We start from the raw sequence: 288,358 nt of genomic DNA, 5'->3' as shown, positions 1-288,358 counted from the left end.
ACAAAATGGCTGAAAAAGAAAATAATCTAGGTGTTGTTATTGCCAAAGTCCAGACCTCAACTGGATTAAAATGCCAAGGGACCTAAAGAGAGCAGTGCACCAACAAATACTAGCAAATCTCAATGAACTGAAGCAATATTGTAAAGAAGAGTAGACCAAAATTCCTCCACAAAGATATGAAAGACTGATAAAAAAAGAACAAAAAAAATACAATATTAGCCAAAAAGCAGACTCTACTCACATTGCCGCTGGCAATATACGACTCTGGAGTCCAGCCCCTGGCACCGTCCACACCCTGTGCCAAAGCGGATCCTCCACTACTCCTTGAAACCCCGTGAAGGCAAAACACACCAATGTCACCTCGAAATGTGTACCTCCAGGCCCTCCAATGTCCAGCTGCGCCCATCACAACACTGACTGACACTGACCGAGGCACACTCACTAACAGACAGACACACTGACTGACAGACACACTCACTGACAGACACACACACTGACAGACACATACACTGACTAAAGCACTGACTGACAGACACACACACACATTTACACATTCTTGCACACACTCACAAATCATTTTATTTATTCCTGATTGCTCCTTACCTTTGGGAGCTGGTGTGGGGCCTCTCCCTGAGGTGCAGTGGGGACCTTCCTGCTAATCACTGCTCCTTCACGTGCGTTTATTGATGTCAAGCCAGAATTATGTTATATTCCGGCCCCCGGTATCACCACAGAGGGCGCGCGCTAGCAGTGGGGAGCAGGAAGAACAGACTGCGCTCCCTCGCTGCTGCCAGCTTCCTGCTTCCTCTTCTCCTGGTCTGGTAAATTTCATCAGAGTAGACACCTGCAATGTCTTAACAGTAATCACTGCTCCGGGGGCGTCCCTAGGTGGCCCGATGTCCACCACCTTAGCCCCCTGATACACTCCTCTACTGCCTGCTCCCCCCACCTCCTGGCCCAGGATCAGGCCTGCCCCTGCCCCCCTATAAGTAATGAATATCTTTGGGCCGCAAAGATATTCATTGTGGGCCTCATGCTGCCCTCCACCCGCGGGTTTGACATATTCTAGATGCTCTTACCTTGATCCTATAGCTACCCCTGACTCATGTTCCTCTGCTACACCATAATATGTGCCTGTCCACCATGATGGTGTTTTCCGCATGTCCCCGTATGGCATGATTTATGGCTGTGGTATGTGGAATGACATCACAGTGTGATGCTATGATGCAGACATGACATAGAACGCGTGTGGCCATCTACCCTAAAAAGATGCTTCTGATTAGGTATCGTTGTTCAGATGCATAGTGCAGCTGTTACTACTACCTGTGATCCTGCTATTTGCTTCATGTTTAGATACCAGTTATTGATTCTTACTTGTAACCCCACATACATCTTTGCCATCTGGACTGACCCCTTCTATTGCTTCTATTCTATTCTGCTTCTATTCTGACAACAAGTTCTTGGATTTCCACTGCCTCTACTTCATTTATAGCTGTCATCTATATATTAGGCTCCAACCCTCAGAACTCTGATGCATACACACTATAGGAAATAGAGCGTTTGCATACAAGTTTATCATGTGTGTATTCCCCAGTTCATGTTTGATTTCATTTTGTATGAAGTTGACTAAAGACTCTGGGTCATGTCATATTTCTGTCATCTTTAAACCTTTCCTACTTTCCGAGATATTCATCATTGATTGGTAATATTATTTATTTTCAATAATTTCTAACAGAGCACATTGCCTTGTACTGTTGTTAATAACTGCACTCTGCCTTTGTTAATCTGGAAATTCCATCACTATCCTCTATTTTTCCTCTATTCTTTATGGTTCATACTTTATCTATCTGTGCAGCCTTGAACGTTTTTTCCCCCTAATGTATCAGGATATCGGGATTTGCTTGTATTATATCAAAATTGAAATGATGTGTCTAAATTAGTAAGTAAGTATGATTATGGGATGCCGCTAGTGACTCTCCTGATAAGTGAAAATAAATCAGTTAAGAGTAAAGGTAAATGTCACAATTGGGGCTTCCCATAATCATACTAGAGGCTATTGCTTACCACCCCTCAAGTGGGATATAAACTGAACAGATGTATCATTTTTTTACTTTTTTTGACTTAAATAAATTCACTTTAGTTTTACATGGTGATACACTGCTATGAACTGAGTTCCGCTGTGGGTTTGTGTGGTTGTCTTCCTATCAAGCTTCGATTTTGGTACATTGCTTGTGGTTTTTCATTTATTTTATTTACACTTATTATTATTATTATTATTATTATTATTATTATTATACCAGTCTGGAATTCCTTACTCTGATTTAGAATGGGATTAATTCATTTTCTTGGTATTACATTTTGTCATTAAGGGTTAAGCCCTGGGTGGATCTGGTACCAGCCACACTGACCTCACTGTCCATTGATCCAGGTGTCTCCTGAACCAATGATACAGTTATCTCCTATTTGAACTATTACATTTAGTTTGGACCATTTTTATTATTGGTTCCTATATCAGAATTAAGTTTATTCTGTTTCTGCTAAACATATTTATCCATACATATTCCATGATTGTATTATTAACAAATCTCATTCTAATACTTTACTGCTGATCATTCTAGTCACTCTGAACAAAACAAAGGCTCCTATTGGACAAGCCATTATGCATTCTGATTGTAGAATTTATAATGGGCAGAATCTATGTAATGCTTCTGCAGTTTTCTCATGTCACCTCTTATCATGCGCTATAGGGGTAGCATCTGAAAGGTCAAGGGTTAAATCCTAAGCCACTGTTCCATTAAAAGACAGAAGAATGCACTTATATCTTTATTCCAGGTAATACCAGTATAAAATAGGTTCTGGACTGGTGGCCCTCAAATACTCTAGGTTATCCCCTATGACAACTAGACCTGGGCTGTCCAATTAGAATTATAAGAGAATTACATGAAGATTGAAAGACCATAACATGATATTGAAAAAGAGTGGCATGGTGATCTAAATGGGGAAAAAAAAACAAGCACATATTTAGCACTCTGGTAGAATATAAAGATCAGTGAAATAGGAGTGGGGATGTTTATGATGACTTCATGACTTTAGTAGTGAAAATGATGACGTGTGAAACAAGAAAAAAATACAGGGGAAAGGAAGAACAAAAATCAGAATGATGAAAGGATCATCAGGGGTTAAGCTGGAAAATGCCATTGCTTTGTAATACTGGGCTGGTAATGGTGTTTTTTTTTTTTTAAATGGCACTTTACACTAAGTACAAAATGAGAAAACAGTTTAGCTAAAAAGTACAAGCTGGCTGTAGGCATCATGTTAAAGTAATTTCAAATGGATCATCTAAAATAAATAGTGGCACGTCAAGTCACGTGATTTCAAATTAATCATAATAAGCATTATTGACATACTAAGTAAAGTGATATAAAAGTAATCACAACAGTGGCTATTGGCACTATAAGTAGTCATATAATGAATTTTGGTTGTCAGATTGATTGCTTGATCTCCTGCTCTCCTGGAGTCTGTTGAAGAAATTGTCCATTAGGGAATTGTTAAATGGACTTGATACACATTATAGTATTGATTGGACTTCTTGTTTTTCTGCCACTAAGGGCAATGGAAATATGTATTGCAATTAAATTGAGGGCATACAGTCTAGCAGACAATGTCACATAATAATGGTATCTAGTACAATGGCTGTATGATTAACAGATTGGCATATTAATCTTCGCACTGCAGCTGTAAATATTCATTTATTTTAAGACAATGATAACAAATTATTAGTGACAATTAGTCACTAATAATCTTTTAGTGTAAAGGTTTTTGCAACATATGTCATAATCATTTGTTATATGCAAGAGAGAAAGAATTATGAATTCTAATTTTAACATATTGATGCCCTAAATTCAACACCTCTGAAAACGCATTTATTTTTAAAAAGTGTAAGGTAATGCTGAAAACGCAGCCTGATAAATATATGCATTGCTTGTCATCAAGCAATCAGTATTGGATCAGAGGCAGATTAAGAAGATTTTACTCTGTTAAATGTACTCATGCGTAAGACCATTGTATCCTAGGGATAATATGTGACTGATGCTTTCGCCCAATAATTAACCAACCCAAGGCACAGATCCAAAGATATCTATAGGGTGCCAAATCAAAATATAAGTGATACAAGTACACCGGTATACAGTTAGGAAACTCACGCATGGAGAGCTTGAATGGCGGCCGCAGGGTAAACTCTTCTGGCGGCCGCTGGGGGAGCAGGCTGTTCTGTCTCTGCTCCCCCTCCCTCGCGTGCAGCTTAATGAGACCGGGGCCGGAATATGATGTCATATTCTGTCCCCGGTCTATTTCTAGCGCGCGAGGGAGGGGGAGCAGAGACAGAACAGCCTGCTCTCCCAGCGGCCGCCAGAAGAGCTTCCCCTGCGGCCGCTATCCAAGCTCTCCATGCGGCCGCAGGACACCTATCAGTCTGCCCACCCACACAGGTAGCAACAAGTGTCTGTGTCATGCTGTGTGTGTGTCTGTCTGTCTGTGTCATGGTGTGTGTGTCTGTCTGTGTCATGGTGTGTGTCTGTGTCATGGTGTGTGTGTGTGTCTGTCTGTCTGTGTCATGGTGTGTGTGTGTGTCTGTCTGTGTCAGGGTGTGTGTATGTGTCATGGTGTGTGTGTCTGTGTCGTGTGTGTGTCTGTGTCACAGTGTGTCTGTATCATGGTGTGTGTGTCTGTCTGTGTCACAGTGTGTGTGTGTGTGTGTGTCTGTCTGTCATGGTGTGTGTCTGTCTGTGTCATGGTCTGTGTCATGGTGTGTCTGTCATGGTGTGTGTGTGTCTGTCATGGTGTGTGTGTCAGTCGTGGTGTCTGTGTATGCTTTTAAAAATAGTGTTTTACTCACCTTTTTTTTTTCCAACGCTGTGCTGGTCTCTGCCTCTATGACTGAGATCATCAAGCTTGATGATCTCAGCCAATCCGCACTGACACAGGAAGCGCCTCTAGTGACCGTCTGAGTGTCTGTCACTAGAGGTGTCACTAGGAAGCAATGTAAACACTGCCTTTTCTCTGAAAAGTCAGTGTTTACATTCAAAAGCCTGCAGGGACAGGCTATAGACACCAGAACCACTACATTAAGCTGTGTGTGTGTGCGCCTGCTAGTGAGTGAGCTTGCTTGCATGTGTGTGTGTGCCTGCTAGTGAGTGAGCTTGTGTTTTTATGTCAATGAGCTTATGTATATTAGTGAAATTTTTGTCTATGAGGCTGTGTATCAATGAGCTTGTGTGTGTCCGTGAGATTGTCTGTGTCTGCATGTGAGTATGCTTACTGTATAATTAAATGTTTTACTCTGAAAGAACCAATATTTTATATTAGAACAAGCAATATATATATATATATATATATATATATATATATAAACTCAATCATCTGGGGTGGCAAGACATAGCCTTACATATTACATGCGACAATATATGGCTCAATGACTTATGGGGCTGGCATAGATTTTTTTTTCCAGGGCTGCTTTGTATCCCCAGTCCGGCCCTGCTAATGCACACACACACACTGAACCATGCAGACACACACACTGACTAATGCGCAGACACCTACTCGCTGACCCATACAGACACACACACAGTGACACACACACTCTTTGGCACACATTGAAAAGTTCCTTTAATTCTCTTGTCTTCACTTCAGGTATTCACAAGCAGTTGTCCAGGTGTCTTCATGACCTGCGCTGGGTCATGAAGTCTAAATGCGGACCCCTTTCTCTTTTCAAGCACCGTGTCAACCATCTAGATATGTTGTGAGGTCATATTTTGGCAGCACGCAGTGTGCATGAAGAGAAAGCTCTGTGTCTTGTGAGGAGTGGACTGCTGAACCTCACCTTCGTCATCATTACTAGAAGCCTTCTACAGGAGCATTTTGTGACCTAAGCAATTGACAAGCCTCAATCTATATCATGGTAGGCTCCTTTGGGGTGCAGTCCAAAGGCAGCTTAATCACTAAAAAATGAGTCTCTCTTGTCCGATTGGGGGTAGAATAAAACAGGAAAAGAAGGTGTAGTGCCTGAAATGTCCTTTAGGGAATGAATGTAACGACAAAGAATTGACTGATAGTGCAATAAGCTAAAAACTTCTTGACAGCGTAAAGAAAATTAACAATTGTACTTTCAGACTTTCAGGGAGCTTAAATACATCTCTGAATTTAACACCACTGGGTGCCTCCCTGGAAAGTCTTGGTGGGCTAACTGATGTCACCTTCGCAATAGACAGTCACCTCCATGCCAGGAACAATTGTGTCAGAACTCAGGATGGATATCAATAAATAGGATTTATTTGCAGTGATAAAAAAAAATAAAAAATAAAATACTAATAAAATGCAAAGGCACAACACATTTTGTCCTGGTACTGGGCTTCCACAATGACCAATAAAGTGTAAAAGCAATTCCCTCGAAAAGCTGCCTGTATTCCCTCTCTACTGAGTCCTCCCTCATATAGGGCTAGTCCCTTCATATGATTGGTAGATACGTGGATGTGATCGTGTATGCATCTCTCGTGTATAGTTTTTCTTCCAATTCAAATGCTGATTTGCAACACACCTCTCTGCAACCGGAGCTTATTACACCCCATGTTGTGGTCAGTTCCGGCTAGTCCACCCATCATCTTCACTTGCGTTCCACCATACACTTCCTTTTCTGTCAGTGTCCTTTGCATCTCCATCTCCATCTCCATTCCATCTCCCCTAATATTGCTTCATCTCTCATCAACCTTGTAAATATTCTCAATATTAATACAAAACAGAAAGGTTAAAAAATTTAAATCTCTTCAGTTTGGAAAAACGGCGCCTGAGAGGGGATATGATAACACATGATTATACAAATATATTCGGGGCCAGTACAAACCATTATCTGGAAATCTATTCATAAACAGGGCTATACATAGGACACGAGGTCACACATTTAGGCTTGAAGAAAGGAGATTTCATCTAAGGCAAAGAAAAGTTTTTTTTTACAGTAAGAGCAATAAGGATATGGAATTCATTGCCTGAAGAGGTGGTTTTGTCAGAGTCTATACAGATGTTTAAACTGCAATTGGATAAATACTTACACAAACATAACATACAGGGATACAATTTCTAATTAGTGGGCTAATAGCTGCTTGATCCACGGAGACATCTGACTGCTATTTTGGGGTCAAGAAGGAATTGTTTCCTAGTTTGTTGCAAAATTGGAAGCGCTTCAGACTGGGTTTTTTGCCTTCTTTTGGATCAACAGCAAAAGCATATGTGAGGAAGGCTGAACTTGATGGACGCAAGTCTCTTTTCAGCTATGTAACTATGTAACTATGTAAAGTACAACAACCCAGTAATTAGCTTATACAGAGTTCTGAAGCATAATGGTGAAAATTTGCCTACACAAATTAAATCTTCATACATTTTTTATACATGATTTCTATGGCTAATGTAAAATTTTGTGAATATGTTATGTACAAAAAAGGAAAGACATTAACTTGTATTATGTATATAGTAATATTTATTTTGCTCTTCCCCCTGTGAAATGTGAAATTGTGTCAATTCCATGTAAATATTTATTTATGCATATTTATCCAATGAGTCTCTCGATTAACTAATCATTTATCCCTATCTCCCCCTCTTACAGTGGGGCGATAATTTGTTCAATACCCATAAACTGAATAAAGGATATGAATTACCAGATTTGACTAATTACATGACATAAAGTCATGATTTTATTAAAGGGACACTCCAGGCACCCAGACCACTTCTGCCCATTGGAGTGGTCTGGGTGCCAACTCCCACTACTCTTAACCCTGCAAGTGTAATTATTGCAGTTTTTTATAAAATGATAAATATAAATATATATATATAATTATAAGTAGAGATTGTAGCCGTATTAGTCCAGTGATGTAGATGTAAAAAACAGATAAAAAAAATTCTTATCTTGTAATACCTTTTTTATTAGACTTATAGAATGTTTTAATGACAAGCTTTTGGGAGAGCCTCCCTTTCTCAAGTCTGAAGCATTTCTTTCTTTTTTTTTTTAAAGTTTTTATTGAAGCATTGCAAGTGATACATAACAATTCAACTGAATAATTGGTCTGCATGACCAAAGTGACAAGCGTTTGAACATGTACAGCTGTGTGTCGCATTCTGAACATTACAGGGGTTAGTTTATATAACAGTGAAACCATTCGTTTGAGCTTTGACCTGGTTATTCAGAGTATGTCTGTTCGGTATTCTAGTCCGTGCAGCGTAAACTTTCCCTGAAATCTGTTGCGGTGTTGATTTCCTATTATGGTTGTGGGTCTCGGCTGGTGGTCTGCTATGCCGTCATATCCTCGTATGGACTGACTGTTCTGTTGACTTTTGAATTATCCCCCTGTTTTGTTTTTTTTGGAGGGGGGGGGGGGGAGGAAACGAGCCGCAATTGTCTCTTAGATGGGTTGGTTCCGCATAAATTGGAGCCAGGGGTCCCAAGTGGATGTGTAATGCTGGTATTGGTGAGTTAGAGAGTAGCATGTCTCTTCAAGGCTTCTTATGGTTTCTACTTTTTGTATCCACTCTCATATAGTGGGTGCGAGTGGCTGTTTCCAGAGGGCTGGGATGAGCTGATTTGCTGCTGTGATTAGGTGTACTAGCAGAGTTTTTGTTCATATTTCGGTAAATCTTGTGGGGGGAGAAGGAATATGTATGTCAGGGTGTAGTGGAACCTGTTTCTTTAACACCTCAAAAATCATGCCCGCGACCCGCATCCAGAAACTGTGGATCTCTGGACATGTCCACCAGATGTGTGTTGTTGTGCCTTTCGGCTGGTGGCATCTCCAACAGTGGTCAGGTACTGTGGGAAAGAGAGCGTGTAATTTCGATAGGGTGTAATGCCATCTGGCAATTCTTTTGTAGTTGCTTTCTTGTGTTATTGTATTTCTGGGGGATTTGTGTATTTGTCTGAAGATTTGTTTCCATTTGTCTCTAGGTATTTCTAAGTTGAATTCCTTTTCCCAAGGTTGTAGTGTAAGCCGGTAATTGGTGTGGATGTGTCGTTTGAATTGTGGTGTACATCACCGAGATTAGTTTCCTTTTTCAGGTCTTGTTTAGAGCAGTGTTGTTCAAACTCTGTTTGTGTTCGTGTAGTACTGTGAGCTAGTGGGCCTGAGTGAACGAAGTGTACTATTTGGTGGTATTGGAATTTTTGAATCTCTGTCTGTGTTCCTAGGAGGTCCTGTATTGGTTTAACTTTTTGTTCCTCAGTATTATCTAGTATTTCCCCTAATGTGAGATACGCTGCTTTCTGGAAGTGTTTTAGTGCTTTTCCGTCTGCCCCTGGTTGAAAGAGAGGGATGTGTGAAATTGGGTAAAGTGGAGAAGGGTATGGCGATATCTGTTTATGTGTTCTCAGAGTCGCCCAGGTGCGTAAAGTAGGCGTGATTGTTGGATGTGGCCCTGGTATCATAAGCGATTGTCCTACTTTGTGCCATGTAATTGTGTAGATGGGTGCCCTGAAGAAAGTCGTTTCGATTGTTACCCATTGTGTTGTGCGGGCGTGACCAAACATATATACTAGTTAGGTGTACTGCTTTGTGGTATTTCTCCATATCGGGTAGGCCTAGGCCTCCATCATCTTTTGGTCTAGTAAGGAGCGTGTATGATAGTCGTGGGGTTTTGTGTGCCCAGATGAAGGTCGTGCGTGTCCTTCGGACTGAGTTGAACCATGTCTTTGGTATTGATATGGGCAGAACCTGCAGCAAATATAGGATCCTAGGGAGAACATTCATTTTGAGAATGCTCAGCCTGCAGAACCATCCAAATTGTGGTTTATTCCATGTAGTGAGGTCCGAGTGTATGCTTTTCATAAGGTCTGGGAAGTTTCTCTCAAATAGATGGGACGTGTCCTTGGTGATGTAAACTCCCAAGTATTTTATGTTTTGTGGGGCCCACGTAAACTGGTATTTCTGTTTTAGTTCTGTCGTCGTATGTGTATGGGGAGGATTTCGCATTTACTGAGATTTGCTTTGAAGTTGGATATGGCGCTATATGTGTTCATTTCTTCCATTAGATGTTGTAAAGTGTTTGGTGGGTTTGAGAGGGAAAAAAGCATGTCATCAGCAAATGCTGCTATTTTATGCTCCTCTTTCCCCACTATCATTCCTGCTATGTTGGTGTTGTCCCTGATTCACTGTAAGAATGGCTCTAGGATGAGTACGAAAAGAAGGGGGGAGAGCGGACATCCCTGCCTGGTGCTGTTTGTGATGGGCACCCGGTCAGAGAGCTGCCCGTTGATCCTGATGTTGGCTGTGGGGTTCGAATATATTGCACCAATCCATTTCCTCCAATTTGGTCCAAATCCGAAATGTTGCAACGTACATTACATCAGTGTCCAGTCTACCCTGTCAAACGCCTTTTCGGCGTCTATAGACCAGAGTAGGCTGGGTTCCTTTGTTCGTGTGGCCTGGTGTATAAGATTGATCTTGGTGGTGTTGTTTTTTTTTTGTTTTGTTTTTTAAATTCTTTATTTTATTGTGTGCATAGATTGACAAGGTACGTGTAGCGCCACGACAGCGTCCACATGCGTTTCCTTAACATTTCACATCGTGACAGTTTAGACAGCACATTTTTTATAATAAATGAGAGAATGAAACTATTAAACATCGTTTTCATGTTATAACAGGCTGAACTAGATATGCATAGAACAATGCTGATTGCGCTTAAGATATGGAGCAGGCTGGTCGTTTAAATGTATGTCTGCGGAGCGCATGAAAAACAAAAAATAAGAGAAGTAAATATAGTATTAAGTAAAGTAAGGTGATGGCGTTACTTGTTTTGTACAACATGTGTATAACAGGCTATGTAGGGTCAATAGTTTGCGCCAGATTTACTAGGTCAAGTACGCGGTCGACAGAGGCAGTTACGCTTAAGGGTCTGTTGCAATACATTTTGAAGAGGGAAGCGTTTGTACCTAAGGCTATATTACGATAGTTGTGGTTCTCGCTTTGTTAGTCATCAGGATGGGCCTGTCATAGAGCAGAAAGCAGAGGAGCGCCAAAAAGGGAAAGCATTACGTGTGCAAGGTTTAGCTATACTATGGTTATATATTGATAATACAGGCTATAGATAAGAACACAGTGGCATGGCATCCCTGGGGACTGGCTAGCAATGAGATTGATCAGCAATTGAGTGGGTAACCTGCATTTAAGGCGATCAGTCCTCTTGTGAGATCAGGGCGTCTACATATGTCAGTTCCATGCGATGCCCCACATCCCCCCAGCCTCAACAGTGTAACACCTTCACTACCTGCACCGGACCAGGGTAGTGGGTGCTGCGACAGTCCACAGGAGTGTTCAGCCTACACCACAGGGTGAGATGGTGCTATGAGGTATGGTAGCCAGTCCACCGGTTTGTGGCCTGAACTCGGCCCGCTCACTTGGTGATGTGCTGATGGCTTTGCTTGTGCGGCAAGGTAGGTGCCCCTTCCGGGTTTCCTCCCCTGCTGGCTGTGCTCTCTGCCGGTTTCTTCCGCCGGGTTCTGACCCTGCTGCAGCGTGATCTGTAACTTGAGGCCTGAGGGCAGGGTTTGGCTTGGGCTGCCGTCCGTATTGTTGCTGTACTGTGTGCTTCCTCCCACCACTTCGTTGAGCTGGCTTCGGTCTGCCTCTGCTCCTTACCAGGCTTGGTCGATATTGCCCCCTGAGCGCCCCTTGCTGGCGCTGACTACGTGTTGTCATGTGGATGTGGAGTCGGTCTATGCCGGGCTGGCTTATGGTGGAGCCGCGGTGAGGTTGGTGAGTGGGTCCGCAGGGGTGCCCTGCCCGGGTGGATGAGGGTGGTGGGCGGTTGCGCGGGCGTTGGTTTGCCTGATGTGATTTGTGTAGAGGTGATCTCTTAGTAGAGGTGGGAGGCTGTGGTGGGGCAGGTAAGTGAAGCTTACCCTCCAGCTTCTTCCAAAATGCCTCGGAGTGGTTGTGGATTTGTGCGAGGATATTTCGGGAGTGATCCACAGGATTATCGGCGCTTGCCGCCATTTTAGGTAGGTCGCCGTTTTCCCGCCTTGGCGTCACTCCGCTTCTCTGTATGCCCGGGATAACCACCCCTGGGTGGACCGGGATCACCCCCGCCGGTCCAGGGGGGGGGTAGCAGGGTTGGCTTGTGCAGTGAGCAGCCGTAGGACGCTTCCGAGTCAGGGGAGCGGCCGCCTCCCCCGCCCGGCGTGCACTAGGCCGCAGTGTCGGTCGTGGTTCCAGCTGGCCCCAATCGGGTCGTTCGACGTCCCAATGCGTGCCCTCTATTGTGGGCAGCAGGTGAGTGTCTGGAGTTGTCGTTTGTGTTGCTTTTTTGGGCCATATTTTCTATGCTTGTGCGGGAGCTCGTGGGATACACGACTGTCCGCCATGATGGTCAGGCCCTGCCCCCCCTTGGTGGTGTTGTTGTTTTTTGCCTCCCTGCCCTAGGATGAAGCTAGACTGGTCGGCATGAATCAGCCCAGGCAGCAGAGGGCAAAGCCTGTTGGCCAGGATTTTCGCGAAGAGTTTGAGATCAAAGTTTATTAGTGAGATTGGTCTATAACTACCGCATTGGGTTAGGTCTTTACCTGGTTTTGTTAGTAGGGTGATTGTTGTGTTTAGTGCCTGAGGGGGGAGGGAGTCGCCTTGGAGCAGTGAGTTGAAGGATTTGATGAAGTGAGGGATAAGAGTATCGGCAAAGGTTTTATAATATTTGGTAGTGAACCCGTTTGTGCCTGGGCTTTTCCCTATTGGAAGATGCTTGATTGCGTTTCTGCATTCCCCTTCTGTGATGGGGTGTTCTAGGGTTTCGCTTAAGTTGTTTGGTAGAGTGGTGTGAATTCTTTTTTTGAGGAAGGTTTGTATGTCTTGAACCGAGGGAGGTGTTTGTCGTAGGTTGTATAAAGAGTGGTAATAGTCCTGGAATGCTTTTGAAATAGTAGTCATGGAGTGCGAGATGGTCCCCTTGTTGTCGCGTATGGCTGCTATGAAAGTGTGTTCCCTCTGGGTTTTTTTTACGCATTGGCCAATAGTCGCCCACTTTTCCCTCCCTGTGCGTAGTGTATGCTCCTAGTGCGTATTTGGTTTGAACATTGAGAATGGTGTTGAGCTCTGTTCTTTTCTCTAGTAGGCTTTTATAGATTACTCGAGTATAAGCCGACCCGAATATAACCCGAGGCCCCTAATTTTACCCCCCAAAACTGGGAAAACTTATTGACTCGAGTATAAGACTAGGGTGGGAAATGCAGCAGCTACTGGTAAATTTCTAAATAAAATTAGATCCTAAATTTTTTTTATTAATTGAATATTTATTTACAGTGTGTGTATATAATGAATGCAGTGTGTGTGTGTGTGTGAGTGCGGTGTGTGTGTGTGTATGATGCAGAGCCTTGGTGGGGGTGGGCATTTTTATTATTATATTTAAATTATTATTAAAAAAAAAAATATTAGTAATTTTATTTATTTATTTTTTTATTATTATTAATATTTTATTATTACATTTGTATAATTTGTTTCGTCCCCCCTCCCTGCTTGATACATGGCAGGGAGGGGGGCTCTCACTCCCTGGTGGTCCAGTGGTATTGGCAGTTCAGTGGAGGGGGGCTGGCAGAGAGTATTTACTTACCTCTCCTGCAGCTCCTGTCAGCTCCCTCCTCCTCCGCGCCGGTCCAGTCAGCTCCCCTGTCAGCTCACAGTGTAAGTCTTGCGGCTCTCGTGAGACTTACACTGGGAGCTGACCGGACCGGCACGGAGGAGAAGGGAGCTGACAGGAGCTGCAGGAGAGGTAAGTAAACTCTCTCTGCCAGCGCCCCTCCTACACAGCCCCCTGTCTGTATTATGGCAATGTAAGTTGCCATAATACAGACATTGACTCGAGTATAAGTCGAGTTGGGGGTTTTCAGCACAAAAAATGTGCCGAAAAACTCGACTTATACTCGAGTATATACGGTAATTAAAATCTCCAATAATTAACGTGTTCTAACAGCTGTTCTTCCTCAATAATATTTACATTAGGTGGTTTATAACATATCCCAACCAATAGTTGATTTCCCTTTGTTTGCCCTAAGCAGATATCTACCCATAAAGCCTCCACATTTTCCTCGTCACACTCTACATGCCTAAGATTTGACTTTAACTCATGGTTGACATATGAACATACCCCACCACCCTTCTTGTTTTTCCTATCCTTCCTAAATAACGTGTACCCAATTAAATTAACTGCCCAGTCATGTGTCTCATCCCACCATGTTTCTGTTATGCCTATTATATCATATCATATCATATGCTATTTCCTCTAGTTCCCCCATTTTGTTATATAGGCTCCTTTCATTAGTAAGCATACATTTAATATTATCATGAGTCTTTTGTACTTTTTGTGAATTATCAATATTACATACCTCCTCTGTTCTGAGCTTTCCCCTTCCCCCATCTCCACCCCCTTTGTTCTGAGCTAAAGCCCATCTCCTTTCCATCGTATCTCCATTTTCTAGATTGTTTTGACCTTCCCCCCTCTACCACTAGTTTAAAATCTCCTCCAACATTCTAGCCATCCTATCCCCCAGCACAGCAGACCCTCTTCCGTTTAGGTGAAATCCATCATGACTATACAGGTTGTACCCAAGCGCAAAATTGGCCCAGTGCTCTAAAAACCCAAAACCCTCTTTCCTGCACCAAGACTTTAGCCACGCGTTGACCTCTCTAATCTCCCGCTGCCTTTCTGCTGTAGCGCGCGGCACAGGTAATATTTCTGACACACAACAAGATAGCCATAAACATATAAATCTGAAGGAATAATCAAGGTTCTATCCCAAAAACTTAAGATCAAGTGAAATGACAACATTTGAAAAAATGGTAATGAGAGACATAAAGAAAATCAAAAAACCTAATAAATATGAACAAAATCTTACTAAAAAAGAATGTATGGCCCTAAAGAAATTTCAGAGAGATAATTCAATAATTATCAAACCTGCCGACAAGGGGGGAGGGGGGGGAGGGGGTAGAGGGGGAGGGAGGTGCAGTCCTCATGACACTAGGTGATTATAACAAAGAATCACACAAATTATTGGAGGAAGAAAACACCTATAAGAAATTAGGAGCAGATCCTACTAAAGACTTAAGAGAAAAATGTCATAGCCATTTAAATGAAGGATATGAAAAAGGAATTTTGAACCAAAAGGAGTTTATTTAAAAATTTACTTCCCAAAAATCCCGGTACTATACCACCTTCCAAAAGTCCACAAGAATCCCACCCAACCCCGAGGGAGACCTATAGTCTCGGGCATCCGGTCTATATCCTGTAGACTATCTGATTATATAGACCGATGCCTACAGCCAATAGTCCAGAAAATACCTAGTTACTTGAAAGATACAGGAGATATATTAAGGCATATTGACAAACTAGTGTGGAATAAAAACTATTTTGTGGTAACTGCAGACGTTAGCTCCCTCTACACCATCAACGCACACGATAGGGGTTGCACGGCCACGAGATATTTTCTGGAGCAATCACAAAATTTTTCATTAGAACACATTGATTTTATCATGAAGGGGATTCATTTAATTTTTACTAGCAATTATTTTTGCTACAATGGCAATTTTTACCTGCAGGCCTGTGGAACGGAGATGGGGATGAGGTTCGCGCCCAGCTATGCCAATTTGTTTATGGCACTTTGGGAACTCCAGTTTGTTCACCATGGGGCAGGCTGGGCGGCGGGCCTTGTCATCTATCACCGCTACATAGATGACTTATTTTTTATTTGGGAGGGCACTGAAGAATCTCTTAAGAGTTTTATTAGCACACTTAATTCCAACGATTGGGGCATATTTTTAACCATGGATTTTAGTAAATCCAGAGTGAATTTTTTAGATCTTGAAATTTCTATTGAAGACAATAGAATTCAAACGAGCACGTATTTTAAAAAAGTTTATGTAAATAGTTTAATTCACACCACCAGCTGTCACTTCACACCCTGGCTTAAAGGGATTCCTAAATCACAATTTATCAGAATTAAGAGAAACTGCACAGAGGAGGCAAAATTTATTGAACAGTCACAGAAATTAAAAGTCAATCTTTTGGAAAAGGGATATAAACAAGAAGATCTAGCCAATGTTTTAAATCAAGTATCAACAATTAAAAGAGAGACCTTACTGGAAAATAGAGATAATAATGATAATAAAATAGGGCTTAATGATGCCATACCAATTATTTGCTACAGTCTACAGTCACGGTAATCATCAATTCAGAAAAATCATTAATAAACATTGGCCAATCTTAAGGGAAGACCCTGTCTTGTCCACTATCTTGCCGGACAAACCGAAGGTGATTTTTAGAGGAGCTCCCAATATGAAAAATGTACTAGTAAAAAAATCACATTAGAAAAGAATGTAACATAAAACCGATCAATACAAGGAACGTTTTTTTTGGGTGCGGTATGTGCCTGGCATGTAGGACGACTGGAAGTAAAAAGAGACACATAGAAAAATTTATTTTTATATAATAATAGCAACCCCAAAAGACTTATTTTTACCGGTATACAAAAGGTGTTAGGTAATTGGAGAGGACGTGATTTTAATGAAATGTTACTACAAAATAAAATGAGGTGGATTTTTAACCTTGGAACAACCCAATGGCTTAAACATTTACTTTGAATTATGCCATTTCCTTTAAATCCACACTCAATAGGCACCACTAGGTAATTTTAACCATCAATTACTATTATACATTTAATATACTCTTTAATGGCATTTTTATACATTCAATATATTCTTTAATGGCATTTTTATTTCTTACTATTTATTTTATTTTTCCAAATTGATCACCTTCTGCACTTTGGAATTCCTCTATGTATGTACTACCCTTTATTAAGTATATTTTATTAAGTATATTTTACAATTTATTTTTCTTATTTTATAATCAACTTTTTATATTTGATTTCATTTTTTTTTCTCCTTCTATCCCTTGTGGGCTCCAAATTGCTAATCCCATAACCCCAATTGGATAACCATAAATGGAGTGCTACTCAGGCAATGTCACTCATCATTTCCTTTTTTCACTTTTAATGCCCATCTTCAAGATGGAGTTTTTGTAACACATATGCAATTAGGAGGAGTTTGGGCTGACACACAGTGTCTAACTGATGTCATCACGGCCACCCCCCTTTAGTAGCATGTAAACCTCCTTTTATATCCATATCTATGTCTCTTATTATATCCTCTTTTATTAGCATCCAAACTTCCTCATTTGTTATTTCCCCAGATACTATACTTTACACTATTAATACTTTTTATTCCAGCCCACTCATGTGGAGGGTAGTGTTGTCGCGAACCCGGAATTTGACTTCAATGGGCAGGCGAATTTTAAAAACAACAGGGACTCTTTCTGGCCACAATAGTGATGGAAAAGTTGTTTCAAGGGGACTAACACCTGGACTGTGGCATGCCAGAGGGGGATCCATGGCAAAACTCCCATGGAAAATTGCACAGTTGATGCAGAGTCTGCTTTTAATCCATAAAGGGCAGAAATCACCTAACATTGACACCTGTCCTCAAAGCCCAGCCCTGATACACACTGACACAGAGCAGAATAGAGACTGTTCCCCCTACATAAGGTCACTTGGCAGATATGGATTGAAACCTGTCTTCAAAACCCCTGATACACACTGACACAGAGCAGAATAGGGACTGTTCCCCCTACATAGGGTCACTTGGCAGATATGGATTGACACCTGTCCTCAAAACCCCTGATACACACTGACACAGAGCAGAATAGAGACTGTTCCCCCTACATAGGGTCACTTGGCAGATATGGATTGACACCTGTCCTCAAAACCCCTGATACACACTGACACAGAGCAGAATAGGGACTGTTCCCCCTACATAGGGTCACTTGGCAGATATGGATTGACACCTATCCTAATGATCCCTGATACACACTGACACAGAGCAGAATAGAGACTGTTCCCCCTACATAGGGTCACTTGGCAGATATGGATTGACACCTGTCCTCAAAACCCCTGATACACACTGACACAGAGCAGAATAGAGACTGTTCCCTGTCCACAGAGACCATGATACACACTGACACAGAGCAGAATAGAGACTGTTCACCATCCACAGAGACCATGATACACACTGACACAGAGCAGAATAGAGACTGTTCCCCCTACATAGGGTCACTTGGCAGATATGGATTGACACCTATCCTAATGATCCCTGATACACAATGACACAGAGCAGAATAGAGACTGTTCCACCTACATAGGGTCACTTGGCAGATATGGATTGACACCTGTCCTCAAAACCCCTGATACACACTGGCACAGAGCAGAATAGAGACTGTTCCCCCTACATAGGGTCACTTGGCAGATATGGATTGACACTTGTCCTCAAAACCCCTGATACACACTGACACAGAGCAGAATAGGGACTGTTCCCCCTACATAGGGTCACTTGGCAGATATGGATTGACACCTATCCTAATGATCCCTGATACACAGTGACACAGAGCAGAATAGGGACTGTTCCTCCTTCATAGGGTCACTTGGCAGATATGGATTGACACCTATCCTAATGATCCCTGATACACACTGACACAGAGCAGAATAGAGACTGTTCCCCCTACATAGGGTCACTTGGCAGATATGGATTGACACCTGTCCTCAAAACCCCTGATACACACTGACACAGAGCAGAATAGAGACTGTTCCCCCTACATAGGGTCACTTGGCAGATATGGATTGACACCTATCCTAATGATCCCTGATACACACTGACACAGAGCAGAATAGAGACTGTTCCCCCTACATAGGGTCACTTGGCAGATATGGATTGACACCTGTCCTCAAAACCCCTGATACACACTGACACAGAGCAGAATAGAGACTGTTCCCCCTACATAGGGTCACTTGGCAGATATGGATTGACACCTATCCTAATGATCCCTGATACACACTGACACAGAGCAGAATAGAGACTGTTCCCCCTACATAGGGTCACTTCGCAGATATGGATTGACAAATCCCTGACAAACAGCTATCACATGCAAGGAAGGCAGCAGGGGCGCAAATGACCCACTCCCGAAGCGGGAAGGTAGTGACGACAAATAACAATACAGGACTCTTTAGAGGCCCTGTAATTGTAATCAATCCACTTGAAATCCTTTAACTTTGATCAATTGGAGGGAAGTCTGGTGCAGAGCCACTGACCCATGCGCAGGGCCAGCCTTAGGCCTTTGGGCGCCCTGTGCAAGAAATCTTCCCGACGCGGGAAGGTAGTGACGACAAATAACAATACAGGACTCTTTAGAGGCCCTGTAATTGTAATCAGTCCACTTGAAATCCTTTAACTTTGATCAATTGGAGGGAAGTCTGGTGCAGAGCCACTGACCCATGCGCAGGGCCAGCCTTAGGCCTTTGGGCGCCCTGTGCAAGAAATCTTCCCGACGCGGGAAGGTAGTGACGACAAATAACAATACAGGACTCTTTAGAGGCCCTGTAATTGTAATCAGTCCACTTAAAATCCTTTAACTTTGATCAATTGGAGGGAAGTCTGGTGCAGAGCCACTGACCCATGCGCAGGGCCAGCCTTAGGCCTTTGGGCGCCCTGTGCAAGAAATCTTCCCGACGCGGGAAGGTAGTGACGACAAATAACAATACAGGACTCTTTAGAGGCCCTGTAATTGTAATCAGTCCACTTGAAATCCTTTAACTTTGATCAATTGGAGGGAAGTCTGGTGCAGAGCCACTGACCCATGCGCAGGGCCAGCCTTAGGCCTTTGGGCGCCCTGTGCAAGAAATCTTCCCGACGCGGGAAGGTAGTGACGACAAATAACAATACAGGACTCTTTAGAGGCCCTGTAATTGTAATCAGTCCACTTGAAATCCTTTAACTTTGATCAATTGGAGGGAAGTCTGGTGCAGAGCCACTGACCCATGCGCAGGGCCAGCCTTAGGCCTTTGGGCGCCCTGTGCAAGAAATCTTCCCGACGCGGGAAGGTAGTGACGACAAATAACAATACAGGACTCTTTAGAGGCCATGTAATTGTAATCAGTCCACTTGCACCAGTGGGGCTAAAAATTAGGCATGTACACATGCCTGAAAAATTTGGTATTGTTGCAGCCGCTGCTGTAGCAGCGGCCAGAAAAATTGATGTTTGTTTCACAGGCAGAAAGTGTCCTAAAACATGGCGGCTTGATCCCTAGTTGGTGGCGGATAAGTCACGCAAGTCAAACGTCATTCAGAGCTAAAATACAGCAGTGGACCATTTTTAGCCCAAGGCAGCTCATCTCATCAGGCCTTTTTTAAGCGAATGTATCGCCCAGTGTCAGTCCCTTCGGGATCCATCCCTCATTCATCTTAATAAAGGTGAGGTAATCTAGACTTTTTTGACCTAGGCGACTTCTCTTCTCAGTGACAATACCTCCTGCTGCACTGAAGGTCCTTTCTGACAGGACACTTGAAGCGGGGCAGGCCAGAAGTTCTATTGCAAATTGGGATAGCTCAGGCCACAGGTCAAGCCTGCACACCCAGTAGTCAAGGGGTTCATCGCTCCTCAGAGTGTCGATATCTGCAGTTAAGGCGAGGTAGTCTGCTACCTGTCGGTCGAGTCGCTCTCTGAGGGTGGATCCCGAAGGGCTGTGGCGATGCATAGGACTTAAAAAGGTCCGCATGTCCTCCATCAACAACACGTCTTTAAAGCGTCCTGTCCTTGCCGGCGTGGTCGTGGGAGGAGGAGGAGGATGACTTCCACCTCTCCCCCTGTTAGATTCCCGTTGTGCTGTGACATCACCCTTATACGCTGTGTAAAGCATACTTTTTAATTTATTTTGCAAATGCTGCATCCTTTCCGACTTGTTGTAATTCGGTAACATTTCCGCCACTTTCTGCTTATACCGGGGGTCTAGTAGCGTGGACACCCAGTACAGGTCGTTCTCCTTCAGCCTTTTTATACGAGGGTCCCTCAACAGGCAGGACAGCATGAAAGACCCCATTTGCACAAGGTTGGATGCCGAGCTACTCATTTCCCGTTCCTCCTCCTCACTGATGTCATTGAAGGTATGTTCTTCCCCCCAGCCACGTACAACACCACGGGTACCAGATAGGTGACAACGAGCACCCTGGGATGCCTGTTGTGTTTGGTCTTGCTCCTCCTCCTCCTCCTCCTCAAAGCTACAATCCTCCTCTGACTCCTCTTCCTCACAATCCTCTTCCAGCGTTGCCGCAGGTCCAGCAAGCGATGCTGATAAGGCTGTTTCTGGTGGTGATGGTGACCACAACTCTTCCTCTTCACGCTCATCTACAGCCTGATCCAGCACTCTTCGCAGGGCACGCTCCATGAAGAAAACAAATGGTATGATGTCGCTGATGGTGCCTTCGTTGCGACTGACTAGGTTTGTCACCTCCTCAAAAGGACGCATGAGCCTACAGGCATTGCGCATGAGCGTCCAGTAACGTGGCAAAAAAATTCCCAGCTCCCCAGAGGCTGTCCTAGCACCCCGGTCATACAAATATTCATTAACAGCTTTTTCTTGTTGGAGCAGGCGGTCGAACATTAGGAGTGTTGAATTCCAACGTGTAGGGCTGTCGCAAATCAAGCGCCTCACTGGCATGTTGTTTCGCCGCTGGATATCGGCAAAGTGAGCCATGGCCGTGTAGGAACGCCTGAAATGGCCACACACCTTCCTGGCCTGCTTCAGGACGTCCTGTAAGCCTGTGTACTTATGCACAAAGCGTTGTACGATCAGATTACACACATGTGCCATGCACGGCACATGTGTCAACTTGCCCAACTTCAATGCCGCTATCAAATTTTTTCCGTTGTCACACACCACTTTGCCGATATCCAGTTGCTGCGGAGTCAGCCACTTTTCCACCTGTGCGTTCAGGGCGGACAGGAGTGCTTGTCCGGTGTGACTCTCTGCTTTCAAGCAAGTCAAACCCAAGACGGCGTGACACTGCCGTATCCGGGATGTGGAATAGTACATGCCATGACATGCCATGACTTCCTTTTGCACAATCGAGTACAAGTTGGGGATTGCCTTTTGTGAAAAGAAATTCCGGCCGGGTACCTTCCACTGCGGTGTCCCAATAGCTACAAATTTTTTGAATGCCTCAGACTCAACCAGATTGTATGGTAAAAGCTGGCGGGCTAATAGTTCGGACAAGCCAGCTGTCAGACGCTGGGCAAGGGGGTGACTTGGTGACATTGGCTTCTTACGCTCAAACATGTCCTTGACAGACACATGACTGTGGGCAGATGAGCGGGAACTGCTCAAGGCGGGAGACGGAGTGGCGGATGGTTGAGAGGGGGCAAGAAGGACAGCAGTGGTTGACGTGGCTGAAGATGCTGGACCAGGAGGAGGATGGCGGCTTAGAGTAGGCGTGCTGCTTGTACTCATGTGTTGATCCCATAGGCGTTTGTGATGTGAGATCATGTGCCTACGCAAAGCAGTTGTACCTAGGTGGGTATTGGACCTCCCACGACTCAGTTTCCTTTGGCACAGGTTGCAAATGGCATCGCTGTTGTCCGAGGCAGACACACAAAAAAAATGCCACACTGCTGAGCTCTGCAATGACGGCATTCTGGTCGTGCGTTGATTGGCGTGCTGTCGGGCTGACCCTGGGTGCCGATGCATGCTGTCTGACTGTGCCACTAGCTCCTTGCGACGACCCCCCCCTGCTTCCAACTGGTCTCCTCCTCCTCCTCTCTGTCTCCCCATCTGAACTTTCGCCCCGCTCTTCTAGCGGGCACCCACGTGACATCCATGGACGCATCGTCATCATCAACCGCTTCGCTTGTATCTGACAACTCAGAAAAGGAAGCAGCAGCGGGTACAACATCATCATCATCATCACACCGTACCTCCATGTGTTTAATGCTGCCTGCCTGAGACATATCCCTGTTATCTACATCCTCTAGCAATAATGGTTGCGCATCACTCATTTCTTCAAACCAAGTAAAGCGGCTGTGGTGCTAGTTTTGGTGGTGGCGGCAGGCGGGTGAGTGCTATCTTGAGAGGTGCCTGAAGCTAAGCTGGAGGAGGATGGTGCGTCAAGGTTCCAAGCGGAGGCTGTACAAGATTGGGTGTCCTGTGTTAGCCAGTCAACTAAGTCCTCAGAACTTTTCAAGTTCAGGGTACGTGGCTTCTGAAAACTGGGCATTATTCTAGGGCAAAAGGGAATCACAGCACCACGACCACGACGGCCCCTGCGGGGTGGCCTGCCTCTGCCTGTCATTTTTTTGGGGATTTGTGGTACTATGCGTGCAAGCTACTGTGAGACCAGATATGATTGGCAATGTGCACTGGAACAGTTCTGCAGAGCACACACTGTAGGCCTGAGACACCCGCTTGAAGACAAGTAACTGCTATTCAATCTATAACAGTGAAAAACACATTTTGGTTGTAAAAGCACGCTATAGAGACACAAGATATGAGTGGCAACTGTCAAAGCACGCTGGCACAGGTCTGCAGAGCACACGCTGAAGTGGCCCGACACCAAGATGCTTGCAGACAACTAACTGATCTTCTATTACAGTGAAAAAAAATTATTTCTTTTAAATCTAAAGCTTAACCAATTGTTAAAACAGATATGAGTGGTGGCACTGGGCAAATAGGCACAGTATCCAATGTGAACCTCACACAGAAGCTGGCAGGCAGGCAACTGCTCTTCTATTACAGTGGAAACAAAATTTTGGTTGTAAAAGCACGCTATAGAGACACCAGATATGATTGGCAACTGTCAAAGCACGCTGGCACAGGTCTGCAGAGCACACGCTGAAGTAGGCCTGAAACACAGACGCTTGCAGACAACTAACTGCTCTTCTATTACAGTGAAAAAAAATTATTTCTTTTAAATCTAAAGCTTAACCAATTGTTAAAACAGATATGAGTGGTGGCACTGGGCAAATAGGCACAGTATCCAATGTGAACCTCACACAGAAGCTGGCAGGCAGGCAACTGCTCTTCTATTACAGTGGAAACAAAATTTTGGTTGTAAAAGCACGCTAAAGAGACACCAGATATGATTGGCAACTGTCAAAGCACGCTGGCACAGGTCTGCAGAGCACACGCTGAAGTAGGCCTGAAACACAGACGCTTGCAGACAACTAACTGCTCTTCTATTACAGTGAAAAAAAATTATTTCTTTTAAATCTAAAGCTTAACCAATTGTTAAAACAGATATGAGTGGTGGCACTGGGCAAATAGGCACAGTATCCAATGTGAACCTCACACAGAAGCTGGCAGGCAGGCAACTGCTCTTCTATTACAGTGGAAACAAAATTTTGGTTGTAAAAGCACGCTAAAGAGACACCAGATATGATTGGCAACTGTCAAAGCATGCTGGCACAGGTCTGCAGAGCACACGCTGAAGTAGGCCTGAAACACAGACGCTTGCAGACAACTAACTGCTCTTCTATTTGTAGCGGTACTTACCTTATCCGGGGGCCGGCCGCGGTCCTCTCTTCAAGCCGCGCGCGGTCCTGCGGCTGCACGAGCCGCGCGCGGCTCGTCCGACTGTTCAGACAGGAAGGCGGGCAGTGACCGCGAGAAGCGGTCACGTGTCCCGCCTGCAGCTAAGAGCGCGCCGCGAATCTCGGGCGCGCTCTTAAAGAGACAGTGGGAGCCTAAATTGCAAAAAGGCTCCCATTGGCTCCTGTCATGCCAATCACCCCATACACTTACCTGTTGGGGGAGTGGAAGTGACAGGAGCCAATCACATTAGTTTGAAGGCTACTTATACTTACCCTTTTCCCTTAGTTCCTTGCCCTATCGTGGTTTCTGCTACAGTTCCCTTTAGTGCTTGTTGTGTTCAGTTGTGTTTCTCCGTATTTGACCTTGGCTTTGTATTCTGACTTCGTTTTCGCTTTATCCTATTCTGTACTGTTTGCCGGCTTGCTGATTCCTGTGTACCAGACCCCGGCTAGTTTTCGTTTACGCTGTCTCTTTGTGCCCTTGACCTCGGATCGTTCCTGACTCTGTCTTATCCTATTACGTCGAGTCCGGCCACTCTAAGGTCCGGTAGACGTATCTCTCCTCTGTACTGTCTTCTGTTAGGCTGGATCCTGCGTGTAGGGGTATATACTCGTTACATTACGATAGGGCCATGGACCCCGCAGATTTAGCTCAACAGATGGCGACCCATGAGGCTAGATTTGTAGAGCAGGATCACCGTATGGATCAAATAGCTCAGGCTCTCCAGACGCTCTTAGCTAGAACCATTCCAGCAACCGCACCTAACCCTCCTACACCCCTGCTTCCTGAAGTATCGACTATGCCTAACGCTACAGCACATTTAACGCCTCCTCCTAGGTATGGAGGGGATTCTAAGACATGCAGAGGGTTCATTAACCAAATAGAGTTTCATTTTGAAATGTATCCACGTTCATTTCCCACAGAGAGGTCTAAAGTTGGGTTCTTTATGCACCAACTTACCGACAAAGCACTTGAATGGGCAAACCCTATTTGGGAGGCTAATGGACCTATGGTGCATAACTTTCACAGTTTCCTAACAGCTTTTCGCAGAACTTTTGATACTATGAAAAGGTCTAAGAATGCCGCTAGAGCATTAATGAGGGTTAAACAGGGTTCTAGGTCTGTGGCTGATTACGCTATACAGTTTCGTACCCTTGCCTCACAGGTCGATTGGACCAATAATGGGTTAACTACGGCCTTCATGGAAGGTTTATCAGACTCTATATTGGATGAGGTAGCAGCTAAGGAGCTTCCTATTGCCTTAGAGGACCTTATTGACTACCTCATCGATATAGATAATAGGATTCGTGACAGGCTCTATACTAAGAACAGGAATAGACGTTTTGTTACACCTATTCAACCCAGAGTTAATATACCGGAGAGTGTTAAAGTATCTGAAGAGGAACCTATGCAATTAGGGGTTGCCAAACTCTCAGATACTGAGAAATTACATAGGAGAAGGGAGGGACTCTGCCTATATTGTGGTAAGAGAGACCATATGGTAAAGGAGTGTCCTCTGCTCCCGGAAAACTCTCGCACCTAAGACCTTATAGGGGACTGGCCTTGGGTGTGATTTCTAAGTCTCCTACATTGCCTCCTAACCGACTGCTTCTCCCTGTTTCTTTACATATGGGAGAGAATTGTATAGTTGAAAACATAGACGCCCTGGTTGATTCTGGGGCAGCCGAGAACTTTATAGACTCTGGTTTTGTAAAGAGAAACAATATTCCCATCAGAGAGAAGGAGATACCCTTGGCCGTTGAGGCCATAGATGGTAGACCATTGATATCTCCTGTTGTTACTCACGAGACTGCACCGCTACACATGTACACAGGGGTTCTACACTATGAAACCATTCGGTTCCAGGTCATCACCTCTCCCTCTTCACAGTTGGTGTTAGGGTATCCATGGTTACGTGCCCACAATCCCATTTTTGACTGGGAGACAGGGCAGATAAAATCATGGAGTGAAGCCTGCCATGAGTCATGTACTATTGAAGTCACGCCTGTGAATTCTATTAACGTTCCTACTGTTCCTCCTTTATCTACGGCTATACCCTCTCAGTATTTAACTTTAAAGACTGTCTTTGATAAAAGAGAGGCTGACAAATTACCGCCTCACAGACCCTACGATTGTGCTATTGATTTGTTGCCTGGTACTATACCTCCTAAGGGCAGGGTGTACCCCCTATCGGTTCAAGAAAACCGTGTCATGGAGGAGTACATTAAAGAGTCATTAGACAAGGGATTTATTAGAAGATCCTCTTCTCCGGCTGGAGCGGGGTTCTTCTTTGTATCAAAGAAAGAAGGTGATTTAAGACCTTGCATTGATTATAGAGGTCTTAACAAGATCACCATCAAAAATGCTTACCCTATACCTTTAATAACAGAATTGTTTGACAGGCTCAAACATGCTACGGTATTCACCAAATTAGATCTTAGAGGAGCATACAATTTGATACGTATTAAAAAGGACCACGAATGGAAGACAGCCTTTAACACTCGGTCAGGTCATTATGAGTATACCGTCATGCCATTTGGGCTTTGCAATGCCCCAGCAGTGTTCCAAGAATTTATTAATGATGTCTTAAGGGACTTTATTCACTCATTTGTTATTGTGTACTTGGATGACATTTTAATATATTCTACAGACATTCACACTCATCACAGACATGTTACAACAGTTCTGAAGACCCTTCTTGCTAATGGTCTTTATTGCAAATTAGAAAAATGTCTATTCGACCAGTCCGAGGTCCAGTTTTTAGGGTATTTGATTTCCGCTGAGGGTTTTCGGATGGATCCCCAGAAGCTCGCTGCAGTCATAGAATGGCCTCTGCCGCAAGGTCTGAAAGCCATCCAGCGTTTTCTGGGTTTCTCTAATTATTATAGACGTTTTATCAAAGGTTTTTCGTCTATAGTAGCGCCTATTACTCATATGACTAAAAAGGATGGCAATACACGTGTCTGGTCTACTGAGGCACTTCAGGCTTTTGACTTTCTTAAAACTACGTTCGCCTCTGCCCCTATTTTACAGCATCCTGTCCCCTCATTGCCATATATACTTGAGGTTGATGCTTCCGATATAGGGGTAGGTGCTGTCTTATCCCAAAGAGAGTCTCCTGACAAGCCATTGCATCCTTGTGGCTTCTTTTCTAAACAAATGTCCAAGGCAGAGAGGAATTATGATGTGGGTAATCGCGAACTCCTTGCTATAATTTTAGCACTCAAAGAATGGAGACATTTGCTAGAAGGAACTAAGGATCCTATTCTCATATTTACAGATCATAAGAACCTATCCTACCTTAGCGAAGCTAAAAGATTGTCTTCAAGGCAGGCTAGGTGGTCACTGTTCTTGTCTCATTTTAATTATATAATCACCTATAGGCCAGGTGACCGGAACACTAAAGCGGACGCTCTGTCCAGACAATTCGAGACTATTGACAAACAGGAGATTGATGTCACTCCTGTCATTCCCCCAGACAGGATAATAGCAACTACTATATTGTCTATTTCCTCGTCCCTCTTGCAGGCCATACAAGCGAAACAAAGCATGGCACCCAGCGAGAGGCCTAATGATAAATTGTTCGTTGACGTTCCCGAGAGACGGGATATTCTGTCACTTTATCACGATACTAAGACTGCTGGACATCCTGGTATTTCCAAAACAGTGTCAGCCGTTTCTCGGTATTTCTGGTGGGATACCTTACGTAAGGATGTTACTGACTATATAAGTGCTTGTACTACTTGTGCATGTATGAAAACCTCTCGTAGAGTTCCTTGTGGGCTGTTGCATCCATTACCCGTTCCCGAGAGACCTTGGTCTAATCTATCAATGGATTTTATTGTTGAATTACCCCCTTCGAATGGTAACACAGTCTTCCTAATGATAGTAGATCGGTTTTCCAAAATGGCTCACTTTGTGTCTCTTTGCAAGTTGCCCACTTCCAAGGAATTGGCTCTTATCTTCGCTAGAGAAGTGTTTCGATTACATGGTATTCCCTTATCTATTGTATCCGATAGGGGTAGCCAATTTATTTCCAGGTTCTGGAAAGCCTTTTGTTCGGAGATGGGTATTTCCCTCTCATTTTCTTCCGCTTACCATCCCCAGTCTAATGGAGCTGCTGAACGTGCCAACCAGTCTCTAGAGCAGTACCTCCGTTGTTTTGTGTCTCACCATCAGGACAATTGGTCTGACCTGCTTCCTTGGGCTGAATTTGCTCGGAATAATGCCACTCATGATTCTTCTGGCAAAAGCCCTTTTTACGTTGTCTATGGCCAGCATCCCGTTGTTCTTCCGGCTGCATTCTCCTCTCAGGGCATGCCAGTTCTGGATGAGCATTTGGCTGGTTTGCGTAATACTTGGGAGCAGGTTCAGCGTTCTTTGGTGGACTCTGCTGCCCGCCAGAAGGCTCAGGCTGACAAGCATCGCAGAGCGGCTCCTTCCTATGTTGTGGGGGACAGGGTTTTGCTTTCCACACGGAATATTCGCCTCCGGGTGCCTTCTATGAAATTGGCTCCCCGCTTCATTGGTCCTTATCGCATTATACATAAGGTTAATCCCGTTTTTTATGCCTTGGGTCTGCCTAAGAATCTGCGTATACCCAATGTATTTCACACCTCTTTGTTGAAGCCTTACGTACGCAACCGCTATACCCGGCATACTCCCCCTCCCCCTCCTGTCTCTGTGGAGGGTCATGAGGAGTTCGAAGTATCTGCTGTTATTGACTCTCGTTTTCTTAGGGGTCGGCTTCAGTACTTGGTACATTGGAAGGGTTATGGGCCTGAGGAGCGCAGTTGGATTTCTGCGGATGCTGTTCATGCTCCCCGCCTTGTACGTTCTTTCCATTCGCGTTTTCCTGCCAGGCCTGGTCCTGCCCGCCCGGAGGGCGTGTCCTCAGGGGGGGGTACTGTAGCGGTACTTACCTTATCCGGGGGCCGGCCGCGGTCCTCTCTTCAAGCCGCGCGCGGTCCTGCGGCTGCACGAGCCGCGCGCGGCTCGTCCGACTGTTCAGACAGGAAGGCGGGCAGTGACCGCGAGAAGCGGTCACGTGTCCCGCCTGCAGCTAAGAGCGCGCCGCGAATCTCGGGCGCGCTCTTAAAGAGACAGTGGGAGCCTAAATTGCAAAAAGGCTCCCATTGGCTCCTGTCATGCCAATCACCCCATACACTTACCTGTTGGGGGAGTGGAAGTGACAGGAGCCAATCACATTAGTTTGAAGGCTACTTATACTTACCCTTTTCCCTTAGTTCCTTGCCCTATCGTGGTTTCTGCTACAGTTCCCTTTAGTGCTTGTTGTGTTCAGTTGTGTTTCTCCGTATTTGACCTTGGCTTTGTATTCTGACTTCGTTTTCGCTTTATCCTATTCTGTACTGTTTGCCGGCTTGCTGATTCCTGTGTACCAGACCCCGGCTAGTTTTCGTTTACGCTGTCTCTTTGTGCCCTTGACCTCGGATCGTTCCTGACTCTGTCTTATCCTATTACGTCGAGTCCGGCCACTCTAAGGTCCGGTAGACGTATCTCTCCTCTGTACTGTCTTCTGTTAGGCTGGATCCTGCGTGTAGGGGTATATACTCGTTACACTATTACAGTGAAAAAAAATTATTTCTTTTAAATCGAAAGCTTAACCAATTGTTAAAACAGATATGAGTGGTGGCACTGGGCAAATAGGCACAGTATCCAATGTGAACCTCACACAGAAGCTGGCAGGCAGGCAACTGCTCTTCTATTACAGTGAAAAAAAATTATTTATTTTAAATGTAAAGCTTAACCTATTGTTAAAACAGATATGAGTGGTGGCACTGGGCAAATAGGCACAGTATCCAATGTGAACCTCACACAGAAGCTGGCAGGCAGGCACCTGCAATTACATTACACAGGAAAAAAAAAAAAAAAGCAGCCTGATGTTATAGCCCTAAAAAGGGCTTTTTGGGGTGCTGTCCTTACAGCAGAGATCAGATGAGTCCTTCAGGATTGTAGTGGACACTGAATACCCTAGCCTAGCTATCAATTTCCCTATGTAATCAGCAGCAGCTAAACTTTCCCTCCTCTCACTAAGCATGCATCTTCCGAATGAATCGAAAATGGATGCTGGGAGGGAGGTTGGAGGGTGTGGAAGGGAGGGAGTGCTGCTGATTGGCTGTAATGTGTCTGCTGACCGAGAGGCACAGGGTCAAAGTTTGCCCAATGATGACGAATAGGGGGCGGATTGAACTGCGCATGTGTCCGCCCGCCGCGGCGAACGCGAACACGCTAATTTCGCCGGGAACTGTTCGCCGGCGGACAGTTCGGTACATCACTAGTGGAGGGCATTTTTGATGAACGGGATCGCCCGTTACGTCATTTCCGCTAACCGCGGACCTGATTGGAAGACGTATGTAGGTTGTACCCACTAGGGTAATGTTAGTGTGCTCAAGTAACACTTTCCCCTATGTTTATTTCCCCCAAACAGGCGTTCCCCTTTTTTTCCGCCGTTTGGGAGGGATCGTTAATCAGATGCACAGTTTCCTTTCTGTGACGTCGGTGAAGCCACTCCCCCGACCGTGTACATATAGGAGGCTCCGGATATTACACATAGGAGGCTGCGACGTGCAGCCCATTATGCCGCGTCACTTCCTTCATTAGAAGTGACATACCTGACTATCAACCATTATTCAAGTACATATATTATCTTGTGATGGCGGTGGAGGGCGGAATTAGCAGGCGGCACCCCACTCGATGTCTAGCAATATGACATCACTGAATCACCAATGATTTTCGTTCAATTAAGTTTCTTAAGGATTGACAGTATTATCATCAAATGGGGGCTCCTCCACTACAGGTGTCTCTATTACACATAATAAAGAGAAAGAATTTGACTTTGATTGGTCAATTACACATCATGTGACCCCAAAAGGAAGGACCCATATGAACTCTGGAACATATATAAAGCAGACGATCTCTGAGGCTACTACACAGCTACTGAGGAAGCTCATAGAGTGAAACGCGTTTAGCTGAATTTTGGACTTTATATTTGGACTTTTTTATTTAGACTTTTTTTATTTTATAGATGAATTACTAATTCTGTTTTAATTTATTACCAATTGGTCCAAAAGTCCTTCCTAGCCATCAGGAACCACATTTGGGGAGTGCTATCCCAACAAATGCAGCACACTGTCAATCAACCTCAGAGCCAGGGCTCTGTTAAAGGTGAGCACAACCATTACCACAAATACTATATTTACGTTTTCATACAATACTACACAGCTGGTTTGTCTCTTTCTCATTCTATATCCCTGGAGGAATATCATTCGGGACAAGTGGTGTTTTGCTGCCCAAAAAGCAGAAAGGATTTACTTACGGAGCCAATACCATATAGGCTCCAGTCCATGTGAGTGGTTTAATCACTTTCTATTATCACTCCTCAAACCATCTGCACTATATATATATTTTTCCTTTTATTTCCCTTTTGTATGCATATTCAAGCGTACACTTCCAGATTGTCACTGTATCGTAGGGATGAGTGTACCCCTTTATTACTCATATTGTAATAGCGCTCCACTTGTTGGTATATAGCCTATACCATTCTCTTTTATATCTGTATTGTACTGTGGAAAAAGGGTAGAGAGAGAGAGAGAGAGAGAGCAAAAATGTACTGGCACACTCACATGGCTTTATTATGCATAAACTAAATGTTTGTTTTCATTTAAAAATACATATCATATATTACCATGATAATTACATGATCAGTTGTGTGATCAATGTTTTGGCCCCTCGTTGGGCCTTTCTTAAGATCTTTTATTTTTTGTAAATGAGCACACACAATTTCGGTTTTGCAACCTTGAGTGTGCCAGTGTTTTATTGATATATGCAGCATTGGATGCACCAATACAGTGAAATTGAAGGTAGATATATATGCTAGGGCCGTTGACCTGTAGTTGTGGGAGAGGTTAATCTTGCATTAAAATTGTGGGTGTCCTGGATGAAACACAATTTTCAGTCTGCAGCTTTTCTGGGTCACAACATACTGTGCAATGTGGTGCGTAGGGAAGGCTTGCACCGCTGTGAGTTCTTCCCCAGTGGTTTTCTTGTGGCATGAGAGTGTCTCTACTGTTAGTATCCAGCAGTCTATGGCCAGTTATCAAAGGTTAAAATTCTTCTGGGGCCGGCACAGTGGACATCCTTAGACAACTGTTCAGTGAGCGAGTAATTTCAAGAAATTGCCAGATTAACTGGCTGCGACGTTAATCCAACGTCTCAGAGGTGGACATTTGTTGTAAGCTGGAAAAACGGGAAAGCAGAAAGATCTGAGTGACTTTTACAAGGGCCAAATAGTGATGGCTAGATGACTGGGTCAAAGACTCTCCAAAATGGCATGTCTTGTGGGGCATTCCCCGTGTGCAGTGGTAAGTACCTAGCAAAAGTTGTGCAAGGAAAGACAATCAGTTGACAATCAGTGAACAGGCTATCCTCTCTGGTCCAATCACACAGAAGAGTTGCAGTAGTTCAAATTGCTAAAAAACTTAATGCTAGCCATGATATAAATGTGTCAGAATACACAGAGCATCGCAGTTTACTTTGTAAGGAGCTGCGTAGCTGCAGATCAGTCAGAGTGCCCATGATGATCCCTGTCCACTGTCAAAGGCGCCTTCAATAGGAATGTGACCATTAGAGCTGGACCATGGAGCAACAACAGAAGGTTTGGAGGCACGCTTTCTTTTAGATCAGGTGCATGACTGAGTGTGGGTGCGTTGTTTACCTGGGAGTAGAGATGGCAGCAAGATGCACTATGGGAAGAAGACAGGCCGGCAGAGGCAGTGTTTTGATCTGGTCAACATTCTGCTGGGAAACCATGGGTCCTGGTATGCATGTGGATGCTACTTTGACAGGTACCATCTACCTAGAGATTGTTGCAGACCACATACACCCTTTTATGGCAATAGTGACAGATACCAAAGGATATGTTCAGATATCTTGTGGAGACCACAAGGTGGATTTAATGTTGTGGCTGATTTTCTAAAGGTTTTAAGCATAACTAAAATGTGCAAATGTGTGGAAATATGTAAAAGAACACGTTTTGTAAAATAACAGCATGACATGACAAAATAAAAGGCAACAGTTGTCAGCCAATAAGATAATGACAGGCTTAAACTCACACTGGAAACATGGGATAAAAAAGTAATCTGTCTAAATTTATATGCCCAAAAATAATATAAAAATAAAATGCATAAACGAAGGAGAAGCAAAGCATATACAAGAAAGACTAAGTACAGGGGGCAATCTGCTTGGATAAAGCAGAGCAGAGGATACGAAGCCAGTCAATATATATATATATAAAAGGTAGAAGAACTGTAGTATAGCAGTGCTAAGTAGAGAGTTCTGTCTTCCTGGAAAAAGGGTTTGATGGCATCGACATTTCATTTATGTTGCACCTGTCTTGGCAGAGTGTCTGGTGAGAGTCCCATAGAATGAAGGAAGGTATTTGCTTCTGTACAATGAGGGGAAAAGTCTTTCGATTCATTTCCACCAACTGTTGAAATCCCCATTTATAAGTGATGTCATTGTCAAATATTAGCTTATTAAGAAGTCCAAGAAATTGTTACCAAAGGACTGTTTGCCATGAAAGATCCATGAAGAACGTAATGTGTGAGCCTCCAAAGTTCAAAGTAAGGAGATCTCTTCTAATGTGGAATTCTTTAATGGGAATGATCTCAGGTGCTCCCCTAATTCTGACATTTGGGGCCCTGACCCTGTATTCTATTATTGCCATACAGAAATTAAAGTCTGCATAATTTTCCTGCACAAACGCTGTAGCAGTTTATTAAAATGTTGTGTATAGCAGCAATGCACCCTGTCAACATGGCTATCACCTCCATGCCAACTTGAAACCTTGCACATAGATTTTTCAGTAAGACTTTAATATCGGCCTTTGTAGATGGGCCTTGTCCTGTTGGGTGAAAGGTATATTTTTACTAGCTCATATATGAGGTGGATGTCTCAGGTGGTATTCCAGGCTGCAGTCCTTAGAAGATGCTGATTAGGCCACACTAGGCACCATCTTAGATGGATCAGGTCTCTGGGTGTGCCTGGTGTACCAGGAGCCAAAGATTTGATTCAGCCAGTATTTCAACAGCATTCTCTGCGGTTGGTAAATATCAGAGTTGGAGGCTGTTTTGTGAAAATCGTTATGTGGGAGCGAAGAACACAGAGCTCCCACAATACACTTCAGTCTTAGACAGCTGCCTGCTCTGCCCCCTCCCCTCCATATGCAGTATTTTAAATATTTTTATGATGGTCCTATTTGTCAACATTTTATATTGTGATTTATATATTTGCATTTTATATGAATTATTAGGTTTGTAATAAGGGGATGGATATTTTGTTTTCCTAGATTTCAAGTTGATGCATATCCAAAACCACTTCTTTATCATTTAATCCTTTGTCCAATTTATACAGACAACCAATATTCAAACTACAAATAGTGGGGATTCTTGATATATGTATGTATTTCCATGTTGTAACAAAAACACAAGTGTAATTCTGCATGCTTTTAAATAGATGCAACAATCATATTCTATTTTGAACAAGAGATCCAGGACGTGTTTATAGTAGATCATAGTTAATACTAGCTAAGGAAACCTTTTATAATACTGTATCACCCAAATGTTTAACTGATCATCTGTTCCATTTAACAAATCATCTGTTATCTATGAATGTTTGGTTTTACAAACATATTGCTTGGCATTCCAATATTGTAGTATTACATTAATCAGGGAAGATAATAGATTGTTAAGCTTGTCCATTGGGTGTATTTTAGCTATAGTGTATCTGGAACTTGTCTTAGATTTTTGCATTTTAATTTAAAGCCGACACTCTTACAAGCTGCTATACACATGTTTCATTTATACAGTTGTAATATAATTAATATATATTAATTCCTTTATCAATGATACATCAGATTTCCTAATAAAACTAAAAGAGGTTGAGCTATGCGAACCAATTCTATCAGTGACAAAGGATATAGAAAGTCTATATTCATTCATACAACAAGAAGTAAGAAAGTGAGGCCTTTAAGTGGTTTCTGAGAAAATCTAATTTAATGTTTTTATACAAACACATGGTACTGGTGTGGGGTCTAATGCAGTGTCCATATTTATATATAAAGACACACCATAAAGTGGTAAAGGTATATAGATGACATTGTATTGGTATGGCAGAGCATACTGGACACATTATATCATTTTCTGAATGATGATGACTGAAATTATACATTTTACCATACAACATGAAGGCACCCTGTCTCGTGCCTTCCTTAACACACATCTTCAAATGCTCTCTCTCTTGTGGCGTTGTCCCTGCTGACCTTAAACATGCCACTGTAGTACCTATCCTGAAAAAAAAAAACCTCGGGGGCGGGGCCGGGCGGCCATGCTAGCAGGCTGCAAGTCATTATGGCTCCCGAGGAATTTAGCTAATATCGGGCAATTCCCCACTCAACTCAGCCTGAAACACCCTAGAACCGTGGTACAAGATCCTGGAGCGTCCCGGTGTAGCTAGGGCACCTGATACCGGGTGATTCTGGGTCCCGGTGAGATGCTCTGGGGCTTGGAGACTGAGGCCTACCCGGGAGGGGGAGCGGAGCAGACGGCCGCTGCTTTGCTTTTCACCCCGACTGCAGAGACGACTGGAGCCCTCCCGGCCCCGTTCACCCCCCCCTTTGGACCGGTGGGGGTTATCCCGGTCGCCACCAGGCGGGCAAACACCCACAAGGCGCCCCTGGGCAGCTCGGCACCAGCCGCCAACGACCGCCACGCGGCCTCCACAAAATGGCCAAACGTGCGGTAACGGCCCCACAGGCCACTGGAGAAAAGCCGCGCAGACCGCGCCAACTAGGGGCTCCTTACCCCAGCCTCCTCCTTCCAAGACCATCGCCTGAGGCAGGCCCTGAAAAGCTGTCCCCTTGTAACAGCCAGGTCGTACTGCTACCAGCACCGGGACAAGGTGATCTGATCGGCACAAGACCTGCAATCACCCCACGACTGGGTCACACGACCACATAGACCTACGGACATTGTGCCCAGCAGTATGTCAACAGGACCCAGCGGACTTGGAGAGACCTGCGGGGTGTATCCCCATACCTAAGAAGAGGATGCCTACTAATAAACTCCCACAAAGTAAGCGACACGAAAGGCACAAACCGCAGAACTCACCGCAGGCAGCCTCACCAAGGGACACTCTGGCGGCACACACCGCTACATGGAGGGACTAATATCCTAATAATGTCACAGCCAAACATGCAATACACAGCGGTCTCTAAAGCCCTGACACTCGCAGGGGATGACCCACTGTGCCACGATCTGCCTGGTGGTACTCTACTCTATAGTACTCTATTTTACGCTACTTTATGCTACTGCCAGTGGCGTACACATGACCCATGGGGCCCCGGTGCGAAAATTGATCCGTGGGCCCCCCCCCTCGCGCTTACTCTGCGCGGGCCGGGGCAGCAACACATGGCGGCGGGCACCTGGTCGCAGGGGTTGCAGGGCTGAGACCGCGGTATGTACGCCAGTGCATGCAGATGCACACACACTTAAAGGACCACTACAGACACCCAGATCACATCAGCTCAATGAAGTGGTCTGGGTGTCACGTCCCTCTAGTTTTAACCCTGCAGCTGAAAGCATAGCAGTTTCAGAGAAACTGTTATGTTTCACTGAGAGTTAATCCAGCCTCTAGTGGCTGTCTCACTGACAGCCGCTAGAGGAGCTTCCGCCATTTTAAGACACTGAACGTCCATAGGAAAACATTGAGTAATGCTTTCCTATGGGCGGTTTGAATGCGTGCACGGCTCTTGCCGTGCATGCGCATTCGGAGCTGAGAGGCGGAGGGATCCCCAGCGCCATGGGAGTCCGGCGCTGGAGAAAGGTAAGTGCTGAAGACACACACACACTCTCACGAACAAATGCATACACACTAGCTAACAGACACACACATTTACTGACAGAGACACACTCAGCGGCAGACATACATACACACTCACTTACAAAACATACACTCTCACTGACAAACACACACTCACTAACAGACATCAAACAGACTCACTAACACACACACACAAACACACTCAGTAACAGACACACACAGTAACACACTCACTGACACTCACTAGCAGACACACACACTCTAACACAAACACTAACACACACACACACACACACACACACTAACACACACACACTAACACTCACACACACTAACACTCACACACACACTAACACTCACACACACACTAACACTCACACACACTCACTCACTCACACACACTCACTCACACACACACTAACACACTCACACACACACTAACACACACACACACACTAACACTCACTCACACACACACACTAACACTCACACACACTCACTCACACACACACACTAACACTCACTCACACACACACACTAACACTCACACACACACTCACTCACTCACACACACTTACACACACTCACACACACACTCACACTCACTCACACACACTAACACTCAAACACACTTACCTACCTTTTGGAGTGCTGAGGGGATTTCCTGGGGTCCAGTGGTGCTGCTGGGCTCCTAGGCGGGCAGTCAGGCTGGCCGGTTCGCGAGGGAGCACTCTCCCCTGAGTGCTTCCTCTTCAGCTCCCTCGCGCGCCGCGTAGGGATGCCGGCGCCGGAAGATGACCTCCGGTATCAGTGCGGTGCGCGAGGGAGCTGAAGAGGAAGCACTCAGGGGAGAGTGCTCTCTCGCGAACCGGCCAGCCTGACTGCCCGCCAGGTGAAAGCAGGGCCAGCCTCGGGGGGCCCAGAGGTGGCCGGCTTCAGGCCCCCCCAGGAGAAGAGGCTGGCCCAGTGGGTACATACAGGGTCGCAGGAGCGGCCGGGCCCCCTGGTGGGCCGGGCCCGGTCGCAGCCGCGACCCCTGCGACCCTGGTATGTACGCCACTGGCAACTGCACCTTGTTATACTTAGTCTGACTAATAGCCCTAGCTAAGATACTACTGTATAAAAATTTATGTACACCCAAGCAACTTATTAGATGGTTAGGATGCTGTACAATGCTATTACCTAAGTCAGACATGTTAATTAGCTTCTGGTAATCGTAACTCATGCTAATGTAACTCGTATTTACTAACGTCCTAATCTAAGCTCCATTACTTAAACATTTTAAAATGTGCCGAAAATCTCAATGCTCCTACTGTCTATGCCTGTAAATTACGCTCGGGGAATGCTATTGGGGCACCACGAGCGTATATGTTAATTACTCAAAGCACGATAAAAATAAAGAATTTAAAAAAACAAAACAAAAAAAACAAAAAAAACTCCTGTCCCGTCCTCACGCTCTAACTATCGCCCCATATCCCTGCACCCTTTTTCCTCAAAGCTTCTGGAAAGACTTGTCTTTACACGTATGTCTCACTTCCTCAATTCCAACTCTCCTTGACCCTCTTCAATCTGGCTTCCACCCTCTCCACTCTACTGAGACTGCTCTTATCAAAGTTACTAATGACCCAATCACAGCTAAATCCTAAGGCCACTACTCCATACTAATTCTTCTTGACCTCTCTGCTGCCATTGACACCATTGATCATGCTCTCCTTCAAACTCTTCAATCACTCGGTCTCTGTGACTCTGTCCTCTCATGGTTTTCCTCCTATCTCTCCCAATGCTCATTCAGTGTCTTGTTTTCTAATAATACCTCCTCCCCTCGTCCTGTCTCGGTTGGAGTCCCCCAAGTCTCTTGGTCCCCTTCTTTATAATGCCTCTCTTGGCAAACTTATTACCTCATTTGGATTCCACTACCACCTGTACGCTGATGACACCCAGATATGTCTCCTCCCCGGACCTCTCCCCTGCTGTCCTGCAACGTGTCACTGCTTGCCTTTTTTCGATCTGACTGGATGTCCTCCCGCTTTCTGAAACTCAATCTCTCTAAAACTGAGAACCTTGTCTTTCCTCCTCTTAATACTGATCCTCCTCTTTTGCTCTCCTTTCAAGTCAATGGTATCCACATCAGTCCATCCTTGCAAGTGCGCTGTCTTAGTGTCATACTTGATTCTGGCCTCACCTTTGTGCCTCACATCCAGTATGTTGCCAAATCCTATAGATTCCATCTTGAAAACTTAGCCCGCATCAACCCCTTTCTTACGCAAGATACTACCAAGGAGCTTGTCCATGCTCTAGTAAGTTCCAGCATGGATTATTGTAACCCTCTCCTAATTGGTCTTCCCAAAAGTCGTATTGCCCCACTACAGTCTGTAATGAATGCTGCCGCCAGACTGATTTTCCTCTCTAGTCGGTCCTCACACCTCACCCCTCTGCCTGTCCGCTCACACCTCACCCCTCTGCCTGTCCGCTGCTCGCACCCGTACGCCCAACTCGCACTTGCAGGACTTCTCGCGGGCAGCTCCCTTCCTATGGAAGACTCTCCCCTAGTCTTCAATCGTTTTAGAAGTGCCTTAAAACCCATCTATTTGGAAAGCTTATGGCCTTCCAGAGTAATCTCTACCTTACACAGCTGTCTCTTGCTCTCTCCTAAAGGCCAGCACTCTTCTCTCTCTCCTCCAGCTCTGCTTCACTCCCACCTTATTTGACTACTGTTTCCTGTCCTAATGTGTTTTATACATCAACTCCTATAGACTGTAAGCTTGTTGGAGCATGGTCCTCTTCAACCTAACGTTCCTGTAAGTTTTCTTGTAAATGTCCAATTTATAGTTAAATCCCCCCTCTCATAATATTGTAAAGCGCTACGGAATCTGTTGGCGCTATATAAATGGCAATAACAATAATAATAACAATGACATTTTGTTTTGAGACACCAGGGTCATAAAAAATATCTTCTTTGCAAACACACACATAGGAATAATGTACAATAGTATGAGAGTGTACATCCACCAAACATGTGTAAAGCAGTATCACACAGTGAATGTATGAGAGTCAAACAAATTGTTGGTTAAAAGAAAAAAAAAGAAGAAACTTGAGGTACAGCTACAGGAGAGGAAATTACTTGATGGGGATACATAGCAAATTGTCTGAATTAGGGGTCTGAACAGAGGAGATCTAATTGTGCCAAAATTAGACCTACTCTAACCAAGAGAATAATATTTGTAACACAGTCTAGCACAGATAGTAACAAACTGTGTCATATTTTAAGAACGTATTGGCCAATTCTTAGGAATAGTTACCCATTTATTAAAGAATATCAGAATCTACCTCAGATGACCTACCATAAAGTTAGATATATTGCCCAACAATTTGTTAGAGCAGATTGTACATACCCATCCATTTTTGGGTTGTGTCAGTTGTAACAATGTAAAAAAGGCAATAAATTCACACACCCCAGAACTGACAAGACGTATGCAGTAAAAGTTTTTTTCACCTGCAAATCAAGCTATGTTGTTTATATGCTAAAATGCCCATGTGGCAAATCTATGTAGGTAAATGTTGTCTTCTAGGCACTGATAGCTAGTGATGTCGCGAACATAAAATTTTTGGTTCGCGAACGGCGAACGCGAACTTCCGCAAACGTTCGCGAACCGGCGAACCGGGCGAACCGCCATAGACTTCAATGGGCAGGCGAATTTTAAAACCCACAGGGACTCTTTCTGGCCACAATAGTGATGGAAAAGTTGTTCCAAGGGGACTAACACCTGGACTGTGGCATGCCGGAGGGGGATCCATGGCAAAACTCCCATGGAAAATTACACAGTTGATGCAGAGTCTGGTTTTAATCCATAAAGGGCATAAATCACCTAACATTCCTAAATCACAATGGATATGGATTGACACCTGACATATGGATTGACACCTGCCCTCAGAGACCCTGATACACACTGACACAGAGCAGAATAGGGACTGTTCCCCCTACATAGTGTCACTTGGCAGATATGGATTGACACCTGTCCTAAGGGACCCTGATACACACTGACACAGAGCAGAATAGGGACTGTTCCTTCTACATAGGGTCACTTGGCAGATAAAGATTGACACCTGTCCTCAGGGACCATGATACACACTGACACAGAGCAGAATAGGGACTGTTCCCCCTACATAGGGTCACTTGGCAGATATGGATTGACACCTGTCCCCAGGGACCCTGATACACACTGACACAGAGCAGAACAGGGCTGTTCCTCCTACATAGGGTCACTTGGCAGATATGGATTGACACCTGTCCTCAGGGACCCGGATACACACTGACACAGAGCAGAATAGGGACTGTTCCCCCTACATAGGGTCACTTGGCAGATATGGATTGACACCTGTCCTCAGAGACCCTGATACACACTGACACAGAGCAGAATAGGGACTGTTCCCCCTGCATAGGGTAACATGGCAGATATGGATTGACACCTGTCCTCAGGGCCACTGATACACACTGACACAGAGCAGAATAGGGACTGTTCCTCCTACATAGGGTCACTTGGCAGCTATGGATTGACACCTGTCCTCATGGACCCTGATACACACTGACACAGAGCAGAATAGGGACTGTTCCCCCTACATAAGGTCACTTTGCATATATGGATTGACACCTGTCCTCAGGGACGCTGATACACACTGACACAGAGCAGAATAGGGACTGTTCCTCCTACATAGGGTCACTATTTTTAGCCCAAGGCAGCTCATCTCATCAGGCCTTTTTTAGTCGAATGTATCGCCCACTGTCAGTCCCTTCGGGATCCATCCCTCATTCATCTTAATAAAGGTGAGGTAATGTAGACTTTTTTGACCTAGGCGACTTCTCTTCTCAGTGACAATACCTCCTGCTGCACTGAAGGTCCTTTCTGACAGGACACTTGAAGCGGGGCAGGCCAGACGTTCTATCGCAAATTGGGATAGCTCAGGCCACAGGTCAAGCCTGCACACACAGTAGTCAAGGGGTCCATCGCTCCTCAGAGTGTCGATATCTGCACACACCTTCCTGGCCTGCTTCAGGACGTCCTGTAAGCCTGTGTACTTATGCACAAAGCGTTGTACGATCAGATTACACACATGTGCCATGCACGGAACATGTGTCAACTTGCCGAACTTCAATGCCGCCAACAATTTTTTTCCGTTGTCACAAACCACTTTGCCGATATCCAGTTGCAGCGGAGTCAGCCACTTTTCCACCTGTGCGTTCACGGCGGACAGGAGTGCTTGTCCGGTGTGACTCTCTGCTTTCAAGCAAGTCAAACCCAAGACGGCGTGACACTGCAGTATCCGGGATGTGGAATAGTACCTGGAGAGCTGGGGGGGGTACCGTTGATGTGGAGCAAGATGCAGCAGCAGAAGAGGACTCAGCCGAGGAGGTTATGGAAGAGGAGGGAGTAGGAGGAGTAGAGGAGGTGGCAGCAGGCCTGCCTGCAAGTCGTGGCGGTGTCACCAACTCCTCTGCAGAGCCACGCATTCCATGCTTGGCAGCCGTCAGCAGGTTTATCCAATGCGCAGTGTAGGTTATATACCTGCCCTGACCATGCTTTGCAGACCAGGTATCAGTGGTCAGATGGACCCTTGCCCCAACACTGTGTGCCAGACATGCCATTACTTCCTTTTGCACAATCGAGTACAGGTTGGGGATTGCCTTTTGTGAAAATAAATTTCGTCCGGGTACCTTCCACTGCGGTGTCCCAATAGCCACAAATTTTTTGAACGCCTCAGACTCCACCAGCTTGTATGGTAAAAGCTGGCAGACTAATAGTTCAGACAAGCCAGCTGTCAGACGCTGGGCAAGGGGGTGACTTTCTGACATTGGCTTCTTACACTCAAACATGTCCTTGACAGACACCTGACTGTGGGCAGATGAGCGGGAACTGCTCAAGGCGAGAGACGGAGTGGCGGATGGTTGAGAGGGGGCAAGGAGGACAGCAGTGGTTGATGTGGCTGAAGATGCTGGACCAGTAGGAGGATGGCGGCTTTGAGTTTGTGTGCTGCTTGTACTCATGTGTTGATCCCATAGGCGTTTGTGATGTGCGATCATGTGCCTACGCAAAGCAGTTGTACCTAGGTGGGTGTTGGACTTCCCACAACTCAGTTTCTTTTGGCACAGGTTGCAAATGGCATCGCTGTTGTCAGAGGCAGACACACACAAAAAATGCCACACTGCTGAGCTCTGCAATGACGGCATTCTGGTGGTGGACACAGCATGCGTTGATTGGCGTGCTGTCGGGCTGACCCCGGGTGCCGATGCATGCTGTCTGACTGTGCCACTAGCTCCTTGCGACGACCTCCCTCTGCTTCCAACTCGTCTCCTCCTTCTCTCTGTCTCCCCATCTGAACTTTCGCCCTGTTCTTCTTCTTGCCGAGCGGGCACCCACGTGACATCCATGGACGCTTCATCATCATCAACCGCTTCACTTGTATCTGACAACTCAGCAAAGGAAGCAACAGCGGGTACAACATCACTAAGCTAAGCTGGAGGAGGATGGTGCGTCAAGATTCCGAGCAGAAGCTGTAGAAGATTGGTTGTCCTGTGTTAGCCAGTCAACTATGTCCTCAGAACTTTTCAAGTTCAGGGTACGTGGCCTCTGAAAATTGGGCATTATTCTAGGGCAAAAGGGAATCACAGCACCACGACCATGACGGTCCCTGCGGGGTGGCCTGCCTCTGCCTGTCATTTTTTTTTGGATTAGTGGTACTATGCGTGCAAGCTACTGTGAGACCAGATATGAGTGGCAATGTGCACTGGCAGAGGTTGGCAGAGTACACGCTGTAGGCCTGACACGCCCGCTTGAAGACAAGTAACTGCTATTCAATCTATAACAGTGAAAAAAGTTTTTTGGTTTTAAATGCACGCTATTGTGACACCAGATATTAGTGGCAATGTGCACTTGCAGAGGTTGGCAGAGTACACGCTGTAGGCCTGGCACACCCGCTTGAAGACAAGTAACTGCTATTCAATCTATAACAGTGAAACAAGTTTTTTGGTTTTAAATGCACGCTATTGTGACACCAGATATGAGTGGCAATGTGCACTTGCAGAGGTTGGCAGAGTACACGCTGTAGGCCTGACACCCGCTTGAAGACAACTAACTGCTATTCAATCTATAACAGTGAAAAAAGTTTTTGGGTTTTAAATGCACACTATTGTGCCACCAGATATGAGTGGCACTGTGCACTGGCACAGTACACGCTGTTGGCCTGACACACAGACGCTTGCAGACAACTAATTGCTATTCAATTTATAACAGTGAAAAAAAATGTTTGTTTTTAAATGCTATTGTGACACCAGATATGAGTGGCACTGTGCACTGGCAGAGGTTGGCAGAGTACACGCTGTAGGCCTGACACACAGACGCTTGCAGACAACTAACTGCTATTCAATCTATTACAGTGAAAAAAGTTTTTTGGTTTTAAATGCACGCTATTGTGACATCAGATATGAATGGTGGCACTGGGCAAGTGGGCACAGTATCCACTGTGAGCCTGACACAGAAGCTGGTAGGCAGGCAGGCAACTGCAATTAGATTGCACAAAAAAAATAAATAAAAAAAAAAAGCAGACTGATGTTCTAGCCCTAAAAAGGGCTTTTTGGGGTGCTGTCCTTACAGCAGAGATCAGATGAGTCCTTCAGGACTGTAGTGGACACTGAATACACTAGCCTAGCTATACATTTCCCTATCAAATGAGCAGCAGCGACAGTTTCCCTCCTCTATCTAAGAATGCAGCTTCAGAATGAATCTAAAATGGATGCTGTACAGGAGGTGGGAGGGTCTGGAAGGGAGGGTCTGCTGCTGATTGGCTGGAATGCGTCTGCTGACTGTGAGGCACAGGGTCAAAGTTTAGTCAATGATGATGAATAGGGGGCGGATCGAACCGTGCATGTGTTCGCCCGCCGTGGCGAACGCGAACACGCTATGTTCGCCGGGAACTATTCGCCGGCGAACAGTTCGGTACATCACTACTGATAGCTAATAAGCATTTTTGACTATTCAGAAGGTGTGCAGGACCATCATTTTTTATATTCATTTTTAGCTACCGTATTTTTCGCTCCATAAGACGCACTTTTTTCCCCCTCAAAAGTGAGGGGAAATGTCTGTGCGTCTTATGGAGCGAATATGATGCTTTACTTACCTGTCTTGTAGCGTTGGCCGGCAGCACAGGGCGCACCGCGGTAGTGGAACTTGAATTTCATGTTCCGGTTTCCGGCGGGACTGAAAGGAAGTGCGCACTCAGCTTGTGCACACTTCCTTTCAGTCCCGCCGGAAACCGGAACATGAAATTCAAGTTCCACTACCGCGGTGCACCCTGTGCTGCCGGCCAACGCTACAAGACAGGTAAGTAATTATGGGACAAGGGGAGGGGGACAGTATGGGAGAGAAGAATATGGGGAGGGGGATGAAGTCTATGGGGAGGGGGGGATGAAGTCTATGGGGGGGGATGAAGTCTATGGGGGGGGATGAAGTCTATGGGGGGGATGAAGTCTATGGGGGGGGATGAAGTCTATGGGGGGGGATGAAGTCTATGGTGGGGGGATGAAGTCTATGGGGGGGCGGATGAAGTCTATGGGGGGGCGGATGAAGTCTATGGGGGGGGGATGAAGTCTATGGGGGGGATGAAGTCTATGGGGGGGATGAAGTCTATGGGGGGGTGGATGAAGTCTATGGGGAAGGGGTGGATGAAGTCTATGGGGAGGGGTGGATGAAGTCTATGGGGAGGGAGTGGATGAAGTCTATGGGGAGGGGGTGGATAAAGTCTATGGGGAGGGGGTGGATGAAGTCTATGGGGAGGGGGTGGATGAAGTCTATGGGGAGGGGGTGGATGAAGTCTATGGGGAGGGGGTGGATGGAGTCTATGGGGAGGGGGTGGATGAAGTCTATGGGGAGGGGGTGGATGAAGTCTATGGGGAGGGGGTGGATGAAGTCTATGGGGAGGGGGTGGATGAAGTCTATGGGGAGGGGGTGGATGAAGTCTATGGGGAGGGGGTGGGTGAAGACTATGGGGAGGGGGTGAGTGAAGACTATGGGAGAGAGGAGAAGACTATGGGAGGGGGGGACAATATGGGACAGGTAAGAAACACTATGGGACAGTTTGTTCAGAATATTTTTTTTCTGGGTTTCTTCCTCTAAAAACTAGGTGCGTCTTATGGTGAGGTGCGTCTTATGGAGCGAAAAATACGGTACTTACCAGGACTTGCTTTTGTGTTTGAGTGCTTGTCACCTCTTTCTTGTTTTTGGATACATATATATTAAATAATGTTGTTTTTTTATGGTTTAAATGGTTTAAAATTGTGATAAATTTGTATGATGGTGGGGGATATTATGAGTGAACATTCTGTAAATTAAAGACAACAAATACAGGGTGCGCTGGATAAAATAAACGAAAATGGAAACACAGAAAGGAAAGTCTCTATAGGTACAGTGTAGACCTTGAGTAACTCTTGAGTAACTGTTCTTCTGTTCTCGCTTTGGAATCGCAGTAGTTGGATATGAAACACAAAAGCAGAGAAGGGGGGGACCAATAGTGCAAAACCGTATTGCTGAGAGGATCACAAACAACACAGACGTAGAGAAATGCCAACTTACAATTTTTAGAGCTAAGCCCAGCTCTAGGTAAAACAGCTTACAGTGGTATTTGATACTCCCCACATGTAGGATATTACTGGGCAATTGGAGTCTCCACACGATTCTTTAAAACTTCTGAGACAGACGTCAGCATATAAAATATATAAAGGGGAAAAACCCAATGGTGCAATAACTTTGGTAATACTGCAACAACAGACAACACAGAGGTCCTAAGAGTGCCAACTTTCCTTTTCCTTTCCCCAAATAAAAGCAGCTCCAATAATCCTGAATGAAATATCGCCAATATCACAAATAGAACTGTTTAATTGAAACACAGTCACAGAATTTATACATTCACGAAACTCCTCCTCTGAGCCTGAGAGATAATTGAGTCAGGAACTATACAAACTCCATTATCTCCAGGGACAGAAAAGTATAACAATTTTACACAGTCACACCCCAAAATCCATAGAAGCCCTGCAAAAGTCACATCACTGGAGAGCCCAGATTTGAGTGACCAACATATCCAAAAATCGCGGGGAAGTTTTGACCGGCCTGCCAAGAGGTCAAAGCCTTAAATAGTTCCAGGGAAAGTTTGGCAAGGGCTGGTTTTTGTTCGTGGGATTTTGTACAAAAACCACAGAAGTTATACGAAATCTTTTTATTGTAGAAAAGTTCATTCGTATAGGTAATTAGGAACGTGAACAGGCAGCAGGGCTATCTTCACCGGCGTTTGTGGGAATGCCTGGCCAAAATCAGTTCCAGGCACTCGAAGACCAAGTCCCGCTGCCTGAGTTCGGGAGACAAGATGGCAGCCACCCAGTGGAGCATTCTAGAAATTGATTTTTTTGCAGTTTTCGTACTGGATACTTAACGTTCCAAGTTCTAATGAGGTTCTGGGGTGGTCCTCGTTCGAGAACTGAACCAGGTGGAAATGAACACAATAAAACAAATATAAATACCACTAAATAAGCCAAAACAAGTGATGGGACTATTCCTTCAAACTGCTCCCCCTGTTCTCACGGTTCCGCCAGACATGGTTGGACCCTTTTCGGGTCAACTTGGGGCTGTCTGGGAACCACAAACAGTTTATTAGGTAACCAGCTCAGTATGGCGTGATAGCCCATCTTCCTTCCCATTCTGTTTTCCAGGTCAGTAATGGATGGTGAAGTCATACGGTTGCAGGGCTAGACTCCACCTCAGAAGTTGGACATTATTTCCAGCGACCCGTTTGAGCCAGACTAAGGGATTGTGGTTCGTGATAAGGTTAAAAGCGTGGCCATGGAGATACAGGGTTAACTTCTTCAGTGCCCACACCAGGGCTAAGCACTCTTTCTCAATGGCCGCGTAGCTGACCTCCTGGGGTAAGAGTTTCCATCTGAAATAGGATGCTACCCCCATTATCTCCAACCTGGCTTAGAACTGCCCCTAGTCCAAACATTAACGCGTCTGTATGGGCAATAACACTTTGTTAGGATCTGGGGCAGCCAGGACAGGTGCATTAACAAGAGTTTTTTTCAAGGACTGGAATGCTGTCTCACATTCTGGTGACCACAGGACCTGTCTAGGTAAGTTCTTTTTGGTCAAGTCATTTAGGGGTTTGGCCATAGCGCTATACTCTGGGAGAAAACTTCTATAGTAACTGTCTGTCTCCAAGAAAGCCATGACTTGTCTTGGTATGGGGAGTGGGCCAGTTAGCAATGGCTTCAATCTTGGCTGGTTCTGGCCACATCCACATCCTATACGGTGGCCCAGATACTGTACCTCCACCTTACTTGTCTGGTTTCAAAGTTATAAAAACATAAAAAAAATTTCAATATAGTATACATTTAATTATAAATTAAAGTGCATATTCAAGAAAATAAGGCTATCATTTAGCAGCATTACATATATAATACAAAAGTGCAATATGCAACCCCACTCACATAAAGTGAATAAGTGTATGCTGACAATCAGCTTATTTGTGTAAAATATTTGTATTTAAAAGGGCAACCTCAAAACACTCAAAGTGATTTAGTGCCTAGATAAGTTACGACTTACACTAACAGCATCGCTGAGGTAAGATACAGCCAGCGGCATACATACCGCGGTCGCAGGGGTCGCAGCTGCGACCGGGCCCGCCACTCCAGGGGGCCCGGCCGCCCTGCGAACCCCTGTGACCAGGTATCTGCCGCCATCATCTTCTGCTGCCCCGGCCCGTGCGACAAACTGCCCGGGCCGCCGTCCAAGGGGTCCATCGGGTGGCCCATGCTGTCATGGGTTGTAAGGGGGCCCGGTCTGCGCTGGGTGCATTAACAGTGCGACCGGGCCCCCTGTGATGACATCATAAGCTGGGAGGAAGTGACTGCACGTCACTCCTCCCAGCTATTACTGAGAGCCCGCGCAGGAGGAAGACCATCCACCTGAGCCACCACTGGACCCCAGTCACCCTCCTGCACCTAAAAGGTAAGAAACAGGAGGCTGACTTAAACATTTTGTGCGTGTGTGTGTTTGTATGTATGTGTGTCTGTCTGTATGTATGTGTGCATGTCTGCCTGTTTGTATGTATGTGTTTGTATATATGTGTGTGTGTGTGTGCCTGTCTGTGTATGTATGTGTGTCTGCCTGTATGTGTGTGTGCTCGTCTGTTTGTATGCATGTGCGTCTTGTGTCGTGTGTGTGTGTGTCTGTATGTGTCTGTCTGTCTGTATGTATGTGTCTGCCTGTGTGTATGTGTGCCTGTGTGTATGTGTGCCTGTCTGTTTTTTATGTATGTGTCTTTGTATGTATGTGTCTTGTGTGTGTCTGTCTGTGTGTGTGCCTGTCTGTCTGTATGTGTGTTTGTGTGTCTGTATGTATGTGTGCCTGTCTATTTGTATGTGTGCCTGTATGTGTGCCTGTCTGTTTGTATGTATGTGTCTGTGTGCCTGTCTGTGTGTCGGTCTGTATGTGTGTGTCTGTGTGTGTCTGTCTGTCTGTATGTATATATGTGTGCCTGTCTGTTTGTATGTGTGTGTTTGTGTCTATATGTGTGTGTGTGTCTCTCTATGTATGTGTGTGTTTGTCGGGGGGAAGGGAATAGGGATAGGGGGTGGAATAGGGAGGGGGAGCCCACGGATCATTTTCGCACCGGGGCCCCATGGTTTGTGTGTACGCCACTGGATACAGCTCCACATGAGGAACATAGAAGGAAACAAAAAAGCATATATAGTATAATATTGTAGGATAAAAATAACCAAAGTGCAGGAAAAATAGGAAATAAACTCACACACATAGAGAAGATATGTCTGCTCTACCTGTAATAGCCCAAAACATAGACTTCCACTGCAGCCAATGTAGATAGGTAAACACCGTTTTTATTTCCAAAGTAACAAATGAAACACTATGTAGTAGATAAAATATATCACCAGGTCCCTTATGGTAACAGTCCGTCCTGGAATGAGTGGAGCCGCCGGTTGATTTGTATTTTGTGTTGGTACACGCTCCAGGTAAGGCTGTACTTTCGATTGTGATACTTCCATGTATCTGGCTTTCCTTGGGACCGCCGACTATTATAGGAAGTTCATCCTCAATTACAGTGCAATAGCAAAACTCCTCACCGACCTGACCAGAGTGTGAGCAGGCGTTCCAAGCCCTTAAGGACGCCCTGACAAATGCCCCTGTCCTGGCTGCTCCTAATCCCAGAAGAAGCTGTCTTGTTCACACAGATGCCTCCATGTTTGGGTTAGGAGCGGTGCTGAGCCAGGTCGGGGGTGATGGCGGAGAACACCGCCAAAATATACAAAATACACAATTCAGCGCACTCGCTTATTCACTAAACAATTATTTCAAATATTTTGTATATTTTGGCCCCAGCAGCACCCTATAATATATGCATGTTCAGGTTAGTGCAGCCCTCTTGGTTTTTATTTATATATTTGGGAGTCCAGGCCAACTTATTGGTTCTGCACCCCTCCCTGTCACAGGTGCCTCATTCCAGGACCCTGTTTAGCCTTGACTTGCAGAGAGTCCCAGTAAGGAAGTATTTCCCAAGAAAGTGGATTAATCTCATACAGTTGCAAGAAAAATATGTATTTCTGCACAAATTGGTCATAAAATGTGATCTCATCATGATCTAAGTCACAACAATAGACAATCACAGTCTGCTTAAACTAATAACACACAAAGAATGAAATGTCGCTATGTTTTTATTGAACACACCATGCAAACATTCACAATGCAGGTGGAAAAAGTATGTGAACCCTTTAATTGGCCACAGCATCTCAATCGGGTTGAGGTCAGGACTCTGACTGGGCCACTTCAGAAGGCATATTTTCTTCTGTTTAAACAATTCTGTTGTTGATTTACTTCTATGCTTTGGGACATTGTCCTGTGCAACACCCATCTTCTGCTGAGCTTCAGCTGGTAGACAGATGGCCTTAAGTTCTCCTGCAAAATGTCTTGATAAACTTGGGGATTCATTTTTCCTTCGATGATAACAATCCGTCCAGGCCCTGACGCAGCAAAGCAGCCCCAAACCATGATGCCCCCACCACCATACTTCACAGTTTGGATGAGGTTTTGATGTTGGTGTGCTGTGCCTCTTTTTTGCCACACATAGTGTTGTGTGTTTTTTCCAAACAACTCAACTTTGGTTTCATCTGTCCACAGAAAATTTTGCCAGTACTGCTGTGAAACATCCAGGTGCTCTTGTGCAAACTGTAAACGTGCAGCAATGTTTGTTTGGACAGCAGTGGCTTCCTCTGTGGTAGCCTCCCATGAAATCCATTCTTGTTTAGTGTTTTACGTATTGTAGATTCGCTAACAGGGATGTTAGCATTTGCCAGTGAGTTTTGTAAGTCTTTAGCTGATTCTTCTTCACCTCATTGAGCAGTCTGCGCTGTGCTCTTGCAGTCATCTTTACAGGACGGCCACTCCTAGGGAGAGTAGCAGCAGTGCTGAACTTTCTCCATTTATAGACAATTTGTCTTACCGTGGACTGATGAACCACAAGGCTTTTGGAGATACTTTTATAACCCTTTCCAGCTTTATGCAAGTCAACAATTCTTAATCGTAGGTCTTCTGAGAGCTCTTTTGTGCGAGGCATCATTCACATCAGGCAATGCTTCTTCTGAAAAGCAAACCCAGAACTAGTGTGTGTGTGTTTTTATAGGGCAGGGCAGCTGTAACCAACACCTCCATTCTCATCTCATTGATTGGACTCCAGTTGGCTGACATCTCACTCCAATCAGCTCTTGGAGATGTCATTAGTCTAGGGGTTCACATACTTTTTCCACCTGCACTGTGAATGTTTACATGGTGTGTTCAATAAAAACATGGCAACATTTCATTCTTTGTGTGTTATTAGTTTAAGCAGACTGTGGTTGTCTATTGTTGTGACTTAGATGATGATCAGATCACATTTTATGACCAATTTGTGCAGAAATCCATATCATTCCAAAGGGTTCACATACTTTTTCTTGCAACTGTAAGAGCAAGCATTAGGCTGCTAGAGTAGGACCTGCCAAGAATGGGGTACATTGACGTTGTGGCAGGCTTATGCAATATATGATCATATAATGTAACTAAACCCCCATTATTTTTTGCCTAGGTGAGGTGTTTTTAAATAAAACTATTACAATCTCTAAGATTTAAAATCATTGTTTAGTGAATAAGCGAGTGCGCTGGATTGTGTGTGTGTGTGTGTGTGTGTGTATATATATATATATATATATATATATATATATATATATATATATATATATATATATATATATATTAAAATAGATTTTCTCACCCCTCCTGGGTGGTATGCTTATTCCTCATTCTCAGGCCCTGGGAGTTTGAGAGTTCTAACTGCGCAGTATCTTAGCTGTTCCTAGAACTACACTCTTCTGCACAGCGATCTCAGATGTCCTACCTGGAATCTGTTGAAGCCACTCCCCCAACATGGGAGTCACAGCAACAAGTGCTCCTATCACAACTGGGACTACTACTGCCTTCACTTTCCACATCCTTTCTAGTTCTTCTTTTAGTCCTTGGTATTTGTCCACCTTCCCATGTTCGATCTTCCTGATGTTATAGTCCCTGGGTATTGCCACATCCACCACGACTACAGTCTTTTGTTCCTTGTCTCCCACCATGATGTCTGGTGGGTTGGCCAGCACTTGCTAGTCTGTCTGGATATTGAAGTACCACAGGATCTTAGCCCTGTCATTCTCAACTACCCTTTGTGGTATCTCACATCTGGACTTAGGCAGGTCCAATCCATATTCTGTGCAGATGTTTCGGTACAAAATCCCAGCAACTTGGTTGTGTCTCTCCGTGTATGCTGTTCCTGCTAACATCTTGCATCCGGCTACTAGGTGTTGGACTGTCTCAGAGGCCTCTTTGCACAGTCTGCACCTTTGGTCTTGCCTGGTGTGGTAGACTCCAGCTTCTACTGATCTGGTGCTGAGTGCCTTCTCCTGTGCTTCTAGGATTAGTGCCTCTGTGCTTACTTTCCGTCCTGCCTCTTCCAACCACTGGTAGGATTTTGTCATGTGAGCCACATCCACTATCTGCCGGAGGTACACCCCATGGAGAGGTTTGTCTTGCCAAGGAACCTCCTCTTTTTCTGCATCCTGGATGGCTCCCAAAGATGAACTGCTAAGGGAATGCCTGAGACTTCCACAGATCAACTTCCACAGATTGATGATGCATATGCCTTATATATATTTATAGGGATATATATATATTTTTTGTGTATTTTTTATTCCAATTTTTATTTCTATTCTAATCACTAAAAAGTGGTGCAAAGAAGGATAACCGGTGAACCAGCATCAGGGTCTTAGGTGCCAAAGGCTCATTGATGCACGCAGGGAGTTAAGTCTAGTCTGTCTGGTCTAAGCACATAGGAGAGCTACTGTAGCTCAAATTGCTGAAATACTTACTGCTGGACATAGTATAAAGGTGTCAGAACACACAGTGCATCACAGTTTTATACATATAAGGCTGGGTAGGTGCAGATCGATCAGAGTACTCATGAGTACACCTGTCCACCACGGAAAGAACCTTTAATGGGAAATTGAGCATCAGAACAGGGCCATGAAGCAATGGAACAAGATTGCCTGGCCTGATGAATCACATTTTCTTTTAGATCATGTGGATGGCCAAGTGTGAGTGCATTGTTTACCTGGGGAAGAGTTGGCAGCAAGATGCACTATGTGAAGAAGGCAGACTGGCAAAGGCAATGTTATGCACAGGACAATGTGATGCCTGCAGGGAAACCTTGGGTCTTCGTATTCATTTGGACACATACAACCTACCTAGAGATTGCTGCAGGCCATGTACACTCCTACATGGCAATGGTATTCCCTAATGTCAGTGGCCTCTTTCAGCAGGATAATGCACTCTGCTACACTCCAAAAATATTTCAGGAATGGTTTGAGGAATATGACCAAGAGCTCAAGGTGTTGCCTTGGCCTCCAAAGTCCCCAAATTTGAATCCAATTGAGCATCTTCGGGTTGGCAGGAACCTTAAATCCTATCCAGGGAAGCCTCACCTTGCATCTTGTAGGACAAAATGACCTGTTGCTAATGTCTTCATGCCAGATACCACAGGACATTTTCAGAGGTCTTGTGGAGTCCATGACTTGATGCATGAGGTCTGTTTTGGTAGTACTAGGAGGACCTACACAATATTAGGTAGGTGGTTTTAATGTTGTGTCTGGTCAGTGTATAGTGCCAGCAAGGCTTTCCCGAGTATTAGGCAGGATGTCTTATAGGTGCTGGATATTAGTTCTGTATCCTAAGCATGGTTAACAGTTCACACTCTTGTTTCTTCCATCAGTTTCCCAGATATTATGGCATTATGACAACTGCTTTTGATTTGTGTTTTGTTTTTGTAGTAGTTCATTTTAATTTATATAATAATAAAGGACCATCATTTTCTTTTTGAGAAAAAAGGAATTGTTCTTACGGAAGCACTGCACTAGAATGCTTTATAGTGTGTTATTAGACGTGCACGGGGAAAAAAAGAGTTTTGTTTTCAGTTTGGTAATTACGAAAATTCAGTTCTGCCACATTCTGTAAGTTTCAATTCTTAAACTGAAATTTAGTTAATATTTTTGGAAACACTTAGAATTCAAATTAAAGACATCAAATTGTGGCACTGTTTAGTAGAAAGCTCCCTCATTTGATCCCGTTATTTGGGATTTCCCTATTTAAGGTCACCAAATTAGGGTGCTGTTTAGCAGATTGTATAGTATCTTTATGTAGGATTGCCCTATTTGGGATACCAGATTAGGGCTAGGTATACTAAACAGCACCCTAATTTGGTACCCATGCGTGGGATGGCCTTTTCAAGGACACCAAATTAGGGTGCTGTTTAGCAGATAGTTCCCTAATTTTGCACCTTTGTGCGAGATTGCCCAATTTAGGATACAAAATCAAGGTACTGTTTAGTATATAGGTGCTTAATTTGGTATAGTTATGTGTAATTTCCATATTTTAAGTATACCAAATTAGGGAGCTACACTGCACACATAGGTAAATGACAGTTCATATGACAGTGTGTGTGTGTATGAGCCAATAACTGTGCATGAATCGGTATAATGACAGTGTATGTGACTGTGTGCATGCATGGGTAAATGAACATGTATATTACTGTGCTTTCATGGAGCAGGACATACACGTGTCATCGATTCTAACAGTTCAAACGGACTCCCTTTACCTGTCACTTGTAACTGCCATCTTATCCAGATACTACTGAAGTTACCATACTATATCTCTCTGGTTATCATCGGAATGGAAATATGAAAACAAACATGCAAGGCTGCCAGTGATAAGATGTTATAACGTTTCAGGAATTATTTCACATACAGGCAAATAATAGTGTGAATCCATTTGGTTAATCACAGTGTACGTGACAGGGTGCATGCATAGGTAAATATCAGTGTATATATGGGCAAATGGGCAATAATTATGTGGCAGTACGCACATATGAGCAAATGACTGTGCATGCATGGGTTAATTGCAGTGTTTGTGACAGTATGCATGCATGGATAAATTAACATTTATATGACTGCTTGCATGTATGGGTGAATGATAGTATATGTGACAGTGTGCATTGCCCACAGTGACAATAGCTAATGTTTGACTCTTTATGGGTTCGTTGGACCAGGCCCATAGCTTGGGACAGGAGGCTGGCTTCCATGCCTCTCCATGAGCCAAGGCACAGGGGTTTCCATCACATGAGCTTTCTGCTAAAGAGCACCTTAAGTTGGTGTCTTTAAATAGGGAAATCCCACATTAGGAGCTATCTACCAATATTAGGGAGCTATCTACCAAACAGCACTCTGATTTCATATCTTCAAATAGGCAATCTCTCATAAATTAGGGAGCTATCTACCAAACAGTGCCCTAATTTGGTAGACTTAAATGGGGAAATCCCACATAAGGGTACCAAATCAGGGAGCAATCTTCTAAAACTTTGTCTTACATTTGCTCTTTTAGTTGCCTAGTAGCTAGGTCCCTAATTTGGTACCCTTAATTATGGCAATATTACATAAAGATACCAAATTTGGGAGCGATTTACCAAACAGATGAATGATCAAAATTAAGAAGAAAAAAAGCCCTTTTCTTAATTTTGCTGTTTCAGCTGCTTAAAATATAAGTCAATAATATAATATGAAAACAAATGGATTAAAAATAATTTGGTTCAATTCCTTCTGAATTAGTTCATTTTCAGTCATTTCAGATGCTGCCGAATCTGGAATTCAAACGCTTCAAAATGACAAAATTCAGCTGAAATGCTGACAAAATTGGATTTGTCTGAATCGGAATGCACCATTTTCAAACACACACATACATACTCATTCTTACACATGCACACATACATTATCACACACTAACATACTCATAAACATTCTCACACACCCCCACACAAATTTTATTTGTGTAGCCGATGGGGAGCTGCTATGCATTAACTACACAGCTTCCTTGTGAGCCCAGTACTGATGCCAGGGACAGAATTATACCACATCCCGGAGCCTAGCATTGCTACAGGACACACAAGGATGGTGTGCAGGCCAAGCACAGAGAGCTCACAGCTACCTTGCCATCCCCCAGTACACTTGGGCAGTGTAGTCACTTCCTTTTGTTGGGCTGCTATTGGAAGGTGGTTTCTGATTCTCCCACATGTGTTATCCTAAGGCTGCCTTACACTCGCCCCGCATTGGGTTCAGCCAGGCCATAGAGCCAGACCATTGGAAATATTAGAGCAATGTAGGTAAGGTTAGGGAGGAGTATGCACAGATGATAAGATACATTTTTAAAAAATAATTAAGTCCAGAAATAGTAAAATAGATCAGGATCTCTAATAGCAATGAAGCTATGGTTTTAAAACACAATGCGTCAGCACATTGGTCAGGTTACCTTAAGAAAATAAGATTTTTCATTGTTTATTCCACCCAACCCCTCCGTGTAATAAGGGAAATTGTAGTAAATACCCCCTTTAGGAAAGATGACATACAATGCTTTTGATGGTATGACAAGATTTCTCATGTTGTGAAGTGTTTGAGTAGTTTTTCCTAAGCAATAAAGGGTTAACGCGTTTCGTCCCTTTCATACTAAACCTATGAATATATAGAATTGGTAGTTATGAGTAAACACTCTACCTTTGTAGGTTACTGGACCACAATAGACTTTGAAAACTACATGCAGCATTTTATAATATACAACAACTAAATGCTTAATATGTCATATTTGTGATGAAATTTAGAGAAAACAGGGGCTTTTCACAAAGCAGCTTTTGCTAGTTAGGACACATATGTTCTAAAACACTCCCTGCTGCTTATTATGTAGAAATAGAAAAGCTCTGTGTATTTTAAAATAAAATATTATGCTACAGCGAGACTGTGATGAAAGGGCCTTTCCTTTGAAACAGAAAAGAGCAGAAAAGCCAAGATCAACTTTGCATTCGCATTAATGAGATTTTTTTATTTCCTCTTTATCCTTAGTAAAATAGTGCTCTCAGCTTTGCCATGGTAACTGATGTCTCTGTAGAAAGTCACAGAGATTTGTGCAGCAGAGATGTGGAGGATTTACAGTAGAGAGAATCTTCTTGTCAATGTTCTAAATCTATGGTAAGGAGACGTTTGGAAGCTGGTGAACACTGATTAGTCTTGCTGACAGACCACAGGTCAATAAGAAAAAAAATGCAATTAATGAACACTTATAGCAGGGGTCCTCAAACTCCGGCCCACCAGATGTTGCTGAACTACAACTCCCATGATTCTCTGGCTATCTATGTAATTCAAAGAATCATGGGAGTTGTAGTTCAGCAACATCTGGGGGCCGGAGTTTGAGGACCCATGACTTATAGCTTCCATATTCGTGTAATTCATGTAAAGTTATTGAAGGTGCTCAAACAGCACATTTGAGATCCACCCACAACTACCTGTTTATTGTTTATTCTATTGACAGAGACTTCCAATAGTATCTTATGGACTTTAGGTAAAGAAAATAACCAAGTGAAATAAAGAAAAACTGGCACTAATTAAAGAAAAAAAAATAGATATACATACTTTTTTCTCATGTATATTTTCTAGGTATCTTGTTCTCCTCTTGGAAACCAAGAGGTCAAATATTAGTATCCCCTTCAAGATCATCTTCTGGTAAGTGTTTCAAATCATATTTTTTTTCATGTACTCAAATTTCCATGTATGGACTCAAATTACTTGATAGTGTTTTAGGTTACAAAATTGTATGCAATGTCCCTCCAGTTCGGTCAAAACTGCCTTTACCAATAAAAATCTCTATGCAGGATCAGGTCTTGGTACAACAAGAAATGTCCAATTTAATTTCCAAAAGGACTATTGTTCAGCTTCCTCTCTCTGATTCAGGTTTTGTGAGCAATTTAAAAAAAGAGAGAGAGACGCTGGCCACAGACCAGTCCTAAACATTAAATATCTCAGTATATATATAACAGTTATGTCAGGTACCACCATTTCAAACTGGAAGTAATTCATTACCTTTATCTTTTATCTTAATATCTTTTAATATACAATGAATGGTTTATAATAATCAATTTTAAAGATTCAAGTTACAGATACAGTACCTATTCACCAATCTTGTTAACATGGCGAGCAATTGATTTGGCAGAGCAAGAAATGACAATTCATATACTTGGCCCAGGGTGCCTATTTCACCACTAGTATGGCCAAGTCCACTGCCTAACCGCCACCAGGGACCCTGAAATGCATCAGTCCCACTTTCCAAAGCTTTACTGGAGTCTCTCCAGAGCTCTTTCAATGAACCAGACTGCAACTCTCTTCTACAAGTCGAGGCAGGAATAGTCCCCTATTCCTCTACAGTCTCCTTCCCAGGCAGGTGCCCACACTGTGAATAGCTCTTGTCTTTATAAAGGCATTTGCAGCTCTCAGGCCTAGCTCTTCTGCACTTGTTCTGGGCTACAGGGATCATACAGCCAACCAACAGGTCCAAAGACTTTGTTGGCTGGTTGCATGATCCCTGTAGGGATCCCTGAACAAATCCACACACCGTTTCAAACTGAACTAACATAATATTTATTTTGGACAATGACTCCTTTGGGGACTAGTCCTTAAACATGTGGTGACAAACATTTAAAATACAAATATATTAAACATTGGAAAAAGAGGAAGTATACTTAATACAGGAACTATATAATGGAAGTAACATTTTTAAATACAAAAAAACAGTAATATATACATTTAATATATACATTTAACAACTTATTTGGTTGCCCTCATGTGTATACCAGCATTATGCACATGTACCCACTTACACTTAGTCAGCAGAGGTCACTGCAGAGTTATCAAGTAACAATGAATGTGTGTTTTTCATTTGCTGCCATCATAATCCCCTTTCAGGGGCACTTGGAACGAGGTTCATAGTCTGTGGACATAAGGCTGAGGCTGGCCTTCAAGCCTCTCCAAAGGCCATGGCATGGGAGCTTCTGTCACATATATAAATAAATAAACAAAACAAGATTTGTCTTATGGTAAGCCTTCCTTCGTGATTTGCGGGTTTTTTCTTTCTAAGTTGAGAAGCAGACGATCGGTATATGGCATGCGTTCCATCATGGAATGTATGGTACTAAAGGAAGCCCATCCGGTCCGATCACACAAAAGAGCTACTGTTCAAATTGCTGAAAAAGGCATCAGGATCATGGGCACCCAAGGCTCATTAAATAAAATAGATTATTTTATTTAGCGCACCCTGTATTTGTTGTCTTTTGTTCTCTCCATTCTTTGAAGGGTTTGAGGGTTACCCTTCCTTTCAGGTGTGCAGCTCTATCCCCCCTTGTGATCAGTACTGTAGCGCTGTTCCCTTCCCTTACTATTTACCCAAGGCTCATTGATGCATGTGGTGAGCGAAGGCTAGCCCCATCTGGTCTGATCACACAGAAGAGCTACTGCTGAAAAACGTGTCAGAACACAAACTGCATCACAATTTGCTGCATAGCCACAGATAGAGGGATAGCCGCAAGGGAGCCAAATTGGGCTGCACAGGAGAGAGTCAGTTCCAGACCCACATTCCCATTAGATCCAGCAAGCATCAGCAGGACCCCAAGGTTACAAATATAAAAATTATAACATGTATGTGTGCATCGCTCTATGTCTGTCAGTTTGTGTGTGTGTGTGTGTATCTGTGTGCCAATGCATGTTTATGTAAGTGTGTATCTGTTAGTGTGTGTATGTGTGTCAAGGTGTGTGTATGTGTCAGTTAGTGTATCTGTGCGCGTAAAGGTGTATGAATGTGTCAGTCTGTGTTTTATAGCAAGGTCAGTATGTCAGTGAGTGCCTATGAAACACCTTCATTTAAAAAAAAAACAACACTACATACAAACATCCCTGCATGCATATGTAAATATAACACACAAGTACACCACTGCATTCCAACTATATACAAAACTATATACAAATACAATCCTGCAGGGATAGGTAAATTGTAAATTTACAGCAGGGGGAGTTTTGCAGATGGGGATTTACCTCTTGGCCACCCTTGTGCCCAAAATTATTGCACCGTGTCATCTCTTCCACCACTGCCAGCTAGTGTAGATCATTTACCTGGGGAAGAGAAGGCAGCAGGATGTAATATGGTAAAAGTGTCATGCTCTGGGTAATGTTCTGCTGGGACACCTTGGGGCAGTGTGGATGCTACATAAAAATGTACCACTTAAGTAGAGATTGTTAAAGACCAAGCACACCACTTCATGGCAGTCATTGAAACCTAATAGAAGTGGCCTCTTTCAGCAGTTTAATGCACACTGCCACACTGCAATATTTATTAAGAAATGGTTTGAGGAACATGCCAAAGAGTTTAAGGAATTGCCTTTGCCTCCAAATTCCCGACATCCGATTGAGCATATGCGGGATGTGTTGGAACAACAAATCCAATCCATGTCCCACCTCGCAACTTGCAAAACGTAAAGGATCTTTTGCTAATGTCTTGGTACCAGATTCTACAGACCATGTTCAGAGGTTGTGGAGTCCATACCTTGACAAATCAAAGCTGACAACACGAGGAGGACATATACAATATTAGGTAGGTGGTTTTAATGTTATGTATCTGTGTATGGTGTATGAGTTGGTAATAATATTAAGAAATGGAAACATATTGTACTACTCAAATATGTATTAGTACATCATTAATTTCTTAAGCAAGAAGTGAATTGAACTGTCATTCTTATTCTTGAACCAAATGGAAAATGTCAGATTTAAATATGATTGACATCTTTAGCACAGTTTTAGACTATGCCTGATATCTATTAACAGAATTTAGAAACTTGACTTCAAAAGGAAATCACCCTAGCTTTGGTTGATGTTAAAAAAGAGATCTTAAATTATTACTAAAACAGACGTTTTTAAAAACGGAATATAGGTTTTGTGGCTCAAAATGTAGGTTAAGTTTGGACTCAATTCACCATGATTTGGCTAGATGCCTGTCATTGTTTAACCCCTTTAGGCCCCCTCCTTCTCAGGCCATGTGATTGCAAGGGTCCTCGCAATTACATGACCGGAATGGCTGTCTGCAGCTGTGCCTGCAGGGAAACTGCCTGAGCTCGCAAGCTGTCCCCCACATGCCTCTAAAAATTTTTTTTTAAAGTTTAATAAAGTTATACATTTTTTTTAAGTAATTTAAAAGTGCTTAGATCGGCACTAGCCTACAGCTCTGGGCTTTCAACTGCGAAAACAGCACCATTACCCCAGCAATTCCTCCAAAATTCACGCCCTGGCTGCCCGCCTGGATGACCCGAGCTACATGGGGCGCAAATAAAAAAAAAATCAAAGCCAGACAAACCCACCTCTGGCCTGACCATCGGACATGTGGACCAGCGGGCCCAAGATGGTAGTAGCTCGGATTTCTCAGATGAGATCTCTGAGGATACAGAGGGAGATTTTATGCCTGATCCAGCCCCAGCTCCAACACAAACAAGCAAAGCAGGAGTGGATTCTTCTCTGGTAACAACCCCGATCCTAAAGGCACTCCTCTTGGACCTGCAAAAGAATATCCTGGTGGATGTTACTGCAATCCACAGTGACCTGCAGGGGCTGACAGGCCGTTTCCGAACACTGGAAAATGCCTCCCAAGCAAGCATTTAGCAAATTGGCACTCTCCAGCTAGAGGTGCAGGTCTTGAAGTGGCAAAACCTCATGCGTGAACGCTGCTTCGCGGCCCAAGAGGACACCAGGAGGCGTAATAGCCTTAAAGTCAGAGGGGTCCCGGAAGACATACCGGAGGCTGAACTACCACACATGGTGAGACGCCTATTGACATCGCTACTGAGTGCCCAAGAGGCCAAAACAGTTACCCTAGACATAATCTTTCGGATCCCCAAACCTGCCACAGCACCAGCTAAGGTCTCGAGGGACCTAATCATCACTTTCCAAAGCGGGAAGGACAAAGCGGTAGTTCTCACAGCCTTGAAAGAGAACTCACCTTTCTGCTTTGAAAATATATCGCTGTCATTTTATGCAGACCTGTCGAGCAGCACACTAACCTGGTGAAGGTTGCTTAAACCACTCATCTCTCTGCTCCAATGGCAATGAGATCCGCTACCGCTGGCGTCTGTCCTTCACGCTTCTTATCCAGAAGGGGAATGACACGCACTCTATCCAAGACCATTCAGGGCTCAGCAGCACTGCTAAGGGACTTGGGCCTACCCCAGGATTCTCTCACCCAGGCAGACACTTACACAGTACCTCGCACACCCCATATCTGGGACCCGGCCAGAAGCACCCCATTTGTCCCGCAACAGGCCACGTTGGACTCATATGCAACCATTACCACCTGAAGGGAACCCTCACTGCATCTTGGATGCTGCTCCATTGTTTATTTAATTGTTGAAAACTCATGTGGATTCATGACACTATGGTTTACATTTTGTCACTGGGTCTACAATCCTAAGGACTCATTCCTCTTGCGGTTCGAAGTTCGGTAACATTTTATTTTAGAATCCCTACTTTTTTTTTTCTCTGTGCAGCTACAACAAAAAATTGAGAGTACTAGCTGCCTTAGCCTCTGGGACTTTCAGCCCACTGGGGCTATTTCTAATTGCGGTTCGAAGTTGGTTTGGTCTTTCGTTTTGATGATGAGCTAATCATCACCTGATATGACCCACGCCCCCTCTAAGTCCCCTGATTGCGCAGAGTGAGCTTGCTACCTCCCCACCCCAGCACCCAGAATCTCTACAAGGCTCTACATAGCAAACAGCAGCGACACTAACGAAGGCACCAGAGTACTGAAAATGTCTTACCTTACTAATTTATGTTACACCCATAAATACTGGCCCTTTGTTACCCACTAGGCCAGGGAGTGATTCATAAGCAGGCCCAGGAGAGGCACAAGCTAAATGCGAATAAGCAAATTACCTAGGCAACGTGCTATAAGTATGGAAGCTATTCCTTTTACTTTTAATTTTGATAAAGCTTGATTCCGGTGATCTACTGTTATTGGTCCTTGATACTGCATAACCATCTCTAGATATCGATATTCATAATCTATACTCTGTGATAATCTATTCTTTGCGTCAGGTCTAGATAAGTTCACATAGCATGTTAAATTCAACGGTTAACGGATTAGTCAGTCGTTATACTGCTAAACGCTGAGACATGTAGGCTTTTCATTTAAGCATGTTTACTTTTCATAACATAAAATGTGCAATGTTACTAATGTCACACTAATGATATACTTTATGCAATGATCTGCATGAAACCAGCTGTTGTGGCAGTGCAATACTGATTGTCTATTCTATGCACGCATAAAATAAAGATTTATTTTTTTTAAAGTACTTTGATCATATATATATTTTTAAGTACAGTACTTTTATATGTACACATACACATACTCTACCATTCCTAATGTATATTAATAACAATATATAGATATGGATATCCAAAAAAATGGAATGCACTGCAGGGTCTTTGAAAATATAAAAAAATATTGCTTTTAATTTGTATAAAAAAATAAAAGAATATAAATCAACTTTCAGCTCACATCAGGAGCCTTCCTCAGGATGGCAAATATGACATTATAGGAAACCGCCAATATGCACGAGGAGGTAGACGATGAGCCCGACCTGCCGATAGCAAGATCGGTTCCCACGCTGTCTGCATTCCACCGCTGCTAGGCAACGGCTGGAACACACAGCGCTCATGCCGATTGGCTGATAGTGCGGTTTAGGATTGCAGGAGCAATGGCCCTCAGTCAGCACCTTGTACTGTAGCTGGAACATACTAACTGCAGTGTTACACATAAATATAGGATGAGGACAAGATAAAGAGACCGAAAAGGTCTTAAAATGTTAACAATATTTAGTCATACTAAGGAAAAACACGATTGAAATCCTAATAAACATCAGTAAAACACTAATCTTTAGAACAAATGTAGCAGATGCTTTTACTGCTTATAAATTTGTTGCAATATACATATCTTGAAAGTAGCAACATTGTATAAATAACTGAAGTGGTTAGTATAGGAAGAACTCCATCTAGCTTGCTGATAAAGCAGAAATATAAGTCCCAGTTTTGAGAGGGAATGGGAGAGGGGTGGATTTAAAAAGTATAGAATAGCTGACAAAGAATACCTATATAAAGAATATGTGTCATGTACACTCTTCTTTAAAAGTAGCCCCATATATGGTGAGAGCTAGAAAAGATCCTTTAATAGATAAAGCCAAAAAGGATAGGAGACATGGTAGGAGTGCATCCTCAAAAAATAATAGTTATGCATAACATATTCTAACAAAACCCCGAAATAAATCTAACATTAGAGCTGGAAATTTAAATAAACAAGATGAGCATCCTCTAGAGACGTATATATAAAAAGGTTATGGTGGGGGGAAATTGTGATTGAAAACCCCTTCCACCTGAAGTCTGTGGCTAGTTAATACAATATTAAAGAAAAATCTGCACACCAGTCAAGCCATAAGACTTGCTTTTCCCACAGAAATCACAAATCTGCAGTGATGTTACTAATGCAAAGGATTCTGGGTGGGAATATGCAAATTAGTTTAACAAAGAATCACATTTTTGCCTCATTCCATTATAAACATGGATTCCTTTGAGTCTATGTTTGCTGTATACAACAGCTTTGATGAGTTGCATTAACAACGAAGCAGCTATCCATGAGTGGTTTACTGGCTTTGCATCTTTTCCTAAGTTGTGTTTCAAAGCTGTTGTATACAGCAAACACAGACTCAAAGGAGTCTTATGGCTTGAATGGAGTGCAGATTTTTGTTTAACATTGTAATATATATATATATATAATGTCTCTTTGTATCCTTGCACACACACTTTAAATTTCAAAAATGCCAGGTGCACTTTAGCCAATGCCGTAAATTAACATATAAGTATTGAAAAGAGGTTTGCACTCACGATCTTTTTTTCTTTAAAAAGGTTCCTTTATGTCGTTCCTTTAAAATACGATCGACGTTTCAGCCAACGTCCGTGGCTTTCATCAGGATCCATTGCTCCTGATGAAAGCCACGGACGTTGGCTGAAACGTCGATCGTATTTTAAAAGAACGAAATAAAGGAACCTTTTTAAAGAAAAAAAGACCGTGAGTGCAAGCCTCTTTTCAATACATATCTATATATATATTAGAAGGAATGACAGCACTCACAGTCTTCAAAAAAATATCTTCTTTACTTGCAAGATTAAAAAGTGAGATCAAGGGATCTACGTTTCAGTCCTTTTCAGGACTTTCTTCAGGATCCTGTGTCTGTCAGTGAAAGGTGGGACACACCCACTCACTGACAAAAACACACTCAGATACATAGACAATCACTGAAAGACACCCACCCTCACTGATTTTACACACTGATGGACACACTCACTCACAGATACACACAATCGTCAGTCACACACTTACTGTCAGACATACACGCACTGACAGTCACACACACTCAATTAAAAAAAAGATGTCCCTGACAGACATGGACTCTCACTGATTAGATACTCACTAAAAGATACAAATTCACTGACAGATACACACACTCACAGACAGACACACAAACACTCACAGACATACTCACTGACAGACACATGGTCACAGACAGACTCTCAATGACTTGACACACACTCATAGACACACACACATTTACTGAGAGGCACAAACATACTCACAGACACACACACATTGGCTGACAGACACATACAAATTCTCTCACACACACTCACAAATTATTATTATTATTATTTAAATTTATGTCCACCCAGCTCCCTACCTTTGGGAGAGCTGGAGTGCATCCTGTCCCTGCAGTCCAGTGTGGATCCTTACCCTGGGCTGCCGGGCAGCTGTTTGCACAATTGAGTGTAACATATTCATCCTCACCTCGCAGTATCTGCAGTAATTGCCTCCCTGACATTAACGGAAGTGCCGCTCAGCGGCCATGCATCAATGTACCTGACTCCTGCAACATGTTGGTGGACACCGACCGCTGTGGATCCATGCCAATTTATAGCCCCACGTCCACCCACGGTGGTGACGACATTGGCGTGTGACGTCACGCAGGAGACGCGCATGCACGTTCTGGGGTCAAAAGCCGATTTCAGCCAATCAGATCTGTAAGAGACTTATTTAAATGCATTTTTACTTCTCTTCATTGCCCTGTCGTGGTTTCCCTTAGTACAGGGGTTCTCAACCCAGTCCTCAGGACCCCCTACCAGTCCAGGATTTGGGGATTACCTGGGTGTGTCTAAGGGTCCTTGAGGACAAGGTTGAGAACCCCTGCCTTAGTAGGTTATTCGAGAGAGTTTTCCTGAGCTTTTATTTTTGGTTATTGACTTTGGCTTTGTTCTGACTTCCCTGATTCTGGTATCCTTAACTTTTGGCTTTCTCTCATCGTTGTGTCTCCTTCTGTGTCCCTGACCTCGGCAAGTATCCAGACTATTCTCTGATACGTTAAATCCGGCCATTCTAAGGCCCGGTAAGACGTTACCTTTAGTCCTAGGTGTGATACAATTCTGTGTGCTGGATCAACTAGTATCCTGACATGGAGGCAGTGAAGGCCAGTGTCACCAAGACTGTGCAGGATTGAGACTAAGAAGAGGTTAAGAAGTGAACTGGGTCTTGTTACTCTTTATTTTATAGGGAGGTATAGAATTGTTGGCATGGAGGGCAATAGTACAGAGCAGGAAAGCAGAATAGCATTTCTTAAAGGTTAGCAATATTCTGAGAAGTGGGTCTATAGAGAATGGAATGTGGAAGCTAATATTCTTATTGTGAAGCACAGGGACAGTGCAACTTTTAACCTTCTCTGTTATTCCTACATGTATCTGTAAATGTGTCTGCATGTATGACTGAATGTGTATCTGTGAATGTGTGTCTTTGAGTGTATCTGTGAGTCTATATGTGTATGTGGATGTCTGTTTGTCTATGTGTGTGTATCTGTGAGTGTGTATTTGTGTATCTGTAAGTGTGGCTGCGTGAATAATTATTAATAGGTTTCTGAAAGTATATGTATGTACTTGTGTATGAATTGACCTAGATATACATGATATGCATTAAGGGCAAAAACGTAAAACTTACTCGTTATGAACAAAACAAACACTCTGAGGATGACTCGTAAAAAAAAATGTACATCTAGAAACAAATGCAAAAGTCTGTGTAATAAAAGTTAATTTATATTTAAAACACATCTGTAAAATGTTCTATCTTTTGAAAAATCTAAATGCTTAACCATGCAGATAAAATGAAACCATGATCTATGTGTTTAATAAGATTCAGTTTAGTCAAAGTGATAAGCATTTTTGATGTGCAGAATCTGTGGAGTAAGAAGCGCAGAGATCTCTGCCAAGTTGAATTAAATCCTTTCATGGCATCATCTTTCTTTAATTCAATGTGAAATTGTGCTGTTTTATACATTTTCAATATCTATGCAAAGTATTATAATGGAAATATTAGGATCCTTTAGATGTATTATTAGAATAACATTAAGATCATTTAGAAAAGAGCTTGGAAGTGTTTCTAAAGCATATTGGCTTTTCACATGTGATAGCTAAATGGAAAAAAATATGGAAAATAGTTTCATACTTACCATAATTCTATTCTCCTGATCATTATTCATGGCAACATTTACTCATGGGTTAGCTCCTCCCTCACAGTAGAATGGACAGGAAATAGAACTTTTATCTGTGTTGGGTCATTGCTAGGTGTATTTTATGTACGGGAGGATGGTGGTTTTAAATGTTAAGGGTTTGTTGGCAACGACCCCATTTGTTCTAATATAAGTTCTAGTTTAATAAAGCTGTGGGAAAATATTTTCTAACAATTAAAACCTGTGTTTTAATAGGAGTACAGGGTAGGTACGGGTTAGCAGCTATGCCTGAGAAGCGACTGTGCGCATGTCGAGCATATCATTGAAAAACCTACAAGATGTAAATAACATTTTTTCGGAGAAAATCACTTACATTTTGCTCAAACCTTGATTTTTGCTGCAAAATGTAAAAAAAAATGTCTGTGCTCAATCCAAAATTTGGATTATGTCTAATGTGAAGGAATGTGGAGTGTTGCTATTAGCTATCTGTCTAATGATGTGAGCAAAATACCATCTTGCTAAAGTTAGTTGCAACATGGCATGACTGGAGCGAACAAATAACCTGTGGGTGCTATGTATTTTATGATCTAATCTCATTCTTTTGAAGTTAGGGGCTTATTGAGAATTGGACGTCAAATACAAGTTTTCAGCTGGTCCTGGTATTTATTCATGCGAGTATTGCTTGAACAAAGATTTAAGGTTAAGGAGAAATTGGGTTATTAATCTGGATAAATCTGACACTTCTGTACAATTAAAACCAGAAACTGCAACAGACTGAAATCCATCCACTAATAAGGCACAAAATTCAACATAATGTGACTTTTATTGATAGACATGTAATGAAAGAGCAATGCAATCAAACCTCACTACTAGTATAGCAGTTAGCGGACAGTCCTTAATTCTGGTGTCTTTAACATCAGAATCCTCTATTGTAATGCATACATTATTAGATTATTACTTCTGTATCTGTGTGGGTGACCTCCCCACTAGCATAACATCCATACGTTAAAGATGTTGTGTTTTTGGTGTTGGGAACTTGATGCTCATTCACAAAGTGAAGTATGATTTGGGTAATAACGTCTAATATAGTTTAATCCAGCAATGGAATGGAGCCAGGTGAACTCTTCACTCTTTTCAGTAGCACCAACTTGGTGAAGAATAAGGAACCCTTAGTAACAGCAATCAACAGGACCGGACTGGATACTGTTTCCAACCAACAGGAGCTTTTCTTTACCAGATAGCTGCAGCTATACACCTGAATTGGCTATACCTGGATTCTTAGCCTTATCTCTTAGTTTGGGTAGGTACTTTAGACATATTGAGCAATGCTCTCTAACATAGCATGCGTGACACATAGCACTTACGCACTAAAAGAGGCTTTCTGGCTTTCTTATGAGCAACAAATATGCTAGCTGCTTCACAAAAGAAAATGAAGCATTTTATGAAAAAATGTCAACTCGTGGTAAAGGTAATTATTTTATTCAATAGTGTAAATTCCAGGGAAGTCCCAGTTCCCTTCTGTATTTACTTTTGTATGTATTTTTGAACTTCCAGGTAATCACATACTCCACTTGTGTTTCTATTCATTTTGTCCTTTATTTGTTCCCCCTCTTGTCACTCACTTGGTCTCTCCCTCACTTGTCCCCTGCCCAATCGTTTCACCACTTGTCTCCACCATCCTCATGGCTTTCTCCAACTTACATCTTTTACTCATCTTTCCCCACGTGTGTGTCCCTCCTACATGTGCCTCTATCCTCTATCTCTCAAGCTTAATTTTCTCTCCATTACTATTTTTTTGATCTTGTCCGAATCCATTATTTCCTTGTGTGTCTGTTGACACTCTGTCTTTAAACCCTATACTCCTTTGTATGTCTTTCAACCTCCTTCTACCAATTGTGTGTCTTTTCTCTCAACTACCCATGTGCTTTTTCACACAGTTTTCTCCCATCCACTTGTAGGTCTCTCTCTACCTCTACCCCTCCAGGAACAGTGCCATCCCAAATTCAACCTTCCCAGACGGTAGCATTCCTGAGCAGGACAGGCTATGCATGTTCTGCTGTCTGGTCTTTCAGTGTGTTCCATGCAATGTCAGTGGCTAGGGAGGTGGGGTATGGCCTTAATTAGTCCCCCCATGTAGTATGATTCTGATCAACTATCAACTATATTGATCTATGTTTGATTTATCCATTTTTTTTTAGCTTATTACTTAACTTCTAAAATCCTTCCTATAGCCTTCCTATATCTCCTCACTCATTACCAGCTAGATTCCTAATAGTCCTCTCCATTACTTCACTATTACAAGCCACTATATGTTTCTTCATAATTTTGTTCATGAGGTTTGAATGTTGCAATCGAAGTGAAACATAAATAAATAAACACAAGCAAACTTTTTCAATCAAAATGTTTATTTAATGCTACACCTTGGAGAATGGCCGCAAACCTTTATTATGGATTTCATAATTCCAATTAAACCATAACCATATGAATAATAATAAACCATAACTTTAAACCAGACTAACATATAAACCATAACCACTTTCCAAGGCTCTGCCCCCCCCCTCCAAAGCCAGGAGCCATAAATATCTCTTCAACCAAATCCACCAAATCCACCCTCCTGTGATGACCAGGAGCGCGACTTATATCCCATAATAAGGTCACGACATAGGTTCCTGAAATAAAAAAGGGGGAGGGTGGGTGGGAACAGCAGCTCAAATATTTTAATATAGCCAACCTGCAGCTTTGTCTGGCACAAGCTGAGGCAATTAATTTTGGCGCCCTTTAATTTATACCCCTTATTTTCCCTCCAATATTGTCCTCGCGCTGCTATCCACCAATCAGGGCTCATGCCCTGGTTGCAAGCTTGCCGCCTTTTCTGCCAGCGCGAGCTGTCTTGCAATTAACCCTAGCCTGCATTCAACTCCTAGCACGAGCGCTATACTTACCACCCACTTCGCTCCATCAAACCTCATGGGGCTGCTCCTTATATAGTCCGCGTGCCCGACATTCTGCTCTCTATCTGACACCTATTCTTGAGCCAATCCCCCTCACCACAGGTGACTTCATACTTTCAAAAACCACCTATTATGAAACTTTCCTTCATCCCTCAGAGTCATGGGCGTAGGAACCGGGGGGGGATGGGGGAGACGCATCCCCCCCAGCAAATCATGCGGGGGGGACAGGTAATGGGGAAATCCCCCCCAGCTCCGCCGGCCCCCCTTCTGCTGCAGCCGCCCGAGCGCTCTGCAGAGAGCCTCAGGCGGCTGCAGCTCTGCCCGGGCTGGTGCGTCCATGAGGGCGCACCGCCCGGGCGCAGCCAGAGGAGAGGGGCTGACAGGAGGGAAGCGCTCAGTGCTCCCTCCTGTCACTCCCTCAATGTAGCGTGGCCGAGCCCTGTATAGTCCGCCGGTACAGGGAGAACCTGTCTCCTGTACCCGGCCGGACTAAAAGGAAGTGAACACTAAGTGTGCACTTCCTGTTAGTCCGCCGGATACAGGAAACAAAAGCTCCCTGTACCCGCGGACAGTACACAGCTCGGCCACGCTACAACACAGGTAGGGGAGGGGGGAAGAAAGAAACAAGGAGGGGGGGGATAAAGAAACAGGGAGGGGGGGGGATAAAGAAACAGGGAGGGAGGGAGGGGGGGGTAAAGAAACAGGGAGGGAGGGGGGATAAAGAAACAGGGAGGGGGGGTAAAGAAACAGGGAGGGGGGATAAAGAAACAGGGATGGAGGGGGGATAAAGAAACGGAGGGGGGATAAAGAAACAGGGGGGGGATAAAGAAACAGGGAGGGAGGGGGGATAAAGAAACAGGGAGGGGGGGTAAAGAAACAGGGAGGGGGGATAAAGAAACAGGGATGGAGGGGGGATAAAGAAACGGAGGGGGGATAAAGAAACAGGGGGGGGATAAAGAAACAGGGAGGGAGGGGGGAATAAACAGGGAGGGGGGATAAAGAAACAGGGAGGGGGGGATAAAGAAACAGGGAGGGGGGATAAAGAAACAGGGAGGGAGGGGGGGATAAAGAAACAGGGAGGGAGGGAGGGGGGATAAAGAAACAGGGAGGGAGGGGGGATAAAGAAACAGGGAGGGAGGGGGGATAAAGAAACAGGGAGGGAGAGGGGGGAAAGAAACAGGGAGGGGGGAGAAAGAAACAGGGAGGGAGGGGGGAAAGAAACAGGGGGGAGAAAGAAACAGGGAGGGAGGGGGGAGAAAGAAACAGGGAGGGAGGGGGGAGAAAGAAACAGGGAGGGAGGGGGGGAGAAAGAAACAGGGAGGGAGGGGGGGAGAAAGAAACAGGGAGGGAGGGGGGGGGAGAAAGAAACAGGGAGGGAGGGGGGAGAAAGAAACAGGGAGGGAGGGGGGAGAAAGAAACAGGGAGGGGGGAGAAAGAAACAGGGAGGGGGGAGAAAGAAACAGGGAGGGGGGAGAAAGAAACAGGGAGGGGGGGAGAAAGAAACAGGGAGGGAGGGGGGGGAGAAAGAAACAGGGAGAGGGGGAGAAAGAAACAGGGAGGGGGGGAGAAAGAAACAGGGAGGGGGGAGAAAGAAACAGGGAGGGAGAGGGGGGAGAAAGAAACAGGGAGGGAGGGGGGGTAGAAAGAAACAGGGAGGGAGGGGGGGGAGAAAGAAACAGGGAGGGAGGGGGGAGAAAGAAACAGGGAGGGAGGGGGGAGAAAGAAACAGGGAGGGAGGGGGGGAGAAAGAAACAGGGAGGGAGGGGGGGAGAAAGAAACAGGGAGGGAGGGGGGAATAAACAGGGAGGGGGGATAAAGAAACAGGGAGGGGGGGATAAAGAAACAGGGAGGGGGGATAAAGAAACAGGGAGGGAGGGGGGGATAAAGAAACAGGGAGGGAGGGAGGGGGGATAAAGAAACAGGGAGGGAGGGGGGATAAAGAAACAGGGAGGGAGGGGGGATAAAGAAACAGGGAGGGAGAGGGGGGAAAGAAACAGGGAGGGGGGAGAAAGAAACAGGGAGGGAGGGGGGAAAGAAACAGGGGGGAGAAAGAAACAGGGAGGGAGGGGGGAGAAAGAAACAGGGAGGGAGGGGGGAGAAAGAAACAGGGAGGGAGGGGGGGGAGAAAGAAACAGGGAGGGAGGGGGGGAGAAAGAAACAGGGAGGGAGGGGGGGGGAGAAAGAAACAGGGAGGGAGGGGGGAGAAAGAAACAGGGAGGGAGGGGGGAGAAAGAAACAGGGAGGGGGGAGAAAGAAACAGGGAGGGGGGGAGAAAGAAACAGGGAGGGGGGAGAAAGAAACAGGGAGGGGGGGAGAAAGAAACAGGGAGGGAGGGGGGGGAGAAAGAAACAGGGAGAGGGGGAGAAAGAAACAGGGAGGGGGGGAGAAAGAAACAGGGAGGGGGGAGAAAGAAACAGGGAGGGAGAGGGGGGAGAAAGAAACAGGGAGGGAGGGGGGGTAGAAAGAAACAGGGAGGGAGGGGGGGGAGAAAGAAACAGGGAGGGAGGGGGGAGAAAGAAACAGGGAGGGAGGGGGGAGAAAGAAACAGGGAGGGAGGGGGGGAGAAAGAAACAGGGAGGGAGGGGGGGAGAAAGAAACAGGGAGGGAGTGGGGGGGAGAAAGAAACAGGGAGGGAGGGGGGGAGAAAGAAACAGGGAGGGAGGGGGGGGAGAAAGAAACAGGGAGGGAGGGGGGGGAGAAAGAAACAGGGAGGGAGCGGGGGGAGAAAGAAACAGGGAGGGAGGGGGGGGAGAAAGAAACAGGGAGGGAGGGGCGGAGAAAGAAACAGGGAGGGAGTAGGGGGAGACAGAAACAGGGAGGGAGTAGGGGGGAGACAGAAACAGGGAGGGGGGGAGACAGAAACAGGGAGGGGGGGAGACAGAAACAGGGAGGGAGCGGGGGGAGAAAGAAACAGGGAGGGAGGGGGGGCACACACACAATCACACAATCATGCAATCCTTACACAATCCTTACACACACAGAAACACACAATGCATTCCGTACACACACTCAATGCACCCCGTACACACACTCAATGCACCCCTTACAGACGCACACACTGCATCCCGTACATACACAGAATCACACCTTGCAGCCCTTACACATACAAACACAGATTCACACAATGCATTCCTTACACACATATCAGGACATCCCCTACACACTCCACCCCCTGTGAACAAACTCATTGGTGGAACGTGAAGGTGGACCCTGGGACCCAGACCTTGAGCTGTGTAAAGGGCCCCCAAAAAATGGAGCTGATTCCCGTTCTCACAGAACATTGATTTTTGGGACCACAGTTACAAACAGCCTCCAGAGAGCCTGTTCTACACCAGACCAGTGGAGCCAGACTGCAGCTAGAGCCCATCATCATCCTCATCTGGTTGTAAGTAGGAAATCTAGCATATTATTCGTGGCACTAATCTCTAATTTACCTCACATTAAAGAAACACTATAGTCCCCAGAACCACTGCAGCTTAATGTAGTGGTTCTGGTGTCTATAGCCTGTCCCTGCAGACTTTTTAATGTAAACACGGCGGCACTCCAGCACTGGCGTTAGTTAACATGGCAGAAAAATAATTGGAAAGGGTTAGGGGGCTACTAATAAGGATAGGGGGAGAGGGGTAGGTAGAAAAATAATTGGAAGGGTTTAGGGGGGCTACTAATATGGATGGGAGGAGGGGGGAGGTAGAAAAATTATTGGAAGGGGTTAGGGGAGTACTAATATGAATGGAAGAGGTAGGGTGGGTTATAATATGCATGGAAGGGGTTAGGGAGGTACTAATATGCATGGAAGGGGTAGGTGGGGTTATAATATGCATGGAAGGGGTTAGGGGGTACTAATATGCATGGAAGTGGTTAGGGGGGTACTAATATGCATGGAAGGGGTAGGGGGTTAAAATGCGTGAAAGGGATAGGTGGGGTTCTTTTGTGCATGGAAGGGGTATGGGTGGTTCTAATATTCATGGGAAGGGTAGGGGTGGTTCTAATCAGGAGGATCCCGGCGCTGTATACGGGTAAGTAAAACCCCTTCCTTGTAGTGACCCTTTAATGTTATTATTTAATCATTTATATAGCGACTGCAAATTCCGTAGCGCTGTACAATGGGATAAACAACTCCTAGTTTACGGAATAAGAATATACCCGGCGAGTAAAAATGCTATCCCCCCCAGATTTTTTTGGGTTCCTACGCCCATGCTCAGAGTTCACGTCTCTTCCCAAGTTCGAAATGCTAACGTACCTCCCTTAAAGAGTCAAAGTTATCTGCCCTCATTCTGACTTTCCCTTTATTCACGGCTCCCCACCAGTATACCCATCATCTCAACCTTCCCCTATTCTAACTATAAGCACTATTCTAAAAGCCTTTATAAGACAATTACTTATCAAGGCATTATTTAAGTAAATACATTGCCACTTATTTTTGTTATCTTTCTTTGTGTCATTTTTTCACATTTCTAGTTTCCTTTTTTGTAAACCATTTATTTAGTACACTTTTATTTTTGTGTGGATACTGTTGCTGCATTTTATTAAGTGCTAGTAATAAAAGTAAAAATCATCCTTGGAAAAAGAGTTTAGACAGGCTCGCTTGAATTGCTTTATCTGTTAAGACTGGTAGCTCATCACTTGTACAGTCTGTTTTATTCGCAGGGGAAATTGCAGAGAAAAACAGTCATAAAATGACTAGATTACAAGAACAGCACTATCAACCACTAAGATACCTATAAATACATTCCACATCCATGTATTAACTATAGCAATTCTCAGGCTGGAGGGACAGATCTGTTTTATTTTGAGATTCATCTTTCTGTTTTGTCTGCTGATTGCTAGCTGCAAGTATTTGTTTATTATAATTTTTTTTTTTTTTTTTTACCAATGTGACCCAGTTTTCCCTAGGGTAGTTGAAAGCATGTTTAATGATTGCAAAAACAGCTTCTAGTGAGAGGATGGAGGCACTTGAACTTCCAGCACCAGCATTAACTTTTACATTTCCAGATGGTTGGGCCATTGCTTGCTCTATTCCTCTGGCACTCAAATGCATAACAAACAAATACATATACAGAATTTATCATTACAAAAAAAAGAGATAAAGGGATATAAGCACAAAAACACCAGCAGAGGTTTTAACTCCAAATGTCAGCAGAAAAAAAACTGAACTGACAGCAGGATAATTATCGAAAATTATCAATTCATAAGTAAGCATTAAAAACTGCAGTTGGGTTTATTTTCTTCTCCCTTACAACCCTATAGGAGAGGAAAGTTAATGACCCACTCTACATATGTCTCTAGCCTATAAGAGCCAGTTCATTGCCAAAAATAATCTTCTTTACCTTAGCACAACTAAAGTTGTACTTTATCTCTTAATGGGGGTAAAACAGTTGAACAACTAATGGGGTAATTCACTAAACACTGGATATTGGATGAACGAACAAAATCCAGTAAAAATGACCAAATTCTGACTACAACGGCAATTCTCTGCAGCAATTGCTAATTGCATTCATTGTCCAGATTAAAATCAGTGCTTTTGCATCTGAATTCTATACAAAGTATAGCATTTGGAGGATTCACAAAGCACCGATGCACGTTCCCAAATGATCATTCACTTGCTTTCATGAATGCAAATGATAATTGTAAGTACTATTTGCCTGCTGACAGCACTAGCAATACAAAAGGTTAATTATGTAGTGTTAAACAAGTAAAAAGGAGGTGGGAGAATGTCTACTAAACTTTAAAAAGTAGCGACTGGGCATCAATGGCATGGAGCTGATGCCTGTGAAATTAAAGGGAGTAGGTATAGTCCAGTCAGTTGACTTTGGTTGAGGAATTTTAAAATAAGTGATGGGAATAGACATGTTTCCATTCAACTCCCTGTTTCTAACTGTTGCCAGTGAGTGGAAATATTAATAATATTGTAAAATTTATACTTATCCGTCTGACGACTTCTTTATGCTAACTCTTCTTATATTCAACCCCAGGAAAGGCCAAATTAAATCTATAACAACTGTCACCAATAATGAGAAAAAAATAATAATAATAATTTGCAGAAAATAATACAAGCAAAAATAAAAATTGCACTTCCCTTTCAGAAGCCTTTCTTTTAATTATTCTGTTCTTCAGCCCCAAAAAGATCAAGTAAAAATCAATAAATCCCAACTTTGCTAATGAAAAAAAAACCCTGAGAAAAAAATGATAAAAGTCAAAAAACTAAAAAAATGCACTGTAATAAAATTACTCTTTTTTTCACCCACAAAGAGCTCCATGCAGCAAGGAAAGACCTTTACATTTATATCTACAGTATTAGTAGTGTTCTCTAAAAAGGCAGCGGTTACAGTGCTCAGCATACAAGCACAGTCTACAGACACTAGAACCAACTCCGGTGACTATAGTGTACCTTTATATGTCTTTATATCTCTCTCATCACCATTTATATCCCTAATATATCTAACTCCACACCATACTCTCATTACATCTCTTTTCCCCACTTGGTCCTCTCATCCTGTGGACTCTTTAATACTTTACCAATACCAATATTGTAGCATGGCTGAGACACAGATCATCATGCACTTTTCACCTTTTGACAACGTTTTCACTCTTCAGACAGATGTCTGCTGTGCTTTTTAGTATGAACAAAGAGCAGGGAATGTGGTTTTCCTTCATCCTAGATTTCCAGGTTTCCAGCCAATACAAGAAATCATATTGTAGATGATCACATACTCAATGTACCACAAACAGGAACCTAGATAAATTCACTCTGTTATGTCTTCTTAAAATGTAATAAGTTTAGTATGTCACTTGTACTTTTTATTAACTGACATCAACTGTTCAGAAGATGATTGTCAACTATCCTTTGTACCTGCAAACTCCACCCAGCTGATGATATCATGCCATGCCAGTGCCATCCAACCAAACAGGAAGCAAACATAACACTACATCTGCAAGCACAAAACAGTCTGTGACGAGGTAAAAGAAGAAAAAAAATACAAAGAAAGAAAGTACATGAATCATTTAGTAGAGATCTAGAAATGAGTAATAGTGTATACAAGGTGGAAGTAAAGGTGTACCTGGCACCCAATGCAGAATTGTATATTGGCACCGCCTCCCCTCTGAAATTAAGAATTTATTTCTTTATGTCTCTTTCTAACTGGTCATTACAGAATATTCTAGTACAGTGATGGCGAACCTTTTTGAGCCCGAGTGCCCAAACCACAATACATGCCAACTTTTTTTCCCTCAAAGTGCCAACATGGTAATTAAACCTGAATACTGAGGTTTACGTTTAGAAAAAAACTACTCGTACAGTTAACAACTTTTGTTTTAAAAGAAGAACACAACAGAGAGTTAACTTATACAAATTTTAAATAATGATATAAATCAAGCTTATATTTATTAGTATCTCCAACAAATGCAATACATACACACAGACTGCTGAACACATTCACACACCAACTGCTTAATACATACACAAACCGAGACACAGACAGACTGCTAAATACACACACAGTCCGCTAAATACACGCACACTGCTGAGCACGCAGTCTGCTGAGTACGCACGCAGTCTGCTGAATACACACACACACACACACTGCTGAATACATAAAGACTGCTTAACACACACACACACACATATACTGCATTGAGGGGTGCAGTGTATGTGTCTGTGTGTAATGCTGTGTGTGTGGGGGGGTAGGGTGCTGTGTGTGGGGGGGTAGGGTGCTGTGTGTGGGGGGGGGTAGGGTGCTGTGTGTGGGGGGGGTAGGGTGCTGTGTGTGTGGGGGGTAGGGTGCTGTGTGTGTGTTTGGGGGAAAGGGTGCTCTGTGTGTCTTGGGGGGGTAGGGGTGCTGTGGGTGTGAGGGGGTAGGGGTGCTGTGGGTGTGTGGGTAGGGGTACTGGGGGTAGGGGTGCTCTGGGTAGGGGTGCTCTGGGTAGGGGTGCTCTGGGTAGGGGGCTGTGTGTCGGGGGGTAGGGGTTCTGTGGGTAGGGGGGTAGGGGTGCTGTGGGTAGGGGGTGGGGGTGCTGTGGGTAGGGGGGGTAGGGGTGCTGTGGGTAGGGGGTAGGGGTTTTGTGGGTAGGGGTGCTGTGGGTAGGGGGGTAGAGGTGCTGGGGGTAGGGGGGTAGGAGTGCTGTGGGTAGGAGTGCTGTGGGTAGGGGGGTAGGAGTGCTGTGGGTAGGGGTGCTGTGGGTAGGGGGTAGGAAGGCTGTGGGTAGGGGTGCTGTGGGTAGGGGGGTAGGAGTGCTGTGGGTAGGGGGTAGGAGTGCTGTGGGTAGGGGTGCTGTGGGTAGGAGTGCTGTGGGTAGGGGGGTAGCGGTGCTGTGGGTAGGGGGGTAGGAGTGCTGTGGGTAGGAGTGCTGTGGGTAGGGGGGTAGGAGTGCTGTTGGTAGGGGTGCTGTGGGTAGGGGGGTAGGAAGGCTGTGGGTAGGGGTGCTGTGGGTAGGGGGGTAGGAGTGCTGTGGGTAGGGGGTAGGAGTGCTGTGGGTAAGGTTGCTTTGGGTAGGGGGGTAGGGGTGCTGTGGGTAGGGGGGTAGGGGTGCTGTGGGTAGGGGTGCTGTGGGTAGCGGGAGGAGTTGAAGATGCATTACTTTTTTTTTTTAAACATATTAAAATATTTATTAAATCAGTACCCCCCCCCCTTCCCATCCCTTCCCTTCCCTTCTCGTTACCTTTGGTGAAGGGGAGGGGGGGAACACAGCCATCCCTGGTGGTCCGGTGGTGGTATGCAGGACAGGAGGACAGGTCCTGCAGCTCTCCTGTCCTCCCGTGCGATGCTGTGTGGAGCGTTGCCATGGTAACGCGCGGCAACGCTCTACACAGCTCGCGGGAGGACAGAAGAAAAAGGTATAGGAGACAGATGAAAAAAAAAGATTGTGAAATAGTGCAGTAAAATATAATGGTCTGTGAGAAGAAGACAAAAAAACAATAAAAACAATTAATATATACCAGGGGTTCTAAATTAAATTGAACCCTTTGACATAGTGTATCAATCAACATTGTGGAACACCCTCACTTCCACCCCTCCTCTCCCCCTACCCCCCCCCCCCCCCCCCCGTAAAAAATAATAATTGCGCCATATTTTTTATGTGCCAGTGTGCATCTGTGTGTCAAGGTGTGTATTTCTGTGTTTGTATGTGCCAGTGTCAATGTGTATCTCTGAGTATGTATATATGTGTATCTGTCAGTTTTTCTCACAATGTCTAGTTGAATCACCCCTTGCCCAGTGTATTTCCTTGCTAATTACTATATCAGGGTTATTTACTATAGTGACAATTCAAAGTAAATTTCAAATTTCAAGGTTACTCAATCTCTTTTTACTTAAACAATGCTTTTAAATTTACAATGCTCTATTGAGCTTTACTAACTAAATCCCCCCTTTTAAAACCTGCAAAGAAAGGCAGAAGCTTACCTGAAATCCAGTGAGATGTTCCTGGCACTGCTCTCCATGCCTCTTTTCAACATCTTTGGAGGTCGATTCATAGAGAAACATTTGATTTGACCATTTCACATGCTCTGGACAGTGAGGGAGAAGGGGGATCGAGGGTGGGAGAATTATTTTGGAAAAATAAATGGCGAGGGAGGGGAGAACAAGGCTTCCCTTTGCTGTGCGAGCTGACGATAGATGTGTTTTATGCACAGAATTTATATTACACGGTCTGGGCTGCCACTTGTCCTGGGGTGAAACTATCCCCAGCGCGAAAGTGCAGATTGCTCTGTATGTGCTGTGTTTCAAGTAGAAATGCTGCACATCCAGACTCCTACACACATGACCATCTCAAATCACTTAAGTGGTCATAGTGGTTGGAATAACCCTTTAATGCAAGACAAGCTGACTTAGAAAACTTTTCCTATTTGGCTATTTTGTCCTTAAATTGGAAAGTTACTTTGAATTATCACTTAAGTGAATATAAGATAATATTCCCTTGGATTGCTTAACAAATCCTTCTGATTCACCATCACTCTTGGAATCCATTATGTGTTACAGAACCACATCTTACTTAGATACAAACACATAACATACTGGGTCATATATGAGATGAGCTAGCATGCATGAAATTATTGCATAAAATCCACATAGTAGCTGATTTAATGTGCAATGTGCTGCATTCATTATTTCACACATAAAAAAATAGAAAGAACTGGCATAACTGGTGAGAAACGATTGTAAATAATGGTTTGCAAAGCACCAGCATAGTACCTGTATATATTGTTTTTACAGTAAAAGAGTAACTTATTAATCACAATGAATAGGCAAATTTACCATGCAACCAAAATCAAGGGCATTTTACAGGGAACCATGAAGCTGGTTAAAACAGTAGTAACATCATTGTCTTAGAACAGGTTCAAAACCTGGTCTAAACCACCTCTCTGGATAAGACACTTGACTTGATGATGTACTCTGCCTGCCTTCAATACTCATAGATTGTAAGTTTGTTTGAGCAGTTCTTCTTCACCCTTCGTCTCTGTTATTATTCTGTATGTCAATTACTTGTCTATAATCCACCTTCTATAACTGTAAAGTGCTGGGGTATATGTTGGCGCTACATAAATAATAACACAATGTCCCTCTTACATATTATCTACATAGTACCAATAGGCTCTACAAACATTTTAAATGTTCTTCTCACTTTTGTATGAATTATTAAACTACCTTCAAAAATATATAAGGTTGTTGCCATGATATGGTGCTATGAATACCCCTGCCTTCCCCAGTATAAGGAGTGTTCCTGTAAGATTGGGGTAGCATTAAGGAGTCTTAGTGGTGTCTATTGGTAATTAGTATTAGTATTTTTTGTAATAGGTTTGTGGGGAATTCTCTCTTCACTGAGTGCTACAGTCCACAGCTGTTTTCAAGACAGGTTCCCCAAACCTGTCCACCTAAACCCTAAGTCCTCATAACCATAAACATCCCCTAAATCCCTATTCCGCTGTCTTTTTCTTAAATTAACTAAAAGTGTCCTCTACACAGAGAGAATGCCAAAGAATTTGCAAATATTTCTAAAGTAATTACAAATATGTACAAATGTAATCTTTTTAAATGTTAAAGAACTTGTTAATAAAAACCACATGATTAAATCAAACAGATGATAGTGAGAAGGTAGGGTGGATGGATGGATGGATGGATGACGTTTAGCATATTGCTTGGAGCTGGAAAATATTAGGTAATAGGTTAAATTTTGGATGGTCAACTAAAGGGTTAAACAACTATATTTCAGAAGACTCCCAGCCCCAATGGTATAGCCTATTCAACATACAAGAGGCACCTAGTGAAAGTGTAGTTCATGGCTAGCAAAGTCAATGTTTAACAAAGTATCTTTTAGGTAATAGAAAAAGCAGTGCGTTTAAAAAGTGTACCCTTTGAGTATGGTGCAGTTGCAAAATTGCAACAACTCTCCAAAAGAGCTTTCTTAATTCAAGATTGTATGCTTTGTAGCTATTAAAACATGTTTCTAGTTAAATTTCAATCTGTATATTAACAAGCTTGTATACTTGTATTAGTTTGTATGAAATGTGTCAGGATATTTATATCGGCAGACATTTTGTGCTATGATAGAAATTAAAAGTGTATATTGCTTGAGTCACTCAGAACAGAGTGGACTCCATTTTGCTATCTTCAGGCAAGACAAAGACACATAATTTCTATCCTTTCTGTAACCAGCCACTGAGCCTGAGCTAAGGAATGCATTATATAAACAAGCCAAGTGATAAGCAATGAAGCAGGGTGATGGAATGCTCTGTTTAAATGTTAATGGAAGAGAAATAATTTTTAACACAGACACTAGTGACAGAGAAGACAAGTAATTAATTTTACTTTCTAAATTTTACAAGGTCCCATTGTAAGTAAGGGGTGAAATTTAGTTTAGACTGTCAATTCTAGAAATTACGATCAAAGTCGTTGCCACAAAGACTGAGGCAAACGCTTTGAACTGACAGCAAAATTTAAGTTATGGTAGTTATTTTAGATAAGCCAAATGACGTCAAAATCGTCATCAGGAAAAATCTGGATAGGAAAGTTTAGTGAGGCGAGAGTGCCCTCTATGGACCAACTACCTAAATTACAATCTGCAGGTTGACCACACCTTAAGTTTCCTATTGGCCTTATGAACTAATGATGTACAGAGAGTCTGGCCCTTTAAAAGTTAGGACAAAGGGAAGAGAAAGGTTAGTTGGGGTTGGAGTTAGTTTGGGCTTTCAGATTCGGACATGCAGAGAGATCCATGACAGATATTCACTCTGGGACTAACATTCAAACTCTCTTAGACACAACTCAAGAAACACTCCTTGACACTTGGCTACCTAAGAGCATCTGATGAGAACATCTACTTAACTGGTAATTATGCTGGTTTTATTTAATTACTCTAAATTAATTAAAAATCTAATAGCATGATATATGACTGGATAAATCCCGGTCAGATTTCAATATTTAGAAATCTTAGTTAACTAAAGAATATATAGTTATAAACATGCCATTCTGCAGGTGGAATTAAGAATAATTATATATTAATGTGATTATTATCACGTGTTAGCATACCGCTGTTTTTATCCAGGTGTATTGATTTGCTCTAAATAAGATAAGATATCTTTTTAGGCAAATTAAAATTCGGCTTATAGAATCTGGTAGATTATTCTTATTGGATGGTTCCAGGAAATGATTAATGAGCTGGTTTGAATGTTATTTTAATTGAAAATTACATGAGAATAGGATATTATATGCCTAGGAGGATCTAGCCAGCACTGAAAGGGTTATTCAGTTGATCTGAACTGTTAGCCAAGGTTTTATGGCTTTTCACTGGAAGTTTTACTTTCTGTCTGTGAAGTACCCTCATAAATCTTGTCTTGACAGTTGATGCTGTAGCTTTGTACTGTGTATTGCCATTGTATTGCATACTTATGTTATACTAAATATTAACTGATTATTATCATGCATGCTGCCTAATATAATTATTTTATTTGTCACAATAAATGATATCTATTTTTATAACAAATTGTGATTTTATTTGTATGGAATACATTTCACTTAGATGATAACGATCTCTAAGATCTAAGAGAATTGAAATAGTGGGCAATTCTCGACTGTTTAATATTATCATCCCATAAATACCCCCACAAATGTCAATCAGTCGCTGTCCAAACTCTAAAGTGGTATCAGAGCTAGCTTCCTAGGAGCCAAAGAGTAATCACACTCACAAATGGAAAAGGCTCTGTCACCCAGGTAACATGAACCGATTAGCCAACCTTTTTTGTTGAAATCACATGGTCCGTCCCTGTTGAAGACTGAATGCAACTCTATTTTAAGACTGTATGCATCTTTATTTGAAGACTTAATGCAACTCTATTTTAAGACTGTATGCATCTTTATTTGAAGACTGAATTGAACTCTATTTGAAGACTGAATTGAACTCTATTTGAAGACTGAATGCAACTCTATTTGAAGATTGAATTGAACTCTATTTTAACTCTGAATGGAGCTCTGCTGACTGGGTGGAGCTCTGCTGACTGAATGGAGCTTTTGCTGGCAGAATGGAGTTCTATTTGAAGACTGAATGGAGTGGTTTGCTGACAGAATTTAACTCTATTTGAATACTGAATTAAACTCTATTTGAGGACTGAATTGGACTATATTTGAAGACTGGATGCAACTCTATTTGAACACCGAATGCAACTCTTTGAAGACAGAATGCAACTCTTTGAAGACAGAATTCAACTCTTTGAAGACGGACTGCAACACTATTTGAAGACCTATTTGAATTCTATTTGAAGACTGAATTGAATTCTATTGGAAGAGTGAATTGAACTCTTGAAAGACTGAATTAAACTCTATTTAAACACTGAATGGAGCTCTGCTGACTGAATAGAGCTCTATTTGAAGACTAAATGGAGCTGTTTGCTGACTGAATTGAACTCTATTTAAAGACTGAATTAAAACTCTATTTAAACACTGAATGGAGCTCTGCTGACTGAATGGAGCTGGCAGAATGGAGCTCTATTTGAAGACTGAATGGAGCGGTTTGCTGACTGAATTGAACTTTATTTGAAGACTGAATTGAGCTCTGCTGACTGAATAGAGCTGCTTGCTGCAAGAATGGAGTTTTTGCTGTCAGAATGGAGCTGTGCTGCTGACAGAATGGAATAGCGATGCGTTATACTAACGAGGTACCAACGAGTTTACCGTGTGATGTGTTCGGGTACAGAGGATCGTTCGCCTTCCCGAGACATTTTTCACTCAAAATTTTAGTTCGAATTCCGAGGTTCCACTGTAACTGGATTTTAACACTTCAACTACCCAGTTCAATTTTTAAAGCCTTTGTTATAACACAGCCCTTGTGAATAGTAGATGAAAAATATATTATGCATGAATTGAGAGAATAATCACGTGTTGCATCTTCACTAAAATCATTACAATGAATACATTATATGTTTATTTAAAAATCTCCAACATTTTCCGCAGTTTTGATTTTTTTAAAATCATGCACACATTTGAACCAAAAACTTCACTGAACCAATAATTTTCTATATACCACCTTGATAAACATATTTACTCAACTTTTTATGCTCTTCTAACATGGGGATTTTCAAAAAGAAACAATAGTGGAAAAGCTTTATACATTTTCATGATGCATCCTTTTTCATATGAACATGTGAAAATTACTATACAAAATTTCATATCAACTAGATAAAAAGAGTGATTTCAACAAAACTGACATATTCTTCCCCAAAATATTTAATTATATTTTTATATTAACATATTAATACTTTATTTTAACAGGGAATATTGTTTTTTCACGTTCCATTCCACATTCCATATATTTCCTTGTAAATATTTGCCTTCGTCTCCGGAAGAGCCAGTGTGTTCTTTATCTGCGTTAATAAGTCCGACACTGCCTTCAACTCCCTATGCAAGGCAGCCTGCATGATGGTATCTTTGTGTTTATTCCCTGGAGGAAAGAAGATCATTTTATATGAAGCAGAACATCAATGCCTGTGACAAAATATCAGTTTCTTACATGAAAGATGGGATACTGTACTCCATGATTTTGGCCACATTTTACATTGCAATAAAAAGTATTTTTGTTTTGTCAAAAATAGAGATATATTTTAAATGAATAATCAACTGTCATTGAGAAATACTGCATAGGGTCACCATACTTTTGAGCAATCCGTATAATACACAGTGAATATATTGTCTCTGAGGAGCATCCCGCAAAGATATTAGCATAGCTCGTGAAGAGTTGCCATTGCAACACGACAGTTGTTTAAAAAGATTCTTCGGCTGTGAGTAAAAAACAAAAAAAAGCCAAGTCATGCATCTCCATCAAACTTAGATGCCATTGTTTTCTCGTGTGTTACTAAGGCCTCCTGGTTGGCCATTTATTTCCATTTCACAAGGCCTAGCCAATTATTTTTATTTTTTTTCCATAAACACAAAAGAAGTCAGGCGACTTTCTTCATTGAACTTTGCCATTTTCCTTTTTCTTTCTTTCTTTGGAGCTTTTTAATGATGCTCATTGAGACAATTTTAAGACATAGTCACCCTGTTGAAATGTTTTAACCAGAACAAAGTTTGGGAGATGCACCTGAGTAGCATGCTACTGTCTCAAATATTACAGACAAAGTTTCAAGTTTAGTGTTTCATTTTCAAGTAGAAGCTGTGCTCATTTAGATTTTTGTTTTTGGTAGCAGTGTTACTTTTTTTCATTTTTTTCATTATTGGCAGATTCAATTGAAATCCCATCAGTTTGTTTAGTTTTGGTCTGTGTCTCTTCTATGTATTGCTGTACAGCTTTGAGTACTGCATTCTCCACTAGCCTTTTGCTCAGGCTCATCAATTCTGCGTCATCTGGTTCTCTTCCATTTTTTTGACCTGAACAGCATAACAAAGAAACATGAGTGTTTTCTACATACATTTCTTACTTGGAGAAAAAAATCCCATTGCATTTCCTATCTTTGCTAATTATACAAAAAATATACCACTTGTCAATCAAAAATAATTCACACATGCATTAGGAGAAACAGCAAAGCAACTCTGAAAACCAAAACTGGTGTTAAAACATATCTACAGGGTTGTTTAAAATGGCTATGTCACTACTGCCCCCTTCCCTGCCATCCAAAATGAATATTTTCATAATTATAAAATCGAACTAAGTACTGAAACTCTAACCCAGTTAAAAGATATGCTAATACAAAGTAGGGACTACTTTATCTCAGTATTTTCCTATACTTGACAAAGCTTGACAAAAGGCGGAGCTACCTCAGCTGTCTCTGGTGAAAAAGACACCGTCTGTGGAGTGTCTCGCAGTCTCCTCAATAGACCTCAGTTATACTCTCTTGCATTAAGAGTACAACTCTGATGTAAGCTCCTGGCTGCAGACAGGGGCGGACTGACCACACGGGCAGATCGGTCATGGAACGAGGGCCCATGGCAGTCAGGGGCCCGGCTGTCTTAACAGCAATGTACTCTCTCTGGCTGGGAAGATCAGATCAGAGATCTCCCGAGCCAGAGAGGCACATGAACACTTGCCCCTAAAGTGCCCCCTGCACCTACTGAGTGAGACCTGGCAGCAATCCTGCTCTTGCCAGGTTTCCTCAATCCTCTCCCTGTGCGCAGCTCCATGTGAGGGGAGAAGGAGGGGCCCGGGGAAGGGAAGTTACATCACTTCCTGCCCCCTCCTTTCCTCCTCTGCTGCAGAGTGGTTGAAGCTAAGGAAAACTCTGCAGCCTGGCAGAAACAGCAGGTATGTAAATCCCCCATGCCCCTCCCCAGAACCCAACTCCCTCAGGACCCACCTCAGCCACTATCCCACCCTTCACTAACCTCAGCACTCATCTCAGCCCCCATCCCCCCAGCACTTTCCCCTTTACCCATCTAAGCCCCCAGCACCCAACTCAGCACCCATCTCCTCTTTCACCCACCTCAGCCCCCAACCCCCAGCACCTACCTCAGCCTCCACCTCCTCCTTTATCCATATCCCCCAGGGTCTCAGCTCCCAGGACCCCCTCCACCTACCTCAGCCCCCCCAGCACCCACATCTTCCCCAGCACACACCTCAGCCCTTACCCCCTCCACTCTCCTCAGTTCATATGCCCCTTCTCCACCAACCTCAGCCCCCTTCTCCCCCTTTACTCACCCCAGTGCCCATCTCACCCAACACCTACCTCAGCCCCCATCTCCCCAGAACCCACCTCAGCTCAGCATCTCACCCTTCACCCACCTCAACCCCCATGACCCCCTTTACCCACTTCAGCTTCTATTCCACCCTGCACCCACCTCAGCCCCATTTCCTCTTTCATCAACCACAGCCCCATATCCTACCCTGTACATACAGCAGAACCTATTCCTCCCTCACCAACCTCAGCCCTTATCCTTTCCTGCACCCACTAGAGACCCTATCCCTCCCTGTACCCACCACAGCCCCTCACTGGACCCACTAAAGCCCCTATACCTTCCAGCACCCAGTATAGCCCGTATCACACCTGCATCCACTACAGGCACTATCCCCCCTTGCACCCTGCACCTACTACAGCCATATCCCCACAGGCACACACTGCAGCAATTATCCACACACACAGACAAACTGCAGCCTTTATATTCCACAAACAGTAGAGCCTCTATTATCCATACAAACACACTACAGCCCCAGTATCCCTCAGATGCCTACTACAGCCCCTATCGCACAAACATAAAACTGCCACTACCACACACACCTCTTAGATGAGGCCTACACTAACAGTTCACCAAAGCAGGGCCGGCGCTTCCTATAAGGCGAACTAGGCAGCCGCCTAGGGCGCCATATAGGAGGGGGCGCCCTGCGCCCCCATCGTCGGCCCTTTAAATGTTGCAGCCGCCTGAGCGCTCTATATAGAGCGCTCAGGCGGCTGCCGCACTGCCTCACCTCCCCTGTAGCGTGGCCGAGCTCCTTTCTGGTCAGCGACCCGGCCGGACTGACAGGAAGTGCACACTTAGTGTGCACTTCCTATCAGTCCGGCCGGGTACAGAAAACAGAAACTCCTGTACCGCGGACCGGAGAGGAGCTCGGCCACGCTACAGTGGAGGTGAGGTTAGGAGGAGAACTGGGGGAGGGGAGGGAGATAAGAAGAAGAGGGAAGGTGGGGGAGTAAGAAGGAAACAAGGGAGGGGGAAGTAAGAAGAAAACAAGGGAAGGGGGAGTAAGAAGAATACAAGGGAGGGGGAGTAAAAAGAAGAATACAAGGGAGGGGGAGTAAAAATAAGACAAGTGGAGGGGGAGTAAGAAGAAGACAAGTGGAGGGGGCTAAGAAGGGGGGAGGGGGAGTATGAAAAGGGGTGGGGGAGTAAGAAGAAGAGGGGTGGGGGAGTAAGAAGAAAGGGGGGAGTAAGAAGAAGACAAGTGGAGGGGGGAGTAAGAAGAAGAGGGGAGGGGGGAGTAAGAAGAAGAGGGGGGAGTAAGAAGAAGACAAGTGGAGGGAAGGAGTAAGAAGGAGGGGGAGTAAGAAGAAGGGGGAAGGGGAGTAAGAAGAAGACAAGTGGAGGGGAGGAGTAAGAAGAAGAGGGGAGGGGGGAGTAAGAAGAAGGGGGGAGTAAGAAGAAAAGGGGAGTAAGAAGAAGAGGGGAGGGGGGTGTAAGAAGAAAGGGGGAGGGGGGAGTAAGAAGAAAGGGGGGAGGGGGGAGTAAGAAGAAAGGGGGAGGGGGGAGTAAGAAGAAAGGGGGGAGGGGGTAAGAAGAAAGGGGGAGGGGGGAGTAAGAAGAACACAGGGAGGGGGAGTAAGAAGAACACAGGGAGGGGGTGAGGAGAGGGGGAGGCGAGAAGAACACAGGGAGAGGGGAGTGAGAAGAACACAGGGAGAGGGGGTGAGGAGAACACGGGGGGTGAGAAGACACGGGGGGAGGTGAGAAGACACGGGGGGAGGTGAGAAGAACACAGGAGAGGGGGTGAGGAGAAGTGGAGACGAGGAGAAGGGGAGGTGAGGAAAACACAGGGAGGGTGGGTGGGTGTGAGAAGAGACCCCCAGGGGAGGGTGGGGGGAGAGGAGAGACTACTAAGGGGCAGGGGAGAGCTCTAAGGGACAGAAGGGAGAGCCCTTTCACACTACACGCACACACACAATGCATCCCTTACACACACATGCAAACACACACACACACACACACACTGCTTCTCTTACATACACACAGAAACATTGCATTTCTTACACACACTCAATGCACACACTTACAGACACACACCTTGCATCCCTTATGCATACAAACACAGATTCACACAATGGATCCCTTACACACAACCACAAACACACACTGCTTCCACTACACACAAACACACTGCATCACCTACACAAACTGGTATGCCTATACACTACATTCCATAAGCACACACATTAGATCCTCTACAATAACACATAACACATCCCCTACACACTACACTCCCTGTGAGCGAATTTAATGGGTGGAACATATAGGTGGACTTATGGGTGGGCCTTATGGGAATACTCACCGTCAGGCCCTGGGGCCCAGACCTTGAGCTGCTTCCTGTTCTCCCAGAACATTGAATTTTGTGACCGCAGTTACAAACAGCCTCCAGAGATCCGGTTCTACACCAGACCAGTGGAGCGAAACTGCAGCCAGTGCCCATCACCATCTTCATCTGGTTGTAAGTAGGCAATCTAGTATATTACTAGTGACACTAATCTCTAATTAACCTCACATTAAAGGGACACTATAGTCCCCAGAACCACTGCAGCTTAATGAAGTGGTTCCGGTGTCTATAGCGTGTCCCTGCAGGCTTTTTAATGTAAACACAGTGTGCAGCACTGGCGTTAGTTCATATGGCAGATCATATGGGTGGGGCATTGTGATGTCACATGGGGGGGCGGCACATTTTTCTTTTGCCTAGGGCGGCAAAAATCCTTGCACCGGCCCTGCACCTAATTACAATGGTCACTGCTGCAGCCCAAGATTAGTGGGAGTTTGGGGGCAGGATTTAATTTTGTGTGTTTGAAATTTTAATTTAGGCTAAAATAGTAAAGCTATGACTTTAATATGCACATTTTCCAAATCAGATATTTTAGCCTACATTTTGCAGTTTTGTTTCCATTTCACTATAGGTTTGTGTTTAATGAATAACTAGGGATGGGGTGGGAGGCCAAAATGGAACACCCAAAAAGGAAGGGTCTATCCACATAAAGTGCTTCTCAGCCTGGACTCATCTCATACAAAGCTGACTGACAGTCTCTAGGCTAGCCCCACACACAGGAGATCACTCAAAGAGAGTGCTGCTGAACTGCTCTGTACTTGGTCCTAGTATCCCACACACAGCACAAGCACATCTAATGAGATACTCTGTGCTTCTTGGGGACAGTTCCTCTGTGCCCATTGATGCAGGACAACAATACCCAGGTGAGCCATTATTAAAAACAAAGAAACTCATTATTACTGAATAAAAAAGTTCTAATAAAAAAAGATAAAAACTGTTGGTGGATAGTTGGATGCTGTAGGTTAAAGATAGTTGCTTAAATCCAAACCTGGGCTATATGACAATAGCCAAGTATAAGAATCACTTCCATAACATATTTTACCAGCCCTGATATTCTGAGCTTGTTTTACAACGGTCCATGACAGCCAACAGGGAAATAGTACAACCAGTGGTGCTCAGCACAAGCACAGAAACCAGTCTAGGAGGAATTATCTTTGAGAGTTTATGTTAAAGGGGTTTAGTAATGGACTGAGCACCTTTCTAGTTGCTTTTAATGCATGTCTATATTGTTTGGGAATCTGCAGAAAGCTTTCCAGGCGGAAAAACTATAATGTGTATAAGATACTGATGCTTATAAGCCCCACTGAAACATTTTGAAATCTGATAAATGAATACTCCAAGAAGGTGGGGTAATTGCCCTATGTTGCAGATGCCCAGGTACCACAGTATTATTGTTTTACATATAAATATCTTGCCCACTGTTCATGTTTCAGAGAGTTCCCCATGAAGTTGAGGCAGTTTGATCCTAACTAATAGATGTTTTAATTGAACAGAATACGTTTAAAAAAAAAAACTTGTCAAATGTGAGGTATTTCAACAGTTAATTTCATTATTTAGACACTATGAAATTAGACATTTGAGAATGCCTAAATGCTCTCTTTTATTTAACCTGTGAATATCCATATTCATGCTGCACAGCGTAGCATTATTAATGTAATCACTCTGACAATGTAACATGAAGATGAGCAATGCAGTGATACAGTAACTAAACAGACAGTGATATTGTCAGCAGGTTATCTATACTTAAAGGAACACTTTAATCACCTAAATTACTTTAGCTAAATAAAGCAGTTGTAGTGTATAGATCATTCCCCTGCAATTTCACTGCTCAATTCACTGTCATTTAGGAGTTAAATCACTTTGTTTCTGTTTATGCAGCCCTAGCCACACCTCCCCTGGCTATGACAGAGCCTGCATGAAAAAAAAAAAAAATGGTTTCACTTTCAAACAGATGTAATTTACCTTGAATAATTGTATCTCAATCTCTAAATTGAACTTAATCACATACAGGAGGCTCTTGCAGGGTCTAGCAAGCTATTAACATAGCAGGGGATAAGAAAATCTTAATTAAACAGAACTTGCAATAAAGAAAGCCTAAATAGGGCTCTCTTTACAGGAAGTGTTTATGGAAGGCTGTTCAAGTCACATGCAGGGAGGTGAGACTAGGGTTCATAGACAAAGGGATTTAACTCCTAAATGGCAGAGGATTGAGCAGTGAGCCTGCAGGGGCATGTTCTATTCACCAAAACTGCTTCATTAAGCTAAAGTTGTTCAGGTGACTATAGTGTCCCTTTAAATATATATTCTTAACAGATATATGTATATATTGGGAAAACTGCACCTAAACCTATTTTTTTCTTTTTAGTTGGAGGTTAATACTAATGCATTAGTAGGCTTTCTAATACAGTTTCTACCATTTATTAAATTTTACTATTAATTTAATAAACTATCTCATATCTTGTGCTAGGCACAGGCACACTTCTAGGAAACAGTTCTATTTAAAAAAACAGAATGGGGGCGGGGCCGGACCGCCATGCTGAACGGTCGCACAATGGAGTAGCTCCTGCAATAACCTACAGTTTTAGCCTCAAAACAATGGCTTAACGGTCACCTAACGACTGGCAGCTGCGACCAAGTGCAGGAAACCACCCTGGTCCCGAGGAGAGGCTCGCTGCACAGTTCCAGTCCCTCGGAGGGGTGATCCCCATCACACAAGATGAGGACCGCTCGAGCGGTGAGTTGGGTAGACGGCCGCTGCCCAGCTATCCTGCTCACCAGCAGGAAGGCAGAAGCACGGTGCTGGTCAGGTCTGGCCCTGTCCCCCCCCCCCTGGACCGGCAGGGGTGATCCCGGTCCCCACCCCGAGGCCCATCAGAGTGAAACAACACCGGCACTCAGAGTAGTGGCAGGGCGGACCCAGAAAGGCCGCTTCCAAAATGGCGATGACCGCATGTCCAACGACCCGTTTATGAGGGCCGCCGGGCGCACCCACCTCTCATGACTCCACGCCGACGGGGGCTGAGCGGGAACCGTCGTGCAAAAGCAAAGATCCCACAAGCCACAAGCCAAGCTATGGAGGAACTAAAACCAAGCATACCGAAGGACACCAACCACAGAGCAAGACAAGCTACAGCACCTTGGCCTGGCGGACCATACCGCACAGCTGACCACTAGGGGACCGAAATGCGAAGACTGACCACCTTTGCCGCCATAACGATACAGCTACAGGGACTTTCTTCTCGCCCAAGATAGGCACACGACTGGCCCTCAAGCTACCCACGAAGGGATTAACGCCCTAATACACTGCCACCCAACGAGACTATAAGTATCCAAGCCTTTTGTCCCGACACAGAAATACGTACTGTATAAAAACGGGCCACCTGGACTGCGACCACTGATCGCTTTTCTGGCCAGGGTCCCACCTGGTGTGGAAAATTTAAAATCTAAAGCTTAATCTAAACTGTTGATGCTGCTTTTGTTTTTAGCATCTGTTTCTCCTGTTACTAATATTATACTTTAAGGCTAGCATAACAACCACTTATTCTCTGCCTAGCTAGACAAGAGATATGTCTGACCATCTCACTAATCAGCTTAGGTTATGTTTAATTGTACAGCTTTGCTTATATAATGATTACACATGTCATGTTTTCCCTCTTTGTCACCCCTCTGAACACCCTCCTCTGACATGTGCATCTCGCTAATTCACTTAAACCAAACGTGAACCTAAACTACTGAAATATTGATATTATTACTATAAAAAAGTGCCTGAATAGCAAATGCCATGACTTGTATTATCAATGTTTATTAACTGTCACTGATGTCGCTGTTGTGGCGCACCAAGGCTACGTGTTAACTTTGTGCACAAATAAAATAAAGAATTAAAAAAAAAAAAAAAAACAGAATGTCACTGTTAGAATAAATAGCACAAGGGCATTGGCACTGTGCTGCTGAAAACCTAAGGCAGCGTGTCATACAGATATCAAATGTCCAGTCTCTGACTTGGAGACATATTTAACTCATTACTATCTAGTGTATTGGCTCCATATCTAGTGACTTTTCACAGTTTTTATTTATCCTAGTTAGAGCAGCTTTACAAAGACAAAAAGGTCTAGTAAAGGAAAACAATTATGGGCATCATGGAACATATACCAACAGAATGCAGCAGACAGAGCATAATTGGGCATTAAAGATACCGTCTGTCTGCATCATACATTCTCCCTATGTCAAATGCGATACATAGAAAATATTGGCGATGGTCACTGAAAATCATCCTGAGCTTTGATTGTGACCATGTTTCTATGATACTTTAGCTGGAAAAAGACTTTTCTGAATGAGAAATTATGTATATTACCTGATTGACGTCTCTTAAACACATTGTATCTATATTCTGAGATGTGCAGTGTAAGAGTTGGCTAGAGGTTTACCCCCATGGGATACTGGCTGTAAATTCCAACTGAAATATTTGACAAAAATTTTTTTATTAAATATCTCATAACTTACAAACCACTGTACAACCCCTGGATTCTGAACTCAGATAAGTGATCTCCCACCTTTTTTTTGTTTTAGCTGCTATGAAGTCTCCACTAATAGATGCCAAAAGTAGATTATAGGGCATCTTGGTACAGAATCAGGCAGCAAATAATTGTGAATTATTTTTATATTGCAGGCCTCCCAAGAGTCCCAGGCCTAATTTCAGAGGCAGCACAGCACAAGCGCATCATTAGACATACTCGAGCTGTGAATGGGCAATAGGAAGAAGGATGACAAAGAAAGGCCGGGTAAGAGACTACACTGAACAAAATTATAAACGCAACACTTTTGTTTTTGCCCCCATGAGTTGAGCTCAAAGATCTAAGACTTTTTCTATGTACACAAAAGGCCTATTTCTCTCAAATATTGTTCACAAATCTGTCTAAATCTGTGTTAGTGAGCACTGCTCCTTTGCCGAGATAATCCAGCCACCTCGCAGGTGTGGCATATCAAGATGCTGATTAACCCCCTATGCCGTCCTTATTTTGGTGGCTCTAAACGCCCCAAGACGGCATAGAACGTCCTGCGATCTAATGTACTTACCCGGTCGCCGGCAATCCAATGCCGGCGATCACGGTATGGGGGACTTAGCTGGGAGCCCAGGGAGTCCCCCTCTGTCCTCTTCGGCCCCCCAGGGCCGTCCATGTCAATGCCAGCAGGGGGAGTGCCTGTAATGACAGGTACTCCCCCTGCTGCCTGAAAATAAAATTAAAAGATGTTAAAACAGTGTAAAAATAAATAATATATACTTAGATCATATATATTTATTATATATATGATCTAAGTATATATATACACATATACACATATACACATAAATATACATACACTGTCTACGTGTATTTTAATATTAATATATACATTATTATATATATATATTAATATCAAAATACACGTACAATGATATTGATCAAATATATATAATTTTCATTATATATATTTATATATAATAAAAAATAAATAAATATATAAATATGTTAAAAAATAAAATTAAAAAAATAATAAAAAATAAATAGATAAAAAATATATAAACATGCGTCATTTCGTTCTAACTGTATTTTAAAATTAATATATATATATATATATATTGATATCAAAATACATGTAGAACAAATAAATATATATATTTATATACATAAATATAGAAAATAATCTTGCACTCCATATAGTGGAAATACTTGCCCGGTGCTTGTCAAGCCAAAATGTAGAAAGGTAGAAAATGATAGCACTCCCAGGACTCCAATTTAAGATTTAACTTTTAATCATTAGAAAAATAAAAAGATCGACGTTTCAGTCTGCCATTTGCAGACTTTCATCAGGACTAACACATACATAACTGGTACACACATATATACAGAAATAAAAACCAGCAATTAACTTACCCACCACCGGAATACACTCCCACTCCCTGTCTGTCCGGTTCGAAAAACGCGCGGGTTCCGCCGTCGGTCACGTGTGCGTGCGTGACGTCATCACGTGGCGTCGGCGTCATTACCACGTCACGTGATCGGCCGGAATACAGATTCATTGGGAGACTGTTGCTATGCGACCAAAGTGTCCATAGCAACTAAAATAAACATAAACACTGCTCGAGGGACATTTGCATAATATGTATATAGGTTTTAGCCACACAAAATATCTGCCCAATCTAATCCATTATCAAAATATGTAATATACATCTAGCCATTGGTCAAGTATGTACATAAAGTACTAAATGTAAAGGCAGAACAGGCTTATCAATAAATTTAACGACCAAGCAAAGAAGGCATATGAATCAAACCAGAGAGGAACTGGAAATCAAGAAAAATACAGAAAAGACAAAGAAAAAATACATAATAATGATGATAACTTGCATGAGCTCAAGAGAAATGTATCAAATGCCCTCCATCTAAGCATTGTAGGGTAGATAATGGCACTGACTGTCATACATCAAACGCCTATGTATCCATATCCAATTATATTACAACCCATAGAAAAAAGAAAAGAGAAAAAGCCACAGCAAAGTTATTGCATTGCCATAATACAGACTGGGGGGAGAGGGGTGCTGGCAGAGCTGTACTTACCTTTCCTGCAGCTCCTGTCAGCTCTCTCCTCCTCTGCGTGTCCGGTCAGCACCTCAGTCAGCTCCCAGTGTAAATCTCGCGAGAGCCGCGGCTCTCGCGAGGTTTACACTGGGAGCTGACAGAAGAGCAGAACGGACGGCGCAGAGGAGGAGAGAGCTGACAGGAGCTGCAGAACAGGTAAGTACAGCTCCGCCAGCCCCCCTCTCCCCCCCACTGAACTGCCACTGGACCACCAGGGAAGGAGAGCCCCCCTCCCTGCCATATATCAAGCAGGGAGGGGGGACGAAAATTTTTTTTATAAATAAAATAAGAAATCATAATAAAAAATAATAATAATAAAAAAAAAATTAATAACAAAAAAAAGGGGTATAAGGACCACTATGGGAGGGAGGGGGTGGGTATAAGGACCACTATGGGAGGGGGGGGGTATGAGGACCACTATGGGAGGGAGGGGGGGATAAGGACCACTATGGGAGGGAGGGGGGTATAAGGACCACTATGGGAGGGAGGGGGGGTATAAGGACCACTATGGGAGGGAGGGGGGGGATAAGGACCACTATGGGAGGGAGGGGGGTATAAGGACCACTATGGGAGGGAGGGGGGGGGATAAGGACCACTATGGGAGGGAGGGGGGTATAAGGACCACTATGGGAGGGAGGGGGGGTATAAGGACCACTATGGGAGGGAGAGGGGGGATAAGGACCACTATGGGAGGGAGGGGGGTATGAGGACCACTATGGGAGGGAGGGGGGTATAAGGACCACTATGGGAGGGAGGGGGGGTATAAGGACCACTATGGGAGGGAGGGGGGGTATAAGGACCACTATGGGAGGGAGGGGGGATAAGGACCACTATGGGAGGGAGGGGGGTATAAGGACCACTATGGGAGGGAGGGGGGGGATAAGGACCACTATGGGAGGGAGGGGGGTATAAGGACCACTATGGGAGGGAGGGGGGTATAAGGACCACTATGGGAGGGGGTGGGATAAGGACCACTATGGGAGGGAGGGGGGGTATAAGGACCACTATGGGAGGGAGAGGGGGGATAAGGACCACTATGGGAGGGAGAGGGGGGATAAGGACCACTATGGGAGGGAGGGGGGGGGATAAGGACCACTATGGGAGGGAGGGGGGGGATAAGGACCACTATGGGAGGGAGGGGGGGGATAAGGACCACTATGGGAGGGAGGGGGGTATAAGGACCACTATGGGAGGGAGGGGGGGGGATAAGGACCACTATGGGAGGGAGGGGGGTATAAGGACCACTATGGGAGGGAGGGGGGGGTATAAGGACCACTATGGGAGGGGGTGGGATAAGGACCACTATGGGAGGGAGGGGGGGTATAAGGACCACTATGGGAGGGAGAGGGGGGATAAGGACCACTATGGGAGGGAGGGGGGTATAAGGACCACTATGGGAGGGAGGGGGGGGATAAGGACCACTATGGGAGGGAGGGGGGGGGGATAAGGACCACTATGGGAGGGAGGGGGGGAGATAAGGACCACTATGGGAGGGAGGGGGGGTATAAGGACCACTATGGGAGGGAGGGGGGGTATAAGGACCACTATGGGAGGGAGGGGGGGTATATGGACCACTATGGGAGGGATGGGGGGGATAAGGAACACTATGGGAGGGAGAAAGGGGATAAGGACCACTATGAGAGGGAGGGGGTGGGATAAGGACCACTATGGGAGGGGAGGGGGAAGTAAGGACCACTAGGGGAGGGGAGGGTAAGGACCACTAGGGGAGGGGAGGGTAAGGACCACTAGGGGAGGGGTGAGTCAGGACCACTGGGGGGGGAGTGAAGGAACACGGGGGTGGGGAGGTAAGGACCACTGAGGGAGGAGGAGGGGAAGTCAGGACATATGGGGGGAGGGGGCGGCAAAAAATGTTTTGCCTACGGCGGCAAATATCCTTGCACCGGCCCTGCACACACTGCATTCACACACTGCATTCATGCACACACACACTGCACTCATACACACACGCTGCACTCATACACACACACACATACGCACACACTGCATTCATTATACACACACTGTAAATAAATATTCAATTAATATATTTTTTTTTAGGATCTAATTTTATTTAGAAATTTACCAGTAGCTGCTGCATTTCCCACCCTAGTCTTATACTCGAGTCAATAAGTTTTCCCAGTTTTTTGGGATAAAATTAGGGGCCTCGGCTTATATTCGGGTCGGCTTATACTCGAGTATATACGGTATATATTTATGTAATAATTTTACATAATTAGGTCATTTCATTAATTACAATTTGCAGGACCTGCCTGCCAACCCAGGCAGAAAGTTCAGGGAATTAAATTTTCTAGCACTATATTTAACCCTGTAACTTTCCAAGACACCATAAAACTGTACATGGGGGGTACTGTTTTACTCGGAAGACTTCGCTGAACACAAATATTAGTGTTTCAAAACAGTAAAATATATTACAACGACGATATCGTCAGAGGCAGTGACATTTTTTGCATTTTTCACACACAAATGGCACTTACACTGACGATATAATTGTTGTGATACGTTTTACTGTTTTGAAACACTATATTTGTGTTCAGCGAAGTCTCCTGAGTATAACAGTACCCCTCATTTACAGGTTTTATGGTGTTTTCAAAAGTTACAGAGTCAAATATAAGGTTTGCGTTTCAGTTTTTTCACATTAAAATTCGCCAGGTTGCCTTTGAGACCATATGGTAGCCCAGGAATGAAAATCATCCCCATGATGGCATACCATTTGTAATAGTAGACAACCCAGTGTATTGCAAATAGGGTATGTTCAGTTTTTTTTAGTAGCCACTTAGTCACAAACACTGGCCAAAATTTGCGTTCAAATTAGTTTTTTGCATTTTCAAATATTAACACTAAATTTGGTCAGTGTTTGTGACCAAGTGGCTACTAAAAAAGACTGGACATACTCCATTTGCAATACCTTGGGTTGTCTACTTTTGCAAATGGTATGCCATCATGGGGGTAATTCTTATTCCTGGGCTACCATATGGTCTCAAAGGCAACATAACCAATCTGGCGAATTTAAATGTGAAAAAACTGAAATATGTAACACGCTATATTTGACCCTGTCGGTGCAGTTAGAATTCAGTAATTTTCACTGGTGAATAACCCTGAATGTGCTTGTGGCATATTTTGAGGTGGATTAAAAAACACTGCTCCAGTGCCCCTCAGATTTAGAGGCTGCTGCCAATCTAAAAGAGTTCCATACAAGCAAAATCAATATGACTAACTAATGCAATAGAAGTTGGGTTTCTTCAATACATTAATTTAACATAAGCCCTTAACGTACTAATTTAGTAGAAATATAATGGATCAAGTGCTCTATAAATGAGTAAACGTTATAAAATATAGAACATATTATATCTTTCAGGATAATACTAATTGTATAATGACATTCCCAACAATAATGTCCTGTGGAGCCTAGTACCATTAATATATAATCAGCATGCTCCCACACATCACCTGAATGGAAGTATTTTATTAAAGGGGAATAGTTTCCTCTGTAAAAAGTAAAACATTAGATATAACCATGAAACCCATGTTAACCACACACATTACAAAGGTGGATATTCCCTCTACATTTTTGCACCACTTTTGTTTTAGAACAGAACACTTTGATAGACTTCCCCCATTGTTTCTATTTATCATCCACCCTCCAAGCTCTTTTATGTTGATTGAGAGCCATTAATTTAGAGCGGAGTTCTGATACTATGATCTGTAGAAATTGTAGGATTCTATGTATCAGCCACCAGACATCATCCAACTCAGGAACCATTCAGGGAGAATTTCAAATGATGCCACAAACAGTCTGCTTACCTCCCGGAGCGACTAACAGGTATATTAGAGGGAGAGATCACAAATATGTTCCACTCTTCCTCATACATGTTAATGAACAACTAAAAGGTAATTGTAATCACAGTGAAATAATAATATATTGGTCCCAAAAGATCATGGAGATTAATGTTTAAGTAATGAACTACATGATTATAGCTGTGCATTTCAACTGATTGCTAAGCATGAAAATTAGAAGCATGATGGAGGAAATAAGCATAACATTTTACAGCTCTTTAAAATCTCTTTAAGTCTGTTTTTGTATTCCTCACGGCCGCATGCTCCCCAGTTTGATTTGTCTCATTGAAATGGTGCATTTCTATTTCCAGCTAAATGTTGTGCTGTACAGATTTGCAATCTGAACGATGAGAAGTTTATCAAACCACTACTAGTAGAATTTACTATAACTGGAATCTGGAAAGGCAATCTATTTGATATCCTCTATAGTCTAATTTAAATCTTATTGATGATTTCTATACTCACTTTATGGGGAAATATACTTTAAACTTCATGTACAGTTTCTGTGTTAAAAGACCACTATAGACACCCAGGTCACTTCATCTTAAAGAAGTTGTCTGGGTGCAGTGGTCCTGCAATGAAAAACATTGCCATGTTGTCAGACTCTGTTATTCAATGAAATACTACTCATACAGAGTATGGACCTTTGCCACGCATGCACACTAGGCCAGGGCCGGCGCTACCATTAGGCGAATAAGGCTTTCGCCTAGGGCACCGGCCGCTGGCGGGCATCCACCGGGAGGTTTTCCAGTGGGCTGCCCTGCTGCTGTCTGGGGCTGGTGCGGCTCCTTAGCCACTCTCCAGAGCAGCCATTCAGCTGCTGGGCTATCTCTGCAGCTAAAATACATACAATGTAGGAGATGATTCACACTTCTAGAATGGTTCTGTAATATAAAAAGCAATATAGTGTAATATGCTAGTACAATTGTATCAATCGAAATGAGCGTCAGGTACTCACAAGCCTAGAGCCAAATTTCTGCATATGGCTCTCATGGATAGCGCTGTGGGACTTTTCAGGATGTCCCTCTCCTCTTCCCAGATCACTTATATGATGCTCCGGTTGGGTAATAATCCAGGTTCCACAACTTGACTTGAATTTTTCAGGAGAAAACTTTATTGCTCCCCAATGTGGAGTAAAACATGGATAAAATTGAAATTTCGATAAAATAAATAAAAGATAAATAAAAGATAGAGTAACTGTAAAAGAAGGCACAAGGAGAGAGTCCCCACAATATAGAAGGAATACCCAAAGATATGGAGAAAAGAGGAACCCCTCGACAGATCTAAACATAAGAAGAGGAATTACGCCAAGAGAATATGGAAGGAACAGCCGGAAAGCTCTCAGACCAGAAGATGTGAGAGAAAGAGATCCCTCAAGACAACAAAAGGAATCCAGAAGAGACATCAAGTCTCAAGAAAGATATGAAGAGAGAAAAACTTTGAATCTAGAACCACTACACACAGAAAAATATCGAGATACTCCTGTGGATTTTCGGAGGGAACCCACAACAGGGAAGCTCAAATGGCAAGAGAAACCGACATCATGGGAATCCCCGGGCAAACGCCAAAGATCCAGAGAACAAGAATCAGAAGAGGAAGAAAGGGGAAACAAAGAAAAGAAGGGAAGGTTATAGACTCCAATGGAATCTTTAACCTTACTGATTGCCCACTTACTGATGGAGAAATACAAGTCCTAAAAAAAGGCCTCAAGTTCGCCCCTACAGCCGAAATAGATAAATTCAACTTTTTTATTGACATGAATAAATTCATGAGAAATCTATGCTTAAAAAAGTTTTTTAATGATAAAGATTACCCGACGAATGAACCCCCGGAAAGCGAACAAAATTTTGTTCAAACACAATTGAAAGAGAAATCAACTTTTTTTCCCAGACACATGATCTCTGATGGAATGAAAACATTTGAGACCATGGTGATGGGGGAAATAAACAAAATTAAAAAACTAAATAAATTTCAACAAAACATGTCTAGAAAAGAAAAAAATACTTTAACAAAATTACAAAAAAACAAAGACCTGATTATAAAACCAGCCGACAAAGAGGGTGGGATAGTGGTATTATCGAAGCTGAAATACATGGAAGAATCTGAAAGAATCCTTTCAGACTCCAGCACTTACCAAAAACTTAATTCTAATCCCACTAACAAAGTGAAGGAACTCTTTGAAGAATATATTAAGAAGGGATTGGAAAAAGAAATACTCACAGAAAAAGAAGGTAAATATTTACAGACAGCACACCCGAAATGACCGTTTTTTTATTATTTACCTAAAGTACATAAGAACCCACTAAACCCACCAGGACGCCCAATTATATCAGGAATAGACTCCATTTCCTCCAGAATTTCAGAGTACATCGATATACTACTACAGCCTATAGTTGCTAAGACATTGTCACACTTGAAAGATACAATCCATATCTTACAAGTTCTAGATTCGATCCAATGGAAACACAGTTATCATTTGGTTACAAGTGATGTTACATCCTTGTACAGTATTATCCCACACGAAATAGGAATAAAAGCGGTGAAATATTTTTTAGTTAAAGCGAATTTTAAAGATGAGCAAATAGAGTTCATTTTAGAAGGGATCCATCTCATTTTAACGAACAACTTTTTTTGGTATCACGATACTTTTTATCTACAAATTAGAGGGACGGCGATGGGCACCAAATTCGCATCCAGTTACGCAAATCTTTTTATGGCGTATTGGGAGGAACATTTCATCTATTCAATCCATCCCTGGGTGTCGAATTTGGTGTCCTACCACCGATATATAGACGACATCTTTTTAATTTGGGAAGGCACGACAGACCTTTTAGAGATGTTCAAACATTTTTTTAACGACAATGACTGGGGGATTATCCTCACCACCTCTCAAAGTCAGAAGGAAATCCATTTTTTAGATCTCCACATCTTTGTACAAAATGAGCAAATTAAAACAAAAAATTTCTTCAAAACAGTAGATGCAAACGGGTACATCGAGAAATCCAGTTGCCACCATAGACCATGGCTTAAGAACGCACCTAAAGGACAATTTTTGAGGATAAGGCGTAACTGCACTAATGACGAAGACTTTAAGACACAAGCAGGGAGAATAAGAGAACAATTTAAAGAAAAAGGATACGAAGAAACTGAATTGAACATAGCTATGGAAGAAGTAATGAACACATCAAGGAAAGATTTACTAACCTACAAACCCAAAAACACACAATCTACGTATACCCAGAATATTCCTTTTATTTGCAATTTTAATGGTAACCACAAACAAATAAATAGAGCCATCAGGAAATACTGGTATATCTTACAAGAAGATCCTGTTTTAAAAACTATTTTACCGACCCAACCACGTATAATTTATAGAGGTGCCACTAATATGAAAAAAACCCTAGTTCGAAGTAGTGAAGGCCCAGCCAAAATAAAACATTTTCTAAACTATAATAAAGGTTTCTATGGTTGTGGGACCTGCCTGGCGTGCAGGACCACCAAAAGCAAAAAGAGACACCTGACCGATATTAAAGATTTCATCAATAAGGAATTTACCATTAAGGAACAACTTACATGCTTCTCAAAAGGAGTCATTTATGTGATAAAATGCCCCTGTGGCCTATTATACATAGGCAGAACCATAAGATGCCTGCACATAAGAATTTCGGAACACGTGCGCAACATAAAGAAAGGTCTAGAGACACACAGTTTATCAAAGCAGTTTAAAACCCACCATAACCAGGAACCTGAGAACCTATTTTTTTGCTCACTTAAACTTGTAGAAAAAGATTGGAGGGGAGGTGACTTTAACAAAAAAATCGGAATAGAAGAAATGAAATTCATCTATAACTTTAACACTCTAATACCCCACGGATTAAATTCAGACTTCGAGGTCTGTCATTTCTTCTAAATGCCTATTTGTAAGAAACATCTTTATGCTAGAATAAAATTGAATAATATCAGGAAAATGCTGTCACCTCCTACTACATAGAGCAGGCTTTTAAAAGTATTTGATATACTTGCAATCCTCTAAAACGGAAAGCACTTTGTTATCCACCTAGAGACACCTGTGTGATGAATATTTAATATTATAATGAAAGTTAACAATACCCTACAACTATAAGCACCTTAAAGATACCAGTATTAAGATTAAGAATGATTATCACCATTGGCACAACACTAGCACTTTAATATAATATGTCAGCATATGATGTTTTTTTCAATGTGACCAATATTATCTAAGTTAAAGGCTATTATCACTTTTTGCACAACATCAGCATTTTAATGTTTAATTAAGCACTTTAATGTTATGCTACTAATGCTATTTAAATTCCCATTAATAACACCAGCACTTTAATGCTATGCTAATAACACCAGCACTTTAATGCTATGCTACTAATGCTATTCAAATTCCTATTAATTGAGCACTTTTATGTTATGCCACTAAAGCTATCTAAATTCCCATTAATTCCGAAATGGAACGCACGATACGCTCGACATGCGTTCCAGTGACGTCAGTTGATAGCGACGGCGCCATTTGAAAGTGGAACGCATGCCGTCAGCGGTGGAACGCACGTTGCGTTCCATACGTGCGATAGCCGGAACCCGGAAGTGAAAAGACACAAGGGGATTAAGAAGACGCCAAACAGAGAAGGAAGCCCATACACCGATTGAAAAAGCCCCTGATACGGGGCGAAACGCGTTTCGGACATTTGGACTTTTGCCAATTGGCAGGACTATATACAGTTACTCTATCTTTTATTTATTTTATCGAAATTTCAATTTTATCCATGTTTTACTCCACATTGGGGAGCAATAAAGTTTTCTCCTGAAAAATTCAAGTCAAGTTGTGGAACCTGGATTATTACCCAACCGGAGCATCATATAAGTGATCTGGGAAGAGGAGAGGGACATCCTGAAAAGTCCCACAGCGCTATCCATGAGAGCCATATGCAGAAATTTGGCTCTAGGCTTGTGAGTACCTGACGCTCATTTCGATTGATACAATTGTACTAGCATATTACACTATATTGCTTTTTATATTACAGAACCATTCTAGAAGTGTGAATCATCTCCTACATTGTATGTATTTTATGTGTATTTTATAGAGTGGTGTAAGGGGTTTCCACTCAGGTGATCTGTGGCATTTATTGCCACCACACTTAATCCCACTTTGTTTGTATATTTTTGTGTTTCACTTACTATCTCTGCAGCTGCTTGCCTGCTCGGGAGTGGGGTATGCTGTAACCCCAGCACCTGAGCAGAGCACTGTGCTTCCTGCAGGCAGGGAAAGCCGGGACATGACTTAGTATCCCGGTTGCCCCCTGCCTGTAAACACCAGAAGCACTCTGAGGGGAATAGGAAGTAGCCTGTGCTCACAGTGCACGGCACTCCTGCTCCCCCACCAGGAACAACAGAAGCTACCTGCAGGCTGGACCCCTCTCCTTTATTCACAGCACTTATGAATGATCCATCTGAAGGTAAGTGGGACGGATTATGAGTATGAGTGTATGATGGTAAACTGGTCTGTGTGCACTAAATTGCTGTGTTTGTGTGTGTAAATAAAGTGTGACTATATGTAAAGTGGTGTGAGTTTGTGCTTGATTGACAGTGTGTGTGTGTGTGTGTTAGTTAGAGTGTGTAGGTGGAACTGTGAATGTCACTGAGAGTGTGTGTGTGTGTGTTAGTGACTGTGTGTAAATGATATTGCGCATGTCAGTGAGTGTGTAAATGACACTGTATGTCATTGAGAGTGTGTGTAAGTGAAACTGTGTATGTCAGTGATACTGTGTGTGAGTGACACTGTGTGTGTTAGTGACTGTGACATTGTGTATGTCAATGAAAGTGTGTAAGTGACACTGTATGTCAGTGAGAGTGTGTGTTAGTGAAAGTGTGTAAGTGACATTGTGTATGTTAGTGTAAGTGTGTTAGTGAAAATGTGTATGTATGTCAGAGTGTGTGAGTGACAGTGTGTGTGTGTGTGTGTGACACCATGTAATTAGATACCTATATATAAAAATATATTTAAAATATATATTAATAGAATTCTATATTAAACCGAAAAATGTTCGCAGTAACAAATTACATCTCAATATTATTACAAATTAAATACCACCAAATGCATTGGAAAAAGAGTGTATAAATATATGTATTAAGCAGTATATGTATGCATTAGGCAGTGTGTGTGCATGATCTAAGCATTAGGTAGAATTAGTGTATTAATGTGTGTATTAGGCGGTGTGTGTGTGTGTGTGTGTGTGTGTATTTATGTATTGGGCTGTGTGCATATGGTTGTATGTAATAGGCAGTCTGTGTGGATGGATGGATGGATAGATGTATTAAGCAGTGTGTGTATATGGATGCATATACTGAATGAGTGTTTCTACGCAGTGTGTTTTCTTCCCTAAATGTCTCTTCATTGCAATTCAGAATTTAGTGAATAAACCTGTAAGAGAATGTAGTTGCCTTCCTGAGGGGGCGGCAAAATGGATTGTTGCCTAGGGCGGCAAGATTCCTTATGGGAGAGCATTGGAGTGGCTGAGATCGAGGTTGATGATCTCTGCCAGGGTGGAAGGGCGGCCGTGGTGAGATCAGTGCACTGTTGGATATAAGGTGAGTAATTTTAGTTTTTTAACCCTTGCAGGAGGATATCTAAATAGTGAGGAGAATACTGTGGCATTAGGAACACATGTTTTTATTAGTTTTCCTTTAATGAATGGATACGTATACATTAATAGCTCAAGTATACTTTTGGTAATACTCATAAGATTTAATATCTATATGGCTCTGTCTTATGTAGTGATAGTCTATTTTGTTTTTGGAGAAAGGAATGTAATAAGGCTTTTGTGATTGGAGATGAGAATGTATGGGTAGTGTTGGGATTATTCATTAAACCCGTACTTGCTGTAAATAAATCATGAGGTGGAAAATTGTGGAAATAGAGATTATTTTTTCCTCTTTTTTAAAGGGACACTATAGTCACCTGGACAACTTTAGCTTAATGAAGCAGTTTTGGTGTATAGAACATGCCCCTGCAGCCTCACTGCTCAATCCTCTGCAATTTAGGAGTTAAATCCCTTTGTTTATGAACCCTAGTCACACCTCCCTGCATGTGACTTGCACAGCCTTCCATAAACACTTCCTGTAAAGAGAGCCCTATTAAGGCTTTCCTTATTGCAAGTTCTGTTTAATTAAGATTTTCTTATCCCCTGCTATGTTAATAGCTTGCTAGACCCTGCAGGAGCCTCCTGCATGTGATTAAAGTTCAATTTAGAGATTGAGATACAATTATTTAAGGTAAATTACATCTGTTTGAAAGTGAAACCAGTTTTCTTTTTTCATGCAGGCTCTGTCAATCATAGCCAGGGAAGGTGTGGCTAGGGCTGCATAAACAGAAACAACGGGATTTAACTCCTAAATGACAGTGCATTGAGCAGTAAAATTGCAGGGGAATGATCTACACACTAAAACTGCTTTATTTAGCTTAAGTAATTTAGGTGACTAAAGTGTTCCTTTAAATATTGTATTCATATAAAATGTTGTGCTGTCCATACATATATAGTTGTAAAATTAATTAACCCCCATTGAAACTCAGGTTTACTCACAGACTTTCAGCTGTTTGCATTGAACAAATGAAACAAAACATAGACAGATTTTCAAAAATGCTTAGTAACTAAGGGGTTATATATTTAAGGAGCAGGGGAAACACTTCATCATAATGTCTACTGATGCTAAAATTCCAATGTGTCTAACAGGCAGGGCCGGATTAACATAGGGGCTGATGGAGCTGCAGCTCCAGGCCCAGGCCCATGGAATAGGCCCATTTAAAAAAAAAAAAAAAAACTTTTTTTTTTTTTTTTTTTTACACACTACTCTTAGGTTTGCCATCTGACTGGTATTTTAAGGCAGAGCCTGTATTTGAGGCTGCCTGGCCGTGATGGTATTGCATTAAAACCGGCAATACAAATGCAAATATTTTTCTCAGTATAAACGGAGATTACTCTGCAATACCAGCACTGGCCAGTAGGGGTCACTGTGTATGGAGAGAGGCAGGGATAGGAAGTTACAGCATATCCCTCCCTGCCTCCCTCTCTCTACTCACTGATACGCAGGGGAGCAGCTACACAGCACAGGGCGTTCAAACAGCAGCTCCCAGCCTGCAGAGACAGACTACAGCTCAGGGAAGTGAGGGATGAGGGGAAAGGCACCAGGGAGACATGGGGACACTGAGACACTAGGAGATACTGGGAGACGTGGGGATACTGAAACACACATGGGGACACTGAAACACATGGGGACACTGAGACACATGGGGACACTGAGACACATGGGGACACTGTGACACATGGGGACACTGTGACACTAGGGGACCTGTGACACTAGGGGACCTGTGACACATTGGGACACTAGAGACACAGTGTCTCCATGTCTCCCATTGTCCCCATGCCTCCCAGCCAGTGTCCCTAGTGTCTCAGTGTCCCCATGGCTCCCAGTGTCCCCAAATGTCTTTGTCCCCATGTCTCCCATATGTCTGTGTCCCTATGTCTCCCAGCCAGTGTCCCTAGTGTCCCCATGTCTCCCAGTGTCTGCGTCCTCATGTCTCTGTGACCCTAGTGTCTGTGACCATATTTCTCCCAGTGTCCCCAAATGTCTGTGTCCCCATGTCTTCAAGTGTCCCCATGTCTGTATCCACAAGTGCCCTCATGTCTCCCAGTGTCCCCATGTCTCTCAGTGCCCCCATGTCTCTCAGTGCCCCCGTGTCTCTCAGTGTCCCTGTGTCTCTGTGTCCCCATGTCTCTGTGTCCCCTAGTATCCTAGTGACACGGGACACACTGAGACATGGGGACACAGGGAGAAATGGGGACACAGACACTGTGAGACTAGGGGACTGGGCGACATGGGGACATTGACACTGTGATGCATAGGGACACTGATGCCAGGCTGGCCTTCCAATTCTTTGGACAGACATACCCCCTTTTTGGGCATGTTGGCCCCTTTTGGCAGTTCTGGTCACGTGATTCGCGTCACTGGCCCACCCTTTTACCCCACCCATTTGCTTCCTGCTTCACTGGACACTGCTGTTAGGGGGTATGGATTTACTTGAAAGATGAAAGCATAAATTAGATAAAGAGATTAGCATAGAGTATGTGTTTTCTTATAGCTGCATCCTTTGAGTTTCCCTCCAACACCATCTCCATCAGATACATGATGCTTGAGAGGTATGACTGTTTTAGTGTTTTCTTCTATACGATTCTGTAATTAGGCCCCATCATAATTGTTAGCACCAGGCCCAATGGGCTCTTAATCCGGCCCTGCTAACAGGAAATACTGGTTATCAAGAAAACCTTTTTTAGCTTTTTGAAAAAAGAAGCCATTAAAACGTTCCTAAAAACGTTACTGTGTCATAGTGCAAAGTACATTTCTAATAACAGTACCACTTCAATTAGCAAATAAAAACAATAAAAAGTTTTTCACTAATGCATTAACTGTACGGGACGAAGAGGAGCCTATAATTTCAAAATTACTATATATTCCAGACAACTCAAACTTTAATAAATAACTCTGCATGATTCTATGTTAAAACAAAAGATTTTCTAAGCATGTTTATGTTTCAAACTGAATAAAAGTTATAGCTTTCCCAAAACCACAGTCCCCTCATAAATACTCATCTGGGACATGCCAGAAACAGTCTTTTGTCATCTGCCAGTCAGCACAGTCTTCAGACCGATATGCAGAGAGGTGTGAATCTAGGGAGGACACTCAATGACCACAAAACCTACTGTATTTGTTACACAATTGCATACAATAATACCATGTTCAAATAGTTTTATTATGTATGTATCCTTTGAATTTGTGAATTAATTTGCTTTTTTCTTTTACATGCTGTGTATAAACAAATAAAGAAATTACATATATACAGTATCTCACAAAAGTTAGTACACCCCTCACAGTTTTGTAAATATTTTATATCTTTTCATGTGACAACACTGAAGAAATTACAATCTGCTACAATGTAAAGTAATACGTGTACAGTCTGTATAATAATAGGAAGATTGACAAGACCCTGAAACTGAGCTGCAGCACAGTGGGCAATGCTATTCCATGCATCCACTACCCTATCAGTAAAGTAATACTTCCTGATATTTTTAAACCTTTGCCCCTCTAATTCAATGGCATGAACACTTCCCTCTTTCTACTGCTAATACCTCTCCCTATACAACCAAGCAATCAACCCTAAATCCCTTTCCTCAGATGACGAGGTTAGGACTATCAAATATTCTGTACCCTGCCCAGGGGCGGACTGACCGGTCGGGCACTTCAGACGTGGTCCGAGGGCCCGGCCGGGAGGGGGGCCCGCCGCAGCCGTGCACATAATGTGCACGGCTGCAAAGTTATTCAGTGTGGAGATCGGGGAGATCGGGGCCCGGGCCCGGCGCTGTAATATTCACTTACTGCTGTATCAGGAGGAGGAGGAGGAGGAGGAGGGGCCCGGTCCTGTGCGCGGAGGCGCGTCGACGTCACTGCGTGACGCGATGACGTCGAAGGGCGCCGCCTGCACGGGACCGGAATCCACATGACCCCACATGATCACATCCCAGGCCCAGCAACCAGCCAGGTAAGCCACAGACCCTCCGGCCAGCCACAGACCCACAGGGCCCCCGGCCAGCCACAGGGCCCCAGCCACAGGGCCCCAGGCCCCAGCCACAGGGCCCCAGGCCCCAGCCACAGGGCCCCCCGCCACAGGGCCCCAGGCCCCAGCCACAGGGCCCCAGCCACAGGCCCCAGGCCAGCCAGCAAGCCACAGGCCCCAGGCCAGCCAGCAAGCCACAGGCCCCAGGCCAGCCAGCAAGCCACAGGCCCCAGGCCAGCCAGCAAGCCACAGACCCCAGGCCAGCCAGCAAGCCACAGACCCCCCGGCCAGCCACAGACCCACAGGGCCCCCGGCCAGCCACAGGGCCCCCGGCCAGCCACAGGGCCCCAGCCACAGGGCCCCAGGCCCCAGCCACAGGGCCCCAGGCCCCAGCCACAGGGCCCCAGGCCCAGCCACAGGGCCCCAGGCCCCCAGGGTCCCCCGCCACAGGGCCCCAGGCCCCAGCCACAGGGCCCCAGGCCAGCCAGCAAGCCACAGGCCCCAGGCCAGCCAGCAAGCCACAGGCCCCAGGCCAGCCAGCAAGCCACAGGCCCCAGGCCAGCCAGCAAGCCACAGGCCCCAGGCCAGCCAGCAAGCCACAGACCCCAGGCCCCAGCCAGCAAGCCACAGACCCCAGGCAGCAAGCCACAGACCCCAGGCCCTAGGCAGCAAGCCACAGACCCCAGGCCCCAGCCAGCAAGCCACAGACCCCAGGCCCCAGCCAGCAGACCCCAGGCCCCAGCCAGCAGGCCCCAGCCAGCAGGCCACAGGGCCCCAGGCCCCGGCCCCAGCCACAGGGCCCCAGGCCCCAGCCAGCAAGCCACAGGGCCCCAGGCCCCAGCCAGCAAGCCACAGGGCCCCAGGCCCCAGCCAGCAAGCCACAGGGCCCCAGCCAGCAAGCCACAGGGCCCCAGGCCCCAGCCAGCAAGCCACAGGGCCCCAGCCAGCAAGCCACAGGGCCCCAGCCAGCAAGCCAAAGGGCCCCAGCCAGCAGGCCCCAGCCAGCAGGCCACAGGGCCCCAGGCCCCAGCCACAGGGCCCCAGGCCCCAACCAGCAAGCCACAGGGCCCCAGCCAGCAAGCCACAGGGCCCCAGGCCCCAGCCAGCAAGCCACAGGGCCCCAGGCCCCAGCCAGCAAGCCACAGGGCCCCAGCCAGCAAGCCACAGGGCCCCAGCCAGCAAGCCACAGGCCCCAGCCAGCAAGCCACAGGGCCCAGCCAGCAAGCCACAGGCCCCAGGCCAGCCAGCAGGCCCCAGGCCAGCCAGCCCCAGACCCCAGGCCAACTAGCCGGCCAGCCAGCCACAGGCCCCAGGCCAGCCAGCCACAGGCCCCAGGCCAACTAGCCAGCCAGCCAGCCACAGGCCCCAGGCCAACTAGCCAGCAGCCGGCGACAGGTCGGCCACAGCAGCCAGCCACAACCCAGCAGCCGGCCACAGGCACCCACAGCCCTGCAGCTGGCCACCACAGGCCACCAGCCGGCCACCACAAGCCAGCCGGCCACCACAAGCCAGCCGGCCACCACAAGCCAGCCGGCCACCACAAGCCAGCCGGCCCACAGGCCAGCAGCCGCCCAAAGGCCAGCAGCCGCCCACAGGCCAGCAGCCGCCCACAGGCCAGCAGCCGGCCACAGGCCAGCAGCCAGCCACAGCCCAGCAGCCGGCCACTACAGGCTGCCAGCCAGCCTGCCTATAGCAAGCCCACAGCCTGCCAGCAAGCCACAGGCCTACAGCCAGCAACAACACAGCCTGCCAGCCAAAGCCAGTAGGCACACAGCCTGCCAGGTGCGGCCTGCCAGCCGGAGCCAGCAAGCCCACAGCCTGCCAGCCAGCAAGCCCTCAGCCTGCCGGCAGTAGCCAGCAAGCCCACAGCCTGCCAGCCACAGCCAGTAAGCCCACAGCCTTCCAGCAAGCCCACAGACTGCCAGCCAGCGACAGTAATTAAGGTAAGAGGAGCCGACTTGGCCTAGGTATCAGCGAGCTATGTTGTGTTGCTATATTGTGAATAGGAACCAGAGTGTTGGAGAGACCCCCCTCCAGGCCCCATTGGACTCCATTGTAGTCTCTAATGGGACCTGGAGGAAATTCTTTCTAACACACTCTCTAAAGGACACTGAGATAGCCTCTGCTAGAATGCTCCCCCCCTTCCATGGTCCATTAGCCCTCAATTGTAGTCTCTACAGGGGCCTGGAGGCGACTGTTTCCAGCAGGGACACTGAGATGGCCTCTGTTAGAAAGACCCCCTTCCAAGCCTATTAGACTCCATTGTAGTCTCTAATAGGGCCTGGAGGAGATTCTTTCTAACACACTCTCTAAAGGACACTGAGATAGCCTCTGCTAGAAAGACCCCCCTCCATGGCCCATTAGCCCTCAATTGTAGTCTCTACTGGGGCCTCAAAGGGATTATTGCACTTTTGTTCCTTGTGTCTAAAGATTGTGTAGGGTGTGGCTGGAGGCGGTGCATGGAGGCGGGACATGGGTGGCGCTTGCTGCGGAGTATGGGTGGGGCCTGTAAGGGGGCCCTTGATTTATTTTGCCCGGGGGCCCTGAGGGTTCTCAGTCCGCCCCTGACCCTGCCCTTGAGTTTTTACATCCAAAATGCATTATCTTGCACTTATCCACATTAAATGTCAGTTGCCACAACTCTGACCATTTTTCTAGTTTACCTAAATCATTTGCCATTTGGCTTATCCCTCCTGGAACATCAACCCTGTAACATATCTTAGTATCATCAGGAAAAATACATTCCTTACCATCAAGACCTTCTGCAATATCACTAATAAAAATATTAAAGAGAAAGGGTCCAAGTACAGATCCCTGAGGTACCCCACTGGTGACAAGCCCATGGTTCGAATATACTCCATTGACTACATCTCTCTGTTGCCGGTCACTCAGCCACTGCCTTACCTATTCAACAATATTGGAATCCAAACTTAAAGATTGCAGTTTATTGATAAGCCTATCCAACATGATAACGACCCCAAACACACCTCCAAGACGACCACTGTCTTGCTAAAGAAGCTGAAGGTAAAGGTGATGGACAGGCCAAGCATGTCTCCAGACCTAATCACTATTGAGCACCTGTTGGGTATCTTCAAACAGAAGGTGGGGGAGCGCAAAGTCTCTAACATCCACTAGCTCCGTGATGTCATCATGGAGGAGTGGAAGAGAACTCCAGTGGCAACCTGTGAAGCTCTGGTGAACTCCATGCCCATGAGGGTTAAGGCAGTGCTGGAAAACAATGGTGGCCACATTAAATATTGACACTTTGGACCCAATTTGGACATTTCCACATTTGTACTCACTTTTGTTATTTTGAGGGGCAGCAAATTTACAATGTTATATGGGCTGTACACTTACTACTTTACATTGTAGCACAGTGTCATTTCTTCAGTGTTGTCACATGAAAATAAATATTAAAATATTTACAAAAATGTGAGGGGTGTACTCACTTTTGTGAGATACTGTGTGTATATATATATATATATATATATATATATATATATGTGCAAAACATTAGGGGTATTTGATAGGATGCATTAATGTGGCTAGTCTGGGATATGGTTGAATGGTGACTATAAATAAGTGGGTGGTTGGCTGCTAAGTGCTGGGAGAGGGTGTTTACATGTGCGTGGAGGCAGCTTGTGGGGTTGCATGTGTGGAGGTGGCTGCTTGTAGGGTTGTGTGTTTTGTAGAAATGCTGTTTGTGTGGTTGCATGTGCGGAGGGAATGATGCTTGCAGGGTCGCCTGTGTGGCAGGGAGACTGTTGTTCAGGGCATTGGGGCTGTAATGTTTGTTTGTGGGTGACAGGTGCTGTTGTGTGTGGAGAAAGAGGCTGCACTGTGGAGGATAGGGGCCCTGGTGATTGGGATATGGGTCATAGTGTGGGAATAGTGGCAATAGTAGTTTGATAGTGGCTATAATAGAGGGGATATAGTAGGTGATAGCAACTATAGTGGGAGTGATAAGGGCTGTAGTGGGGAATAAAAGGTACAGTAAGGGCTATAGTAGGGGAGATGGAGCAGTAGTGTGGGGATATATGTTACAGTGGGGGGACAGGGGTGTAGTGGGCGGATAGCAGCTGTAATGTGGGATAGAGGCTGTAGTGGGAGGATAGGGTCTATAGTGGGGTAATAGTGGTGGAGGTGAGGAATAAGGCCACTGTGGGTGGGACCGTGACTACAGTGGTGGAGATAGTAGCTGTAGTGGGTGGAATAGAGGCTGCAGGTGCATAGGGGTGATAGTGGGTAATAGGGGCAATAGTGGAGGAACAGTGACTGTAGTGGGGTATAGGGGCGATAGTGAGGGGAATAATTGCTGCAGTGAGGGTGATACTGGCTTTATTGGAGAAAAAACATATTTTTAATAAAAAAAAAAAACCAACTAAACTGCAGTTTAATACCCCCTCCCTGCGGCTTACGTTGGGCCAAAGAGGGGTGAATCCTGATCCTAGGAAGTCCAATGGGAGATTTTACTGTTTGCCTGCAGACAGCTCCTTCTGGCCGTTGCCAGGAAATTGTAACAAAGCGTTGCCCCAGTAACCTCCGGAAACACTCTTATGCAGTAGAAGTATTAAGACTGGTGAGGTAGATGTAGTAGATCCAAAGCCTATACTCTGGCCAAGGAGATTTCCCCTCTTGGTTTGCACCACAGCAGGAGAATGGACTTGCCGGTGAGGGAGACCTCTCCTGCCTGGCGTCCAGAGGCAGTGGCCTTGTGGCAAATCCAGTCATGCATGTTGCCCTTTTTCACTGCATGTACTGTAATGATGTAAGAATGTAATACTGTAATAATGCTACAATGATGTATAAAATAGGTTTAATCACAGAATGTAATAATTAAAAATTTTTTTAAGGAACTGTCTAATCAACATAGCCACAACAGCTCAAACGTAGTAATGCTTTGACTTACACCTCTGTCCCATCTTCAGTCACATTGATTATTAGGCCAATTAACATTTCTCTATTATCAATGTCATTTCAGTGATTGGCTAAGAACACAGGGTCCCCAGCATTCTCTGTCTATCACTGCCAGGTTGGATGAAATGGATACTGGTAAGTGGGTGTGTCCATTTCATAGTATCAATGCAGCTGAGGAGGGGACAGATAGTGAGCACCAGGAATAGCCCAGGTGTATCTCAAACTGTCCTAAGCAGTTTAACATTAAACCAAGACTCTAGGCTACATAACAATTACAGCAAGCAACAGTGGTTGCTTATTTTCTTTTTAAGGTTCTATATGCTACAATTCTGGTATGTTTTATTGTGTTCTCCATACCACCCTGAACTCTACATTGTCTTATGCATGTATATGTATTAGGTTGTACAGATTTGATTACTTGAAACTATTTAAAACCAAGTTAATCCACACAGAGTGTACAGAAACACATCATACATACACGTATGCACACATATATTCACACATATAGAAATCATATTAACATACAAAGGAGTTCTAAGTGATTTACTGGCATTTAATATGAGAAATCTTTGCGCACAGTGAGGACAGATGCCCTTGAAAATGATTCATTTTTTAAAATGTTTTACCACAGCCATCTCTATTTATGATAGATGATGATGATGTATCACATTTCCAGTCATAATATACTTGTATATCAATAACTGCGTGCAACCCATTCCCTGTATCACAATGTCAGCCATCCAAGGTTAAGTGTAATGTATGAATATAGTAGTGCATCTCAAACAAAACACCAAATTAGTAAAGCTACACTGAAGAAATATGTACACTGTATAACCCAGGCTACGTAGTAAAAAAATAAAAAGCATATCTAAGTATAAAACCTGAATATATATAACAATAAATATAACAGGGCATCTTCTGGTGTAACAAACAAAATAATCTAAAAAAACATTCCTTGGCATAACAGCATGAAGTCAAAGTCAAGAGCTTACAAAAAGTAATTATCTGCCATTAACTAAAGCAGTGGTGTTGCTGTAAGGAAGCCTGGGTGCTTATCCTTCATGAAGAGTAGGACATTTCATAAGAAGATCAATCATTGCAATATGTCAGGAGAACATATAGCACTAGTACCTTGTTACCTAGCGCCATATGATTACTTCCTGCAATATTAGAACTGGTTTCCACCATTACCACTATTCTCGGAGATTCTTTCCCCCTTATCTGCTATTTCTCATTTGTCCATTTCAGTTAGTATATCTGAGGTCCAAACACCATAAAGCCTAATTAAATACACATTTACTGATTGTAGTCTTAACCCTCCCTTAGCTACCTCCGTACAATATTTGATACTTTAATTTATGTTGTATACAACATTAACCCGTTTTCTTAACCTACCGTTCCACCAATTTTAGTTGTCTAATCTACAGGGTTCATGCCCAGGATCGACTAGTACTATCTGATTCTTTTTCACCATACCTGCTGGTTGGCTGTTTAGTTTATTTATATATGTGTATCTGGGTGTGTGTCAGTGTGTATCAGTGTGTCTGTACAACTGTAAGTGTGTCAGTGTTTTAATATGTGTGTCCGTGGCAGTGTTTGATATTTGTGTCATATAGTCTCAAAATACTATTTTTGGGGGTGGGATTTTTTCACTACACTTAGCCTACTCCCAGCTTGGACGTTCTGTCTTTTTTTCTATCATTATATACTTCCAATTCGACTACTTTTGCCATAAATTTTAAATTCACTTTGAATTTCCAACAATTCTCACTTCAAAGAATAACCCTGTCTGACTTTTGAAAATGGCTTTTCTACCTGTTTCTCAGGAATAATAACACAGCTGGAATTCATAAATAAATAATACTGGTGATCCTTACAGTAAATCACCCCATCTATATATTCTCAGCAATTAGAATTCACTTTACATGCTGAACAACAGCATGTCAGACTGCATTTCAGCTAATGTGACACTGGGGGCCCAAGACACGCACAGCTAACATAAAATTCTACTTAACATTTTGCTTCTGAAATATTTCAGGGTGAATATGATCTCAGAGAATTAAGCTGTAGGGATGTAATCATCTGTGTCTAAGTATGGTGAAACTAGAACTGGCATCCCCTAAGGGAAATCAACACTACAATCTGGATTCAGAGGAACCAGCAATACGAGATACGAATAGGTGTTTTATAATGAAGGCACAAACTGTGATGCTTGGCATTATATATAAAGAAATGTGTTCTAGTAACCTTTTAACATATCACAGATCCTCTAAACAGGAGTATGATGGACTGATGCAAATACAGTGAAATTAACTGCTTCTACCCAAGAGACAGGACAGGTGCAAGGATTTTTGCCGCCCTAAGCAAAAAAAAAAAAATTGCTGCCCCATTCGCTCCACCCCTGGTGTGACATCACAATGCCCAACCCATATGATCCACCCATGTCATGACATCACATAAAATTGTCAGGAATTCTAAATGAATTTCATATTTAAGTAAAAATAGCCAAACTGCAAACATAGCTGAATTGATGATTATTTTTTTCCAATTTGGTTAATTTGGTCTAAATTAGAAATTCACTCGAAATCCATTTTGAACTCCCAGCAATTCTCACTGTTGTGAATAACGCTGTTAAAGCATAGTTCAAATTGTACGTTTCATTATAGGAACACTCCAAGCACCATCACAACAACAGTATGAAGAGTGTTTAGCCAGGGTGTCAGTGATAATCTGTGATCATAATCTGACAATCTCAGCCTATCACTGGCCGCCAGTTGAGAGAAATAGTATGCTTTATCCTTCTATATTAATGCATGGGTGTTATGGTCGTTTTTGGGTAAAAATTATATTCTGTGTATATATATATATATATATATAGTATACACACACACACACACACACAGAGTACATATAAATATTAATATAATATATATATAGTATAAATTATAATACTCTCCCACAATTGAAAGAGCCATTAGAGTCATCCAGTCCACTTCATCTCAATGAAGTGTTCTCGGTGTAGTGGTCCTGTAGGTTGAAACGTACAATGTATAGCATTGCTATGTTTCAGAAACAGCAATGTTTACCTTAAAGGGTTATATACAGGGCCAGACTGGCCCACCGGGATACCGGGAAATTTCCCGGTGGGCCGCGGCATCTGGGGGCTGCGCAGGTATGTGCCACCGGGTGGCCGGTCCGGTGGCACACTTAGAGGGGGCCGTGTTCCACGCTGGAGCAGCCGGGCCGCAGCCTCGCCAGCACTCCTAATGCTGCTGTGTGAATTGTGGGAACCGCGAAGGAGCATGGTAGCGAGACATGCTCCCTCCTCCTTCAGTCCTCAGCATTAGGAGTGCCGATGGTCCGGCGAGGCTGCAGCCTGGCAGCTCCAGCGTGGAACACGGCCGGTCCCCTGACTCCTCTAAGGTAAATTGGGGGGGAGAAAGAGACAGAGAAAAAGAGAGAGAAAGATACCCAGAAAGAGAGAGAGAGAGAGAGAGAGAGAAAGAGACCCAGAAAGAGAGAGAGAGAAAGAGACCCAGAAAGAGAGAGAGAGAGAAAGAGACCCAGAGAGAGAGAAAGAGACCCAGAAAGAGAGAGAGAGAGACCCAGAAAGAGAGAGAGACCCAGAAAGAGAGAGAGAAAGAGACCCAGAAAGAGAGAGAGAGAAAGAGACCCAGAAAGAGAGAGAAAAAGAGACCCAGAAAGAGAGAGAGTAAGTGACCCAGAAAGAGAGAGAAAGTGACCCAGAAAGAGAGAGAAAAAGAGACCCAGAAAGAGTGAAAGAGACCCAAGAGAGAAAGAAAGAGACCCAAGAGAGAAAGAAAGAGACCCAAGAGAGAAAGAGACCCAAGAGACAGAGAAAGAGACACAGAAAGAGAAACAGAAAGAGAGAGAAAGAGACACAGAAAGAGAGAGAAAGAGACACAGAAAGAGAGAGAGAGAAAGAGACACAGAAAGAGAGAGAGAAAGAGACACAGAAAGAGAGAGAGAAAGAGACACAGAAGGAGACACAGAAAGAGAGAGAGAAGGAGACACAGAGAGAGAGAGAAAGAGACACAGAAAGAGAGAGAGAAAGAGAGAGAGAAAGAGACACAGAAAGAGAGAGAGAAAGAGACACAGAAAGAGAGAGAGAGAAAGAGACACAGAAAGAGAGAGAGAGACACAGAAAGAGAGAAAGACACAGAAAGAGAGAGAGAGACACAAGAGAGAAAGAGACATAAGAGAGAAAGAGACACAAGAGAGAAAGAGACACAAGAGAGAAAGAGACACAAGAGAGGAAGAGACACAAGAGAGAAAGAGACACAAGAGAGAAAGAGACACAAGAGAGAAAAAGAGACACAAGAGAGAAAAAGAGACACAAGAGAGAGAAAGAGACACAAGAGAGAGAAAGAGACACGAGAGAGAAAGAGACACGAGAGAGAGAGAGAGAGAGACAAGCGAGAGAAAAAGAGACGAAAAAGACACAAGAGAGAAAGATAGAGAGAAAAAGACACAAGAGAAAGAGAGGCACAAGAGAGAGAAAGAGACACAAGAGAGAAAGAGAGAGAGAAAGAGACACGAGAGAGAGAGACACAAGAGAGAGAGAAAGAGACACAAGAGAGAGAGAAAGAGACACAAGAGAGAGAAAGAGACACAAGAGAGAGAGAAAGAGACACAAGAGAGAGAGAAAGAGACACGAGAGAGAGAAAGAGACACGAGAGAGAGAAAGAGACACGAGAGAGACACAAGAGAGAGACACAAGAGAGAGAGAGAGAAAGAGACACGAGAGAGAGAAAGAGACACAAGAGAGAGACACGAGAGAGAGAGAGAAAGAGACACAAGAGAGAGAGATATATATATAAATAATTATGCCTTTAATATTTACACATATATTAATGTACATTTATATATGCATAATACACAGAGAAATGTCATTAATATGTACCATATGTAATGAGCAGATATTGGCCGAGTCTTGTTGCTAGGTGCATACTCCAGCACAATAACATATTTAAAGTGAAGAGCGCACCCACAGGACTTCAAAATAAACAAGAGAACGTCAATTTTTCACAGTTGTGCCCTACATACATTCACCATTTCAGTCCCATTACCAAGCTTCCCTTAATATGTCATGGTAGTTGGACTGAAACATTGATTACATGCAAAGGCACGTCTGCTTAAAATAAATCTGCACTCTTGTTTTTTTTTTAAGCTTATATGTGCTTTTTTCCACGTTGGAGTAATAATTTTTAATTTTAAGTTATCTTTTCTAACTCTGTATCTGCACACTATGCTGGCACAACGCATTATGGGGCTGGTAAATATTTTTTTTCCAGGGCTGCTTTTAATTCCCAGTCCGGCCCTGGTTATATATGCATAGAGGCACCTTCACTGCAATGCCATGTGTAACTATGAGAAGCATTGGATGTGCATATAGCCCTTGCCACACATGCGCATCAGGTGTCCTGTGCTCCTGCATGAGGAACATTGGATTGAACCAGTGTTTCTCATAGGTCATATTGCAAGAAGTAGGAAGGCAAAAAGTGCAAAGGAGGTCTTGGTGCTTGAAAAATACATAAAACCAACCCTTTTCAAAATTGTATTATTTTTTAAACCATTTTTATGGTGTTTGGGGGGTAAAATTTATGTTTACTAATAGAAACACTATAGTATTCAGAATACAGGTTTATGTTCCTAACACTATAGTGTTCATTTAAGTATTTAAAACATTTTTTTTTTATTAAAACAGGCCTTTGTGCACACATGCAATCACTGACACATACATACTGACACATACATACAGACACACACACACACACACATATTTAATGGTCCACAAACTCACAATCAGTGACCCATGCACACACAAATGCATTGACTGGGACACACTAACCCAAGCAGACTGACACACACACACTGAGTTCACACCCTTGTGTTCTGACACCCACACTTATCCATGCAGACACACACTGACCCATGCAGACTGACACTGACGCACACACAGAGACACAGACCCATGCAGACTGACACACACACAGAGACACAGACCCATGCAGACTGACATACACACAGAGACACAGACTCATGCAGACTGACATACACACAGACAGACACACACACACAGACCCATGAAGACTGACATACACACAGACCCATGCAGACTGACTGACACATACACACACAGACCCATGCAGACTGACACACACACACACAAACCCATGCAGACTGACACACAGACCCATGCAGACTGACACACAAACCCATGCAGACTGACACACACAAACCCATGCAGACTGACCCACACACAAACCCATGCAGACTGACACACACACACACAAACAGACCCATGCAGACTGACTGACTGACTGGCACACACACACTGACCTATTGTCACGTATTCATCCACTTATAAAAATGTGGCTAATGGCATTTACTGTCCACACAGAAAACGTTGTGCCAAGCAGCAACCAAATCCACAGAAGGGTTAATGCTTAATAGCAATTATGCAAATGGAAACCTGGTAACTGAATTTGGGGTCAAAGGAAGGTTACCGCCTATCAGATCTATAGGAGGGATATTTAGGCCCAGTTCTCATCCTGCTCAGTGCCCTGTCGTGGTTGTCCGAGAGCGTGTTATTTGATTCTGGTAATTCTGGTTATTTGACTTTGGCATTGTTTTTGACTTCCCTGTTTTCTGGCATCCCTGACTCCTGGCTTTTCCTTATCGTTGCGTCTCTTTCTGTTTCCCTTGACCTCGGCTATTCCTGACTATTCTTTGGTACGTTAGTCCGGCCATTCTAAGGTCCGGTATACGTAACCTATCAGTCCTCTGTTTTACACAATTCTACATGCTGGATCATTCTTTAATCCTGACACCTATGCAGACTGATACACACATGCAGAGAGGCACATTCTCTGAAACACACACTTACCTTAATTTCATATATCAGTTTGCTGCCTGGCATCCTGTTGTTCCCTGAATCAGTCCCACTTCCTGCTGTGTAAGTAATACGCGCACCCAGTGAAGGGCCTCCTGGGATGGATACTCTCTGCCGCCGTGCCCCACTTCCTTCCGCTGACATGTCTCCACGTACACGGTAGGGGGCGGGAGCACACTGATGCTGCACCCGCGTGCAATGTGATCTAGTGCAGCCAGACGCTGGCGCCTGGCTGCCATCCTAATTTTTGCCATGCGTTATTGGGTCTGTCTGGGCGGTCCAGTCGCCTGAACAGACCCAAACAATTAGAGCTGCAGGTTTGCCACAGGCCTAGGTGGCCTAATGGAAGCGCCGTCCCTGTGAGGAGAAAGAGAGTGGCTTAACTAAACTTAACTAAACTTATGTGGATTCAGGGTAACACTTTTTATCCTATTTTTGAGGAGGGCCATTTGCAAGGTCTTCATTAGATACATGTCACCCCACTCCAAGCCATAAGCCACAAATATATGCTTTTTACTGTGTATTTTTGTTGTGTATGTTCCTCTCAGCAATTATTGCCAGTTATGTGAGATTGAAAATGTGTAGTAAAATCAATTAATATATACTGCATCGCAATTTATATATACAACATAAATTCACATAAAAATGACGTCTGTTAAACTCAAGTTCTCAATGACATATAATAAAGCGAGTGTACTCTTGTCAGTTGATATCCACTGCACCACATTTTCTAAATAAAAATAAAGTTTTTACCCCATTTGTGTGTAAAAATGGCAGCTGGTTTAAGGAATATACTCCGCTGTCACTGAAACAAATGGAAACTGGTTTGGGTAAAGTTACACAGTAAATCTTGAAGATTTGCAGCACTTTAAGGAACTTCCAAGATGAGTATATTTTTTCACTTTCATTTTATAATAGTTGTAATTTCATTACATTCAAAGCTAGTAGGCCTTAAAAGTTACCCGAAACTGCAAGCCAGGTCTAAATCTTTTTACTTGCCAAAGGCCAATGGTGAAAAGAAATTTTGAGCCCAGCAAAATTGAGTCACCTCCAGCCTTAAGCACCCCTTAAAATAGTACATTTGGGCAGTGAGAGTAAGGAATGCAGATGTTTTATTGAGTGAGGCTGGAACATAGTATCCCCTTAGAGTGCTATCATAGTGAGTTATTTCTATCTTGGCCACATGTCTGCATTCATTCCCTGCATGTTTATCATTAAGGATTATAAGTGAGATGTACTTATGTAGATGTCACCCAAATGCTATTTATGAAATAGCTTAGAAATACTCCAAACAGCCTAATTATAGTTCAGTGTCAAGCCATTGTTTTTATAGTCAACAAAATAGTTTGAAGTATGGACATAAAATTATATTTATAGTGAAAAGGCCCTACGTGTGTCAGAATATCTTAATATGTTTTGTTATTGCTAATGATAGTAAAAAATTATGTCAATACGTGCTAGCTTTGTTATTCTGATGTTTTTATAAATCACAATAGTATTGGTGTTAGCTGCTCCTGCATATTCTAAGTTCCATTAGTTCTTTAATTTAAGTTTACTTTAAAAATACGGTAGAAAAAGTTGTTCACCTGCAAGTATTATTGGGGTTTATTCAAGAGTTGCCAAGGTAACAGCATAATGCTGAATTAAGGAGGACACTTGTCACTCATCATCAGGCAATGCAGGCAAAGTAAATGTGGGCAATGTGGCATTGGTGAGGGCATATAAAATGTGGCCAATATGGCATGGATGTGTGCATAAAAAGTGGAGGCAATGTGGCATGAATGTGGTTAATGTGGCATGGATGTGGGCATAATAGCTTGGAGGTGAATTTAAATATATGTAGTGCAATGTAAAATGTGGGCATAGTAAAATGAAGGCAAACAAAAATAAATATGGCATGTGGTCAATTTGGTATGATGCGGGCATAAGAAATTGGAGGCAAACTAGCAATGCGGCAAGTGTGCATAATAAAGTAGAGACTAACTGAAATAAATATAGGAAATGTAGCATGTGGGCTAAGTGGCATGATGTGGGCATAATAAAATGGATGCAAACTGAAACATAAGTGACATGTGGGCATTTTAATATAGCTTGTAATCATATTTGTATTAAATTAAAATATGGCAACACAGTTTTATTTGCCATGAGTGAGAGGACTAAACAAATTTATCTTGAAACAATATCAGGTTTACATCTGCACAAGCATTCAGTACCCAACTGCTAAAAATTGGAGGGAACACTGCTACTGGGTCTGATGTGGATAATTATGATTACAGAGTCATAGAACAACACACAACTCTACAACTCCTCTCTCTCACTAATCACGTGTCCAATCCTCTCCTTCTATTCTTACTGGTAGACGGAAGCTTGTTCTGGTATGCAACCTGGAGGATTTGTTGGCTATTGTATAGGAAGAGAAGAAGCAAGTCAGCTTTAAGTTCATTATTTTATTGCTAGCCATCCAGTCCAAAAAAGTTTTGTTCCCCTGCATACCTCTTAAATGGCTACTTCAACCACCCTGACCACTTCTGCTTTTTGAAGTTGTCATTATGGTAGGAGTCTCAATGTGCAGTGTTTCAGCCCAAGTAATTCAAAGTAATTAGCACTTGTGTTCAGGTTGCTAGTTGTACCCACAGCACACGTGACATTGGCATCCCAGAATTCTTTTGTCAATTCTGTGCATATTTTACATCTATCATCAGCGCACACTGCACGCTGGCGACACACAAAGTGATTCTTGTGTGTCTCATGTGTGCCCTTCGTTTTTCCCTGCAGCCCTCCCACCTCCCTACCCCTGATATTCCCCCCATGTATTTTGTTATTTTTAACCCCCGCCTCACTCCCTCTTCTCCTGGCTTGCTAAATGGCCTATGAGAAGCCTTTGATTTGAATAGACTGCACACGGCCAGTGGCGTACTAAGGGGGGGGCGGAGGGGCGGTCTGCCCCGGGTGCCACTGGGTGGGGGGTGCCATGATCCTGTCTGGGAGCTGGAGGGGGCTGTGTGAGCTGTGGCCGCACAATGCCAAATGGTAGTTAGGGTGCCGTGCGGCCAGAACAGCTCATACACCAAAGAGCAGCTGAACTGGCCGCACGGAGGTAAATTGGGGGCGGAGCTAATTAAACATCGGGGCGGAGCCAAACCGGCAGCGGGGGCGGGGCTTGATATGGCCCTTACAGGCTGCTGTCACTGCTGCACATGGAGGTGCAGTAAGGCTTCAGGGAAGGACTAAAGGGAATCCAGTCCTCTTCCAGCCCACTGTCTGTAAGTAATAATGTGTGACTGTAACTGTGTGTGTGTGTGTGTGTGTGTGTGTGTGTGTGTGTGTGTGTGTAAAACTGTCTGTAACTGTATGTGTGTGTGTGTGTGTGTGTATGTATGTGTGTGTGTGTGTGTATATATGTATGTGTATGTATGTGTGTGTGTGTGTGTATGTATGTGTATGTGAGACTGTCTGCCTGTAACTTTGTGTGTATGTGTGTGTGTGTGTGTGTGTGTGTATGTGTCTGCCTGTAAGTGTGTGTGTGTGTGTGTGTGTAACTATCTGCTTGTGACTGTGTGTGTGACTGTCTGGCTATGACTGTGTGTGACTACCTGTAATTGACTGTGTGTGTAACTGTCTGCCTATAACTGTGTGTGTGACTGCATGTGAATATGTATGTGTGACTGTCTGCCTGTGACTGTTTGATGTTGCCTGTAACCGTGTGTGTGTGACTGTCTGTTACTGTGTGCTTCTGACTGTCTGCTGCTGTCGTGTGTGTGTGTCAATATATATGTGACTGTCTGCCTGTAACTGTGTGCATGACTGTCTGTGACTGTATGTGTGACTGTCTGCATGTGACTGTGTGTCTGTAACTGTGTGTGTGTGTGTGCAACTCTGTGACTGTGTGTGTGAGTGACTGTATATGTGACTGTCTATCTGTAATTGTGTGCGTGACTGTCTGGCTATGACTGTGTGTGACTACCTGTAACTGACTGTGTGTGTAACTGTCTGCCTATAACTGTGTGTGTGACTGCATGTGACTATGTATGTGTGACTGTCTGCCTGTGACTGTTGGATGTTGCCTGTAAACGTGTCTGTGACTGTGTGCATGTGACTGTCTGCTGCTGCCGTGTGTGTGTCAATGTATATGTGACTGTCTGCCTGTAACTGTGTGCATGACTGTCTGCATGTGACTGTGTGCGTGTGACTGTCTGCCTGTAACTGTGTGTGACTGTATGCCTGTAACTGTGTGTGTGACTCTCTGCCTATAAATGTGTGTGTGGGTCTGCAGGGATTTTGTAAAAGGGGGCAGGGGGTTTGTATTGGGACAGGAGTCTCTATAAGGGGGGATAAGCAGGGGATTTGTGTAAGGGGGTTGCAGGGGTTTTGTAGATGGGGCAGTACAGGATTTGTAGAAGTGGGCAAAGAGGTGGAAGATTTTTTTAGGAACTCTAGGGACAATGGACCCTAGAGCTGCAGCTCCTTTAGCACCTGTATTAGTCTGGCCTTGGAATTTCATATTTTTTATATTAACTTGGTACAGAATCAAAAGTGAACAGAAAAAAAGCATACATAGTTATTAGCTAGTTATTAAAATACGAATTCAATGTGAATTTCAAATGTAAGGTCAAAATGACTAAATTTAAATTCACACTGAATTCACTTTGGATTCTCACTTTCGTGAATAAACCTGTTAGGGTCTCCAACAGTTGACAGGAGAAAATAGAAAATAAATTGAATAGAAATAAATAATTAAAATTGTAAACAAGACAAACAAAACCTCTGGAGACAATTTATAAAGTGTGTTTTCTTGCTTTATTTTAGGTGCAGAGAAAACAATGTAAAATATACTGTAAAACAAATAAAAGGTAATTAAATCCAGCTTGTTTGATGGTTATTTTAGGATTTACCATTATCTCATATCTGACATGCTTATAAACGCTGATCTGTTTCTGGGTAAAAGGAATGTCAAAGATTAGCCTTTTTCCTATCAATTTTCTCAACAAAATGAACTTCCCTTCCTGTGTTTGGATGAAATGTGTAAAAGGTAAAATCCTATGAATAAGCAAACGGGAAATCACTGGCCTAAGTGATGACTAAAAGTCTGAGAGAAAAAATAATTGCCTTAGTTTACTGTGCAATGTATACTTTCTACTCTACACGTAAATATGTATTCAAATTAACATCTTTGAAAAATGTGGGCTGCAGCTAAACATTAAATACATAAAATGAACTAGTAAAGCATGCAGGGCTACTCAAGTGTCTTGATATAATGTGATGACATTGAGAGTATGTGTATAATGTATACGAGAGTCTCCACTAGGGGGACTAATAGTCATGTGTAAGGACTTGGAACGGGGTAAAACAGGAATTCAAACATTAGACAACTAAAGTCTAATATGCCTGTATGGCAAACCAGATAAAAATAAGTCCCTTTGTAAACAAATATAAAAATAAACCCAAAAAATATATAAATAACGTTATTATCATCCTAGGGATGATTGTTACTTAATTGGTCAGTTAAAGTTAAAAAAGTTTAGGAGCGCTATAGCAGGTTGGGTGGGGGAGGATTAATCTAACCTCCTATAGAAAAATACCTAGACTGCTCTAAAAGAATAGAATTTAATACAACAGTTCATAAAAGAGAGCGATTTGCCAGTAACCACAATACAGTTTCCCTGTGGGTTTAGGGGCTACAAAGTGTCTCTTAAAGATAATCCTCTGAGCATGGGAATATGACACGTGTTACACATTAAGAGACAGACCTTCTGGCAAAATCCAATCTGAGATGTTCACAACAAGTTATGAAGCCTATCCAAGAGACTCCTAGTTCAGTCCAGAGGAGGGAAGGGGGAATAGTAAGAGAAGTTAGGCAGCTAAATAGAAAGCCCCATGATAATCCACCCAGTCAATATTGAGGAGGAGAGAAAGGGGGAATAAATTTGAAAAAACTCCAGCCACCCACTGGGTTGAAAAGCAGTATAGCATCATCTGGAAAAGGCAGCCACCTCTATTAATTATCTATTAATTATCTATCTACCTCAATAAAATTGTGTAATGATAGAAAGGACTAATGTCCCGGTAACAATAATTGTCGGTGGAAAATCACATAAACTGACTCAACAGAACCCTAACAAAGCAATATACACTATATACATAATAATTCCAAATGACAAAACCGAAACAACTGAAAAATGATTCCTATGATAGTGAAGGTAAAACCGTCATTAAGGCCCATGGATGCTAAGGTATTCAGTTTATAATTCCAGTATATTTGTGGATAACGTAGCACATAAAACATTATAAAAAAAAAAAAATAAGTACTAAAAACAAAAATGATTAATTTTCAACAGATGCTTCTAATTCAATTCAACTCAAAACATGGCATAAAGCATTGAAAGGTACTGTAAAGTGTAAGATTGTAATTACCATTCAACAAACATCTCATCATATCTGAAAACTGCTTTTCATTTTAAACAAAATCAATTTAAACTGGCCAGAGTATTTTCAGCTCGGCTGCATAGCTAGTTTGTTGCACATTTTCTATAATATGCTTAGAAAATCCTTGATCTCATAATTAGATCATAAGTCAATGATGTTAATACCCGAGTCTAAACCGACTGATAAATGAAACAATGCCCTCTCTCATGTAATTGCACAAACGTCAGAGCAGATATATTGCCAAAGGCATAATCAAACCCTATCCTGAAGGAGTGTGGCTCAGCCTAAGAGCATAGATAGACTCAAAGGATCCTTCAGACAATCGAGATGAAACATTATCCAGCCAGCTAAGTTTAAAGAACCTAAATCTAAAATATTTGCTATTATTCAAGTGTTGAATTTGCAGCATAAAATTTGGCCCTGTAATTTCAGATTGTTAAAGGAAGATTTTCCAATTGTAAAAGGTAATGAGTGTAGAATGTATTGGTTCTCTCTCTTTTAAAAGGGAACTCTCCTTTTTCTGGAATTGACAACATTGAATAAAAAATTAAATTTGCCAATAATTTGTGTGAACCATTTTTTCACAAGATCCTCCATTTTGTTTTACATTTTTACTGCAGATTTAGAAATTTACAACACAAACCCAATTCAGAAAAGACAACTTCAGGCTAATATTTGCAAATGAAAATGAGAAATACTTGTTTCAGTTCTCCTTTTCCCTGTATGCTTTCTCTATGCTGACTACCCGGTTCAAATGACAGAGCCTATACAAATGGCTGACAGATCACACCCAGTTACAGGATAAATTGTGGCTTTCTCCTTTTTTTTTTTTTTTTGGACACTTCATAAATACTTATTTGTTAGAAACAGGGATAAGTAAACATATTAAAACACATGGGAAGTGATATTTTTCTTCTTTAAAAGGGGAAAGGACACTTCTCTGGAAATTAAAGTATTGAATAAAACATTGAAAATCACTTAGGACCTGTGTTAACCTTATTTTACATGATGCTCTAATTTCCTTTAAACATATATTAAAGATTCAGCAAGTAACATCGCAATTCAGTGCTAGCTAGGACACACAATGAAAATTAGCAGGAGAAACAGTAGCATTGCTTCTATTTCTATTCTTCTACATTTAATGGCAGAAAAGGGCAATGTTTATTATGCTGATCAACAAGTAACCAAGACAAAGGTCTCAAGTTCCAGGTAAAAACAGCAGTATGGATAACATTTCATTTGATCTTTCAAAACTAAAAAGTAGATATTTTCTATATGTAAGTAAACATAATACTAAAAATCCTGGGAAGTGACGGCTCCTCTTTAAGTAGAAGTGAAAATCAATAGCTTTATCACAATATGTGCAGATGGTACATAATTAGGAAAGGATATACATCTGAAACAGAATATGCTTTTCTGCTGGGATTGGGATACATCTGAACATAAAAATACAGAAGGGGCTTTAAAAATGACACTATAGTCACCAGACCAGCTACAGTTTTATATAGTTGTTCTGATGTCTATAGACTGCCCCTGCAGGTAGTCACCAAAACAACTAATTGAAGCCGTTTTTGGTGTATAGATCATGTCCCTGCAGTCTCAATTCTCTGCCATTTATGATAGGGAGTCACACCTCCCTGCATGTGACTTACACAGCCTTCCTAAACAATTCCTGTAAAGAGTCATCTAATGATTACACTTCATGTATTGTACATTCTGTGTAATTTAGAATTGCTTATTTCCTGCTCTACTAATACCTTGCTATACCCTGGAGGAGCCTCCTCTATGTAATTAAAGTTCAATTTACAGAGCAGGTGATAAAAACGTATAAAGTAAACTAAAATCTGATTGAAATTGAAACGTATTCCATGCAGGCTGTGTCTGCCACAACCAGGGGAGGTGAGACTATGGCTGCATAAACAGAAACAAATGTGATTTAACTCCTAAATGGCTATACAAAATAACTGCTTAATTAAGCTAAGTTGTTTTGGTGACTATAGTGTTCATTTAATGTAAACACTGCCTTTTCAAATGCATTAATTCAACGCATCTTTATTAGGAAGCAATAGTCTCCTAATGCTTTCCTATGAGAATGCATTGGTTTGGCTGAGATCATCAAATTTGATGATCTCAGCTAAGGAGTCAAAGCGAGGCGGAGCCAGCTAGAACAAGACCGGCGTGGTGCTCGAAAAAGTGAAGTAAAATTACTTTTTAATCAGAGGCACAGGGGTTCAGGGACCCAAAATGTGTTTTAGGAACTATATTGTCAAAAAACATGTTTGTATTCCTGACACTACAGTGTTCCTTTATTCTCATCACCAACCAGTGGTATACAAAAATCAGCCCCTGCTACCACTCATTCCAGCTCCACACAAAACCATAAAGTTCATCTGGTTTTAGCATGGATCTGGCCTTTATCAAATGGTTGTCAAATGTATGTGTCCAACTGAAACGTGTATGAACTGTCATCCTTGAAACAAAAGAGACATACATTCTCCTCCCAGAGATTTTTCTAAGAGCATTATCACCTATAATGACATGCCTGTCAACAATGGGGGGAAGCGTGCCAGACAGTTCTGTTACTTAAATCACTGAAGATACAGCCAAACATTAGGCATGTTATCCCTGCCCACATGCATACCAGGATGCCAGCCAGCCTTGAAATGCTGCTATCCTGGTCTGGCCTACATATACCTGTTTCTAATGTGCTTTTGTATGGGCTGGAAATCAGCTTAGCACATCCTACCTCTGTACTTAACATGGACATGTATTCATTTATCTTCAGGAGCAAAGCACCAGAGGAAAAAAAACAGGATGTGGGGCAGTGCCACAAAATAGGGTCAGTTTCATGATCTGGGACGCTTGGCAGGCATTTGATGATATAAGTAAATAGACAATGGATCCCTACAAGAGTAAAATACAAATCTAAAAACCAGCTAAACACACACTAGTGCGGTTAAACAGCTTTTCTTTAAAAAAAAAACAAAAAAAAAACTGTCCAAATGCAAAACATGGAATGACTCCATGCCACAGTTCCAACCATAGCATGTGTCTAAGCAGATATGCAGTTTTCAGGATACACACTCATTTTGTAGATGTAAAATGCTAAACATATGTGCTGGCATAGATATTAAGTAAAGATACATTCCTGTTCTCATGCAGTTCCCTGGCTTGGCAGCGCAGATACAACAGCAGTGTTTCTCCTAATGATCTGCTGTCGAGAACCTATTAGTTTGTATCAGTAAAACAGTTCTTTCCATGCATTTCACTAATTAACCAGCAGCTTCATTAGGGTGAGAGATAATGTGCTGCAATACAGTACCGAAATCTGGAAAGAGGAGGAGGTTAGATGTTGCCCATTACATGCCTTAGCTTTGTGACATACAATATGATTAGCCTCACAACACAGCTTAAACATGACAAAGATAGAAAACAACTTTATATGTAATCAATGACAAACCCCAGGGATTGGCAACCTTTTAGTAGCACTGTGCCAAAAAAGAGCTTTAAGACCCTTGGCATGCTGGTCCTATTTTATTAAATTGAGTTGTGTATTGTAATAATCTCCGCTTCTTCTTCTTCTTTTCTTCTATGTCTTTTTCCAGTTGATTGATTTATACGTCTTTTGTATATATAGTCTTGGGTCAAAGGCCCGCCACAGTAATATACGTCTATATTAATGAAAAGTACTAATATGCAATCTGACTTACGGTTTCTTCAGGTTTATTCTTAGAGTTTTGGATACATAAATCATCAATGGATGTTACAGGATAATGGACGTTCAACAGCAGATGGTAATTGCTGGACTCATGAAGGGAGAGTTTGAGTCTACATAGTTAGACAGCCGGACAAGAACAACCTCGTGCAGCAAGAGCAAGAGCAAGACCCCGTGGACCTTTGTTCACTAATCTACATAGATATGACCATAATGACGTCAGAGTACAACCCTAGCCATATAAGGACAAGAACCCCAATCCACATTCCAGACATGTCAAAGAAAGCCTTATGACTTATTGATACTGTATGTTACTTATGTCACTCCAGACATCCATAAATGATCGAAAGAAACATAGAATATGCAATATTCTACATGTATGTTGCCGTATTATGCTTGTGTTATTTATGGGTGATGCACTTGCTTTGTAGTGTTCTATTTGTGCATATATGGGCTGTTATATTGTATATGTTCATGAGTAGTTTGTGGTATTGTGTAAGATAGCGGGCTGTGTATGGAGGCTGCTTGTGATATTGTGTATGGATGATATGCCACAATAAGTGTTTGTTGGTGTATGTGTCAGGCTGCTTGTTGTATTGCACATGAGAGACTGCTTGTGGGGTTGTGTGCGTGTATGTGGAATGTCAGTGGTGTAGTGTTTGTGGGGACTGTGTGTGTTTGTGTGTGGGATGTTTGTATATTGGTATAAGGGGAGGCTTATTCCGCAGCTCTTTGTATATCTAGCAGTGTGGGTGACTTCCCTAGGGTCCAGTGAGAACCGGGCTGGCAAGGTATAGGTCAAGGGCAGTAGCTGCAATAGCGGCTGTGGGTTGCTCTAGTTTAGTGCGGATTCCCATTCACAAGTGCTGGGAGGAAGTTATCTGAGATCACTTCCTCTAAGTGCTGCGATCACTTCCTACAATCACCGCTCAGTTTGCACAAGCACATATCTGTTAGTCTCTAGCAGCCTTGAGTACCATGCAAAGGAACCTCGAGTAGGTTGCTGACCTCTGATATAGTCAAATAGATAGAAAACCTATAGACAAAATTTTTGTTGTTTAGAAACTGCAAATGTATGCTCTGAGGCAGATACTTGCATTTCAAATCTTGTAGGTTATTTACTAAAGTGATAATTCCAGGTGAATTAAAAAAAAATTCAATTAAAGGTCAAAATAGTGGAAATGGGAATAAAATCTCTATCAGTATGCATTCAGTTTGGCTACACTGGCCTAAAATTCACTTTGAACTCTCACGTTAGTGAATAACCCTGTTAGAAAGGGCTGCAGCAAGTTTTAAGCTCTAAGTCTGCCCCTCAGGACTCTATCAGGCAGTCAGAAACAACAGCATTATTTTAATGCATTATAACATAGGAGTCATTTTGATCCCAAAATTTTATAAAAAAACAAATGTGTAAACATTGGAAGAGGGTGGAGAGTGCTCAGGTGGGCAGGCCATTACTTGCTTTCCAATGTCTGGACAAGGAGCACAGTAATCTACTGGCATCTACTCACCCCCTTATTAGAGCAACTTTGTCCATCTTGCACTCCTTAGCTCAACTTTGGAATGATCTGCTTTTTATAACTTATACCCCCAAATTGAAGCAAAAATACAGAAAAAAGGCTTGTTGTTCTTTAATAACAAATTTAAAAATGGTTTTCATGTTTTATTAGAAAGTACACTTGTACACAGACATTAACAATATACACTTTTTCCCCTAGTTTGTTGCAAAATTGTAAGTGCTTCAGACTAGTTTTTTTTGTCTTCTTTTGGATCAACAGCAAAAACAACAAGGCTGAACTTGATGGATGCAAGTCTCTATTCAGCTATGTAACTGTGTAACTTGTATTAAAGAATATTAGCTATCTTCTTTTCCCTCACTGTAACGGATCCACTGGCACCCCGACTGGGTACCTCCGTTGAAAGATGCTCCTAGCGCTTCCAGAGGACTCCAAGCACTCCACCAGACACCATAAGCACCGCAGGCTGCAGCTATCTCCCTTCAGAACAAAGCTTACAAGAGCTCAGTGATTATAGCAAGGGAATATGCCTAGCATAGCAATCCCTTGTAGCAGATTCCCCCAATAAGAGACAGGACTCAAGTTGAGGGTAAAAATAGAACTCTCTGGCTGCTAGCTTGCAGCCCTTTTTATTAGGTGCTCCCATGAAGGGGAGGGACACACACAGTAACGTACATTAACCAATCACACAATAGTTACATCCCACACATAGCCCTCCCCTCTACCTGTAAACTAATTATCTGTACACACAGGAAAATACAATTATCATAGGTAGGGAAAATACAGTTTTTACACAACATTCATAACTCCCAAAATATACATCACATTCGCATAAAAATACATATTCACAATCAATCCATTCGGGGGAACAACATACTCAAAAATCATACGAATGGACCAGGGGTTCAAAAGTTAGTACAAATGTGCATTTGACCTTCTGGAAGCATGTTTTTTTCCAGCTCAAACTAGTTCCCCAGAATCCTCTATCCTGGAGACAATGGAGAAGCTGATTTAATTATATCCAGGGACAAACACAGCCTCCATTAAGCACATGTCACCAGCAACCACCAAAAGACATAAAAATACATAACTCCTGTTATACTAAACAGAACCCCCACATTCAACCCATCCCCAGATGGCTTGGATCTGAGCGCTCAACATATCCAAACAGCGCTCAGATGCCACAAACACAGTTCAAACGCCATGGGGTTTAAGTTTCGTATGGGCTGATGAGAGGGCCCATAATCCTGGGGCAGCCCAATAACCCACAGTATGCCCAAATACCGTGCATAAAGGGCCAAATCGCCCAGGGACCGTAGTCACAGGGTAAGAGGCGGGCAAGCAGCCCCCTCCAAAACACAGTGGCGAAGTGGCTTTCGCTACATATCTTCCCATTCGGGGGTAGACTAACCAGGTACCTGACCTTCTGCCGGTCAGTACCTAGATTAGTCGGGCAGCCCATCCATAAAACAAAATTAGCAGAGTAGCCCACCCACAAAACAAATTTAGCAGTGTAGCCCCCACACAATAAAGAATTCACAGAATGGCCCACCCACGGTACATAGTTCACAGAGGGTCTAACCCACAAAACAAATTTAGCAGTGTAGCCCCCCCACAATAAAGAATTCACAGAATACCCCCCCACAATAAGTCATACTGGCCTGTAAGTCCCAAGTTGTGGGGTGAAACTGTGGCACCCTCGGCCTTGCTGGGCAAATGGCTGTGAGTACTTGGGGGCCAGATGCCCGATGTGCTCTGCTCCGGGGTCAGAGCTGGGGTAGTCTCAGGGTAAGGAAAAAAGGAAGGACAGAGGCCAGCGGCGCTCTGCCCAGTTGCCAGCTCTTCCGCTGGGGCAGCCTGTAGAAAGTCAGGCTCAGGGGAAGGAAACAAGGGAGGACAGAGGCCAGCGGCACTCTGCCCAGTTGCCAGCTCTTCTGCTGGGGGGTCAGGGAACAAAGGAGTTGACTGGGGAGGAGAAATATCACTTACCTCCCCCTTGTACTCCGGCTGCTGCTGGGGGGGGGAGGTCGATGCTCTCCACTTTCTGTAACTCCAGCTCTAGTTGGGGATCTGGGCCGGTTGCCCAGCATCCCTGTAGGAACGGTGGAGAGATCTCGGTCCCATCTCTGCCTGCAGGGGGTCCTCCCAGGACCAGTCTATGAGGTCCTCTACCTCGGGTACCTCTGGTTGCTGTTGGGGAGGGAGACCGGTTGTCTCTTCCTCCAATAACACATTCTGCCGCTGGGGAGTGAGACCGACTGTCTCCCCTCCCTGTAAAACATACTGCCGCTGGGGATCTGGGCCGGGTGCCCAGCATCCCTGTAGGGCCGGTAGGGAGACCTCAGTCCCATCTCCACCGGCCACCTCGGTTTCTTCCTCGTCCCACTCTACCTGTGGCTGGAGTTTCTCCCAACGTGCCCACTGGCCTTCCCTCAACGCCCTCTGTTGTAGGTTCCGGGTCACCATGTCCCACACGAACCGCACGTATTTCTCCTCTGGATTGGGTCCGTAAAACTTCAGGTGCAACCCTACCATCGTGCCAAACTCTAGTACGGAGTAGCTATAAGCCATGCTTGCTGTAGCCACTGCTGGTTCCATTATGTTGCTGAAGATAGGGACGCTGCACAACTCCACACGTTACCGGTGTCTCTGAGCTGCTTCTCCTCGCACTAGGACGCCATCCCACCGCTTGCCACCAATGTAACGGATCCACTGGCACCCCGACTGGGTACCTCCGTTGAAAGATTCTCCTAGCGCTTCCAGAGGACTCCAAGCACTCCACCAGACACCATAAGCACCGCAGGCTGCAGCTATCTCCCTTCAGAACAAAGCTTACAAGAGCTCAGTGATTATAGCAAGGGAATATGCCTAGCATAGCAATCCCTTGTAGCAGATTCCCCCAATAAGAGACAGGACTCAAGTTGAGGGTAAAAATAGAACTCTCTGGCTGCTAGCTTGCAGCCCTTTTTATTAGGTGCTCCCATGAAGGGGAGGGACACACACAGTAACGTACATTAACCAATCACACAATAGTTACATCCCACACATAGCCCTCCCCTCTACCTGTAAACTAATTATCTGTACACACAGGAAAATACAATTATCATAGGTAGGGAAAATACAGTTTTTACACAACATTCATAACTCCCAAAATATACATCACATTCGCATAAAAATACATATTCACAATCAATCCATTCGGGGGAACAACATACTCAAAAATCATACGAATGGACCAGGGGTTCAAAAGTTAGTACAAATGTGCATTTGACCTTCTGGAAGCATGTTTTTTTCCAGCTCAAACTAGTTCCCCAGAATCCTCTATCCTGGAGACAATGGAGAAGCTGATTTAATTATATCCAGGGACAAACACAGCCTCCATTAAGCACATGTTACCAGCAACCACCAAAAGACATAAAAATACATAACTCCTGTTATACTAAACAGAACCCCCACATTCAACCCATCCCCAGATGGCTTGGATCTGAGCGCTCAACATATCCAAACAGCGCTCAGATGCCACAAACACAGTTCAAACGCCATGGGGTTTAAGTTTCGTATGGGCTGATGAGAGGGCCCATAATCCTGGGGCAGCCCAATAACCCACAGTATGCCCAAATACCGTGCATAAAGGGCCAAATCGCCCAGGGACCGTAGTCACAGGGTAAGAGGCGGGCAAGCAGCCCCCTCCAAAACACAGTGGCGAAGTGGCTTTCGCTACATATCTTCCCATTCGGGGGTAGACTAACCAGGTACCTGACCTTCTGCCGGTCAGTACCTAGATTAGTCGGGCAGCCCATCCATAAAACAAAATTAGCAGAGTAGCCCACCCACAAAACAAATTTAGCAGTGTAGCCCCCACACAATAAAGAATTCACAGAATGGCCCACCCACGGTACATAGTTCACAGAGGGTCTAACCCACAAAACAAATTTAGCAGTGTAGCCCCCCCACAATAAAGAATTCACAGAATACCCCCCCACAATAAGTCATACTGGCCTGTAAGTCCCAAGTTGTGGGGTGAAACTGTGGCACCCTCGGCCTTGCTGGGCAAATGGCTGTGAGTACTTGGGGGCCAGATGCCCGATGTGCTCTGCTCCGGGGTCAGAGCTGGGGTAGTCTCAGGGTAAGGAAAAAAGGAAGGACAGAGGCCAGCGGCGCTCTGCCCAGTTGCCAGCTCTTCCGCTGGGGCAGCCTGTAGAAAGTCAGGCTCAGGGGAAGGAAACAAGGGAGGACAGAGGCCAGCGGCGCTCTGCCCAGTTGCCAGCTCTTCTGCTGGGGGGTCAGGGAACAAAGGAGTTGACTGGGGAGGAGAAATATCACTTACCTCCCCCTTGTACTCCGGCTGCTGCTGGGGGGGGGGAGGTCGATGCTCTCCACTTTCTGTAACTCCAGCTCTAGTTGGGGATCTGGGCCGGTTGCCCAGCATCCCTGTAGGAACGGTGGAGAGATCTCGGTCCCATCTCCACCTGCCTGCAGGGGGTCCTCCCAGGACCAGTCTATGAGGTCCTCTACCTCGGGTACCTCTGGTTGCTGTTGGGGAGGGAGACCGGTTGTGAGGTTAGATGTTGCCCATTACATGCCTTAGCTTTGTGACATACAATATGATTAGCCTCACAACACAGCTTAAACATGACAAAGATAGAAAACAACTTTATATGTAATCAATGACAAACCCCAGGGATTGGCAACCTTTTAGTAGCACTGTGCCAAAAAAGAGCTTTAAGACCCTTGGCATGCTGGTCCTATTTTATTAAATTGAGTTGTGTATTGTAATAATCTCCGCTTCTTCTTCTTCTTTTCTTCTATGTCTTTTTCCAGTTGATTGATTTATACGTCTTTTGTATATATAGTCTTGGGTCAAAGGCCCGCCACAGTAATATACGTCTATATTAATGAAAAGTACTAATATGCAATCTGACTTACGGTTTCTTCAGGTTTATTCTTAGAGTTTTGGATACATAAATCATCAATGGATGTTACAGGATAATGGACGTTCAACAGCAGATGGTAATTGCTGGACTCATGAAGGGAGAGTTTGAGTCTACATAGTTAGACAGCCGGACAAGAACAACCTCGTGCAGCAAGAGCAAGAGCAAGACCCCGTGGACCTTTGTTCACTAATCTACATAGATATGACCATAATGACGTCAGAGTACAACCCTAGCCATATAAGGACAAGAACCCCAATCCACATTCCAGACATGTCAAAGAAAGCCTTATGACTTATTGATACTGTATGTTACTTATGTCACTCCAGACATCCATAAATGATCGAAAGAAACATAGAATATGCAATATTCTACATGTATGTTGCCGTATTATGCTTGTGTTATTTATGGGTGATGCACTTGCTTTGTAGTGTTCTATTTGTGCATATATGGGCTGTTATATTGTATATGTTCATGAGTAGTTTGTGGTATTGTGTAAGATAGCGGGCTGTGTATGGAGGCTGCTTGTGATATTGTGTATGGATGATATGCCACAATAAGTGTTTGTTGGTGTATGTGTCAGGCTGCTTGTTGTATTGCACATGAGAGACTGCTTGTGGGGTTGTGTGCGTGTATGTGGAATGTCAGTGGTGTAGTGTTTGTGGGGACTGTGTGTGTTTGTGTGTGGGATGTTTGTATATTGGTATAAGGGGAGGCTTATTCCGCAGCTCTTTGTATATCTAGCAGTGTGGGTGACTTCCCTAGGGTCCAGTGAGAACCGGGCTGGCAAGGTATAGGTCAAGGGCAGTAGCTGCAATAGCGGCTGTGGGTTGCTCTAGTTTAGTGCGGATTCCCATTCACAAGTGCTGGGAGGAAGTTATCTGAGATCACTTCCTCTAAGTGCTGCGATCACTTCCTACAATCACCGCTCAGTTTGCACAAGCACATATCTGTTAGTCTCTAGCAGCCTTGAGTACCATGCAAAGGAACCTCGAGTAGGTTGCTGACCTCTGATATAGTCAAATAGATAGAAAACCTATAGACAAAATTTTTGTTGTTTAGAAACTGCAAATGTATGCTCTGAGGCAGATACTTGCATTTCAAATCTTGTAGGTTATTTACTAAAGTGATAATTCCAGGTGAATTAAAAAAAAATTCAATTAAAGGTCAAAATAGTGGAAATGGGAAAAAAATCTCTATCAGTATGCATTCAGTTTGGCTACACTGGCCTAAAATTCACTTTGAACTCTCACGTTAGTGAATAACCCTGTTAGAAAGGGCTGCAGCAAGTTTTAAGCTCTAAGTCTGCCCCTCAGGACTCTATCAGGCAGTCAGAAACAACAGCATTATTTTAATGCATTATAACATAGGAGTCATTTTGATCCCAAAATTTTATAAAAAAACAAATGTGTAAACATTGGAAGAGGGTGGAGAGTGCTCAGGTGGGCAGGCCATTACTTGCTTTCCAATGTCTGGACAAGGAGCACAGTAATCTACTGGCATCTACTCACCCCCTTATTAGAGCAACTTTGTCCATCTTGCACTCCTTAGCTCAACTTTGGAATGATCTGCTTTTTATAACTTATACCCCCAAATTGAAGCAAAAATACAGAAAAAAGGCTTGTTGTTCTTTAATAACAAATTTAAAAATGGTTTTCATGTTTTATTAGAAAGTACACTTGTACACAGACATTAACAATATACACTTTTTCCCCTAGTTTGTTGCAAAATTGTAAGTGCTTCAGACTAGTTTTTTTTGTCTTCTTTTGGATCAACAGCAAAAACAACAAGGCTGAACTTGATGGATGCAAGTCTCTATTCAGCTATGTAACTGTGTAACTTGTATTAAAGAATATTAGCTATCTTCTTTTCCCTCACTGTAACGGATCCACTGGCACCCCGACTGGGTACCTCCGTTGAAAGATGCTCCTAGCGCTTCCAGAGGACTCCAAGCACTCCACCAGACACCATAAGCACCGCAGGCTGCAGCTATCTCCCTTCAGAACAAAGCTTACAAGAGCTCAGTGATTATAGCAAGGGAATATGCCTAGCATAGCAATCCCTTGTAGCAGATTCCCCCAATAAGAGACAGGACTCAAGTTGAGGGTAAAAATAGAACTCTCTGGCTGCTAGCTTGCAGCCCTTTTTATTAGGTGCTCCCATGAAGGGGAGGGACACACACAGTAACGTACATTAACCAATCACACAATAGTTACATCCCACACATAGCCCTCCCCTCTACCTGTAAACTAATTATCTGTACACACAGGAAAATACAATTATCATAGGTAGGGAAAATACAGTTTTTACACAACATTCATAACTCCCAAAATATACATCACATTCGCATAAAAATACATATTCACAATCAATCCATTCGGGGGAACAACATACTCAAAAATCATACGAATGGACCAGGGGTTCAAAAGTTAGTACAAATGTGCATTTGACCTTCTGGAAGCATGTTTTTTTCCAGCTCAAACTAGTTCCCCAGAATCCTCTATCCTGGAGACAATGGAGAAGCTGATTTAATTATATCCAGGGACAAACACAGCCTCCATTAAGCACATGTCACCAGCAACCACCAAAAGACATAAAAATACATAACTCCTGTTATACTAAACAGAACCCCCACATTCAACCCATCCCCAGATGGCTTGGATCTGAGCGCTCAACATATCCAAACAGCGCTCAGATGCCACAAACACAGTTCAAACGCCATGGGGTTTAAGTTTCGTATGGGCTGATGAGAGGGCCCATAATCCTGGGGCAGCCCAATAACCCACAGTATGCCCAAATACCGTGCATAAAGGGCCAAATCGCCCAGGGACCGTAGTCACAGGGTAAGAGGCGGGCAAGCAGCCCCCTCCAAAACACAGTGGCGAAGTGGCTTTCGCTACATATCTTCCCATTCGGGGGTAGACTAACCAGGTACCTGACCTTCTGCCGGTCAGTACCTAGATTAGTCGGGCAGCCCATCCATAAAACAAAATTAGCAGAGTAGCCCACCCACAAAACAAATTTAGCAGTGTAGCCCCCACACAATAAAGAATTCACAGAATGGCCCACCCACGGTACATAGTTCACAGAGGGTCTAACCCACAAAACAAATTTAGCAGTGTAGCCCCCCCACAATAAAGAATTCACAGAATACCCCCCCACAATAAGTCATACTGGCCTGTAAGTCCCAAGTTGTGGGGTGAAACTGTGGCACCCTCGGCCTTGCTGGGCAAATGGCTGTGAGTACTTGGGGGCCAGATGCCCGATGTGCTCTGCTCCAGGGTCAGAGCTGGGGTAGTCTCAGGGTAAGGAAAAAAGGAAGGACAGAGGCCAGCGGCGCTCTGCCCAGTTGCCAGCTCTTCCGCTGGGGCAGCCTGTAGAAAGTCAGGCTCAGGGGAAGGAAACAAGGGAGGACAGAGGCCAGCGGCACTCTGCCCAGTTGCCAGCTCTTCTGCTGGGGGGTCAGGGAACAAAGGAGTTGACTGGGGAGGAGAAATATCACTTACCTCCCCCTTGTACTCCGGCTGCTGCTGGGGGGGGGAGGTCGATGCTCTCCACTTTCTGTAACTCCAGCTCTAGTTGGGGATCTGGGCCGGTTGCCCAGCATCCCTGTAGGAACGGTGGAGAGATCTCGGTCCCATCTCTGCCTGCAGGGGGTCCTACCAGGACCAGTCTATGAGGTCCTCTACCTCGGGTACCTCTGGTTGCTGTTGGGGAGGGAGACCGGTTGTCTCTTCCTCCAATAACACATTCTGCCGCTGGGGAGTGAGACCGACTGTCTCCCCTCCCTGTAAAACATACTGCCGCTGGGGATCTGGGCCGGGTGCCCAGCATCCCTGTAGGGCCGGTAGGGAGACCTCAGTCCCATCTCCACCGGCCACCTCGGTTTCTTCCTCGTCCCACTCTACCTGTGGCTGGAGTTTCTCCCAACGTGCCCACTGGCCTTCCCTCAACGCCCTCTGTTGTAGGTTCCGGGTCACCATGTCCCACACGAACCGCACGTATTTCTCCTCTGGATTGGGTCCGTAAAACTTCAGGTGCAACCCTACCATCGTGCCAAACTCTAGTACGGAGTAGCTATAAGCCATGCTTGCTGTAGCCACTGCTGGTTCCATTATGTTGCTGAAGATAGGGACGCTGCACAACTCCACACGTTACCGGTGTCTCTGAGCTGCTTCTCCTCGCACTAGGACGCCATCCCACCGCTTGCCACCAATGTAACGGATCCACTGGCACCCCGACTGGGTACCTCCGTTGAAAGATTCTCCTAGCGCTTCCAGAGGACTCCAAGCACTCCACCAGACACCATAAGCACCGCAGGCTGCAGCTATCTCCCTTCAGAACAAAGCTTACAAGAGCTCAGTGATTATAGCAAGGGAATATGCCTAGCATAGCAATCCCTTGTAGCAGATTCCCCCAATAAGAGACAGGACTCAAGTTGAGGGTAAAAATAGAACTCTCTGGCTGCTAGCTTGCAGCCCTTTTTATTAGGTGCTCCCATGAAGGGGAGGGACACACACAGTAACGTACATTAACCAATCACACAATAGTTACATCCCACACATAGCCCTCCCCTCTACCTGTAAACTAATTATCTGTACACACAGGAAAATACAATTATCATAGGTAGGGAAAATACAGTTTTTACACAACATTCATAACTCCCAAAATATACATCACATTCGCATAAAAATACATATTCACAATCAATCCATTCGGGGGAACAACATACTCAAAAATCATACGAATGGACCAGGGGTTCAAAAGTTAGTACAAATGTGCATTTGACCTTCTGGAAGCATGTTTTTTTCCAGCTCAAACTAGTTCCCCAGAATCCTCTATCCTGGAGACAATGGAGAAGCTGATTTAATTATATCCAGGGACAAACACAGCCTCCATTAAGCACATGTTACCAGCAACCACCAAAAGACATAAAAATACATAACTCCTGTTATACTAAACAGAACCCCCACATTCAACCCATCCCCAGATGGCTTGGATCTGAGCGCTCAACATATCCAAACAGCGCTCAGATGCCACAAACACAGTTCAAACGCCATGGGGTTTAAGTTTCGTATGGGCTGATGAGAGGGCCCATAATCCTGGGGCAGCCCAATAACCCACAGTATGCCCAAATACCGTGCATAAAGGGCCAAATCGCCCAGGGACCGTAGTCACAGGGTAAGAGGCGGGCAAGCAGCCCCCTCCAAAACACAGTGGCGAAGTGGCTTTCGCTACATATCTTCCCATTCGGGGGTAGACTAACCAGGTACCTGACCTTCTGCCGGTCAGTACCTAGATTAGTCGGGCAGCCCATCCATAAAACAAAATTAGCAGAGTAGCCCACCCACAAAACAAATTTAGCAGTGTAGCCCCCACACAATAAAGAATTCACAGAATGGCCCACCCACGGTACATAGTTCACAGAGGGTCTAACCCACAAAACAAATTTAGCAGTGTAGCCCCCCCACAATAAAGAATTCACAGAATACCCCCCCACAATAAGTCATACTGGCCTGTAAGTCCCAAGTTGTGGGGTGAAACTGTGGCACCCTCGGCCTTGCTGGGCAAATGGCTGTGAGTACTTGGGGGCCAGATGCCCGATGTGCTCTGCTCCGGGGTCAGAGCTGGGGTAGTCTCAGGGTAAGGAAAAAAGGAAGGACAGAGGCCAGCGGCGCTCTGCCCAGTTGCCAGCTCTTCCGCTGGGGCAGCCTGTAGAAAGTCAGGCTCAGGGGAAGGAAACAAGGGAGGACAGAGGCCAGCGGCGCTCTGCCCAGTTGCCAGCTCTTCTGCTGGGGGGTCAGGGAACAAAGGAGTTGACTGGGGAGGAGAAATATCACTTACCTCCCCCTTGTACTCCGGCTGCTGCTGGGGGGGGGGAGGTCGATGCTCTCCACTTTCTGTAACTCCAGCTCTAGTTGGGGATCTGGGCCGGTTGCCCAGCATCCCTGTAGGAACGGTGGAGAGATCTCGGTCCCATCTCCACCTGCCTGCAGGGGGTCCTCCCAGGACCAGTCTATGAGGTCCTCTACCTCGGGTACCTCTGGTTGCTGTTGGGGAGGGAGACCGGTTGTCTCTTCCTCCAATAACACATTCTGCCGCTGGGGAGTGAGACCGACTGTCTCCCCTCCCTGTAAAACATACTGCCGCTGGGGATCTGGGCCGGGTGCCCAGCATCCCTGTAGGGCCGGTAGGGAGACCTCAGTCCCATCTCCACCGGCCACCTCGGTTTCTTCCTCGTCCCACTCTACCTGTGGCTGGAGTTTCTCCCAACGTGCCCACTGGCCTTCCCTCAACGCCCTCTGTTGTAGGTTCCGGGTCACCATGTCCCACACGAACCGCACGTATTTCTCCTCTGGATTGGGTCCGTAAAACTTCAGGTGCAACCCTACCATCGTGCCAAACTCTAGTACGGAGTAGCTATACGCCATGCTTGCTGTAGCCACTGCTGGTTCCATTATGTTGCTGAAGATAGGGACGCTGCACAACTCCACACGTTACCGGTGTCTCTGAGCTGCTTCTCCTCGCACTAGGACGCCATCCCACCGCTTGCCACCAATGTAACGGATCCACTGGCACCCCGACTGGGTACCTCCGTTGAAAGATTCTCCTAGCGCTTCCAGAGGACTCCAAGCACTCCACCAGACACCATAAGCACCGCAGGCTGCAGCTATCTCCCTTCAGAACGAAGCAGGAACAAGCTCTTACAAGAGCTCAGTGATTATAGCAAGGGAATATGCCTAGCATAGCAATCCCTTGTAGCAGATTCCCCCAATAAGAGACAGGACTCAAGTTGAGGGTAAAAATAGAACTCTCTGGCTGCTAGCTTGCAGCCCTTTTTATTAGGTGCTCCCATGAAGGGGAGGGACACACACAGTAACGTACATTAACCAATCACACAATAGTTACATCCCACACATAGCCCTCCCCTCTACCTGTAAACTAATTATCTGTACACACAGGAAAATACAATTATCATAGGTAGGGAAAATACAGTTTTTACACAACATTCATAACTCCCAAAATATACATCACATTCGCATAAAAATACATATTCACAATCAATCCATTCGGGGGAACAACATACTCAAAAATCATACGAATGGACCAGGGGTTCAAAAGTTAGTACAAATGTGCATTTGACCTTCTGGAAGCATGTTTTTTTCCAGCTCAAACTAGTTCCCCAGAATCCTCTATCCTGGAGACAATGGAGAAGCTGATTTAATTATATCCAGGGACAAACACAGCCTCCATTAAGCACATGTTACCAGCAACCACCAAAAGACATAAAAATACATAACTCCTGTTATACTAAACAGAACCCCCACATTCAACCCATCCCCAGATGGCTTGGATCTGAGCGCTCAACATATCCAAACAGCGCTCAGATGGCACAAACACAATTCAAACGCCATGGGGTTTACGTTTCGTATGGGCTGATGAGAGGGCCCATAATCCTGGGGCAGCCCAATAACCCACAGTATGCCCAAATACCGTGCATAAAGGGCCAAATCGCCCAGGGACCGTAGTCACAGGGTAAGAGGCGGGCAAGCAGCCCCCTCCAAAACACAGTGGCGAAGTGGCTTTCTCTACACTCACCATTAACCCAACTGGTATACAAACGTGCCTTTCCCCCAGGAACATCACCTAGGGTTTATTTAGACTATTTTCTGGCAAGATTTGCCATATCCAAAGGTCTATAGGCTACACCCCATTACATACACTCATTGGAGGGACCACATCAACTCTCAAGCAGCAATTCCACTACCACCAATTCTCTGCTTAATTCTCAGGCTATGCACAACTTCTCTGCCTGTGAAAGCCTTGATAAGTTTTGAGTCCTTATATCTCAATGCAGAACCCCTGGAACACGGAATCTTTTCTCTTTATGCTACCTTCCAATGTCTGCAGAATTAGCCAGATCATCCATTCTTTAGACATTGAGAAAGAGGCTTGAATGGTACACCATTGTTCTCTGGCAAGCAAAACAAAGGAATCTGCATATAAACTCCTTTCGATGTGGAACAAAACCCCACAGAATTTCTTACAGAAATGTGTTCACTCATTAGAATAGTGGGTGCTGGAGGTGTCAGGGGCAACTGGGTTTCCACTGCCATATTTGGTGGGATTATCCATGGGTAGTCCCATTTTGGAGACAAATACATGCTGTACTGCAGAGGTTTACAGATCAGCCTCTGCCTTTCCAGCACCGTTCCTGCTCCACTATACTACAGTGTCCACCTTAGCTTTCAAAAAGTCAATAACTATTAGAATACTGAACGTGGCCAAGCACTTGATTCCATTATTCTGGCACAAACTTGACCCACCATCTATGCAACTTTGGTTTTCCAGAATGGGGGACTTCAGGGCAATGTAGGTTATCTTTAGCTCATCTGGTCATATACACTGCAAACTGGGCCCAGTGGCTGACCTCTACGGAGTCTGCTGATTTTCAGGCAATTCTTGTTAACCATTAACAATTTTTTTATTACAATCACACTAGCACCTACAGTCCAAGACTAGTCAATTTAAGTCCACTACCCACCTTACCTCCTGGTTTGCTTTACCCTATTTCTCTGATAAGATGATTATTAAAAAAAAATTTTTGTCAATCTTTCTTTTATTGAAGGCATTGAAGATGGGGTACAAAAGAGAAATCGAGGGAAACGTACACATGAGTTACAATATAGGGTTCAAACAACCAACACCATAAGTAGGTTACACTTCCAAGATTACAGTGCCTCTTTTTTTTTTAAAAGGTAAAATAAATTTTGCCATTAGACTGCTGTTGAAAATACAAGCTCTGAATCTGAGAGTCAGATTAGTAACATATTGAATCGTTAAGGCATAAAGTTAAATGGGAAACAGGATGAAAAAGGGGGACAACAAAGTTCCCTATATAACAGATAACATACAAAGCATCATATGACATCTCATTAAGTTATAGGTTAGTTCGGGGTGTCCTTGCAGGCAGCAGTGTTAGGGAGTGCTAGAGAGAAGGGTCGAGCACCCATGGTGGAACAGCTGTAGGTCTGGGTTGCGAGTGTGGGTATGCACCGCATTCGTTCGAGTGCACAGGTGATTTGCGTGTATTCAGCCTATACCATGTGAGGCTTATATGGAACTCGTCGGGGTGGCTCCCCTATGGGATCGTTATTTATCGAGAGCTATCTATCAGGGGGGGCCATAGGTCTAAGTGTCACGAGTCGTGTAGTAGTCACGGGTATTCCAGGGTCCTCTCGTTACAGTCATCTTCAGTCTTTCGTGGGTGTGCTGCTTCCCTGTTATGTGTTGAACGTGGGCCTCTATGATGTTTGTGTCGCTGTCTTTGGGATGCGTCGTTAGGGTTAGGGGGCTTCTGTATCTTTATGTCCCCCGTGCGCTGCCCATCTACTCTCAAACCCATGTTTGGACCATACTGGTTTCCCCGGTAATATGTGGGGTGAAGTACAAGGTGTCACTGGTGCTGGGTACTCGGGTGGCCTGGCAGCAACCCACGTCGCCCAAACCGCTCACAGCGAGCGCTAGACGTCGTCAGTGCGGTAGGTCTGGAGGAGTGAAAGCAAGTAGAGTGGAGCGAGCGGGGATTCAGGGAGAAAAAGAAAAAAGGGGCGGGAGGTGGAGTAGGAGTGCCGAAGGGCATGAGGGAGGGGTAGTCGAGAACAACATGGACATCTCGGGGCATCCCCATCTAGGGTGCAATTCCTCTCTGCGCCCCTCCACAATGACTTTCCAAGGGGCGCCCAAGGTCTTCCGAGGATTAAATTTTTTTTGCTGTTTGAACAATAGCTATTGTGGCGAAACCAACTTCGCCACTGTGGGCTGGAGAAGCCTGGCTGCTAGCCTCCTGCCCGCTGACTATGGCCCCTGGACATATTGCACTCTAAAGACTATATTTGGGCATGTACTAATTTATATTGCTGCTACTGGCCCTTTAAAATCAGCAATGGACATTTTGGGACTACTGTCCCTTTAAGACTGTGAAGCCTATCCTATTGTACTGCCTGTATATTGTATATGTATTTATGTATGCAGTTACCTGGGTTATATATATATGCAGCCTTCATCTGATTGTTCGGTAGAATCCCTCCATTCCTTGTATTGAGGAAACTACCGAACAACCAGACCACCCAGGACTAAGTGTGCCTCCAATTACCGTTTGCAACAATGTTGCAAACAGGTAATTGGCAATCAGTGCAGTGTGGTCTTTGTCCTCTGGGTGGCCGCCATTCAGGAAACCAACACGTGGCGGCGGCCATCTTTAACTACCGAACAGCGGTGTTTTGCCGTCGAGTGTCTGGAACTGAAATCGGACACTTGACTAGGCAAACACCGCTGAGACCTCCATACTTCCAGAAATTCGTATGGAAACTACCGAATGACCCCCCGTTCGGTAGAAAGAACCCCACAAACAAGGGAATTCATTCAAACCCTCTCCAGGCTCTATAACACAGGCAATTCGTCTGTTTTCATTCCCTTGTTTGTGACCGACCGCAGGGCCAAAATGCATGGAACTGATTTCGGATACTTTACCCATGCGGTCGGTCAATACTTTAAAGTCCCATAACTCCCGAACCGTTTATCCGAATGGGCTGATTTTAACATATGTTGTCCCTCCAGACTAGGGCTATCTGGAGATATTGGATTTGTGGATGTACCCCAAGTATTTAGGGTACATCCAAAACTTGGGTAAAAATATGTCCCTGTTAATTGTATTAACAGATATGTTGGAGGGAGGAGATGTGTGGGTTGTACCTTAAACTGGATTGGTGTACTGTAAACCCCTCCCTTGCATGGGAGAATCTCATATAAGCCTGTGTGTGAATAAATCAGTGTTGTTGCTGTTTAACCCTGAAGCTGGAGTGTGTCTCTTTCTTGGGGGGGAAAGGGGACTGTATGCCGACTGCCAGGAGTGTAAGCTGTCCATATTGCTTTTCCTGTTCGGCTGCTTCCAGGGTTAGTGTGTCTGCTGTTCGAGAGTTGGTGAATTCGTGCAGTTTGGGAGTTCGGGAAGTTGGTGCTTATGGTAGCTGCTGGTCCATCTAAAGGGGATTATCGCCTAAACGGATTTATTCCCTTTTATGCTGAAATGGTCCGTTACAGCTATCTTTTTGATAGGACACTCACTATAAATGTGCAGATTGTGAGAATAACCGATTTAAAAATAGGTCTTTCTCCCACCCACAGACTCTATGCCAAAAGAATTAACAAGGGAAATTAGGAAATACCTCCCACAGGTGGTCCTTCTGTGCTCCACACAGAGCATCCACAGTGCATGTGCAGTGGTTGCAATGGTAACTCCCAGGCTGACACTGCTTGCATTGGCTTAGGAGATTAGGAACGGAGTAACAGGCATCATTCCATTTAGACACCAGGATACTGGCAACAAAGCCAGTGTGTCAGTGTCAAACAGGAGGTGTGAAGAGTGGTCCAGAGGTGGGTGCTATAAAAGAGTAATACCCACAAAGACGAGGCTCTGGTGACGCTGGAGTGAGATCAGATGAGAGTATCTCAAAATTGTATATTTAATACATCATGTATGTCTGTGATATGTTCAATGTAGCTGGGGCCAATTTTTACTTAAAAAATGCACAACATTAACAGGAGTAATCATAAACATCCATTTATTAGATATTTACATTTGGCACTTCAGCTTCATAAAACAGCTTTTCTGACCTTTACATAAGGAAGTGAACAGACCAGATGACAGACAAGGAACGTTTAGATAAGAAATGTAATTTGAGTAACTTTACAAGGCCCAGAGGAAATGTGAACAATATGGTTTGAAATTCAGATTTCCCAAACTTCAAACAAAATGGGTTATGCTCCTTTTTGTTTTTAATAAGAATAAAAAGTGACTGAACAAAATATTACGTATGAGATAACAGTAGCTTCAGAGAAAAAAATGATAATTCCACTCTAAACTAAAGTTTTGAATACACAAGATCCAAATTGTGGTGCCAAAGAAAGCAGTCACACCTGGGTTAACATATACAAAAGGCTAGGCTTTATTAGACTGATCAATGAGACAAAAGGAGCAGCAATAATAATTCCTTACAGGTTTCATATAGTTAATACTAATAAACACATGGTCACGCCCAAAGACAATCTTCCCAACTCCCGTGCCCAGTGAATTGGGCGCCAATGGTAGAAATGGAAAGGGGCAGACCTGCCAAGAAAAAGGGGACGGGGGGTGTCTTCCCAAATGATTGACAGCTCGGCCTGGCATGATTGCTCTCCAGAACATTATCCGGACAGGCTTTCTTAGGGCAGACACTACAAGGAGTGCTGTTTCAGTGCTCTCTAAAGGGCCCTAATACCCTCAACATAGCACAAGCATGTTAATGATTCCCTCACACTGTGATGGTTGGGGACAGTTTACTTGTGTCCTTCATTTGGGGGAGGTGGAACAAGACCCAAAAATCTGGACTGTCCAGCAGATATCAATATGGTTAGGAGGCCTGCACAAAGATGGAGTTTAAACAGATAATTTTAAAATAGATATTAAGGCAAATTCACCTTTCTTTTTTTAAATGATTGTTTTTATGAGTGTTTCCTTGCCTAGGTGTAAGAACCACCTTAGTTTGAAATGTTCAACTTTGGGTTGTTTCCTCCCATATCATAAATTTTCTGCTAAGGAATGGTACTTTATTTTTATGGTGCTCCCAGCATGTGAGCCAGCTGTCCATTTGCACATTTCTGAAATAAATAAAGGAGACCTTGTGCCAGCCTCCCTAACACAATGAGCACTCGCAATGCTATTGTAGGGATCAATTATTTTATTAAAGTTTCCATTCAATGGAGCCAGTTCAGTCAGGTTTTGTGATTTGTTTCCTCCACATCTGCACGCTCAGCCAATATAACAAAATAAAGTGTTTTTTTAGACTTGAAGTCATGGATAAGCACTTTCTTTGGCATTCAAGAATGAGTTTATCAGAAACCATATGAAAATACATATTTCAGGGCTGCACAACATCAACAAAACATTGCTTATATACTTTACTCATTATAGCCCCCTTCGTTTTATAAACTTTCCTAAAAACTTTCCTACAATAAGCTAATTTAAGGACTAATTTTAACTGTTGTCATTAAGGTAATAGTTACCAACAAGACATTATTTGCTCAAGGGGTTGTCATTAACTTTAGCGAGAAGCACATGCTTCCCAACTGCAGAATCTCTGGAACTACTGGCTGCCACTAATAGTAACTGCTCCCATACACTTTAATGGGGGCCCTTAATAGCTATTTACTTACTGTTTTCCAAGCTTGCCACTAAATATTACCAGCTGCTGATATCACCTGTACTTATAAATCTGCCTATGCCTCGTAGAAACTGTAAAAACATAAATACATTAAAAAAAATAATTTCATTGAAGGATACCTTTAAGGTCATTGGTTTGTGGCAGCCATCTTGATGAAGTTGCGTTGTTCTGACAAACTGTGCACAAACCTTTGATAGTAGGTGGAGTTATAGTTCATCATATTACGTGTTTATATCACAAGTTTTTGCTTCACAAACCTATATTTTCTATCCACCAGCCTACCTGCAATATTTTTCATTTTTGCTTCAATAATTCAGTTCTATGTGAAGCACAACAAAAAGGTTTCATAGAGTTGTAGTTTAGATGGAATTCGTTTTCAGAGTACAAAGCTGACAAGTGACTTGGAAGTTCCATTTGTTTTTTGTTTATATTGTTAATACATCGGGGGGGTGGAGCTTGGACCTGAAGCGGAGCGGTCGCCATTTCTGGGAGCTCCCAATACTCCTGATAAAAATCCAACACCATCCTGAAACGAAACGGACGGATCACTAAACTTACCCCAAAAACGGCTTCGGGAGGGAGAGGCGCACACTTTCATGCCTTTTTTTCAAACCCCACGATCCGGCAAGGTGAAACGGAGGCTTAAGGCCTACCCCACGCCCAATATCACCGGACTGGAGTATTTCCTTGACGGGATCTTCACACGAGGTGAGCCAGACCCAGCAGGCAGTCCCCAGCCGACCCCTGACACTGCCCCAGCGAACATGGGGAGACGCACTCAAAAGTCGCAGCAGGGTCTGCCAGCAGAGCAGGCCGACATCGGAGCTCTGCTGCAGCGGCAGGCGCAATCCAAAATGGCCGCGGAGGCCTCGCGGGCCCCGACACCACCCCGCTCCCAACCCCAAACACCCGCTCATGCAGAGAAGGAGGAAGAGCACATATGGGCACCAATCCAAGCACCTCCAGATAATACCCTGGCCACTAAACAGGACCTGCACAACTGGGTACAGGACATAAAACAAACGCTGGCCACGGATGTGGGCATACTTAAAGGGGACCTACAAATGGTGACAGAGCGAGTAAGGGGGACGGAAGAGACCATCACAAACCTGCTAACCGACATGACACAAATGAAAACAGAGCTTCAACAAATGCAAATCAATCAACAGGGTCTCGCTTTACAAATGTCGACCCATGAGGACCGCGCCCATCACAATAACATAAAAATACGCGGGATACCCGCTGACGTCACAACTGACGAATTACCCCACTATGTAAGGAGGCTTCTGGCCACCATCCTGCCGGCCGCAACAGCCAGGAAAACCATCCTTGATGGGATGTACAGGCTCCCGCCTACACCCAATGTGCCCAACAAAAGCTCCAGAGACGTCATCCTGCGCTGTGCCACCTCACGGGACAAAAACAACATCATGGCGGCAATACGGGGTAAAACTCCCCTGGACTTTGAAAGTGCACAATTATTATTCTTTCAGGACCTGACTAGAGCCACGCTTCAGTGGCGCCGTACATTGCACCACCTCACGAGCCAATTGCGCACCGCTGGGGTGCAGTACAGATGGGGCACACCCAGGGCCCTCCTGATCACCCACAACGGAACTACTCATAAGATCTCCTCGGACAAAGAAGCTCCTGCTGTGATCGCCAAAATGGGGCTGTCAGACAGTGGCCACACCGCACGAGCCCCTACACAGACATGGGACCCGGACACCATAATACCATTTATTCCGCGATCAACGGAACCAACAAACAGAGTCACCTGACTGGACACCGCGCAAGAGATCCTACCAAGAGCCCACGCAGATCTTGTCGAAGGACGGAGATGTACAGAACCACACTGACTTTTATATCTTTTATGTTTTCTTTTATTTCTCTTTGCTCTTGCTCTTTTGTCCTTTAGTGAAATCCTCGCATGTACCTAATTATTGTTATGCCAATCCACGAGTTAAACACACCCAAATAAGACTCCTACAATTGCCAACAAATAAGACAACCTCACCATCTAGAGGCCCACCGAATGGCGGCGGCACCACTGCCCTCAAGGAAAAAGCAACAAACCCCCCCCCGCCACCCCCTTGGTCAGGGGGCAACCAACCCCCTTTGGGGACGTGGGCTACTGAACACTTTGGTGCCCATTTCCCCAAAACATCCCCACCTGAATCCATCACGACTCACTTACTAACCCTGAACTCACACAAGATATCTTACCACAAGACCTACCCCGTGAGTTAGTCTGCACTACCCCACTTCATCTTAAGTGGACATCCTAGTTCACCTATTTCCTTGAACCACCACAAAGGGTACAGCTTCCCGAACTAACACACCCATGTGCCGACCCAGTTTAACATGAACCAAACCTTACTTCAACATGCATACACCTGAACAGCCAACTATGGCAAATTGGACACACAACCCTGTTGAAACCTTATGCCTGTCTTGTTACTATACACATGTTAATTGAAGGTTTAAACACGTTAAAAGAAAAAATGTGCGTGAACATCAAATGTCACAATGCTATACCACTTGTACTGACGGAAAGTTTTAAATGCCTGCTGTTGTGGCAGAACACACATGTATGTATCTTTAAGCACAAAGAAAAATAAAGAATTTAAAAAATATATATATTGTTAATACATCTACAAAATGCATTAAAAAATAATTAGCCATTTTTAGCCTAGACTGTTTGTTCCATATTTTTTACATTGATATATAAAACGTATATATTTTTAGGGAGAATGACTAGTATGAGACCACAACATATATAACAAAATTTGTGAGGTGAGAAAAATATATTTAAATGTAGAAATCTACAGTTCTTTATCTTACAACTGCCACCTCCAATCTCTCTCAAAACATCATTATAAGATCTGCTTGATGTACCTGGCGTTTGCCACAGGCAAAGCATAAAGAGAAAATGTTTTAAACATTTCTCTATTTCTCATCCTCATTTGCAATGTATGTCCTGTCTGTGCCTGAAATGAAGTCATCAGCTAAAAGAAAAAAAATGGATCATCAGTTAGATATCAGAGAGTTGTAACACGAATGGCAAGAGTTCGGAAAAAGGCTTATCACAACTAACAACATGTAATGCTTAAAATTCAAAAAAAGGTTTATCACAGCTAACAACAAGATGTAGTGCTTAAAATTGTATTCAACAGAGCAATTTTCAAAGTGACAGTTCCACTTTAAGTGACAGTAAATTATTTAGAACAAAGGCAACACATATCATATACTACAGTCAAAACATACCTACAGATCAGTGGTACACATATAGACAGTAAAAAGTAAGGGCTGCATGTGCTTACACTGAGTGTCTCCAAGATGAATAAAGAAACACAACCAATAGAATGGGAAAGGAAGATGATCCCAGTCCCACTAGTTGCAGGGACTTTGATTCGGAGCGGGACCTGGGTGCACACTGGACACTCTACGTAGACTGTAGCTACTGGAATACACATTTATCCTGGTGCCAAAAAATTAAAGCAAATACGGTCTTAGATCAATGACTGCAGATGCTCATGTCTGAAAATATAAAGTTTGAATACACAAAATATAGCACACAAAATGATTACATGAAATATATTGTAAAATGACATTTTAGAAAAATGGCAGGCCATAACTTTAGCCATAATCAGGTCCATCACATACCAGTAAACTACTAAAATGTCAATCAAGCATAGCACATATGGTTACAATATTTTCTATTAAACTGTCACGCACACACTGCTACGCAGTTACACTGCCATACTATCATTTTGAAAGCAAACGATCAGTTACTGAAATTACAGTTTCTGCAGGAATATCACTACATTGCGACACCAGTCAACATGCTAAACCCCAGGCATCAAAAGACCTTTCAGCAACTCCCAGGGAAGTCAGCATTATGAATGAAGCCAAAACTCTACTATCTGACACAGATTCCCCTTGGCCCCTACCCTATGATAGAGTGTATAGCAATGCTCCACTATGATCTGATAGAAAAAGGTCAGGTAGAACATCTGACCTCTCTGATGTTAGGCAATAGGCAAGTGTATATTTTGCTTAAACAAAGATGAAATACCTCAGCCGAGGTAAATGTGACCTGAGACACCTGTAAACCAGACTCTTTGTTATGACGTGGAAAGATATTTTTTAATGGCTTAAGATGACTCGACATACTCAGTAACCACTCTATTTAAAGTATTTTATTAAACGCCATTTTCCACAGATAAGTTTTATGAGGGTTTGGAGGACAATGTTATCTGGAGACCTGACAGGCAATAACTGCTATCAATCGTGATGAAGGGCAAACAAACAAAAACTATTTTTAAATGACGAAGATTGAGCCTGTGGCATTGGTTCTTGTGGGAAAAAAAATCATTTTTATATATGCACAGAGCAATTATTGTACTTGATATCATTATTTAATGTATTCTTTCTTAAGCTTTAGTAGCTCCAATATTTAACGAAATCAAGAAAATGAAAAGGATAGTTAAACTATAATGTACTCTACTATATTATGTTACTTTGGGAATCTATTTTTTGTGGTAAAATATTCTAGTAAAACTAGATATGTATGTTTTCTGTAGATACATTTTAGAGTTAAAAATGTATTTGTTTTCTGCTGTTTCAAAAAATAAAAAAAATATCAAAAATTATAGACCAAAATATTTAAATTGGACCCAACTAAGGTACCTTTATTAAGCTGGAAAAATTTGATGTCCCACATATGTGCCGGAATCCTAATTTTATCATTGTAGAAAGATGTTTTTATGTAGTTTTGAAAGATCGAAGCTTGTTTTATAAGACTATAATTGCCAACTGTCCCAATTTTACTGAGGCAGTTCTGTTTTTTTGGCCTCTTTCCTAGGTCTTTAACCCCTTAAGGACCAAACTTCTGGAATAAAAGGGAATCATGACATGTCAGACATGTCACGTGTCCTTAAGGGGTTAATAGTCCATATCTTATGAAGTCAGAGAGCTTAAACTATTGTAGAGAATGTAGCACGCTCTGGCCAAAGTTTGGCTGTGAGTTGTCAAGATACTAGAGGCACTGAAATACATCCAATAACTAGCATCACATTGCTAAAAGCACTGGATTCAATGGTTGAGTGTGATGATTGCCATGCATGTGCAGTAAGTCCCCTTAAGACCTAAAATCATCTGGACAGAGGATCTCACCAAGGGAGGTGTATGTGAAGCAGAGAGATCATTAGCACTGGATTATCAGTATGTTTAGATGTATTTATTTTTTTAAAGAGCTAGGGGACATGTATGCTAAATAAGGAATCATTTAACATTAAAAATAAATCTGACTAAAAATGGTTGTGCGTCGAATGGAAAAACAATGACCTAAATTGACTGTATAATACAGATTATTGTATATTCTATCATTTGTCATAAAGAGAACAAATATAAATACATATTGTAAATCTGATAAATAGTGATAATTGGTGCCAGTTTGCAACTCACATGGATAGAGCCCCAAAAAACTGGCTCTAGTGTAAAAAGCTGTTGGTGTTTTATTTAGGTTCCACCACACCCTCTGAGTGGATGACTTCACTCAATGGTATCCTCAACAAAACACAACACAAGGAAAAGACAATAGTACAGATGATGTTATATTAGGTCAGCATATAAATGTGGGTGTGTGCATATTTAATTAGTTAAACTTTAATTAAACTTATTTACATGAATCAGCAGTTTGAAAATATATATATATATTAAACCAAATATTGAGCCTCACATGCCAAAATCAATTATCTTGATTAAGATTAACGTTGAGTTTTGCAAGGTTAACTAGACAGAGTGATTAGATTTATTGGCAATCCATTGAGTGCGCTCATTTTTTCAATTGATTATATATGCAAAGATTTGTGATTAACAATTCTGCAGCCAGTGCCTTGGTCCATGAATTTCATGGGAAAAGCAACCCACAAACCCGGCAGGTGTGCTGATTTATTGAATGCTTTATAACATATATTGGTATCAAAGTGTAGCAAACATGTTTAAATAGTTAGCGATAAAAAGGAGAGAGAGAAAGTCTGTTCCAACTATCAAAATAGAATATACAGAAACAATAAAAAATCTAGAAGATACTTTATTTAATAATCAAAAAAACACACCAATGAAAAAAACCCCGGCAGTGATTATCTGACTAGGTAAACGTCAATTGCGGCAATCAGAGCAAAGAGCACAAACAAATAATATAAAGTGGAAAAAATTATAATAAAAAATATATACATAAAAAAATAGAGCAAAGACTGACAATGGACGTCGCCGTAGCGATATACAAAATGTATCTGAACTGGAGTTTAGTATATCAAAAAAGACTCCAACTAAGTAGCCAAAACAGGCTTAACAAAAATAGAGAGAGAGGTCCCACTGAGTTAACATGTGCAGTATAGTACGATACAATTGTATCAAGATATAAAGTCAAATCCAGTACAAAGTATCTGCACAGTCCAACTAAAGGGGAGGGTTTTCTACGGTCAATGTAGAGTCTGTCTATAATAATAGTCGCAAATGGCCATGCTACATTGGCAGTAAAGGTGAACTCAGTCTATAATAGTAATAGCAGATAAACGGGCTCCATTCTGATCTTAAATGGTTTATATACATGATAGTGGTGCTAAATATGAGTCATATAAACATCAGATGCTTGAATCCATATTAAATGTAGAAATTAAATTCAATCGTAAGAGTAGAGATATAGCGTTTTCCAAAGCTTGCCTAATAGCCTAAATCACTGGTCTAACTACAAATTATAAGATGTAATTCGTCACATAGTACAGGGTCCAGAAAAGCTAGAAAAGTGCCTCCAAGGGCACCCGGTACAGGAAAGGAAGTGGAGAACGAAACAGTCCTGATCCTGAAATATGATTAACCATAATGATGTAGAACAGAGATACTGCAAAATCTAAAATTCACTTGAAGTACCCTGATCGGTATATAAGTCTCATGTGCACCCGACGGCTGGCTGCCGTCAAAGTCCCGAAAACACCTAAACGGTAATGTAATAAAAAGCCCGTGATAAGTAACCCTTTCCAGGGCAAAGATACCAGGGAGCACAAGAGACAAGATATGTGGTAGTAGAATATTGCGCCCCGACGCGCATTTCGCCTAACTCAGAGGCTCATGTTTTGGCTACTTAGTTGAAACCTTTTTTGATATACTAAACTCCACTTCAGATACATTTTGTATATCGCTACGGCGACGTCCATTACTCAGTCTTTGCTCTATTTGTTTATGTATATATTTTTTATTATAATTTTTTCCACTTTATATTATTTGTTTGTGCTCTTTGCTCTGATTGCCGCAATTGACGTTTATCTAGTCAGGTAATCACTACCGGGGTTTTTCTCATTGGTGTGTTTTTTTGATTATTAAATAAGTATCTTCTAGATTTTTAATTGTTTCTGTATATTCTATTTTGATAGTGGGAACAGACTTTCTCTCTCTCCTTTTTATCGCTCTCTATTCTTTTAGGGTTACCCCCTTATCTGTTCCTAGACTATAGGACATCTATCCTCTGGCCATATTTTCATGTTTAAATAGTTGACATGTCCCACTACTAAAAGCAACATATATCTATTTTTAGATATCACAAATATAAAAAAGTGAAAAGGTGCACATTTTGGTACACATTATGAAAATGTGTCAGTGTTAAAAGAGATCACACATTTAACAATTTAATATGTGTGTTTTTAAAGAAAGATTAGGCAACTAACAAAGGCTTAAATTTAAAAAAAAAATCAATACTGTTCAAAAAAACTTTCCAAATAATTTATCAACAGAAATGATTATTAAAATGTATGGGGGATTTGTAACTTAATAATTTGGAAAGTGTTTCTAATACTATTGAATAGTGATGTACCGAACTGTCCGCCGGCGAACAGTTCCCGGCGAACTTAGCGTGTTCGCGTTCGCCGCCGCGGGCAAAGATTTTTTCTCCAAAACACCAGTTGAAGAAGCCAGATCGGCGAAACGCGTCCTGGGGACCTTGTGAGGAAAGAGACTCATATATTGGACTTTTTTTAGCCCATGAGTGGTATTTTATGAATAGATATATTTTATATTATAATTCTTTTTTATATATATGATCAATAAATTACTTAATACTTTTTATACCACTTGTGGCATCTCCTGCTATTTTCACAAAGAAGGTTTGTAGTCCTTAACTACATACACCCTCAGACCAGAGCCGATGTGGAGGGCTCTGGGTTTGTAAGTACAAATTTTATTTGTTTTATACCACCACTGGAACCCACAATACTGCACCATAGATGTCTGTGTTTTAATTTAGAAAAACAAGCAACAAAGGAACAACCGCCAAGAAGGGATAGGGTCGCCTTTACGGACCCCACAGGCGATCACAGTGAGCTATAAATCGTTAGCTCCTGAAAGTGTGAGTGGGCATATTCCCCCTATCTTTTCTATACCACGTATTTATGTTAATGGTATACACTATGTGTGGTTATTTTGCCTTTTGTTTTTAAGGTACAGCATACCTCCATTAGGACACCTGTATAAAATATTCTAAGGTAGAGGTATTGCTATACATTCCGCACTGTATATCACAAGTTATATATATTAGCGCTTCACCGTCACCCTTCTATACATGGGCGGTTCGATCCGCCCCCTATTCGTCATCATTGGGCAAACTTTGACCTTGTGCCTCTCGGTCAGCAGACACATTCCAGCCAATCAGCAGCACTCCCTCCCTTCCACACCCTCCAACCTCCCTCCCAGCATCCATTTTCGATTCATTCTGAAGCTGCATGCTTAGTGAGAGGAGGGAAAGTTTAGCTGCTGCTGATTAGATAGGGAAATTGATAGCTAGGCTAGGGTATTCAGTGTCCACTACAATCCTGAAGGACTCATCTGATCTCTGCTGTAAGGACAGCACCCCAAAAAGCCCTTTTTAGGGCTATAACATCAGGCTGCTTTTTTTTTTTTTTTTTTCCTGTGTAATGTAATTGCAGGTGCCTGCCTGCCAGCTTCTGTGTGAGGTTCACATTGGATACTGTGCCTACTTGCCCAGTGCCACCACTCATATCTGTTTTAACAATTGGTTAAGCTTTAGTTTCAAAATAAATAATTTGTTTTCACTGTAATAGAAGAGCAGTTGCCTGCCTGCCAGCTTCTGTATCAGGTTGGATGCCTTGCCCATTTGCACAGTCAGTGCCACCACTCATATCTGTTTTAACAATAGCTTAAGCTTTAGATTTTAAAGAGGACAGGTGTCAATGTTAGGTGATTTCTGCCCTTTATGGATTAAAAGCAGACTCTGCATCGAAGAAGTAAGTAGAAGTATAGATCAGGGTGTTGCAGTGGATGTGATCTATTTGGATTTTGCCAAGGCATTTGATACAGTTCCACACAAAAGATTAGTGTTCAAACTCAAGGAAATCGGTCTCGATGAAAATGCTTGTTCTTGGGTAGAGCATTGGCTTAAAAACAGAATACAAAGAGTTGTCGTTAATGGTAAATTTTCAAGCTGGACAGAGGTGGCAAGTGGTGTCCCTCAGGGGTCTGTTCTGGGACCCCTTCTATTTAACATTTTTATAAATGATCTTGAAGACAGCATTGAAAGTCATGTTTCAGTGTTTGCAGATGACACAAAACTTTGTAAAATAATACAATGTGAGCAAGATATTACTTTGCTGCAGAAGGATTTAGATAGACTGGAGGACTGGGCACTCAAATGGCAGATGAAATTTAATGTTGAAAAATGCAAAGTTATGCACTTCGGCGTAAAGAATACACAAGCAACGTATACCCTTAATGGAAGTGAATTAGGGATAACAACACACGAAAAGGACTTGGGAATTGTTATAGACAACAAACTATGCAACAATGTGCAATGTCAATCAGCAGTGGCCAAGGCCAGTAAGGTATTGTCATGCATGAAAAAAGGCATTCATTCTCGGGACGAGAATATCATTTTGCCTCTCTATAAATCACTGGTAAGACCACATATTGAATATGCCATGCAATTTTGGGCACCTGTTCTAAAGAAGGATATCATGGCACTAGAAAAAGTGCAGAGGCGGGCTACAAAATTAATAAAAGGAATGGAACATATCAGTTATGAAGAAAGGTTAACAAATTTAAACCTATTTAGTTTAGAAAAACGTCGCCTGAGAGGGGATATGATAACATTATACAAATATATTCGGGGCCAATACAAACCATTGTGTGGAAATCTATTCACAAACCGGACTTTACATAGGACACGAGGCCATGCGTTTAGACTGGAAGAAAGAAGATTTCGTCTAAGGCAAAGGAAAGGTTTTTTTACTGTAAGAACAATCAGGATGTGGAATTCTCTGCCTGAAGAAGTGGTTTTATCAGAGTCCATACAGATGTTCAAACAGCTACTAGATGCATACTTGCAAAGACAGAATATTCAAGGATATAATCTTTCAATGTAGGGTAATAACTGCTTGATTCAAGGATAAATCTGACTGCCATTCTGGGGTCAAGAAGGAATTTTTTGTCCTAGCTTGTTGCAAAATTGTGCTTCAAACTGGGGTTTGTTTTTTTTTTGGCCTTTTGGATCAACAGCAAAAAACAGGTGTGAGGAAGGCTGAACTTGATGGACGCAAGTCTCTTTTCAGCTATCTAACTATGTAACTATGTAACTATGTAACTATGCATCAACTGTGTAATTTTCCATGGGAGTTTTGCCATGGATCCCCCTCCGGCATGCCACAGTCCAGGTGTTAGTCCCCTTGAAACAACTTTTCCATCACTTTTGTGGCCAGAAAGAGTCCCTGTTGGTTTTAAAATTCGCCTGCCCATTGAAGTCAATGGCGGTTTGCGCGGTTCGCCGGTTCGCGAACATTTGCGGAAGTTCGCGTTCGCCGTTCGCGAACCGAAAATTTCGGGTTCGCGACAACACTACTATTGAATCATTTGGAAAGCTAATTAAATTTAGAGATCAAAGAGTTGTAACACGAATTGCAAGAGTATCAGTCACAAAACCGACAAAATTGTGTAGAGGGGAACAATCTCACAAATACAGGTAAAGATGCAAATTGATTTCACTTGATGTCTGCTAAATGTACAAAAGTACAATAAAAATGAACATAACTCTATTGGCAGCTCTTTCATCTCGTCTGAATGAAAACTATACATTGAGACAATCACAAAGTAAGAATTGCTGTCAGGATTGCCTTTTTGAAACTGTTTGAATACAAACCCTACCCATAAAAATGCATAACATGGAGTAAGAAGCACAAGAATTGAACAGGGAGCAAGGTAAAATAATATGGTGTCACATGTTTTGAAGAAAACCAAAGGACGTCCCATAACATCAGTTGTCCACAGTAAATATAGTGTAGATGTGTAATGGTATGGGTAACTGTCTTGTGACTTATAGATATGATGATAGCTGCACGTGGCAGTGCAATGGTCAAATAATATAAGGCAATACACCCTAGAGTGGAAACAATGTTCCCCCTTTTGTTTCTCACATATCTAGATGATAATGGTCACGTAGATACTTCAAGAGTGTTTCCATAAATACCAACATGAAGTCAATAGCCTTCTATTGTGTCCATAGTTACCAGATCTAAACATCATCGGATCTTCTTGGGATGTTCATATACAATAAACTAGATGTCTTCCTCCTTTACACATGAAAATACTAGAAAAGGCTTCTTGATCAATATCCCACTACACAGTTAGGGATTTCGTAAGACAGCATTTAAAAAAAGGACTGGATATATTACGAATGCTGTCATCCCAACCATCATTGAAGCCTTAATATTAAAGTATAGATAATGACTTCTGTTATTCTAGCCACAAATCCTTGCAGATAAAATTGGCTATAAATTGGACCTAATACATAACCCTTGACAAATAATTTGCAGGGGTTGGGGGGGGGTGGGGGGGAGGATATATCATTTAAATTACGAGCAGAGATGAGTATGTGGTGCATTTGCCTTTTTTGTAATACACTGTACATGTACACACCTAAAACAGCAGATAATTTCTAAGAAAATCTACTGATGTACTAATTAAACCTATAAATGTGAAAATGCTGTTTGGATGTATTTGCATATTTGACATGGCATACTGGAAAAGCTGTGCTATTGTGGTTAAATCCCTTATGATAAGTGGATGCTGTACAGCAAGGGATCTTTAATAAATCTATTTTTAAATATGCACACACCCACATTACCACTAGTACACTCATCTGTATTGTGTATCCATATTTAACAGAAGTGCCTTTGTTTCATATCGGTACATTTTACTGTACTGGTAACTTTCCACATTCAGCTAGTAATTTTTGGTTTTGGCCGGTAATCGCTAGTAATTTGTGTCATTTCTTTCTCTCTCAATAGACAATAGAGAGATAGACATGGCCCTCAGCTCAATTCTTTCTTAATGCCAAACACATACATTACTTGGGTGACCGGTTTGTATTCCTTCAGTAAAATAAATAGAAAAATAATACATTGTTTTAACCATTCAAAACAGCAAGACTTCCAGTCATTTATGTTTAATAGATTACTAGAGTCTCACTAACATTTTTATAAAGTCTGTGGATAAGAGGTACACACAGATAGAGTGGGTTTTAACAATTCACTGCCAAACGTGTATTTTGCATTGCTGGGCATTTCATAGTCTTTCACTGTCTTCGGTTCTGGCAGTCATCAGAATATGGAATGTTATGATAAAGAGGTCATTTGAATTAGTTGGTTTCTACACTGCTGCAAAATCACACGATCAGCTGTCAAAATGCAGCTTAGAAATTAAAATGGTGATAGTTCTATATTGGCCATGTGACATTGGGGGGCGGTGGGGGAATAAAACAGCAAAATTAGGACCGTAAACTGCTTGATCATACAATTTATGGATACGGTCTCCCCAAGAAATAGCGGTGACTAGATGGAAGGATCATGGTTATTTTATTATTGTGAGCATTTTAGTTTTTTTGACTAATAAATAGTATTTTATGTCCATGTTATCTTTCCTCCTCGTTGGCTGACTATGTTCCACTGACACTACTAGCACATGGAAAAGATGATCAGAGCAAGGTACACTGAGATCGCTATTTGCTATGAAAGTGCAATTTTACAGCATATTGAGGAATGCAGTGAAACTATGGCACTATAACTGCTCCTGTATCGAGGATGGTGTGAGTGGTATATGGAACACATTTAATGTTTTAAAATATAATGTAGGGGCCACTATGTACCTCCATATTTTCTTTCATATATACTACATGATTACAACCAGCTACGTGTAGCTACAGTTTATATATAAGAATGTTAGTATATTTTTTTACACTTGTGCAGTTTAAAATTATAAACTTGTATTGACATCAGTGGCAATCAGAGGCTTGTCCATATAAGTACTTTGGGCAGAGCCCCCCCACCACACCAGTTTCTATGTGTGGATGTAAAATAATTATTTGCAGTAGTTTAAAAATAAGATTCTTTTTCTGGAGGGGAGGGTGGCAAGCCACAAAATATGGGTAAAAATTCGTGTTTCTTTAATTCAGTCATTTTCAGTTTTGCAGGGCCTCTCCCCTTCATTGGTAGCTGTGAAAAGCTTACTTGAGAACATTTAGACATATCAAAAAATGGGTCTAGTTTGAAATCTGCCCTCTTTCAGCAGGTTTAGCACATGCTTAGTGTCCTTAAAGACGGAATTTCCGGAATTTCCATTCAGGCAGTAGAATTAGCTGCCCATGAGCGGTGGCATGCTATTGACCTCTCTTGGCTCATATCACCAAGCGGTGGGGTTACAGAGCCCACAGTAGAGAGAGGCAAGAAGCAAGTTTGGAAGTAACATATAGAGCACAGCAGCAGCAACTCCTGACCCCTGCCAAATGTAAATGTATAATATTATCTTTTTCTCTCCCCCAATAGCCCCAGTGACTGCCTGAGGACTGATTAAACAAAGGAATTAACTCAAATATATAATCAATATATATAAAAGACAAGGAGTCCCAAGGGTGACAGTGGGAGTGGGGCATTTCTGACAGAGCACTGTGCTGCCTGTCACTAACAGTTTAATAATTCCTACTGCATATACCCACCGTCTTCTTTACAGTGCTCAGTCACTCTACAGCTTAGACCTGAGACACTCATGCTGTAGCAGGTTGAAACTGCAAACTGCTGGTTTTAATCTGTAATGATGTGAACTGGACCTGGTCTTAGGGCAACAAGAAGGAGGACAGCAAGATTCCAGCTTTCATTCCCAGTGGGTGGATGCCTCTTTGAGCAGCCCCTCCTTAATTAGACAAAGCATATAGAATAGTGACAAGCAACATCCCCAAACTACGCATTGGTGTGCAAAGTAATATGCATGTCCCTATGTTGGCTGTCAAGGGAGTGCTGTCATGAACAAGGCCACTCCGTGTGTTTGTGACACTGTTCAGTAGGTACAAATAAACATTAGTTTCAATGGAATGATAAATATCCCTCTGTTAAATAAACACTCCAGATAACCACCACAGATTGGTGCCAGGAGGTTATAGTGCCAGTAGTGCCCTTTGTGGTGGTTTGACTTTTTACCTAGGGTCCGCTGGGTGTTCCTCCTGTCTTCACTAATGCAGGAGAACTGTAAGCTGCTGAGTCAGAACCTATCCTGGGATAAGCCCTGCAGTACAGAGCTAGTTCATTGGCTGAGTGCGATCAGCTGATGCTCTCAGCTAATCAGTCAGTCCATCACTTAGTTTCTGCTTAGAAGTTTCTGGCTGTCCCGTGTAAGCAGTGGAAGCAGGGAAAGGTGTCCAGCAGACACTAGGTAAAACGTCTGTTCAATTCCAGTCCAAACTCCTGTAGGCATTGTAAAACAGCTTCACCATTCACTCTATAAGCGGCATAATTTGTGCCAGTTATAAGCATGTCATCTAGCATCACAATGGGTGTGTCTGATGTCTGCCAGGATTTCATCCATTATCTGTTGCCACATTGCAAGAGATGGGGTGATTCCAAACACCATCCGTGAATACTTAAAAAGTATTTTAAAAGTATTTTTAAAATACTGAAAAAGTAGATAACAGGTGTCTAGCTACTGGATGTACCTCCGACTGTAAGTACACTTGACGTAAGTAAAGTTTTGTAGATTTGGCACCATCCACAAGGTTACTAAACAATTCTTCAATCCTTAGTAAAGGATATTGCAAAACATTAAGGGTAAAATGCCACTCTGAAATCTCCACGAATATGAATGTCCCCATTTTTTTCTAGTAAGACAAATTCTGGGGACATGATGCTTTGTCCAGGGCAGACTTTATTAAAGATCAGAACAGAGAAGTTTTGGCTCTGTAGCACCCAGGAAGGACACAATCTGTTCTTTGTAGTTTTTGAGGAGTAACAGGTAATCATAGCTTCTACTTTACTTGGCATGAGGTGCAGTGTTTGCATATTCTGTGCCCCAAGCACTGGACCTTTTCCATGCCCAAATAGCACTAATCCGGTTTGAGCGGCTGCTACATGGTCCAATACCTTTGCAAATTGTTTGCCATTTGGTGACAATATCAACAAGGGTGTCCGCTTGCTTGCCTCTAGGCAAACTGCATAGAAATAACACAATGGGCTCTCTGCCCTAATATGCTGTAATCATATTCACATGATAAAATATTTGCCTTTACTCTTTCATCCAGGGATACAACATACTTCACCATCATATATTTAATGCAGAACAGTAAACAGACCCTTCCAAACAGCCTGATATTTGATGTGTTGCATGGGTATCAATATTAGCACTTTCTTGTTATGGTTTTGTTAACTGATGTTGATGTAGGATCAAACAATAACGTGCAAAAAGAGTCATACAGCAAAATACAAGCTATAACTGTACAAATAAGACAATAATGGTTTATAGAACTATATATATATATATATATATATATATATATATATATATATATATATAGTGAAATTTAAGATGGATAAGGATGGATAAAGGAACAATATAGGGTCAGGAACACAAATGTGTATTCCTGTGAAAAACACCATCAAGCCCACCTGCCCCCCTTCAGTCTGCTAGTGCTGACTCTGCCCCTGATCTGCCTCCTTGGCTGACATTACCAGAAGTGGTGATCTGAGCCAATCACACTGCGTTCCTATAGGAAATCAATGGATTGGCTGAGAGTGCAGATCAGAAGTTCAGGGGCAGAGCCTGCACAAGCAAAACATAGCCCTGGCCAATCAGCATCTCCTCACAGAGCTGCATTGTATCAATGCAGCTCTATGAGGAAAGTGCAGTGTCTCCACGCAGGGGGTGGAGACACTGAATGGCAGTAGCTGTAGTTGTTCTGGTGACTATAGTGTTCCTTTAATTAATGCCAACTCATTTTTGTGACTAAAGACATTTCAGAAAGATGTCTATATATTTTAGCTACAACTGGAAGAAATAATTGATTAAATAATTATTCTTATAGGTCACCAAGAATGAATATTATGCATACATAAATATTTGATATAAAGAAGTAACTATGTGTCCAAATCTCACAAAAAGTGAAGAGACGGATACATAAAGGTCAGTATGGTGGTTCCAGATCCACCGAATAATGGGCTTAAACCCTAAATCTATTATAACAAGAAAAATAAAAGATAGAGTCTCAAAGAAAATGGAACTCAAAACTGGTTTTAAACAGAGTAAAGGAACAAATAATAACACATATTGTGACTCAGGAAATCAGCCCTGAGTAAATGCCCATGGGAGTTGCCAATATAGCAAATCACATAGATGTACCAACAGGTGCCTGAAAAAATACGTACTTTATTGTAATCATTTGTCCTTTACACATGGTAGCACTAGTTGTTTAATTATTTATTATTTTTGCCTGTTTCAGCTCCGAGTTATGTAGTTAAATGGGTTATTTGGAGTGTTTTGTCTTGACATCTTACTAGGGACAGCATAGAACACCCTTGAATGTGTTTGGCTTAGGAGTAATAGGGATATTAGATCAGAATCTGCACAGTCCTAAGCTATTTGTTGCTTCTAGCATATTTGATGACTATTGAGTTTCTTTCTATATTTTACCAGGGGCAGCATAGAACACCCTTGAAGGTGTTTTTTCATAGGAGCAATAGGGCAGTCTAGCTCTGCATATATCCAGCTGGTGGTGTTTCTTTGCCACATTTAGCAGTGGTTATTTACTGCCGAGGAATCTAGTATTTCTCTTTCTCCTTTGGTTTTTGCTATGCCTCTCTGGTATCCCTGATCCACCTGTACTATAGCCATTAATCCTGTTCCAGTGTCTCTGTTGGCTCGTTTTACTGAGTCTTATTAACCGCCTCTATTTGACTGATATATAAATATATAATGATATATCATTATTTGGATCTGTGCCTCACTATTAGACACAGACACGACCATAGTCGTACCATAACAACTATATATAGCCATTTTTTTTCTTATTCTCTTGCCTCGCAGTATTTGTTCCATATCTAGTGCCTTTCTATTGATTACAAATAAAGTACGTATTTTTTCAGGCACCTGTTGGTACATCTATGTGATTTGCTATATTGGCAACTCCCATGGGCTGATTTCCTGAGTCACAATATGTGTTATTATTTGTTTCTTTACTCTGTTTAAAACCAATTTTGAGTCCCATTTTCTTTGAGACTCTATCTTTTATTTCTCTTCTTATACATAAATATTTGTTTGGAATGTATGTTTCATTACGTAGATTTATGGGTTAACATATAGAAATTTGGCATACAATAATAGATACTGCACATTCTGCAAGAAAACATTTCAACTTAAATAGAGACACAGTAAAGAAATTAAACTACATTCAATCATAACTAGACACAACCAGTAAACTAAATACAGGCCTCCCAACCTTCCCAATTTTAGCAGGACAGTCCTGATTTTTGGATCCTGACCTACCATCCCGACATCCCTAGTGTTCTGCTTTTGGGGAATATGTATGTCTTGCATTTATCGTATTGTGCCTTTATTCTACTTCTGTCCTCAAACCCCCTCTGAAGTTACTGCTTACCCAAGCAGACCAGTAATGAATATTTTACTGACAGTAAGGAATACAATGAGGAAAACTACAATTTTCTCAACACGATACTAGTCAAACAACATTTCCCATGTGTGCTAAGCATTTAATAAAAACAGATTGGCCCATTTATTTCCTGTTACATCCCACACATCATCAAAATGTTTCTATGTAAAGCCACATCGAGGATTTAAAACTGTGAAAAAAATAGCATCTCATTATTCAATTAAACATTTTATCAATCCACTCTTACACATCGTTTTGGGTTTGTATGTATGCATTCTAATGATTTTCTCTCCACTATATTTCCAGTGTGTGTACAAAGAACTGGAATATCTAGTTTAATATTCACTGTAGCATTTTGTATTATTGCCAAGTAATGTTCGAATAAGTAAGTCACTGGTTTGTGAGTATATTGTGGTTAATCCTTCAGTCCTCCACTAGTCCTAATTCCAGATGTGCTGAATATAATGAAAGTATTCCCTTTGTGTAGAGTTTCCCGAATATAATGGACGCAACCAGTCGTATTGGGTAAAAGCAGCAATCTGAACTTTACTAGGCCACACTTGGCTTCTTATGCAGTGCCCCTAGCATGGAGTTTCTAACACAAAATCACAGCAGTGGCGTCGCTAGGGGGGGGCCAGAGGGGGCCATGGCCCCCCCCACATTATGCTGTGCCCCCCCTTGTGCCCCCCCAAATGCCAGCAACCTGCTGGCCATGTGTTAAAATTATATTCCCTCGGGCTGTAACAGTGTGTGACAGCCCGAGGGAATGCAGGGCAGAGCAGCTGGAACTGTGCAGGGGGCTGTCTGTGGCCGGAGGGAGCACTGACAGGCTCCCAGGCACAGGCCCCGCCCCCAAATGAAGTCCCGCCTCCCACACACAAGCCCCGCCCCCGCCGTTAAGCAGCAGCCCATGCTGCTGCTGGAAAGGATAGAAGATGGCTGACCCCCAGCAACAGGCTCCAGGGACAGGTAGGCTTAATGTGCTTGTGTGTGTGTGTTAGTGAGGAAGTTTGTGTGTCTGTATGTATGGACTCAGCCTCCCTACCACCCTCCCCACCACCTTCAGCCTCACCAGCAACCCACACCACCCTCAGACTCAGCACCCCCACCACCCATAGCCTCCCCACCCTCCCCAATAACCTCAGCCTCCCCACCCTCCCCAATACCCTCAGCCCCACCACCCTCCCCACCACCCTCAGCCTCAGCACCCCCCACCACCCTCAGCCTCCCCACCCTCCCCAATACCCTCAGCCCCACCACCCTCAGCCTCAGCACCCCCACCACCCTCAGCCTCCCCACCCTCCCCAATAACCTCAGCCTCCCCACCCTCCCCAATACCCTCAGCCCCACCACCCCCCACCACCCTCAGCCTCCCCACCCTCCCCAATAACCTCAGCCTCCCCACCCTCCCCAATACCCTCCCTCAGCCCCACCACCCTCCCCACCAGCCTCAGCCTCAGCACCCCACACCACCCTCAACCTCAGCACCCCCACCACCCTCAGCCTCCCCACGATCCCCAATAACCTCAGCCTCCCCAATACCCTCCCTCAGCCCCACCACCCTCCCCACCAGCCTCAGCCTCAGCACCCCCCACCACCCTCAGCCTCCCCACCCTCCCCAATACCCTCAGCCCCACCACCCTCCCCACCACCCTCAGCCTCACCCCCTCACCACCCTCAGCCTCACCACCCCACCAGCCTCAGCACCCCCCACCACCCTCAGCCTCAGCACCCCCCACCACCCCCACCACCCTCAGCCTCACCACCCCCACCACCCTCAACCTCACCACCCTCAGCATCACCACCTCACCGCCCTCAGCATCACCACCTCAGCATCACCCCCCTCACCCCAACCACCCGCATCACCCCCTCACCATCCTCAGCCTCACCCCCCACCCCCTCAGCCTCACCACCGTCAGCCTCACCACCCTCACCATCAACCCCCCTCACTCTCACATCACCCCCCCTCACTCTCACATCACCCCCTCTCACTCTCACATCACCCCCTCACTCTCACATCACCCCCCTCACTCTCACATCACCCCCCTCACTCTCACATCAACCCCCCTCACTCTCACATCAACCCCCCCTCACTCTCACATCAACCCCCCCTCACTCTCACATCAACCCCCCTCACTCTCACATCAACCCCCCTCACTCTCACATCAACCCCCCTTCACTCTCACATCAACCCCCCTTCACTCTCACATCAACCCCCCTTCACTCTCACATCAACCCTCCTCCACTCTCACATCACCCCCCCTCCACTCTCACATCACCCCCCCTCCACTCTCACATCACCCCCCCTCCACTCTCACATCACCCCCCCTCCACTCTCACATCACCCCCTCCACTCTCACTTCACCCCCCTCCACTCTCACATCACCCCTCCTCCACCTCACATCACCCCCCTCCTTCACCTCACATCACCCCCCTCCTTCACCTCACATCACCCCCCTCCTTCTCACATCACCCCCCTCCTTCTCACATCACCCCCCTCCTTCTCACATCACCCCCCTCCTTCTCACATCACCCCCCCTCCTTCTCACATCACCCCCCTCCTTCTCACATCACCCCCCTCCTTCTCACATCACCCCCCTCCTTCTCACATCACCCCCCTCCTTCTCACATCACCCCCCCTCCTTCTCACATCACCCCCCTCCTTCTCACATCACCCCCCTTCCTTCTCACATCACCCCCGCTCACTCTCACCATCACCCCGCTCTCCCTCTCACCATCACCCCCCTCACACCATCACCCGCCATACACACAACACACTTCAGTCTCAGACAAAAACGCAAACATGCTCACAGAGACATACATTCTCACACACAAGGATACTCTCTGTCAGACACACTCTCAGGCATATACACAGGTACTGTGCATCAATGTGTATATGTGACACTTTTTTGTTAGTGGGGCCTCATGTTTGAGTTACGCCTAAGGCCTCATAAAGTCTAGAGCCGCCTCTGCTCAGCAGTCTGTGTGTGTATGGACTCAGCCATCTGTGTCTGTGTCTGTGTGTGTGTATGGACTCAGCAGTCTGTGTGTGTATGGACTCAGCAGTCTGTGTGTGTATGGACTCAGCAGTCTGTGTGTGTATGGACTCAGCAGTCTGTGTGTGTATGGACTCAGCAGTCTGTGTCTGTGTCTGTGTGTGTGTATGGACTCAGCAGTCTGTGTCTGTGTGTGTGTATGGACTCAGCAGTCTGTGTGTGTATGGACTCAGCAGTCTGTGTGTGTATGGACTCAGCAGTTTGTGTGTGTATGGACTCAGCAGTCTGTGTGTGTATGGACTCAGCAGTCTGTGTGTGTATGGACTCAGCAGTCTGTGTGTGTATGGACTCAGCAGTCTGTGTGTGTATGGACTCAGCAGTCTGTGTGTGTATGGACTCAGCAGTCTGTGTGTGTACAGGGCCGGTGCTTGGATTTTTAGGTACATAGGCGAAGATGCATTTTTCCGCCCCCCCCCCAAAAAAAAAAACATCTTCACCTATGTGCCTCTTAACCAGCCCCTCTCCCCTCCCTGACCATTAATGGTCCCTTCCCTGTCCCTTAGTGTTCTTCTCCCCTACCCCCTCTTTTCCCTGTCTCTTGGTGTTTCTCTCCCATTCCCTCCCTGTCCCTTGGTGCACCCCACAACCCTTTAGTGGTCACACTCCCCTTCCTGGTGTGTCAGTGTGTACAGAGTGTAGCGGAGCGGAGCGCGGTACAGGAGCTTCAGTTTTCTGTACCCGGCCGAACTGACAGGGAGTGCTCTCTCTGTGAGCACCTCCTGTCAGTCTGGCCAGGTACAGGAAACAGAAGCTCCTGTACCGCGCTCCGCTACACTCTGTACACACTGACAGTCACACACTCAATGACAAACACACAGACGTCACTGACAGACACAGACTCATTGATCTGACACACACTCATTCATTGACACTGACAGACCCACACTGATTGACGCTCATTGACAGACACACTGATAGTCACACACAGACTCAATGACAAACATACTCTCACTGATTTGACAGACACACACTCATACACTGACAAACACACTCATCATACACTGACAGACACACTCATACACTCACATGCACACACACAGACGCACTCACTCACAGAAGCACACACTCTGTCACTCACAGACGCACACTGTCACTCACAGATGCACACTCTGTCACTCACAGACACATACACTCACACACACACACATACACTCACACACACACACACACACAGACACATACACTCACACACAGACACATACACTCACACACACACATACACTCACACACACACACACACACAGACACATACACTCACACACACACATACACTCACACACACACATACACATACACTCACACACACACATACACTCACACACAGACACATACACTCACACACACACACACACACAGACACATACACTCACACACACACACACACACACACACACACAGACACATACTCACACACATACACTCACACACATACACACACTCACACACATACACACACTCACACACACACAGACACATACACTCACACACACACAAACACATACACTCACACACATACACACACTCACACACACACAGACACATACACTCACACACACACAGACACATACACTCACACACATACACTCACATACACTCACACACATACACACACTCACACACAGAGACACATACACTCACACACATACACTCACAGACACATACACTCACACACATACACTCACACACATACACTCACTAATTATTTTATAAATAAATATTTTACACCCAGCCTCCCTACCTGGAGAGCTGGTGTGGATGATGAATCCTTCCCTGGGGTCCAGTGGGGCTGCTGGGCGGCGTGCGGCTGTGCTGAGATCAGACGCGGCGAGGGAGCTCTAACCTCTCTGCTCTGCTCCCTCGCGCGCTGCCTGTCTGCTGATACCGCGGGAGCCGGAATATGACGTCATATTCCGGCTCCCGCAGCATCAGCAGACAGCGCGTGAGGGAGCAGAGCAGAGAGGTTAGAGCTCCCTCGCCGCGTCTGATCTCAGCACAGCCGCACACAGCACCGGGGGGCCGAGATGGTGGCCCGGCAGGAGGGAGAGCTTCCCTCCTGCCGGTCACTGAAATCTTGCGCCCCAGAGCCCGTGCGCCCTAAGGCGGCCGCCTGTGCCGCCTTATGGACGCCCCGGCCCTGTGTGTGTATGGACTCAGCAGTCTGTGTGTGTGTATGGACTCAGCAATCTATATGTGTGTATGGACTCAGCAGTCTGTGTGTGTGTGTGTGTGTGTATGGACTCAGCAGTCTGTGTGTGTGTATGGACTCAGCAGTCTGTGTGTGTGTGTGTGTATGGACTCAGCAGTCTGTGTGTGTGTGTGTGTATGGACTCAGCAGTCTGTGTGTGTGTATGGACTCAGCAGTCTGTGTGTGTGTATGGACTCAGCAGTCTGTGTGTGTGTGTGTATGGACTCAGCAGTCTGTGTGTGTCTGTATCTAGGACTCAGCAGTCTGTGTGTGTATGGACTCAGCACTCTGTGTGTGTGTGTGTGTGTGTGTATGGACTCAGCAGTCTGTGTGTGTGTGTGTATGGACTCAGCAGTGTGTATGTCTGTGTGTGTGTGTGTGTGTGTATGGACTCAGCTGTGTGTGTGTTGGATTCAGCAGTCTGTGTGTAAGTGTAAAAATCAGCCTGTGTGCATTCAGCAACGTCTGTGTGTGTGTATTCAGAAGTTTCTCGGTGTTCGTATTTGTGTACTGTGTGTATGTACTCCGCAGTCTATCAATAATTACAATTTTTATTCCTGTGAGTTGTTGTGTAGGAAGGGCCCCAGTGCACTGCTTTGCCCGGGGGCCCTTAACACTGTTAAGATGGTACTGCTTGTGTGTGTCAGTGAGCTTCTATTTATTGAGCATGTGTGTGTCCCTGAACATCTTTGTAGTGAGCCTTGTGTTTATACAAGTGAGTTTGTCTATAGTAAGCCTGTGTGCGAGTCAGAGAGTTTTTTGTCTGTCAGTGAGCCTATTTGCGCATGTCAGTGAGCTTGTGTGCTCACTGTACTATATATATATATATATATATATATATATATATATATATATATATATATATATATTGACCTGTAGGAATGGCATACATTTTTTTCCAGGGCTACTTTCCAGTTTGGCTCTGCCAGCGAGTGCGCTTTACCGCTGAATCATCTGTGTGAGCTGCCGCACACTTTAGCCCTGTTACACGCATCTGGGAGCTGCTGTTGACAGGTACTAGTAGTCTAGAGATTGGGACATGGGGTATATGCTCAGCTATCTGTATAATACTATAGTGCTGTTCTCTGTATAATACAGGTCTGTGTCTGTATAATATCCTGGGACAATCAGTGTTCCCTGTATAGTGCTGCTCTCTGTCTGGGATATTATACACAAACAGATCTGTATTTACAGAGAGCAGCATTATACAGGGAGCACTGACTGTCCCAGGATATTATACACACAGCCATGTATTATACAGAGAGCAACACTATACAGGGAGCACCGACTGTCCCAGGATATTATACACACAGCCATGTATTATACAGAGAGCAGCACTGTACAGGGAGCGCTGAATGTCCCAATTTCTCAAATGTTGGCAACTATGGCACTATATCAAGGGAAATGTTTGTTTTTTTAATAATCCCTGGTGGAAAATAATGAATCCTCCACCAGGGATTATTAAAAAAAACAAAAAAACATATTGTGTCGGGGGCAGGGCTTAACATGCGGCAGGGGCGGGGTCAAACTGCGGCGAGGGCGGGGTTAAATGTGCCCCCCTACTTTTGTCCCTGGCCCACCATGTGCCCCCCCTAAAAATGAATCCTAGAGACGCCACTGAATCACAGGGGTTTCATTTCCACAAGCCGTTGTGTTTGAGAGACAATGGAGCTCCAATTAAGCTAATCCAATTATCTCTCAAATAGGAAAACGTACATACAATTTTTACATGTCACAAAAATACATGACAACAGCATCAGAACCCCACAAAAAGCGCTCTGATCGGTTTGGTAAAGTTTGGTAAAGTTTGGTAAAGTTATGTTTATGCATATATGAACTGGCGACCTGGTAGAGGTGGTATTGTCAATTTCAAAAGGGGTTAATTTAATTGTATGGGAGGTCAGAGCTTGAAATATATGACAAAGCAGCCTTTCATCAGTAATATGATGTGCTTGCTACTTCAAATGAACTCAAAGGCCAACTGCCCATGTATGCTCTGGGCGGTATACATATTATGTAAATCTAAGAAGGGGAACCGTACCAATCAAAAAGACATTTGCCCTATAAGAACTTTCAAAAGCACGAAGCAAGGAAGCCTCATTACGTCCTGACGAAGCCGTCTGAGAACGGCGGTAAGCACGCAAGTAAGGTGGGAGGAGCCAAGCGGAAGCCAAGCATATCAACTTGCAATTTGGACTCCAGTTATCTGGATCTCGCCTGATCAACCCGCAGGAGACATCTCCCAGTGTGGGGAAGCGTGCTTGTGAGTCACGGGAATATAAACCGTTGCGCTCACCATCAATTCTAGTAAGCAGTTATCTGTTTACCATTTTTTATTTACTTTGAGTGTTCTGTATTTTATATTTTTACTTTTTAAATCTGTTTTACTGTAAAATGTTAATAAATTGTTACTTAACCATTTAACTAATCAAGTATACAAAATGTGTGTGTTAACCAGCACTGTGTATTAAGGTGCAATTTAAACACCATACATACAGATCTGCACTATCACTGTCTCGAATTCCTTTTTACATTTACCATATGATTTTGAACGTGTGACTTCCATCCATTGATGAGTATAAGTATAATTATTCCTTCACTCCCTAATTTTGGTTGCATGTGGGAAGGGGCTGGTCACCTTAATATCGCTCCACTTCTTAAAATATATACTTTTTTGGATGTTCTTGTAATGTGGTGAAGGGAACACATTGAAGTGTTGTAGCTGGAATATATATCTATTTTCTTAAAAGTATATTAGCAATTTGTAGAACTAAATATATGTTATATCTTCCGCAGCTAATGAAAGAATTTCAGACATACCTATCTGGACTTTCAGGAAACCTATCTGGACTTAAGCTCAATCTAGCCAAATGTGACATCTTAAATGTAACGGTACCGGAGGAGGACTGTGCACGACTAAAACAACAATTTCCCTTCCACTGGTGCACAGACGACATGAGGTCTATGGGTCACACCCGAGGCGAAGGACTTATACGCTCACAACTATGTGCCCCTCCTAACCAACATCCTAGGCGATCTCAAGAGATGGAACTATAATCATATCTCCTGGCAGGGACGAATAGCGGTCGTGAAGATGAACATCCTGCCCAGAATACTGTATATGTTCCACACCATACCCCGGATGATACCGCAAACCTTCTTTAAAGCGCTCAGAACAGCGATTCTTAGGTATGTATGGAAGGGGGACAGAGCCAGGATCAGCCACAAAAAACTGTGCCTTCCCAGAACATGGGGAGGACTTGCCCTACCAGACTTTGGCAAAGCCACGATCTTGCAACGCCTCAGGGAATTACACACGGCCACTCCCCACAAACGATGGGTCTCTCTGAGTAGAGACTTTGCGGACAACCACCTCCACTTATTTATCTGGCACAAGGAATCCGAGGCCACGAGCGACCTCGGGGAGGATTCCCCCATCACGCAAACACTCAAAATATGGACCAGGCTGAGGAAAGCACCCCACATCTCCCCGAAACCAAGCCCGCTGATCCCCATCACTCACAATACAAGCATAGGCGATGGGCTCCCGCCATCCGCGTGGACACTAGCTAACCAGGAAGGATACATACCTCTGCAAACAGCACTGATAGAAACAGGAATAAAGATGCTGCGGGACATGACGGAGGGCGGGGCACCTACGATAATGCACCAATTCCACTACGCTCAACTAAAACATTTTTGCTATAACCTACCACACAAAAACAAACTCCACAGGGACCTATCGTGGTATGAAATTATATGCTCCCATACACAGGAGGCGGAAGGTACAGTATCAGTCATTTACCAACAGGCGAGAGAGAAAAGAAAGAAACATTCAAAAGACAATGGGAAGTCCTAACAGACAGAACCTTCACAGAGGACCAATGGGAGCAAATACTGTTGCTACAGCACAAAAGCACATGCAGCTCGAACCTCCAGGAGATGAACTACAAACTGATCTCTCAATGGTACCGCACACCATCCTTGCTACACCGGATCAACCCGGCGATCCCGAATACCTGCTGGAGATGTGAGAACGGAAATGGCACCCTCAAACACATATGGTGGGACTGCGAAAAAATCAAACCATACTGGGATGACATTGAGATGGAAATACAGAACATACTGAGGGAACCCACACACCTGACTGCAGAATCGGCTTTAATACACCACACGGAAAGACAGCTCTCAGCATATAAAAAAATCAATCCTTAGACACTTGCTCAATGCAGCAAAAGCACTAATACCGCTACTCTGGAAAACACTGAACCCGCCAACAATCGGGCAGTGGAGACGCAAAGGTGAAGAAATACAAAGGGCCGAATCCCCAATAGCAGACCTGCAGGGGAGGAGGGAAAAACACATGGAGCAATGGAGACCTTAATATATATATCTCACAGAATGCGACCAACAATTAAGCTGGGGGGGGGGGTCCCGTGCTCGTCGGACGCCACACTACCTTGTCCATACCCGCCCCCACCTACCCAACCATGAACCCAAGCTAGATAAACAAGCAACTCATGAGAGGGGAGAGAAGCAACCAAACCCACAAGACGAAATGGCAGAACGCTGAGGCAATTGCCACTCCACACAAGCAACTCACTTTCACACGCCTACACATAGGAACACATGCCCACCTCCAGACACACTACAGAACCCACAAAATACAAAAGCGATACACCCACAAACAAATGACAATGAGACATACACACCTCAGACCGAAAGGACCATCACTCAATCACGAACCAAGGGACCAAACCCGCTAGGAAGCAAAAGACCCACCATGAAGAGACCAAAATAAGACAAACAACAGGGAGGGGAATAGTGGGCTTACCCCGGCAGAGGACGCCTTAGACAACAACTAAAGGCTTACCAGCACGCTCATGATAGGGTAAGGACACACAAGACAATAACACTTGACAGAACCGCGGGTGACTTGCTAGTTACTGCAACACACAGTCGAATATCGTCCAAACAGCTGCACGACCCAAACACCCTCACGAATATAGTCATGCTGCAAGCATGAGCAGGGATCTCGATACGATGAAACCTATCAGGTAAAAGGTGAAAGGCCCCCAAACCACTACACATGAGAGTGAATTAAGATGTAAGCTGCAAAGGGGAAAGACAAAGGCACATTAGTACTTACGTACAAGGAGAAGCCTCCAAACTAGGTCATTTGAAAGACGACCGACCACAATGTAAATGATACATATGAGGCTACCACCTGCTATATCCGTTGATACAAGCAATAACCCACACCCGATGACACTAAATACACCAACATAATACAATGAAGACATTACACCCCTCATGGGACCACCTCCCAACCACAGGAGTAACCAAATATTTAAAATAAGTTTCCTGGATGTATATGGCAAAAATGTTATGTTTAAATAGGAACTAACCAATGCTCAACCAATAGGGACCTACGAGTCCAAGGAATACAACAGTATTAAATCGTCTTTCTTTTTCTCACCAACTACTATGGAGACCTGCGCGTCTCAATGTTTATATTTGCAACTTTTATGCTTTGATGTGATTTATGTCTACTAACAACCATTTCAAATATGTTTATTGGCTACACATTGCAATAAGGCTATGCTCAACTAGGTACAAACGCACGCTCAACCACTATGGATCTGCGAATCCAATAAATACAATAGCATTATTACAATACTTACCAGCTATTATGGAGACCTGCGCTTCTCAACGTTTGAATAAGCAACTGCAAAGCCTAGTTGATGTACTTGATATTTAACAAATAATAAAAATTCAGATTTACAAAAAAAAAATATGTTATATCTGCTTCACCCCTATAACGCTTTCGTTAAACTACTTAGCGCTCCGATATCACCCAATTTTACGCTTGTAATATTTGCATTTGCCCATAACACAACCTAAATTCCTTTTTGAAGCTGGGACCCCAGCTGAGCTACGCTGTAAGTTGTGAGAAGTCAAACATAAGTGGCCTGGAAGTCTGGTTTCAGTATAAACTAACTCTCTCATTTGCCATATGTCTTAGATAAGGAGTCCTTTGATATGAGCAAGCCTTGTGTTCCAATATCATATCCAAGAGAGACATTAATACCTATCCACAGATTAATACTCAAGCCTAATTTTTTATTATATTTAGAATGGGACAAGCACAATCTTCCAATCAAGCCTAAACATGATTTGCAAACAAGGAGACCTCACAGAATCTGTTCGGTAACTGAACAGAAGGAAACAACTCCATTCAAATGCAGGGAAACATTAGACGATACAAAGTATAATTAAGGGAACACGTACGAGGAGTCCCATCTCCTGTGACAAAGCATTTTTTTTTTTTTTTTACCAGTTTTCATGCAAATCACTTCAATAAGGACAAATAAGTTTCCTGTGCAAGGAGCTTGCAATTTGTTTTTAGATGTGTATTAGCATAATGTTAATTATCTGAAATATATAGTATCTAGAAAGCATAAAAATAAAACACATTTATGGAAAGACAAATAAGATTGTAACTGTGATGCTTAGAGTGCTAATGTGTATGTTGGTTGGAATACAAGGTATACATTAGTAAGATTAAGAAATATGTAAGATTGCGAAAATAAATTCCTTGAACTGTTCCACAAAGCCATGGGAAGGAGGAGTAGAGGGTAACATAGGATATATATGCAAAATTAAATAGTAATAAGCCTAATATTTGTTTTAATACATTTGGATAAATAAAGCAGGAATATTTCCCATGATGGCATTTCACAGAGAGCTAGCAGGCAGTGTGTTCCTCAGAGACACTAGACCAACTGAATGATAATCTAGGTAGTAAAACTTAGAGGAAAGAAGCAAAGGAGGATTCTGGCACATCACAATGTAAACAATATTATTTATTATCTTAGTGTCACATTGGACTGATGAGACAATTCAGTCCGTCACATGTCCTCTCTACTGTTTATCATAATAAGGTCATAGAGTGATCCACCTCATAGCCCCCAATGTTTTAATAAGTAGGTTTAGAAAGGTATAGATCTGTACAGTGTTTACTCTGCTTTTATGTGATTACCAGTAAAATGTAATTGAGCTGAGAAAGAAAATGCCAGCCAAGTGGGAAGCAAAACCATGGATCATTTACATAAAGTATCTCAAATCGTGTCTCACCCACCCCCAAGTGTTGCTGAACTACAACTCATTATGAGTCTCTGCCCATCTGCTGCATTCATAAACTTCTGCAAGCTTAAGCAAAGCCGTCTTTATCAGGGGGGCAATAGTTTCTGATCGCTGACTTGCATTCCTCTGCTATATTATTCGCTGTATGCCTAATATTTTCTAGCATATTGCATGCACAGAGAGTAGATCCCTGCTTGCTAATTTTGATGCAAATAAGGCTGTTTATGATAGCTGATATTGGGTTTCATACTTTGTAAGTGGCAATTTTTTTTTTCCAAATAGGAGGAGATCTTTAAAGTCAAAAACAGATGTTATTCTAGAGCAAAGTGCTAAATAAGATGTAATCACCATGGAAACCAATAGAATGTATCCTACTATTTAGCACATTGCACACAAAATAGCAATTTTGCTTTGGCAAATCTCCCCTATTGTATTTTATTTTTATATATGGTCTATAACACAACTCCCAACTCAAGTATCCTTAGAATTTGAAAGCCTTTAGATGGGAGGAAGGTATAGGCCGGGGGACCACTGAGCGCAGGACATGCATGTTATGTTATGCTCACTGCAAAATCCTATTGCCCTAATCATAGCGTGAGTGAGTCTAATAATGTGCTCCTGATATGATTGTTGGAGACAGTTCCCTGGTGTTTCCAAAAGAAAAACAGCAGGGAACTAAGTTGGAACAGCGGGACAGAACTCAAATGTCAGGACTGTCCTGCTGACATTGGGTCGGTTGGAAGGCATGCTATAAGGTGATATTCACCCAAAACACGAATTTTTTTTGGTTGATATGTGTCTTGTTTAGCATCTAAAGGCACTTTTACAAAATATGTACATTTTTTAATTCACCAATTCATGCTTTAAATGAAAAATGGGAGAGGGGGCTTGTGAAGGGTCACTTCTATATAGAAATAAATAGCATTGATGAGCAACTTAAAATTAATGAAATGGTCAAACACCTTTCTGATGGGTATTTGTAAATAAACGGCCTATTACATGTCATCAGAACATTAACATTATAACAGCATGTTAGTATAAATTTCCAGGTTCCTGTCTAACACCAAGCACCCTGCATGTGTGCTCTGGTACATGACCAGAGAGGCCTATCAAAGCAGCTGAATACATATGTTCCATGGTATCAGAGAGTATGGTAAGAAGGGGCTTTCTTTATGTAAAGGAACACATAAACATTAAAAATAAATACATTTATATTTAACACTCGGGTGTTTATTTTAGATTGAGGGCATCTACACTTCTTTCCTAAAATAACCTTTCAAACTCACATCTTCAGCCCAGTCCTGCCTCAATAAAAGTAATAAAAGTGATGCAGGTATCCACCTGCTCATGATTGCATTTATCTCTCTGGTCCTTCTTGAGGCTTTTTCCATTCATCCAGGCGTTTGATCTTTCCATCTCCATGGCCAGGGTGGAGGGGAGCTAGCCGTGGTGATTTTACATTGGTTTGACTCAGCTTTATTTATTTTTGGGGTTTAGAGAGTGGCTTGTTTTTTTTTTTTTTTTTGCTTGCATCTGATGCAAGCAATCTCTGTATGGATAACTTGTGTTTTAACTCAGTATGATGCTCTTCCTGAGAGTATTTTTTATATGAATTCAAGTGCCACGTGATATCAATTATCCTTCTCTGTCCATCTAAAGACAACTTTAAATTATAGACCATCTTTATCTCTTCACTTCTTCCCACTTTATCATCTCACTGCTCCTTCCACTAGTAACACCAGCTCGATCACCAACTCCTCCCCATACATCTATTGCTTGTGGCATGATTTCATCCTACACAGCCATATGGTTAGATAATATTTCTAATGTATTTCTGGTCTGTACATGTGTTCATACTACTGCACTGCCAATTTGATGTTAGCAATGTATACCATGTCATTTCTTTAATGACTTGTAGTGATGCATCGAACTGTTCGCTGGCGAACATAGCGTGTTCGCGTTCGCCACGGCAGGCGAACACATGCGCGGTTCGATCCACCCCCTATTCGTCATCATTGACTAAACTTTGACCCTGTACCTCACAGTCAGCAGGCACATTCCAGCCAATCAGCAGACGACCCTCCCTTCCAGACCCTCCCACCTCCTGTACAGCATCCATTTTAGATTCATTCTGAAGCTGCATTCTTAGATAGAGGAGGGAAAGTGTAGCTGCTGCTCATTTGATAGGGAAATGTATAGCTAGGCTAGTGTATTCAGTGTCCACTACAGTCCTGAAGGACTCATCTGATCTCTGATGTAAGGACAGCACCCCAAAAAGCCCTTTTTAGGGCTAGAACATCAGTCTGCTTTTTTTGTTGTTGTAATCTAATTGCAGTTGCCTGCCTGCCTGCCAGCTTCTGTGTCAGGCTCACAGTGGATACTTTGCCCACTTGCCCAGTGCCACCACTCATATCTGGTGTCACAATAGCTTTCATTTAAAAACAAATTGTTTTTTTCCACTGTAATAGATTAATTAGCAGTTAGTTGTCTGCAAGCGTCTGTGTGTCAGGCCAACAGCGTGTACTCTGCCAGTGAGGACAGTGCCACTCATATCTGGTGGCACAATAACGTGCATTTAAAAACCCACAAACTTTTTTTTCACTGTAATAGATTGAATAGCAGTTAGTTGTCTGCAAGCGTCTGTGTGTCAGGCTCACAGTGGATACTGTGCCCACTTGCCCAGTGCCACCACTCATATCTGGTGTCACAATAGCTTGCATTTAAAAACAAAAATGTTTTTTCACTGTGATAGATTAATTAGCAGTTAGTTGTCTGCAAGCGTCTGTGTGTCAGGCCAACAGTGTGTACTCTGCCAGTGTGCACAGTGCCACTCATATCTGGTGGCACAATAGCGTGCATTTAAAAACCCACAAACTTTTTTTTCACTGTAATAGATTGAATAGCAGTTAGTTGTCTGCAAGCGTCTGTGTGTCAGGCTCACAGTGGATACTGTGCCCACTTGCCCTGTGCCACCATTCATATCTGGTGTCACAATAGCGTGCATTTAAAAACAAAAAATTTTTTTCACTGTTATAGATTGAATAGCAGTTAGTTGTCTGCAAGCATCTGTGTGTCAGGCCAACAGCGTGTACTCTGCCAGTGCACAGTGCCACTCATATCTGGTGGCACAATAGCGTGCGTTTAAAAACAAAAAACTTTTTTCACTGTTATAGATTGAAGTTGTCTTAAAGCGGGTGTGTCAGGCCAAAAGTGTGTACCCCGCCAACCCCTGCCAGTGCACATTGCCACTCATATCTGGTGTCACAATAGCGTTCATTTAAAAACAAAAAACTTTTTTCACTGTTATAGATTGAATAGCAGTTAGTTGTCTGCAAGCGTCTGTGTGTCAGGCCAACAACGTGTACTCTGCCAACCTCTGCCACTGCACATATCTGGTCTCACAGTAGCTTGCACGCATAGTACCACTAATCCAAAAAAAAAATGACAGGCAGAGGCAGGCCACCCCGCAGGGGCCATCGTGGTCGTGGTGCTGTGATTCCCTTTTGCCCTAGAATAATGCCCAGTTTTCAGAGGCCACGTACCCTGAACTTGAAAAGTTCTGAGGACATAGTTGACTGGCTAACACAGGACACCCAATCTTCTACAGCTTCCGCTCGGAACCTTGACGCACCATCCTCCTCCAGCTTAGCTTCGGGTACCTCTCAAGATACCACTCACCCGCCTGCCGCCACCAACACCACTAGACTAACAGCTGCTTCACTTGGTATGTCAGAGGAGTTATTTACACATCCGTTTGAAGAAATGAGTGATGCGCAACCATTATTGCCAGAGGATGTAGATAACAGGGATATGTCTCAGGCAGGCAGCATTACACACATGGACGTACGGTGTGATGATGATGATGTTGTACCCGCTGCTGCTTCCTTTGCTGAGTTGTCAGATACAAGTGAAGCGGTTGATGATGACAATGCGTCCATGGAGGTCACGTGGGTGCCCGCTCGGCAAGAAGAAGAACAGGGCGAAAGTTCAGATGGGGAGACAGAGAGGAGGAGGAGACGAGTTGGAAGCAGGGGTAGGTCATCGCAAGGAGCTAGTGGCACAGTCAGACAGCATGCATCGGCACCAGGGGTCAGCCCGACAGCACGCAAATCAACGCATGCTGTGTCCACCACCTGAATGCCATCATTGCAGAGCTTAGCAGTGTGGCATTTTTTTGTGTGTCTGCCTCTGACAACAGCGATGCCATTTGCACCCTGTGCCAAAAGAAACTGAGTCGTGGGAAGTCCAACACCCACCTAGGTACAGCTGCTTTGCGTAGGCACATGATCGCACATCACAAACGCCTATGGGATCAACACATGAGTACAAGCAGCACACAAACTCAAAGCCGCCATCCTCCTCCTGGTCCAGCATCTTCAGTCACGTCAACCACTGCTGTCCTCCTTGCCCCCTCTCAACCATCCGCCACTCTGTCTCTCGCCTTGAGCAGTTCCCGCTCATCTACCCACAGCCAGGTGTCTGTCAAGGACATGTTTGAGCGTAAGAAGCCAATGTCAGAAAGTCACCCCCTTGCCCAGCGTCTGACAGCTGGCTTGTCTGAACTATTAGCCCGCCAGCTTTTACCATACAAGCTGGTGGAGTCTGAGACGTTCAAAATATTTGTGGCTATTGGGATACCGCAGTGGAAGGTACCCGGATGAAATTTCTTTGCACAAAAGGCAATCCCCAACCTGTACTCGATTGTGCAAAAAGAAGTAATGGCATGTCTGGCACACAGTGTTTGGGCAAGGGTCCATCTGACCACTGATACCTGGTCTGCAAAGCATGGTCAGGGCAGGTATATCACCTGCACTGCGCATTGGGTAAACCTGCTGACGGCTTCCAAGCATGGAATGCGTGGCTCTGCAGAGGAGTTGGTGACACTGCCACGACTTGCAGGCAGGCCTGCTGATACCTTCTCTACTCCTCCTACTCCATCATCTTCCATAACCTCCTCGGCTGAGTCCTCTTCTGCTGCTGAGTCTTGCTCCACATCAACGGCACCCCCCCAGCTCCCCAGGTACTATTCCACATCCCGGATACGGCAGTGTCACGCTGTCTTGGGTTTGACATGCTTGAAAGCAGAGAGTCACACCAGACAAGCACTCCTGTCCGCCCTGAACGCACAGGTGGAAAAGTGGCTGACTCCACAGCAACTGGATATCGGCAAAGTGGTTTGTGACAATGGAACAAATTTGTTGGCGGCATTGAAGTTGGGCAAGTTGACACATGTGCCGTGCATGGCACATGTGTGTAATCTGATCGTACAACGCTTTGTGCATAAGTACACAGGCTTACAGGACGTCCTGAAGCAGACCAGAAGGTGTGTGGCCATTTCAGGCGTTCCTACACAGCCATGGCGCACTTTGCAGATATCCAGCGGCGAAACAACATGCCAGTGAGGCGCTTGATTTGCGACAGCCCGACACGTTGGAATTCAACACTCCTAATGTTCAACCACCTGCTACAACAAGAAAAAGCCGTTAATGAATATTTGTATGACCGGGGTGCTAGGACAGCCTCTGGGGAGCTGGGAATTTTTTTGCCACGTTACTGGACGCTCATGCGCAATGTCTGTAGTCTCATGCGTCCTTTTGAGGAGGTGACAAACCTAGTCAGTCGCACCAAAGGCACCATCAGCGACATCATACCATTTGTTTTCTTCCTGGAGCGTGCCCTGCGAAGAGTGCTGGATCAGGCCGTAGATGAGCGTGAAGAGGAAGAGGAAGAGTTGTGGTCACCATCACCACCAGAAACAGCCTTATCAGCATCGCTTGCTGGACCTGCGGCAACGCTGGAAGAGGATTGTGAGGAAGAGGAGTCAGAGGAGGAATGTGGCTTTGAGAAGGAGGAGGAAGACCAACCACAACAGGCATCCCAGGGTGCTCGTTGTCACCTATCTGGTACCCGTGGTGTTGTACGTGGCTGGGGGGAAGAACATACCTTCATTGAGATCACTGATTAGGAGGAACGGGAAAGGAGTAGCTCGGCATCCAACCTTGTGCAAATGGGGTCTTTCATGCTGTCGTGCCTGTTGAGGGTCCCTCGTATAAAAAGGCTGAAGGAGAACGACCTGTACTGGGTGTCCACGCTACTAGACCCCCAAAAGTGGCTGAAATGTTACCAAATTACAACAAGTGGGAAAGGATGCAGCATTTGCAAAAGCACAGGCAAGCACAGGACGCTTTAAAGACGTGTTGTTGATGGAGGACATGCAGAGCTTTTTAAGTCCTACGCATCGCCACAGCCCTTCGGGATCCACCCTCAGAGAACGACTCGACCGACAGGTAGCAGACTACCTTGCCTTCACTGCAGATATCGACACTCTGAGGAGCGATGAACCCCTTGACTACTGGGTGTGCAGGCTTGACCTGTGGCCTGAGCTATCCCAATTTGCAATAGAACTTCTGGCCTGCCCCGCTTCAAGTGTCCTGTCAGAAAGGACCTTCAGTGCAGCAGGAGGTATTGTCACTGAGAAGTCGCCTAGGTCAAAAAAGTCTAGATTGCCTCACCTTTATTAAGATGAATGAGGGATGGATCCCGAAGGGACTGACAGTGGGCGATACATTCGACTAAAAAAGGCCTGATGAGATGAGCTGCCTTGGGCTAAAAATGGTGACCCTATGTAGGAGGAAGAGTCCCTATTCTGCTCTGTGTCTGTGTGTATCAGGGTCCCTGAGGACAGGTGTCAATCCATATCTGCCAAGTGACCCTATGTAGGGGGAACAGTCCCTATTCTGCTCTGTGTCAGTGTGTATCAGGGTCTCTGAGGACAGGTGTCAATCCATATCTGCCAAGTGACCCTATGTAGGGGGAAAAGTCCCTATTCTGTTCTGTGTCAGTGTGTATCAGGGATCCTTAGGATAGGTGTCAATCCATATCTGCCAAGTGACCCTATGTAGGGGGAACAGTCACTATTCTGCTCTGTGTCAGTGTGTATCAGGGTCCCCGAGGACAGGTGTCAATCCATATCTGCCAAGTGACCCTATGTAGGGGGGACAGTCTCTATTCTGCTCTGTGTCAGTGTGTATCAGGGTCCCTGAGGACAGGTGTCAATACATATCTGCCAAGTGACCCTATGTAGGGGGAACAGTCCCTATTCTGCTCTGTGTCAGTGTGTATCAGGGTCCCTGAGGACAGGTGTCAATCCATATCTGCCAAGTGACCCTATGTAGGGGGAACAGTCCCTATTCTGCTCTGTGTCAGTGTGTACCAGGGTCACAGGTGTCAATCCATATCTGCCAAGTGACCCTATGTAGGGGGAACAGTCCCTATTCTGCTCTGTGTCAGTGTGTATCAGGGTCCCTGAGGACAGGTGTCAATCCATATCTGCCAAGTGACCCTATGTAGGGGGAACAGTCCCTATTCTGCTCTGTGTCAGTGTGTATCAGGGTCTCTGAGGACAGGTGTCAATCCATATGTCAAGGTGCCCTTTATGGATTAAAACCAGACTCTGCATCAACTGTGTAATTTTCCATGGGAGCTTTGCCATGGATCCCCCTCCGGCATGCCACAGTCCAGGTGTTAGTCCCCTTGAAACAACTTTTCCATCACTATTGTGGCCAGAAAGAGTCCCTGTGGGTTTTAAAATTCGCCTGCCCATTGAAGTCAATGGCGGTTCGCCCGGTTCGCGAACGTTTGAGGAAGTTCGCGTTCGCCATTCGCGAACCGAAAATTTTATGTTCGCGACATCACTATTGACTTGTCTTTGGTTTTCATTTTGTATATGTACACGAGTGACACTCTCGCAATCCAATGCTTAACATGAAGAAACATTTGGGGTGCAAGCTTAGCAATTCCCCTGCCCCACCAATTCACCAATCCAGGCATTCACTTTCTCTTGAAATCTGCACTTCTATAACATAACTTTGTCAGTTAACCGAAGAGTCCCTTTAATATTATTCTGCAATGCAGTGCAAAGCAACACAAAATCAAGTCCATGTTTACATGTTGTTGGAAGCAGATAATTAAAACAGTTTCCATGATTTAAATTCCATTTGAATTCTGTTTAGCCGGATGTGCCAATCAGCCCATCAGAATATGGTTTTGGTTTCAAATGGGTCATCTAGATTTATTTTCTCTCTTTTCAGCAGGGCACCTTGTAGCATTGAAATGCTTAACAAGCAAATCCTATAGATATTTGACATTTTTCAAGTCTGAATGCGTGGTAAGCAGGCATAGTGCCACAATTATAACCCATTTTACAGACAAGTTGAATTATTTTTCCACAGATGTCCCAGAAAAGATACTTGATCTTACTAAATCAAGACATTTCACTGCAATTGAGACATTTTTGGGACAGGTATATATTGTTATTACTAGAGTATAATTCATCAAATAACTTTGGGTTTTACATCCATAATGTCTAAAGTACGATTAAGATTTATTCAATAACTGAGGTTTTAACTACATATAGTGTGAATATTTCCAAGGAGCACGCAGTAAACAGATGTTTTGATCATGTTTACTGGTTTAATATTGCTAGATAAATGGCCTGTCCTCTGCTAAAAGGAATTATGAATACCAACAGATAGTATCCAATCACCAGAACGTAACAGGATACCACAGGAAGGTCTCTAAACGAGTTAAAAAATGCCAGTGATCAGAGCCGGTCTTTGGCTCCTGTGTGATAAATCTTCACAGTGCATCTCCATGGCCGCACCCTCTAAATCAATAGCTCCCACCATTTAAAATCTCCCATTTTTATTAACCACAAATCAATTAGATTAGAAATCTTGATGAAAATATAAATCTTACGTCGGGTCTCTTCATCTAGCAATGTAAGTGGAGGTCTGCGTTATCAGCCAAAGCTTGGAGAACGGTGGGAGCAGCAAAGTCATACATAATGACGACTAATTAAAATTTGAGAGAATTGAGTTATATAGTGTCAGAGGCTAATGATTTAATACAAAATATTGATATGTTTATACTTATGACAAGACTGTAACAGTAAGCTAATTTAACAACAGATATCAATGTCTGTATTGTTTTTACAAACACTTGTATGTGTGTTATTGTCCACTCTGATATATGCATACAAGCAAACACACTGACACATACAAGAGGTGTGGACAAGGTGAATATGTATGGGGCTTGAGTGTGTTTGTGAGGGGTGCTAGTGTGTGGGGAGGCTGCGTTTCTGTGCCCTGCATTGTAATGCCTTTTTTTTTTTTATTTGAATGTATTTTATGTTTGCATTCTCCAACTAACCGGAAACCAACTAAAGCAGGAAAGGGAGCAATAATCCGTCAACTGGTGGCCCAGTGGATTCCCTGCTGGTCAAGTGCCTGATGCAGACAATATTAATCTGTCCTTCTGATGTGGTGCTCTGGGAATCCCAGGGCCATAGATCTGACTTGCTCACTGAGCACCAGAACTGCAAAGGAGTGATTAATATGATCTGCACCTGATGGATGTGGAGATGCGCTCTACCACAGACTATGGAATCATTTTTATTTAATATTTTGTAGCATCATTGCTTGTACATTTAATTCTGGGAGGTGGGAGGGGCGATAGTATCCGAGGGAAGGTGGCAAACCCGCCCTACTAGAAATAATGTAATCCACCACCCAGTAGGGATAGCTGAAAGCTGTGTTGGCCGCCTTTTGGCCCAGTTGTTATGCTCCGACACTGCCTGTGATTAAGCCATTATAAGAGTAAAATACTTGATCATTTTCTTTGTTTAAATTTAAAATAACAAATTGACTGATTTAGTATTTTTGTAACTGGAGATTTAAATGACAGGATAATGCAGAAAACCTCTGTTTTGTGTCACTGGTATAAAACTGACATCTTATTTTCATTTTATTCATCTTTATTTTCAATAAACACAATCTCTTTTTTCATATTGAAAATTTTAATAAAATCTGTTTTTCATGAATACAGTTTTTTCCCATAATGCATATACACAGCTGATACCAAATGATCTACATTGGTCTAGAGATGAGTTGTCAAAGAAAATTCTGAAGAGTGCATATATCATTTCAATGTGACAATATTATAATCAACATGCGTATGATGTAAGGGGGATGCTATATTTAAATTGCAAAGGCATTTCAAGTAGCATCTTAAGTATCATAAACACAAATGCGCTTTAGAATGGTTACGTTACTAAAACGCCATGGCTGCCTTCTCCCAGTTCTGTGTCAAAGCATTTTTGAGTAGTTTGACAAAAATTAGGGGTTCTTCAGGCACTAGGGTCTGAATCCTCACTTGCCATGTTTGAAACGCTAAATTTACATTTTCACATTTTATAACTGTGTTGATCTTGATACACAACTGTTCCTAAACTGAATGGACAAGTCTAGTGAATGAGTATTTCATAAAAATGTTCCCTCCAATTTATTAGAGGCCGGCATTAAACATTTTAAGCGCTACATAAATGTTACTCGAAAATGACATTTACTAATGTCCTTATCTAATAAGTACACTGGTGCAGAAAAGTCTCAGAGTGAGCAAAAATATTCCCATAAAGAAATATAGAAATAATTAGGGATGTACATGGGCAAAAAATTTGGTTCAGCACTTCGCCAATTCCCTACCACTAACCCCTAACCCTATCCCTACCACTACCACTAACCCCTACCTATAACCCTACCCCCTTACACATTTGGGGTTTGGGTTAGTTGTTAGGGTTAGGGATAGATTCCTGTCATCATTCCCGGAATTTTCCCTCCCTCTCCTGTTTTGCCACTTTTCAGAAATCCGAAGCACTTCGGCAATTCGGTTCGGCACTTCGGAAATTCGGACAATCGGAAGCATCCGAATGTCCAAATTGCCAAAATTTAGACAAATTTACATTCAGAACTAAATAAATTGCACATGTCTAGAAATAATGATAGGAAAGAAATGTATTAGTTAAACTAGGCAAAGCACGAGAATTGGACACATTTACACCAATAATCCTTAGACTTGTGCAAAAAAATTTTTTGGCTGGTTCATCTAAATCAAATTCCTTTAATCCACTCATGAACAAATCAACATGATTGGGATTTGCCTTTAGAGTCTTATTCAATGAATACTGCACAGGTAAAACCTGGGCAACTGGGTTTGGTTTGGTGTGGATTAAAAGTAATTTGATTCCAAAGAAACAGAATAAAAACAAATGATTTTTTTTTCACAAGTTTAGTAATCATAAACCTTCCCTTAACTACATATCCCATAATCCACTGCTGGACAGGGCTTCATGGCACAATATTTGACTCTACTGACCAGAATGAGAGTCTCATGATATGTGAAGCATCTTCTTAGTCAGGGAGTAGCCTTACTGTTATTGAAATGTGACTGTGCAAGTGCTTCAACAGGAGCTTACATTTCTAAACAGCTTTATTGATTAGAAGAAAAAAATGAATTTCTTATTTGTTCATACAGAGGGTCACATAATTAATAAAGAAGAACCATTACTATGGTATGTTAACCACTCAAAGTAATTGAACACATCTACTTCAGCCATGTAAATCAAAGTCAAATGGTTCCGACAAGCAATTAGCACAGCAGGTTCATAGCTTATACAATTTCAAACTGCCACCCAATTGCAGACTTGCACTCACAGTTTGATGCCTTCATTACTTTTGTTAAGTTTTTCTCTCTGCCGTTTTGAAATGAGACTGCAGATTTTCCTCCTGGTGTGGACTTATTAAGAATTTATTTTGTAAAAATGTGAATTGTTTTCCTGTCTATGCTTTAATGCTGGATGGGAACAAAACACATTCATCCTTTCCTTTCTTCTTCAGGATAATTACATTGAATTAAATGTATTATGTGTTAAATGCAATGCTTTTCAGATTTCTGCAGAATTCTTTTAAATAATATAAAAGATGGGAAGAGTTTCAAAAGACAAATAACAACCATGTAATAACACTCAAATTAGTAAAGTTAAAGGGACACACTGCCCAAATACAAAATAAATACGAATCACTGTTTGGTAGATATACCTCAAATGAAAACTTGCATGCATTTAATTATGCATTTATTTTTAATTGAAGTTATATCTAAAACAGCTTGCAAAAACTGCAGTTCTCCAGTCTGCTTCCTTTGCAAGTACTCCTCTACTAATCCTGCCCCAGACTTTGACAGTTCAATCGAATACTTCCCAATGCAGCTCAATAAGAAGTTTTTGCAAGGCAGGTACTGTAGGCAATTGTTGAGTCTTAAAGGATCACTATAGTGCCAGGAAAACAAACTCGTATAGGAGAGAGTGAAGAGAGAGTGAAAATAGACAATAATAAGTGTAGACCATATAAAAAGGAATTGACACTTTAATGGGTTACACTTACAAAATTTCAATGGTATTCAGGCTCATCAAATCTCAAAAGATGTAGTCTCTGGCTGGATTCCAAGAACACTTCAAGATGAATGATTAAAAATTCAGGATATTTATTATACCAAATAAAAATAAATATACATAAAAACAAACAACTCTGTTATAGCTCCAACCTTACGTGTTTTGTCCGTCTAATACCTGGACTTCCTCAGGAGTTCAGTAGTTGTCCAATATCCCATGAATGTGGTCTGGGTCCTGGATATCCCTCACTTCTTTTTATACTGGTAGTTCTTTCTTCCCGCCGTTGTCTCCAGCCTGTCAATGACGAGTGGTTCAACTGTCTGTTCTGCATCTGGATGTGAATGCATTCCGGATCTCATTGTCATGTGGCGCGCATGCGCCTCACTGTTCACATTCCTTCAATGGACTTTTTGCGTATGCGTTCCATTAGGGGAAATGGATACAGAGCGTGCGTTCCAAAGCCAGCGCCGCATGCTGAAAAAGTTTTCAAAATCATCTACAAGTTCAGATTATAACTCACAGAAATATTTTAATGAGATACAAAAAGAACAAATATCAGAAAGGAATCATACATGTTGTACAATCATCCCAATATTATGGGATGAAGTATACTCTAAAGTTTACAATAACACTATTGCTAATAAATAGTGCAACTATCAATTAAAAGTTAAAGCGGCACTGTCATGCCAAATACCGTTTTTTTTTGTAACCCCCCTCCCGCCTCCACTACATCCAATTGACCCATTAGTCACCCCCAAATGCCCCTAAACCCCCCAGATTACCTACTTATTAATCTTTATTTTCTGCCCCGATTTTTATTCAGGGCGCCGCCATCTTTGTGTGGGTAGATGAAGTCCCTGTGGGACACGTCATCTGCCCACACTAGATAGCCTGTGAGATTCCCGCACATGCCCAATGAAACACCTGGACATGCGAACGGGAATTTCATCTATTCATTCATTCATCAGACAGACGAATGAATGAATAGAAAAATCAGACGAACAAACAAATACCGAATATCAGTGTTCATTTGTTTGTTCAGTTTATTACAAGGAGGGAGCTACCGGCTTAGTGAGGAGTGCTCCCCGCCACTTCATAAGCCCCCCAGGCCCCCCCCTCACTCTATGGGGGTTAATATGACCCCCATAATAGTATAAGGGAGATTAAAATCTCCCCAATGCCCCTACTCGCTATACAGTGAGTAGGGGCATGTCTACTAAACAGTGAGCAGCCAGTGGCTGCTCACTGTAAAAAAAAATCCCTACTATCCGACCCCCACCCTTGCACGGCGGGTGGTAGCCATAAATTACAATGGGGGGATGGGGACCTACTGTCCTCCCCTCCCCCTGGCCCCCACCCCTGGGCGGCGGGTGGGGGCCATAATGAAAATGAAGGGGGGGACCTACTGTCCTCCCCCCCTGGCCCCCACCCCTGGGCGGCGGGTGGGGGCCATAAAGATAACGAGGAGGGGGCCTACTGTCCTTCCCCTCTCTGGCCCCCACCCCTGGGCGGTGGGTGGGGGCCATAATGATAATGGGGGGGGACCTACTGTCCTCCCCCCCCGGGCCCCACCCCTGGGAGGCGGGTGGGGGCCATAATGATAATGAAGGGGGGGGACCTACTGTCCTCCACCCCCGGCCCTCACCCCTGGGCGGCGGTTTTGGGGCCATAAAGATAACGAGGGGGGGACCTACTGTCCTCCCCCTCTCCGGCCCCCAGGGCCGCCATCAGGGGGTGACAACCATGACGGTTGTCACGGGCCCGGCGGCCCGGGCCCCACGTGTAGCGGCGGAACTGCCTCCAGTGCACTTGCACCATGGCCCGCACGCTGATGGGGTCCATCGGGTGGCCCATGCACTTATAGCCACCCGATGGGCCCTGTGTCTTCAGGGGCCCGGTCAGCGCTGTGGCCGTGTTATAGCGCAACCGGGCCCCTTAAAAAAAAAAAGCAGCTGCAGCAAATGCTGCTTGGAGGAAGTAGTTACTTCCCCCAGGTCACTCCGCGCGGGAGGAGCGCGCGTGCGCCAGTGAGGGAGAGCCAGCCGACTACTCCCATCAGCCCCAGCCACCCTCCTGCAAAGAAAAGGTAAGAGACAGGAGGGTGGCTGGAAAATTAGCTGTATGTGTGTGTGTGTGTGTGTGTGTGTCTGACTGTCTGTCTGTATGTCTATGTCTGTCAGTATGTGTGTATAGATATCTATGTATGTATGTCTGTCTTTTACCTGCATTGGAGTCCTTCGAGCATTCCTGTGCGGAGAACAAAAAAAGGATGAGGCGTGCTGTTAACTCATTGAGAAAACCCTGAGTGGTTTGAAGGCATTTAATTTTATAAATCCTGTGAGGGCAATCTATAGCTGGGACACAATATAACATGTAATACTACTTCACTACGGTGTGCATTTCTATTTCTATTTAAGAAAGGCTGAAGCCCCACTTGTGTGTGTTTATACAGTGAATGATAGACAGACTTGGGATCAATTCATTGTTGTATGGTACAGTGATAAAGAGGTATTTTTTCCCAAAGTGGGGTGATTGGAAGCTTTTACTTGACTCCAAGTCTTCTGCTCATTGTGTGAACGGGACACTTTCCCATAATTAACCATTTGGTTACTGAGTTATACAGTATATATGGAGTTAATTAATTTGTTTTTAGGTGAGAGTTGCACTTAGGTGGATGGAATACATTAATAGGAGAGAGTAGGACTCTTAGAAATACTCAGAGTCTCCCTACTTATGCTTAATTACTTGAGCTTTGCGCACCCAATCACTGGGGAAAATATGAAAATGAAGTACACTTAATGTCTGCCCGTAGAAGGTAAAGGTAACTGGACCTAGTACATGTTCATATTTCTGACAATCTCTTATAAAGGAGCTATGAACCAGTTGTCAAGGTTCAAACTTTGCATGGTGGTCAATCTCATCGGGGCACGGGTTGCTTCTGACCAAAGAGAAGTTAAAATGGCTGCTTGCACAGAGCAAGAGTAAGACAGTGAAATGGTGTATTTACTTATTTGTTGGCTTTAAATCATCATACACAGAGAGGCTGTATAATACATATTTTTATATCAATAATAATAATAAAATGTGTAAAAAGAATTTCTTCAATGGTGCACGTAAAAAAAAACAGGAAGTGATGAAGGAAGATAACAAAACATTTCCAATTATATATAATATTTAGTGTCCTACATTCTATGAGAAATTCCATAAAGAACTAGAGCAGAATTTCTATAGGGAGGCTTTGTATCTGATATGCTTCAGTGCTATTAGCATGGATATCATGTCAGCTGGGTTAATTCCTAAACCATATGTCATAATGATTGTATTAGCAGAGCTTTCATGTGCACTTCAAATTCAAGTAGTCTGATTTCCACATGACTGAACAGACCAATTATCCAGTGATGTCAGAGGATGTTGAGTGGTTATAGTTTTTTCTTTGACTACCCCTTTAAATAGATTCGGCTTTTATTACCAACTAATTAAATTCCATGTAGCGTGAACTTTTACAGTATGTAACTAATTATAGTGTTTTCATTTTCCTGCATTCCTTGCTTAGCATTAATTATCTTATGTGTCTTAACATCAGTTCTAAACTGTGAATTTAGTCATTGATGTATTTTCTTTGTGTTCTGTTAATGTAACCTCAGGGGGTGACAACCATGTGTAGCGGGGCCCCTTAATAAAAAAAAAGCAGCCGCTGATGGGGTCCATCGGGTGGCCCATGCACTTATAGCCACCCGATGGGCCCTGTGTCTTCAGGGGCCCGGTCAGCGCTGTGGCCGTGTTATAGCGCAACCGGGCCCCTTAAAAAAAAATAAAAAGCAGCCGCAGCAAGTGCTGCTGGGAGGAAGTAGTCACTTCCTCCCAGCTCACTCCGCGCGGGAGGAGTGCGCGCGCGCCAGTGAGGGAGAGCCAGCCGACTACTCCCATCAGCCCCAGCCACCCTCCTGCAAAAAAAAGGTAAGAGACAGGAGGGTGGCTGGAAAATTAGCTGTATGTGTGTGTATGTCTGTCTGTCTGTATGTCAATGTCTGTCTGTCTGTATGTATGTATGTATGTATGTATGCATGTATGCGGGTCTGTATGTATGTCTATGTCCGTCTGTATGCATGTATGTATGTCTGTATGTTATGTATGTATATATGTCTGTATGTATGTTATGTATGTATATATGTCTGTATGTATGTTATGTATGTATATATGTCTGTATGTCAGTATGAATGTATGTCTGCATATCATTATGAACGTATGTCTGTGTGTATGGATGTCTGTATGTCTGTATGCATGTATGTCAGTCTGAAAGTATGTATGTATGTCTGTATGCCATTATGAATGTATGTGTGTATGGATGTCAGTATGTATGTGTGTATGTATGTCGGTGTCTGTATGTATGTGTCTTTATGTCCTCTTGCATGTGTGTCTGTATGTATGTTAGTATGTGTCTGTCTGTCACTATGTATGCATGTGTGTATGTCTCAGTATGTGTGTGTCAGTATGTATACCTGTATGCGTGTATGTCTGTTTCAGTATGTGTGTCTGTTAGTATGTATCTGTGTCCTTTTGTATCAGTGTGTGTGTGTTTGTGTCTGTGTGTGTATGCCTGTGGGTGGTATTTGGAGGCGGACTCTGTGGGCGGTATTTGGAGGCGGGCCCCAGGGGGCCCAGACCCTGAGCTGAGTTAGGGGCCCCAAAATTTCTGGTGGCGGCTCTGCCGTCCCCCACCCATGGGCGGCGGGTGGGAGCCATAATGATAATGAGGGGGGGGGACACCTACTGTCCTCCCCCCTCAGCCACCACCCCTGGGCGGCGGGTGGGGGCCCTGAATCAAATAACCCCCCCCCCATCAAAGGTGACTAGGGGTCCCCAAGCCACTAGTCACCCACCCCCCACCCAAATAAAAAAGCCCCTACCTACCCCCCTCACCCTAAAAAATAGTGAGGGGGGAATAACATTACTACCCTGTAAATAAAATTAAACTTACCATTCGACGTCTTCTTTTTTCTGAAATCTTCATTTTTCAGCCCCAAAAAAGGCCAAATAAAAATCCATTATACCTGTCGAACTTAAAATAAAATAAAAAAACCCGAGTGCAAAAAAAACATGACGAAAAAGAAAAAAAGTACAGTATAAAAAAAACAGCATCCCCCTCTACTAAACCACTGCACCCCTCTCTACCACCCTGTGCCAAATCTGATCTGACACAGACACACACATACTCACTGACAGACACACACACACACACACACTCACTGACAGGCACACAGACACACTGACAGACACACACAGACCCACTGACAAAGACACACACAGACAGACACACACACACACATACATATACACATTCCTGCACTCACATCATTTAATTTATTGTTCCCTACCTTTGGGACTAGGGTGTGACTAGGGTTCATAAACAAAGGGATTTAACTCCTAAATGGCAGAGGATTGAGCAGTGAGGCTGCAGGGGCATGTTCTATACAAAACTGCTTCATTAAGCTAAAGTTGTTCAGGTGACTTTAGTGTCCCTTTAAGGCTACAGCTGAAATGTTGCCATTGACTGGTGTTTTTCTATGTGTTATGGCTCCCAATAACTGTATTGCCCTACAAATTTGTTCTCTTAAAATTTTCTTGTGGAGAATTTGCGGATTCTCTTTAGTTTGCGGAATACCAGTGAGTGGAAAGTGAATTCTGAGGCTGATGGGCCGGTCAAGCAAAAACAAAGAATATGAGAACTGTGAGAACGGAAAGCCTAGAGAAACTTCATAGCTTGCGGGTCAAGCCCATTTCCTGAGTGTACACTCAACCATAACTTTGGGAGAGCTGGTGTGGGTTCTCTCCCTGGGGTCCAGTGGGGAACTAAGGTGGCCACACTGCTACCTCCTGGGCCCCCTGTGACAGGCCATTGGCCCAATCCTCTTGGCGCCACCCAAGTTCTGACGCTAGGGCACAATGCACCCCCTGCACACACCCAGGTCGGACAAAGAAATGGTATAACTAACTTTAATTTGTGGTTAATTTGTTAATTTGTGGTACCTCTTATTAAGAATATTAATATTGGACCAATAAAATGGTCTGACCATGCCCCTCTGACGATGGTCATAGATAACAACTCCCAATTTAAGACTAGATCTAGATCGAGGTTAAATGATAACCTGTTAAAGTCAGATAAAAATCTTGATTTACTAATGGAAGAAGCACAGAGGACATTAGAAATAAACGACAATGATGAAGTCTCAAACGTGACCCTATGGGCCTCCATTAAATGTATTATGAGAGGTTTACGTATAAAACTAGGTTCTCTATCTAAAGCTAAAAATAAAGAAAATGTGCAACAACTTTATAAATTTGATAGAATAACTCAGATGACAAAATACTAAAAGATAAAAATTTAATTAGGCAAAACATACATGGATGTTCTTATTTATATTTTGCACTATTTTTCCCACGAATAAAGCACCAGTGGTATTAAAGCAATAACAGAACTGGAAAATCTTTAACAAACAAATTAAAACAAAAATGTAAGACAGAAATAATAGAAAAAAATAGTAGAAAATAATAGGATACATCTGTCGCCATTAAGCATTGCTAATGCATTCCGCGACTTTTATTCTAAATTATAAAACATATCTTCTAATAAAAGCTCTAATCAAAAAATCTAATCCTTTCTTTCAAAAATTTAAATTCCAAAAATAAATAGGGAACAGTTAGATGACCTGAATAAACCAATTTCTATAAGAGAAATTAAAGAGGTATACTTTGAAATCACACAAGTCACATGGACCAGACGTTTTTTCGTCAATTTTTTATCAAAAATTCCAGGTTTTTGTGGCTCCACTGTTATTAAAGAGACTCTCCAGTGCCAGGAATCCGTTTTCCTGGCACTGCAGGTCCCCTCTCCCTCCCACCACCCATCCCCGGTTGCTGAAGAGGTAAAAACCCTTTCAGTCACTTACCTGAGTTTTGGTAATAGGATTTACCGTGTTTTTTCTAAAGGGCATTTACTGTCAATCCAAAAGCAATCATAAAGTATATCTTATATCGCCCCTATGGGGAATTGAGCGACGCTGGAGGTCCTCACACAGCATGAGGACATCCAGCGACGCTCTAGCACAGAAAACCTGTGCTATGTAGAGAGTCACTAGTGGAGGAGTTAACCCTGCAAGGTAATTATTGCAGTTTATGAAAACTGCAATAATTACAGTTGCAGGGTTAATGGTAGTGGGAGTTAGCACGCAGACCACTCCAATGGGCAGAAGTGGTCTGGGTGCCTGGAGTGTCCCTTTAAGGGTATTTTCTATTTTCCCTAAGCAGGCACAACTACCAGAGGAATAACTACAGGCTTATATTCTCCCTATACCAAAATAAGTTAAATATCCCACTAAAACAGCTAGTTACAGATCTATTTTAGATGTCAAGAATTGAAAAAAAAATCAAGGCAGCTTTTTTGTCATTGGATGCTGAAAAGGCTTTTGATAGGTTGAACTGGCAATTTATGGATTTGGTTTTACAACAATTTGGACTCATTGGTAATTTCAGAGAAAGTATGAAGATCCTATATACAAATCCTACAGTAAGGGTTATTGGTCCGGCCATGGAATCAAAACATTTCTACATCAAAAATGGTAGAATGCAGGGATGCCCCTCGGCTCCCTTGCTATATATATTGGCTATGGAGCCTCTAGCCGCTCTAATTAGACAAAAGGAGGAAGTGCAAGGCATTAGGATCAGTCATACCGAACTCAAGTTTATATTATTTGCGGATGATGCCCTCTTGACGTTAACGAACCCCCTTGTAACTTTCTATCGCAATGGAAGCAATCTCTAAGTATGGCGAATTTTCAAATCTTAAACTAAACTTGAAATTTCTAAAACCCAGATCTTGACATTCGGGATATCTTCTCTAGATATGGTCCAACTTAAATCTATAAGTTTGTACTTACTCCCACAGCTATCTTACCTGTTTATAACAATCCCAATTAGAGTAAGCAATAAAATACTAAGCTCCTACCAATCCAGTATCTCAAATATATTTGGGCATATAAGAAACATAGAATTTCACAGAGAATTCTTAAGAAATTAAGTAGGAATGGGGGTTTAACATTTTCGCACTTCATGAAGCTTACATGTTATCCCATTTTATAGCTTGGGATTCAAGCTATAGCAGTGTTAACCTATGGAAGGAAATGGAAGTGCAAGAGCTTAAAAAAGATATACTTTATGATTGCTTTTGGATTGACAGTAAATGCCCTTTAGAAAAAACATGGTAAATCCTATTACCAAAACTTTAAACACCGCCAAAATAGTAAGGTAAAAAAAATAGATCAAACAAATGGAATAACATTATCCGCCTCTATAGAATTATTAGAAATAAATATGAGACATATGGTTCTAAGAAATTGAATAAATAGTGGGATTAACCAGGTATCGAATATATACTCCAACTGCAAAATTAATGCCTTTTCACCAACTTCAAAGTACTAACTCTCTTGATTCAAGGGAAATAGTTACATACTTAGGAGTTACAAAATTACTTAGCTACAAAACAAATACAAAATATCGAGATTACTGAAATCTTGGGAAACCACAATTCCTTAAAAATTATTTCTTGATCACTCAAATGTGTCAGCTGCTGAGACTTTTGCCTAGGAGCCCCTAATATTAAAATGGGAGCTTGACCTTAAAAAGTCATTTGAAATAACATCTTGGAAACAGAGTATAAAAAGAGTATTCATTGTGTTACTTTGGTAGAGCTATTCTATAAAATTCTATAGAGGTGGTACTTGGTTCCAACAAAATTTAAAAAAAAATTACAGAGATCAAACTGATCAATGCTGGAGATGTATGAATGTCAAAGCATCTCACTTCCATATTTGGTGGGAATGTTCAAGGTTGGATGCTATAAAAATTAATTTTGGAGATCTCTTTAAAGAGCTATCAGGGCAAGAAATCCCTTTGACCACACAGTTTTTCCTTTTCCATTTGGACCCTCCTCAATGCGATAAACACTGCTCTTTTCTAACGCTCCACATTATGCTAGCAATCAAAATATGCATGGCGAGAAACTGGACAAAGCAAGTTCATCAAAACTGGTATGAAATACTAAACCAAATAAACTACGAGTGCACAATGGAGAAGGTTTTTTTTCCTTAAGAATAATCAGATGAACCTATAGGCTGAAATATGGGTCAAATGGCAAACATCTACTCACGCAAGAGTACACAAGTACACAAAGTGTAAAGCCAGAGCTTTAATTATGAATATATTGCCTATTATGCAGTATGTATGTAGTCGTATAATACACTGCATTACTTACAATCTTATACATAGATCAGTGACCAGTTAGTCCAATATATATTCCTTTAAAGTGTTATCAGCAACGTGTGTTCAGATTTTTATATCTAGTTTAAAGTATATGCATGCTTATTGCTTTTTTCATTACAAAATGAATTAATCTAGATGAATCACAGTTGTATAAATGTCGTAAATTGACACAGCTGTATAAATGTGCTATAAATAATAGGTTATCTTTAATTAACAAATAACTCAATTCTATTTATAGACACATGCTGCAGAAAAATTGCACTCTTCTAGATGTCCACAGTTTGAAAATATGCACTGGTGATTAATCCTTAGGGCCTTCTTCTCTTGACCTATTTTGTAGACATATGCCATCAGTATGTAAATAGACAATGTGTTATGCAAATGTCCTTGCTCTCTGTGTGAATGGTGTTACACATCCATAATCTGTCACAATCCGACAGGGTTTCCAGTGGTGACAATGAAGTCTCAACATTACATTAGAACACACAGAGAAATGTCACTAGAAAGGAAATATTTCATATGCAGAAAGCATGTTTATTTTATTAGTTTTATGTAAACCTCAGCTATAACTGGAGGGAATCATGAAAGGAAAAGTGTTAATAGCAGGGATCTCCAGTAGGGAAGGTATGTGTTTTGCTGAACTGTTGAGCGCCAAATGATCTGTTATAAGCCATACGACCTGCGGTTTTACTTAAAGGAACACCATAGTGTCAGGAAAATAAACATGTATTCCTGACACTATAATGTTAACCCCTTCAGGACGGAGTCAATAGTGCACGTTCTGATCAAAACAAAACGTAAACAAAAACTAGAATTTGCGCTATATGTCTGTTCACCCGTAGTTCCCCTCTTTCAAATTATATGCACCCACACTTATTATATATCATTTTGTTCAGGAGAAACAGGGCTTTAATTTATCATTAACTATTCATATATGGAACATTATTTATTATGAATAAAATGTAAAAAGAAATGTGAGAATATGAGATTTTTTTTTAAATTTGCATTTCTGTCTGACATTTTAACTGTGAATGTCATAATACTGTTTTACTGCAAAAAAATGCACATATTTGTAATCAGCGATGTGTCACGAGTACAACAGTACCCCCCCATTAACAGGTTTTATGTTGTTTTGGAAAGTTACAGGGTCAAATATAGAACATTCCATTTTCAAATTGAAATTTTCCAGATTAGTAATGTTACCTTTAAGACGGTGTGGTAGCCAGGAATGAGAATTACCCCCATAATGGCATAGCATTTGAAAAAGTAGACAAGCCAAGGTATTGAAAGTGGGGTATGTTTAGTCTTTTTTTAGTAGCCACTTAGTCACAAACCATACTACCATACGCTCTCAAAGGCAACATAACCAATCTGGCAAATTTCACTGTGAAAAAAATGAAATGCAAGCCTTATATGTGACTCTCTAACTTTCCAAAACACCATAAAACCTGTACATGGGGGGTACTGTTATTCTCGGGAGACTTCACTAAACACAAATATTAGTGTTTTAAAACAGTAAAACATATTACAACAATAATATAGACCATAAAAGTACCGTTCGCGTGTAAAAGATGCGAAAAACTTCACTTTTACTTAAAATATCATCGTCATAATACAATTTACCAGTTTGAAACACTAATATTTGAGTTCAGCGAAGTCTCCCGAGTAAAACAGTACCCCCTATGTACAGGTTTTATGGTGTCTTGGAGAGTTACAGGGTCAAATATAGTGCTTGCGAATTAAATTCTCTGCACTTTCTCCCTGTGTTGTCAGGCATGTCAATCAAATTTTCATTAATCCAATCACATAATTACGTTAAAAGATTATTTAAATATACACGTAGAATTTTAATATATATGCATTTATAGGTATTTAAATTCTAAGTGTATACTAATGTAATCTTTCATGGAATTATATGTATTTATCTATATATATATATATATTTGCGGTTATTTGTATTTTATATATAGATAGATATATATAGAATGTCACTCTAAGTGTATTTTGTTACCGATATATATATATATTAATAACAAAATACAGTTAGAATGAAATTACATATGCATATATAATTTATATAAAATTTTGTTTCAATATTTTATTTATTTATTTTATTATTTTATTTATTTATTATTTTAATTATACGTATTTATATATAATATATATATGTACATCTATTATATATATAATATATATACAGATTATATATATGTAACGTCATTCTAAGTGTATTTTAATATTAATATATATACTTATATTAATATTAAAATACACTTTGTATGATGTTACATATATATAATATGTATATATATATATTATATATATAATATATAAACATATTATATATATATATAAATATATTTAATTTAATTTTACACATGTTTAATATATTTTATTTTTTACTTTCCTACCAGCAGGGGGACTGTCTGATATTTCATACAGTCCCCCTGCTGGCAGATCCATAGCCAGCTATAGGGGGCCATGTGATCGCTCTTTGAGAGCGATCACATGGCCCCCGGGGGCCTCATTTGCCGGAGGGGGGCTGCCTGGGCTGTCAGGCAGCCCCCCAGAAGAGGATCGCGGCGGAGGTGAGTACACCTCTTCAACAGGGGCTTAAAGCCGTTACGACGTACCATGCCGCCGCAACGGCTTTAAAGCCCATTTAATGCGGGACGGCATGGTACGTCGTAACGGCGTTAAGGGGTTAAACTGTTTAGGTCCCCGGCCCCACTTGCATCACATGAAAAAAGGTGTTTTTACTCACCTTTCTCCTACGCCATGCAAGGACTTGTAGCAGCTGGTCCCACCTGGCTCTGCCTCACTGGCTGATATCATCAAACTTTATGAGAGACTATGGCGCATGTGCAGTAAAATGCCACGGTGCGCTAATCAGCATCTCTATGGGGAATCAATGCATCTCTATCGGGAATGTTCAGGATCTCTTTTGCCTATTTGAGTGAAAAGGCAGTGCTTACATTTAAAGCTATAGTAGTTCTGGTGACTATAGTGTCCCTTTAAATTCTGTGCCTGCCAGTAGAGATATAGAAGGATAAAACATAAGACAGGCCTCCCAACTGTCCTGTTGTTGATGGGACAGTCCCTATTTTATCATCCTTCTTATATTTGAGGAAGGTGACCTGCTTTACAATACCCACTGTGGTTACTCACAGGAAAATTGATTTGCATAATCAAAATAAGCGGTTCTTTCACAACTTCACTATTATCCACTCCCTCTAGCATCTTCTAGAGGTCCCTCAGATCCTCTTCCTGTGCGTTCAACAGTGTACTTGTTTGTTAGTCCGCCTATTTTACAGCGCAGTGCAATTTGTTGCCGATTTATAAATAATAATATATTAATGTAATAGTATGCATTATCATTATTCTATTATATATTAATATCTTTCACAAGTTCACGATTATAATGTAAATTTAACATAAGAGAAAAAAGGCATACAATGCCTCAAAATAGTTGTAAAAGGGACCTAATAGTCACCAGAACCACTACAGCTTAAAGGAACACTATAGGGTCAAGAACACAAACATGCATCCCCCCCCCCTGCCCCCCCCCCCCACCCCACTCCCCAGCGTCTTTAAAAGCTGTAGTTGTTCTGGTGACTATAGTGTCCCTTTAATGTAGTGGTTCTGGTGTCTATAGCCTGCCCCTGCAGAAAAAAGGCAGTGTTTACATTGCGGCCTAGTAACACCTCTAGTGGCAGTCACTCAGATGGTCACTAGAAAAGCTTTCTGTGTTCAGCGTGTCCTTAGACTGAACGCTCCTCACTGAGATGCATTGATTTTATGAGGATATGCTGATTAGCGCAGTGCTGAATTTGCCACACGTGGGCAATCGCCTCCCAATGCTTTCCTATAGGGTCAGCCACTGCGAGATCAGCAGGTAGGTGTAAACACCTTTTTATTTCACAGAGTGGGGGACCGGTCACCTAAATATCCACTCCAGCACTATAGTGTTAGGAATACAAGTTTGTATTCCTAACACTATAGTGTTCCTTTTATCATTTTATATATTATGTCTTGAAAACTGTTACACTGTTCAAACATGTTCAAACATGTCAATCTTCTTACACAATACTTGCAATGTCTGACCATTGTGATAACCTTCACTGCAACTTGTACAATCGTGGTAATTTTAAACAACTAGCTGTGCTAGAAAGAATCAGGCACTGTCAGCTGCATTCAGAAAGGCAACTGATCATCCTTTATTGCAGATATGATAATTCCACATTAATCATTGTTAAACTCTTAATGAAAATCTCTCCTTTTCATAATTCTGTAAAACAACGATAAGTAATTATTTAACCACAGAGTAAATAAATAAATGTGCTGTAGATGTAAATGCTAGTGTTCTCATGTCATCCATTCCCACTCATTAAAAATTGCAATGCCAAGACAGAAGAAACAAATTAAATCAATTAATATTTGCTAATAAAATTAATGACAATACATGGCTGGCCTCTACCATTAGGAGAATAAGGTATTGACCCTGTACTGACACTATGAATCAGTTGGGCAGATCATAAAATCTACCTTGACTATGAACATTCTGTGCAATGAGGGAGCACTCAGTCTGAGCATTCCACTAACACAGACATTTTGCCCTGCACCCCTCACTGATAACTGAACTAAAATAAGAGCCAAGATATTATGTCACAACATCGGGGCTAGACTGCTTTCATATTCAAAACAGTCAAATCAGTTTCAGGAGATCACCTTGTCTATTACGGTATTTTGTCCTTTCAAACTTATCCCACGTCTTTTTCTCTCAAGTATCTAACCAGTTTGTTCCCCCCATCATATCTCTAGTCTCTTTTTTTCTAGCCTCCCAGTCATTTTTTTTGGGGGACGGGGGTTTGTCTTCCCATTCTGTCTTTTTCGTCTCCAGTCTAAGTTTAGTATTTGTTCTGCAACATTATCTTACAATTTTTTTTTGCCACTTTAGAACACTGAAAAAGCAATAAAGAATTACATTCCATGGAAAATAAATATGAGCAGTAGTAGTCATACAACTCTTGAATGAGAACCTGCTGATCAGACACATACATTCCAATGTCTTAACCTGGAGAACTAAAAAGCGGGTTGCCATAACTGAAAAAAATCCAGAAAAAGTAGAGCACCATTTATATTAATTAATATATTAATATTTGAACGGTGGGTGGACAGCCAGCTAGAATGCAGTTGACTGCATTATATGCTAAATTGTAGTCGGTGCGTTTTCTGAAGGCTGACCTTTTGCTGTGCTGCTATAATGGGAAAAAAACAACAACAAACAATAACAACATAATCACTGGTACAGAACCGCAGACAATTTACTATATCTGAAGACTAAATGGTTTCAATTTGTTTCCCAGTAAAACTGCAGCTCGCTCAAGTAACAGCTATTTTTTTCTGATTGATTATAGTTACAAGAAGAGAGATGGTCTTTAAGAATATGATTCATTGGTAACCCAGGAAGGCTCCAAATAATTAGATGTTTCAAATAAAATAGTAGCAAGATTGCCCATATAAAAGCTATTCATATATAACTTTACCGTCCAAGTCATGCATAATCGTTAGGAAATAGTTTGACTAATTACATGGGGTGGGGATTTCCAGGGCAATACCATTGTTTAACTCATCAGATAAAGATAGAGAAAACAGCTTTTAGCTTAAAATTTGCTTTTACTAACTATATCTGATGCAGACTATTGCTTTGCAATTTGCGAGTAGCCTCTCTTTCACCTTACATGTTTGTATACTGTGTTATTATAATCAAACTTAAAAATAAGCAGTTATTTAATAAAGTTGGAATTGTTGAGAATTCAAAGTTAATTCAAAGTGAATTTCAAATTTAACGTCGTAGTAGCCAAACTGAAAACATAGCTGAATTGGAGAATTCTTCCAGTTTACCTATTTCGACCTTAAAAGACAACTGTCACCTCAAAATTATTTTTAATATAATAATCCTTTCATCAAGTATTGGAAGGAAATATATGTAAAAAAAAAGAGAAAAATTCACCCCTGCCTCACATGCACCTTAAACAGTTCAAAGGCTCTTTCAGGGCTATTTTAGATCTAAAAAGAGTCAATTTACATCATCACTAGGTTTAAAATGTTTACCTCCTTTACCTCCTTTTGGGAATTAACAGCCAAGAATTTAAAATGGTGGATCACGACTGTTCATATTTCAAGGTCTCTCATTTAGATAAAAGAATGGAATATTATTGCGATGGACGCTTTAATGTCAGCATGGGGCCCAATATGGATCATCGGGTTGTAAAAGCTCACTAGAAAAGCCAAGACAGAAGAATACCCTCACATTACAGGGAATTCAAGGCAGTTCTTCTGGCTTTCAGGAACTTTGGAAGGCTAATCCACAAGAGAGGCATGGGAATAAGATCAGATTTAAACAAACAAGACTGTACATGTTCTTCCTTCCTCACACTTCTATGTTTACAGATAATGAATTGAGCAGAAAATCATCTAAACTCTACTTTAGCAGTTTACATCAGAGGAACAAGAAGCACTTTAGCAGATGCATTAAGCAGAGACCATCTGAGACAAGCAGATTGGTCCCTCTCTCCATGGAATTTTCATCTAAATATAAAGAGGTTTGGAACGTCTTTGATTGACTAGATGGCTACCTGGCAAAACAGAAAATGATAAACTTTTGCTTCAATTTTTAAAACAGACAACCTGGATACTCTGGACACTGTCTCCATTACCTAGAATTTCTTTCTCGCCTACTTTTTACTAATTCCAAGAATTTTACAGAAGATACATAAAAACAGGTCAGTGATGATTGCAATCCTTGCTTACTGGCCAAGAACATCATTTTCAATACTCATGATCCTGTTAAATGGGAAGTTCTGAATTATACCAATTCAAATATATTTTCAAATATGACTTTCAGCACTCTCATACATTTTCCCACACTGCATGGCTTCTGAATGCCAGATTCTGACAGAAAAAAAATCTGGATTCAGAAGTTATTGATATCATGGAACAAACTAAAAAGAAATCAACCAAAGTTTACTCGAGAATCTGGAAAAAATATCTTCTTTCACATGGTTGTGTCCCACTGTTAGCATCTATCCGCAGATTCTTATTTTCCTTCAAAAAAAAAAGGGATTTTCTGAAGAATTAAAGCCTTTATTATTGAAAGTGCACATATAGTGTAGGAATTTGAGTTACATACCAAAACCTCAATATCTACTGCAAACAGACCATAATGTCATAACAGCAGGGCCTTCCCCGAAACTGTCCCATTTTTGCAGGAACAATTCTGCTTTTGGGATCCTGTACCTCTGCTCCAATTTTCTTTTTTTGTGCCTGGTGTCTTGCATCCAAGGCCATCGACCCACTAAGGGCATCACTAGTGACATGAGTCACATATCAATGCCATTGTGACCAGAGGTTACAGGAGCTGCCTTCTGACTTATACAACAAACTGTTTTTCAAAATTAAAGCAGGTCTTTTCTCTGCAATTAAAGAGATGTCCTTTTTCTTCTTTATATGTCTATATACATATTTCTGTTAATATTTCCTAGCCTGGGATGAGGAAATGCCTACTTAATATACTCTTCAGAATAATGTTTATACCCAATTTACATAGCTCTAATTGTTGTTATGCCCACTGCATTATTTGCAGTACATAATTTTAGGAGACAAATCTCATATGGCACCCATTGTTCACCAATTATTCATCCATATATGTTTACAGTAGGGACTGCAAACATCCTATTAGGTAATTAATCCAAATTATTTACTGGTGCTCCAGACTCAGGAGTTGGCAAACCCCTTTAATATTTCCAAAGACAGACAACGTTTCGCCGATATGGACAGCCTTTTTCAAGGCAATTGAACAAGACTATCCATATCGGCCAAAACATTGTCATGTTGTGCTACTCCAATAAAAAGTCTGCAGTATGATGGAATCTGTGTGTCTGCACTCTCTCTGCATTTGCAATTAATAATCTATGATACGTAAGCAGCATTTACGCAACAGAAGCAACCATACTGTACACAAAACATAAAGCACCCATATGAAACACATATGACCCACAGCACTCTTAAGACACCTATAACACCTGCAGCGGCAACAACATTTTGAGCAACTCAATTAAATTATTCAACAGCAAGGAGACACACTACGTTATAAATGGAGCACCAAATGTTGGTCTTGTCCTTTTAACCAGACCATCTTCACTAAATATATACACACACAATAAACACTCAAAATCAATAAATGTATGACAACTATACTGTGATGCAAAACAGGAAAACATGATTTTTGAGATGCCAAAACAACATAACCATACTGTTACATATATTAAAAAACAACAAGTAAAAGAAAGGCGCTATTAATACTAAAATCCACAATAAAATAAATAAAAAAGCTGTACCTTATACTATGAAAAAAGTTTAAATCGCACTTATCAAGAAAAAAGTGTGTAAAGTGGTTCCTGTGGTATTCAAAGCCGGCGATACACAGACGGACCAGAGGGAGTGTTTATTAGAGGGACTGAGAAGAGGTTTTTACCTACTTTCTGTTTTACAGTGTGTTATAATAAAGATTATTCATCTACATTACAGAATCAAGTCTACATATGCATACCCTATGGGGCGCTATGTTTGTGAGTCCTTTTCCTCATTTTTATTTAATAATCCTTTTAAAACAATATTACTCTATATTTCTCTCTCTCTTTTTTTGTTTCTCTGTATTATAATTAATTTTTTTGCACATAATTGTGAGTTTTGGCACATTGTACTTTAATTGAATTGAACCATCTCTTTAAAATAGATCCCAAATGATAAGTTCACAATAATGTTAAGCCAAACATGTAAAGCAACCCACACATTAAAAATTAGAGTGTTGCTTGATTGTACTTGTTACATATTTAATATTTTCCTGTTAAAAATAATTTTAGCTATAGGATACAATCTTGGTTCCTTTAAACATTATAAAGACTAACAATCTTAATACAATGGCACAGTGTGAGACTAAATGGAGTATGCATGACTTTCACCACATGGTTTTTAAACTGATACTATGAGTCAGCTTCAATCACTATATAAAGATCTGTACACTGAATTAGCAGTTTAATTGTAGTTTAATTTCATGTTACAAGAGACGTTAATTGCACAATGTTATGCACATGTGTGTCCATATATCTAGTGTAATGTAATTTCCCCTTCTTTTCAGTGATAAAATAATGGTATGCCATTACTACAAAACCAGTTATCCAACCATTTTGGGCAGCTCAAAATGACAGAAATACCCCAATCCGCAAAGGTTTTTTCCCTCCCGTGCCTTTGACTGCTGGGAAGTTACCTATATTTTAGAGAAATTAAGTAATGAGCACGATTGCAAACGCACACAAAAAAAATACAAATTAATACTCAATTACACTTCATTTGCATAAGAACCAGTGACCAAAATATGTCGAGTGAGAGCATAGTAATAAAAAGTGCACACTTTCATGAGCAAAACATACAGCCACATACATCCCAACATTTCAAATGGACAAAGAGGGACACTTTAATGTTAGGGGAGGGTGTGGCCAGGGCAATGCTTTCCTGACAACTAGTACATGACTTACTAATAGTTTATGCAAATAAATAGAAAATGAGAGCAAGAACAATGTATCTTATGTTTACAGACTGATTTATAAATATATATGTTGAAGTCTAAAGAAACCTTACTGTGACGATTATTATTGTGAAGCTCTGGTATACACTCAGATACACCAACAATATGGAGCTCTTCGGGCCCACAATAGGCATTGTCCCTCCTCTGTAGAGACATTTGGGTAGTATGCAGACATAATAGTAGATATAACCCAGACTTCTTCTCTTTTTTGACTTGCGGTACCATTCCATGGCAGTCCTTGGGACAATGAGGAATGTGTGATTTCCCCCTTTCCTTTTCACATTCTTAAGGTGACTCTGTCAACAGGCATAGTCTATCTAGCAGCATATTGCTTTGCGATGTCTCACTTTTGTTTGGGGGGCTGTGGATTAGAAGGACTTGTATCCATAGGTGGTAAAACTGCCCCACTTTAAGTTCGTTTGGAAAAAGGTCTTCCAAAATCTTTGTGAATCCTTTGGAGAGTCTTTGAACCCCAACAATTGACATCTCTCTTGAACAGACCATGCCCGCACTGTGACCTCGCGTCTTCAGCTCAAAATACATATCACTAGGCTTTGGATTGCCCAACATTGGACAAATTAGATTGTCTTTACTAAGGAGAATTTAACTGCTTCATTATTCATCCTTATAAGGGTACTCTCTAGGTGATTTGATGTATTTTTGAACTTTGATCCCCAGAAATATCTGCTATGTTTGAAATAGTTATTTTGTATTATTACTGAAAATGTTTATTTATAGGTTTACTATCATTATAATATGTATGTAATGTGAATCAATATGTTATCCTATGGTTGTCTATTTAATATCCATTTCTTAATCTTCACCTCCTGTGATCCTTGGCCATTCTCTGACTTACATTTTATGAGTTAGTATCATCAGCTGAATAAGTACATTTTAGAAAGTTTTGCTGTTTGCTATATTTAGTGGTCCAATATTTGAAATTAGATGCATCATGATTCAATTTCCCCCAGCATTCTCTAGATCAATCATGTCAAACTCAAAGGCTAACACGGGCAAATAACAAGGTTTACATTTATGTGGGCTGCAAAAAAACAAAAACGTCAGTTTTCATAGAAACATAGGTTTATTTAGAAAAGTACAGTATAAAAAAAAGCTGCCTAACCGACACTGAACGTCCTCACACTAGGGCTTCAAAGTAAACAAAAGAGCAAGTTTATTTTAAGGAGACGTGCATTTGCATATAACCAACATTTCAGTCCAACTACCTTGACATATTAACAAATGTTTGGTAATGGGACTGAAATGGTGAATGTATGCTGTTGCACAGCTGTAAAAACAAATGACATTATCTTGTTTATTTTGAAGTTCTATGAATGTTCTTCACTTTGGCTGAGATCATCAAACTTGATGAACTCAGCCAATCCAATGCTTTACAATAGGAAAGCATTGGGAGGCTATTGTGCATGTGTGGCAAAAAGCTGCACGGCCAAACAGCATCTCCATGGGGAGCGTACAGCGACTCCATGCAGATTCATTCTAATACACTGCCCACAAATCCAATACATTGCCCCCCTCCCTCCACTGTTATACACTGTCCTCTTCTCCCAATTTAATACACTGCCCCTCCTCCACTTGAACAGACTGCCCCTCTCCACTTTAATACACTGCCCTCCCTACCCCTAATTTAACACACTGTCCCCCACCACTCTAATACACTGCCCCCTCCTTCCTTCAAATACACCGCCCCCTCCCCAATGTAATACAATGCCTCCTGACTTCCCCAAATCAATACAGTGCCTCCTCCCACCCTCAAATTTATACACTACCCCCTCCCTCCCATTAATGCACTCCCCCTCCCATTAATACACAGCGCCCCATTTTTGCGATGTTGTACATTTGCGACCAGGCCTCTTTTTACACTTTTGTGGTGTTTGTGTTTAGCTGCAATTTTCCGCTCTCTCATTTACTGTACCTATACAAATTATATGTTGTTTTTTTTAGGACAAAAAAGGCTTTCTTTACATACCATTATTTATATAATCTCATGTAATTTAATTTAAAAAAAAATAAAAAAATATGATGAAAAAATGAAAAAAATACATGTTTTTTGACTTTTACTTGAAAAATCTTTTACTCATCTACAAAAGCGAATAAAAAAAACCTGCTAAATAGATTCGAAATGTTGTCCTGAGTTTTAAAATATCCAGTGTTTACCTGCTTTTTTGCAAGTTATAGGGCTATAGGTACAAGTAGGATATTGTGGTTTCAAAACATACATTTTTTCAAATTTATCAATAGTGACATTGTAACACTATTATCTGTCAAAATTCTCGGAATAACACCCCACATGTACATATTTTTTTTTAAAGTAGACAACCCAGGGTATTCAATATGGGGTATGTCCAGTCTTTTTTAGTAGCCACCTAGTCGCAAACACTGGCCAAAGTTAGCGTTCATATTTGTTTGTGTGTGAAAAAGTAAAAAACTAAATTGAACGCTAATTTTGACCAGTGTTTGTGACTAAGTGGCTACTAAAAAAGACTGGACATACCCCATTTGCAATACCTTGGGTTGTCTTGTTTTGCAAATGGTATGCCATCATGGGCATAATTCTCATTCCTGGGCTACCATACGCTCTCAAAGGCAACGTAACCAACCCGGCCATTTTCAATGTAAAAATATTTGACCCATATATTTGACCCTGTAACTTTCAAAAACGCTATAAAACCTGTACATGGGGGGTACTGTTATACTCAGGAGACTTTGCTGAACACAAATATTACTGTTTCAAAACAGGAAAATGTATCACAACAATTATATCATCAGTAAAAGTGCTGTTTGTGTGTGAAAAATTTGAAAAAAGTCACTTTCACTGACAATATCATCGCTGTGATAGGTTTTACTGTTTGGAATCACTAATATTTGTGTTCAGCAAAGTCTCCCGAGTAAAACGGTAGCCCCATGTACAGGTTTTAGGGTGTCATAGAAAGTTACAGGGTAAAATACAGTGCTAGCAAATTAAATTCTCTGCAATTTCGGCCTGGGTTGGCAGGCAGGTCCCTCAAATTGCAATTAATAAAATTATTTAATTATGTAAAAATATTACATAAATACGCACGTAGAATTTAAATATATATGCACATTTATATATTTCAAGTCTACGTGTATATAATTATTTATGTAATTTTGTATTTAAACAAATGTATATTTCGTATTATTTTTATTTATTTATATATACATAGATATATATACAATTTCATTCTAAGTGTATTTTGATATAAATGTATATATTTTAATATCAAAATACAGTTAGAATAAAATTTCATATAGATATATAATTATTTTTAAATGTTTTATTATTATTTTTAAAAAAATACATTTAATTTAATTTACTTATTGTTTGTATTTTATAATAATATATATATATATATATATATATATATATATATACAATATATATATATATATATATATATATATATAGTTATTATATATATTATATATATACGTGTGTAATTTAATTATAAGTGTATTTTTATATTAATATTTGTACATATTAATATAAAAATACACTTAGCATGACATTATATATATGATATATAGACATACACATATATAATTATTATTTTTTTTTATTAACATTAATTTTATTTTATTTTTATTATTTTACAGTTGCAGGGAGACTGCCTGTCAGCACAGACAGTCCCCCTGCAGGCAGACACATGGACACCTATCGTGACCATGTGGTCGCCCTGTTGAGCGATCACATGGCCACAGGGGTCCTAATTCGCCATGGGGAGACTGTCTGGGCTGCAGGCAGTCTCCCCACAACGGGAGCACCGCCGATCGCCGCCGGTGGAACGACGACGATCGGGTAAGTACATCTTAAAGTTAGGACGGTTCAGGACCGTCATCGGTCGGCAACACAAAAATGCCGATGACGGTCCTGAACCGTCCTAAGTCCTTAAGGGGTTAATACACTGCCCCCTCCCTCCCATTAATACACTGCCACCCCTCCCCAATGTCATATGTCATACACTGGCCTCCTCCCCCAAGTTAATACACTGCTTCCCTTCCTCCCTCTCCCTTCCTCAAATAAACTGCACCGCCCCCTCCCCCCCAATCTCCTCTTCTCCCACCTTACGATTTACTGTCTGTCCTCCAGCTCCAGACACTCCTCTGGCACTGCGAGCAGGAGGGAAGTGGGAGTGGCTGCTCTGGTCTGCTCAGCAGTCACACAGCCACTCTGCTCTCTTGTGGCCGGGAGAGCAAAAATCTGGAAATATTTTTCCTGTCTTGCTGGTCGCAGCCACAGCTGAAAGCGGCCCCAGGGCAGCCAGGCCGCAAAAATAAGCATTGTGGGCTGCATGTTTGACATGCTTGCCCTAGATCATAATAAATAAAACTATTATTAATGTTAAAAGAAAAATTTAAGGTATTACCCTTTAAGTGAATAAAGGTTGGCATTACATTAAGCTTTAAATGTAAATTAATTTTCTAATGTAGTTGAAAATGAAGAGGTTAATTTACATAAACAATGTCCATGTCAGCAGGGCCGGGGCTAGGATTTTCAGTTACACAGGCGAAGATGCATTTTGGCGCCCTAACCCTCCTTTAAAAAAATAAATAAAAAAATGCATCTTCACCTGTGTGTATTTCCTCCCAAGCCACAGCCATCATTTTTCAGTCACACAGTCAAAGTCATACAGGTACACTGTCATACAAACACAGAAATAATCATACAGAGACATACAGACACAGAGACATACATGCATACAGAGACATGAAGGCATATAAAGACATGCATACATACAGAGGCATACAGAAACATACATACAAAAACATACAGAAACATACATACAAAGACATACAGGCACATACATACATGCATACAGAGACATACAGGCATACAGAAACATACAGGCATGCAGGCATACATACATACAGGCATACAAAGACATGCATGCATACAGAGACATACCGCCATACAGACACATAAATATATACAGGCATACATACAGAGGCAAACCGTCGTACAGACACATACATACAGAAACATGCATACAAAGACATACAGAGACACACAGACACATACATACATCTCTCTGTACATACAGAGACATAAAGGCACACAGTTACACACATGCATACAGAGACTTATATACAGACATTCAGAGACAAACATACATGCATGCATACAGATAGATACATACATACATGGATACAGAGACATACATACATACAGTGTCATACATACATACAGAGACATGCAGACAGACATACATACATACATACAGAGACAGACATACATAGACATACATAATTTCATACTTACATCTGTTAAATCTTGTCCCCTGGGTGCATGCTGTCCGGCTCCTTGGAGTCCCAGCCAGCAGCCCAGCCCCATCACTGGGCGCCAGCCGCGCTGTGTGGTACACAGGGAGCAGGGATATGATGTAATTCATATCCCTGCCCCCTCCACACAGCCTGTGGCAGTCGGCAGACACCAGGGTAGGAGGTGGCGGGCCGAGGCTGGGCTCCGCGGGCGGAAAGATCTGGCCACGCTACAAATAGTAACCGGCTGGAGGGGAACGCAGTTCACTTCCCTCCTTCTGGTCAGCCTGATGTTGCGCCCCCAGGGCTGGTGCGCCCTAAGGCGGCCGCCTGGGCCGCCTTATGGTAGCGCCGGCCCTGCATGTCAGCAATTTGACTCTAATAATGAATTGTACCCTATTTGCAGTCTTTAATTACTTAAAAAGGTGTACTTTAAAGGACCACTCTAGTGCCAGGAAAACATACTCGTTTTCCTGGCACTAGAGTGCCCTGAGGATGCCCCCACCCTCAGGGTCCCCCTCCCGCCCGGCTCTGGAAAGAGGAAAAGGGGTAAAACTTACCTTTTTCCAGTGCTGGGCGGGGAGATCTTTGCCTCCGATCCTCCTCCGTTCCGCCCCGTTGGCTGAATGCGCAATGCTTAAAATGCTTTCCTATGGACGCTTGCGTGCTCTCACTGTGATTTTCACAGTGAGAATCACGCAAGCGCCTCTAGCGGCTGTCAATGAGACAGCCACTAGAGTCTTTGGGGGAAGGCTTAACCCATTAATAAATATAGCAGTTTCTCTGAAACTGCTATGTTTATAAAAAAAAAATGGGTTAACCCTAGCTGGACCTGGCACCCAGACCACTTCATTAAGCTGAAGTGGTCTGGGTGCCTAGAGTGGTCCTTTAAGCAATAGTTTCACAATAAAAAAAATAAAAAAAACCCTCAGCATTGCTATTATTTTCAGCATATATTTTTTTAAGTCTCCAAAGGAGACAAAAGTGTCCACATGATACTGAATATATGTAAATAAATAACGCATAATCCAGTATAAAAATGTATACAGCAAGAATTGAAATATAAATTTGGAAGAGTTTATATAGATGTACTTGTTTATCTTGATAGTAAAACAACTTAAATGAGAATGTCTCCTGAGCCATGTTTTAAATATTCATTAAATGTGTGCCTTTTAAATTTAAAAATGAATAAAGGTCTGCCTTGTTACAACAATCACTGCAGATGTCACAAATCAAAAATAAGAACTTTAATAAAACAAACAAAAATACAATGGTGTACTGACATGCACTCACTATATAGAATAGACACTCTTTCTGGTAGAGCCCTGCAAAGGTGTGTAGAAACATAAATATTAAAGGAACACTATAGTCACCAGAACAACTACAGCTTAATGTCGTTGTTCTGGTGAGTATAGTAGCTCCCTTCAGGCATTTTCATGTAAACACTGCCTTTTCATAGAAAAGGCAGGGTTTATATTGCCCATAGGGACACCTCCAAGTGGCCACTCCTTAGATGGCTACTAGAGGGGCTTCCTGGCTCAGGGATGCACAGTGTGCAGCCCTGCCTTCCAGCGTCCCCACACTCTGATTGGAGACACTGAATTTTCCTCATAGAGATGCATTGATTCAATGCATCTCTATGAGGAGGTCCTGATTGGCTAAAATTTCATTTGGCCCCACCCCGTGCCGATTTTAGCCGTTCCCATAGGGAAAGCATTGGATTGGCTAAAAATAGGCAATTTTGATGATGTCACAAAGGGGCACAGTAAGCGCTGGTGGACCAGCGCGGTGCTGGAAATAAGGTGAGTTTTAAACTTTTATAGGGAGTTAAAGGGGAGGCAAGCCACCTATAGGGTGGGTTTAGCACTATAGGTTCAGGAATGACCCTATAGTGATCCTTTAAAACATAAGTGTGAAGAGTCCCAAAGTTGTCATACGATAATCGGTATATAAAACCACATAGGATTTCGAAATATCTGCTGTGACATTACTTTATGCATGTTTCTTGCACCAATTGTAAAATCTTCTCAAAACAGGATAACAGGAAGTGTAAATGAAAATGTGATCTCTAAAATGTCGTTAAATACAGCTAAATTGTTTACAAAATGTTAACATTGCAAACAGATCAATGTTTATGTTTTATTAATTAATTACATTTTCTTCACGGTACAGGTTCTTTATGATTAACATTTTTTTTTTTTTTATTTCTAGCCAAGTTATAAATGTCTTTTTCCATAACCAACTTTCCTTCCTTTAGCTGTCAGTTGCACAGGATCAAATCTCAGTGTTACAGTGAGGCAAAGGAGGAAAAAAACCTTTGCAGATTTGGGGATTTCTGTCATTTTGAGCTGCTCCAATGTGTGTATGATAGCTGTTTAATCGATTCCTAAAATGATTGGATAACAGTTTTCTGAAAATGGCATACCATTATTTTATCACTGAAAAGCAGGGGAAATGACATATATGGACACAACACGCACAACACAATTAATGGACTACCTGTTATTAGAGCAAACCTTACTTCACAATTTAACCGCCCCAACGACCTCTGTTAAAAGGCTTTTCTGTGCACCCACATACCATTTTGAATTAAAAAAAACATATTATATTTGGCATTTATATAGCGCCAAGGTATTCCGCATACATTTCCTACATTTCTTCCCCCTGCAAATTCAAAATTGTGACATTTTATTTCAGATTTTTTTTTTTTACTGGCAAGAAATTATTGTAGATGTGTTATAGAAGTGCATTGGAAATAAAAGTGTATATTTACCGGTTAGTATTATTAATAAAGTCAAATACTAATATGATTTAGGAGACAAGGAATTAGAATCACCTTGTAGATTATAGTTGGAACGGTCAGATAACTAAACCAGTGACCTAAACTTGGTGTCAGTCCAAAGGTTTTTGGGGTTATGTATGAATACCTGGAGTGGAGACAAGTTCTGTAAGAGGAACAATTGCCATGGAAACTGAAAAAGAAAAACTGTTCTAGCACACATCAGTACACCAATGTATTCCTGTGTGATTTGTGTTACACTGAACCCAGACCAGTCATCTATAGAGCTATCTTCCTGTATCAAAAGTGTTTCATTAGTATATTTAGCATAGGTCTACAAAAATTGCCCTTTACCTATATGTGTTCTTATTGTACGAAATAGCCTGAATTTATAGCTTGAAATATATTCTACAGGACTGAGCTTCAACATTCTTATGCTATCTTATCACACTACACAGGAAATAGAGTACGTAGAAAAAGCTCCACTATAATGTTTAGCCACACTTACATCTGAGGTTTTAAATGTCCCTTTAAATGTACCCAGTCTAAACTCAAAGAAACTGATTTTTATTTTATTTTTTACAAATGTTGGAATGTTTGTGAAAGATTGGCCTAATAAATAACTTTTTTCGAATGAACGTGAAATAGAAACTGTGGTTAACATTAAGCTTCCAAATGCTTTTGTGGAGGAGAAGCATTTTATCATACGGAAGAATTCCAAAGTAGATGTCAAAACAGGATACATAAACCTATCCATGGAGATTAAAACCACGCCAGTTGAACTAAACTTAGTATTGTCTGAGGCACAGCTGATGTTGACAGAAACCTTCCTGCATTTTAAAGATACATTGCTAAGTAGGCCAGGTCAGTCACCATGCACAAGGCATGACATCATAATATATATTAACAAGGTAGCGTTAATACAGCATGGACACTAGAAAGAAAACTGTCTGTGAACTAGATGATCTTAGGTAATTCAATTAGGGGTTTATTCAATCACAGCTGGATTTGTCATCACCTGTGAAGCCAATAACATCAATGTCATTTCACTAGAGGCAGACTTGACTTTGCGAGGCCTTAGGTCAACCTTGAACATGAGAGCCACACTGACACCCATAATGAAAACATAATGGAAGCAATAAAAAAAAATTTAACTGGCAAGGGACCCTGGTGTCTAGTGGTGGGGACTTCTTCCTGTTTCCACTCTTCAAATCGCACAGTTTCCAGCCAGTGGGTGCCTGTATATCACTCTACACCTGCTGTCTCGTCTCTCAGCCCACCCTGCAGCTAGATAACACAGTCCATCTACTCCCAGTTTGGGTTTGGGCAAAGTAAGTGACTCAATAAGATGCTTAATGGTGACAATGAATGCTACGTAGACACATGCTACAATGAGGAACATGGCATATTTTGGCAGAAAGCATCTAAAATTATGTATAAATCACTCGAGCCAGAAATAAGTACAGTTCCCCAAAAAGAAAAATGTATCTAACTAAAATGTATGTATTCACAGAGAACAAAAACTAGAGTATCAATTTGTGATATATTACATAACTTTATTGCACCAGAAATCTTAGCAATTCACTATCCACTATCCTATGATAAGTTGTATCAGTATAACAATTCACAAGAAAAAACAAAACTGCAGTTTTCTTTTCACTCCTTTTTATTTTTGGGTATAAAGCCCATGATTGCATCATATTTTTAATACTATACAGGTGCAAAGGAAAAAAATATGAGAAAATTAGCCATGCTCACTCGCAGAATTGGCAAGACTATCTATTTATAACCTATGTTTCTGACTGAAGGCTTTCTGCACCAAAACAATTAAACACAAGACATCACTGGGGGAACTACCGCGGTCACAGGGTCGCAGCTGCGAACGGGCCCGTCACTCGAGGGGGCCCAGCCGCCCTTCAGACCCCTGCGACCGGGTGCCCGCCACCATGTGTTGCGCTTCGGCCCGCGCAGTGTAACCACCGAGGACGTATTGAAGGGGTCCATCGGGTAGCCCATGCTGTAAGGCCCACCCAATGGCAATGAATATCCAGGGGGCCCCGGACAGCGCTTTAACATCGTGACCTGCCCCCTGTGAGGACGTCAGATGCTGGGAGGAAGTGACTGCCTCGGTCACTCCTCCCAGCTATCAGAGAGCCGAGCGGGAGAAAGTAGAGGGAGTCAGAGTGGGAACTCTGATTCCCATCAGCCTGAGCCACCACTGGACTCCAGGGAAAGTCACCCTCCTGCACCTATAAGTTAGGAAACAGGAGGGTGACTTAAACATTTTGCATGTGTATGTTAGTGTGTTAGACCGGTGGGAGATATCCTGGACCACCCTTGCAAGACAAACGCTGTCAGTGTGGTGGAGGAATTCTCAACTAGCTACCTACCTGGAGCGTGACAGTTCAAGACAAGATGGCAATCTTTGCCTGCTTCTGGGTCAGGCTAGAGGAGAGGATGACACAGACGAACCCTGACATGAGTCAGGTAGGGGACGGAGGGAGCTACCGCGGAAGGAAGCATGACGATTCCCCTGTGCACCAAGCTACTGCACTGTGGGCTGTCCATTCTACCCCCAACGATCCCACACTGAGACCCATCAGGAGGCTCACTCTGCTGCAAAAGCTGTGACAATGGCGAACCGCACAATACCCGAGACGCCAATCTCGCCAGTCACCCCAGCCTGCATGCTCTCCCCCAGACAGGAAGATTAAAGCGACTGAAGCTCAAACAAATGACACCAGGAGGCATGCTGATCCCGTGGTCTGGGACTGGGAGGAAGAAGCTCACCTGTGGCACAGCGGAACCGACAAGCCAGTGGACTGCTCAAATGTTTACAGAGATTACACAGCCTTTGTATAGGATGACTGACCAGTGTTCTCCATTAAGTGCTGCCCAGCTGTGTGGACAATGTGCCTTACTTACCTCTGGCTTTGCAGACCTGTTTAGACAGAACTACTTTCCTCCTCATGCTTGAGACTGCTCATGTACACTCACACTCCCCACAACCTGACAGCAACATATCTGATCTACTGCTAGTTCTCTGCTTGCTCTATTTAATATTTTGTGATATCTGCTTATTTCAGTGTCCCATTCACACATGGGTATGATAGTGACAACTTACAGAGAACGTAAGCCTAATCTTGACTCACTACCATACTGTTATATAGTATTCACTAGCATGCTCTCTCACTCTATTAAAAAAATTGTGCTGTTCCATCACAATTGTACATAACTTATCTCTGCGTACCATTTCTGTCTTCCTGCTACAGGTATACTTGTGTTATCTAATGTGCCCGCTTTTGGTGTCGTGACGAAGCGGGTGATTGTATACTCTGCAACACTACAAACATTTAAAAAAAATGTACAAAAAAAAACTCAACAAAAAACACATGAACATAATAGACATCAGGTAGAACTCAGTTATCTTTTAACTTACTTAACTGAACATAAAAATACGGTTTCATAACTAATTAAAAAAATAGTCTAATTTTCCAAGTGATCACCAAAAGAAATCACAATTGGTTGAAATTTCTTAGTACTGTAAATAACCCAGCTGGAAATTGTTGCTTGAAAATGTCTGCATATTTCTCTGACTGTGCTTTAATATTTTGAGTATCACATCACATACCTCCTAAGTTCAAAAATCAGCTGACAAATAAAAGAAAAATTCAAAATAACTTTGTAGTGAATGTATAATAGTTTAGTGCAGTTTTATACCAGTTATAAAACATGCTTTAAAGTATTGATTTCTATTTTGATTAAATCAAAAGCACCACTTTATTCATGAAAGTAGTTAGGTACTAAATTCATCTTTTAACTATTGAAACAGGCGAGTTTCAGAAACTTTAGGATAGCTCTTAGATGTCATCATGTGTTATGGAATGTCTAGTCCTCCTACAGCCTTGAGACTGTAAATCAGGGCGGCCCCCCAGATGTTGCTGAACTACAACTCGCATGATTCTTTCAATGAAACAGATAGCCAGGAAATCATGGGAGTTGTAGTTCAGCAACATCTGGGGGGCCACAGGTTGGACAGCCCTGCTGTAAATGGAGACACTCTCGAGTGTCCCTTACCTTTCATTGCATACCACCCCCTCTTATTTTACTTAATTATCCCCCACCCTAGAGTTCTGTCTGTAAGGTAGGGTCCAGGCCAGTTGGGGACTACCTCTTGAAAATGTGTTAATATATTAACAACTTCCAGTGGCGTACACACAATCCACGGGGCCCCGGTGCAAAACTAATCCGAGCAGTGATATGACGGTCTGTCATGTACCCACCCCCATCAGAGATAACGAATTACATTTGGGTAATAGATCCGCAGTGAGGAACCATGTAGGAAGTCAGGAGCCTGCCCTTACAGGATGTGATGTGAACATACAACTTCAGGGTAGGAGGTAGGGGCTAAATGTGGATGATGCATAATGTAAGGGAGAGAGAAACAAGTATGGGGAGAAAACCGGACAATTGTTGACGGAAGAAAAGAAGATGGATGAAAGGGGAAGAAAGTACATGCATGTTTGGAGTATTGCAGAGAGAAAGAGGTGGGGTTACAAGGAAAACAGAGACACAATATAGGGGCACTGGGGAGGGAGGAACATGCAAGTGGAATAAAGACAAACACATGTAGAGGGCGCTGTGTTGAGGGATATAACTGAGGGCTGGTACCAGAAAAAAGGAAAGAATGAGGAGTTTAGGAAGTTCAAATATGAATCATACTCAGCCGACTGCACACAAACATATCACATTCAGCCAACCACCACAATGACACTCTACAAAACCACACACTGAGCCATCCTCTGTGCAGTCACACAGCCACCACAAACATTCCACTCAGATGTACTGCTTAGGAGGAGGTGGGTAGCGGTGACAAGTGGGCCCTTCTTTGATTCTAAAGGTTTCTAGTTATGTCCATGCATGTGCAAATGCGATGGAAATATCAAAAATGTTTAATAGCCACCAACGGGATAGTTATCTTAATATTGGGGGAAAAAATTACTTTCAGGAGAATATATATTTTAAAATTCCTCATTTTCAGATCATCTACCTGAAACCTGGGAGTTGGAAGGTCCTGCTCAATATTTTTGCTGTTCCTATAACTGCACTCTGGAATCTGCCAAAGCCACTCTCCCAACTTGGGGGTCACAGCTCCAAGTGCTCTTATCACAACTGGGACTACTGCTGTCTTTCCACATCCTTTCTAGCTCCTCTTTCAGCCCATGGTATTTGCCTATCTTTGCACGTTCCTTCCTCTTAATATTATGGTCACTGGATATTGCCACATCCACCACAACTGCAATCTTCTGTTTCCTGTCTACTCCAAGATGTCAGGTTGTTTAGTCAGTATTTGCTTTTCTATCTGCATCTGAAAGTCCCACAGGATCTTAGATTTGCCATTCTCAACTACCCTTTGTGGTAGTTGATCATAAGATCTGGGTTGGCTTATCCAACCCTTATTATGTGCAGATGTTTCAGTCCAAAATCCCAGCAACTTGGTTATACTTTAATATTGCTGTCCTCCCGGCCTCTTCCTCATGGTTCCCATGTGTCTGTAGCATCCCCAGGCACCTGTTCTCTACATATCTTATTTTGCTATAGGAATGGATACTGGAATGCTTGGTCTTTTACAAGGTCAACAAGACACTAAGAGCCTTGATCTAGAACTCAATGGGAAAGTGGGGAACCACCCTAGAAGCCAATTCCTGAACAATTACACAAAAGAACATCAAATGTGGCATATAGAGCTGTCCCCGATCCTGTTATGCATAGGCCTCAACCCCCTCACTCAGATCATCATGAATAATGGATACGAATACAGATTCAATAATGGAGCTATCAACAGACAAGGGCTCTGCACTCCAGTCTCAGTGGTAATAAATGCCCTGGTGCTAATAACTTTGACCAAGTAAATTACAGTAAATGAAGTGTACTCACATGTCTAAAATGCAAAACTATATCCAAACACAAAGCAAAAAGGCTGATGCTTCAGTGGTCACACAGGAAATTTCTTCAAGCCGGCAAATTAAAACACTGTTTAAATGAGGCATCAGACCCCAAAAAAGGGTGAATGATAGATGAGAATGAGGGTGAATTAGTAACGTTGCCGCCTAGTAAGTGTAAGCCTAGAAAGAGCCAAGTAAAATAAAAACATTACACCAATACCGAGAAAATGTGAACAGGAGTAATAGAATCAATACACACCAACCCTAAATAAGAAAATATTAATGTTATCACCACCCACAATGTTAGGAAATTAAGAAAGAAATTGAGGGAAATTAAACTAGTGCTGGCTAGTAGGGAATAAACCACAGTTTGAACAAGAACTGGTACGGGCAACAATATAACAAAATGTAGTAGCAATACATAACAAAGTTTCAGTAAATAGTATAATAAAAGAACCATATTTTATAACACCTTTGACAAAAATAGATCTGTGCAAAGGGGATTATAATCCACAATACTATCCAACTAGTATTAATGGAAATCATAATACAGATACCCAATATCAGCATAAAAGCATAACTCAAATGTGCTGTGGGTGCCAGGAAGTCCCAGGTAGGTTGTCAAAATGTTTGTAAATGGTTTAAAGGAACACTATAGAGTCATGAACGCACATGCATTCCTGACCCAATAGTGTTAAAACCACTGTCTAGCCCCCTGTCCCACCTTGCCTCCATAAATATAGTAAAGTCTTACCTGTATTCAAGTCTGCAGCTGCTGGCTCTGCCCCTGATCTGTCTGCTGACATCAGAAGTGGTGGTCTGAGCCAATCACAATGCTTTCCCGTAGGATTGGCTAATACTGTCAAGGAGGCAGATCAAGGGCAGAGCCAGCAGAAGTCAAACACAGCCCTAGCCAATCAGAATCTCCTCCTAGAGATGAATTGAATCAATGCATCTGTGAGGAAAGTTTACTGTCTGCATGCAGAGAGTGGAGACACTAAATGCCAATGCTACTCACTGTACAGCACTGCCCCAGGAAGCCACTCTAGCAGCCATCTGAGAAGGGGCCAGTGGAGTTCACTAGGCTGTAATGTAAACACTGCATTTTCTCTGAAAAGACAGTGTTTACAGCAAAAAGGATGAAGGGAATGATTATACGCATCATATAAGCTGTAGTTGTTCTGGTGACTATAGTGTCACTTTGATAAATTACTCTGAAAAGGAGTCAGGTAAATCCTGAAAGCATGACCACTACAGCTTGCTTGAACTGTTCCTTTAACACCATTAGCATACCAATTTAATCAAATTAACATGCTGACTTAAATTAAAGATATTTTATTTAAACCAGAGTAAAGAGTAAACAGAAGCACAAGAATACAAACAATCACATTACACAAGTTTAACATTTGCCAGGAAACGGGCACTGGAGTCAGAGGCTGGCTACATTAACCCCTGCTACAACAATGGTTGATTGTTACAACTCAGCATTCCATAAAAGAGGACCCAAATGACAGCCTGCATTCTCTGAACCTCTAGTTTGCAGAAAGAAGGATTGCCCCAACGCCTCTCCACAGGCCATACAATCTTTTTCTGGTGGGTAAAAGATGAAGCACAGGTGAGGCAAATGTATGAGTAAATGGACCAGGTGAGGAAACATTCCATCACAGCCTATAAAAATAAAACTTCTGAAAGTGGCAAAAACCCCATAATGACTTTATTCTTAATCCTTTTTGGTTCCTGGTCGGAGGATACATGACCTTACATGGTGCTCTGTGTCATTAAACTATTAGAACGTATATAGCTGTTTATAAGTCTATGCCAGCGGTTCCCAAACCAGTTCTCATGGCCCACCAACAGTCCGGGTAGTGTCAATATCTCCATTGGACTAAAAAAGGGAAATCTATAAATCCTGAATTGTTAGTTGGCCACAAGGACTGCTTTGGGAACCACTGGTCTATGCTATTACCCCAATTCTAAAAGATTTCTCACCAGTGTTTGAATTTCTCTTAGCTGAGCTGTGCTCGTATTTCCTTTTTAGTTGACTGTGCACCTAAAGTCACTACATGGTAACTACATACTAAAGTTTGTTATTCTTCATGCAACGCAACCCCTCTCTCCCAGCTATGATAGATATATATATCTATGAATGGATGAAACTTCAAATCTGATATCATCAAGTCAACTTCTACTTCAGAATTGTTGGTGAAAAGAAAAACTTGGGGGATGACATCCTAAAATCCTGTCTTCAGAGTAAACACATGGAAAGAAACATTGGAGGACCAATGACCTGAAGCCTTCTGTCAACAGTAAGGCTTCTATTACCTTTCCATTTGGATTGTTAGTGGGCCACTAATCATGTGGCACTCTTTTTTGACATTTCTCTTGTCACCCCAGAAATAAACACCAGAAAATAAATTAAGAATAACAAGAGTGGGGGCCCAACAATAGACCACTTACTAGACTTGAATCACTATGCACCACACATCCCCCAAGGATAAAAACTCTTTCGGCATTCTACTCGATAATTAAAGAGGCATACACACAAACTCTACCCACTTTTACACTAAAGTAGACAGATGAACTTCATACTAACCTCACTAATCTACAGTGGAAAAACGTTTTTATCTCAATACATAAATCCACTATCTCAACCCACGCCCAAGAATGTAATTACAAAAAAATGACTCGCTGGCATAATACACCAGCCAAACTTAATAAATTCTACCCCTCAACACCAGACCTCTGTTGGAGATGTAAGTCTCCAAATGCCCATCACGCTCATATCTGGTGGCAATGCCCGACGATACATAAATTTTGGACGAGAATCCATATAATCATTCAGTTAATATTTCATAAAACCTTCTCTTGTAGCCCGGAACACTACATCTTTTTGCTACCACCGCTTGAACTAAAGTCATTGGAGTTAATATTGTTTCGCAACTTGGTCATGGCGGCTTCCCAATTAGTTCCCAAATACTGGAAACAAACTAAATCCCCTTCAATTAGGGAATGGATAATGAAAGTGGAAGATACTAAACTAATGGAGGGAATAACTTCATCCAAAACAGGGAGATATGTTAAATTTACGTCCATTTGGGATCCTTGGCTCAAATATGTTCACTCTCAATCCCACTTAACACAATAAAAATTCCTCATTTCACACACCTCTCTACCCCTACTTTTTACAAAGGCATAAATCATACCTACAAGTCATCGACTCTAGTATCGTGGTCATCACACTAGTTATAAATCCTTAAACCCTCTCCTCCCCTCTTTGAGAGAGGTTGAGTTGAAAGGAACCAATTATTGCAACATCTGTGATTGTCGTTCCGATCTATCTACCACAGTAGTTAGGCCACTTTATTTTGATAACACTCATTTCATCCACCCCCCCCCCCCCCAATACCAATACTCCACATCATTTTAAATCTTGGTTCTCCAAAACATCCTTCCTCCAAAGCATCCTTCTAACTGTATAATACCACTCTTGAATTAAATCAAGATGCTTTGTTCACTCTTTTATTTACTCTTTTGATTATTCTTTTATTACAAAACTTTTTACTTGCTTAGTCACTCCCATCTTAAAGCACTTCTACAACGATATTCTAGTAACATTTTATGTCCTGTACCTATTGTTATGTAATATCTTAGTACTGTGTTACAAACTACGATATATTGTAAATTGTAATCTCAATGTTATCTCGCTAAACCAAAGCATTTATTGTATTATGTAAAACCAAAAAAAAAAAAAAGAGTGGGGGCCCAAATTGAAGCTCCTTTAGAACTGTAAGGTGAGCTTTAACATTTCAACCACTTGCATAACCAATACTGGTTAGTGTCTAAAAATATATTAAAAAACACAAGCGTTAAATTCAACCATCAATTGTAAAAGTAGCTATAGCATCGAACATTTAGTTTGTAATAATATAATTACAAGGTTTCAGAATGTTCTAAAACATATAATTTATTTTCACTTAGGAAATACAATTCATGTGAAGTAATAAAACACTTAAAACACATTACCACTGCATCAATCTATGTATTAAAGAATCAGTACAGCACTGGCTACATAATCTAAGTGTTTTGTGTCTTTGTGTCTTTATATATAATTCAAAATGTCTTGCACTTTACGAAGGAGGGCAAAATATGATATATTAATGGAAATTCACATAATAAAAGTAGTACAAGTAAATTTAGCATACGTATATATTTCTAAAAACCTATTTGAATATGTTCTATTTTTTCAGTTTTTTTTTTTTTAACCCCATTTTGGTGCATTAAAAACAGAAAGCATTACAAATTTGTAAAAAAAAAAAAAAAAAAAAAAAAGATAAAGAAACTAAAGAAAAAAATAAAACCAGCTAACAGGGATCAAGAAAGCATGTAATGTACCAGCCAAACAAAATCAACCCATTATATTTTGTGGGAGAGCTACGGAAGTGCTAACCTTTAAGCACCATAACAACTATAGCATGCAGCCCTGTATGACCAGGATTAACAAAGTGGCAGGAGCTTCCAGTAGCAGAGACCAACCAAAGCAAGGATAACCGACTAATATTCCTGTGGCGAAACCAACTTCGCCACTGTGAACTGGAGAAGCCTGGTTGCTAGCCTCCTGCCCTGCGACTATGGCCCCTGGACATATTGCACTGTAAAAACTATATTTGGGCATGTAATAGTTTATATTACTGCTACTGGGCCTTTAAGGGCCATCTGTGGACATATTGGGACTTTTGGGACTACTGTCCCTTTAAGACTGTGGAGCATATTCCAGTATACTGCCTTTAATATTACATATGCATTTATGTGTGGAGTTTAACCTGGGATATGTATGCAGCATTCATCTGATTGTTCGGTAGAATCACTCCCTTCAGTATATTGAGTGAAACTACCGAACAACCAGACCACCCAGGAATAAGTGTGCCTCCAATTACCGGTTGCAACAATGTTGCAAACGGGTAATTGGCAATCAGTGTAATATATTCTTTGTCCTCTGGGTGGCCGCCATTCGGGAAACTAACACGTGGCGGCGGCCATCTTAAACTACCGAACAGCGGTGTTTTGCCGTCGAGTGTCTGGAACTAAAATCGGACACTCGACTAGGCAAACACCGCTGAGAACTCCATACTTCCAGAAATTCGTATAGAAACTACCGAATGGCCCGCCGTTCGGTAGAAAGAACCCCACAAACAAGGGAATTCATTCAAACCCTCTCCAGGCTCTATAACACAGGCAATTCGCCTGTTTTCATTCCCTTGTCTGTGACCGACCGCAGGGCCAAAATGCATGGAACTGTTTTCGGATACTTTACCCATGCGGTCGGTCAATACTTTAAAGTCCCATAACTCCCGAACCGTTTATCCGAATGGGCTGATTTTAACGTATGTTGTTCCTCCAGACTAGGGCTATCTGGAGATATTGGATTTGTGGATGTACCCCAAGTATTTAGGGTACATCCAAAACTTGGGTAAAACTATGTCCCTGTTAATTGTGTTAACAGATATGTTGGAGGGAGGAGATGTGTGGGTTGTACCTTAAACTGGATTGGTGTACTGTAAACCCCTCCCTTGCATGTGAGAATCTCATATAAGCCTGTGTGTGAATAAATCAGTTTTGTTGCTGTTTAACCCTGAAGCTGGAGTGTTGTCTCTTTCTTGGGGGAAAGGGGACTGTATGCCGACTGCCAGGAGTGTAAGCTGTTCGTATTGCTTTTCCTGTTCGGCTGCTTCCAGGGTTCGTGTGTCTGCTGTTCGAGAGTTGGTGAATCCGTGTGTTTCCAGTTCGGGAGATTGGTGCTTACAGTAGCTGCTGGTATATCTAAAGGGGATTATCGCCTAAACTGGGTTTTATCCTTTTATGCTGAAACGGTCCGTTACAATTGGTGGCAAGCGGCGGGATCGTTCCTACAACCAGAAGGACAGCTACAGACAACACCATTCCTGGATTACAAATTGAGGGCAACGCTAGTACCCGTACAGCGACCCTATCTACAAGGAACCAACTGCAGCAGAGCAAGCATGGCACCCAGCTACACTCAGGAGGAGTTTGACAGAGAGGTTGCCATGCGGCTGGCGTACTTTGGACCCAACCCAGAGGAGAAATACATACAGTTCGTAAGGAGCCAGGCAGACGAGTACCTGCGATTCATGGCAGATCCAGCCAAGGGTATCGGTCGCCCTATCCGGCGGCAGAGTGCGTTTCGGGGACTCAAAGGTGTGTCCCAGGGAGCAGAAGGTGCAGTCCTTCCTCCCCAGCGGCAGTGTGTACCCCAGGGAGCTGATGGTGTCGTCCGTCCTCCCCAGTGGCAGTGTGTGTCCCAGGGAGCAGAAGGTACCGTCCTTCCTCCCCAGCGGCAGTGTGTACCCCAGGGAGCTGATGGTGTCGTCCATCCTCCCCAGCGGCAGTGTGTAACCCAGGGAGCAGAAGGTGCAGTCCTTCCTCCCCAGCGGCAGGCTGAGTTACAGGGGGCAGAGGTAGTTGTTCCTGCCCCCCAGCAGCAAAGTGATATGCCAAGAAGGCCGTGTGAAGTGAAGGGAGAGGAGAGCAGCGTCCTCCATCCCCAGCGGCAGTGTGTGTCCCAGGGAGCAGAAGGTGCAGTCCTTCCTCCCCAGCGGCAGCGTGTACCCCAGGGAGCAGAGACAGTCAGTCTCGCACCCCAGCAGCGGGACAAGAGAATGAAAGGGGAGACAGCTGGTCTCCCTTTCCACCAGCAGAGAGAGTGGCAGGGAGAGGAGCCTGCCAACCCCTCTCCCCAGCGGCAGTTCACCGTCCAGAGAGAGGAGCTTGTTACACCCTCTCTCCAGCGGCAGTCTAACCCACCAAGGGGAGATGTTAAGCCCCACAACTGTGCAGATGGGACCGTAGTCTCTGCACTTACAGCACAAGGGGTAGGGACGGTCGGTCCTGTTCTCCAGCCACAGAGCGGTGAATCCAAAGGGGAGACAGTCGGTCTCCCCCTCCGGCAGCCGAGCTATGCACCTACAGGGGAGACAGTCAGTCTCCAGCAACCAGGCTCCAACCAGCCTACTCCCGTGGTAGTGCTGGCACCAGGACAGAGTACCGCTGGTCTCTGCCCACTCAGCAACCCACCAAGGCGGCCTACCAGTCCCCCACACAGCCGTGGTAAGGCACCTGGACATGGACAAAATTCTCCCTTACCCAGGTGGAGTAACCATTTATTGTGGGTGGGCTGTACTGCTGGTTTTGTCTTGTGGGTGGGTTGCTGGACTAACCAGGGCACTGACCGGCAGGAGGTCAGGTACCCTGTTAGTCTAATTGGTAAAGGGGAGAATTGTGGCGAAACCAACTTCGCCACTGTGAACTGGAGAAGCCTGGTTGCTAGCCTCCTGCCCTGCGACTATGGCCCCTGGACATATTGCACTGTAAAAACTATATTTGGGCATGTAATAGTTTATATTACTGCTACTGGGCCTTTAAGGGCCATCTGTGGACATATTGGTGCTTACAGTAGCTGCTGGTATATCTAAAGGGGATTATCGCCTAAACTGGGTTTTATCCTTTTATGCTGAAACGGTCCGTTACAATTCCTTTTAGAATAATTAACATTTATAAATGTGGCATTTTTTTCACGGTTTGGTTTTGATCATTTATTCATTGATTACACTATAGCTAAAACAACACACTGAAAATAAGTCACTTATGCAATTTTTAATAGTCAGTTCACAAACTTGTATGCATCTACAGAAAATAAGAAAATGTGAAACAACAAAATCTATGCAAAGTAGCACACATATCAGACATGAATAGCTAACTGTTTCCAAATTGAATTTCTTTCTTTCTTTCTTTCAGAGGTTTATTAAAGAGGAACTGTCATTTTAAAGGTTGTTTTCCTATTTTGTTCCTCTTTTTTTTATTTTTTATTTTTTTTTTCATTTATCTCAGTTTTTTCGTTATAAGCAAGATAAAGTAGGTACACATTTTTTCTTATGGGAAGCATGATCTTTAGCACTCTTTGGCAATGGGTGGACCTTAAAGGGACACTATAGGCCAGTGGTTCCCAACCCAGTCCTCAAGTACCCCCTAACAGTCCAGGATTTAGGGATTACCCAATGGAGTCTAAGGTGTTTTTAGATAGAAAGAAAAAACTAAACAAAAACAAAAAAACACTATAGACACAACAGGATAACCCCTAAATCATGGACTGGGTTGGGAACCCCCGCTATAGGCAACAAAACTACTTTACCTTTATGAAGCCGTTTTGGTGCATAGATCATGTTCCTGCAAGTCTCACTGCTAATTTTTCTGGCATTTAGAAGTTAAATCACGTTTGTTACTGCCCATGCAGCATAGCCACATCTTCCCTGTAACTCACACAGCCTGCATGAATGTGTTTTTTTTAATTTCCAATAAGATATTAACTTTCTTTAGAAGTTTGTATTTCCTGCACTGTAAATTAAACTTAAATCACACACAGGGATTCCTGTAGGCTCTAGCAAGCTATTAATAGAGCAGGATATAAGAAATTCTAAATTGAACAGAATGTTCAATAAACAGTGTTATTGTTAAACATTAGTTCTCTCTTTACAGGAAGTGTATAGAAAGGCTGTGCAGGTCACAGGGGGGTATAAACACAATTATTTAACTCCTAAATGGCAAATAATTGAGCCGTGAGAGTGCAGAGGCATAATCTATACCCAAAAACTGCTTCATTAAGCTAAAGTTGTTTTGGTGTCATAGTGTCCCTTTAAGCAAAGTTCCATTTCATTTGCAAAACTAATTTACCCACAATCTGTCGGTCAAGTATATCCCACAGAAGAATATCATGGGCAGACAGGAACACAAAAGAGGTTACAGGAATGAAAATTTTTGACAAATATAAAAAAAAAAATAATAAATATAAATTTAGGATTGTGGGCAAAGGGAGATTACAATTAGGAATGTAAAACTGATAAAGCCACTTAAATATGACTACATCAGAATAGTTCTGGTGACTATAGTGTCGCTTTAATTCTATAGTGAATACCTTAGCACATTCAGCGTGCTATAAATAGGATATTACTATTTTGATAGAGTATCTGAATTATGAATTTTGCTTGATCGGCATGACAATGACTTTGCTATAAGGGAACCTATAGTCCTGGGTTCCCTTTAATTGCTTGCAGTCTTGGTTAAAACATCTGGAGTCCAACAAGTGCTTGAAGCAAGGTATAGGCACTCAGGTGTAGAGAGAGCACAAATTATATGAGGCTCTAACAGAAAATGTGTCGTTCCGCACCATAGTCAATAAAGTGCAGATATCAATTTTCTGTCTTCTTTTTCTCCAACGAATAGCATTCTGAAGTATGCATGTTTATGATTTTCCCCTATAACAGCTGCAGTGTAGTAACCTTTCTCATTAGGTTGAGCTCCAACATAGAAAAAAGGAAACTATTTAAGTGGACCACTGAAGTTCCATTCTACAGGTTGTACAATGATGTGGACATTGTCACAAAACCTCTGATTAGTAATTTAGCTTACAATAGATGTTAGTGGTTGTAAATTCACATAACACCATTTTTTTTTTTTTTATTTTTTTTAAAGACCAGAGGCATGTTGTTTTTCAAAATGTTGTCATTTCTAATCCTGCTTCCCGACTCCTGAGTAAAAAGAATCTCAAATATAAACCATATGCCGAAACTGGAATTCTTTGGCCTAGATACTGAGAATTTGAAAGGCCTTTGTTGTTCCATAATGAAGAAACTGCTCCCTGGATAGTACATTTTTCTTAATTAATTATTTTGTTTTGAGCATTTTTTGCATCAAAATAGGTTTTATTTGTTTCTTCAAAATGAGTCTTGATTTAAAGTTAATGTTGTATAAGTATAGGGAGTTTCACATTTACCTATTTATGGATATTTCTTATTGATTACAATATCAGAAGGTAATTGGGGGCTGTGGCTTTGAAATCTGATTGATGTCTATGGTCAGTCATAAGTCAGCCATCACTTAAGTTATACAGAGTCGCTCATAATAAAAAAGAGGTTTAAATCTTAACGCTACGAAACGTTCAGATTCTTTGATTATAGTAGTGTATGAAATTGGAGCAATTCAGCCATCCAACCTATTATACCTATGTAAAAATACCTACATGCACTGGTTCCACATACTCGCACACACAGACAAACAAAATAATTCTAATATTCCAGTATCTAAATAACATAACTCTGGGAAAATCACGAAAGATAAATAAACTAAGAAAATAAATACAATGTAGGTGCGGTGGATTGTGGAACATTGTGTTTCTATGCCTAATCCTTGACAGATGAAGAGGTATAGAACACAGAGATAGTCTCATCAGACCTACAATTTATGTATTTATATTTTTCTTGAAGACACCTGAGTGGTGTCTGTGTGTATGCATATATAGAGTATATAAAATGCACACACAGATATACACAGTACAGGCACAGTGTGTTTGTGAGCATTTTTAACTTAAAGCATGTCAGACAAGGGGTAAAGCTGCAGAAAAAGGATTGGAGAACTGATGCACAGCTGCACTATGGGGGGGTGATACACAATAGCCACACCATACACTTAAATACTACACAACTAAGTTTAAAATCACAAAGCTCTAAGTCTAAGATACATATTAATGCCATTTAGTTTTACCTTGTCTGGATCTGTTAATGGAAATAAGCTGCCAGAAAACTGAGGGAAGGAAATCAGACACGTCTTTTTAATTCCTTTATTTATAGAAGATGCAGTCTGCTGTGAATCTATTTAAGTGTCAACTCTAGCTGCCTGCTCACATGCATTTCCAAGCTGTGCATTTCCCTAGCTGGAATAAACTCAGCACTCCTATTGCTTTCCTACCAGACCTGCAATAATAAAACAGATAGCATGACTCCCTGTACCGGCAGCTCCCTACCATCACCCTATCTGTGCAGAATGGGGGCACTTACTGATTTTCTCCTCGTCTCTGGAAAAGGGAAAGCAGCAGAGCTGGCCCATGGCACCTGGTGGCTTGTGTGTTCCTTGATCCTCTTCTCTCTGAACACCTCAAACTGCAGATTAGTGCACAGGCTGGCTGCAGACTGCCTATTCTACAGGCATGGGAGGAGGTAGTGAAGAAAGGCACTAGACTAGAGGCTACAGTGAGGGAATAGCTCCGCCTTCCAGTCCTGCTGTTTGCTGCAATCGCTTACGGACTGGAAGGATGAACAGGGGAGAATAGATAAGAGCCCCTTACAATGGAGAATCAGGTTCTCTTTACCTGGAATTATTTTCTATCCTAGCATAAATCTCTTGTCAGCATTTTACAGCAGGTGTGTATACTTCCTTTTTCTCAAGTCAGTTGGTTATTTATAATACTTTATCCTGAGGTGATACATTCTGTGTGGGAGAGCTCAGCTAGAGATAACATTCTACTGGTTGGCACTGTTGTATCAGTTAAAATATGGGAACAGTTTCTAAACAGCAACAGAGGCAAAAATCTGTAAGTAAAACAAAAAGCATCTAAACTCTATTATTTTTTTTAACACCCTACTGACAATTCTAAAATTTTTTCTATTTTTTTAGTGTATTTGTCTTATTTTTCTTGCTTAACTTTTTCAACCAGTTAGGAAGATAGAATTAGCATAAATTGGAAAATTGGATAATGTTCAACCCCCTAAGACCGCAGCCAAATGTACAAGTTGTGATCAAAACAAAACGTAAACAAAACCTGGCATTTGCGCTATATGTCTGTCCAACCGTAATTCACCTCTTTCATATTAAATGCACCCACAATTATTATATATCATTTTATTCAGGGAAAACAGGGCTTTCGTTTAACATCAAATATTTAGGTATGGAACATAATTTAATATGAATAAAATATAAAAAAAATAATGGGAGAAAATAAGATTTTTTAAAATGTTCTTATTTCTACGTGACATTTTAACTGTGAATGTCAAAATACTGTTTGCTTTGACTGCAATAAAATACACATATTTGTATTCAGCGATGTCTTACGTGTAAAACAGTACCCCCTATGTACAGGATTTATGGTGTTTTGGGAAGTTACAGGGTCAAATATAGCGTGTTAAATTTTTCAAAGTTAGTGTTAATATTTGAAAATGCAAAAAACTAATTTGAACGCCAATTTTGGCCAGTGTTTTTGCATTTTCAAATATTAACACTAACTTTGGCCAGTGTTTGTGACCAAGTGGCTACTAAAAAAGACTGAACATACCCCATTTGCAATTCCCTGGGTTGTCTACTATCGCAAATGGTATGCCATCATGGGGTAATTTTCATTCCTGGGCTACCGTACGGTCTTAAAGGCAACATAACCAACCTAAAAAAGCAAACCTTATATTTGACTCTGTAATTTTTGAAAACACCATAAAACCTGTACATGATGGGTACTGTTATACTCGGGAGACTTCGCTGAACACAAATACTAGTGTTTCAAAACAGTAAAACGTATCACAACAATTATATCGTCAGTGTGCCATTTGTGTGTGAAAAATGCAAAAAAGTCACTGTCACTGACGATATCGTCGTTGTAATACATTTTACTGTTTTGAAACACTAATATTTGTGTTCAGCGAAGTCTTCCGAGTAAAACAGTACCCCCCATGTACAGGTTTTATGGTGTCTTGGAAAGTTACAGGGCTAAATATAGTGCTAGCAAATTAAATTCCTTGAACTTTCAGCCTGGGTTGTCAGGCAGGTCCTGCAAATTGTAATGAATACAATTAACTTATTATGTAAAATTATTACATAAATATATACGTAGAATTATTATATATATATATATATATATATATATATATATATATATATACAGTGTGTATATATATATATATATATATGTATATAATTTTCTAAAATTATTTTTATTTATAGGTATATATATAGTGATATATACGTATATACTTATGTATATATATATATTATTTCATTGTACATGTATTTTGATATCAATATATATATATATATATATATATATATATGATATCAAATATATATATATATATATATATATAAATATTAATTTTAAAATACAGTTAGAACGAAATTACACATGAATATATATTTTTTATTTATTTTTTATTATTTTTTTTATTTTATTTTTTAACGTATTAACATATTTATTTTTTATTATATATAAATATATAATGAAAATTATATATATATTTAATCAATATCATTGTACGTGTATTTTTATATTAATATATATAATTATGTATATATTAATATTAAAATACACTTAGACAGTGTATGTGTATGTGTGTATATGTGTGTATATATACTTAGATCATATATATAATAAATATATATATGATCTAAGTATATATTATTTATTTTTACACTGATTTAACATTTAATATTTTATTTTCAGACAGCAGGGGGAGTACCTGTCATTACAGGCACTCCCCCTGCTGGCAATGCCTTGGACGGCTATGCAAGAACCTCACAATCACATGGCCCAGGGGGGCCGAAAAGGACAGAGGGGGACTCCCTGGGCTCCCAGGTAAGTCCCCATACAGCGATCGCCGGTGTGGGATCGCCGGCGTGGGATCGCCGGCGTGGGATCGCCAGTGACCGTGTAAGTACATAAGATCGCAGGGCATTCTATGCCGTCCTGCGGTGTTTAGAGCCATCCAAATAGGGACGGCATAGAACGCCCTGCGGTCTTAAGGGGTTAACAATGTATGGAATGCTAGAATTATATTATTTAAAATGTAATGTCAAATTTCATATGTCTAAAATGTTTATGTTTCCCTACATATGTATCTGATTTTGGTTGGAGAGCAAACTTTCCCCCCTTTCTTTTCTTTTCTACCCTTTCCCTTACTTACCATAATAAAAAAAAAAAAAAGTATTTGAAAGGAATCAGCATAAAGTTAGTATTTGTTTATTATTCATTAAGATCTAAATGTGTGCCAATTTTAAATGTGTCACAATTGAAATTTGGGGGGGGGGGAGGGAACTTGAGCCAATTTCCAATTTTAACACAAACTGAGAAAACAATTCCTTCTTGACTCCAAAATGGCAGTGTGTCTCGGCTTACCTTGGTTGGAGTCCGATGTGCAGAGATATATGCTCACCCTTGCAGATAAACACAGCCCACGGTAACCAGGTAAGAAACTACCTGGGCTGTGAATCTGTGCACGGGGGCTAGGCAGGAACAGTAACCGTGTACGTGGAAACAGACAAGGGCAAATCTAGAAGAGTAGTCAGGCACGGTATCAAAAAGGTCAGGGAAGGCGGCGAACAGGCATTAATGAAGATCCAGAAGCAGGGGTCACAATCCAAGTCAGGAAACATGAAACAACAAACCGACCCGCCCTCAGGGAGAGGCAGTGTTATATAGGTGGATAACGGGTAATCTGCTTCAGGTGGACTTAGAGTGATAGACAGCAACCACAGGTGAAGTCCAGCCCCCTGTGCTGCAGACAATACCAGGTCAACAGGGCTTGAACCAGATGTTCTGAAGAGGCTCAGAGGCAGGGGAGATGGCTTAGGATATAGAAAGACCCAGGTTCAAATCCCCTCACTAGCACCTGTGGGGCGACCATGCCTGGCCGTCTGGATGGCACGATGATAACTGTGCCAATACCCCTCCTTTAAGAACGCCCTCTGGGCATGAACAGGTTCTTTGTAGAGGTAGTATTCCTTACTGTCATATCCCCCATCCGTGGAATAACATTCGTCGATATCAGAGTCCCCAGAGAGGAGTTCCTTCACACTAAGGAGCCCCATAGTACCAGCTTCTGGTACTGCTTAAGAGTCGTCAAGGACTTTGAGGATCCGGGTGCAGGTGGTAAGTACTTTGAATCCAGAAGGCACATCCTCTGAACTTTTTTCTTAGGTACATCAACAGGAATGAAGTTCACGGCTTGCAATTCCTTTTCAAACGTTTCCAAATCCTTTATGCAGACTTTAGTACCGTGAGGTATAGGTACAATCCTAAGGTAGATCTTTGAGCAGAGAGGAAGTGGTGATGGTACTGGTTGTTTTAACAGGAGTGTCTGCAGAAGGAGGTGCAGATTTCTCTGGAGCAGGAGATGGAAATTTTCTCGGGGGGGGGGGGGGGGGGGCAAGCACGGACAGGCATGTCGGCATCTTTGAGGTTTTTCAGGCTGGCATGCAGAGCTCATGGGATGAAGAAATGTGGTAGCCAGTCGGAGAGCTGGAAGCCTAGGTGGGCGAACAGGGCAATGAGAGATGAAGTGTCTTTCTCCACAGTAAAAACAAAGGTGATGGCTTCTCTTTCTTCATGAGTCACTTTGATCCTCTGGAATGTGAAGCAGGCCTTGGTGCAGTGGTTTTATTAGAGGTCTTGCACTGTGAGTCCATTGCAATCATGAAGGATCCCCAACTGTCAAGGACAGGACTCTTAGCCTGCTACCTGACATTGTACATTTGCCTAGTCTAGTGGCTCAAAGCCTGTTTTTAAACCAACGTGCTCACTTTTTTTTCTTTTTTATGTTCATGGATGTCATATTTACTTAAAGCCTTATTATATGTGTACACATACCTCTAGCAAATTTCACTTATTACTTTACTACTAGTAGCAATCTCAACCTTATATCTGAAGCATATTAAAACACAAACTTTAAGGACAGCATTCAAGCTATTAAAGCCATGAAGTCAGTATGTTAATATTTTGATAAAGCTTTTCAAACAATTTAATATTTTTGGATCAACTTTTAAAATTATTTCATATATTGAAAAATGTTTTAATATTGTAATATATTGACATTTTTATGTATGATATAATTTTGATATTTTAATATTTTGAAAAAATTCTGGTTAAAACTTCATCCAAAAATATTAAATCATTTGAAAAGCATTACCAAAAATATGAGATCAGTGACTTTGTGTTTACCTATATCAATTCTAATCAGTTATATGACTGCCCATTCCCATACTCTGTCCTAATTCCTCTTCTGTGAAGTTATATCCTACTCACACTGTATTACCTTACCTAAGTCATCTGGAAATATGATATATGACTTTCAAAGTCTATTGCACTAACATTAATAAACAAGTTATAACACACCAAGCAAGAGGGTTCATGGTTGCACAGCTGCTTGTTCCTCTACCGCTGGGCTGTATGGTAGAAGCTAAATCAGATCAGGGGTTGAACCGGCCCACTTTTCCTTGAGGAATCAATAGCCCAGCATTTTCAAACATATGTGTGGTGGGTGAGAGCCTAAATAATTTAGGGTACCATGGATACGCTTCAACTTAGAGGCAGTCTTTACATCACTGCTGTTTTCAATACCCATTTTTGTAAGTTAGTAGTGGAATTGGTGTGTTTGCCTCTTCCCATGTAATGTTTCCTTAGAATGTATGTGTGATGCCCAACCATCAGGGTGCCATAGGAATGCACAGTTATTCTGATAGATATTATGTAAGTTAACCCACAGTTCTGGGATGTCAGAAGGATGCCCAATTCTCCAGGATTAATTGTGGAGCAAACCAAAGTCTTGGGGAATACTCAATGCACTAGGCACTAAGAGGTAAAAAAAAATCAAAACATACCAATATGTTCTCTCTAGTCCTCCATCACTGCACATGTGTGAGAGTTGGTAAAATACTAACCAGTTCCTCTAGTTTTTATTATATATTCTACAGCCCAGAAGATGGGGAAACAATCAGATAGTCAACTGCAGGTGTACTTTATCTGTTTAATAGATGTACAGTATTTAAAGAAAGGGGGGAGGGACCTCATGTTGCTTCTGGTTACAACAGAACACTTAAGAATCCCCCATTTATTTATTTTTTGTTTGTTCTATTTTAACATTTACATTTTTAAACACATTGATATGAATACAAGTAACTAAACAATGTGTATTTTGCTTAAAATATTATTTTCCATAAAGGTTTTGTATGTCATATGGCTAAACAGCATTTTGTAAATTGTTGCACATACAATTAAAGGCCATATACATTATTGGTGTTGCACCATCCTGAAGGACTGTAAAACTGCCTATACCTTTCATAGATAATTAGTGATGTACCGAACTGTTCGCTGGCGAATAGTTCCTGGCGAACATAGCGTGTTCGCGTTCGCCACGGCAGGCGAACACATGCGCGATTTGACCCGCCCCCTATTCGTCATCATTGAGTAAACTTTGACCCTGTGCCTCACGGTCAGCAGACACATTCCAGCAAATTAGCAGCAGACCCTCCCTTCCAGACCCTTCCACCTCCCTCCCAGCATCCATTTTAGATTCATTCTGAAGCTGCATTCTTAGATAGAGGAGGGAAAGTGTAGCTGCTGCTCATTTGATAGGGAAATGGATAGCTAGGCTAGGGTATTCAGTGTCCACTACAGTCCTGAAGGACTCATCTGATCTCTGCTGTAAGGACAGCACCCCAAAAAGCCCTTTTTAGGGCTAGAACATCAGTCTGCTTTTTTTTTTCTGTGTAATGTAATTGCAGTTGCCTGCCTGCCAGCTTCTGTGTCAGGCTCACAGTGGATACTGTGCCCACTTGCCCAGTGCCACCACTCATATCTGGTGTCACAATAGCTTGCATTTAAAAACAAAAATGTTTTTTTCACTGTCATAGATTGAATAGCAGTTAGTTGTCTGCAAGCGTCTGGGTGTCAGGCCTTCAGCGTGTACTCTGCCAACCTCTGCCAGGGTACTTTGCCACTCATATCTGGTGTCACAATAGCGTGCCTTTAAAAAAGAAAAAAAGTTTTTCACTGTAAGCTAATAGCAGACAGTGTCCTTTAAGCGGGTGTCAGGCCTTCAGCGTGTACTCTGCCAACCTCTGCCAGTGTACTTTGCCATTCATATCTGGTGTCACAATAGCGTGCCTTTAAAAAGAAAAAAAGTTTTTCACTGTAAGCTAATAGCAGTTAGTGTCCTTCAAGCGGGTGTCAGGCCTACAGCGTGTACTCTGCCAACCTCTGCCAGTGCACATTGCCACTCATATCTGGTCTCACAGTAGCTTGCCTTTAAAAAGAAAAACAGTTTTTCACTGTAAGCTAATAGCAGTCAGTGTCCTTCAAGCGGTTGTCAGGCCTTCAGCGTGTACTCTGCCAACCTCTGCCAGTCCACTTTGCCACTCATATCTGGTGTCACAATAGCGTGCCTTTAAAAACAAAAATGTTTTTTTCACTGTAATAGATTGAATAGCAGTTAGTTGTCTGCAAGCGTCTGGGTGTCAGGCCTTCAGCGTGTACTCTGCCAACCTCTGCCAGTGTACTTTGCCATTCATATCTGGTGTCACAATAGCGTGCCTTTAAAAAGAAAAAAAGTTTTTCACTGTAAGCTAATAGCAGTTAGTGTCCTTCAAGCGGGTGTCAGGCCTACAGCGTGTACTCTGCCAACCTCTGCCAGTGCACATTGCCACTCATATCTGGTCTCACAGTAGCTTGCCTTTAAAAAGAAAAACAGTTTTTCACTGTAAGCTAATAGCAGTCAGTGTCCTTCAAGCGGTTGTCAGGCCTTCAGCGTGTACTCTGCCAACCTCTGCCAGTCCACTTTGCCACTCATATCTGGTGTCACAATAGCGTGCCTTTAAAAACAAAAATGTTTTTTTCACTGTAATAGATTGAATAGCAGTTAGTTGTCTGCAAGCGTCTTGGTGTCAGGCCTTCAGCGTGTACTCTGCCAACTTCTGCCAGTCCACTTTGCCACTCATATCTGGTGTCACAATAGCGTGCCTTTAAAAATAAAAAAGTTTTTCACTGTAAGCTAATAGCAGTCAGTGTCCTTAAAGCGGGTGTCAGGCCTTCAGCGTGTACTCTGCCAACCTCTGCCAGTGTACTTTGCCACTCATATCTTGTGTCACAATAGTGTGCCTTTAAAAATAAAAAAAAATTTCACTGTAAGCTAATAGCAATCAGTGTCCTTCAAGCGGGTGTCAGGCCTTCAGCGTGTACTCAGCCAACCTCTGCAAGTGCACTTTGCCACTCATATCTGGTGTCACAATAGCGTGCCTTTAAAAAGAAAAAAAGTTTTTCACTGTAAGCTAATAGCAGTTAGTGTCCTTCAAGCGGGTGTCAGGCCTACAGCGTGTACTCTGCCAACCTCTGCCAGTGCACATTGCCACTCATATCTGGTCTCACAGTAGCTTGCCTTTAAAAAGAAAAACAGTTTTTCACTGTAAGCTAATAGCAGTCAGTGTCCTTCAAGCGGTTGTCAGGCCTTCAGTGTGTACTCTGCCAACCTCTGCCAGTCCACTTTGCCACTCATATCTGGTGTCACAATAGCGTGCCTTTAAAAACAAAAATGTTTTTTTCACTGTAATAGATTGAATAGCAGTTAGTTGTCTGCAAGCGTCTGGGTGTCAGGCCTTCAGCGTGTACTCAGCCAACCTCTGCAAGTGCACTTTGCCACTCATATCTGGTGTCACAATAGCGTGCCTTTAAAAAGAAAAAAAGTTTTTCACTGTAAGCTAATAGCAGTCAGTGTCCTTAAAGCGGATGTCAGGCCTTCAGCGTGTACTCTGCCAACCTCTGCCAGTGTACTTTGCCACTCATATCTTGTGTCACAATAGTGTGCCTTTAAAAAGAAAAAAAATTTTCACTGTAAGCTAATGGCAATCAGTGTCCTTCAAGCGGGTGTCAGGCCTTCAGCGTGTACTCTGCCAACCTCTGCCAGTGTACTTTGCCACTCATATCTTGTGTCACAATAGTGTGCCTTTAAAAAGAAAAAAAAAATTCACTGTAAGCTAATAGCAATCAGTGTCCTTCAAGCGGGTGTCAGGCCTTCAGCGTGTACTCAGCCAACCTCTGCAAGTGCACTTTGCCACTCATATCTGGTGTCACAATAGCGTGCCTTTAAAAAGAAAAAAAGTTTTTCACTGTAAGCTAATAGCAGTTAGTGTCCTTCAAGCGGGTGTCAGGCCTACAGCGTGTACTCTGCCAACCTCTGCCAGTGCACATTGCCACTCATATCTGGTCTCACAGTAGCTTGCCTTTAAAAAGAAAAACAGTTGGGGGCGGGGCCTGACCGCCATGCTGGCCGGTCGCACGGCACAAGAGCTCTGGCAACCTTCACTTACAACAAGGAACCCTTTGTCCTACCCGAAGACCTATGAAGGTGGGCTGGCACAATGGGAGACTCTGGACCCGGGGAGAGGCTTGCGACTAACGTTTTAGTCCCTCGGAGAGACACGCACCGCTCCTTCTGGATGAGGCCTACTCAGGCGGTGAGCGAGGCGGACGGCCGCCGCCCGCTATCCTGCCCGATGCTGTCTAGCCAGACTATCTTAGCTGGGCGGACAGGGCCCCGTTCCCCCCCCTCTGGGCCGGTGGGGGTGATCCCGGCCCACACCCTACACGCTTTGCAGCCTCTGCCACACCAAAGCTCCCGAGGTCCTGAAGAACCGCCGAAATGCAAACCAGGCCATGAGCCGTATTTAAAATGGCGGCGCGGTGACTCTGCTGGTAAGCACGGATACCTCCGGCTCCCGGGGGGATGCAACCCCCATACAACCTACACAATCCCGGTGCGTTTAAAAGAGGCAACCCAAGACGCAGTGACACATGGCCTTAACATATACCTGACCACTACTACCGAGGCCAGAAATCCACGCATGATAGAAAGACGTGAGCGACGGCACACTACCATAAGCAGCACAGACTCAGCCAAACGGCTGGAGGAAAGCGGCTAAAATGGACCCTTCAACGCAGGGGGACTTACCAGCCTTCAGCAGCCACACGACGGAACCCAGATGGACACGACTTGAAGAATCAGCTTGGATCTCATTAAGGGAGAATACATGCCCAATATCCCTCCAGGGAGAAGGAATATTTGACTGCACGCTGCTGGGAAGTGGGGTGTTCACACATGACAAGCGACTGCTCCCAGGACTCTAAGCCAATGTTAATCTAAGCGCTTAGCTGTAGCTAAAGCAGAACAGGACAAAGTTAACCCACGAGCTTATGTCTAATTAGTACAGCGATGTCACTTTACAATATAAGCAAGATTTTGCAAGGTTCAAGTTTACTCTGTCTACCACATAGAAAAGCATGTATAGCTATATAACCTAGCCAATAACGTTTTTCATTCAATCTTTATGCCATGATATATATTAGGTTTATGCTCTCTATATACATCCATGTCTGGCTTTCCTGCTCGGCTAGAACGCAAAGCTCATGAATATTGTATAGACACGTTGACTTAGCCTGTGATGCTACTAAACTCTAGTATCCTATGTGGTGTCAAACCCACAGTTATAACGTCCTCTTAACTAACTCACAAAAATGTGACGTTTATTCTTATGCAATGCTATGCCTGTTATACCTGTTTGTCAGTTACTATACAACTAGCGACTGCATTTAGCATGTACACCCATGTAAACTACAAAATCGAGACCTACCTAGCATGATATTATATCTTCTGTTCTGGCATTTATAAAAAATATAATTTCTCTATTCGTACACCTACTAATGCTGATAATTACATGTCATTTATCGCTAGATAGTCTTACCACGCTTAACAATGCTTCAAAATGTTTAAAAATGTGCTTTCACCTCAATGCCGCATATGTATGAATCTGTGATATTAACTTGATTATGTTTGCTATTGTGGCAACGTATATCATTTTGTCAAACCATGCACAACAAAAATAAAGAATTCAAAAAAAAAAAAAAAAAAAAAAGAAAAACAGTTTTTCACTGTAAGCTAATAGCAGTCAGTGTCCTTCAAGCGGTTGTCAGGCCTTCAGCGTGTACTCTGCCAACCTCTGCCAGTCCACTTTGCCACTCATATCTGGTGTCACAATAGCGTGCCTTTAAAAACAAAAATGTTTTTTTCACTGTAATAGATTGAATAGCAGTTAGTTGTCTGCAAGCGTCTGGGTGTCAGGCCTTCAGCGTGTACTCAGCCAACCTCTGCAAGTGCACTTTGCCACTCATATCTGGTGTCATAATAGCGTGCCTTTAAAAAGAAAAAAAGTTTTTCACTGTAAGCTAATAGCAGTCAGTGTCCTTAAAGCGGATGTCAGGCCTTCAGCGTGTACTCTGCCAACCTCTGCCAGTGTACTTTGCCACTCATATCTTGTGTCACAATAGTGTGCCTTTAAAAAGAAAAAAAAATTTCACTGTAAGCTAATGGCAATCAGTGTCCTTCAAGCGGGTGTCAGGCCTTCAGCGTGTACTCTGCCAACCTCTGCCAGTGTACTTTGCCACTCATATCTTGTGTCACAATAGTGTGCCTTTAAAAAGAAAAAAAAAATTCACTGTAAGCTAATAGCAGACAGTGTCCTTTAAGCGGGTGTCAGGCCTTCAGCGTGTACTCAGCCAACCTCTGCAAGTGCACTTTGCCACTCATATCTGGTGTCACAATAGCGTGCCTTTAAAAAGAAAAAAAGTTTTTCACTGTAAGCTAATAGCAGTCAGTGTCCTTCAAGCGGGTGTCAGACCTTCAGCGTGTACTCTGCCAACCTCCCCCAGTCCACTTTGCCACCACAGCCGCTTCACTTTATCTGTCAGAGGAGTTATTTACACATCCGTTTGAAGAAATGAGTGATGCGCAACCATTATTGCCAGAGGATGTAGATAACAGGGATATGTCTCAGTCAGGCAGCATTACACACATGGACGTACGGTGTGATGATGATGATGTTGTACCCGCTGCTGCTTCCTTTGCTGAGTTGTCAGATACAAGTGAAGCGGTTGATGATGACGATGCGTCCATGGATGTCACGTGGATGCCCGCTCGGCAAGAAGAAGAACAGGGTGAAAGTTCAGATGGGGAGACAGAGAGGAGGAGGAGACGAGTTGGAAGCAGGGGGAGGTCGTCGCAAGGAGCTAGTGGCACAGTCAGACAGCATGCATCGGCACCCGGGGTCAGCCTGAGAGCACGCCAATCAACGCATGCTGTGTCCACCACCAGAATGCCGTAATTGCAGAGCTCAGCAGTGTTGCATTTTTTTTTGTGTGTCTGCCTCTGACAACAGCGATGCCATTTGCAACCTGTGCCAAAAGAAACTGAGTCGTGGGAAGTCCAACACCCACCTAGGTACAACTGCTTTGCGTAGGCACATGATCGCACATCACAAACGCCTATGGGATCAACACATGAGTACAAGCAGCACAAAAACTCAAAGCCGCCATCCTCCTCCTGGTCCAGCATCTTCAGCCACGTCAACTACTGCTGTCCTCCTTGCCCCCTCTCAACCATCCGCCACTCCGTCTCTTGCCTTGAGCAGTTCCCGCTCATCTGCCCACAGTCAGGTGTCTGTCAAGGACATGTTTGAGCGTAAGAAGCCAATGTCAGAAAGTCACCCCCTTGCCCAACGTCTGACAGCTGGCTTGTCTGAACTATTAGCCTGCCAGCTTTTACCATACAAGCTGGTGGAGTCTGAGGCATTCAAAAAATTTGGCTTTTGGGCTATTGGGACACTGCAGTGGAAGGTACCCGGACAAAATTTATTTTCACAAAAGGCAATCCCCAACCTGTACTCGATTGTGCAAAAGGAAGTAATGGCATGTCTGGCACACAGTGTTGGGGCAAGGGTCCATCTGACCACTGATACCTGGTCTGCAAAGCATGGTCAGGGCAGGTATATCACCTACACTGCGCATTTGGTTAACCTGCTGACGGCTGCCAAGCATGGAATGCGTGGCTCTGCAGAGGAGTTGGTGACACCGCCACGACTTGCAGGCAGGCCTGCTGCCACCTCCTCTACTCCTCCTACTCCATCCTCTTCCATAACCTCCTCGGATGAGTCCTCTTCTGCTGCTGTGTCTTGCTCCACATCAACGGCACCCCCCCAGCTCCCCAGGTACTATTCCACATCCCGGATACGGCAGTGTCACGCCGTCTTGGGTTTGACTTGCTTGAAAGCAGAGAGTCACACCGGACAAGCACTCCTGTCTGCCCTGAATGCACAGGTGGAAAAGTGGCTGACTCCGTAGCAACTGGATATCGGCAAAGTGGTTTGTGACAACGGAACACATTTGTTGGCGGCATTGAAGTTGGGCAAGTTGACACATGTGCCGTGCATGACACATGTGTGTAATCTGATCGTACAACGCTTTGTGCATAAGTACACAGGCTTACAGGACGTCCTGAAGCAGGCCAGGAAGGTGTGTGGCCATTTCAGGCGTTCCTACACGGCCATGGCACACTTTGCAGATATCCAGCGGCGAAACAACATGCCAGTGAGGCGCTTGATTTGCGACAACCCGACACGTTGGAATTCAACACTCCTAATGTTCGACTGCCTGCTCCAACAAGAAAAAGCCGTTAATGAATATTTGTATGACCGGGGTGCTAGGACAGCCTCTGGGGAGCTGGGAATTTTTTTGCCAAGTTACTGGACGCTCATGCGCAATGCCTGTAGGCTCGTGCGTCCTTTTGAGGAGATGACAAACCTAGTCAGTCACACCGAAGGCACCATCAGCGACATTATACCATTTGTTTTCTTCCTGGACCGTGCCCTGCGAAGAGTGCTGGATCAGGCCGTAGATGAGCGTGAAGAGGAAGAGGAAGAGTTGTGGTCACCATCACCACCAGAAACAGCCTTATCAGCATCGCTTGCTGGACCTGCGGCAACGCTGGAAGAGGATTGTGAGGAAGAGGAGTCAGAGGAGGAATGTGGCTTTGAGGAGGAGGAGGAAGACCAACCACAACAGGCATCCCAGGGTGCTCGTTGTCACCTATCTGGTACCCGTGGTGTTGTACGTGGCTGGGGGGAAGAACATACCTTCATTGACATCACTGAGGAGGAGGAACGGGAAATGAGTAGCTCGGCATCCAACCTTGTGCAAATGGGGTCTTTCATGCTGTCGTGCCTGTTGAGGGACCCTTGTATAAAAAGGCTGAAGGAGAACGACCTGTACTTGGTGTCCACGCTACTAGACCCCCGGTATAAGCAGAAAGTGGCTGAAATGTTACCGAATTACAACAAGTCGGAAAGGATGCAGCATTTGCAAAATAAATTAAAAAGTATGCTTTACACAGCGTATAAGGGTGATGTCACAGCACAACGGGAATCTAACAGGGGAAGAGGTGAAAGTAATCCTCCTCCTCCCACGACCACGCCGGCAAGGACAGGACGCTTTAAAGACGTGTTGTTGATAGAGGACATACGGAGCTTTTTAAGTCCTACGCATCGCCGCAGCCCTTCGGGATCCACCCTCAGAGAACGACTCGACTGACAGGTAGCAGACTACCTCGCCTTAACTGCAGATATCGACACTCTGAGGAGCGATGAACCCCTTGACTACTGGGTGTGCAGGCTTGACCTGTGGCCTGAGCTATCCCAATTTGCGATAGAACTTCTGGCCTGCCCCGCTTCAAGTGTCCTGTCAAAAAGGACCTTCAGTGCAGCAGGAGGTATTGTCACTGAGAAGAGAAGTCGCCTAGGTCAAAAAAGTCTAGATTACCTCACCTTTATTAAGATGAATGAGGGATGGATCCCGAAGGGACTGACAGTGGGCGATACATTAGTCTAAAAAAGGCCTGATGAGATGAGCTGCTTTGGGCTAAAAATGGTCCACACTCTGCTGTATTTTAGCTCTGAATGCCGGTTGACTTGCGTGACTTATCTGCCACCAACTAGAGTTCAAGCCGCAATGTTTTAGGGCACTTTCTGCCTGGGAAACAAACATCAATTTTTCTGGCCACTGCTACAGCAGCAGCTGCAACAATACTTAATTTGTGAGGCATGTGTACATGCCTAATTTTTCGGGCCTCTGGTGCTGCACTGTGGCTTCAAAAACCAAACCAAAAAAAAGGCACATAACAGGGATTAAACTGATAGGAATAGTACTACTTAACACACCACTCCTATCTGGTGGCACATTAGATTGCACGCGCAGTGCCCCAAATTTGAAGTAGGAGGACCGACCAAGCATCTTTAGGGCGCCAGCTCGTTATTCTCTTGGGCGCCAGCTCGTTATTCTCTTTTACTGCACTATGGGCACTTAGACCCACTCTTTGTCTTTCACACTGTTATTCCTAGCCAGCATCTGTGATGGGAAATCAGGCAGTCATCTAAACGTTTAGATTGAGCTTTAGCTTAGGACACCCTTGAAGGTGTTTAAGGAGATTAGGGCTAGTTTAGAGGATTCTTCTTAGACCTCTCTGGGTCTTTATAGCCCTTCTACCTATCCAGCATTTCTGGAAACTAGCTAAGAGAAAGGATCGCTGTGTGTCTGTGATACATTTAACTTTATATCACCTTATTGACACTTTATCACTCCGGTCTCCATACTCTCTGCCTATACCCATCTATTTAGAGGGAATTTCCTTGCCCCTGCCAATATTATATAATAGGTAATAGTATTACCAATATTACACAATTAGCCACTATAGGGGAATGAGTATAGCATCCCTTTGTTATTTATAAATGATACAATAAAGACTTTTGTCCATTACTCAATTTACTTTAACAAAGGGTACTTACCACGGTATTAGGAAGCATTACTCTGCTTTCCCTTTCTCCCTCTATTATACACCTATGCTCACTAGGATTTGTAGGTATCACTTTATTATAGTTGTCTAACCTTTTCCTATGCCAGTTTTAGATCTCCTTCTTGGGAGATTTTTTCTTTTTTCAGTTTATTAGCATACTTTCAGGGACCCTTGGTGTTGTACGTGGCTGGGTGGAGGAAGAGACCTTCAATGACATCAGTGAGGACAAGGAACGGACATGGCTAGCTTGGTATCCAACCTTGTGCAAATGGGGAGTTTGCGTTTGTGCAAATGGACTGTTTGCGATTGTTTGCAGTGCGTTAAACGGGGAGTTTGGTCTGTCACTGTGAAGCGGGCGTAACCCTTACACTACCTGATCGATACAACATCATACAGTAGGTCCCCCCCTCATTATTTTTATGTCCCCCACCCACCGCTCACAGGTGGGGGCGGGCAGGAGGACAGTAGGTTCCCCCATTGTGATTTATGGCCCCCATCCACCGCGCAGGGGTGGGGGCCGGGGGGGGGGGAGGACCTTATTTACTGAATATTCCCCTGTATAACAATGTTTGGCATATAGGGAATATTCCCTTGTCTGCTCTGTGTCAGTGTGTATCAGGGTCTCAGAGGACAGGTGTCAATCCATATCTGCCAAGTGACCCTATGTAGGGGGAACAGTCCATATTCTGCTCTGTGTCAGTGTGTATCAGGGTCCCTGAGGACAGGTGTCAATCCATATCTGCCAAGTGACCCTATGTAGGGGGAACAGTTCCTATTCTGCTCTGTGTCAGCGTGTATCAGGGATCCTTAGGATAGGTGTCAATCCATATCTGCCAAGTGACCCTATGTAGGGGGAACAGTCCCTATTCTGCTCTGTGTCAGTGTGTATCAGGGTCTCTGAGGACAGGTGTCAATCCATATGTCAAGGTGTCAATATGTCATATGTCAGGTGTCAATCCATATCCATTGTGATTTAGGAATGTTAGGTGATTTATGCCCTTTATGGATTAAAACCAGACTCTGCATCAACTGTGTAATTTTCCATGGGAGTTTTGCCATGGATCCCCCTCTGGCATGCCACAGTCCAGGTGTTAGTCCCCTTGAAACAACTTTTCCATCACTATTGTGGCCAGAAAGAGTCCCTGTGGGTTTTAAAATTTGCCTGCCCATTGAAGTCAATGGCGGTTCGCCCGGTTCGCGAAAGTTTGCGGAAGTTCGCGTCCGCCGTTCGCGAACCGAAAATTTTGTGTTCGCGACATCACTATAGATAATATGTAAATCAAGGTTTGTGTTTGGTTTTGAGTGAAATATATGCAGCTAGCATGTACTGTTCTGTAGTAAAACTGGACATAAAACCTGTTCCTTTTTCTTGTACAGGGGAATGTTGGTAGCTTTAGTACAAATCACATAATAAATGCTGGCTGCTGATAAAACACTTTTTCAGCCTTGACTTTCAAAGAAACATTTAAAATTTTGATGCAACTACAAAATGATTCTCACCATACTGAAAACGGTCATTATCAAGAAGTGATTACATTGAAAGGGAATATACTATGCATATAAAGAGTCTACATACCCTTTTGAAATTGCAGGTTTTTGAAACGTAAAGATAGAGTTTTTCCATTTGTAAGGTGATCTTCCAACATCTTCCACAATTTATGATTAGGGCACTGGGCATTCTTCTGACATGCTGGAACTGATGGTGAACTTGAAAAACATATGTGAGGGTAACTGTGCATTCCCATATTTTGTGGGAAAATGTGCTATGGTGCCATGAGGCAAAAGTTGAACGTTTCAGCCCAAATTGTAAAAGATATGTTGCCTAAAATTTAAAAGATATGTTTTATGCAAAGCCAATAAAACTCTTCAAAGAAACACTATATCAACTTTGAAGCATGGTGGTGATGATGCTTCTCTTAAACTGGGTCAGGAACTCTGGTCAAGATGGGATAATGAATATCTCTTAAAATCTGCTGGCCTTTGTCAGAAAGTTAAAGTTCAAGAGGAAATTCACATTCCAACATGACAATGACCTACATGACACAAGGTAACCAAGGCATTGCTTCAGAAAAGAAAAGTCTTGGAATGGCTCAGACCTCAATCCCATTAAAAACCTGTGGAATGCCTCTCACAATTTGAATGAAACTGAACTTTTTTTGCAAAGTAGAGTAGAATAAAATGGCAAAGTATAGATGTGAAATAATAAATACATTGGCTCTTCCACTAAGTAATAGTTGGATTGGGTGTTCATAATAATTAAATGTTATTCCTAATGTTCAATTAATTTTTAAAAACATGGAAAAAGACATCTACATTTCAGAAGCCTGTAATTTCATAAGTGTGTCTAGACTTTCTATATTCACTGTAGCTTGTTTAGATTAAAATATAAGATAGTTGCCAATAAATATATAGATTTTAGTAACAGTGCTGCTTTAATATTACTGCACACATGTAGTAACTCTCCGTATAGAGTTACTATAGTAACAAGAGCCAGGACATAACTAGCTACCATTAGGTTAAATACTGTCATTATTAATGTATCATTAATGTATCATGTATAGGGACATCTGAATAAAAGGGTCACAGTGGTACAACAAAATACACAAAATAAACAAACACATTTAGTGTGCCTACACTATTCTTGCATATAAACAGGAGCATGATATGAAAGTAACCTATGACCAATAATACATGCCTTGTAACAATTAAAATAATCAAATGCAAAACACCCAGATTTCAAAGGAAGAAGAAATAGGAAGCATGTAACAAAACATATAATTTAGAGGAAGATGCAAAGGAGCAATTATTGTAAATATAAACACGCTAGGAAAATGCATATGTAACACTCCATTACCCTGCTTAAACCAATCTGGGAGATTTACTTCCACAGCTGCCAGTTGGAATATTCAGTGTTGGCTACATTCAAAAATAATATCTAGAGCTGACTGTGATGACAAAACAAACCAATGATACACATACACCATATGCCAATAGGAAAGGTGCCATGGAACAAAACTGATGCACTTGGTATATATAATTGTCAGCTTACTGAAGTAGTCATTCATTTTACCTGCTTGCTTAAAACTCAATAGGTTTTTGTTTGTTTTTCCCTTTTTTTTTCTGGATTTCAGAATATACATGGAAAGACAAAAATAACAGAAACACCACACAAGGCAACTAAATCACAATTAGAAATACAACGCGCAAGTTGAGTCATATTAGGTTGATTAGCAGCATTTGCCAGCTTTAAAGGAAATGCAAATAATAGTAATTAACCCCTTAGTGACTGAGCCAAATGTACACGTTTTGATCAAAATAAAACGGAAACAAAACTTGGAATTTGACTACATGTCTGTTCAACCGTAACTCACCTCTTTCATATTAAGTGCACCCACACTTGTTATATATCATTTTATTCTGGATAAATAGGGCTTTCATTTACCATCACATATTTAGCTATGAAACATAATTTAATATGAATCAAATTTAAAAATAATGGAAGAAAATAAGACATTTTGTTATTTGTTTAGTTCTACGTGACATTTTAACTGTGAATGTCAAAATACTGTTTGCTTTTACTGCAATAAAATACACATAATGTATTCAGCGATGTCTCATGTGTAAACCAGTACCCCCTATGTACATGTTTTATGGTGTTTTGGGAAGTTACAGGGTCAAATATAGCATGTTACATTTTTCAGTTTTTTCACATTGAAACTCGCCAGATTGGTTACGTTGCATTTGAGACAGTATGGTAGCCCAGGAATGAGAATTACCCCCATGATGGCATACCATTTGCAATAGTAGACAACCCAAGGTATTGCAAATGGGGTATGTCGAGTCTTTTTTAGTAGCCACTTAGTCACAAACACTGGGCAAATGTAGCGTAAATATTTGTTTGTTTGTGAAAAATGCAAAAATCTAATTTGAACGCCAATTTTGGCCAGTATTTGTGACTAAGTGGCTACTAAAAAAGACTGCAATACCTTGGGTTGTCTACTTTTGCAAATGGTATGCCATCATGGGGGTAATTCACATTCCTGGACTACCATATGGTCTCAAAGGCAACGTAACCAATCTGGCGAATTTCAATTTAAAAAAACCCTGAAAAGCAAGCCTTATATTTGTCACTTTTGAAAACACCATAAAATCTGTACATGATGGGTGCTGTTATACTCAGGAGACTGCACTGAACATGTTATATCAACAATATCATCGTTGTAATACATTTTACTGTTTTAAAACACTAATATTTGTGTTCAGTAAAGTCTCCAGAGTAAAACAGTACCCCCTATGTACAGGTTTTATGGTGCCCTAGAAAGTTACAGGGTAACTATAGTTCTAGCAAATTAAATTCTCTGGACTTTTGGCCTGGGTTGTCAGGCAGGTCCCACAAATTGTAATTAAGAAAATGACCTAATTATGTAAAAATATTGCATAAATATATACGCAGAACTAATATGTGTGTGTGTATATATATATATATATATATATATATATATATATATATATATATATATAGTTTTTTACAATTATTTTTATTTATATATAGGTATATATACACATATATTTAGATATATATATTATTTCATTTTAAGTTTATTTTGATATCAATATATATGTATATATTGTTATCAAAATAGAGTTAGAGTGAAATTACACATATATAGATTTATATATTTAGTTCATATTTTTATATATATATATATATATATATATATATATATATATATATATATATATTTGTAGTCGGGGCAATATAGCCGTAAAACAGAAACCTAGCATATTATAACCATAACATCAATAAGTTTACACCAGTCGGTTGTGGTGTGCCGGAACCGACAAAGAAGTAGGCCTGTAATAAAAGTGGGCCCACCTTAGAGGTTGCTATGAATAGAGATTCGTCAGACCAGCAATGGTAAGGTGAGAGAGGATTGGCAGCCCTTTATAGGGGACCCAAGCCCCTCCCACAACTACAGGCCAAAGCCTTAACATTTGTAGTCGGGGCAATATAGCCGTAAAACAGAAACCTAGCATATTATAACCATAACATCAATAAGTTTACTACAGTCGGTTGTGGTGTGCCGGAACCGACAAAGCAGTAGGCCTGTAATAAAAGTGGGCAAAAAGAAAATACCATAAAACATAATTTGTGTAACCAACTTCATTTATTTGAATAAGTCACAGAAAGCTTGTCTTAATTCTTTAACTGGATTTGGTATGTAGAGAGTGTAGGCGGAGAATTTCCAGCGCCCCATAGCCTTGATTATATGAGCGAGTATGTGATTAGTGGATGCTGAAGATGCTGCCCCTATGCAAAAAGAGTGTCCTAAAAGATGATTGGGATTTAGGCCGAGCCTAGTCAACAGCAGCCGAACGTAAATTATGATTTGGGCTGTTGTAATTCTGTATCCATGCAGTTCAAGCAGGGGTTGATGTGGATGTTTCTGGACCGAAAGGAAATAAGTGTACAAGACTTTTACCAGGCACCACTTGTTTTGAGTAGGATACAAGGGGATTTTAATAGTCCTATGTCCTATGGTGCTGGTTTGGGATTGTCTTAAGGATAGAACGTAATGGTCGGTGTTTCTCTGTAAGTCAATCATTCTTAGGTAGTCCGGGGTAGTAATGTTCCTAGCTGTAAATTCGTTGGGACGGAGGAACCCATAAAAAGCTAAATATATGGCTGTTTTGATCACAGTATTAGTCATAGGTTCAAAAGGAGAAGAATCTAATAAGTTGGATAGTGAGTGGAAAGTGTCGTTGTATATGGGTAATCTTTGAGAGGGGACATGTGTGTCTATTATTTTAATGCCTTTAAGTACTGTCTCTGTTTGATATGATGACAGGAAACCAACATAGATAGAACCTTTATTGTATTAAAAGATAATTTAAGGTTAATGTGGCAAAAAGGAGTGAACCCTAATATTGATTCTAAAGCAAACATGTCGTGGATGTGAAATTCTGTTATGAATTTCATGAATACGTGAAAGACCCTATTGTATGTTTTCCTGGTGTTTACCGAAAGTGCAAGGTGAGAAACGTGACGTGCGTGGTTTAACAAAGCATTCAATCTATTAACATGTCTTGAAAAGATGGGGCAGGAGTAGCCAGTCTGGAAGCGGTGGGTACTGTCAAGAAGAAAGCCTGAAAACGAAACCGAGACAAGTGGTCAGCTGAGGTGTTTGTGTACCCTGGAACGTGGATACAGGTGATAAAGAATTGACAAGTGGCTGCTACCCATGTGAGTTGTCTCAATAGTCTCATAATTACCAGAGATGAAGACCGGCCTTTATTTACAATATGGCACGTAGCTAAATCATCAGAGTAACAACTAATCGCGAGACCGGACCAATTTGGTCCCCAGGCAATGGCCGCTGCCACGATTGGGTTTAACTCAAATAAAGCTGAGGTATCGGAGAAGCTGGGCAGGGATTTAACTTTGTATATAGTATATAGTGATATATACATATACATTTATGTATATAGATATATATTATTTTGTTTTAAGTTTATTTTGATATCAATATATATATATATATATATATATATATATATATAAATATCAAAATAGAGTTAGAGCAAAATTACACATATATAAAAAAAATTTTTAACGTATTTATTTCAGATTTTATACATATATATTTGCAAATATAAAAAAATCATTTTATAAACTGTGACATACTAAGATAGGATCAGCTGCATTATTTCAAATGCCTTTGTTATTTGTTATAAAGCAAACTAGCTAATCAAAAAAATGCATGGTTTATAAAATGATTACAGAGAAACCAGAGCTTGCAGCATTGAATGAACAGGAATATAAAAGGCCAAGGCTTTTTATTACATGCTTGGAACAGCGCTAATAGTAGCCTTTCCAGTAAAAACGCTGCACGCCTCTTACTGTGCTGTTATGACTAGGACACTACTCTAGTTTCACCCTGAAAGGGAAAGCATGTCTTAATAGGTAACCTTGTTATGATATGTAGTAGACTATGTAAAGTAAGAGACATTGAGACATTACCGAATTAGAAGCTCATGAGGACTTAATGGGTAAAGGACTATAATGAACAATGCATATGAAGTACTTACTGGTCAGGTTTTTACTAATGTATAATGTTTTATTTTAGTGCCATCCGTAAGATCAACAGAATGTTAAGATATCTACAACCATGTCTGTGCAATGAAAATAGACACTCAGTGCATCCAAGATCAAAATACAAGTTTGTTTACTGTTAGCTTAAGAAAGGCAAGGAATATATGTTTTCTTTGTACAGAGACAACCTAGACTTCTATACAATTCCTTTAGGTATGACTAGTCTAGCACTAGTTCCGCAAAATGGACTTACCTCTCAATATTGTATTTCCAGGAAGGAAAGTCTCAAATTGAGACCTTTATCCTTCTTGGGATAGCAGAGTAAGACTCCAAACAGGGAAGCATTAACACACTTCTAAAGTGGAACTGTCATGGATACATTAAGTTATGTTTTAATAATTATTATTATTTTATTATTTATATAGCGCCAGCAAATTCCATACTGCTGTACAATGGGTGGACTAACAGACACGTAACTGTAACCAGACAAGTGGACGCACAGGAACAGAGGGGTTGAGGGCCCTGCTCAATGAGCTTACATGCTAGAGGGAGTGGGGTCTATTAACACAAAAGGGTATAAGTAGGGGTAACGAAATAGGTTGCTAGAAAAGTATTCACTGAGTACTTAGTAGGTTATTTTTGACAGTTGCAGGAGAGGAGTCATGCAGGGGGGGGGGGTGAAAACCTGCTAAAAGGTTAATTGATACGCTTTCCTGAAGAAGTGGGTTTTCTAGGGATGTGCATGGGCATAAAATTTGGTTTAGTTTGGCACTTCGGGAGTTCGGCAATTCAGGGTTTTTGCAATTCGGCTCGGTTCGGCTCTTCCGAAATTCGGGACTTCAGCAATTCACATTTTGGCACTTCGGTTTATCACTTCCGAAATTCGGGAATTTAGATAATCGGCACTTCAGGAATTCTGGACTTCGGCAATTTCCTAACCCTACCCTTAACCCTACCCCATAACTCTAACCCTACCCCCTAACCCTAACCTTTTTCAAAGATTTTTTGAAGCAGTGGAGACTGGGCGAAAGTCTAACAGAGAAGGGAAAGGAGCTCCACAGAAAAGGTGCAGCCCAGGAGAAGTCTTGAAGGTGAGCATCAGATGTGGGAGAATGGACAGAGAATAGACGTAGGTCTTCGGCAGAGTCCAGGCGCTTCAATGAGACATACTTGTGTATTAGGGAGGATAGGTAGGTTGGAGCAGCATTATGTAGTGATGCATAAATGGAGCCCTGTATCTAACTGGAAGCCAATGTAGGGACTGTCAGAAAGGGAGGCCTGGGAGGTGCTGGTGGACAGAAAAATTAGCCTCACCGCTGAATTCATTATAGATTGCAAGCTGGGAACACAGAAGACCACTGAGAAGGGGATTGCAGTAGTCAAGGCGAGAGAGAACAACGGCATGGACCAGTACTTTAGCCGCGTCCGGTGTTCGATAGGGGTGGATGTGAGCTATGTTTTTGAGATGGAAGTGGCAGGATTTAGCGATTGATTGGACATGAGGAGTGAAGTAGAGGTTGGAGTCAAAGAGAACACCAAGGCAGCAAGCAAGCTGGGATGGTTGCACCATTGACTTGAAGGGAGACATGAGTAGCAACACTTGAGGGAGGAAAGACCAGAAGTTCTGTTTTGGACAAGTTGAGTTTAAGGAAGTAAACAGCCATCGAGTTGGAAATCGTGGAGAGGCAGTCAGAGACATGAGTCATGATGGGCGTGGAGAGATCAGGAGAGGACAGATAGATCTGCGTGTCATCTGCATATAAATGATAATGAATGCCAAAGGAGCTGAGGAGTTTACCAAGGGAGGCAGTATAGATAGAGAAAAGTAGGGGACGCCAACAGAGAGGGATTGTGGAGAAGAGAAAGAGCCAGAGAAAGAAACACTGAAAGCGCAGGGAGAGGTATGAGGAGTGTAACGGACCGTTTTGCACACAAGGGGATAAAACCCAGTTTAGGCGATAATCCCCTTTAGATAGACCAGCATCTACTATAAGCACCCATTCCCCAAACTCCCAAACTGCACGGATTCACCAACTCTCAAACAGCAGACACACGAACCCTGGAAGCAGCCGAACAGGAAAAGCAATACGAACAGCTTACACTCCTGGCAGTCGGCATACAGTCAAATTCCCCCCAAGAATGAGACAACACTTCAGCTTCAGGGTTAAGCAGGAACTCATTTACTCAGGGCTACCTGCCCAGTATTTATGCAGGTCTGCCACCTGGTGGACACTCCCCTAGGGGACCAAATGGAAGACTGTAACAAAGGACAGACATAAACCAATTACAGACACACAGCAGTAAACAATCCCACAATGCATCATGGCTTCCTCCCTTCTGCCCTGGAGATAATTGTAGAGGTAATCCAATTATCTCCCAGGACAAAGACAAGACTCCATTACAAATGTGGGGACCTAAATACAGTATTATGCTTTAAAATATATAAAGTCACTTTTATTCCACCCAACACAGACATGTTACATATCCCCAGATAGCTCAGGTCTGGATGCACATTATTAGGTGAATGGCACCCAGACTACACAAATACAGTTTAATCGCCATGGAACCAAAGTCTTTAATCACACAAATAGGCTCCATGGCATAGCTATCTGGGTTACTACAATTCACATAGAAATACCGAATTCCGGTGTTCGGTTAACCTTGTACGATTAGGACCCAGGCGACGGACGGCTCAGCGGTGTTCGTGCAATTAAGTGTCCGTTTACAGTTCCATAGTTTGAGCGCTGAACACCGCTGGCCGTTCGGGAGTTAAAATGGCCGCTGCCACGTGTTCAGCAAACGAACAAAGGCCACCCAGCGGTAATCAATTAAGCTGCGGTTAACCGCAGCTTCTGGGCGGTTAATTGACGGCACACTCCAGCTCCTAGGTGGTCCCTCATACGGTAGTTTGTTCGGTAGCTGGAATCTACCGAACACCCCGGCTGAAAGGCACAAATATGCCTTTCTGCAGGTAAAATAAGCTTTTTAAAGTCTGGTCCATAGTACAAAGGAAGCAGGCGAGCAACCAGGCTTCTCCAGCTCATAGTGGCGAGGTTGGTTTCGCCACACTTCTCCCCTTTACCAATTAGACTAACAGGGTACCTGACCTCCTTGCGGTCAGTGCCCTGGTTAGTCCAGCAACCCACCCACAAAACACAACTATTAGTACAGCCCCCCCACAATAACTGGGTACTACACCTGAAAAAATTACAAACTTGTCTAGGTCCAGGTGTCTCACCAGGACTGTGTGGGGAACAGTTAGGCTGCCTTGGTGGGTTGCTGAGGGGGCAGAGACCAGCGGTATTCTGTCCTGGTGCCAGCACTACCACGGGAGTAGTCTGGTTGGAGCCTGGTTGCTGGAGACTGACTGTCTCCCCTTTAGGTGCATAGTTCGGCTGCCGGAGGGGGAGACCGACTGTCTCCCCTTTGGATACATCGCTCTGTGGCTGGGGGACAGGACCGACTGTCCCTACCCCTTGTGCTGTAAGTGCAGAGACTGCGGTCCCATCTGCACAGTCGTGGGCCTTAACATCTCCCTTTGGTGGGTTAGGCTGCCGCTGGAGAGAGGGTGTAACAAGCTCCTCTCTCTGGACGGTAAACTGCCGCTGGGGAGAGGGGTTAGCAGGCTCCTCTCCCTGCCACTCTCTCTGCTGGTGGAAAGGGAGACCAGCTGTCTCCCCTTTCATTCTCTTGTCCTGCTGCTGGGGTGCGAGACTGACGGTCTCTGCTCCCTGCAGGACACACTGCCACTGGGGAGGAAGGACGGCACCTTCAGCTCCCTGGGGTACACACTGCCGCTGGGGAGGAAGGACGGCACCTTCTGCTCCCTGGGGTACACACTGCCGCTGGGGAGGAAGGGCGGCACCTTCTGCTCCCTGGGTTACACACTGCCGCTGGGGAGGATGGACGACACCATCAGCTCCCTGGGGTACACACTGCCGCTGGGGAGGAAGGACTGCATCCTCTGCTCCCTGGGACACACACTGCCGCTGGGGAGGATGGACGACACCATCAGCTCCCTGGGGTACACACTGCCGCTAGGGAGGAAGGACGGCACCTTCGGCTCCCTGGGTTACACACTGCCGCTGGGGAGGATGGACGACACCATCAGCTCCCTGGGGTACACACTGCCGCTGGGGAGGAAGGACTGCACCTTCTGCTCCCTGGGACACACACTGCCGCTGGGGAGGACGGACGACACCATCAGCTCCCTGGGTTACACACTGCCGCTGGGGAGGAAGGACGGCACCTTCTGCTCCCTGGGACACACACTGCCGCTGGGGAGGACGGACGACACCATCAGCTCCCTGGGGTACACACTGCTTCTGGGGAGGAAGGACGGCACCTTCTGCTCCCTGGGGTACACACTGCCGCTGGGGAGGAAGGACGGCACCTTCTGCTCCCTGGGTTACACACTGCCGCTGGGGAGGACGGACGACACCATCAGCTCCCTGGGGTACACACTGCCGCTGGGGAGGAAGGACGGTACCTTCTGCTCCCTGGGACACACACTGCCACTGGGGAGGACAGACGACACCATCAGCTCCCTGGGGTACACACTGCCGCTGGGGAGGAAGGACTGCACCTTCTGCTCCCTGGGACACACCTTTGAGTCCCCGAAACGCACTCTGCCGCCGGATAGGGCGACCGATACCCTTGGCTGGATCTGCCATGAATCGCAGGTACTCGTCTGCCTGGCTCCTTACGAACTGTACGTATTTCTCCTCTGGGTTGGGTCCAAAGTACGCCAGCCGCATGGCAACCTCTCTGTCAAACTCCTCCTGAGTGTAGCTGGGTGCCATGCTTGCTCTGTTGCAGTTGGTTCCTTGTAGATAGGGGCGCTGTACGGGAACTGGCATTGCCCTCACTTTGTAATCCAGGAATGGTGTTGTCTGTAGCTGTCCCTCTGGTTGTAGGAACGATCCCGTCGCTTGCCACCAATTGTAACGGACCTTTTGCACACAAGGGGATAAAACCCAGTTTAGGTGATAATCCCCTTTAGATAGACCAGCAGCTACTATAAGCACCCATTCCCCGAACTCCCAAACTGCACGGATTCACCAACTCTCAAACAGCAGACACACGAACCCTGGAAGCAGCCGAACAGGAAAAGCAATACGAACAGCTTACACTCCTGGCAGTCGGCATACAGTCAAATTCCCCCCAAGAATGAGACAACACTTCAGCTTCAGGGTTAAGCAGGAACTCATTTACTCAGGGCTACCTGCCCAGTATTTATGCAGGTCTCCCACCTGGTGGACACTCCCCTAGGGGACCAAATGGAAGACTGTAACAAAGGACAGACATAAACCAATTACAGACACACAGCAGTAAACAATCCCACAATGCATCATGGCTTCCTCCCTTCTGCCCTGGAGATAATTGTAGAGGTAATCCAATTATCTCCCAGGACAAAGACAAGACTCCATTACACATGTGGGGACCTAAATACAGTATTATGCTTTAAAATATATAAAGTCACTTTTATTCCACCCAACACAGACCTGTTACATATCCCCAGATAGCTCAGGTCTGGGTGCACATTATTAGGTGAATGGCACCCAGACTACACGAATACAGTTTAATCGCCATGGAACCAAAGTCTTTAATCACACAAATAGGCTCCATGGCATAGCTATCTGGGTTACTACAATTCACATAGAAATACCGAATTCCGGTGTTCGGTTAACCTTGTACGATTAGGACCCAGGCGACGGACGGCTCAGCGGTGTTCGTGCAATTAAGTTTCCATTTACAGTTCCATAGTTTGAGCGCTGAACCGCAGCTTCTGGGCGGTTAATTGACGGCACACTCCAGCTCCTAGGTGGTCCCTCATACGGTAGTTTGTTCGGTAGCTGGAATCTACCGAACACCCCGGCTGAAAGGCACAAATATGCCTTTCTGCAGGTAAAATAAGCTTTTTAAAGTCTGGTCCATAGTCCAAAGGAAGCAGGCGAGCAACCAGGCTTCTCCAGCTCATAGTGGCGAGGTTGGTTTTGCCACAAGGAGCACCAGGAGAGAGCAGTTTATTAATGAAACATTAATATCTATACATTGTCACAATAAGACTTTTAGCAAATGTGTAGATTTCTTTTAATATTACACAAAGTTGTGGTCCCTCACCTATCAATCCATTCTCAGCATTGAGTTGGTAAAGCAATCTATGCTGATAATGGAGTTATCGTTATAGAGCAGGAAAGCCCTCCTATGGGCAGATCACCTGCAGTGTGGAGCAGCAACTATCGTGTATGCTACTTGTAAATCCAGCACACAATATTTTGCAAGCCTACCTCTCAGTGTAAAAAAAGAGAAAAGGGTAGCACCTGTGTATACAAATAAATAAAATTAAATTAAAATTACAAATGTCCAAATAAAAAAAAAAACTCCAAATAGGAAGATAGACTTATAAACGAAGCAGCAAACTGTTGATAGCAGTTCCTAGATCAAACACAACTTGGGATGCAGTAGTACATATAAAAAAGCAGGGAAAGGGACTCCAATGGTATAGTATGTATATAAAAATTCTATCTAGTTATATATGAGGTAGATATTACTCACATTTCCCAGAGCTAAATCCAGCTCTGGTTTCTAGGGCGTAGAGTGGTATGATCCCTACTTCTGGGATATGCGTGGTATTTAAAAACCTCCAATGGTATGGTAACAGGGGAGACCCCGACCGAAAAGATAAAAATTGCAAGAAATATAGTGCTCACTGTAGCTTTGATACCAATAGTGAATATTAGAATATAAGAAATTTACTCACTTTTAACTTAGCAGGCTCACTGCTCGATGTGTAGGGCACTGGTGGTATAATCCCCACCTTGGATTATTTTAGTCCTCTTGAGAACAGTGAGAAAAGGTGTCAGGCAGTAAGATAAAATAAAGATAAAAAAAGGAATATGGCAAACGTATAAACGTAGCAAGAAAATTCCTTTAATTGATTTAAAATAGGTTAAAATTACATTTTCTAAACGTTTCGCCTCACAGGGCTTCTTCAAGGAGAAATAGGTATTAAGTAGTAATCCTGACAGACAGAGGTATATATAGGGAGCTTATTGCAATTAGCTTTTGAAATTGGCACCAAAATGACATCATCATTGAAGGAGAGAATGAATATAGTGTAAAATGTATTCATACTTACCGTAATTTTATTTTCCTGGCTATTATTCATGGCAGCATATACACATGGGTTAGCTCAGCCCCTTACAGCCGATAGGACAGAAAAAAAAAACAAAGGCTTTAAAAGGAGGCTCCATTCCTAAGGTCCTCAGTCAGTAACAAGCTCTACAGTAGATAAATAGAGACATTGATGGGTGGGTAGTATATGCTGCCATGAATAATAGCCAGGAAAAGAAAATTACGGTAAGTATGAATACATTTTCCACTTTCCTGGCTAATCATGGCAGCATATACACATGGGAATATTCAAGCCAACAAAGGGAGGGACAGAAACGTAAATAACTGCCAATCAAATAATCAGAGCAATTCAACATAGATAGAAGATTGAACTGAGTTAAGTACTTGACGTCCAAATAGCGCATCATTGACTGCTTTAACGAACAGTATGAAATACCGGACAAACGTGTCTAAAGAGGTTCAAATACTAGCTTTACAAAAAGTGTCAGCAGAAACCATTGCCATGGAAGCCCACGATGCTGCAACAGCATGAGTGGAGAGTGCCCTGATACCCTTCAGCACAGGTAGAGAATGGCATTAATAAGCGTTCCCCTTATTCAGGATCTCAGGTGCTAAATGCAAGACAACCATATCCTGTTGAAAATTAATGAATGGGGTTCACAGGACCTAGCCTGGAGTTCACACATTCTCCTTTCTGAGGTACTAGCCTTTCTGTGCTACCACCATGGAAGAACCTGCTAGAGGTTCGAACAATGGTTTAGTCAGAGCCCGTGAGACCAGTGGTATGTCATATATTGGCTTCAACACACTCAGTGGAGGCTTGAGTTTAATCGCTGCTTACATGAAGCAAAGCACAAGGGGCTCCAATGTTCAATGGGCACGCATCAATGTGGAAAGTGCAGATATGTGCTCCTCTAGAGAGATATAATTTAGACCCTTTCTAGGCCTGATTGAGGTGTAAATCCAACAGACAAATGCATGCCAAGTTTTGTAAAGTATTTATAGGATGGTAAGAGGATCTCAATGACCGTCTCAGGGATGCCTATACTTATAGAGCCTTCCACATCAATACCAGGGCCGGACTGGGAATTAAAAGCAGCCCTGGAAAAAAAATATTTACCAGCCCCATAATGCGTCGCGCCAGCAAAGTGTGCAGATACAGAGTTAGAAAAAATTATTACTCCAACGTAAAAAAAAACACTCATAGGCTTCAAAATAAACAAAAGTGCAGATTTATTTTAACCCCTTAAGGACCAAACTTTTGGAATAAAAGGGAATCATGACGTGTCACACACGTCATGTGTCCTTAAGGGGTTAAAGGACCACAATAGTGCCAGGAAAACACACTCGTTTTCCTGGCACTATAGTGCCCTGAGGGTGCCCCCACCCTCAGGATCCCCCTCCCGCCAGGCTGGATGGAGAGGAAGGGGTCAAACTTACCTCTTTCTCCATTGCCGGACGGGGAGCTCTCCGCCTCCTCTTCTCCTCCTCTCCGTCTCCTCGGCCGAATGCACATGAGCGGCAGGAGCCGCGCGCGCATTCAGGCAGTCTCATAGGAAAGCATTTACAATGCTTTCCTATGGACGCTGGCGTCTTCTCACTGGGATTTTCACAGTGAGAAGCACGCAAGTGCCTCTAGCGGCTGTCAATGAGACACTAGAGGCTGGATTAACCCTAATATAAACATAGCAGTTTCTCTGACACTGCTATGTTTATAGAAAAAAGGGTTAATCCTAGCTGAACCTGGCACCCAGACCACTTCATTGAGCTGAAGTGGTCTGGGTGCCTATAGTGGTCCTTTAAGCAGACATGCCTTTGCATGTAATCATTGCTTCAGTCCAACTACCTTGACATATTAAGGAAAGCTTGGTAATGGGACTGAAATGGTGAATGTATGTAGGGCACAACTGTAAAAAAATTACGTTATCTTGTTTATTTTGAAGTCCTGTGGGTGCGCTCTTCACTTTAAATATGTTATTGTGCTGGAGTATGCACCTAGCAACAAGACTGGGCCAATATCTGCTCATTACATATGGTACATATTAATGTCATTTCTCTGTGTATTATGCATCTATAAATGTACATTAATATATGTGTAAATATAATAGGCATAATTATACATGTAACTAATTACACATTAACAACTAATATACACATTAATATACTGTAACGGACTGTTTCACTTACAAGAGGATAAAAACCCAGTTTAGGCGATAATCCCCTTTCCAGATGCACCGGCAGCTACTGCAAACACCATTCTCCCGACTGGAACCACACGAACACTGGAACAGCTGAACAAGAAAAGCAGACATCGGCTTACACTCTTGGCAGTCAGCATACAATCCCATTCCCCCAAAGACCGAGACGACACATCGCTTTGAGGGTTAAGCAAGAACTCTAGACTGGGACACCCAGTCTGGCTTTTATTTCCAACTCACACATACAGGCCACACCCAGGGGGAGACATAAAAGAACCAATGACATAGATGTTACCTCCTGTGGCGAAACCAACCTCGCCACTATGAGCTGGAGAAGCCTGGTTGCTCGCCTGCTTCCTTTGGACTATGGACCAGACTTTACAAAGCTGATGTTACCTGCAGAAAGGCATATTCGTGCCTTTCAGCCGGGGTGTTCGGTGGATTCCAGCTACCGAACAAACTACCGTATGAGGGACCACCTAGGAGCTGGAGTGTGCCGTCAATTAACCGCCCAGAAGCTGCGGTTAACCGCAGCTTAATTGATGAACGCTGGGTGGCCTTTGTTCGTTTGCCGACCACGAGGCGGCGGCCATTTTAATCGTGCGAAAGACCAGCGGTGTTCAGCGAGGATTCTATGGAACTATAAATGGACACTTATTTGCATGAACACCGCTGAGCCGTCCGTCTCCTGGTTCCTATTCGTGGGGATGTAGCCGAACAGCCGTTCACTCTGTATTTTATGTTTCATGTGAATTGCAGTAACCCAGATAGCCATGCCATGGAGCCTATTTGTGTGATTAAAGACTTTGGCTCCATGGCGATTAAACTGTATTCATGTAGTCTGGGTGCCATTCACCTAATAATGTGCACCCAGACCTGAGCTATCTGGGGATATGTAACATGTCTGTGTTGGGTGTAATCAAAGTGACTTTATATATTTTAAAACATAATACTGTATTTAGGTTCCCACATGTGTAATGGAGTTTGGTTTCTGGCTTGGGAGGTAATTGGATTACTTCTCCAATTATCTCCAGGGCAGAAGGGAGGAAACCAGGATGTATTGTGGGAATGTTTACTGCTGTGTGTCTGTAATTGGTTTATGTCTGTCCTTTGTTACAGTCTTCCATTTGGTCCCCTAGGGGAGTGTCCACCAGGTGGGAGACCTGCATAAATACTGGGCAGGTAGCCCTGAGTAAATGAGTTGCTGTTTAACCCTGAAGCTGGAGTGTGTCTCTTTCTTGGGGGGAAGGGGACTGTATGCCGACTGCCAGGAGTGTAAGCTGTTCATATTCCATTTTCCTGTTCGGCTGCTTCCAGGGTTCGTGTGTCTGCTGTTCGAGAGTTGGTGAATTCGTGCAGTTTGGGAGTTCGGGAAGTTGGTGCTTATGGTAGCTGCTGGTCTATGAAAAAGGGGATTATCGCCTAAACGCATTTTTCCCCTTTTAGGCTGAAACGGTCCGTTACAATTGGTGGCAAGCGGCGGGATCGTTCCTACAACCAGAGGGACAGCTACAGACAACACCATTCCTGGATTACAAAGTGAGGGCAACGCCAGTACCCGTACAGCGCCCCTATCTACAAGGAACCAACTGCAGCAGAGCAAGCATGGCACCCAGCTACACTCAAGAGGCTTATGACAGAGAGGTCACCAAGATACTGGCTTTATGCGGACCCAACCCCTCAGAATATAGAGTGCAGCGTGTGAAGCAAGCAGTGCGAGAGTACTTGCCGTGGGAATCAGAGCGGGCCAGGGGGTTTGCAGACCTCCCTCCCCAGCGGCAATGTGTGGCCCAGGGAGCTGATGGTGTCGTCCATCCTCCCCAGCAGCCGTGTGTGTCCAAGGGAGCCGAAGGTGCAGTCCTTCCTCCCCAGCGGCAGGCTGAGTTACAGGGGGCAGAGGTTGTTGTTCCTGCCCCCCAGCAGCAAAGTGAGATGCCAAGAAGGCAGTGTGAAGTGAAGGGAGAGGAGAGCAGCGTCCTCCCTCCCCAGCGGCAATGTGTGCCCCAGGGAGCTGATGGTGTCGTCCATCCTCCCCAGCAGCCGTGTGTGTCCAAAGGAGCCGAAGGTGCAGTCCTTCCTCCCCAGCGGCAGGCTGAGTTACAGGGGGCAGAGGTTGTTGTTCCTGCCCCCCAGCAGCAAAGTGATATGCCAAGAAGGCAGTGTGAAGGGAAGGGAGAGGAGAGCAACGTCCTCCCTCCCCAGCGGCAATGTGTGCCCCAGGGAGCTGATGGTGTCGTCCATCCTCCCCAGCAGCCGTGTGTGTCCAAGGGAGCCGAAGGTGCAGTCCTTCCTCCCCAGCGGCAGGCTGAGTTACAGGGGGCAGAGGTTGTTGTTCCTGCCCCCCAGCAGCAAAGTGAGATGCCGAGACGGCAGTGTGAAGCGAAGGGAGAGGAGAGCAGCGTCCTCCCTCCCCAGCGGCAGTGTGTGCCCCAGGGAGCTGATGGTGTCGTCCATCCTCCCCAGCAGCAGTGTGTCCTGCAGGGAGCAGAGACAGTCAGTCTCGCACCCCAGCAGCCGGACAAGAGAATGAAAGGGGAGACAGCCAGTCCCCCTTTCCACCAGCAGAGAGAGTGCCAGGGAGAGGAACCTGCTAACCCCTCTCCCCAGCGGCAGTTTACCATCCAGAGAGAGGAGCTTGTTACACCCTCTCTCCAGCGGCAGCCTAACCCACCAAGGGGAGATGTTAAGCCCCACATCTGTGCAGATGGGACCGTAGTCTCTGCACTTACAGCACCAGGGGTAGGGACGGTCGGTCCTGTCCCCCAGCCACAGAGCGATGTATCCAAAGGGGAGACAGTCGGTCTCCCCCTCCGGCAGCCGAGCTATGTACCTAAAGGGGAGACAGTCAGTCTCCAGCAACCAGGCTCCAACCAGACTACTCCCGTGGTAGTGCTGGCACCAGGACAGAGTACCGCTGGTCTCTGCCCTCTCAGCAACCCACCAAGGCAGCCTAACTGTTCCCCACACAGTCATGGTGAGACACCTGGACCTGGACAAGTTTGTAATTTTTTCAGGTGTAGTACCCAGTTATTGTGGGGGGGCTGTACTAATAGTTGTGTTTTGTGGGTGGGTTGCTGGACTAACCAGGGCACTGACCGGCAGGAGGTCAGGTACCCTGTTAGTCTAATTGGTAAAGGGGAGAAGTGTGGCGAAACCAACCTCGCCACTATGAGCTGGAGAAGCCTGGTTGCTCGCCTGCTTCCTTTGGACTATGGACCAGACTTTACAAAGCTGATGTTACCTGCAGAAAGGCATATTCGTGCCTTTCAGCCGGGGTGTTCGGTGGATTCCAGCTACCGAACAAACTACCGTATGAGGGACCACCTAGGAGCTGGAGTGTGCCGTCAATTAACCGCCCAGAAGCTGCGGTTAACCGCAGCTTAATTGATGAACGCTGGGTGGCCTTTGTTCGTTTGCCGACCACGAGGCGGCGGCCATTTTAATCGTGCGAAAGACCAGCGGTGTTCAGCGAGGATTCTATGGAACTATAAATGGACACTTATTTGCATGAACACCGCTGAGCCGTCCGTCTCCTGGTTCCTATTCGTGGGGATGTAGCCGAACAGCCGTTCACTCTGTATTTTATGTTTCATGTGAATTGCAGTAACCCAGATAGCCATGCCATGGAGCCTATTTGTGTGATTAAAGACTTTGGCTCCATGGCGATTAAACTGTATTCATGTAGTCTGGGTGCCATTCACCTAATAATGTGCACCCAGACCTGAGCTATCTGGGGATATGTAACATGTCTGTGTTGGGTGTAATCAAAGTGACTTTATATATTTTAAAACATAATACTGTATTTAGGTTCCCACATGTGTAATGGAGTTTGGTTTCTGGCTTGGGAGGTAATTGGATTACTTCTCCAATTATCTCCAGGGCAGAAGGGAGGAAACCAGGATGTATTGTGGGAATGTTTACTGCTGTGTGTCTGTAATTGGTTTATGTCTGTCCTTTGTTACAGTCTTCCATTTGGTCCCCTAGGGGAGTGTCCACCAGGTGGGAGACCTGCATAAATACTGGGCAGGTAGCCCTGAGTAAATGAGTTGCTGTTTAACCCTGAAGCTGGAGTGTGTCTCTTTCTTGGGGGGAAGGGGACTGTATGCCGACTGCCAGGAGTGTAAGCTGTTCATATTTCATTTTCCTGTTCGGCTGCTTCCAGGGTTCGTGTGTCTGCTGTTCGAGAGTTGGTGAATTCGTGCAGTTTGGGAGTTCGGGAAGTTGGTGCTTATGGTAGCTGCTGGTCTATGAAAAAGGGGATTATCGCCTAAACGCATTTTTCCCCTTTTAGGCTGAAACGGTCCGTTACACCTCCCACACATCCCCTCCCCTTAGTGTGACACATAATCCCATTATGCATACAGAGTAAAATATACTTTTACACAACTTTCATAACTTTAAAACCATACATCACATTCACATAAAAATACATATCCACAATCAATCCATTCACGGGAACAACATATTAAAAAATGGCATGAATCCGACCAGGGGTTTAAAAGTTACTAAAAGTATCTTTTGGGCCCTGGCTTGCAGCATGGCACAATCTGGCCCAAACAGAAGTAAAACATCCCCCACAATGCATCCCGGCTTCCTCCCTTCTGCCCTGGAGATAATTGGAGAAGTAATCCAATTATCTAGGACTAGAGTCAGACTCCATTAACCACATGGTTGCAAAAAGACAGTAAAAGACATAAAATTACATACTGATACATTTAACACATAAAACACACATTTCTACATATCCCCAGTTTAACTGAACACATAAATACCTACATAATATTTAAGACAGTATTACTGTGATATGTTACAAAGTCTTAAAGGGACATTAGTCCCAAAAGTCCCAATATGTGATTTTAAAGGGCCAGTAGCAGCAATATAAATTATTACATGCCCAAATATAGTGTTTATAGAGCAATATGTCCATGGGCCGTAGTCGCAGGGCAGGAGGCTAGCAGCCAGGCCTCTCCAGTTCACAGTGGCGAAGCTGGTTTCGCCACATATACATGTCGTATACCAGTGGTGGATCCAGAGCCTGATCCCGGGAGGGGCACTTGCAGATTATTTAAAGAAAAAAATCCATGCACAATAACCACTACTGCTCTGTGTAGTGGTTATGGTGCAAGGAGTGCCGGGACCCCCTCCCAGGGTAAGTAGTCAAACCGTTTAAGTTTGACAACTTACCTGGGGTCTGCTGGGATATGGGGCTGTAGTAGGGTATAGGAGCAGTGGTGCAATGTGTGAGGGGTGCAATGTGTGTGAAAGGTTCCGTGTATGTGTGTGTGTAGGGGGGGGGGGGGGTGTAGTGTGTGAATGTGTAGGGTGTGTGGGGCAATGTGCATATGGGGGGGCTGTATATGTGTGTGTGTGCAGCAATGTGTGTATGGAGGGCTGTGTGTGTGTGTATGGGGCAATGTGTGTATAGGGGGCAGTGTGTGAATGTGTATGGTGTATGTGGGGGCAGTGTGTGTATGGGAGGCAGTGTGTGCCTCACGGTGCCTGTGGAACGGGGAGGGAGATCAGCTGGCAGGGGAGAGCCTCGTGGGGGGGGAATTGCCCTGTTGCCCCCCCCCCTGGATCCACCAGTTATATATACAGCCCCTATGTGTGTCTCTTTATCCCCAGCCCCTCTGTGTGCCTTTTTGTCTCCCCCAGTCACTCTGTATGTTTCTTTCTTCCCCTCACTGATCCTCTGTGTCCATGTCTCCTCTCTCCTTTCCCCCTCTGCCTCTTTCTCCCCCTCCCCTTGTGTGTCTCTCTCCTTTCCCCCTCTGCCTCTTTCTCCACCTCCCCTTGTGTGTCTCTCTCATTTCTCCCTCTGTTTCTCTCTTCCCCTCTGTCTCTTTCTCCCCCCTTTCCCTTTATCTCTCTCCCCCACATCTCTCGTCCCCTCTGTCTCTTCCCCCCCTTTCCCTGTGTCTCTCTCTCTACCCCACATCTCTCTTCCCATCTGCTCTTTTTCCTCCCTCCACCATCTCACTCTTTCCCCCTCTTTTCCTTGTGTCTATTCCCCCTCTGTTTTATTTTCCCCCTCCCCTTGTGTCTCTTTATTCCCCATCTTCCCCCTCCCATTTACCTGAGAGGAGTCAGGGGGGCCGGCCGCATTCCATGCTGGAGCCGCCGGGCCGGGTGGCAGCCTCGCCGGTCCGGCAGCCCTCCTGTCACTAATGCTGAGGAGTAAGGACTGAAGGAGGAGGGAGGAGCATGTCTCTCTACCATGCTCCCTCGCAGTGGGAACGTACTGGAATTTCCCTTGGAGAATCCAGAATCATCATATTTATCATAGGAATTTAGAGTCCACGTGGCCTTCCCCTGTCTTCTTTTAAATTACATTTAGAAAAGTTGAAAACAGGAAAAATATGTACATCAGACTAAAATTCCAAATTTTGACCTTGAGCAATCTGGTCCTGAAATGTAGAAAAATACTTCTGTACCTGGTAGTTCTGAGAAACGGCCATCAGATCTATGTAGGGTATCAAATCTGAGGATACGTCGGGACATGGTTGCCATTCCACCTTGTCTACAGTTATTCGGTTCAGGTAATCAGCCATTGTATTCTGAGCCCCTGGTTGTTCTTCTGTGCCCTGATCATCATGGGCTGTAATTCCATCAATACGTAGCTGTGAGACCCACCCTGATAGATATATGATACAGTTGCATTGATATTTGAGCAAATTTGGGCCCACGTGTTCTCCAGTAACCCTCTGAAGTGAAGAAGAGCCCTGAAAATGACTAGTAATTCCATACAATTTAATGGTAATATTGTGCAACATGGTCCAAACACTGTGCAACCAATCTTTGAATACAGGAATCCGAGATTATGATTGACCAATGAGGTTCTGTTCACTGGAAACCCAGATATATATGCTCTCTTTTCAGCTACCAGGTAAGGTGTAACTTCACTGATGGGGATATAGTCAGTGGCTGGCTCCAATTAATCTTTCTCTTGTTAAACCAAGATAGGAAGGACCTTTGAGGAATCCAGAGATGCCATTGGGACTATCTGACAAGTCTGATGGTGGAAGCCAGGATTCCTAGTAGTTGCATATACTTTCTTGCTGTCACCAAGCAAAAATGAAGAAACTGGAAGAGAAAACATACATGTCCATAAGTAAAGGGAGGAAATTGCTCACATCCTAAGGGCTGTAGGACAGGAAAAAGACTGAGGACCTTAGGAATGGAGCCTCCTTTTAAAGCCTTTGGTGTTTTTCCTGTCCTATCGGCTGTAAGGGGCGGAGCTAACCCATGTGTATATGCTGTATATGATTAGCCAGGAAATAATTTACTTTCAAAACATAAAGTACACAAATCACAGTAATAGATACTATAATAAAAAGATGCATACAACATTTATTGTGCAAAAATGAAGGTTATAGAGGTAATAGAAAATTGCATTAGGTTAGTCACGTGACGTGCAACTTTATTCACGTGATCCTCATGTAAGTATCGACGTTGGTGGAAAGCACATACCCTAAGAGAAAAGGCGAGTGCGTCCCTCTCCACAGCACGCATGAGCAGTAGTGCGTCTGTGGGGAGGTGGGATCGCCACGTCATCGAAAGGGAGGTGCCACATGTCCGGATATGTGGACACAGAGGGGCGAATCTCTAGCAGTCTGCAGCATAGCCTTGTGCTTGCTGCAGGCTGCGATAGATAGGGTATTATTTTTATTCTTGTGCATGCCATATATTAAAATGATCAAGACATGATACACAAGAGGTTTATAATCTCGACCCAAAATTAGGTAGTGTAAATCTCTCACTGGATGTCCTCACGCTTTCTGAAACTCAATCTCTCTAAAACTGAACTCCTTGTCTTTCCTCCTCCTAACACTGATCCTCCTCTCTCGCTCTCCCTTCAAGTCCTGTAGGTTCCAACTCAAAAACATAGCCCGCATCCGCCCCTTTCTCACGCAAGATGCTACCAAAGAGCTTGTCCATGCTCTAGTAATTTCCCGCATGGATTACTGTAACCCTCTCCTGATTGGTCTCCCCAAAAGCCGTATTGCCCCACTACAGTCTGTAATGAATGCTGCAGCTACACTGATTTTCCTCTCTAGTCGGTCCTCTCACACCTCACCCCTCTGCCAGTCCTTACATTGGCCCACTGTATCCTATAGGAGTCAATTCAAAGTGCTAACCCATACATTTAAAGCACGGAACAATTCTATAGGTATGCCCCTCCTCGTTCCCTCTGGTCTGCCTGTGACCACCTCACTGATCCATAGGTATGCCCCTCCTCGTTCCCTCTGGTCTGCCTGTGACCACCTCCTGACCGCTGCTCGCACCCGTACGGCTTGCAGGACGTCTCGCGGGTGGCTCCTTTCCTATGGAATAGCCTGCTTACCGCCATTAGACTCTCCCCTAGTCTTCAATCATTAAAACCTATCTCTTCAGGAAAACTTATGGCCTCCCTGAGTAACCTCTACCTTACATACCTGTCTCTTGCTCTCTCCTATAGGGAAGTGCTTTACTCTCTCCTCCAGCTCTGCTTCACTCCCTCCCTAGTGATATTTTCTGTCCTAATGTGCCTTATACCCCACCTCTTATAGACTGTAAGCTTGTTTGAGCAGGGTCCTCTTCAACCTGTGTTCCTGTAAGTTTTCTCGTAATTGTCCTATTTATAGTTACATCCCCCTCTCATAATATTGTAAAGCGCTACGGAATCTGTTGGTGCTATATAAATGGCAATAATAATAATAATAATAATAATAATAAATAGAAAATAGAAAATAAAATGTCAGAGGTACCTTATAAATGATCCTGGTTGAGTGATATGTTTATACAAGGGAATGTGTAAACCTTAAAATGAGAAATTTAAATTTAATTTATATTATAACTATCAAATAATGATAAGAACGCATATGTAAATAGAATAAATGATGGAGATACTTGTGGATATAAAATAAACAGAAATAAATGAAAAATAAACAAATATATATATATATATATATATATATATATATATACACACACTGCTACTGTGTATATATATATACACACTGCTATATACACACATACTTGATGGACGCAAGACTCTTTTCAGCTATGTAACGATGTAACTAACTATGGATTCACTGAGATGATCTGACCTACTTGAAAAGAGATCAGAAACATCTCTACGAAAATATATTATGTAGAATTGATGATCTCAGATGAGATCGATTGATGATCATGTTGTGTGGTTCACTGACTGCAGAATGTGTGTGTGTAAGGATGAAGCATGTGTTCAGTTAATGCAGAGTTTGTGTGTGTGCAGTGCCGATCCTGGGAGGGTGCACTGCGCCCAGGCGCCAATAGGTGAGGGGCGCCAGGAGGAGCAGGCCGATGGCCACCTAAGGGCACCCACGGATTAGCGGTTAAGTAGAAAGTCAGAGTAGGCACCTGCTTATCCCAGACAGCAGGTGCCTACTCTGCAGCAATATACCGGCCGGCTGAGGAAGGAGGCAGGCGGTGGCGAAGGAGCACTGCCTGTGCTGTTGATCTTCCAGCTCCCATGCGCGCCCTCTGTGGTGATGTTGGAAGCCGGAATATGATGTAATTCCGGCCCCACATCACTAAACAATGTGAGGGAGCAGAGAGGAGCAGGAATATCATGAAATCCACTGGACCCCAGAGGACTCCTAAAGGTAGGAGCAACAAACAATACAATTAATTTGTGAGTGTGTGTGCAAGACTGTGTAAGTGTGTGTGTGTATGTCAGTGAGTGAGTGTGTGTGTATGTCAGTGAGTGAGTGTGTGTGTATGTCAGTGAGTGAGTGTGTGTGTATGTCAGTGAGTGAGTGTGTGTATGTCAGTAAGTGTGTGTATGTCAGTGAGTGTGTGTATGTCAGTGAGTGTGTGTATGTCAGTGAGTGTGTGTATGTCAGTGAGTGTGTGTATGTCAGTGAGTGTGTGTATGTCTGTCAATAAGTGTGTGTATGTCTGTCAGTAAGTGTGTGTCTGTCAGTAGGTGTGTGTGTGTGTGTGTGTGTGTGTGTGTGTGTGTGTCAGCAAGTGTGTATGTCAGTGAGTGTGTCTGTCAGCAAGTGTGTCTATCAGTGTGACTGTCATTGTTTGTGTGTGTCAGCGAGTGTGTCTGTCAAGTAAGTGGTTTTCTGTCAGTGAGTATGTATGTGTCTGTCAGGGTTTGTGTGTGTCAGGGTTTATGTGTGTGTGTCATTGAGAGTGAGTGCCAGTGTGTCTGTCAGTAGGACCAGCCTTTGGGGTGTGAAAGCTATGCAGTTACGCAGGGCGCAATGACAACAGAGGCGCCCGGCAGCCAACACATCTCGCAAGTTGGGGACACCAGCATATTACATTTAAATGATTGCCTGGTGGTCCACTGGTGCGCACCGGCAGTAGGTGCATTTAGATCATATCCTCTCCCTTGTGGTTCGGGCACTCAGTTAGTGAGTCGTGAACGAGTGGGTACTATGATCTGAAACAACAGGACATGCGCTTCCTGCTATTCACCACCGGACTGCCAGGGAACGGATATAGGATACCACCAGTCCACCAGGGTCATTTGAGGGGGCATTTGTGACCAAGCACTAGAATGAGGGCGGCAAGAGTGTCACAGCTTGGAACATGGTAGGGCTCTGCCACTCAGGAGAGTGAGTGGCTGCTTTAGAATGCAGCCTTGAAAACCCCAACCCTAAAAACCAACCCAGTATGGGGCTGGCAAAGGAGCTGCTGAGTGTAGGTGGTGTTACACCAGCAATACTCTGCTGAGTAACTACCTACCCTGTCACATAACACACCTGAACACTAATTAAATTAACCTACCAACCAGTTTGCTATACATAAGCCTATGTCTATGTGACTGAGTGTATTCTGTGTCTAGTAGGCAGCCCGCGAGGGAGCAGAGCAGAGAGGTTAGAGCTCCCTCGCCGCCTCTGATTAGAACACTGCCACCCACCGCACTGAAGCCCCACTGGACCCCAGGGACAGATCCACGCCAGCTCTCCAGGCAGGGAGGCTGGGTGGACATTATTAATAATTTGAATGTCTGAAAGTGTATGTGTGAGTGTGTGTTTGTCTGTGAGTGTGTGTGCCTGTGTATGTGTGTGTGTCTGTGTATGTGTGTGTGTGTGTGTGTGTGTGTGTGTGTGAGTGTGTGTCGGTAAGTATCTGTGAGTGTGTGTCTGTGAATGTGTGTGTGTCTGTGAGTGATTGTATGAATGTGTGTGCATGTCAGAGTATGAGTGTGTCTGTCAGTGTATGAATGTGTTTTTCAGTGTGAGTGTCTGTCTATCAGTGTGTGTTTGTGACTGTCTGTCAAATCAGTGAGAGTCTGTGTCTGTCAATCAGTGTGTGTCTGTCAATGAATGAGTGTGTGTCAGATCAGTGAGTCTGTGTCTGTCAGTGACTTCTGTGTGTTTGTCATTGAGTGTGTGTGGCTGTTAGTGTGTATACACCACTGAGTGCAACGCTACAAGAGAGATAGGAGGCACACCAGGCAGGGGAGTGTGACCACTAGAGGGTGGGGGGTGCACCAAGGTACAGAGAAACACTAAGGGACAGGGGAAAGAGGGGGAAGGGGATAGGAACACTAATGAATGGGGAGGAGAGAAGGGCTGGTCAAGAGGCACATAGGTGAAGATGTTAATTTTAGAAGGAGGGGGGGAGGGGCGCAAAAATGCATCTTCGCCTATGTACCCAAAAATCCTTGCACCGGCCCTGGTGACAGTGTATGTTGTTATGTGCCTCTGTATGTGACAGTGTGTGCGTATGTGAGTGTGCACATGTCTATGTATGCATGAGATATGATCTGTGGATTTATATGTATGTGTATTAATTTGTGCATGGGGTGCATACATCACTGTATATATACAGCAAACTGAAATAAGTAAAACTATTTTACATAGAAACTTTGCATTAAAAATAATTTATACAAATGAGTTTATAGAGATAATTGTTTAAGAGAGTGACACCAAGTCTAGAGCCGTGGCTGCACAGAGGGGAAGCAGGAAGGAATACCTGCCTCCCACTAGACACTAGGGACCCTGGCCTCCTTTCCTCCTCCCAGCGTTCATGACAGCAAGGAGTGTGTGTATGTGACACTGAGAGAGAGAGTGTGTGTGTGTGTGTGACTGATATAGTGTCCATATAACTGTGAATGTGTGTATATTGTATTGTGTGTGACTGTCTAGGTATGCATGGGGCAGTGTGTGTGTAATTATGTGATTATGTATGTTGTGATTTAAAACGCTGAGTGCTGGACTTCCTTGTTTTGTGTATCACTATGTGTCTGTCAGCATTTGTGTTTGTCAGTGAGTGTTTCAAATCAGTGAGATTGTGTATCTGTCATTGAGAGTGTATGTCAATGTTTCTGTCTGAGTATGCTTCTGTCAGTGTGTGACAAATCAGTGAGTGTGTGTCTCTCAGTGAAATTGTCTGAGTGGAGAGGTAGAGTCGTTGCAAAGTCGGGGGGTTAGAAAGATGACCACACTCACCTGGGGGCACCAAATAAAATTCTGCACCCAGGCGCCTGTGACCCTAGGATCGGCCCTGTGTGTGTGCGTGTGTGTGTAAGGATATAGCGTGTGTTTAGTTAATGCAGAGTGTGTGTGTGTGTGTGTGTGTGTGTGAGTGTAAGCATGTAGCATGTGTTTAGTTAATGCTGTGTGTGTGTGTAAGGATGTAGCATGTGTTTAGTTAATGCAGAATGTGTGTGTGTAAGGATGTAATGTGTGTTTAGTTAATGCAGAGTGTGTGTGTGTATGTGTGTGTGTGTGAGTGTAAGCATGTAGCATGTGTTTAGTTAATGCTGAGTGTGTGTGTAAGGATGTAGCATGTGTTTAGTTAATGCAAAATGTGTGTGTGTGTGTGTTAGTGTAAGGATGTAGCGTGTGTTTAGTTAATACAGAGTGTGTGTGTAAGAATGTAGTGTGTGTTTAGTTAATGCAGAGTGTATGTGTGTAAAATGTAGTGGGGATTCATAGTGTGGGGGTGGGGGAGGGACATTTCCCCCCATTCATTGTAATACATTTTATTTCATTCCCCACTCCCTGCATCTTACCTGTGGCCAGGGAGGGGGGAGGTTACATTCCCTGATGGTCTGGTGGCATGCTGCGGGCCCCCGGCTACCTGTACACTGCAGGGGGGCCCAGCACAATCCATCCTCACTTCCCAGCTGCTCTGCTATAAGACTTGCGAGCCGCATGGAGCGTTGCCATGGTAACCAGTGGCAACACTCTGACAACCGCGGCGCTCACGAGACTAAGTCTGTGTAGACTGTGAGATTAAGCCTCTCGCGCCGTGGTCATCAGGGCTTTGCCATGACTTCGAGCAGAGCAGCTGGGAAGTGAGGATGGACTGTGCTGTGCCGCCCTGTGGTGTACAGGTAGCCAGGGCGCAAAGATGCGATCATCACTATATATATGTGCATGTGGGGCCCAGGACTCCCAGAGCAGTACGGGGCCCCCAGGACCGCTGGGCACGGTTGTCATGCCCTGATGGCGGCCCTGTCTATAACTATGCAGCCTGCATAAAACATTTTTTCTCTGTCCTGACTCTTCTTGATATATACCAGAGCAATATATACCTTTATATATCTGGGAGTAATGAAAATAGTGTGACACATTGTATTGTTCCGTAGAAGGCTGGCAGAGCTAAATATATACCTACTACACAAAATGAATCATACACATAGAAAAGTATGTCAGTTTTAAAGATGTTAACCTGTAGGAAACACTAATAATTATGAATATTATAAAGGGCATTTCTTAGTATAATTGAGTAAAACTAAAGTGCATGCGTAGGTAAAAATTACATACAATTGATCATTAATTATATAACAATCTGCAATTAGTTTTTCTGCATTATCCACCAGTCAATCTTTTGACTGACGTTAGTGCATAATCCAGCTTATTGGCAGAGGATCAGAGTCTAAAAAGTAAATTAAATGCCTTCAAAGATGATCAGTCGTCTTTTTCACAAGATAATCAATATAAAATGTTAAGCAAATAACTTTCGGGGGAGTGATTGAGTTACTAAGGAAGATGGACGCCTGAGCCTATTCTCCAAAACCTTGTGCTGCCCTACTTCTACTTTGTGCTGCCCTATCACTTCTATCATGACCACGGGGAGATCTAGCAAGTGGTCGGGTCCCTCTAGACAACTTGATCCCAAAAAATCTTTCAGCAGATTGATGACATCAGGTTTCGCACCCGATCTTTTGATTGGGCAGCGAAGCCCCTATCCTCCCAAGCCCCGATTGGTGCACCCAAGTTTCGTGCCCTTTCTTCGGATCATTGGCGTGATTTGGTTCACGCCATTTCAGCTGATTGACTGTTGCTTGGTTTAGGCGCGAAGTTTGAATTCGCCGGACTAAACCAAGCAACACCTTGGAACTGATTGTGGAGATATACAGAGACTTTCAACGCTGATATCTCCGGCTCTGTACATTCAGTCACCGCGCTTTTTGCAGGGGACCCAGAGCTATTTAGCTATGTAAGTTTTAACCCTGTAACCCCTTCCCGTCCTGGGGCGCCAAGCCCCAAAGTGTTTTCCCATGAATGTAAAAATGTACTCACGAGTGTCCCTGTGTCTAGGTAGCATCTCCCAGAGCGGGAGATGGTTATCTATTCCCCAGCCCCCTCCTGTATGTTTTTTTGTGTTGTGTTGGATGGAGACCCCCTATGGGGGTCTGTGCATAAAAAGCTCTGTGCCCAAATAAAGATTGTCAAACGTATCCTGGAACTATGTCCCGTCTGGTTACTGGGGAAATGGATCTGACCTATTGTAACCAAAGGGGATAACCAGCCAGGTTACCCAGATCCCGCTACAGGTCGTATGGATTTACTTGAAAGATGAAAGTGAGACATTAGCATAGGGTATGTGTTTCCTTAAAGCTATATCCTGTGAGTTTCTCTCCAGCACATATGGACCGGATTCTAGGCCTCTACATATTGTTACTTCATGGCATTTACTCAAGTCTCTATGAAGCTTTAAATGACCAGTGGTGAATTCAAAGGCATTAATTCACCAGTGGCTCCTTATGCCAGTCCACTGTTTATATATAGGAAAACTTTTTCTTAAAAAGGTGAAACCCCTGAACTTACTAATAGCATTTAGACACAGGGGTTCTTTAGTGACAACCCTGATCGTAAATCCAAAGGTACAGCTATCTTGATTCACAAGCAATTCTTCTTCATCCCCACCACTGCCTGATAGATCAGGAAGGCAGGTATGTTTGTGATGAGCAAGGTACTTGACCATTGGTACACTATGGCTAACATATGTCTGCCCAAAAGGCAACAGGGCAAATTTCTGTACTACACGCTGCACACCCTTATGTCATTTGAAGAGTTTTTTTTGCTTCTGGGAGGCTATTTCAACGTTGCTTTAGACCCAAAACCGGACACATCGATAGGTAAAATTGTCTGTTTCATACCAAGCACCTAGAAATTTGACTCCCGGCAAGCCTTGCACGCAGAAGAATCGGACATTTTATTCTATTCCAAACTCTATTTATTCTAGGTTAGATCACCTCTTCCTACCACACTATTATTGGTCCACACTTCAGCACACCCACATAGAAAAAACAAAGTGGTCAGTCCAGGCACTGACTATGTCCTTAACCTCCCCATGCTTTGGATCCAACATGTGACACTGAATCTTTAGTCAATCACTGCTCTCCGAAACATTGCTGGTATAGGAGATGCAGGACAGATTGACACAAAGCTTTCAGGAGATTGACTCCTATGACGTCTCACACTAACTGATTTGGGAAGCCAATCTTCTTACTGATTTGGGAAGTCCGTCTCATTACTGATTTGGACTTCACAAATCAATAGGGGAAGCCTTTCTCCAAGCTTCCCTTACTGATGTGGGAAGCATGGCCCAAAAAAAAGGCATATGGCAACCAGCTCCAAAACATAGCTAACGATATTCATAGACTGGAGCTCCTCCACAAACAATGAATATACTGAAAAGGGACCTCTCCTGCCTTTTGCAATCCGCTTACTACAAGGCATTCCTAAACACCAAAACTTGTGACCCAATAAACACAAATAGATGTGACCTGAATGATTACTAAAAAACAGTCAGCCAAACATTTTGCAAAATTACAGACTATTACATGTCAGATGAAATAGCCAATATTATCTATGCCTATTATTCAGACCTCAACTTTATACCACAACCACCCCAGTTGTCAAACTGATAACGAATTAATGTTTATTTACAATCTCATATACATCAGCACTCTTCAACAGAGGATGCCTTTACTCATAAATGACCCACTGGCTGAGGACAAATTGACTCTGGCAA

General features: G+C 43.0%; 1 protein-coding gene across 3 annotated transcripts; it reads right to left on the bottom strand.

Annotated features, from left to right (window-relative positions):
* Positions 1–85,828: 85,828 nt before the first annotated feature.
* On the bottom strand, positions 85,829–240,412 carry LOC134587103 (A-kinase anchor protein 7-like). Of its 3 annotated transcripts, none has more exons than XM_063443228.1 (3): positions 240,254–240,412; positions 239,961–239,999; positions 85,829–86,367 (listed from the first exon to the last, which is right to left on the bottom strand). In XM_063443228.1, exons 1-3 carry the CDS (start codon positions 240,300–240,302, stop codon positions 86,213–86,215), a joined length of 243 nt encoding a protein of 80 aa, XP_063299298.1. In that variant the 5' UTR covers positions 240,303–240,412; the 3' UTR covers positions 85,829–86,212. The 3 variants fall into 3 exon arrangements, with proteins under 3 accessions (XP_063299298.1, XP_063299297.1, XP_063299299.1); XM_063443227.1 differs by lacking the exon at positions 85,829–86,367 and adding an exon at positions 87,113–87,293; XM_063443229.1 differs by lacking the exons at positions 85,829–86,367; positions 239,961–239,999 and adding an exon at positions 87,113–87,293.
* Positions 240,413–288,358: the final 47,946 nt, after the last annotated feature.

This window comes from Pelobates fuscus, chromosome 2 (genome assembly GCF_036172605.1).
Source record: "Pelobates fuscus isolate aPelFus1 chromosome 2, aPelFus1.pri, whole genome shotgun sequence".
Classification (NCBI taxonomy): domain Eukaryota; kingdom Metazoa; phylum Chordata; class Amphibia; order Anura; family Pelobatidae; genus Pelobates; species Pelobates fuscus.
Note: the sequence above shows the minus strand (reverse complement) of the source record. Positions and strands in the feature narration are given on the sequence as shown.

What these genes read in the sequence shown, in the direction of transcription:
- LOC134587103 (XM_063443227.1), bottom strand. Translation starts at nt 240,302, where the DNA reads ATGGGCCAGCTCTGCTGCTTTCCCTTTTCCAGAGACGAGGAGAAAATC. An exon ending in CAGAGACGAGGAGAAAATCA is followed by an intron (nt 240,000 to 240,253) that starts GTAAGTGCCCCC and finishes TCCTTCCCTCAG; the next exon opens with TTTTCTGGCAGCTTATTTCC. An exon ending in CATTAACAGATCCAGACAAG is followed by an intron (nt 87,294 to 239,960) that starts GTAAAACTAAAT and finishes TATGCTGTTCAG; the next exon opens with GTCAAAAAAATGGAAGAGAA.